At 46.0% G+C, this 273,396-nt stretch overlaps 1 protein-coding gene across 1 annotated transcript; it reads right to left on the bottom strand.

Moving 5' to 3' along the window:
• Nucleotides 1-39,799: 39,799 nt before the first annotated feature.
• On the bottom strand, nucleotides 39,800-221,847 carry Tiam1 (TIAM Rac1 associated GEF 1). Its single transcript, XM_034515218.2, is given in 30 exon segments — nucleotides 39,800-42,302; nucleotides 45,630-45,802; nucleotides 47,302-47,389; nucleotides 50,910-51,012; nucleotides 51,481-51,539; nucleotides 52,958-53,066; nucleotides 57,974-58,092; nucleotides 58,539-58,718; nucleotides 63,361-63,469; nucleotides 66,061-66,186; nucleotides 66,481-66,549; nucleotides 67,933-68,112; nucleotides 78,109-78,212; nucleotides 90,394-90,618; nucleotides 96,684-96,770; nucleotides 102,379-102,460; nucleotides 109,420-109,524; nucleotides 115,135-115,305; nucleotides 117,952-118,026; nucleotides 120,112-120,258; nucleotides 125,386-125,571; nucleotides 127,636-127,860; nucleotides 137,962-138,134; nucleotides 144,332-144,779; nucleotides 158,842-159,414; nucleotides 159,416-159,712; nucleotides 159,714-159,817; nucleotides 168,188-168,356; nucleotides 216,840-217,022; nucleotides 221,683-221,847. Coding segments are annotated over 27 exon segments (4,776 nt in total). The 5' UTR covers nucleotides 159,807-159,817; nucleotides 168,188-168,356; nucleotides 216,840-217,022; nucleotides 221,683-221,847; the 3' UTR covers nucleotides 39,800-41,832.
• Nucleotides 221,848-273,396: the final 51,549 nt, after the last annotated feature.

Here is a 273,396-nt window from a genome sequence, read left to right on the forward strand (position 1 = left end):
TCCTCATAGGCAGAAGCATGGGTGTACACACAAACACACACACACACACACACACACACACACCACTTTTAGGCAGTATGTAAACCTTACTGAAACACCCCCAAGTGAAGGGATACCACATATTGCATCCTATATGACAAGGTCATATAGTCACCATTGACAAGTAAGCATGGAAATCTGCCCAATTACTATCCTGCAATCCACAGAACTTGCAGAAGCATTTCATAACTAGTGCTTCTATTTAACAAGGGTTTTGGCAACAGCAAGCTTTCATCAATCCCTTGGTTCTTGAAACCAGTTGAGTCCCAGCCAGGCTCCATCTTCCTCCGGGATCAGCCAGTGCCTTGGTGCCCATCCCAGCAACATTTGCTTGTGTACTCTCTAGGAAACTGGTACCTTGTCTGCAGTGTTTAAATGCTATGTGAAGTGTTTTCTCAGAAGGTCACTGGAGCATCTATAAAAATTAGCAATTGAAAACTAGCTGAGTTTTCACTAAGGAAGGAAGGAAAGAAGAGAGGGAGGGAGGGAGGGAGGGAGGAAGGAAGGAAAGGAAGGAAGGAAGGAAGGAAGGAAAGGAAGGAAGGAAGGGAAAGGAAAGGAAAGGAAAGGAAAGGAAAGGAAAGGAAAGGAAAGGAAGAAAGAAAAGAAAAGAAAAGAAAAGAAAAGAAAAGAAAAGAAAAGAAAAGAAAAGAAAAGAAAAGAAAAGAAAAGAAAAGAAAACCCTTGGAGAATAAATGAACTAGGCTGAGAAAACACAATCAAACCGAACTCTACTGAACTCAGTAGCCAGGTTTCTCCATGCACACCACTAACAAATAGTCTGGGAGTTACTTGAACCATTCAACAGAGATCCTCTCTCACCCCAGCTTCTCCAGACCCCGTGTAGGGGGAAAGTAGTTTCCAATAACAAGTGACAGCGTTGGTGTTAAAAAGAATTCACTAAAAATCATGTAATGAATTACCTGTTAAAAGCAGAGACTTTGGCCACCTCTCTTCTGGCTATTAATAGAATATATACTAGGTTACTGCATCTGCGGTAGAATAGCAGAAACTTACTTTCCAGCTGTGCTGTGGTAGGTACCCGCCCTCTTCCCTTTACCTCCCCTTTCCTAGCCTCTAGCTTACTAAGCCACATGCAGATCGATGTTTAGCATCCACATATGTGTCTTGCTTAATGCACTTAGCAAAACGCCCATCCATTTCCCCTAAATGGTAGCCTACCGTTCTTTTATGAAAAAGCAGCAATCCGTTGTGCATATATACATACACATGCATGTTGCTCGTTCATCTGTAGAGGATGGCTCCACATCTTTGCTGTTAAAAGCAGTGCAGCAGTGTGCACGGCAGAAGCATCTCTCTGACATCCCAGGTTCTTTTCCTTTGGATCTATACTTGGTAGGATGGCTGGATCTCATCACGGTGAGAAAACAGTGCTCAGATTGAAGAGATTTAGAGATTAAAAGAGAATGTTTGCCAAGTACCTATTTGAGAGGGGATTAATATTCAAAACACATAAGGAACTCAACACTGTAACAAAAATCTCATTGAATATGGGCAATTGGTGCACTACTTGGCTGTTTGAAACACTGTATCATTCAAGGCAACAGGAGCACTACCACCATACAATGTGGTAATTCAACACTCAAACTAGGCCACTGTCAGCCTCTGTTCCCCCAGCCCCTTTCTTCCTGAGGATGGTTTCTGTTGATGGCCAGGATTTTCAGAGTTCTGGAATCAGATACAAATAGCAACTGTAGGCTCAATCTACAAGTGAGTTCCTCCGGACCCAACACATATGTGGTGGTTGGAGTGAGAAATGCCCCACCCCCACCCCCACCCCCCACCCCGTCTAGACACTTTGAACCCTTGTTCCCCAGTTGGTGGCACTGTCCAGGGAAGTTTAGCAGGGATGCCCTTGCTGCAGGAGATATATCCCTGGGCATGGGATTTGAGATTAAATCCTGGCCTTATTTCCAGTTTGTCTTCTCTATTCTGTGCAGTATATTCTTTACAGAAAAGAATATGAGCTCCCAGAATCCTCCAGCCACCTGCCTGCTATTGCTGCCACACTTTCTAGCTATGATAGACTCTTAGCCTTATAAAATTGTAAGCTCAGATAAACTCTTCCTTCTATAATGTCCCTGGTCATAGCGCTTCCACTGCATTGGTCTCAGAATGCCTCAGCTCACCATGGAAAGGGACAGGGTGTAGAATAACAAAACTGTGCAGTTCTCAGTGACCTTTCTCTTTCTACCCCACTAAGCTCTAGACCCTGGGCCCTTACCTCACCATCTAGATACCCCAGCCTGTTGTTTCAACTGCCACACTGGACATTCATAAATAAAATGCACTCATCAAAAAAAAGAGCCATCTGCAGTACCCCAGTATCCAGACATCACACTCTTTCTAAATTTCTTCACAGTAGCCAGCTGGACACTTAGCTCTTGTTGATATGGAGAAAGGGTGATTTTATGTTTATATGTGATTTACATGTAAGGTAATCTGCAGATAAGTTTGGAGCAAATGTAACCATCTTTAAGATATAGAATATTCCATCACACACTTTCAAATATTTCCTATGCCTCTTCCAAAATCACCACACTGTCTTAATTTCTGTAACCACTGGTAAGTTCTGTGTGTTCTAGAATGTCATAGAAATGAAGTCATATAGCATGTGTTCTTGGGGGTTGTCACCCGGTCAACATCATGAATTGAGATATGACCTAGTATGTATCACTAATTTCTTCTACTCTGGTACAGTATATATGAATGCTTCACATTGCTCACCCAGTCACCTAATGAAAATTTGGAACATTGTCCATATTTTGTTGCCATTATTACTAAAGCTGCATTGACCCTTGACAGACTAGCCATTTCATAAAAACATTGTACTAATTTATTTTCTCTGTGTGAATGTTTTATCATGCACATGCACACACACATACAATACATACACATGCACTATAAACATGCAAACACACATGCATTATACACACATACATGCACACACCATTCTCATACATGAAATCACACACATGCAAACACAAATATATATACATGGATACACACCATACTCACACATGAATAGACACACATATGCACTCATGCCATACATTACACATGTACCATATACACACATGCACATACACCATACTCACACATGCAAACACACGTGCACCATACACACAATAAAAGAAGCTTCATAGTGAACAGGAATGAAGAGAAGGAAGGCCATGTGGCAAGTGAAAATGCTGTCCAGTACTTTGCGCTATCCAATGAAGCCCAATAGGTTGGCAGACAAGTTTATTCTAGAGATCTTATGACAAATAACAGTGACTATGAAAATGCAGAGTTGATTGGCTGGAGACATTATCATCTACTGCTCCTGTGCCTATCTCAAGAGACAATGAAGAGAAGGACTTCATCTTTTCCTGGTAGCCATCTCTACCAGTGTATTTCTGCAGCCTGATATTAGAAGAACTCTCAATATGGCCAAATGAGTTACGCCTCTGTCTGTAAATTGTAGGTTATAGAGCTTTCAGAAAAGATTGTTATATGAGTGACAAAATATTATTTTTTAAAAAGCTCCATCTCAAGAGAATGCAGCCCTATTGATGCCTTGATTTAAGCCCAGGGAGATTCATTCTGAACTTCTGGCACCCAGTACTATATGGTAATAAATTTGTGTAGCTTTTTTAAAAGAATGAAAGTATATACATTTGACCCTCAGTATCCAAGAAGGAATGCTTCTAGGATTCTAAGAGCTGAGACACTCATGTCCCTCACGGGTAAGATGGCACATCCTTTGCTTATGACCCACAAACATCCTTCAGGCCATCTCTAAATTACTCACCACACCTGACATGGGGTCAATTCCATGGAAACAGCTGTCACTCTGTGCTCTTCGGGGCCTGATGACACATGTAAATAAGTCAAGTATGCTTGGGACAGGCACAGTTCTTTTATTTCCTCAAATATTTTCCATTCACAACTGATTGATCTAAGTATATAGAACCCACAGATATGGAAGTTCAATTGTACAGATAACAGTCAGCTAGTGAGTTCCCCAGAGAACCATAACTTCCAAGGTTGGTATGCAAATATCATACCTGCCGTTCAGACTGATGCTGGGCCCCCTCTCTTAACAAGCATTAGAATACTGTTGTGGTGACTGGATGGCTGAGTCACCTCCTGACCTATGTCTTAAGCAGACCTGTTATGTCTACATATTTGCTGTTAGGAGCCCTGACCTCCCATGGTAAGTTCAACTCTCCTGCTCAGAAATGATTTAGAGATGACGGGAAGGCAGGCAGAGGCTGTTGGGAAAACAGAAAACTCAGAGCCACGACCCCAGTCAAACCATGTGGAAGGGTCCAGCCCCCACAGACCACATGGGCAGGATGTGAGCTGTCCAGAATGTACCCTTCTGAACTCTTGAGCTTCAGGAAGAAGGCAAATAAAATTGTTATTTCAAGCCAACAAACTTCAAAAGTAGTTTACCTGGTCCCCAGATGACCTTCCAGCTTGATTCCCCCAAGTCCTGTGTTTGTTGTCTTCACTAACAAGGCACGTGATTTTTTTAAAAACAGTGACAAAATAGTTACTGAGAGGAGGTATGAAGACAGAGCTTTCTGCACAGATAGTGTGGAGATGTTGGGTTCTGCGTGACCTTTGCTGAAAAGGGGCCTCAGCACAGGAAGGGCTTTATTATCATTTACACAGCTTGACAGGCTCACCATGAGATCCACCCAGCTTTACTTCAAGTCACCCCCATCCTTGCCCAACTGTAGGGAGAATATCTTGTGTCTGTATGGCTGTATCACCTGTCAATAATTAATCTGATAGCCTATAGCTTAGGCAAGAAATAGGAGATGGGGCATCCGGGAGGCAGAAAGGATTCTGAGATGGTTCCAGGCAGGAGATCAGCCAGGGAAGATGGGACAAGACAGACACATGGTACCTGAGCACAGGTAAACCGCCACATGGCAGAATGTAGATTAAAATAAATGGGTTGTTTAAAGTTATGATCTAGTCAAAGAAGAGCCTAGTTATATGGCCAAGGTATTTGTAACTATATTTTGAGTCTGAATCTTATTTCCACAAGCATAGGGCTGAGAGGAAGAACACCAACAGCCTGATTAATTGGAGGACATCAAAGTAATGACCTCAATAAAAATAAGCCCCATCCATTGCTGCCTGAGTATTCAATGAGCCTACAGTGGGGTCCGGTGTGGAAGGTTGGATATAGCCTCATTCCATGAATCATGCGCTGCAGCTGACGCAGAAGGGTCAGTTGTTCTCACTAGAAAAGATTCTTACCCTGCATAGGAATTTGCCTTTCCTGCCTGCACTGCTCCTGCCAGGTTCACTATTTTGGACTCTGACAACTTCATTTGTCAGCACAGTGTGTCACACTATCTTGATTCAAACCTGTGAAATCATTTGTATCAGACAGGGGTGTGGCAAGTTCAGGACACAGAATTCACCAGCCTCGCCAAGATCCTGCTTAGCAGCGCCCTGACAGAATGGTTGAATAGTCTCTTGACGAGGGGCTGGGGGCGAGGTGAAGAAGCAGCGGAGGCAGAGTATTTTGTATCAACTAACTTACAGCTGGCTACAGTAGCAAACACTGAAAGCCCAGTCAGTATGCAGAGACTGCAGGGGAAGGCGGAAATGATACATGGCTAGTTCCACCTGAGCTTCTTCAGAAACAAAGACTGACAGTGTTAACCAGCGCCCTCCTCATTTGATAGGAGTGCTTGTGGGCTGAGCACGAAGGTGGTGTTCTTTCATTCCCATAAAATTGACCACCGGAAAGCGGGCCTCAGAGCACCGAGCCACTTCCTGCTGTCCTTGATAAAATGCAGGAGCCATATGTGGACCATCCAATCACTGACAAATACTGCCTGTGGAAATAATCACGCTTGTTCTTGGGATTCTAAGAACTGAAAATGGTCTCATGCTTAGGTTCGGAACAGGTGTTCATCATCAGCTGCCTCAGACACTGAATGGGGCGCCCACTGCTCTGGGAATACCCATCAGCCATCTGCAGCAAGACGGACTTCAGGACGAGAGTCCTGCATCTTCAACAACGTCCACCTCCTCTGAATAAAGTTGCCTTTCTTGCTCCAATGTCATAGCTCTAGAATGAGCTAGCCTTCTGTGCATGGAGAAATCAGACTTGGGCCTGGTAACACAGTGGATATATCAGCCCATGGTTACACACACACACACACACCACAACACAACACAATGCTAGGGTCTATTGTTACCTGTCATGTTTATAGTCTACCTTGCTATCTTTCTATTTAAATTGTAAGATAAAAGAGAAAGAATATAATAAGGCTTACGGTGGAATACTACCACCTAGACATGTATTAAATGATAAATAATCCATTGCTATTTTGAGATCGCTGAACTTTGACGGTACCAGATTGTTCTCCGTAATGTGGGCCAGGCTTATGCAACCAGCTGAAGGCCTTAACTAAGCCTGGAGTTTGGCATCTCTATGGAGGAGAGAAGTCTCCCACAGACCTTGTCACTGAGCCCCTGAATCTCAGATTTTCCCAGCCAGCATCGTCACATGAGCTACTTCCTTAAGAGAATAATAAGTCCATACGGTGAATCAATGAATGAAACGCTGTTGGCTCTGTTTCTCTGAAGAACTATGACGATGACTGACCAGCATCCAATGTAGCTGCATAACCCACATGCACAGGTACCGGTCCACCTAACCTGAACCAGCCCTGCTCTCCAGCCCACCTCCACAGCTGACATATGCTTTGCCTTGTGAGCTCTGCTCTAGCCCCCTGTGCCAGTGGCCTTTCTCTGACCCCCTGAACCCTGCTTCCCATGCCTGTCCATCTCTTCTCACAACCACACATGGTTTTATCCCTTTAATAAGTCTCCAGCTCTACACAACTTACAACCATCCTGCTTTCTTTCCTGTACTGTGACTGACACAGTACCACACATGCGTGTGCACACGCACACGCGCACACACACACAATGTGCTCATAGACTAAATAAAGACCAATATAGTCAAACAGTTCTTGTTTCTTATCTCACTCGTCCATATACCTTCCACTGAGGAACTAGTTCTGACTGTGGCTAGGTGCCTTTCTAAGAGAATGCCCAAGAATTGTCACTGGGATCTAGAACCATGGCCTTTGCCAGAGAAGGGTTAAGCTCAGTTCAAAACCTTTTTGAAGATGAAGGGCGCATAGCACAGAACGTCCACTCCATTCAAGATAGCAAGGGCCAGTTCCCACATCCTACTGACAGTGGACACTGGGGTGCTGGTGTAATTCCAGCCTATAAGCTGGACGATAGAGCAACTGGCTGGCAATACTAGCAACATCAGAGAACTCTGGCTTTGATTCAGGAGATCCTGCTTCAATGAATAAGGTGGAAGAGGCCTGCAGAAGTATTCAACCATGGGACTCCACATGCATGCTTACACACATGCGTGTGTGTGCACACGTGTGCAACACACACGTACCATGTGCACATGAAGAATAGAAAAAGAAAAAAGTACATGAAAATTTTTACCTGAAAAATTTAAATTAAGCTTTTATTTTATATAGATAACTATATAATAATCTTGCTACCACTAGAAGTGTAATAGCAGAAAAGAAAAAAAACTATGGTCTCTGAGGCCACAAAGATGTCAGTGTCTTACGGTTAGTTTCTGAGAGGTTTGAGAGGTGGCAGAACTTGCTGAATTTCAGTTTTTATCCATACAGTAAGGATGGCAAACTACGGCTTTCAGCATCTCAGGAAGATTACAAAACAATTAATGAGAATTGCTTTGCATATGGTAAGCAATAAACCCCAAATGCTATGCCTTTTTGATACTATTCTGAGACCATTATTACCCTAACATAACTCAAAGCTGTCATAACTCATAGCTATCCCAGAATACAGGATCTAAGAATCTCACAGAGATAGGACTCATGTTATATTTTCCCCGGAATCCATAGAAAAACCAAGTGGTGTTTCCATGGATTCCGGGGATCTTAACTCTGGTCCTGATGCTTGCAAAGCAAGCAGTGTAGCCACTAAGCCACGCCCCCAGCACTTGCACATACATTTCCAGATGCATTTGAGAGCACACATCCTACTGACTTCATTAACATATGAACTGCAAATTACTTCATGGGATGTTTTTGCGTATTCAAATCACACCGGCATACTTGGTATTCTTATTTAATCTTCACAAGAGCCCCATAAAAGGTGGTCATCTTGAGTTTTTAAGATAGGAAAATCAGAGAGCCTAAGAAAGATTCCAAAGTTGGTCATCGAGGAGGAAAAGACGGTGATGCGACTGAGACTCTGGTGAAGCCCATCTCTACCTCCATGTGTCTTGCCCTCTCTCCCCCTCAGCTGAGGGAAAGGATGCTTTCTGTGTTTCCCAGAATCTGTTCTTTCCCGCCCATGTGCCAACATCATTTGCTGTTGTTTCTCCCTGTCTGCGGTCCTTGTAAACGGCATCTTATTTATCTCATGACAGTCTCCGTCTCCAGCCACACTGAAAGATCTACAAGCCATTGGTGCATTTCCAGAGGAACAATCAGTGAAACAAAGAAAGAGAAACTTCTCAGGGTATGGAAGCTGCGAAGGGACAAACTGCTTCTACCCATTGCCACTCAGCCGTCAGACATAGCTCCCCCTTTGCTCAATCAAGTTCTCCCTCCTAACCTGACAACTCTGCTCCCAGCCATGACTCAGACCCACCAAGGATTTCATTTGGTCCTTAACTGCAGCTACCTGTGGCCCTTTGGGATGTTTTTGACAAGTAGGTACACACACTGTCTCATCTACAATCAAAGGGAAAGATGACTGTGTCTTTGTGACAGCAACCTAGGGATAAAGTCTGACGCCTATGATTCATTTCACCACCACCATCAGCTCCAGAGCCAAAAAAAATAAAATAAAATAAATAAACTTGAAGGGAAGAGAAGTGGTTTTGAACTCATTATAGGAAAAGAACATATGATTCACGATAAGAAGAAACATCCACATAAACTCACAGTGCGACGAAAGCAGCTAACATTTATAAAAGGAACCGTCTGCACCGAGAGAGAGCCGTGTGTGCTTTTCAACTGCCCTGCCAGACAGACACGGTCATTTCCATATTTTACAGGGAATGACTGCCAGGAAGAAAGTCTGAGTTTATGAACATTTCCAACTCAAAAGAGCAAGCTTTCCCATCATACTTTACAGCATTTATGTATAAAATTATGCAAATTTCTCTTCAAGTCTCTGAAAATGAAGTTGTATGAAAGATAATAAAATCTTCCAAGGGGGGCTTCCGAGCCCGCTGAAGCCTCTACGAACCACCCCTCTTCGCTCGTGTTTCCTATTCTAAGTATCAGTGCACTTAAGCCTCCGCAAGACTTGTTTTTGAAACTCAAGTCTATAATAAAAGCAAACAGGAAAAAAAATTTCATCTCATCTTTAAAAAATAAAAACAAATAAAACAAAAAAAAAATTAGAAATGTGCCAGCCTTACAGTTCCAGAAGCCAAAACCCATCTCACTTGGTCATGAGAGAAGCCCTTTGCCCCTATGGTGGAAGGGCTTCTTCCTCCCAGTTGGTGGGTTTCGATTCTTCTCACCAAAGGTTCTGTCCCTTCTCCTGACCCATGGGACGAAAACCCAGTCCAGAGTCTCCTTACCTATGCCAGAGTTAGATTTTGAGTGAAATTCAAAGCAAGAGAACAGCTTAGGAAGTTTACCCTGGAGGCTCTCTCTCTCTCTCTCTCTCTCTCTCTCTCTCACTCCCCACCCCCACTTGCTCACTCTCTCGCTCACTCCTTTCTCTGTCTCTGTCTCTTGCTTGCTCACTCATTCACTCTCACTCTCTTGCTCATTCTCTCACTCACTCTCTTGCACTCTCGCTAGCTTGCACACTGTCTCACTCGCTCTCTCGCTGTCGTTTGCTCGCTTCCCCCTCCCTCCTCTTCCTCCTCACTCTCAAGGACCCAGTCTGTATACTCATCTTGTCCCTTCGAGGCCATATGACATGAATGCTGGATCCACTGTGGTTCTGTGGAACTACAGCCCCTCCATGAGCCCCGTGCAGGGCACAGTGGACACACTCAGTGCTCCAGCTGTGGGTTCTTTAGCATGGAAGAGGAGGGCCAGGGGCTGCTAAGCCTGCTGAGACCTACCTGTGGCAGAAATTACCAGTCAAGGTTTACTACAAAAGAAGTAAGAAAACAAAGGGGTCATGAAGCTTAGCAGATCAGTGCAACATGTAAAATCAGAGCTGATAGCACATCCAAGGTCCCAGTGGTTTAATAGAACTCCAAAGTCTGATACAGAGAAGTACTTTGGGACTGAGACTGATGGAAACTTCTCCCAAAGCTTATGGGGACAGAGGTGGGTAGTGTTGAAATGGGACAGTGTCAGAAACACAATGATTCTTGAAAAGATGTGAAGTGTGGGGTGTTGTAACTGATCCCCAAAGATGTAGGTACCTGAACATCTTGTAACCACATGAACATATCAGTTTCAGTCCTAGAATCTTTTTACATGATATTCTGCTTTGCCTACAGTGCTGTCTGGAAAGGTAAGGATTTCTACATTAATGGAACGGACAAGCTAACTTAGAAAAAAAATCATTCAGTGCAGGGTTGGGGGGGCGGGTAGAAAATCTAATCAGAGAGTTAAGGAGCAAAGAAAATATGTGGGTTTTTGTTTTAGGGGTAGAAGACTGGTAGTGTCTTTTCTATTACTATGTCAAAACATCATGACCAAAACAGCTTATATTAAAAAACAGTGTTCGTGTTTACAGTTTCAGAGGGTTAGAGTCCAGTGGAGAGTTCACATCAGGATCCCCACTGGGGATTCTGGGAATGACTCAACTCCTTTGAAACCTTAAAGCCCACCCCAAATGACACACCACCTCCAGCAAGGTGGAAAGGTCACACCTCCTAATCCTTCCCAAACAGTCCCACCAGCTGGGGACCATGTATCTGTTGACTCCTGAACCAACCAGCAGACAGAAGACAATGGACACGGGATCTCCTTCCCAACACAGTTTATTCAGGAACCTTGAAGTATTGCAAAAAGCCATGAGCTCTAGCTCCCAGCCCTTAAATCTCTGTGTCCTCTCCAATCAGAACCTGCCACGTGGTCATTCTCAATTGGTGCTGAGCACATACGTCACATGGCCCAATCTTACGTAACAATGAACAAGCAAAATGCATGCGCAGTAAAGCCTAGCCTACGTGCCACCCAGGCTTCCTGAAATGGTGAACCAACATGCCAGAGGCGTCTGGCACCCAGCCAGGCACCATCTTGAGTTCCGCTCCCTACAAGTATCCAAACATCTGAGCCTGTGAAGAGCATTCTCTTTCAAACCATCACAGGTAGTTTGAATGAAATGTCCCCACATAGCCTCAAGCATAGGAACAGGTGTTCCCCAGTGGGGTTGGATTAGGGACGCTTAGGAGGCATGGCTGTGCTGGAACAAGTATGTCCCTGGGGGGAGGCTTTAAGAGCTCAGCTTTGTTCCCTCTGCTTCTTGCTTGCAGTTCAAGGTGTGAGGTGTCAGCATCCAGTGCCTTCCACCATCCCTGCTGTTTGCTGACACACTTCGCCACCATAACAAACTCTTAAGCCCAGATAAACCCTTTCTTCTGTAAGTTGTATTGGTGGTAGTTTATTAGAACAATAGAAAAGGAATACAGAAAATCTTAAGGCCTACACTGTAGAGTTGGGATGTTATTTGGTGACACCAATCAGAAAACAGATGGGCCACAAATCTCAAAGGCCTATCCCCAGTGACTCATCTCTTCTGGCCAAGGCCCAAATCTCAAAGGTCCCCAAGTCTTCTAAGACTTCTCTGGAAACTAACACAGGGGTCTGTCAGGACAGTTCACATTCATGTAAACACAGGAAGTCACGAGTCATCCTTCATCTGAGAAATTAGCAACTCTCCAGAAATGCCGCTCGATCCAAAGCAGAGGAAAAATAACATCCTTTAATAAAAGAGACATATAACTCTATAGGTAGATAGATACTGTTAAGGGTAAAATTTTTAAAAGCTATGGTTTGGGCTATCTAAGCAGTGCTTAGCTCAGGCCACCATGCTCCATGGCCTGAAGCTAAGTGCTCCACAGCTGGAAGCAGCCAGAGGCCAATCTCTGGAGACACTGTCTCCACAAGGCTTGTCTGAGCCCAGACCATCCCACCATCCACTGGGTACCCAGTAGAAATGAGACTCTAATGCTTAAAGATTATCCAATAGCTTTATATATTTGGCAATGCTCAATTAACAAGATGCCCACACACTTAGAGGTGTTTCCCAATATCTAACCTTAAGATATAAATCGTTACCCAGGACTGCCCTGGACCTGTGGTTCTCCATGGCTCCTACATCTCTGCTCTTCCTAGCTCTTCCTCTTCTTTCTCCTCTTCCTCTCCTCCCAACTCCTCCCACATTACCAAGTTTATTGTAAAATATCCAGCTACAAACACTCAGAGGATAACGGCTTCACGTGACCCTTGAGACTCTGAAAAGGCTAATGGCAGGCAGGTCCTTGTCAGTCAGCTGTTGGAGCTGCAGGGTCTAAGAGGGCAACAGGCTGTCTTCCAAGCTGACGAATGTACACTCTCTTGGGTCCACTTTACGTGTCTCCTTTGCTCTCTCCTGCCCCTGTTTAGTGACCAGGTCTTCTCTTGACCCTTCCAGATACTTCCCTCTGAGGGCTCCTAGTAGAGAGGTTAGCTTTTTTGTTGTTCTGCTATTGAATCTTTCTCTGAAACTAAGACTTTAAGCAAGGGCTTAAGCAAGCAGGGAAGAATATTTAAGACCTATGAGTAATTTTAAGAGAACACTGTTTGTCTGTATGCACAAGCATGCAAGAGTGCCCACTGAAACAGGAGCTTAGATGCTAAGTCAAAAAAGAAAACAAAGAACAAAACACCTATTACTGTTTCCAGATTTCCAGAACCTTAAAGCATCTTTGTATACATGATAAATTAAGCATCTTACAGTAAGATTGTCCTGAATCAAGCTGGAGAGATGGCTCAGTGATTAAGAGTACTGATTGCTCTTCCAGAGGTCCTGAGTTCAATTCCGAGCAACCACATACATGGTGGCTCACAACCATCTGTGATGGGACTGACCCCTTCCTTTTGTGGGTCTAAAGACAGCAACATTATACTCAAGTATATAAAATAAATAAATCTTTTTTTAAAAATTGTCCTGAATCAACCAGGTGTCCCTAAATCCAGAGAGATGTCATTATAAATGAGAGACAGAAGTTTTAGACTGACAGAAGAAAACACAGACCAGAAGGCATCCAAACCAGATATTAAAAAATAAGAGTGATGCAGCCACAGCCCTGAGGTGCCCAGTGACCAGAAGCCGGGGGAGGAAATGAACGAGCTACTTCCTGGACAGGAGAGGAAATTCATGAAATACTTCCTGGACAGGAGAGGAAATTAATGGAATACTTCCTCATGCTTATAGAAGGAGCAACTTTGGTACCTTGATTTCAGACTGGATTTCCAGACTGTGTCAGAATATATTTCTGTTGTTTTAAGCCACTCAGTCTCTGATCCTTTTTCCTTTTACTTTTTTCTATCCTTTCTTTTTTTTCCCCACAAGGCTAAAGGAGCCATCGGTGAAGGAAAGAGAAGGACTAAGAGTGAAGAGGCGAGGCCACGCCCTGAGATGTCCAAGAAACGAGGGCCTTTCAAGAAACACAAGAGCATTCTTTCTTATTAGCTTGAACTCACTAACTTTCTTTTCTTACACCTGAGATCTGCGTTTCAAAGCAACGCAGGCCCCAAGATCATAAACAACAGCTGACGTTTTCTGTAAACAGCCTGGAAGCCAATATTCATCTGAGTGAAGATTCCCATCACTTTTTTCTTTTTCATTTAAAAACTAATTTTAAAAAGAGAAAGAAAGAAGTAAAACATGGCTCCTAAGTCGTGCTCTGATTTCCTATGACATCATCCCAATTCTAACTTTTCAGCACAACACCAGCAATGAAATCTGGCTTCTATCAGTGTCCCTGGCCAATTTCCAGCCTTCGGGGAAACGATGCACAAAATAATAGCTTTGTTGACATGAAGAGTGAGAGAGAGAGAGAGGAGCAGAACGTACAGAACATGAAGTTAACAAGGTGAGGCTCCGCATCCTGCCGGAAACAATGGCCAATTTACATTCCTGGTTCCTGGGGCAGAGTCTACCCAGCCAGTTAGCCATGCTGTGACTGATGCACACAGCACTCCACAGTTCATAAAATGCTTTCCCACCATCCTACTTTCTGTTGCTGTGATGAAACACACAACCAGCTTGCGGGGAGAAAGGGCTTATTTAGCTTACACATTACACCCGTCATCAAAAGAAGCAGGAACTGAAGCGGGGACACTGCTTTCCAGCGTGCTTCCCCACGGCTGGCTCAGCCTACTTTAGTAAACTAACCTGGATCACCCGCCCTGGGGTGGCCCCTCCCACAGAGGGCTGGCCCCTCCCACATTCATCTTTAATCCAGGAAATGCTGCACAGGCTTGTCCACAGGCCCATGTGATGGAGGTAACTTCTCAATTGAGGTTCACTCTTCCCAGGTGACTGTCGTTTGTCCAGCGCTGCCATCTACTTTCTCGTTCACTGACTTCTTCCTCGGCCCCCTTACTATAGACTAGGGCAGCAAGGTAGCTCACTCATTGCAGGCGAGAAAGCAGGCTCAGTCGAGCTGTGAGATTCTTCTAGGCCAAACAGCTAGTGACTCTTAAAAACCAAGACCCATTCCCTAACAAAGCAGGGTGAAGTTGAGCCTGGCTTCCTTTGCCTTTCTAAAGTAAGGCGTGGGGCTTTGCACCTACTGGAGTCTCTCGTGTCTCTAAACAGAGGCTTGGATAGAGTTGTCTTTTAATTCTATGGCTTGAATATGAAATGTCCCCCATGGGCTCTTGGGTTAAAGCCTAGGGTCCCAGCTGCTGGAAGGTTCTGGAAACTTTAGGAGGTAGGCCTAGCTAAAAGAGATAGTAGAAAGATGGACGGATCCACCTGGGTGAACCCTGGCCCAGGCCCTGGCCCTGGTCCCTTCCTTCCCCCTCTGCCTTCCGTCCTCATGGGAAGAAGGTCCACCATCACCATAATGTTCTGCTCAAGTGCATGGGGCTCCCTCGGAAATCCTTCCCGATGCTTCCTTCCTCAAAGTACTCACTCTTGATGAGTAAAGCCACTAACCCCGGGGAAGAGAGGGACATGTACACATAGACACAAGTGCACATGCCTACATGCCTGCGTGCAAAGGAGCACGCATGCTCACACACGCACACTCACGCACATGCCCAAGTGCACAGGCACACCTCAGCCGAGGAGCAGCAGCAAGGACTTAGCAAGTTCAGTTTGAATGAGAAATGTCTTCCAGGGGCTCCTGTGTCAGAACACTTGATCTCCAGCTGCTTCAGAGTTTGGGAAGGTTATGAAACCTTAAGAAAGTGCAGTCATGCTAGAGGAAGTACGTCACTGGGGGAGGGCTTTGAGGGTTCATCTTCCTGCTTGCTCTATTTTCTGTGTGCGGCTGACGTGATCTCTCAGCTTCCTGCTCCAGCTGCCTGCTGCCATGCCTCCCGAGGCGTTATGAACATCTTAACCCTCCAGAGCCATAAGCCAAAGGATAAAAAAAAAATTAACAAATACAGGAGAATTCCCTAATGTGAAAAGCGGGTCTTCTGATTTGCCACCAGGGTTCCCAAATTATCATAGTTCAAGAAATAAACTCCAGGGGGCTGGAGAGATGGCTCAGCCGTTGAGAGCACTGACTGCTCTTCCAGAGGTCCTGAGTTCAATTCCCAGCATGGTGGCTCACAACCATCTGTAATGAGATCTGATGCCCTCTTCTGGTGTGTGTGAAGACTGCAAGTGTACTCACATATATAAAAAATAAATAAATCTCTTTTTAAAAGAAGAAGAACTAAACTCCAATTGGTCATTTCTATCTTATTGAAAATGCTGCCATGTCAAACTCAACTGGGAAAGGGCAGGCTAGATTAAACGGTACCGTAGAAAGAGCATGAAGGATGGTCACAGGAAACTTAGCACACGTTTAGACAGCACTGGAGCTGTCAACTGTGTTCCACCAGATGTGGTTGCAACTTTAGATTCATTTTTTAGGGTAGCATACAAAGTGATGGGTTTTGTAATGGCGTCTTCATACACATGTACTTGTATTTTATTCTCATTCCTCCCATCCTCCTCTCCCACTTGACCCCTCAACTTCTGCTTTCTTAGTTCATCCATTTCTTCACCCGCTCTGTTGTAATAGAGTTTTCCATTGACCCTTGCTTGATCCTTTTTCTCCAAAGCCCAGTGCAGCCACAGATCTTATCTGGGCCATGTCATTAAATGGACATCAGCCCTGGGGCACTGCAGAGAGTTTCACAGAAAGACACCATTTGCTTCAAGGCTAGCTCGAAAGTTGATGTGGATGAGGAGGGGGCAGACGGTTGCTTCAGATTCACGAAGACTTGTGATACATGAAGTTTTGGTGCCATCTATAATGATGTCCCAAGTTCAAACACAAGGCCACCTGAGTGGGACAGTAGAGGTGCAGAGTCCCCCTGGAGATTCAGCCAGGAGCTGCCGGAAGTCAGAACAAAGACCGGAAGTGAGAACAACGAGGCTCAACTTCACATTAACTACCTGCCCACAGCTAGAGGTCCATGGCCGTGGTGTAGGCGGCTTCCTCTTAGTCTGTGCTGGAAGAGATGCCCATTGTACAGAAATAGAAAGTTGCACTATCTGGAGCTCCTCACCACATCTTCTAACCCTGCCTTCCTGCCTGTCTGCTCTCCATCTTAAAGAAACAAATTCAACCACAGTCATCCCTCTCCCTCCTCTCCTCTAGAAATAAATGATATTCTGAATAGCCAATGGTCAGACCTCTGCAGTTTTTTCCAGTGTTATTACATATGAACTTACGTTGCAAACCCCAGGTGTTCGCGCTGCCTCAGCTCTGAAGGAGGCGGGAACGGGAGCATCACTGGGACTTGATGACTTCCAGTCTAGCCAAGAAAATGTGAAGGAGAGATTGTGCCTCAAAAAAAAAAAAAAAGTGGTGACAAGGACCCCTGATGCTCCCCTGTTCCCTCATGCAAGTGTGTAAGCATGCACACGTGTGCGTGTGCACGCGTGCACGCGCGCGCACGCGCGCGCGCACACACACACATAAACAAACACATAGATACATAAAGCAAAAAATATTCTAAGTATGAGCACAGCACCTGCAAGAATAGAATGTGGGGGAATAATATGGAGCTGGCATTTGACAAGCCCAGGGAAGATAAAATTCTATGTCTCCTTTTCTGCAGCTGGAGCACCTGAGGTACATTATGAGGCTGGACCAATGTGACGCAGCAAAAGAAACTGCAGCCAACATAAATTTGGGGTGGATCTCCAGCCCTGCTCTCAATAAAACGAATGTCTTACATGAAAAGCAATAATAGAACACACACCAAAAAAAAAAAAAAAATAGGAGGCTGATCTGCCGATGGCTCCCTAAGTGTGCCACTGAGTCCAGGACACAGACAGCGAGCCTACAGCCAGGGAGTCCAGGACACCAAGCCCAATGGCAGCTTCCTTGGGTCCTGCTGTGCGAGTGCCACTGAGTCCAGGACACAGACAGCGAGCCTACAGCCAGGGAGTCCAGGACACCAAGCCCAATGGCAGCTTCCTTGGGTCCTGCTGTGCGAGAAGCTGTGCAGAATGCCAGGCTTTCTTGGGGACTCTAAGTGACCTCACAGTTGTGCTAAACTACGACTTACACCCAGCCCTGGGATGATTCAGACTGAAGACACCATATTTGCTCCAGGACACCCACCATCAGCTCCTAGTCTCTGGGCAACAAAACTCCTTTTTGTAAAATGTCTTTTTTTTTTTTTTCCTAAATGGTAAAGTTTGATTTGGGTTGTTAATTTTCCACTTAAAATCCCTAGCTGAACACTTTTTTGAGTAACATGAGTGAGATGTGGAGAGAGTAAAGACCAGAACCACACTATAAAGAAACTTTTTGTTGTTGTTAAAAGGGGTGAGGGGCTCATTAGAGATCCAGAAAAAAAAAATACCATAAAGAGATAATAAAATCTGTTTCTTTTCAGTTGTTTAACAAGAAAACTTCTGGGGAGATGTGCTCATGGAGTTTTAAGTATCAAATGTCAAAATCTAAATGCTTCCCAGATTTGACGATGGCTTTCTCTAAACAGCCCCTGCCCCACGTTGCTCTCTGTGGGGTCCAACAGGTTAAATCTCTGAAAGCAAATATTTTTGTGATTCTCTCTCCCCTCATCCCCTCCCTCCCCTCTCTTTGAGTCTGAGTCTGCGTGTGTGTGTGTGTGTGTGTGTGTGTGTGTATGTGAGAGAGAGAGAGAGAGAGAGAGAGAGACAAAGACAGAGAGAGACAGAGACAGAGAGAGACAGAGAGAGACAGAGAGAGACAGAGACAGAGAGAGACAGAAACAGAGAAAGGGAAACACTTGCGTGTGGGGCCAAAGTACAACCTTAGACCCTCATACATAATTTCTCAGGCACCCCTCATCTTCTAAGAGGCAAGGTTTTCCCTGACCTGTGTAGCTACTCACTGTATAGCTAAGACTGGGAGCCGCTGGGAGCCATGTCTCCGCTTCTGCGGTGCTGAGAACACAAGCACACACCACCAGGCTTGACAGTTTTTCATGGCTTCTAGGTACCAAACTCCGGGTCCTTGTGCTTTCCAGAAAAGTACTTCATCAACAACGCAGCTTTCCCTCAGCCCTCAAAAACCAAATAATGAAGGAGCAGAAGCCTGAATCACAGGATATGATGCTCAAGTAAGCATTTGCTACAAATACAAAACTCATTTGCTTTGCTTCAAGACTAGCAAGGGGGAAGGCCAATGGTCTTTACTCTCCAGCTCTTTGCCCGGAGGATTGTCATTAAAGGAAATAGTATTCACCTGGGAAGAGGCAAATACCTGTTCAAAGAATATGACCAGAGGCAGCACTCCGCTCCCCACATCGGTGCCATCCAGTGTTTAAATAATGGGACGCTTGAGAAGCTGAAGGAAGAACCATCAGTGGAAGAAAGGACAGAGAGATTAGAAATAAGAACCATACGTTTTGGCCTGAGCAACGTTTCAGTTTCGTGCCCTCCGAAAAATTCGTGGTGAACGAGCGCCCTCCACTGGTCACCTAGAGGAAGTTCAGGAACCTCCCTTAACCAAACTTCAAACTCCGTGATGGATGAACTAGCACATTCGAAAAGAACTGTATTCAACATTAATCTGACATCGTGCACCAAAATAAACCCCACAAACCAGCAAGACACACTCAGAGGCAATGTTCTGAGGGCGAGCACTTTCAGCAAGATAAGAAATGAGAATTAGATAGGATCTTGCTCACATCCAATCTACTCTCCCCTGGTTAAAGAAAGTCAGGCTAGCTCAAGGTTAGCCTCTCCAAGGGGAACAACTTTCCGCAAACAGCAATCAAAAGCCAAGAGCACACCCAGTCCTCCAACGTAACGGGGAGGGGCAAGGCATGGGAGGGTCTGTGCCTCGCTCCTGCTCCACACGGGCAAGACAGCTTGATGCCGCTGGTGGCTGTAAAGCGTTTGGAGAACTCCGTCTGTCTGAGATGTGTCCACCTCGTCACTATTATGTACAGCGTAGTGATGAACAGAAAGGAGCAGGTGCTTCTTAATGTCCTGCTTAGGACTCCTTTGGATAAACTCGGAAGTGGGATTCACGGGTCAGGTGGAAATTCTACTGATAATTTCAAGTTCTTCATTGAGTACGTTAGTTGCACATGACACCATGTTACGTAAGGATATTTTCACGCATGTCTGTGTTACACACTGAGCATATTCTGCCCGTGATCTACTCCCCCTTTCTCTCCCTCTTGTTACCTCTGTGTCTCCCTGGGCAGCGTCACTCCTATTTCCTTGTTATATGTGCATTCCTGGATTAATGTACCTATGTAAAATCTAGGAACCACAGTTGAGAGAAAACATGCCACGTTTGTCTTTCTGGGACTGGCTTTCGGGTTTTTTTTTTTTTTTTTTTTTTTTTTTTTGGTTTGTTTGTTTGTTTTGTTTTGTTTTTTTCTTTTGCTGGTTTTTAATTGGTTTTTTTTAACGTGAAATTTCCAATTTCATCCATCTTTTGGCAAATGTTATCATTTCTATCTTCTTTACAGCTGGAATCTTTCCGGTGTGTACATAAACCCCATTTTCTTGAGAAATTTTAGCACTGATTTTAATAGCAACTATCTTTCTCCATTCCCACCATCAGTGCATAAGTGCCCTGCTTCTCCACACCCTCACCAGTGGCTATCAGTTTCTGCTTTGGTGCTGGCCATGGTAATGAGCAGAAGACAATACCCTCTGTGGTTTTGGTTTGCCTTTCTTAATGATGAGTGACAGGGAGCTTCTTGCCATGTGTTTTGAGGCCACTTGGATATCTTCTCTAAAGACTACATCAAAGCCCTTCCCCATTTCCCCACTGGGTGCTTGTTACTGATGAGTGCAGTAACAAAATCCTTCAAAATAGATGTTTTGGGATAATATAGTTACATCATATTACATATAGTTACATACATGCACCCTTTCTTCTCTCCAAAGCCTCCCATGACCCCTTCAAATTCATTCATGGTCTCTTTTTTCATGAATTATTGTTTCATGTGTGTATGTGTGTGTGTTTCTAAATACATAAACACAACCGTTTAGCCTGTATAATGCTATTTGCATGAGTGTTTTCAAGGCTGACCATTTGGTATTGGATGACCAATCAATTGCTGTGCTCTTCCCTAGGGAAGACTATCCCCAACTCTCAACACTCCATGTACATCCTTCTACCCACAGACAGCCCTTACCCCTGATCAAGGAAACTTCTCTTTGCAACAGAGAGTCCATTACAGACAACTACAAGCAATCAAAATGCAGAGTTGTGGAGCCCAGTCCCAAAGGATAGATCTCAATACAGCTCTTGTACACAGCTCTGGCACCTTTTAGAAAAGGGGATGGTCCCTGTGATTGTTTGTATATGCTGGCCCAGGGAGTGGCACTACTAGGTGTGGCCCTGCTGGAGTAGGTGCGTCACTGTGGGCATGGGCTTTAAGACCCTCATCCTAGCTGCCTGAAAGCCAGTATTCTGCTAGCAGCCTTCAGATGAAGATGTAGAACTATTGTGGGAGATATTTAAAGTGTCAGCTGATTGTGCTTGTTCTTAATCAGCTGCCATCTTCCCGACTAGGCTAGGCCTGAGGTCTCGAGCAGCTGCGTGTTCTTGCTGCTGCCACATCTCAGGCGGCCAGAGGCCACACTTGTGCCACAGCTAGAAATGGCCAGCCAGAGACACCGGCCCTGCCATCCACAGGATGCCAGCATGGGAGATGGCTCTGCCAATCTTCCACGCTGTCTCCACCAGGCCGGGCTGAGCCCAGACCATCCCACCACCCACGCAGTACACAGCAGAAAATGAGACTCTATGCTTAATATTATCCAAAGGCTTTATGTGTTTGGTAATGCTCAATAATAAGATGCTCACACAATTAGAGGTGTTTCCCAATTAATTAACCTAGATATAAGTTGTTGCCCAGGACTGCTCTCAGTCCAGTCGTGGTTCTTCATCCTCTTACATCTCTGTCTTCAGCTCAATCCTCCTCTTCCTTCTTTTCTTCCTCTCCTTACTCCTCCTCTTCCTCTCCTTACTCCTCCCACCTTAGCTCCTCCCAATTTGCAGGAAAAATTTCCTGCTACATAGAACTCTCAGCTTCTCCTGTACCACACCTGACTGGATGCTGCCATGTTCCCACCTTGATGATAATGGACTAAAGCTCTAATCCTGTAAGCCAGCTCCAATTAAATATTGTCCTTAATAAGAGTTGCTTTGGTCATGGTGTCTGTTCACAGCAGTAAAACCCTAACTAAGACAGGGAAGATGCTAAGATCCAGAGGCACAGGGAGTTTGCTATGAGATTGTGTCTCCTAGTAATTTCAGAAGCTACATCCACAGAGCCTCACCAACATGGCTGTCCAAATGTGAGCTGAACAGAGATGACACCAATAGAATGTGATGTGGATGGGGGAAATTTCATGAGGCCTCAATGCTTCACAAAGAATTACACACAGCTTCCTATTTTCTGAGGGAGTAGGGTTCCACTGTGTCACTAGGGCTGGCCTCAGGCATGATGCTCTGTCCTTAGCCACCTGAAGCTCCAGAGATTGCAGGTGAGCACCACCCTGCCTGACTGGGATAGTTCTTGAATATCAGATGCTGGTGTCCATCCCAGCATCACAGGTAAACCAAGGCAGGCAGCAAAAAATGGAGGATATTGAGCCAGCTATTGCAACCAAATTTGCTTTACCTTGGGCAAATTCCATCTTCTTTAACTCTTTGCTATTCTGCGGTCAAAAGCCTCTGGCTTCTAGCAATTTAACTACTGCTAAAAACAGGGGATTAAGAAAAAAGGTTTAGTTATCTGAGCTCTTTTTTCTCTTGTTTAAGGGTCCCTCACTGGCCAGGTGACAGGCTTGGAGTTCATTAACTCTTTGTGAGCCAGAGAAAAAAAAAAGAAAGAGAAAGAGAAAGTCAAATACATACATAGACACACACAGATACACAGACACATACTTTGGCCAGGCCTGACTACCTATTCCTCAAGTTTTCATGCAGACTTACACATACACATATACCAACATACATACATACATACATACATATAGACAGACAGACATGTACATATATAAATTTGGTGGGCTCATCTCCAAATGCCACATTTTATTTCTTTTTTCTGGTAATATGTATCTTCTAGACTAAAGTTCTTTATAAAATTACCTCGCAGATAAAATGTCACACAAAAGGGAGTTACAGAAGGATGTAGATAGTAAGTTCAAAGCAGTGGTTCATTCTATAAGCTCATTATAAGTTCAAAGCAACAGTTTCACATGGCCTTGGTTTATCATAGTGCACACCTGTGGCCTCATCCTTGGACCTGATCTAGAATGAATGTTTTTCCTGGATCACAAATCTGTCCCAAGACAGTTTCTTTTCTCAGTATGATTTATGAAAGCTCATCATATTCCTTATTATGCAGCCTTTACTTAATAATATTCTATGGGGAGGGAGCACATTTCTATTCTTGATTCTAACTTTATTACATCTTTCTGGCAAAACAATTAAAACCATCTCCTTAAACTTTCCTCCTAAAAATCATTTAAATTCTATAGTCATTAATTCGTCTAAACTGCATTAGTTCATGAAAGTCCATCCTCCTGTTGATCTGAAGGAAATTGGCCCAATAGGGTGGGCTGATACCCAAGAATCAGTAGGCTATGTGATTGTGTCAGGAAAAACATGTCACTGGTGAGAAGCAACCCTGGGACGAAGTCTCCAGGGCTGTGCCTCTCCAGAATGCCCCCATCGCAGCCATGCAAAATGGTGGACTATCTCCAGGAAACTCCAGCCTTTCCTAGATGGCTCTGTCAATCATCCCCTCACAGGACTCAGACATTTACTCCTGTCTGTAGGCTAGCTTTACCCGCCCTGTCTTAATTCCTTTTCTGTTGCTGTGACAAGACACAGAGGATTAGAGTCCATGACCACTGAGGCGGGAGGCTTGGCAGCAGGCAGACAGGCAAGGTACTGGAGTGGCTGAGAGCTCACATCTTGATCCACAAAGTAGGGGGCAGAGAGAGGGACGGCAGCAACTAGAAACAGCATTGGCTTTTGAAACCTCAAAGCCCACCCCCAGTAACGCACCTCCTCCAATGATGCTGTGCCTCCTAAGCCTTCCAAAGCAGTTCTACCGGTGGGGACCAAGGTTTCAAATATATAAGCCTAGTGGGTTTTACTCTCATTCAAATCATTACCGGCCTTATGTTTCCTTTGATTCAAACTCTTCAAGTTCGATGTCATAACATTTATCTATTTGGGGATTTGTACATCACCCAAAAACTCAACTAAAGACTTATTCATAGTTTTTCTAAGTCCCATGAAGGACTCATAGTTAAGTCACTGTCACAATTTGAGATATTTCTGTATGTGATGGCAGAGAGGAGCCTGTTTGCTTTGTTTACATGAGAAACCCACTTGTGCCGTGCTAAAACACTGCTCTTCCTCTCCAGGGTGAGCTTGGCAATCTCATCTAGAATCAACTGGCCAGAGACATGTAGGTTTATGTCTAGAATCATTTATTTCTATTCCACTGGTCTATGTGCCGATCTGTATGGCTGTGCCACACTGTTTTGATAGCGGTAGCTTTGTAGTAATCAGGACACATGAATTTTCCAACTTTGCTCTAGTTTGTCAGCATTGTGTTGGCTGTCTGGGAGCTTCTGCAGCTCTACGCAGCTTGTTTTGTTTTGTTTTGTTTTGTTTTGTTTTGTTTTGTTTTGTTTTCCTTTATGTCCTGGCTAGTTTTATGTCAGTTTGATACAAGATAGAGTCATCTGAGAGGAGAGAGCCTCAACTGAGGAAAATGTCGCCATAAAATCCAGCAGTGGGTATTTTCTTAATTAGTGGTTGATGGGGAGGGCCCAGCCCATTGTGGGTGGTCCTGGGTTATATAAGAGAGCAGGCTGAGCAAGCCAGTAAGCAGCACCCCTCCATGGCCTCTGTCTGCATCAGCTCCTGCCTCCAGATTCCTGCCATTTTGAGTTCCTGCCCATGCTTCCTTCAGTGATGGACTGTGAAAGTATAAGTGATATAAACCCTTTCCTCCCCAAACTGCTTTGATTATGGAATTTTATTACATGGGTAGTAACCCTAATGGAAACAGTTTTCTATCTTTTTTTTTTTTTCTGTTTGGCTATTGTACTGGCTGGGTTTTATGTCAACTTGACACAAACTAGAGTCATTGGAGAGGAAAGAGCGTCTTTTGAGAAAATGCCTATATAAGATCCAGCTGTAAGGTAAGCTGTAATTAGTGATCAATAGGGAGGCCCAGCCCACTGGTGGTCCTGGTTTCTATAAGAAAAGAAGCTGAGCAAGCCCATGGAGCAAACCAGTAAGCAGCATCCCTCCATGGCCTCTGCATCAGCTCCTGCTTCTTGACCTGCCTGAATTCCAGTCCCGACTTCCTTTAGCAGTGAACAGCAATGTGGAAGCATAAGCTGGATAATGAAGTAGAAGTTTCTGGATATGCCATGGGATGCAGACTCACATGGTGTTTTGCTGATGTTTGGAGAAAGTATAAATAAGACTCAAAAGAAAGCAACAGTGAGCTTGCATAGCTGGCTTTGCAGTGCTTGGTTGGTCTTGAGTCTCTATCTTCGATGATCTGCACTTCATCGAGAGACACAGCAGAAAACGTGTCCTGGTAACCCTGCTGGTCATAGTTGCTTCCGCCGACTCATGGTGATTTGGCGGGGAACTGGTGGTTTCTGCTGGATCATTCTACTTTTGCTGGTTCTTGTTTGGTATCCCGACACTACTGAACTGGACGGCTGGTATCCTGACAAACGGAGATTGGAATCACCCCAAAGAACCACTAACCAGGTCCACATCCCTTGTCCTGGTTACCATCTTACAGGTCCACATCCCTTGTTCCTAGTTACCATCTTACAGGTCCACATCCCTTGTCCTAGTTACCATCTTACAGGTCCACATCCCTTGTCCTAGTTACCATCTTTTCTCCTGTACCTTTGAACCGTGGGCTAGAGGATCGGAGGGAGTGGGGGAGAAGTGTGGAAGAGTCACCTGTCGTATCTACTTCAGGGAGAATCCCCCATAGGAGCCCCAGACAGACTCCAATTTACAGACTATCAATTTACAAAGTTCCAATATCACTTGCTAAAAGTGGTACCTATGAAGTAATAACTTCATTGACAAGATGTCATTTATCAAAACTGGCAACACAAATATTGATCCTCAAAATTGTCCCACAGGGAATGAACGGCATTTCTAAAGTCGGTGACTTTATCTAAAACCCCTGTATTTCCACCACTCTCAGAATAGGACATACACATACACAAACTGACAACACACACACACAAATTCACAACATACAAACTCACAACACACACATAAATGAACTCAAAACACACACATACATAAATTCACAGCAGACACATACACAGACACATGCACACACAAACTCACAACACACAGGAACTCACAACACACAAATTCACAACACACATACACACACATAAACTCACAACACAAACACAAATAAACAACACACACACAAACTCACAATACACACACCATAAACTCACAACACACACACATGAGTACACACATTCACACACAAACTCACAACATATACACAAATTCACAACACACAAACTCACAACATACACAAGAATTCACACAGACACACAAACTCACAACACACACATATGAACTCACAACACACACAAATTCACAACACACACAAACACTCAACACACACAAACACCCAACACACACACGAACTCACAACACACACACACACACACGCACATGAACGCACTCACACACTATGCACTGGCTGAGCTCTCTTTGCCACACCGGCTGCAGCATCTCACACGTGAGGATGCCGGTTCCCTTGCAGTTCGTCAGCATACGCACTTCTGGACTCCACACCATCCACACAGCTTGTCAGTTCTCTGTGGGGCTTAGTGTGTTCCACACCTCAACGGCCTTTCTAAATGTGACAGCACCACAGTGAACCCTGGGTCACCTCAGGTCAAAACTGGAGCTGTCATTCCCCAGCATCAGCCAACCTCACCTCATGCACCCCTACTCTGTGCCCTCCCACCAAATCCTCTTAAAGGATCCCTCTGTGCAGGCTAGTGCAGCCCACCCCTGGTGGACGGCCAGCCCCATCCTCAGCACCATGGTCCCGCTCACTTACTTACAGATAATTGCTCAGTCCCAGGGCACAGGTCTACATGCCCCATCCTTGGGTCGAGAGATAGGACTGGAAACAGAGATAAGCAGATGCTACCCTGAGAAGGTCCGGTATGCTTCAGTTGAGAGGCACCGTTCAAAGCAAGGAAAGTGTTCATCATTTAGGCAGATACCGCTGACAACCTTCATGAGGCAAGAGGACGTTTGTAAAGGAAGAGGAAGGACTCCAGGAAGGGCTGGATGGAGATGACACCAAGCCCTGACTAGCTGGTCAGCTGTGAGTAACATTTAGATGGTGCCGCTGTCCCTGAGACGGTGAGGTGGAGGTAAGTTCAGTTTGGGGGGTACTAACTTTGAAGGGTTGTAAAGGAACTCTCCAGATCTTGAAGCCTCGGTAGTTACAGGCACCTTGAAAGTCACCTCTTAATAGTCCTAATGTTGCCCATGCAAACTGGTTCTTATCCCATAAGCCTTTACCCTGGCTGTCAATCACCGGAGACTTGAGTTACTTTCCTGCTTCTCAAGATTTATTTTATGTGTATGGGTGCTTTGCCTGCAGCTATGTCTGTGCACCACGCGCATGCTGTGCTTGAGAGCCCAGAATATTCCGTTCCCCCTTGGAACTGGAGTTACAGACAGGGTGCTGGGAAACAAACTTGGGTCCTCTGGAAGAGCAAGCAGTAAGTTCTCCTAAACGCTGAGCCATCTTCCGAGCACCCGCGCTAAAGCTGACAAACCCAATTGGATAGGGATGTGAGTCTGGACAGACTTTTCTGTAGAGTGAGATGGGAAAAGGAAATTGCAGCCTGGATCCTTTCAAGTTCTAAACACGATGCGGCGTTTCATGGATCCATCACGAGGGGGCACCAGAGAGGTGTCCTCTTGCACAATTTGGAGAGACCTGCCTGAAGCCAACCCGACTACCCGTGGATAATGCTGGACCAAAGGGGGGGGGGTGCGAGGGGCGCCATAACGCGATCCTCTCATGCCCTCCAAAGTCAGACAAACCCATGGTTCTGTAAAATTCGCTTTAGCTCCAGCTGTAGCAGCCAACCAGTGGCGATCCCTCTAACTTTCTTACTGCATTCCGCCGAGCTCTTCGGGGCCAGGGTTTTAATTACTCTTATGGATTTTCGAGGGAAATTGGATCCAACTAGCACATTACAATCATCTGCATGCCTTTAAACACTGTGACGTTCCTATATTAACCCAGGGCAAGAGGCTCCGGGACCACCTGGGGGCCGATTCCTGCCAAGGTCCGATGCTTCTTGATCGCTTGGCACTGGACCCTGGCTGCCTAATTGCTAAACTAGCTTCAGTTCTTTACTGTCAGAGAAATCTAGGACTATCCTACAGATGTCCACCAGGGGGCAGGCAGGGTACACGTGATACCTGCACAGTTGTTTAGGAGACATGCTTCCCGTGCAGCATGCTGTTATCCATCCTACAGATAAACCCATAAAAGAAGTACTGGCTAAGCCTTTTTAGAGACTAGAAATTCTCTTTATTGTTTGAAAGAAGCAGGGTTCGCATATAACAGGCAGGTCCTGTTATAGCCAATGGAAGGACCTTGCGGTTTGGATAAGCTCCCATTTGCTGAGCTGTCCCTCTGGGTGGTCTTCCCCAACACCGCCAGCAAAAGCTACCATTTCCCTATGAGCCTTTTTTCTCTTCTCTCACTTGAAGATAAGGATGTCGGGCACATACATCAACTGGATGGTTGAAGAGAGGTGAATGAAAGATGCGTACAAGGTGTTGTGAAATGCATGATACAGATGCCACTGAGAGAAACAGAGAGAGGGAGGGGGAGAGGGGAGGAAAGGGAGAGAGGGAAGCAGAGAGGAAAGGAGAAAGGGAGAGGGGGAGAGAGGAAGAGGGAGATGGGGTGGAGAGAGAGAGAGAGAGAGAGAGAGAGAGAGAGAGAGAGCGCTTAATATCAAGATGGTCAAATATAAGTAGGACGCCACACCTTCAGCAAGTGCCCAGGGACTTTATTGTGAAGAACACTCAAGAAACGTCTTCATAAACACTAGGAAGCTGTCTCAGGGACATGTCTTATGGTTGTGGGGTAATTTGAACCTGCTGAAGAAGGATGTCTTCTTTGCGTACATTCTGAAGGGTGCTGCAGGATAACTAAGCAGATTCCCTTTGTTTTAACTTATTACCAATTTGCATTTAACACACGCAAAGAGTCATTAGTTATAAATTTAGGGAGTAAACATAAGGAAACATGGTAGGTGTGGTTTGAGAGAGAGACAGAGAGAGAGAAGGGGAGGGGAAAGGGTGAGAGAAGGGGAGAAGGAGAGAGGGAATTACACACATGTCATTCAGGTAGTTGAGAAGCTGAGACAAGAGACCATGAGTTCAAGGTTAACCTTTACTACAGAGTGAGACCTTATCCTAATAGGTAGGTAGGTAGGTAGGTAGATAGATAGATAGATAGATAGATAGATAGATAGATAGATAGATAGAGGAAGAAATATAACATGGAATTAACTGGGGAAATGTAGGAATTTCTGGGAATCTCTATCCTTAAAAACCTCATTCCTCACATCTCTTTTTTTAGGACAGAAAAGGGATTTTTTCTTCTAGTCCACCTTAAATTCTATGCCTGGGGCCTTTGGTAAATTAAACTAACAAGACAGCTTGACAAGAGGAATATATAGAAATGTGTAAGTTTCTCGAAGCACAGGAGTGTTTGTAAGGAAACAGAGACCTCAAGAAAAGACTCAGCCTGGGTGGAGAATGGAAAGCCATGGGGAAATGCAATGAGGCAGAAGGCATGAGCTAAGGCTAACCCCTAGAGAGCATCTTGGCAATGCCCATTCCTTCAGATCTCCCTTGGCATCCCTTCCTCTTAGGGGATGAGAAGCCACTTGCCAGTCAGGCATGGTGGGTGGTGCCTATAATCACAGCACTCCAGAGACTAAGGCAGGAAGACTTTGAGGCAAGTGTGAGCTTGTCTCAAAAACAAACAAACAAACAAAACAAACAAAATCTGTTCCTCTGTCCTCTGCTCTGCTACAACTTCCTGTGTTCACGGGAGCCTTTTCTGTGAGCATCTTCTGACCTCCTTCAAAGGAAAAGGAGAAGACAAGGAGCCGTTCCTGCACCTGAGGGTTAAGACCCTCAGCTTAAGATACTCAGTGTGCCAAGGTACCATATCTGGGGGTAGATGGCCTGAAACCATCACCTTCTCAGGAAACACTGAGAGAAAGGGGTTGGACAGTGTGTGTGAACAGAAGGACCATCTGAAGTGGGCACGTGATAGGCGCACCCTGTACGTGGTCCTGCCACATGTAGAAATCCTGACTCTGGACCCACATTCAGTGTCTTGATTCATATTCTATAATAGATTCTCAGTAAATGTTATTAAGATGCTAATTTTTAAATTACTTGGAAAAAATCGATTTCATAACCTTCAGCTCCAAGGCGGGGAAAGGGTTGGATTTCCCACTGGCCATTGATATGGAACTAGTATCCACAGCGCTCCTTCTAGACTGGAATGTTCCAGAAGGTTTTAAACATAATGATGCTCTGACCAAATGCCTATACACTGTGGTTCTCTGTTGTGCAGTTGCCAGCAGCAGAGACGCTGAGGGCATGCCTATGTGAAGCAGGATATGGATGCATGCCTGCAATCCCAGCCCTTAGCAATGCAAGTTCGAGGCCAGCCTGAGGTAGAGACCTGACCTGTCCCAAAATGCACAATGCATAAGCATGCGTTTCTGTGTATATATGGTTGTTTCTATTTTTAAAAAACCAGAATAGAAGATAATGGAATTAAAAATGATAGCATGAAGTCTCAATTTTGGACACTTATGTTCTGCTTTGATATCTGCACAGATCTGGCTCGACCTAACAAATGCCCTGTACCTCGTGCCCATGGAAAGAGCCCTGGTGTGCACCTGAAGTACGTCAAACTCTTCAGCTGTGCCAAGGGAACCCCAGATTCTTCTCTACTCAGGTTCCTATCTTTCTCTCCTGGCTACAGAAAGGACCATTGAGACAGTTCCCCGTGGTTTCTCAGGCCTAAGTTCACCTCTTAAATTTGCAGTTTCTCTCACTCCTTTCACAAGTTTCTCTGCTGACCTTGCCCAGGCTTGGGCCTTCCAAGGTCCTCATTCAGTCGCTAAGCCTGGTCCAGTCACACAAAGCCAATCATTCTTAGCCATCAGCTCTGGTTTGTATGTCCCCACTCCAAAGTTCCTGTTGACATGTCTCCTTGCCCTCATGAATACATTAGTGTTATAAAAATGGTGGAGGGAGCGAGCATGAGCCTGTGTGCTCTTCGATTCCTCTGCCAAGAGAGGACATGATGCTCACACTGTTGTCTGGTTTGAATAAGAAACGCCCACAAACACATCTGTTAGACATTTGGTCCTCCAGCTGGTGGTGCTAATTTTGGAGGCGGTAGAAACTTTAGGAAGCAAGGCCTTGCTGGAGGAAGTAGGTCATAGGTGGATATGACAGTGCCTTTGGAAGTCACGCCTGGGTCCTCACGCCTTCACCTCTCTCTGCTTCCTACCCACCATCAGGTGAGCGATGTCTTCTTTCACTTACCATGAAATTCTGCTCCACCAAGCACTGTGAACAAAAATCTAAGAATGCATGAACCAAATCAAGTCATTCTTCCTCTTAGGCTGTTTCTGTTGGGTATTTTGTTGGAACCATGAAGAAAGTAACTAGTAATCCACCTAGTCTATCATGTATAAAGACAGTTAGAAGACCACTGCCAGTGATTGCCAGCATCTTGATCTTGGAATTCTCAACCTCTAGAACTATGGTAAATTACTCCGGTACTTTGTTATAGCAGCACAGATGGACTAAGACAACCGTGCAGTTTGGGTGTGAAATGACTCCTGTGTTCTCAGCCTTGAACTGCAGGGTGCTGCTACTGGGAAGTGCTGAGGACCTTTGGGAAGTAGGGGTTTGTAAAAAAGTCCTTATGTCATTGAGGACATGTTCTCTAAAGGGATTAGGGGACACTATTCATCCTCTTTCTTTGGTTCCTGCCTCTGACCATGGAGTGTTTGCTCCTGAGATGGTTTGAATATGCTTGGATCAGGAGAAGTGGCACTATTAGTTGGTGTGGCCTTGTTAGAATAGGTGTGGTTTTGTTGGAGGAAGTGTGTCACTGCGTAGGTGAGCTTTGAGGTCTCCTAGTCTCAAGTTCTGCCCAGTGTGGAGTCTCCTCCTGGCTGCCTTCAGATTAAGACGTAGAACTCTCAGCTCCTCCAGCACCATGTCTACCTGGATGCTGCCATGCTTCCTGCCATGATGATAATGGACTGAACCTCTGGAACTGTAAACCAGCCCCAATTAAATGTTTGCCTTTGAAAGAGTTGTCTTGGTCATGGTCTCTCTTTACAGCAGTAAAACACTAATGCAGCTTAAATGTGCTTCTGCCATGACTTGCCAGAGGCCCAAACACATGGGGCCAGCCGGCTTTGTACCCTCTGAATCTTGCGAGTATATCTCTTTATATTGTATGTTAATTGCCTCAAGTGTCTTGTTATAGTGATGGAAAGTCAACAAATATTGTCAGCATGTCATTTCACTGTCACATACGCCCTAGATGACAAGGACTCTCTTGAGAATTGCATCAGAAGGAGTGGTACCTGAGTCCTCACAGACTCTGCTCAGGGGAAGTGTGTATGGACTAGAGGAGTAGTTCTAAGCCTTCCTAAAGCTGCAACACTTTAATAGGCATCCTCATGTTGTGCTGACCCCAGCCATGAAATTATGTCGCTATTTCATAACTGTAATTTTGCTACTGTTGTGAATGGTAATGTAAATATCTGATATGCAGGCTATCTGATATGTGATTCCCCCAAAGGGGTCGAGACCCACAGGTTGAGAACTGCTACACAGAATGAAAGCTTGTTCCGATTAGTGACTTTGTAGCCTACATGACAATGGGTCACTTTGCTTTACCTGGGCAGATGTAAGAACCAATCATCCAGTGGACAGATGAAGTTAGCTGTTACCACGGTGTCTAACAGGAATGTGCTGAAACCCGGACCCATTTGTGCATGCATTCCTTAAGTTGTCTTCAGGAAGAGCCTCCTGGCCTGTCACTGACGATACTTACAGCTTTGAATGAGGTTTTCAAGGAAGGTCATGAGCAGGGGACCAGGAGAGACTTGTCAAATTCAGATGCCGTCAAGATGCGGGTGAGAGGAACTGGTCACTGTAGAATTAATGCAAACCTGCTGCTGTCTACCTGGCTACAGATAAAATACACTTCCCCCAGTCCCTACACACGCTTAGACCCTCTGGCCTCTAGGTGAGTCAGAACTGTCGGATTGGCCAGAGTCTTCCATCTTCCAACAGGCATCCTAGCTGTCAATCAGTCTTTTTCTTCCCCTGTCATTCCTGTCTGTCAGCCTCATCAGGTGACCTTGTGGTACATAATCAATGCCTTGGGCTATTAAAGGCTGAGATGCCAGCTCCCCCCCTGTTCCAGGTAACCAGAGGAGCTGGAGAACTCTGATTTATTAGGCCGACTGACCAGCCCAGCTAGTGCTCTAGAGAGACCTGGCCTGGAGTTACAGGTTCACAGCATCTATAGGTTTTCAGGTCTGGCTACTTTACTGTTATAGCATTGTCAGGTTCAAAGTGTGGTCTCTGTGGTCATATGCGTGTGGCCTTGACCCCCGTGGTCTCCAAGACAAGAGGAAATTCTATTCTTTTTTTTTTTTTTTTTTTTTTTTTGTTTTGTTTTGTTTTGGTTTTTTTTTTTTGTTTTGTTTTTGGTTTTTCGAGACAGGGTTTCTCTGTGTGGCCCTGGCTGTCCTGGAACTCACTCTGTAGACCAAGCTGGCCTCGAACTCAGAAATCCGCCTGCCTCTGCCTCCCAAGTGCTGGGATTAAAGGGCTGCGCCACCACCGCCCAGTGGAAATTCTATTCCAGTTAAGCGTGTTTACAGACGCAGGGCTAATAGAGTTTAAAGCAGCTTCTGCACAACTTATCTGGTTTTTTAAAAGACAGTTTCAAGTGTCTGATTTTCAAGGAGAAGAGAACGGATTGGGTTTTGCTGAAGCAAAAGGAAGTGCAAAGGCAGAAGTCATCTTTCAGAGAGAACGAGAATGCGAGGGCAAATGATAATCTTAACTACACTGGGAGTAAAATTCTAGTTCGTTCTTTTTCTCCTTATCACATCTACCTCCAGAGGCAATTTCATTTCTGACAATTCGAGATTTCTTAATGACATTTACCAGGGTGCAGTGGGCAGGAGCATTAGCGTTTTAGGAACGTGATCTGCTTCTGCTCGTAGTAATGAAATAGTCTTTCTTCAGCAGCTTTATATGGGCAGCCCAACTTCTGACATCTCGAATTATAATGGTAAAAATCAAAGATGGTGTCTTCTATGTTTTTCATGCATTTCCCAGAGTTTATATATTGAAAATAATGGTATTTGGAGGAGGGGCCTTTGAGTAGTAACTTGGATTAGATGAGGGCCTGAAGAAGAGGCCCCAGTGAAGGCATTAGTGGCCTTATTAGACAAGGAAGTGGGTCCAGTGAGAAGCTCTACCCTGTCTCACTATGCTTTGATACAAAAAACGGTCTTATCGGATGACATTGATATTGGACATCTCAACTCTAGACTCATGAACTAAACTTCTGGTTTTTGTAAGTCACCTAGTCTCAGGTATTTTGTTACAGCACCAGAAACAGACTAAACATGTTATCTTTTGATGCTGTATCATTTGACAGCTTGATTAGGTCTTCTACTTGATTGAAATTAAACTTCAGAAACTACCCAACTTCTGAAAAAGCTAGCTCCTTGGCCAGTGTTTTAATACGATGAGAATTTGTGTTTCCCAAAGATCACTAACCCTTTGCTTGTGCCTACAAGTCCGCAGAAGGGCTGAAGTCTTACACTCCTGCTTTCATGTTGTATCTGTCTGCATTATTTGGGTCTGACTCACATTAATCCAGAATTAGGCAGGTTGATCAATCAAAGAGCATCTGTCTAATAACCAGTGGTACTTAACCCAGCCATCTTATACTCCTTCAAGCTGTAGGCACACAGAGTAACAAGGCACTGCCAATTTTACAAGGTCCTGTGCCAGGTCCCAAAGACGAGCCTGAAAAATTTCTAACTGTTGTCCTAAACCTGAAGTTAGGTTGGATTCTTACAGACAAATCACCCCATGGTGATAGTACCAGCGGTTGCATAGCAATTTCCTACAAGGAAGCTCATTAAGACTCAGGAAGTAACCAACTCAGGAGGCCAGGAAGTCCCTGAAACTTAACAGATCTGTGGGGTGGAGTTTAGACAGAATGCTTAACACAAGCTATAATGACTGCTGAGGAGATGGTCTGTCCAGCTGCTGGTGCGTTGTGCAGAGACTCAAGGGCTATAAACTCTCTAAGTCTGCCATAAGCTCAGTGGCAACAGCAGGGTTTAGTTAACCATGCTCCTGTCCCTAGGCTCAATAAACATACTGGTTCTGCAGGCTGAACAGATATTTGTTCATGTCTCCCCAATGTCACCGTGACCAAGGCAACTCTCATAAGGACAACATTTAATTGGGGCTGGCTTACAGGTTCAGAGGTTCAGTCCATTATCATCAAGGCAGGAGCATGGCAGCATCCAGGCAGGCATGGTGCAGGAGGAGCTGAGAGTTCTACATCCTCCTCTGAAGGCTGCTAGGAGAAGACTGGCTTCCACATGGTTAGGAGGAGGGTCTTAAAGCCCACGCCCACAGTGACACACCTACTCTAACAAGGCCACACCTCCAAATAGTGCTACTCCCTGAGCCAAGCATATTCAAACCACCATGAGGGCCCAGCTCACTGTGGGCAGAGCCACTCTTGGGCTGGAGATCCTTTGTGCTATAAAAAAAGCAGGCTGAGTGAGCCATAGAGAAAAAGCCAGTAAGCACTCACCTTTACAGCTTCTGCTTCATTTCCTGCCTCCAGGTTCCTGGATGACGGACTACACTTACTTCCTGTAAGGCGAAATAAGTGGTCTCCTACCCAGGCTGCTTTAGGTCATGATGTTGTATCACAGTAATAAAAACTCTGAGACTGCCCTTCACCATTAATGTTTATGGTGACTTGACAGGAATGGCCTCCATAGACTCACGTGTTAAATCCTCGGCCCATAGGGAGTAGCGCTGTTAGAAGGTGTGGCCCTGTTGGCGTAGGTGTGGCCATTTTGGAAGAAGTGTGTCAGAGTTGGGGTGGGCTTTGAGGTTTCCTATGCTCAGGCTGCTCTCAGTGTGGCACACAGTCTCATTCTGCTGTCTATATAGATCAGGATGTAGAACTCTCAGCTCCTTCTCCAGCACCATGTCTGCCTGGATGCTGCCATGCTTCCCTCCATGATGATAATGGACTGAACCTCTGAAACTAAGCCAGCCCCGATTAAATGTTTCCCTTTGTAAGAGCTGCCTTCGTCATGGTGTCTCTTGACAGCAACGAAACCCTAACTAAGATAATGTTGTTGGCTTTCTCTGAGGCAAGTGAACAGACAAGACACGGTAGAACCTCCCCGGAGTTGAGACTTAAGACTGGATACAGTGTCATCATTTAATTTCTCAGTACACCATGTTGTGTCTGTTTGGTGTCTCAGAGGTCTTTGTGCCTAAGTGTGATCAAGGATTGTTGAGAGGACTTTGTTCTTTTTATCAAGCAGAAGGAAGATGGTGGTGAGCAGAGTGCACTTAGGTCACAAGCACGCTCCCAGGCAGATGGAGTTTACAAAAGAATCTTGGACATTCAACACCAGGGCCCAGCTTCCCCTTAGATGATCCGTGTCTGTGAACCACTGGAAAGAGATATTCTGGTTCCAGGATCATTGCTCTTTGGGGTCTGATTCACCTTTCTCCCATCAGTGGTAAAACATTTCCTGAGGCTTGAAAGGTTTGTTGAAAACCCAGAACCCCGGTTTTCTACAAACACACATCTTTTTATGTGATGGCTTTTAATAAAAGGCATCAAAGGTTTGTTTTAAGTGAATAAAACCTGTTCCCAACCCCACTCCTACCTGATCTTTTACCCAGTCCACAAAGAGAATGATACTATTCTTGGAGTCATGACCACATTGCTATCTGTCTGAGTTTAAGACTGAACTGTGAGCCATCTGCTGGGGCCAGAACGGGGTTCCTAGGATGTCTCTGGTCCAACTACCGAGTTTCGGCTTTATTTAAGCTTTATCCTTAAAATGTCTATGGGATTCTTGGTTGTTTTGTTTGTTTGGTTCGGTGAGTTGGTTTTCAGTTTTTTGGTTTTTGTTTTTTATAGAAGGGGTCTTTTTTTATTTTCCTTAAGTTATAGGAGATCTTGGGTAAAGAGTATATTAACTAAGCTTGTCTGAGATATAAACTTGATTTTACCACTATCACACACACAAAAAAACAATCTTTACTTAAATTTGGGGGCAAAACAAGAATCAGCATCATGATGAGACACACAGGAAGGGCAGAATGTATGGAGAATTAACTACTGTTGTGTTCTCCATAGGCTGGGCTTTCCCAAAAAGAAAACAACAAAAAAAGGTGGGTGGGTGGGAGGAGAAAATCCTACCCATTTAAGCATTCTTCCCCAAAGAATCTAAATACAAGGTCAGGTAAGAAAGTCAGGCTCCCCTGGTGAAGACTCTGAGTGTGAAGCAGGATTTTCTTTTTTTACCACATGTAGGTTGACCATGGCAAGCTACAGTATAGGAAGGAGCAACCTTAGAGCGTGCTAGGTGTTTCTTCCATTCTCCACAGAAACGAACACCCTCTCTGACCTCCAGAGCACCGTTCACACACATCGTGCATTCATACATGAAGGCAAAACAGTCACTCACATAGAATGAAATGGCGAGTGTGCAAATTCTTTTCCGGCATCAGACCATCCAGTTTAGGCTCGCTAGACACTAAGTTTAGGCTCATCAGATAAGAGTGTGCCTGGGAAGGGCACTAAGTTCCGTTCAGGACCTCTGCCTGGAGTCAGGGTTTTGTGTGTGTGCACACTCATGGAGGGGTGTGTGTGGTGACAGCAGCCACAAGTCAACACTGGGTTCCTTCCTTAGTTCCTCCCTACCTCAATTTTTGAAACAGAGTCTCAAAGAACCTGGAACTCTCTGATTCAACTAGACAAACTGCCCAGTGAGTTCCAGCAATCATCCTAGGTCAACCTCCCTAGTACTGAGAATACAGGCTTGAAATAAATAAATAAATAAATAAATAAATACCCAACCACCTTATTTAACTTTATTTTATATGCATTGGTGTGAGGGTTGTCATATACTCTGAAACTGAAATTATAGACAATTGTGAGCGTCCTGTGGGTCCTGGGAATAGAACCCAGGTCCCTTCTCCAGGCTCAGGCGTGTACTCTTCAATCTGACTTTTTATGTGGGTTACAGAATTGAACGTTAGTCCTCATGCTTGTGAAGCAAGACACTTTTCCTACTGAGCCACTGCCCAGAACCCAGGTTTCTTCATTTCTTACAGGATCCTGGGGCAGCTGACACTATTGGTCCACAGATGCCTCTGCTTGAGCACAGACCTACAAGCAAGGATATAAGCTAGATAGCCTAGGCAATCGGCAAGAAAAAAGTTTGCACGGAGTTCAGGCATGGGGAGTTTGTGTGTGTGTGTGTGCGTGTGTTCACAGGTGTGTACATTTGTGCATGTGTATCTGTGTGTGTATGTTCACAGGTGTGTACATCTGTGCATGTGTATCCATGTATGTATGAATGTGTTCACAGGTGTATGCATTCGTTTATGTGTATCCATGTGTGTGTGAATATGTGTTCACAGGTGTGTCCATTCATGCATTTGTATCCATGTATGTGTGAATGTGTTCACAAGTGTGTGCATGTGTATATGTGTGTGTTCACAGGTGTATCCATTCATGCATGTGTATCCATGTGTGGAGTATGTTCACAGGTGTGTGCATTTGTGCATGTGTATCCGTGTCTGTGAATGTGTTCACAGGTGTGTGTGTGTGTAGGAGGAGCTAAGGTGGGAGGAGTAAAGAGAGGAAGAGGAGGAGTAAGGGAGGAGGAGGGAAGGGAGAGGAGGAGCTAAGAGAGACGAGAACAAGAGAGGAGAGATGGAGGCTGATGTTCCCTTGTCTGTAGCAGTCAAAGGTGGTTGGTATATCTAGGTTGGGTATTGGGTTACACCTCTGATTGTAAGGGTATCTTGTTATTGATCATTACTAAATATATAAGCCTTTGGATAATCTAAGCTTTAGAGTCTCATCTGTACCGAGCCCATGTAGTTGGCGGGATGGTCCGGGTACTGCCCAGCCTTGCAGAGAAGGTGTGGAAGATTGGCAGAGCCATCTCCCATGCTGGCATCTTGTGGGTAGCAGGGCTGGTGTCCCTGGTTGGACATTTCTAGCTGCGGTGCGCATGTGGCCACCTTAGACCAGGATGTTTAATATTATTTCTTTTTTTGGTTAAAACATTGAGCTTTGCCAAAGCATCTTTCCTTGAAGTTCACAATGGCTACTTCAATTTTCTTATATTGTGAGACAGAGCCTCCCTCTGCAGCCTGGTCTCATGTGCAGCTAGCTGTATGTCAGCCTCAGACTTTTACTCAGTATCTAACTGCCTCCTGAATGCTGAGGTTACAGACAGGTGCCTCCATGCCTGGCGTACACACACACACACACACACATACACACAAAGGCAACCACGGCCACCAAAACGGCTCAGCAAGTAAAAAGCATTGGTATTGCACCTACCTGAGTTCAGTATCTGGGGTTATGTGGTGTGACAGGAAAGAACCAATTTCTGTGGGCTGCCCTTCTAACCTCTACAGGCACAACATGGCATGCACGTGTGTGTATGCATGTGCCTGTACACACACACGTACACACAGACACACACAAACACACATACACACACACACAGATGGTCACAGGAATTCTCTCTCCTGGACTCTCTCCCTCCCACACTTGTTCTTCCTCATCCCTCTATCCAAAAAGGCACAGGGGAGTCCAGGTCCCTTTCAGTTCTTTTATTGTTGGACAGGCATTTACAACGTTCCATTCATAGACCTAAAAACATAAAAATAGACCTTCTTTCAGCTTATAAAAGAAATATATAAGAACTTTTGACATAGACACATCATGACTGTATGTACAAGAGACAATGGCACCCTCTCTAAGCACCAGACTTCCCAGTATTTTTTTCGACGGACGTGTTGCAGGGAGACAGAAAATGACTACTCAACACCTCTGCTTCAGTTTCCCATCTGGACGCAATCGACCCCGAGATGTTATGAACAGTGCAGTGGTACAAAGGGCATAGAAACCACTCTAAAGCTTCTTAAGAAAACCAGAAGATATAGCAAAAACTTTAATAGAATAAAACTTTCAAAAGATCAAGCTCAAAGCCCTGGAAACCCGAAAGGGGGGGAGGGGTAGAGGTCAGGAGAGCAAGAAAGCAAGCGGGGGTGGGGGGCTTTAGAGCATCGTGTTCTCAACTCTCTATCTGGAAATATAAAGTCATAACTGATTCTTATAAAATATAATTGCTAAAGCTACTATAAAATTCAGGTCTTTAAAGTACCTACCGATGTATCAAACACCAAATAGATATATAGATATATAGATATATAGATATTTTTTTATTTCCAAAAAGAAAGTTTTCATATTATTTAAACCCTTCTTAAGGAATGGACATCGTGAAATGGGGAGAAGGAGAGGGGGGAACAAAAAGCTATAAACCTTTTTTTTTTTTAAAAAAAATGAAAGTGCTATAAGGGGTTTTGTTCTTCCTGTGTGGACATCCATTTAGAAGGTTAGGCCCCGTGGCAAGTTTACCCTGTCTCACTGGCATGGAGGAAATATTAACCACAAAGGACGTCTCTGAAGAGATTCTAAGATTCGGCCATGGACTGTCAGGGAAGGGGCGTCATCTGTGGATGAAGATGCAAGTTTGATGGGAAAAAAAAAACAAAAACCAATGATCGCCATGGCAACCCCACCAGGAGGCTCCCCTCCCACCCCATGAACAACAGACACACACACACACTGCCCCATTCCTGTCCCTGTAATCCAACCAAACTCTCATCTCAAATATAGATTCATACATTTAAAAAAAATCTGTTTCTCAGAAAAGAAAAGTTTATTCTTAGTATGAGCTTCTTGTTGGCCGTTTATATATAAATATAAAGTCATCCTGCCCCACTCGCTCTGCAAAAGGTTATATCCTCATTTTCACACTGAGTTACACCTAACACTGTAAAATTCTCATCTATTTGTGCCCCTGCATCTCAAGGAAAATACAAAAAAAAATAGTGTCTTTTTTTTCTTCTCTCTCCCTCTAAATGATAAATTTGGATCTCTTTCCCAAGAGTTTGGCATCTTTATAATTCTCTGCAAAACTAGAGCTTCCAAACACTGACACAGAGTAAGACCAGCTATAGACATAAACAGAAGAAAAAATAAGAATAAAGGCTCATCAAACAGAGACGACCACCTTTTCCTCACACATTCTTAAGATATGCAGATGTTCTCGGACGCTGAAGAGGGAAGGAGTCAGAACACTGCAAGCTGTACAGGTGTTTCAATCTGTTCCGTTTTTGTATTCGTGTTTGAAGGTGGCTGGTCCCCAGCTGTGAGACTGGACTCAGAGAGGTGGAGGGGGGACACCTCTGTGTATGCTGTCCTGCCCCTCCGATACTTTGCTTTGACTGCTGGGGAGGGGACAGTTCGATTTCCAGTGCTATCGATACTTTGTTCTGAATCTTCAGGCCCGGATGAATTGAGAATAAATAAAAGAAAGCCCTTGGCACAGAGCAAAGGGCTCACTCAAGCTTGTTTGGGATTCTGAACGATTTTCTCTGATGTCATTAAGAATGATGAAGGTGGGTGGGTGGCTACATGGCTTCAGACCCGAGTCAGCTGCCAAAAATCTGTGTGCAAGAGTGCGACCTAAGGGGACATTCTCGTGGACGGCACAGAAGGGTGGGTGGAGTGAGGGTGGGGTCGGCATCTTATCTACACACATTCTCTCAAGGGACAAAGAAAGTCATATCTCCGTGTTCAGTTTCCTGGAGGGGGCAAAGTCTTCGCGCCTGACCCAAATGACTTCCTCGCTCGCACTCTCCAGGCCCCCATTGATGCCCGACAGGGCCGCTTGCTTCTTGAGCTGCGTCATGCGGGAGGCGTGGCTATCGAGGGTTCTCCGGCCTCGGGCCCGCTGACTGATGGAGGCAGCCTGAAGCTGCTCCTGCAGGTCTCTGTCCACGGAGGCGCCCTTCACCGCCTCACAGAAGTCGTCATCGTCACTGAGGATGTCTGTCTCCTTGACGTCATCCTGCTCCTCGTACTGAGCAAGATCAAACTGTTCCTCTACCCATCGGTCAGTATCCCCGCCGCCGGGGGGCTGCTGGGGCTCTTTCTCCGGGCTGCTGGCTGAGATGGCGTCTGAATCAATGGTAAACCTGTTTCGGGCCAGTCGCCGCCTCCTCCTCCCAAGAGACTTGCTTGGGGCAGACACTGCACACACACACAAAAATATAAAAATAAACCCCCACACGCTTTACCGTGAGATGAAAATTCAGCAAGCAAAGAAAAGCATAAAAGGTAAATCTGGCTTCAGGAGTTTGGGGTCTACCCTGCCCAGATGTCTGAACAGAAGATGGCGCTCTAAGGATGGGCCCAGAGACTAAGGGGTGAGGGTCCACAACACTAGAGGCTGTGGGTTATGGAGAAGGAAATAATTTACCCCAACCTGTGCACCCACAAGACAGGAAACACAGATGTCTGCTGTTCTCAGTATTGGGCCAGAGACTCTCTTCAACACGACTGTGCCAATGGCACAAAGCTAGGGGGCTTACCCCAGGGTTATCCAAGGGTCATTTAGCCAGAATAGAGGTGTTTAATAAGCCTAGAGAGGCTTCTGGGGTTGTGCTGTCTGTGAAGGCATCACTGTGCTCTCTGGAGCACTGAGCTGTGACAGTGCTTTCCAGGGGCGTGAACATAGGGTTTCTTGAACAGCCACTGTTAGACTGAGGGCATCACATTCTTGGAGACTGTATGTCTGCTCGCTGCCAGAGACAGTGAGCACCCAGTCCACTCTTTGCACCCTTTCTGATTAGGTCCAACATGAACTGAGGCTAAGCAGAGCCATGGTCCTAACTCCAAGCTGTGCGTTGCCAACTCTTCAACAGTGCAATTAAAAATACTTTATAAGATACTTTACTTAAAATAGTGTGCCTGAGTGGAATGAGAGAGAAATAACAGATGTCACTCTAGCACTGAGGAACAGTGCGTCATAGAAAGTTACTCCAAGTTAAAATACTGGGGTTTGTTAATTTACCTCGCTGCCCCCAGGAAGTCAGGATTACTAAAGGCAAGCAAACAAATAATACTCCCAATCAAGCAAGCAGTGAATGCTCCCAGCACTCGCACATGAGCGTGCAAACCCACACACACCCGCACACGTGCAATGGCTCTCGTGGAAATGATGCACTTCTCCCTGGAGGCTGAAGTGTGGCTGTTGCATTGGACACCCTAAGGGGAAGTGCAAACATAGGCTTTTTCCATGGAGGAAGCAACTCACACACCAGTCAGGAGCTGCTGTCCTGAAACCCAAGCCTCAAAAGCAGCAAGGCTGCTTCAGAACTGCCAGGAGACACCTACTGCCCACGTTCTGAGTACTCCATTATCCACACACACAGAACAAATGGACACTGGGAATAGGAACAAACTCCAGGAAACACGGGAGGAAATGGAAAACTACTTATCCATTGGGAAAGGCTTCCAGCCTAACCCCACGGCAGTTCAACCTTGTTCTACCCAATCGCCACGTCTGAATGACATCAGTTCACTACTGTGTACTGGAAACGTGACAATGATCTTTATGATGGTACTTAGGGGCCAAGTTTAGTCATGGCTGCATCTTTGAAATGTGCCAAGGCAAGATGGTGCATACAGATGACAGATGGGTGGGCAACAGTGAAAATATAGCAAAGTATTAATTATAGCATATAGATAATATAGGGTGTATATAGAGAATATATGTACATATATTCTCTATATATACCGTTAGCTGCTCCATAAGCCTCAAATTTTCCATAAGTAAGATTATAGAATAAAATTTTAAGTTGGTTATTGGGCGTGGTAATTCCACTTTAGAGTAAGTATGGAGGCAGGGTATTTGTCTTTACAATCTCCAGGCTGTCCACGCCTCCTGGGAAATGCAGACTGAAGCCAGATGGCATTAGTGGGTCCCTCTCTGTCTTTGCCTGATCCACTGGAGTGCCATTTTGTAAATCATGGAACACAGATAGTGCAATGGTAGTGAGTTATGTCAAAGGCAGAGTGGATACAAACGGTTTTCGGCAAAAAAACAAAACAAAACAAAACAAAAACCCTCTGACAGGAGAAAAAACCAAAGAAATAAACAGGCTTTCAATTGTACGAATCCAACAGGCTGTAACAGTGTGGCTCTCTCTCGGCATTCCTAATGGTTTAGAGCAGGTAGTGTTTTCTTTTTATTTCCAAGATCATCTCAGGAGAAAAACTTTGGTATATCCTATAGATGAAATGTGCGTGCGTGTGTTTTGGGTTTTTTTTGTAAATGCACTTCTGAATTTAGGTTCCTAAGTTAACAGCAAGAGCCATTGGTGGCTAGGATCCCTGAGGTTGGTGCACATTTCCCAATTAAACAAGAAGAGCACATAAAATACTTCATCAAATTTCTCTCTTGCCGTGAAACAATAACCTGCTTTTAAAGAGTACGCCCTGAGAAGCTGTGGGTGTGGATGTGTGCATGACTCTCGGGCTACTTGGAGAACTTTGCAGTTTTGGGGTTCTGGGTTCTAGGTTTTCAATACGCTTATCAACTGAATGGAGAACAGACTTAAGGTAGCCTCCGCCAACATCCATTAGTTGCTCTCAAGGTACCTAAGAATGTAACAGGCCGAGTCAAGGTTGGTGGGTTACACCTATGACATCACAGCTCTTCCCGGACCTCCGCAACACAACTGAGAACTGGTGGGAAGTTGATTGCGTCAAAGGTAGAGATCGGTTTGTTTGTTTGCCTGTGTGAAGGAAATTTATTCAACTGGACTCCTCCCTGAAACATGCTGGGCTGCATCTTAGGAAAGGAGGGTTAGGATGCTGACTAGGTCCAGCATTGGGAGAACGCCACTCTCTGGGCTTGCCCTACTGCCATCTGCACACGGTGGCACCGGTGTTCCTTTCTTGCTCCAGAGACATGGGATAAGTGCTCCAGGAACATTTCCTGGGGACCGGTTAAACTCCCCTTTCTTCTTTTCCAGTAGCAACTGGAACCTTCTCTAAATTAACCCTGAGACTGAAACTAAAGTTACAGGCACAAAGTGAGGGTCAACATCTTGTGTGGCAACTGGTCTACCAGGCCTGAGCGCGGAATCCTCACTGAGAACTGGGCTGTGTCTTCTGCCAGGCTGTGAAGTCACTGTGTTCTCGGTTGCTGACACTTAGACTCACTGCTCTGTACTAAACAAAGCTGCCTGCCATGCAAAGCAGTGACTCTCGTTCCATAAGCAGGCTGAGAGAACCCCTTCCACAGGAGGATGCATTGGCTTGGCCAATGAGAGAGGAGCATACCAGCCAAGGGGGAGGCAGCAAGGGAAGGCCGAGGGAAGGGAAGGACCGCAAGCAAAGGGAAGGATCCCCAGAACCCACCAGGAGGGAGACAAGGCACGAGCCTCAACACGATGGAAGAAGACCCTACCTACATCAGCCCCCACAAGGACACGCCTAACTCCTGTCCCCTGGAGACCTACAGTGGAGTCGGGGTGACGGGGATCTTGTAGGTCTGAATCCCCACAGTACCTGCCCTGCTCATGGCTGGCCTGGCGCCTTTAAGCGCACATAATCTCTTGCCTCCAAAAGGGACATACTGCTGGGCTGAGGGAAGGCTTTCCGTTTTGAGAAGCTGTCTTCTGTGTTTATCTCGCAGGATCGAATGCACAGACTTCAGAAAATCCTTTCGGCTCTCTGGGGAGCTAGGAGAAGAAGATTTACACACACGTTAGGAAGCCTGTGCTCAATGGAGGGAACTTATAAATGCCATCGGGTGCAGCTAAATAAATATCTCCAAGAGCAAAGGGGAAAGGGGCGAGAGCTCCCATTTCCACGCTCGGCTGCCTCCCCGTGGCAGAGATATAAAACACACAATCTCTCATCCCTTCACGGTTGGCAAATCATCTTCTAGAGCCGTTTTAGGACAGAGTCCCACCAATAATAATAGATAATGGACACAGAGGTTTGATGCCAAGAGGTTGCCGGAATTCCAGTCTTTATGCTTAAGTCACAGTCTTGCGTACAGGCTGTAGAATGTTAAGGAGAAAATGAACCACAAGACCGTCGCACCTTTGCCGAGCAGCCACAGATGGATATCGCAACGAGCTTGCTCTTCCGTCCCAGGTTCTGACTCACACATCAAGTACTAAGGAAAGATTCTTAAGAACTATGAAATCTTCTAAGTCCTAATTCTCACGACAGAGAAATATCTTCTAGGTGAGAGTTATTTTTCTTTGAGTTCAGCATATGTGCAAGCATATGTTTCTGTGTGTGACAGCTTTCTGGAGATCAACCCTTTGTTGGCCCCAAGCATCCAACCCAGAGATGATATGGCAAACACATAACATGGGTTGTAACCCATCTGGATGTGTAGATGAAAACATTCAGTGCATTTTCTGTGATGCTCTGGGCAGACCATCCTCTGTCAGTCTTGGCTGTCCCTCAGTCTGACTAAGGACGCAATGAACACAAGGTACACTGCAGCTTTGATGTCTAATAAATGTATCTTCTTACTACACACTAGCAATAACATTAAAAATATTATGAGCAATGATAATGGTATTAATTCTGTTATTGCTGCAGGCAGTATGTAGCTAGATATTAGTACTTTATGCGAAGAACTAGATGAATATTGAGTTAATTACTGAATGCACAGAACTAATTAAATATGGGTCATATTTCAAGCCAAATAGGCTGGCATACGCTATTCTAGAGGAAGAGACAGAAAGAGGAGGCGGCAGAAGCACAGGACAAAGGAAGGAGAGGTAATAACTAATAGCAATACCCAGGAAGGACAAACCCACATCAGGAACCCCTCAAAATGTCCCTGTGATCAACAGCAGCCAATCCCTGTGCTGGGTCTCTAAAGGTTAGGACTGCTGGTAAGACCTTCACCTCCACTTCCTCTTACTCTCAGAGTGTGAACAAACAGTGCACCCCAGCACCAGGCAAAGCACCCGAGGGAGCCTCATGGCTCACCCTGCTCTACAGAAAGAAAGCCCTTTTCAGAATGGTCAATACAATCCCCACTTCCTTTTAGAAAGCTAGTAAGTAAACCAGGCTCCTGTCTGCATTCTGCATTTTAATGTACACAAGTACAGTTCATTGGCAAGTGTTAACTCCTCTGAGACCAGCATGGGCTGGCCTGCACAGATGGAGGAAGGTCCCTGGGTGGGGCCCAACTTCCCAGAGCCTGACTCACCTGCAGCAGAGGTGGAAAACCCGCTCGGGCCTCCCTTCCGATTCTGATTTCACATGGACAATTTCACACACGGTGTTTGCCTCTGCATCTAGATATAAGTCAAAATAATGTCAGGTTAGACATAGTTTAGTGGACTTACATTTTCTTACAGAGGAATTTTTCATGCTTGGTATCTGTCTGCTTAAAACAGTGCAAAGCAACTTGTGACCAAAGTCACTTCACTCCCACCCTGAGCTAAAGAGACAGACACTAGAAGCTCAAAGTGCACTGTGAAGACCGAACAGAGGGGCTGGAGAGAGGGGAAGTGGTTAAGAGATTGAGGGGCTTACAGAACACACACACACACACACACACACACACACACACACACACACACACGCTCGTGTGCCTACACACACAAATGAATCTTAATAAAACACCATGAAAACCTTCCAGATGGCTTAGAAGATGGACCACACTCAAGAAACCACCCTGCCCCTGCTGCCTCGCCGGCTGAACTATTTCAGTTAGGTGCTAAGTTCTTTTGGGCCGAACAGTGTCTAGGAGCTCAGTGCACATCTTCATGAAGCCAAGGCACAAGGAGGCCAGCACTAGTTTATGTTTTGGAGACCTGTCTTTATTTGATCACAGCTAACGCCCAGACAGGCTCCCCAGGAGACTTAAAACAGGCTTCTCCAGCCTAGCATGGCTGTCCTCTGAGAGACTCTACCAGCATCTGACTGAGGCAGATGCAGATACTTACAGCCAACCATTGGACTGAGGGGCCCCTCAGGGACTCCTATGGAAGAGTTGGGGGAAGGACTGAAGGAGCTGATGGAGATGGTGGCCCCATAGGAAGGACAGCAGTGTCAACTAGCCGGACCCTTAAGAGTTGCCAGAGACTAACCCACCAACCAAGAGCATACACGGGATGGTCCACGGCCCCCGGCACATGTGTAGCAGAGGGCTGCCTTGTCTGACCTCAGAGGTAGAGGATGTACCTAATCCTGTAGAGACTTGATGCCCCAGTGAAGGAGGATTGGGGTGGGAGGGGCGAATGAGGTGGGGAGAAGCACCCTCTCAGAAGCAAAGGGGGGATGGGGTGAAGAACTCTTAGAGGGGGGACTGGGAGACTGGGAAGGGGGGCCACATATGGATGTAAATAAATTTAAAAAAGAGCCAGGCTCTTGCCCTTGCCTTCCGTAGTTGTCCACTAAAAAAAAAAAAAAAAAAAAAGCAAAGTTGTGCTTTAAGGAAGTAAGAAACTGCTCTCTGTATTCTTTTAAACGATCTTTCAACATTCATGAATTTACTGTGAGCACACTCGCGTGTGCCTGCAAGGGAAGCTGGAGAGCGAGTTGTGAGACTCTGGTTTCTTTGTCCACCACGGGGTCCTGGAGATGAAACTCGGGTCATCAGGAATGGCGGAGGCAAGCGCCTTTACCCACAGCCAGCTACTGTTGGCTGAGCTCACAGGTGTAGAACCCATGGAAACAGAGGGCCCGCTCCAAGGGCTGCAGCTCTGTCCTGCCAACAATGCTGCACTGTGTTAAGTCACGAACAAAGTGTCTGAAGGGAACCGTTGGCTGCGCTGCACACCTCGCGGCTCCGTCTTACCAGTGGCTCAGAAGCCTGACCACAGAACCCTCCCCTAGGCTATATCACCTAACTGTCTGTCTGCTGAAGTCCCCCAACTAAGACAAAAATCTAGAAACTTCAAGTACTGACTCTTGAATCCACTGAATTGAACCTCACAATGTAACATTGTGACCAGTCTTTATAATTCAACTAAAATATGCTTTTATCTGGGAAGGCTTTAAATTTGATTTGAATGAAAAGCAGAGGTTGGGAGAATGAAATGTCATTACCACAAAGACTGCTTTGTTGTCAGAATGTGAAGTTATGTCCTTAATTAAGGCAAAATTCCTGGCTAAGAAGCCCACAGCCTGCCACAGAAATCAACCTCGACATTTATAAACCTGGTGTGAGGAAATATGATCAGAGAACTTAAGATGATTAACTTTAAGACGGTGGCATTAAAAGACATCAGGGGCTAGAGAGGTGGCTCACTGGTTAAGAGACTCCACTGCTCTCCCAGGGGACTTGGCTTCATCTCCCAGGACCGATAGAGCCACTAACAAGTGATACTCCAGTTCTGGGGATGTAGCTCCCTCTTCTGGCTTCTTCGGGTACTGCATGCACTTGATCTCGATCATACCAGCAAACTCCAAAACACATAAAACAATTTTAAAAGAGACAGCACTCGCATTTAAGTGTCTAAACCTCAAAATGCCATCACAGGTCCTATAGATTTACAGATTTACAATCCCAAAGCACCTGCGAATTTATCTGTAAATCAAGTTTGAAGTCCCTTACAACAATTCTAAAGAAAACACATGCGTACACCTACTCAGCTTGCTCGCTTATTTGGCTCATTCATTCATTCATTCATTCATTCATTGAAGTCCCTTACAACAATTCTAAAGAAAACACATGCGTACACCTACTCAGCTTGCTCACTTGTTTGGCTCATTCATTCATTCATTCATTCACTAGTTAATGAAGCTGCTTAAAAGGAGGCAGTGCAGTGAATACTCTAGAATGGAGACGGGAGGAGCTCGCAGCCCCTGTCCCCAGCTGAGCAGCTACTGAGAGTCCAGCTTCTGCAAGAGGAGAGTCGGTTTGCTTTAAGGGTGTGGCCACCATATGCCATTGATGATGAGTACGAGGCAGCACGAATTGGACTTAGTGGATTACTGCTTAAGAAGAAAAAGTGCGGAGGTTGGGAAGGGGTGGGGGAGATCTGGGAAGAGCTGAGGAAGAGTAAGTATGATCAAATATGCTGTATTAAGGTTTTAAAGAATGAAAAAAGAGGGGCCCGGAGATGGCTCAGCAGTTAAAATATAAATAAATACATACACACACATATATACATATGTATATGGGTAGAATTTATATGTGTGTGTATGTGTGTGTGCATGTGTGTGTGCATGTGTGTGCATGTATTTGTGTACATGTGTGTATGCATTTGTGTGCATGTGTGTGCATGTGTGTGCATGTGTGTGCATGTGTGTGTGCCTGTGTGTGTGCATGTATGTGCATGTGTGTATGCATGTGTGTGTGCATGTGTGTGCATGTATGTGCATGTGTGTGCATGTGTGTGCGTGTATGTGTACATGTGTGTGTGCGCGTGTGTGTCAATGTGAGGCAATGGAGACAGAGGAAAGAGTTACTTAAACACAGAAGATAACAGATGAGAGGGCAGACCAGGAATGAGTATACACATAACTCGAAACAAGAAATGGGAACCCAGGCCCAGAGAGATGACTTGGCAGGCAAAGGTGCCTGTTGCCAAGCCTGGTGACCTAAGTGTGAACTCTGAGTCCTGCATGATGGGAGAGGAGAAAGTACAAGCTGTCCTTTTACCTCCACAGGCAGGAAGTGACATGACATATGCATACACATATGAACATACATAGTTTAATATAAAAGAGAAGAGAAGGAGGAGGAAAAGGAGGAGGAAAAGAAGAAGAGGAGGAGGAGGAAGAGGAGGAAGAGAAGGAAGAAGGAGAGGAAGGAGAAGAAGAAGAAGAAGAAGAAATGGAAACCCAGCACACGTTAGTGCTCACCTGCACTGGGCAGAGCTCGGACTTGCAGAGCTTCGGTAGGGATCATGTGACGAAACCTGAAAGGGTCCCACTCCTCATAGATGGACAGCCTATGAGAGCCAACCTGCGGGAGAGAAGCAGCCCGCTGTTCAAGCGCAAGGTCATCTGCCTGGACCAGCTCCCCACACTTTCCAGGTCAGTGACAGACTCGGGATCTCAGAGCCAGCCACAGGAATGACGACACCTCGTACGCTCCTGCTTCCCCGGCAGAGGCTGTGTGGTCAGTATGATGCTGTGCAAATAGCATTGCTAATTAAATGCAGAGAAGAGAGGCGGGCAAAGAGACAAGGAAGAGAAAATAAACCTCATACAAGCAGGAGCCCAACAGAGATGGTAAAAGTAGTTCCGACCATGGGAGGCTCAGTATGTACCCGCTCACGTGCTCCACACATGAGCCTGTCTGAAGGAAGCAAGCAGACTCAGGTCTCCTCCACAGGGCTCAGGGACACACAGAGGAAACGGGAGTCTTTAGCTGATAAGGGTAGCAGCAGGCAGGGATTCTCTAAGTAAAGAATGAGGGGAAAACACTTACAAGTTTCTTCTTCTGCTTGGATCCGTCTTTATACACAAGGACCACGGCAGTTTTGAAGACTGTAAGTGAGAAACAGAAGGGGTCGTTACGGCAGGAAGTGCACAGGCTGATGCAGGCTGATCCACTAGACTGCGGTAACTCACAGAAGTGCTGCTACAGACAGTTAACAGAGCATGCAACCCCCAGGCCCTGGACTCTCAGCCATCTTGACCTTAGCTACCACATCTGAAAGTCAGAGCCTGCTGGGAAAAAGAGTTCCCATCTTTAATCTAAGTAGAAAAAGCCTAAATAAAAAGAGATAGCCTCCACCAAAGGGGGAAAGGGTTAAGTGTATTTTATCTTTGTTGTTTCAAGGTTTAAACTTAGCTGTGTTCACTGTAATAGCTGAAGGACTAGTGTAAACTCCTCTAACCATTGCTTATGTGATTTACATCGATGTGAATTAAGCCCCCCTCCCATATCTAACACACACAGTATTTATAATTCAGGAAATAAAATTCACCTTTTTGGCCTAATTCCTTAATGAGAGAGAGTTAAGTGGTTCTAAGTGGGAGGGGCCGATAAGCGTTTGTATTTAACACTGATTCAAATATGACTGGGAATTACATCATGGAAAGGAAGAACATTCAGTGAAAAAAAGCAGTAAGCACTGCCCCTCCCAAGCAAAAAACCATCAGGTCAGGTGAGGGTGGCGCCAGCTAGATTTCCTAGCCTGAGCCTTCTAGGGAAGACTAGGGACAACAGGCACCCTAAAACAGCAGCAGGGGCTGCTAACCACTCCGTGCTCAGGAACAGCCTCACAAGAGAACATATTCACATCTACACCGAAAGCCGCAAGCCACCTGCACCTCCTGACCTAGGCATATTTCCCAGTACGATAGCTTAGGTTTTCTCCCTCAAAAACATGAGTACCTGAGTCTCCTAAGTGACCTCCACCTGCACCCCCCTGCAATAGCTTATCAAAATAAAGGACCACTATGTCTCCTCCCACTAGCATTAATGACATGACTGAGATCTCCCATATAACCCAGGGAGACACCACAACAGTTCAGCTGAGGAACTGCCTCTTAATTCTCAGCATTATGCAGAGCAGAGCAGAACCAGGGAGAAAATGAAGAGCCAGGATCTGAGCTCTCGGAAACAGTTTACTCTTGATTTTTCATGTGGCTTTTCTTCATTTACTATCAATGTAAGGACACACAGACAAGTAGGTAAAATTACTTTTTAAAAAAAAAAAAAAATCACTTCCCAGACTGTGTGCGCAGCCACGCCCACACATGCGCTGAGTGGCTACCACGCCACTGTTTAGCGAGGTTTACTTTATATTCATTCGTATTTATTTGGAAGAATTCAGTGGCTGGAGCAACAGGCTATAATTAGCTTCATTACAATAAAATATCTCTTGGAAAGGGAATATTCTTGTTTGGAAAACTAAGTCAGCTGTTTCCCATCCCTGGCACCCCCTTCTGACACATACCAAAGGCTGCCAATTCTGGCTCCTTTTTCCACTTTCCCAGCGAGGCGGGTGGGTTCAGCCAGATGACACTGGTGTGCAACAGCAGGTCACCCATGCTCAGATCCGCGACCTGCAAATCAGAGGCGGGGCAAGCTTACTCGTGGTGTCATCCATATGCAGGTTTAAAATACAGGAGGTCACTGTCAATTATAGCTCATAAAGATATTGCTCTGAAAAACAGTTGCTTAGGGTGCAGTTAAATATACTAGACAGCTTTATTTGGCAATTCTACAATGTGTCTGTGTGTGTCTGTGTGCTATAAATATAGACAGATGGTTTTGACTTACCAGTTTTAACTAATGTTTAAATTTTCACTGTGTTTGTTCAGTAATTAAATATATTTTTTGATTTAGACATTTCTATCTGAACATAGGTTTACCAGGATATAATCTCACTTTAAGTTTAGAAACAGCCCGTACAGCATTCATTCATCAATATACATGAAGAAAATGATGCATCGCATTTTAAAGAGACTTTAGTCTCAGTGAACACCATCCCCACTTGAGCTGTAAATATCGTTAACAACTAGGAATGTCAAATAATGTCTTTTCATTTGCCTTGTTTAACCTGGAAATAATATGATGAAATTTTAATGAAAAAAAAAATCTGTTAATTCATATGACACATCCCAAGAATCTTCTAGGTTATCAAAAACCGCATGAGTGTATTTAAAAAATTCTAAGTTTTCCTTTGTTCTATGTTCATCTATCAAAATATTAGGGATGATGAGATGACAAAGGGGGAAAAGCCAGGGTTCACAGACTACAAAATTAAAACTTTTATATATTCAGTGAAGACTTAAGGAGAATGAATGGTCTTGGTGACCAATGACAAACGCCCCACCAGAACACCCAGAGAGTCACACGAGTGAGTTTGGTCTTTAGCGAGTAGTGGAATAATCCAGCTTTCCTTTTACAGTGCATTTTAAAGAAAAACCTTACTTCACTTTAGAATCAGGGGAGCCGAACCAGAAGTCTGGAGATTTCGTGCCACGCAAGTGTGGAACGGACAAGGACCTCCTCAGAGACCGTGTGGTCAGACTGCGATCGTGCACTCCTCACGATCAAGTGCTCAATAGACTCAGACAGGGGGTTTAGTTTTACATCTAAGCAGGCGTGATGAACCAAAAACGCGACGGTAGCCTTGCGTTCGCCCCTGACAGCACGGTAGCTCTTTCAGTTGCCAGGGTCAACGGTCGATGGACATTCAATGAAAAGCGCCCCCACAAAGAAACAGCCGTACACTTTAAACTGCAAACCGTTCCACATACTGTGACGAGATGCACACCATCCCTGTCCGTCCTTCCTGAGACTCCAACTCTCCTGGGGTCCAGAGTATTCAAACCATATTTGCCACTTGCCCATTCCCAATTAACAGCCATCTTGGATATCAAATCAACTCCTACAATACCAGGATAGTCGGCTTACTCAATAATGGTTCCAAAGCCTGTGAGCCTTGATGCTACCAATTTCGATATAAAAAGCCAATGTGCCTCTTTCCCATTCAAAAGGCAAAAAAAAAAAAAAAAAAAAAAGTCAACTAAGGGAGAAAAATCATAGCTCAACTACTCAGGAGACTGTGAAGAAAGAAACTTCACTCTGATTTTTAAAGAGGGAACTACATGGGGCTGAGACAAGAACCCGCCCTGCCCCCAGTCACTACTGTACACACTGGTGCAATGGTGGTGCACACTTAAGTGATCTTACCATGAACACTGAGGCTTGCTCTCCACAGGGTTTTACTCTTGGGTGTGAAAGATAGAAAAATCATAAGTTGATCCCCTGAACCCTACTCTTAAAAGCAAAGACATAAAAACCTGTAAGTCAAACACTGTGTTGCCTCAGTCCCAGGAAATTAGCTGACCATTTGAACAGATGGCCCTAACTAAACAAACCTTAAGATTCATGGTGTCAGGATGCTATGGGCCCGAGATTAGCCTGGCCGCGCTTTGAACTAACAGCCCTGAGACAGTTGGTGCCAGGATGCTAAAAGTTTGAGATAAGCCTGACCCCCTTGAACTGGAGCTCATGATATATAGTGTGAAACTAGTTCGAAATAGCCAATTATAAAGTGACACACCATGCATCTTAGGAATTTGAGATCAAATGTATCGATGACCTAGTGACCTGTTCTCCCTCCTTCCCCCTTCCCTAACTCCACTCTCAGCCTTCCCCCTTCCCTAACTCCACCCCCACCTGGTTTGTAGATTCCCCCTTAAAAGCTGTAAACTTCTTTTGTTCTTTTGCTGAATTCCGCTGCCCCTGCTCGGGCTTGAAGGAAAGACAGCCCTGGCTAGCCAGTAAACCTCTTGCGATTTGCATCAAGTTGTGTTTCTCGTGAGTGATTTGGGGTGCGTCTGCAGTTCTCCACGGATCGGTGAGGTCCTTTTCATTTGGGTTTTACAGGTGCACACTTAAGTGATCTTACCATGAACACTGAGGCTCGCTCTCCACAGGGCTTTATTCTTGTGGAATCAAGGGTGTTGGGAGCCCCCAGGGTACTGGGCAGGCTAACCTTACCAGCTGTGCTTTGATACTATAGAATTTTCGTCTTAACTTTTATTTCTTCCAGGGAGACTTTAGAACTATTACAAATGTCTTCCAGAAGAGTGAATGGATATTCCAGAGCAGTAGCGTCTGTCTGTCCTCAACCCTGATCCATAAAATCATTGCCTCTGGGTTCAGGACCTCTGGGTTCTGTCCTCAACCCTGATCCATAAAATCATTGCCTCTTGTGTTCCGCTGGTCTGTCACACAGGGTGAAGGAAGGCCTGCATCTCAGCTGGAAAGGCTCACCTCCCCAGCCTCTCAGACCAGGGTGCTCAGAAGCCATCCCAACTCGGGGAGGTGAGGGTGGCAGATATGCAAATTATGTCTAGCCAGGAAGTAGCCTTCACTGATGCCCTCTAGCCGCTGCAAACTCGGTTTGACCCTAGTTACAACTCGCCCGGAGAGCTCTCTCCAGTGCTCAGGCGTTCAGGGGCATCCTGGCTCACACGTTTCCACGTCTACACCGTCTTCCCTTCATTGCCTTCTAAGTAGTACCTTTCTGACTGAAGGCCTGTCCTGTTTCACTGAGGACATGGAAACTGGCCTGGGGCTGAAAAGATGGCCCAGCGGCTAAAGGCACAAGCTGGTGGAAAGAGAGAACAGATTTTGGCAAGCTGATGTCTGACCTCCATACACTGGTATCCACGCCCATGCCTCAAAAATACATGTATTTAAAAATATGCCATTAAAAGGACTAAAGAGCTGGGTAATGGCCCTTTGTGTTTATGAGGGAAGAGCGTTCTACAGAGTAAGCAAGCAAACTTCCGTCTCTGCTCTCCCCTGCTCATCACTGCAGAAGCGTACCCACCTCTCGCTTCTGCAGGTGGAAGTGTAGTAATGCAGGCTGGAATACTCTCCAGTCCAATCTAGGAGCATCCTGACATGGACGACTGTAAAATCCCATCTGCACAATTCACCTCAGTATCACTAACATTTTTTTTCAACACGGGCAAAAGTTTTCACTCACTCATCCTTCTTAGGTTGTGTGTGGCTATTCCTTTGGTTTGGTTTGGTTTTTGAGATAGGATTTCTCTGTGTATCCCTGGCCATCCTGGAACTCACTCTGTAGACCAGGCTGGCTTAGAACTCACAGAGTTCTCTGCCTCCCAAGTGCTGGATTAAAGGTGTGCACAGCAGCATTTTGGGTACGATAAAAAAAATTTATTGTCTCTGGAACCAACACTCCCTGAACAATCATTTCTCAAGTGCCAGCTATGTGGCTGAAAAACTAAATATCCTAACCTGGAGACTCAGATTCACACTTCAGAGGCCTTCATAGAAACAGCCCACACTGGGTGAGGGCATTTGCTTCCTCATGCAGTACAAATGAAAATCAGAGACCCCCAGAGGCAAAGAACAGAACATCAGATGCAGGTTTACTCTGCCAAGAAACAATTCAGGTAAAAATAAAGATTCATGTGTAGCCTAGAGCATAACTGTCAGTTCAATGCCTTGGAGGCATACCGTGGGGTACACCTGTGAAGAACTAGGTTAAGGCTGGCCTCACAGAATGCTTAGGAGGGGTGGGAAGGTTCATCTTAACCAAGGGCAGAGATCTAGACTGGGGAAAACGGAGAAGGTGAGCTGACCACCAGCACGTGTGCACTGCTCTCTGACTCACAACACAATGTGACCAGCTCCTTCAAGTATCTGTCACTGTGACTTCCCTACCATGGTGGACTTTACCCTGAATCGTGAGCCAACATAAGCCCCTTTTTAAATGCTGTGGTCTGAGTATTTCCTCAGAGCAACAGAAAAAAGAAACTATAACACATGGGCTTCAAAAACAAGAGTCCTGTTGTACAGAAGTTTCCTCTAGATTGAAGTATTCCATCTCCCAGGAAGTGCCTCAAGACAGAAGTTAAATAACTCAAAACAGCTTCAGGAAGTCCCTGAAACTGACAGGATTCACTGCGCTCCTCCCTCCCAGAGTAAGCAAAAAAGACAGCCAAGAGTCACTCTCAGCCAAGTAGGGGTGCAATGAATATTCTCAGACCATATCAGCTGCCTGGAAGAGGTTTAGATCAACTGAGTCACTTGGAAAGGACATTGGCCAAACTGTTGAGCCACCTGCAGGCTGTGTAGTGTGCTCCAGATGTGCAGCTTCTGTGAGCTGTCACCATGTTGGGGTGGGCTTTGAGGATGCAGCTGTCTTTAAGTTATTTCTGCTCCTGTAAGTAACCCCTCATCCATACTCCTATAAGTAACCCCAATAAAACTCACTTGGTTCCACCAAACTAGGCTTTGATGGTATCCGCACTGTGGTCTATCATGGGATCCTTTTTTGAGTTGAGGTGTTTGTGTTATATTTCCTGAGGAAAAGTGTTGTTGCACAACACCAGCCAACAAAAACAATCACACCTCATAAAAAGAGAGCATCGTGCCTCTGGAGGGTGGGGGCTTGGAGGAGGACGACAACACTCCTCACCTCTTTCTTCTCTCCAGTTTGCTCAGCAATCAACTGGTCAAACACAGCACCAAACTCTTCATGGATCTTCTGCATCTCATTGATGTGACTGGCAACTTTGTTCATAGTCTTGATGGCCACTAGAAGAACACAGGCATTGAGAAGGAGCTGTACAGAGGCTAGGCATTTGTGTGTGCATGTGAGTGCGTGTGATACATGTGCATGAGAGTGTATGGGCATCCGTGTATGCATGTGTTTGTACACACAAATATGTGCATGTCTGTGTGTGCGCATGTGTATGTGTGTGTATGCGTGTGTGCATGTGTGTGTGCATGTGTTTGCACACACATATGTGCATGTCTGTGTGTATGCATGTGCACATACGTGTGTTTGCAACACATGTATGTACATGTCTGTGTGCATGTGAATGTGTATATGCGTTGCGTGCGCACATGTGTGCATGCGTATGCATGTGTGCATGTGTTTGAAACACATGTATGTGCATGTCTGTGTGCATGTGTTTGCACACATGTGTATGTGCATGTTTCTGTGTGTGTGCACATGTCTGTGTGTAACATATGCTTACCATCCAGGTGGTAGTGCTCCTCACTCTCCGCATCGGTCAGTGCAAACAGCTCCCTGAGCAGAAGCGGGTACTTGAGGACCCTCTGAATGGGCTTGATGAGGTAAGACTCCAGCGTGGATGAATGCTGCTGCCTCGGGTTCTGGGCATCCAGGAACGCCTTGAAGGCCGTGTCCGTCTTGGCTGGAAGGGAAAGAACACAGGCCATTAGGGTGGCATGCTTGATCTAATTTCAAGGCTTCTTTTTCTAGGACTGGGCACAGCAGGCTTTGGGGAGCCAGAGAGGTCTCTGCTGAGGCACACATGGGATGGCCCTGTCGGTCATGTGATGGGACAAAGACTAAGTAAAGGATTTGTTCACCCTCATCATCCTGAACATGTCTTTCCTTTCTGACATTTGACTCTTGTTAGCATTCTGTCTAAACTCCACCCCACAGTTACCTGGCAACAGCCAGGTCGGCCTGGCCCACTATAAAAGGGGCTGCTTGCCCCCTCCTTTCTCTCTTGCTCTCTTGATCCCTCTGTCCTATTGCCCCTTCCCTCTTTCCTTCCCCCTCTCTCCACATGATCATGGCCAGCCTCTATTTCTCTTCTCTCTGTCTCTGTCTCTCTCTGTCTCTGTCTCTCTCTGTTTCTCTGTCTCTCTCTGTCTCTCTGTCTCTCTGTCTCTGTCTCTGTCTCTGTCTCTCTCTCTCTCTGCTACCCTAACTCCTCTCCCCAAGCCCTGAATAAACTCTATTATATACTATCCCTCAGGGGGAAGAGATACCTCGGCATGGGCCCACTGAGACATTCCCTTCCCCCATACCTCCACAGAACATAGTCTTAATCTCTGTATCTTTTTATAAACACATCAACTCTTACTGCCCTTGGGGAGACCACTCTTCAAAGGCCTAGCCAGCTCCTGAAGGTAGCACATGATTTGCCTGAAAGAATCAATTCAGAGACTCTCTCCCACACCTGTCAGTTCTCGGAGTTGCTGACACTCCAGGTCCCCAACCGCTGGGGCAGATGTCACACCGCTCAGCATCTGCCACAGCCCAGAGCCCACTGGAGTCATTCAAGCTGGCATGCTATTCCTCCATGTCCTAAACAATCCCAGTCTTTCCCCCAAGGGACATCACACAGCCCCCTCCTTCTCCTGGGACCTGGGAATGACAAATTACGGGTATCCTCTGCTCTACCAGCCCCACCAGACCTGGATAATCATAACAACGTCCTCCTGGTCCCAAGCTTCTAAACACTTCACTTCTGGCAGGAATTTAAAAACAGGTAGAAACAAACAAATAAAAACAACATTAAAAAACAAAACAGGAACAGAAACTCTGCAGCCTACCAGCTGTTAGCATCTGGATGGTGGGGATCACACCAACAGACCTCTACCTCGAGCTCTGGCAAGCATCTTTTCTCCAGTCTCACTTTCATCTGTGTCCCAGCTGGGATGGCAGGGGGCCCAGGGGAGACATGAAGAGGGGGTTACCTACCAGGATGGTAGGGAAATGGCTAATGGCTTCCAGGTACAGAGGGAGGCAAAACACATGGAAAGGCAGGGATAGTTTGTAACTTCACAGTGGACAGCTACAATGTCTGGGCTGGTGAACTGTACTGACAGGGTGGCTGCCCCAACTGCAGGCCTGTCAGGTGATGAGCAAGACCCTCCCCCACACCCTCCCTTGCTTGTTTCTTCTGCTCCTTTACTTTTGAGTTGAGGCCTTTGAACAGACTGGTACACAAGAACCATCCCTGCCGGAACAAACTCCTTCTTCACACCTTACAGCATTCATTCATCAGGATTATCTTTGTCCATCAGAAGTTAGATACAACCCTCCATGGACTTAGGTTCTTCACAATACCACCCAGTCCGTCAGAGGACCCTGATGGTTCTTGAATAAATGAGCAGTTTCTTTAAAGGCAGTGGTTATTTGTTCATGTCTTAAAACCAATCCCTGCCCCGGTTAGTTACGTAAGACTGGAGATACTGTGTAGGGGCGTCATGAAAGCCTGCGTCTTCTGCCTTTAACCAGCAGGAAAAACACCAGTCCTAGGAAAAGGAGCCCACACGGCCACACTTCTTAGCACTTTGAAATCCTACTGGGAAGAATCAAGAGAGCCCTATGTCTCTGATCCCAGCCCTCAGGAGGCAGGGGCAGGTGAGTTTGTGAGTTCAAAGTCAACCTGGTCCACATGGCAAGTCCCAGGCTAGATGGGCTATAAAGTGAAGCCCTGTCTCACAGGAGAAGAGGAAGAAGAGTAAAAAAGGGGAAAGGGAGAAGAAGAGAGACAGGAGGGGAGGGGAGAAAGAATCGGATTTTGCAGGTTCAGATCATGATTCTCCTTTCAAAAAAATTCCTGAAGGAAAAGGACAGTGTGACACTGGCCTACACGTGCTAGGGATGCTGGGCCAGTTCCCACAGAGAAAGCTGGCTTCTGATATCTGATTAGGCTCGAAGAGGGCCTAGGAATCTCTTCAATGAAAAGCACACCCTGGCTCTTAAGTGCAAACGTATAGTTGTTGGTCACTAAGTCGTCATGATGTTCCTGTGAGGGAGGAGTACGCTTCCCAGAACATAAGCAGTCCTCCCATGAACACCTGTAGTCCTCCCATCCTCCCCGGCTCAGTCTGCTAAGAATCATACACAGAAACAAGCTCTGGGTCTCAAAAAACCCACAGCTCACGTGACAACTAGAAAACCCACAGCTCACGTGACAACTAGAAAGATGTAAGTTGTGCCTGCTGTTTTAATGGGACAATTTGGAGTGATAATATATTTTTTTCAGATGCAAGAAAATATTAGTGAATGGAGAAAAAAAAATCCACTCAGACAAAATTTAATCTAACTGAATGATTAAAAAAGTACCAACTGCTTGAAGAATGATAATACATGTATAACGTCACTATAGAACAAAAATTCTGATAATGGCTATTCTGGCATTCTGATAGTGATTAGCAATCAATAAAGGTTTTAAAAGAAACCCATACTACACACACACACAGAACCAACACAGCGCATGTGAAAATGGAGTAAGATCAGACCACATGACAGGGAAATTCTGAGAACCCTGTGGCCCAGACTGGCACTCCCAGCATGCCTCACATTGTCCGGGGCAGGGTCTTTTGTTACCCAGAGACCTGGATTTTTCTAGCATTTCCGAAGATTATTTTAAATGAAGTGAAGCTGGTTCTCTTGGGTAGCAAACACAACACATGGAAATCATTCATCCAGGGACTTGATGAGCAGATGTTTTCTTGGCAGCCACAGAGCAATGTCGAGGTAGAGAACCCTCGTTTCCAGAGATTATTTGAAGCCACACCTTCTACTGATTCCACCCTCCAAAGCACTTCCTCTGTCTGAAGCAGAGGATGATACGCATATGGTATGCATTACACTGACTTGTGGAAACCTTTTGAATAACCTGAAGTGGATTAAAAAAAAAAAAAAAAGAAAAGAAAAAAAAGACCAGGTTGTCTAGGCTGGTCTCGAACTCAAGATCTAACTATTGTCTCAATTTGCCCATGCTGGAGTTACAGACGGGTACTGCCACAAGAGACCAGACACGGGTTTTAAAATGGATATGCAGTAACTACACATAGCCATGGGGTAGACTGTGCTGTTTACGTATACATACACGATGAGATGATAGGTGGACTGTGCTATGTTTACATATACATACACAATGAGATGATAGGCGGGAGCGATCAGAATACCCATCATAAACATTCTCATCCTTTGTGTTGACAAACACTGTCTCCTCTATTAATGTTATCCACCACCGCTCCATCACACTCTGATTTTCTCTTGCAGGCACTTCAGGTTGACCCCAAGGCTTTCTGCTTGCAGGGTGAGCGCTCTACCACTGGCTGTGGGAGATCCTCTCTGTGCACACAGACCGTATCCCTTCTGTTTAGCTCCACTATCTGCTGGCTAACCGTCCTCTTCCCACTAACCTGACCCGTCCTTCTCACCTCTGGTGACTACCATTCCTCTCTCATTTCTGAGAGATCAGCTGTCGCATGTCGCTGACCATCACACACTGAACTGTAGAGGCTGCAGAGAGTTTATATATTGTTTTAAAACCTCCAAGGGAAGTGTCCGGACTAGGGGTGCAGCTCGGTGGCAGTGTTTGTCTTGCACGCATAATGTGTTCAAGGTTAGAGGGAGGTACAGAGGTGGGTTTGAAAGGAGAAAGATCGGGGAGAACAGAAAGGAAGGGAGAGGAGGAGAGAGGAAAGGAAGAGGAGGGGGCGGTAAGAGAAAACTCCCCCAACACAGAAACTACACTTTAGACTATGTAAAAATGACTGCAATAAAAGTAATTTTCAATAGCAATTAAAAATAAAAAATAAAAAAAAAACACAAAAAGAAAAAAAAAGTAATTTTCACTAGTAACCGAAATCCTTTGGTAGTCACTAATGGCTGCTAACACACACACACACACACACACACACATACACACACACACACACACACGCATGAAAACAAGCCCAGGAAAGACGACGACCTTCCAAAACAGAGGTCGTGAAGCACAGTGGACTATCACTGAAATTAATGAGAAGGAAGGGTAGAAGAAGTTTGTACATCACTGCAGGAAGACCTGCTGGATGAAGACCAAGATGGCTCAGTCAAAACTTTCAGTGAAAGAAAACTGATACATGATGAATTTGAGACAGTAATATGTCTGTCTCCTCAAAACCAATATTGTGGTAAAGGGGGTGTCAGCCTTGTGCACTGGTGCCTCTCGGATTTCTCTCTGAGAGCCGTCCACCACAGCCAGCCACATGAATGTGAACCCACACACCCGTTCAAACCGCCGGATTCTGCCTTACCTTTCACCAGGACCTTGGGGACTTTTGTGTGGCTCGCACAGAAGGCACTGTAGAGCTTGAAGCGGTCCGCGTAGTACAGGAAGGATCCCCCCAGAGAGAACAGCACTTTCTAGGTTAAAGAGAAAAGGTGCAATGGGTCCCTGCCCCTCGTCATTCAGACGAGGAGAGAGCAAGGAGATCACCTCTGTCTTGCTCTGCACCAACCGAGTCTCCATGCCTGCCAAAGCCTTTCCTTGTTCACCATATCCTAAACCTGATTGTGGAAAAAGTATTTTGGTTTAAAATGAGTTCTACTGCTGCTGGATTTTGTCTTCTCAGTACTGAATAACCTGTATGAGATGTCTGAATACTGATGAGAAAATTATAGACCTTTGGTAAGGCAGAAACATACTGACTTCCCCATGAGCTCCGTAGGGGGGAATTCATCATGTAAGGGGAGACAGAAGGGACAAACCAGAGAAATGCAGGAAAGGCTTATGCCTCCAAATCAGAAGAAACATTTTCCTGGTTACCACCTCCACTGTCCCCAAAGCCCCTCCATCCTCTCTGAGGGAATAGATAAGAACTTAACAATACCAATGCAGGAGACCCGTTCACATCTCTCCAGCCTGAGCACGCTGCCCCTAGGGGCTCACCCCAGGACGGACCTTCCTTGTTAGGACAGATACACCTGGTGTGTGGGTTTCTATCCCATCCATTTGACCCAGATGAATGAAGAGCAAGCCTCAGAAAAACATCTTCCAGAAGGTCCAGGAGGGTCTGGTCTTGCTCAGAGAAAGGCTTTTTTCATTCAGGCTTAGCAATAAAACACAGGACTGCAGCACGTGTGCATGCACACACACACCAAGAATAATAATAAAAAATAATTTAAAAAAAAAATTAGGGTTGGTGAGATGGCTCAGTGGTTAAGAGCACCGCATGCTCTTCTGGAAGTCCTGAGTTCAGATCCCAGCAACCACACAGTGGCTCACAACCATCTGTAATGGGATCCGATGCCCTCATATGGGTGTCTGAAGACAGCAACAGTGTACTTGCATATAATAAATAAATTAATAAAAAACCTTCAGCCCTGAGCGAGCGAGGTCCGGAGCAAGGGGGAGAAGGGAAGGGGAAAAAAGGAATTAAAAGTTAGGTTCCAAGCAAGGGCTTAAGACCTTAGAGACGAATGATAACCTGGGCTCCCAGATATGCAGTTTATCCACCATACAGTGCAAAGGAAGTTCAGTCGTCTACTAGCAAAGAAAACGTCTACTTTAGACCACACTTCATTGGCACCACAGTAATTGGAGACCTGACATCTCTTCCTCTGTGTTCAGCTCTTCCTGTTTCTCCAGGGCCATGGCTGCAGGACTATGTAAGATGAGGCTGTCCATTCAAGTCATGATCATAAAAACAGGAAAAGCTGGGACGGACCACAAACCCCTTTGTTTACAGTAACGGTTACTAAGTGTTTACCCTCCAGGATCCAGATAACAGTATCTCCAATATGTGGTGCACATGATGGGAGAGACTCCCACACGGCAGCTGCCCAGGGCTGCTCCCCTGCAGGACTTCTGAAGGCCCCACAGGCTAGCGTGCACTGCATGTCCCAAGAGGAAGTTCCGTCAGCCGGATGTGAACATGTCCACGTTATCAGGAAGCAGGGCATGGCTGCCTGCGGGCAGGGGGCAGTGAGAGGCAGGAGCAGGAAGTCACAAGGGACAGGAACTGACTTTCTGAGATGATGTCATTGTCCTGACTATAGTAATGGTTTCATGGTCACTTGGGAATGTGTGAGTGTGTGCATATGTGTGTGTATATGTATGTGTCTGTGTGTGTGCACGTGTTGGTGTGTATATGTGTTTGTGTATGAGTATATGTGTGTGTATACACTTATATATACATTCTCAGATCCTATACTTAAAATATGGGTGGTCCTTTGTCAATTACATCACAGCTGATCCTGGTTTTAAAAGCACTGGGGGTGTGAGGGAGAGGGACATGTAAGCTAGCACACACATTAATGAATTTTGTTGATTTGAAATTTGGAACAGGAAATTCTTCCCAGGGAATACACGAACCAGGGGAGAGGAAATGAGCCATGGGTGAGTAACCCTTCCTCGAGTGCTAGTCACAATCCTCATTAAGTCCACAAGGATGCGGTGCATATAGACAGGGATCAGTATGTCCATCAAAGTTCCCCAGAACAGGATGGACTCATTTTATTAAAAGACCTGGGGGGGGGGGGGTAGAGAGATGGCTCAGTGGTTAAGAGCACTTATTGGCTGCCCTTTCCCGAGGGCCTGGGTTCGATTCCTAGCACCCACATGACATCTCACAACTGTAACTCCAGTTCTGGCATCTTCACAGAGACATGCACGCAGTCAAAAAACATTAATGCACATAAAAATAAAAAGACCGGAGGGGCTAATTTAATTTTGTTACTAGCTAATGTTACCTTCAGCTCCATGCTGCTTCCAAAGAAGACACTGGCAGCTACATAAGTTTAATCAGGTCAACAGCATCAGACAACTGGGTCTCTCCCCACCCCCAATCTTCTTCAGATCAGCCCCCACTGGGAAGTCCTATGAAGTTCTCAGTACCATGAGCTCCGGTAGATCAGAAGTACATCTGCAGCACAGGATCAGGGGCTCATCCTGACCCACAAGACAGCCAACAGCACCGAGGGGCTGCTTTAAGCACCTTGAGGACGGGGCTTACCTTGAATTGGTCAACTTTCTCAAGCTTTTCCAAGTCAGGGACCAATCTCACTCCATCTTCTAGAGTTTTAAGGAACTCGACTTGAAACTCCACCATTTCAGTTAAATTTCCAAAGAGTACATCAAGCTTAAAAAAGAAAGAAAGAAATTTAATCTACCCCATATTACATGAGGGTTCACCAACTTTATTTGGGCCGACTGCACAATTTCTGAGTCCTAAGGAGCCTACTATCAGAGGGTGTGGCAGTCCCTCTTGTTCAGTGTACATCAAGACTTAACAAGCTGCATCTGACCTGCTATCACTAAATGGATTCAAGATGCGCCGCCCCCCACCTCAGTGTCAGAAGGGCTCAGTCTCCATTCTTCACCAGCAAGGCAACAGCAGCATGCCCCTCACAAGATCAAGACAGCCCCACCATACCTCATCCTGGGTGAGAAAGGTCTCCTTCTGAAGGGGCTTCAGGTATCTTTCCATGAGGCAGTTCAAGTCCTACAAACCGGAAGGACACTTTGTTAGCACACTCAAAAGTCTGCGAGGAATCATGGGATGAGAAGACAAACTGTGTTCCAGATTCTGAGGAGCCAGTGATGAAAACACACTATGACAGGAAGAAGCAGGCTTCTACAAGTACCACAGACCCTGCAGGCCCCACAGGCACTTCTGAAATCAGTTCTTAAACTCATGTTTGTACTCTGAGAGCAGGCTAAGCAGCTATATCCAAAACGGACATGACTGTGTCCCAATAAAACTTTATTTGCAAAAACAGGCAGCAAGGTTGGAGATGGCCCACGGGTCACAATATGCAATACCTATAATATTTAGCCTTTGTTTAGGCTAAAATATAAGTAGTTAAAAATGGATGGCCAGTCCTGGTTGCACAGGCCTGCGATCCTAGCGGGGGGTTGGGGTGGGGGGCTGAATTATTTTTAATTGAGGGTCAGTTTGGGCTCCAGGGTGAAACCCTGTCTTAGAAAAACAAAAACCAACCAGATCACACTTCTGTTGACTGGGGTAGGAACGGAACAATTAATAACACACAGGAAACAGGTGTGACCCTTCCACATAGACTCACAATATTGCTATGAAAAGACCTAATTATGACTGGTTATAAAGTTTTCTTACCGATTCCCATCAATCAGAATCCTCTATTTTAAGAGAAACTAAATTCAGTTTGTATGTATGTATGTGTGTGGAGTGCACCTGTGTGTGGGTGTGCCTGTGTTATATACATGGATTTGTGTGTGCATGCATGAGTACCTAGCATGTGACTGGAGAAGCCAGAAAAAGTTGTCAGGTGTTCTGCTCCAGCACTTTTCACCTGTTTCCTTGAGAAAGGGTCTCTCACTGAACCTAGAGCCCACCAGGTTTAGGGCCGAGCTAGCTGTCTGGCCAGCAAGTTCCTGGGACCTGTCTTTCTCTGTCCCTAGGAGACATTACAGACACGTGCAGCTGTATGGGTGCCAGGGTTTTGAACGCATGTCCTTACGCTTGCACGGCAAGTGCTCATATCCACTGAGCTATCTCACAGGCCCTAAATTCAGATACAGTAGTAGCTTATAATAGACTTAGAAGAGTCAGAAAGATGATTCAATATTCACCATAGATCATTTAAATATATAAAATAACAACTAACAATGTTAGATGTTATTTAATATTCTATGATGTTATGATGTTATTTAATATTCTATGATGTTAATCAATACTCTAGCTCTGTAAAATAATTCAGAGATCTTGACATCTATAACTGGACTTTGGTATAGGTTTATACCCAGGCAGTGACCCACTTCACTCTTTCCTGAAGAGAAGGTAGGTGAGACCTGGGGGGGGTGGGGGGGGGGGCGAGGGCTTTGGAGGCTGAGGAGGCAGACGTACTTTCACATAGGTGCGCTCTGTCCCCAGCAGCTCGCAGATCACCTTGCGCAGTTTGTCGGCATCCGACAGCTGTCGCGTGGTTGCCAGCTGAGGGCTCGTGGCGTCCTGAGGAGATGGGCTGGAGTCAGAGGGACTCATCTCGTGCAGACTCCGGCAAAACGCTGTGACCTGTTCTGTGCTCTGTGGGGTACAGTAGATAGTATCACCTCTCAGCAGGGAGCCTCACTGGCCCGTGGCCCCCACGTCACGTGTGTTTATACCTCTCCTGTTCCCCAGGCTGCCCCACACCTAAGGTCCTGAGTGTTGGTAACTATACCATCAAAGGCTAGTGAGTGAGTGTTCACAACCATCAGGCACCCTAGCCTGAGGTATTTATATCCACAGGGTGTGAGAGGCGCTATACAACTCCCACTGCCCAGCTGAAACAAAGGAGGCCCAGAGAGGTTAAGTAACTCATTCAAGATGACACAGCCCGGACCTGGAATTTGAATTACCTAAGCACATCTCAGAGCCTGTGATTTTTGAGGGGTACTGGTGTGTGTGTATGGAGGGGTGTTGCGGCACGAGCTGCCCCACGCTTGGGGGCCAAAATGTCTCAGACCGATCTGTCAATGTTGGAACCCACACTGCCGAAAGCCTTGGGGACTAACTGTTAGAGCCCGCACGCCCCAAGCTGCTCCAGCCCTCGGGTCGGGGTTCAGCAAGAGAGAGAGTGAGGATGGACTCGAGGAATGGAGACCAGACAGAGTGTGATTCAATCCCATTTATTCTTCAGTCTCTCTTCTTCTCTCCAAGTCCCTAGGTTCCTAGTCCCTAATGCCTCCAAGTTCCAAGCTTCTTTCCAAGCTCCCTTCCAAGTGCCCATTCTCGAGTACAAGTGTCTAATCCAAGTGCCTAATACTTAATAATAATTTCTTCTGTCTGCCTCTCCCTTTTATATGTCTCACTTCTAAGCCATGCCTTTAAGTCACGCCTTTAAGTCATGCCCTTAGGTCTTGTCTCTAAATCTGATCTCTAAGTCACACCCTTAAGTCACACACCCTTAAGTCTCACACACCCAAGGGAACATCCTGGGTATCTAAAACAAGATGTTATCAGAGTGTGCTCAGCTGTTGTAGGCTATTGTAATCAAGCCTCTTGTCAGGGTATATGGCTCAAGATGGCTGCAAGGATGATAGCCGCCTTCTGTTGGCTCCCCACAGGGGGGGAGAGGGGTGCTACCAGGAATGTTACCAGGAATGAAACCCAGGCCTCAGAATCAAGTGCTCTGCCACCAAGCTCCTGCCCCAGCCCAAAGCCTGTTTCTTTGAGAAACTGAGAAAGGACAAGACAGAGGCACGGGTTAACGCTGCCCAACACAAAGAACAAGGCTTCTTATTCAGTCCCGAGGCCGTTTCGTACACTATCCACTTATGTAGCCTGTTGGAAGACAATGTCTATCTGTAGCCACTAAAAACTCCCACGTGTAAACAGATGACTGTGTTTTTGTGAGTTCTGCTGTTTCCAGCTTCTCCGCTGTCCTTTGAGCAGAAGGCGAATGGCCCTGTAACAGGCCACTGTGGACCTCAGGACGAGGAGGGGAAGGCTGCAGTGACTGTCCAAGATTCCCTTCTCCAACTCAAGTTTAGGACCCTCCAGTTCCACCCTATGGAGTGATGCCAACGGCTGTCTGAAGCGTGAGCCAATGAAAACCAGGTGGGCTCAGGGCTTACCCCGCTGAAGCCCTGGATCTCCTGACAATCCCAATGACACAGCTCAGATCCTTTCAATCAGGACCTGCGGTGGGATAGGAAGGAGCTGGAATTTTGCTTGGGATGGTTTTTTAAGACAAGGTCTCACTATATAGCCCCCGATGCCCTGGAACTCACTACGTAAACCAAGTTGGCCTTGAACTCAGAGACATCCAAGCCTGTCTGTGTTTCCTGAGTGCAGAGGTTAAAGGTCTGGTGGAACTGACTGCTCCAGGCACTGTCTTGGAACAAGGAACCTTGTTTGTCTGTCAAATGCACATCAGTCATGTTGGGTGGATACCTTCCACCTTACACTTCTCTTCAGTTCCCCTCTGGTCTATTTCAATCCTAAACACAAAAGTGTATTTTCCCAGGGATTGTGATGCTGATAAAGAATTATTACTTTATCGTCTAGGAAGAACATTCTTTCCTCAAACAAGTAAGGCGAGAAAGCTAAGACCTGGTATCTTCCATGGGGCAGGATTTAGACCGTGAAGGGTCATTTGCATATGCAAAAGAGAACACAAGAGTTACTCAGAACCTCCAGAAAGATTCACAAGGGGCAGCACAGGGCAGAAAAGCCCAAAGCGTGGGCTGTGCTTCACGCAGCCAGCATTCCAAGTCTCTTCTAATTGCCATGGCATATTTATGGCTACTGCTAACTCTGCTAACTGCCAGAAAGAGCTTGTCGCCTGTCACAGGCACTCTTCAGTATCCTCCAGGGAACCAAGGGGTTTAGACATGTATATACCTTAGGTGACAGAAAGCTCACTCAAATGGGCTGCACTGTATGCTATGTGAATTTTACCTCAATAAGGTTGCTAAAAAGAAAAAAAAAAAACTACCTGTTTTTCATCAAACCCTCTCAGTGCAGAAACAATGGAATTAGTTATGATCCGACTTCACTAGCTTGGGGTCATCTTGATATAGTCAAATTGGGCTTTGTTATAAAAATAGAAACAAGGGAACAAATATAGTCATCTTAACATAATGTTCACATCCCCTTTTAATGATCTAATGATAATTAAGACAGGCAACATTTTATATTGTGTTTATGAAGGGATAAAAATCGTGCTCTTCTGGAGAAAATCTCATGTGCAGAAGACGGTGAAGGCCGAGTGAGTGAGTCAGTGCCCAGCCCCATTCTACCACAAATTTCTCTGGGTTGCTCCGGTTTGCCACCTGGCCAAGGAAGCTAACACACAAGGTGCCCATGGCACCTCTGTTTACAGCATGCGTCTCTACAGTTCCATCTATAGCCACAGCTGCTGTCCTTCACACACAGTTCCCATGACTAACGCACCCAGCACCAAATTCCAATTATCAGTAAAATACCCTTTCCTGTACTTTCAGCACTGAGACAATTACCCAGGCATCTGTGTATCACTCCACGCCGATCCCCCAGCTGCACAAAAGCCAACATTGTAAAAGGTTCTGACATACACCAGAAGCATGGCCAGAAAGAAGCATGGCATCCCAAAAGCCATGACCCATCACACTGGGGGTGCCACTGCGTGTAAGTTAAATACAGAAGGTGTGGAGTGGGATTTCTGAGTTTTTGATTCCTCCGTGGTATCATGACTACCCAAAGATATCCATTTTCCAGAGTGTGGACAAGCTGCCTTGGTTTCTGTGAAGTGGCTTCTCGGTCTTGCCACTCTGGTTCTCCACACCTAGAGGCCTCCCTGGACATTTTCCCTAAGCAGCCTGGCTATTCTTTCATGTGTGTGTGTGTGTGTGTGTGTGTGTGTGTGTGTGTGTGTGTGTGTGTACTTATATATGTGTATATACACATACACATATGTGAAGTGCGATTATATGTACATACACATATAGTTGTCTATATACTTATATATGTATGCATATATACACACATGTGAAGTGTGATGATCCAACCTTATCTTTGGGGCAACTTTCTCAGGTTTTAGTTTTGCATCATCATTTGCATTTAGTGCTTTGGAAAGCACTAAATTTGTCTTGGCTCTTGCACGGGACAACCTGCTTACAAAATTTTTATCGCAGTCCATCATATTTTATGCTCTTATGTCGTCATATGTTTTGTGCACAACGGCTTTGTTCATAAGTTGTCATTCATCTCTTGGGGTTCCCTTTGGAGGGCTCACTTCAACCACCCCTTCCTTGTTAGAGCCATTTCTGAATATACCCTGAAGCTGACCAGGGTCCCTTCACATCATTCTGCTCACTAACTCTAGGTACACACCTCTGGGTGTATCTTAAGGTACTGACTTTAAACAGGTGCCCTTTTTATCCCACTGCTAATACATGTTACGTGAAAACAAATAAAACTTTCATAGAATTAATAAGTCATGATACACAGAGATATAATGTGTAGAGTGTTTCTGTTTGGAGAGAATTTAAGGATTCTGTAAGGTTTGAGACTTTTGGTTGGTTAAAATATTACCTCCAAAATATCCTTCCGAGCAACTATGAAACACAGTGTTCCTTTGGGGTATCTCTAAGCTATTGATTTCACATATGGTTGGCCAGTTAGATCTCCAGCTCCATAAACTGCCTTCCACCGTGGCCAAACTTCTATCGTACGAGGTCAGTATGACCCTGTCTACTTCACCTTCGATGGTGCAGCGTGGAGAAAGACCTGCCCATCCACTGCGGGCTATCAGGTAGCTATGGGTCACTCACACACCCAGCACTGTACACACAGGTGCCCAGCCAGGCAGCCTGGGCGGGAAGTTCCCAACATGCGTCCGCAGGAGAGCAGCTCTGGCTCAAGGGGAAGGAGGAAGACAAGCCAGATACTTCCAGCAGGGAACACAAGACTCTGTCCACTTGAGGATTGTCACCAGTCACCCTAGAAACCAAAGAGCAACACTCACAGGCAAAGGACAGTTTTAAACTGTTGAAGGGGGCAGAGATGCCCGCCCCCAGCCAGAATCAGCCAACATAAGACAGCGAGACAACAAAGGAGGAGATGGGCCACTTCACCAAGGCCAGCTTGAGGCAGTGTTTATATCATCCTCCCCCCTGTTCAAGATGAAAAGAAAGAACAACAGAAGAGGCCGACAGACTCCTGAGGACACACTATCAACTGGAGCCACCCAGCTGCTTGGGCCTTCCTGTTATGCAACCACCAAAGGCACCGGCTGCCTCCAGACGAGCAACTTCTGAAACTGTTCTGACTCTGACCGATTTAACACTTCCCACAGATTTAAAAGGAGTGAGAGTGGCCTCAAATCTTACAGCCTTTATTTAAGCTTTTTTTTTTTTTTTTTTTTGAAGTGGCGAGGCAAAAAAAAAAAATTCACAATTTTAGAGGGCATTACAGTCATTCACAGTTCCTATGATTCTTTACCAGCTTTTGGGGTGACTTCTAACAGATTCCAAACAAGGAACAGTTAGGCCCTGGACTGTCAAAGTTAGTTTTGTTAAATGACAGGCTCCGGTGTCAGCACCGGTGTCAGAAGGCTGCTCTTGCTAAGCCATTCCTTCCCAGGAGCCCACAACTGCATTTCTTTTCCGAACATCACCATTGACTGCTGGAGCTGAGCTACTGAAGTAGGTCAGCTAATGTTAAACTGTCCTTACCCACTGCAAGTCAGCAAAAGGAAGACCCAAAGCACCCACAGGGGCTGCAAAACACAGTCCCAGCTGCTGGCTGAACACTGCTCTCCCAGTCCCTAGTGGGGGGGGGGGGGAAGATAGCGAATTGGTCACAAAATACGTTCAAAATCTCAACAGCCAAAAGAAAAGAGAGAGAACATCAGTAATAGTTAGGAAGATAAAAAAAAAAAAAAAAAAAGAAATTAAAAAGCCACAGCCTTCTACCGCCTAAATCTAAAGAGAACAAAAGAAAAATATAAAGACCCAATATGAATTCAACTGCCGGACCCCAGCCTGCAAAACACGTTCTTTGTTAACAAGGGTATCCTGAGGAGAAAGGGGACAAAGTGTGGAGGTGTGGGACAAGCATAGGCATTAACTGAGCCTGGATCAAGTCCTCCCCAAAGCAGCACACCACAGAAACAGAAGGCGCTCACCAGATGAAGTGTGCGGTAGATAGAGTCGCCAGCCCTGTCGTTCTGGACCCTGGGCTTACGCTTGATCTTCCACAGTGAAGACATCCTCAGGGATATAGTCTCATGGTAATTCCTCCTAGCACCTCGTGCGTTCAGAAAGGAAGCTGAAGTTTCTTAAAATACTCAGAAAGCCCCAGCCACTTCCCAGCTTTCGGAGAGCACTCTCTCACCAGGATATCCCATGCTGGCTCTCCGGAGCAGACCTGGGACCACATCTCAATGCAGAACTCCCAGTGGCCACAGCCCCCAGAGCGGCACCTGCTTCCCGACTCCAGCTCCTGGGAGGCTGTCAAAGGCTACATCTTGGGTAAGAACCAGTGCTTTGATTTTACCTGGCTCAACAACAAAAGTTCCAGAGAGAGAAAGAGGCAAAGCACGCAAGAAACAAAGCCCGGAGCGCCTCCCCAGATGTGGGGCGGCTCTACCCTGCAGCCGGTGGGATCAGCTGATTGGCCAGCATCTCAAATGGCACAGGAATATTAAAAGTGCCCAGCTAGAACAACTTCGTGGCGCCCCATCACACAGACGGGGTCTTTCAACTGTGCGTGCCCTACAGGGAGGACCTCGGTTAATTAGCATTTCTTTCCACAAGCAAGAGTTTTCAGGGAGAAGCTGCAAGGGTAGTAAGTCACCCAGGGGGTGAGGAGACCTGAGGCTGTCACCATGCCACCAGAGCAAGGAGGCAGTGACAAAGGGAGAGGTGACTAGATTCCCCTGCCTTGTGACAACCCCACCCACCGCTGTGACATTCCGGAATCATCTCCAGAGAACGAGCTCAGCTCCAAGGCCATGCACCGCTAAACTAAATTTAAAAGACAGAGAGAGAATATCAAGAGCAATTTTCCCCCTCCATCCGGCTCATTTGGAAGGAACGGCAAAACTGAAAATAAAAAACAATCACAGGGTCTCTGGCTTCGCGTTTCCCACCAGAATAAAAACTGGTTACACAGCAGGCCATGGTGTTGTACACCTTTTATCCCAGAAGGCTGGCTGATCTATGGGTTTGAGGCCAGTGTGGTCATGTCAAGATTGAGCTCTAGGCAGGCCAGGGCTGTATAGTGAGACCCTGTCTTTTAAAATGAAACGAGGGAAAAAAAATGTATTTCATTATTCTGTTGGGGGCAGGCGTGACTGGGTGTGGGTCATGCTATGTCCATGTGTGTGGGTCAGAGGACAGTTTGCAGGAGTCAGAGAGCCTCCTCCATCATGTGAGTCCTAGGGATGGAAATCAGGTAGTCAGGCTTGGGGATGGGTTCCTTAACTTGCCGAGCTACGTTGCCACCCAGTTTCTATTTATTTACTAGCTACGTCTCTCCACTTGATGAATGTGGATGCATTCAGATGAGGCTTAATCTTCCCTTCCAGGTTATAGCAGCATACAAGTTAAAAATGAATGAATTCACACACCAATATAGTCCGTGCAACCAAAGTGTTTAACCTTAATCAAGAGGCACTTTAAGAAGATTAAGCACTAGGAAAACGGCTAAATGGTTCATGGCTGTGTATCTAATTGGCCTCTAGCACCACTAATAAATTAGTTCCCTCTTTTCCTGGTATTTGATGCCAGTACTAAAGATTCTGCAGCAGGTAATTTAAATGGAGGCATCAACAACACAAGGCCTGGAGAAAGACTGCGTTCTTTTATTTTTTTATTTTTATTTTTATTTATTTATTTCTATTTATTTTTTGCTTTCAATACCACAGAACTGCATGTGGTTCTCGCCTCTGTAAAACAGAATTTAATGGATTCTTTTCCAGGAGTGTTGTGAAGATGAGTTTAAATGAAATGGTACACGATATATCCAAAAGATAAAATCAGTGTCACTTTATTATTAATATACAGTGGAACCCAGTCACCAAGATCTGCCAGGACAATTTGAAATTCTTGCTTTCAAATCTCTTAAATCAGAAACTTAACCTACCAGTACTAACAGCACTTGTCTTATTCAGGCTTTTCTTGCTGTGGTAAACACCATGCAAAGCAACTTGGAGATGAAAGGGTTTATTTGTCTCATATTTTTGAGTCACACAGTCCATCACGGAGGGAAGTCGGGAGCTGAAGCAGAGGCCACAGAGGAAGCTTCTGGTGGTATCCCCAAGCTTCCTCAACCTGCTTTCTTATACCATCTAGGACCTGCAGAGGGGTGGACCCACCCACCCCCAGTGAGTTGGGTCTGCATTAATCAGTAACCTAAAGAGACAAAGGCTTACCTACAGGCCAATGTAATGGGACATTCTGTTAAACTGAGTTACTTCCCAGATGCCCTGAACCTATGTCAACCTGACAGCAAAACAAAACAAAACAAAAAAACCAAAACAACCAACCAACACCCTCCTCTTGCAGAGGGCCAGAAAGATCAGTTTCCACTGCCCAGGTTTATCCCCTCACAACATCCTATAACTTCAGGAGATCCAACACCCACTCTGGCCTTTGTTCATTTGTTTAATTTGTTAAGTGACTTGATAAGTGGACAGAATGGGCAGCTGGAGATGTGGGGAGCCGACAGAAGGCGGCTATCATCCTTGCAGCCATCTTGAGTCATATACCCTGACAAGAGACTTGTTTACAACAGCCTACAACAGCTGAGCACACTCTGATAACACCTTGTTTTAGATACCCAGGATCTTCCCTTGGGTGTGTGAGACTTAAGGGTGTGTGACTTAAGGGTGTGACTTAGAGATCAGGTTCAGAGACAAGACCTAAGGGCATGATAAAAGTCGAGACTTAGAGGCGTGGCTTAGAAGTGAGACATATAAAAGGCAAGAGGCAGACAGAAGAGTTCAGTACAACTTAGAGTACAACTTGGAACTAGGAATTAGGATAGAGAGTACAACTTGGAGTTAGTTATTAGGTATTAGGCACTTGGAGGAAGAGCTTGGAATTAGACATTAGACACTTAGCACTTGGAAGAAGGAACTTGGAACTTGGAGGCACTAGGGACTAGGAACTAGGGACTAGGAACTCAAGACTGGGGACTTGGAGAGAAGAAAAGAGACTGAAGAATAAACGGGATTGAATCACACTCTTTCTGGTCTCCATTCCTCGAGTCCGTCCTCATTCTCTCTCTTGCTGAACCCCGACCTGCAGACCTGAGCAGCTTGGGGCAGTGCGGGCTCTAACAGTTTAGCCTCCAAGGCTTTTGGCAGTGCAGGTTCCAACAATGACAGAGCAATCTGAGACATTTTGGCCCCCAAACGTGGGGCAGCTCAGGCCGCAACAGGAGAGATCAACAGTGTCTGACAAGGTGACTGTCATGGGAGAGAAGGGACTGCCCAGGTCAGACAGATCAGATCAGATCAGGCAAGTCTGTGAGGCACTGTCATATTGTTAATTGATGCAGGAAGATTTAGTCCACTGTGGGTGGCATCATCCCTAGGCAGACTGTCCTGGATTGTATAAATAAGTTAGTAGGTCAAGCATGATAGTGTAGCCTTTAATCCTAGCCCTCAAGAGGTAGAAGCAAAGAGATTTCTATGACTTCAAGGCCAGCCAGGTTTGAATAATTAGACAGACACTGTCTTGAAAAACCAAGGGAAAGTCGGGGAAGGAAGCAAACTAGTTAAGCACGATGAGCCCATGAGCAAATGGAAAAGTCTCATTACATGGTTTCTGCTTCAGGCTCCTGTCTCACCGTCTATCAACTGTGACCTGAAGCATAAGATGGAGCAAACCTTTCCCTTCCCTTAAGTAAATAATGCTCAGGGTGTTTTACCACGGCAACAGAGAAGGAATTAATACAGTGACTCGGTCTGAAAACTTGTCTTCTGGATGTGGGGACTGAGGAGCAGAGGTGCTATTGTATACACAGCACGTGACAAAGTAGCACAAAAGCATGCAGAGTCACGGGCAACAAGCACACTGCTTTACACCAAAGCGTCAAAGGGAAAGTTTTTGCTCACAGTATTGGGCTGAAGAACAGTATAACTGGCTTAATATAAAACTGTCTCCTTTCCCTTTAACGGAAAGGAGTGCACCTTGAACCAGAGCTGAGAGCAGACTGCTCAAACGCGGCTCACTACAGAAGCCTTCACTGGCAGAAGGCACTGCCGACTCAATGATGCTCATTTAGGACAATGCCTCATCCTCCACAAATGAAGACGGAGGAAGGAAATGGGGTGAAATTAAATTATGGCATTAACGGGGAGCTCCAGCCACGGCAGAAATTAAAGAAAGAGGCCTTCAACTCATTACAGTGATTTCTGGCCTATATTCTCCCACGTGGATTTGTTACCGAGGCTGTAATCTGGACTTCATACCCAGCTACTTAGTAACATCGCAGAAGTAAAAACACTGTATCCCGCGGAGAGGCGGCCTGAACACACACGGCTGTGGGGCTGCCTGTCAGCTGTGATCCTGCAGGACATGGGATGTGAAAATGAAAATCTCTCACCTTGCTGCTGTGATCCGTCTCGTCAGAAGACTCCAAGTCCGGTCCTTCGCCCTCTTCTGGAGCTGTCTCGGCGCTGCTGCCCTGCTCACTGGAGAGGCTGTGCCCTGCCACACAAGAGCAGAAAGCAGGGGTCACCATGAACGGTCATGGCCGAGCGCCTTCGGTGTGAGGCGGCACAAGGTAAGCACGGACCGTGTATGCATACTGAGGATTCTCTGAGAGCATGTCCTGGTCCCGGCTCAATAAGTGGAATGTGTATTATCACTGCTGTGCTGTCTCCTACACATCTTTACTCGTTAGACGTTGGGCAGATACAGTAATCGTTATGGACTAAATAGCTCCTCCTACAATCCTTACATTCAAAGTGTGACCCCAATGCCAACTGGGCGGTACTTGGAGGTGTGGGCTGAGGAGGAGTGAAATTCAGACAACTAGGTCACAAGGCCTGGTAATCTAGAGGAGGATTCCTGGCATCTACAAGGGGCTCCCACACTCACACAGACTCATGCATATGCATGCCTGTACACACATGTAACTATACCCATGCACACACACATAAATTCATGCATACAACACACACACACACACAGGGCAGGGGACAACAAAAACAATCACTGCTAGACTCCTGGGGATTGGTTAAGCCTAAATTCCTATTTCACAGACATGCAGCATGCCTGATCGCCCATACTTCTTACTAACTTTGAATGTTCACAGTCAATGCTCAGGTCTACTGTCCACACCTGGATTCTTACATATCAACACATTCTCACATAGAATCTGAGCAAGCAGAGACTCTGTTGGGGGCCGACTTTTAGCAGAAAGCGGCTATCAGCTTTGCAGCCATCTTGAGCCATATACCCTGACATGAGATTTAAATTACAATAGCCTACAATAGCTGAGAACACTCGGATAATCTTGGTTTAGATATCTTGAGATTAAGGGTGTGTGAGATTAAAGGTGTGTGACTTAATAGTATACTTAGAAGTATAGAGATCAGAGTTAGAGACAAGACCTAAGGGCATGATTAAAGGTGTAACTTAGAGGCGTGGCTTAGAAGTAAGACATATAAAATGCAGAGGCAGACAGTAGCATTCAGACATTAGGGAGACACAGCAGAGAGAAGACATTAGGGAGACATCAGACAAGAGAGAGAGATTCATACACATCAGACATTAGGTAAAATCTGGCCTCACCCTCGCTCTTGCTGAACCCCAGACCTGAAGACCGGAGCGGCAGCTTGGGCCGGGATACAGTGGCCGGCCAAACGTGGGTCGGCCCGGGCCTCAACATTTTGCCTGGGCTGCAACATTTATTTTGGCCGCTCCAACTTGGGGCTAGTGCGGTCCCCAACAAGACTCCTATCTGAGACTCACAACCCTGAAGCCACATGAGAGAACACAACTCTCTGGGTCAGGATAACATGGGGAGAGAAGGGAGCAAGGCGGGTCTCTTCCCTCAGACTGTGATCACAGGGCAGTTCTCTTCCCTCAGACTGTGATCACAGGGCAGTTCTCTTCCCCCAGACTATGATCACAGGGCTGGCCTTAGGGGTGTCAAGGGATCCATCCAAGAAATCATAGAAAAACCTTTGTCCTAGCTAGTTACCGCTCTATTGCTGTGAAGAGACACCATAACCAAGGCAACTTATAAAAGAAAGGCATTTAGCAGGAGCTTGCTTACAGCTTTGGAAAGCTAGCCCAGATCATCACTGCAGCAAAGCACAGTAGGGTTCCACCAACAGGGAACCAAACATTCAAATAGATGAGCCTATGGGGCTCACTTTCATTCAAACCACCACACCACAAGGTCTTTCTGGATTTCCATTGCAGGGGCAGGGAACGGGAGTAACCCCAACCCTCCCCAGTATCACGAATGTGCAGAGGTGGAACACGCTAAAGCAGGAAGCCATAAGCAGCCTTACAAGACACCAGAGGTCTGGGAAGGTAACTCAGTGTGAAAGCTCTCACCTAGCATTAGGCTGTGCACAGCCACAAACAAGCAAATAGACAAACAGAGCAAATTCCTGTGAGGGCAGAAGACACCAAGGAACACCGAAAACCCAGTATCTGATACAAAACGTCAAACAACCAGGCTGAAATTAAAAAAAAAAAAAAAAAAGTGCTTTAAAAAACACAATGCAAATTAACAGAATTTCTAAAAATGAGAGCTGTGGCCATGGAAATAAACAGTTAAGGAATAAGATACAAATCAAAGTAAAGAAAGCAGATTGTAGATCCATCGGAAAATAAAACTTCATAGGCACTGTAATTTCAGTGGAAAGTTTGGAGACAGGACTGGGGAGTAATGGCTCTGTAGTCAAGAGCACTGGCTGCTCTTCTGAAGGAACCAGGTTCGATCCCCAGATCCCACATGACAGCTCGCAACCACCTGTAACTACGGTCCCAGGACACTGTACACATGCAGTAAACAGATACACACTCAGGCAAAACACCCACAAACACAAAACAACAAATACAATAAAGCAAACAAAATAAAACAAAAAAGGACACACGAGAGTTTGGGGTGTAGAGCTCAGAAGTGAAGTCCTTGGCTAGCAACGGTGAGGCTCCAGATTCAGTCCCAGGAAACCACTGAACAAACAAACAAATAGGGAAAGACTTTCAAGACAGAGACTGCAATAAGAACGTCTTAGAAACAGGGTGAGCACATTTACCTCACTAAAAAAAAAAAAAAAAAAAAAAAAAAAAAAAAATCTGGCATGCAAGCCGAAAGGATAAAATGCTAACACATAGGTAAGGCTTAAAATATAAACCACCATCTCCTCCCCCAAAAAGACATCGTAAAAAACCTCATGGAGATCCCATTAAACAAAGCAGAGGGTGATTAAGACTCAAAGGCTCTGTGCAGTCGTTTTATTCGTCAAGACGGCAGTAGAAGAACTAACTTTGGTTTCTGCTAGGTTAAGAATCACGTCCAATTTTCAGAAGAGGGAAGGAGACATCAACCCACCCACAAAAACCTTCAACCCAAAATTTGTCTTTTCTACATGAAATACAGGGATAAAGATGGAGCAGAGATTGAGAGAACGGTCATTCAACTGGCCCAACTTGAGCCCCATCCCATGGGAGAGAGCCCACCCCTGACACTATTCATGATACTCTGCTCTGCTTGCAGACAGGAGCCTAGCATAACTGTCTCCTGAGAGGCTGCATCCAGCCGCTGATGGAGGCAGGTGCAGAGACCCACAGCCAAACATGAGAAGGAGCCTGGGGAGTCTGTGGAAGAATGGGGGATAGAAGTGAGCAAGTCGAGGGGTCAAGAACACCACAAGAAGATGCACAGAGCCAACTAACCTGGACCCATGGGGGCTCACAGAGCTCAGGCACCAACCAGGGATCATGCAGGAGCTGGATCTAGACCCCTTACACATTTGTAGCAGATGTGCAGCTTGGTCTTCATGGGGGTTCCCTAAGAAGCAGATCTGGAGCTCTCTCAGTCTCTGTTCCCTGCCATTGGATCCCCTTCCCCCTACCTGGACTGCCTGGTTGGACCTCAGTGGGAGAGGATGTGCCTAGTCCTGCTGGGACTAGATGCCCCAGGGTGAGGGGTACCCAAGGCAGGCTCCCCTCCTAAGGAGAAGGGAGGGAGCTGGGGGGTGGTGTAAGGGTAGGGGTGGGATGAGAAGAGGGAAGGGGGAGCTGTGATCTAGATATACAGTGAATAAAATAGGAAAAAAGAAAGTAAAAAGATTCACATCCAAACCGTAAGAGCAAACAGTCAAAGAACGGGGACAGGTTACATAATATAAACGGAATTTTAAAATGCAGTTCAGGAAAGAGAAGGAAAAATAAGTAAGACAAACGAGATGAGATCATAGAGACAGAAATGAGATCACAGAAGCAGGTCAGAATACACGAATCTGCGAAGAAACACTAAAGGCTTACAGACAGCATAAAGCCAAGTCCCAGAAGAACGATCTCCACAAGAAATGGACTGGAACACACAGAGAAGAGTCAAGCCACGGAAGCAGAGCCAAGCACAGACAACGCTCTACAAATGGGTGAGTGCAACCGGCTCCGATAGGACACAGAAGACAGAAGCGTCTCCAGCGGTTAAGCTTGACTCATGAGGGATTTGCTAACCCTTGTCCCAAGGACTAGCCATTGACTCAAGCAGCCACCCACTAAAGGATACCCACGTGCAAGCAGACCACACCGGCAACAGCTTTCTTAGAAATCATTTTTTTTTTTTCTTTTAATAAAAGTCTAGTAACAGCAAAGACAGTAGAGGAGAATAAAAACAAGACTGAGGTACTTTCCCTGCCAGAGAAAAACCCAAGATAAACTTACAGTAAGATAGGCATAGAACAGTTTGCTCAAAGAGCCCCCACCCCTGGATGGAAGTGTGGCACTCAACAGACGCCCAAGTGCAGTCAGGAAAGGAACAAACGTCTGACAAATGTCGCAAATGCCCTGATAGCCCATGTTGGAAGGGAAAAAAAAAAAAAAAAAAAAAAAAAAAACCCACTGGATTCTACTCACCCCAGTCACAGAAAACCAACACCAGGTAGACACAAAAAACATAAACAATCTAAGTTTTAAGTCTCTCCGCAGACAATATAGGGGGCAAATACAACCAGCAAGAGAGAAGGCAAGGGCATACGATACAGGCCTGAGGCTTGTAAAAGTCACGAGCCCAGTCCCTCTCACCCTGCTTGGAGCACAGCGCTGGGCTGGGTCAAGCCTTGCTTTGACCTGTGCAAATAGTCTAAGTGGAAATATACACATTTCTAGCCAGGGCCCACGTGGCTGCACAGCTCCCGTTCTTGCCCACCGTGTAGAGAAACTTCAAACGACAGTCTCAGGGATGACGGGCTTCGTGGAGAGGAGGACCCCACTGGAGACCAGTGTATGTGGGGCTCATGTAATGGAGACTCAATTGTACGCAAGCAAGAGCAGGGTCAACCACGCAGCCTCAGGCAAGCCATGTGAGGGACTTCCGAGGAACACAGCAGAGTCTCCAACCCCCTGAGGCTGGCCCAGGCTGCCAGGTTAGAGGACTGAGGCTGGCTTGCAGTGAGGCGCTCTGCAACAGTAACCACTAAAGTAACTATTAGCCAGGGCTGGGTGCTAATGACCAAAGAAAACAGCACAGAGGAAGTGACAATGGTGGCTTTAGGAATGCTGAGGGGAAGCACAGGACGGGGTTCAAGCAGAAAGGGGACATCTCCTTCCCATATTCAGATCCTTCTCTGGAGACCCTCGGCTTAGTGGGCTTACACACACACACACTCACACGCACACTCTCACACATACACAAGCTCTCACACACATTCACATGTTTTCACACGCTCTCACACACACTCACACAGGTTCTCACACACATTCTCACATATACATACACTCTCACACACACATACTCTCACACACACACGCTCACACATGCTCACACACTCTCACACGTCACAGACTCACACATGCTCTACACACATTCACACATACACTCAACACACACACACATGCTCTCACACACACACTCACACACGCACACACACAAACACACATTCTCACACACATATATGCACACTGTCACACACACTCACACACTCACACACACTCACATACATATTCTACACACTGTCACACTCATGCTCTCACATACATGCTTTCACACACACTCACCACACTCACGCTCTCACACACTCACATTCTGACACACACTTTCACAACTCTCCATCAGTGTTGTCTTTATTACAGAAGCCACTGCTCCAGAGGACAGAGGCTGACAGAACTGTCCCCTCCTTTGGGGCATTCTCACCCACACTCACCAACAGCGTCCTCACAGGCAGCTCCATTAGAAATCAGTGAAAGAGCCGAAGACAGGCCTCAGAGGGAGCTGATGAAACCACCATGGCGGCGGGTGGGAGAGACAGCTCAGCAGGTGAAGGCAGCTGGCCCCCATGCCTACAGAACTGAGTTCAACTGGGGAGACACACGTGGCAGAAGGAGAAACCTGACTCCTGCACACTGTCCACTGGCTTTCACATAGGGGCCCTGATACGTGTGCGTGTACAGTGTGTACATGTGCACACATACACACATGAGTACACAAAATAGAAATGTAATAAAAATACTACGGAAAAAGTCATAAAGATTGTACATTTGGGCATGGTTGGTCTCGTGAGCTTGTAGAGAAAGTAAATACAAAGTACGCTGATGATTTCTCAGTTATCTTTGTTTTATGTGCACTGGTGCTAGGCGTGTACATGCTCTGTGTGCATCCCTGACGTCAAGAGAGGCTAGAAGAGGGTATCCCATCTCCTAGAACTGGAATTACAGACAATTGTGAGCTACCATGTGGGTGCTGGGGATTAAACCTGGGTCTTCTGCAAGATCTCAACTGCTTAGCCATCTCTCCCACTCCAACACTGATTTTTAAAAACATAAAAATGAAGGCACCCAGTCTGCAAAATTACCCCCATCCCATCCATAGACACACACTGAATCTGACAGATGTCATTAATCAACTCTTGTTGCAAATCAGGACAGGGCGTTTAGATCCTCACACCCCGGCAGGACCCACAGAGGCAGGCCATGTGCTAAGTGACAGACAGCAAGGGTACCAACAGCTTACAAAGCACACATGGCTGCGAACTTTATCGCCAAACAGGGACCATGTGTGGCTGGGTATCTGTGAGGCTTCAAGGGAATCTACTGGACTGGACCAGATTTGTTTGCAGGAAGACAGAGCCGAGCACTTGCTCTTTTGGTGGTGCCCCTCCCTGCTCCCTCAGAGCAGAGCCTTGGGAAATCTCCACAGAACATCTAAACAAAACAGAGCCTTCCATCTGTGCACTGCAAAGAAAGCACTTACTGGACAGGCAGACCTGGCGCTGTCCATGCCTGGTGCAAACAATTCCTCCTTTGAACCCGAGTGCCTCGGTCTTACATGGCAAACATAGGACCTTTCCTGTGACCCAGATGCCAGGGAATCTACTTCCTGCAGGAGGTGCATCTGCGCTCACTGTGGCCCACAGCTTCCTCTCAGCAGCAGACAGATGTGCAGGAAGCTTATCAAAGGTCTTAGGCTTTCCAATCTGGGTCTGTTCTGAACCGGCTCTAATGTGCCACTGGCCGGCTGTCAGTCACCCAGGCTCAGCTCTCTTTAGCTCAAAACACAAGAATAGCCACTTTCCAAGTAAGAAGCAGCGCATGTCCTGCTAGAGAGCCTGATGTCTTTACTACAGGCTCCTCACTGAGATAAAGCAAGGAAGGCACCTGCTTCACCTCAATCAGCCATGTAGATTCATCAGAGAAGTGCTGCCACCAAAATGAATGTCAGCTCTAATAGCAGAACTTAAGAGAGAAAATCTTGCCAGGCAGTAGTGGCGCACGCCTTTAATCCCAGCACTTGGGATGCAGAGGCAGGTAGATTTCTGAGTTTGAGACCAGCCTGGTCTACAGAGTGAGTTAGAGGACAGCCAGGCTTACATAGAGAAACCCTGTCTTGAAAAACAGAGAGAGAGAGAGAGAGAGAGAGAGAGAGAGAGAGAGAGAGAGAGAGAGAGAGAGAGGAGAGAGAGAGAGATCTTGCTACCTAGTCTTGGCTGGTCTAGTACTTGCTACATTACTTAAAATTACCTCTCTCAGTAATCTTCCCTGTCACCCAAGTGATGACATGACACGCTTCTATATCACCATTCCTGGCCCTAAACATACACTTAAGACTTCTGAAGAGACCCCAGATGCCTCTTAATGACAATTCTTACAATTTGCATAGAAGTTGGTTTCCTGTATAATTACTATGGCAAGTATCTTTGTCTGGCTGATAAATTCCTCCACTTCTTATCCTATGCTGCAATATTTACTCATTTTGAAGAATCCACCATTAAAAATAAGTTCTCCTCTCTTTCCTTAGCACATATGGCAGAAAGGGGATGCGGCCGACAAGCATGTTAAACGGGTGACTGTTTTAGGAAGCTTCTAAGAATCTTAGGATCTGTACCTGCCTTCCCACACCGACGCTCGCCAAGACGAGACGCACAGCTGAATGAGGCAAATGTGTGCCTTCTAATAAGCCTGACCAGTGGTGCTCAACTAGGGGAGGTTTTTCAGGGAGAGGGGGCAGTGGCAGTCTCTGAGGGCATTTTGCTTGAAATTGGGCAGCCACTACTCTCTTACAAAGCTTGTAGGGACACAGAGAACCTCACACCAAAGATTTTTTTACCTGACCCAAAATGTTAAGATGTGTATTCAAAACAAATCCCATTAAGAACATAGTAGGGGCTTCTTGGAAACGCTATACAAACGTCATTTCACCGTTTGAAGGTTCTCACACCCACCTCCCCTTCACAACATGGATCCTTCTAGAATCACACTCACTGAGGAAACCACTCTTTTTTTTCTTTCCCGGCTCCCTTCCTGGTGTGTTCGGAAACACGTGCTCGTGTGCGGGGAAAGAAGAATGAAGAGGGAAGCAGTAGGACTCCAGTCAGAACTGTGGACCGCAAAGGGCCATGGGCTAGAACTGGGCCTTTGAATGTGAGAGAGTGCAGACTTGCACTCTCAAGTCAATTTGAAGACATTAAGAAAGACATTAAGCGATCTGTGCTTCCCCCTCTCACGGGAGCGAGGAGAAACTGCACTCCGCAATCAGTTAACAGATTTCCAACATAAAAACATCCACGATGTGGATCCTGAAATGGCACGAGGCTCTGCTTGTCGCTAGAACCCAGGACAGAAAAACGAGTCTACAAATGGGGAGGTTGGCGGGATACGTGATTCCAACTCTAGGTACACATGGAAATCACTCACACAAGAAACTGAGGGACACAGAGCTATGCAAAGGCTCCAGGGGCGGGGGAGGGGCGGGGGATTGGCGGGGGATTGGTGTTCTGGAATACAGAACTCCTTCTCACCACCCAGAAACTGTAAGCATGGAGACATCCATAAAGCCAACTGTCAGAGAAGCCACTTGCTGCTGGGGGAAGCGGAAGAGCAGGCGGGGTGGGATGGGGTGGGGTGGGGGGAGCAACTGGTTATGGTCAGTCAGTCCCCATGTGCTCTGTGACAGAGATTGGCTTAGGATGGAAACTGTTTCTAATATACTTACTGTTAGTGCAAACATTTTATTGACCTGCTTAACCGTCACACGGACCTTGCAAGATGGCAGTGTCCTCTTGCCTCCACTTTGTAATGAGGACACAGTGCAGAGTGCTGAATCAGGACCCACAGGACCACCAGCTAACATCAAAATGAACGCAGTCCCCAAGAACCTGGTTCAGGGCCTATTTTTAACCATCAGTCTATGATGTTTCTACCTACAAGGTTCAAGCTTCTATATGAGAAAGAGGTTCAAAAATAACCATAGCTTGAAAGAGAACCACAAGCTTCCATCAGGCTCTCAGGAGAGGGCCTAGTCAAGTCTGCATGCAGGGCAGTCAGTACCAGGGCTCACGTGGGTCTCGGAGCGTCTGAGGTGTTCACGCTCTCCACCTGGGTCTCTTGTCCAGGTCACTAAATATTCGGTGTGACCATCTTAAAGACACCTCAGCACTAAACCCCAAACTTGTTACTCTGGTTGGCTCTTATTTTTAGTTACTTCTAAATTTAGACCAAGGCTGGAGTCCAGCCTACCTATTGTCCAACCGCTCTGCGCTAACTTCGGTCCTCTGCTGAGTGTGTGTTATCTCTGCCTTGCTGTGGAGCAGGCTGGCTAGATAGCCCATCCTGTTTCCTCGATTTCCCTATTATCCTCCACTGTTAAATGAGGATCAGGAAGCAGAAGCACTCAGAAGGCAGAGACTCAGGTGGGGCCCACGAGCCCCATGTCACAGCCATCTCGTTAGGAAAAACAAAGGAGAGAATAAATCTCCTCCAGAAGACTCCAAAGTTGTGGCTTTACTGTTCTGGACCAGGGTCAGTTCAGTTGGTTTGGCACAGGGCCTCCACAGGTGCCTGGTCTATGGGTGTGTGAGTGCGTGCGTGTGCGTATGCAAGTGTGTGTGTGCACACGCGTGTGGTGTGTGTGTGTGTGTGTTATAGGAAAGCCAGTGTTGTGTTTAAGGCTCCATCAAAGACAAGGTGACAAGTATATACATTCAGATCTTCTAAAACACACTCATACAGGCAAGAACACTTCTCACTAAAACAATTGTGCCTAGTTTACTATACTCTCAGTATTCAAGAGGCTGAGGCAGGAGGTTTCCAAATAGGGAGCTAACTAGAAATACAAGCTAGCCCCTGTTTCAAAAGCAAACAATTCCTTAAAGACACTCATGGAAATAATCTGTGTAGATACAGATTATTTTCAGTAAGGAATAGACAATAGCAGTAAATAAGGAAGCAGTTTGTGAGCGAGAGTCTGTGTTATATACGAGGACGGACAGCTTTTCTCTAACGGGTCAGGGCATAGTACCCTCTGGCTCTGCAGACCTGGAGTCCCCACCACCATTCAATCTGCCACTGTGATGGGGAGAGAACCCAAGCCAAGATGTTAACAGGCGGATCCGAGTCACTTAAAATCGGGTGGGGTGACCCGGTATCTGTGGATTATAATATTGCAGTTACAAATTTGTAGCTATACACAACAGAAATGGCACTGATAGAGATTAATCCAAACACAGTCACACACGCTTGTGTGCCTGCTCACGAAATCCTTAAACAATCTAATCACACATCATTTGGTCTCAGAATAGAGGTTGTTTAGTAGGATTACAAGCGCCACCTTGTGGCCGTCTATGGTTGTGATCCTCTTTGTTTGGCATTCACCAAGCTTCTGAAGTGTGAGGACCACTGTGACAGTCCTAGAGGTCAGTCCTAACTAAGCGAAATCAAGTTTCTGAAGCTTCAAATTATCAGATGCTTCCAAGAGCCACTAAACAAAATCACAAGTGACTGCGGGGCTTCTTGCTTAGGCAGCAAAGCTGCAGAATAGAACCTGACAATGGTGATCAACGATACACAAATACCTACGAGGCAGCCGCTGAAACTAGAGACCCACCACCACCCTGCTCGCGTGAGACACCCCCGCTGCCGCACACTTCTTTCCTCCTCCTGAAAACACGAGATGAAGAGAAAATAATTCTGAAACCAAGGCTAGCAAGTCAACCCAGATCCTCGCACAAACTATACAGCCCTCTGCCAGCTCTCTCTCGAGTTCAGTAGGAATGGGTCGCCCCGTGTGGGAAGCTAAGTCCAAAGAGCTGGAAGGCAAGGATGAGGAAAAGACACCCGTTCTCAGAAAACAAACACACAAGCCAGAGAGACAGATAGATGGCCACACACACACACACTGCAAGCATCACACGAGGAGCCAGCATGGAGACATTGTCTTCTCATCCCAGTACTGAGAAAGCTGAGGTAGGAAAATCTCAGGTTCAAGACCAACCTAGGCTATTCAAGGAGTTCCAAACCAGACCGGGCTACAAAGTGAGAGCCTGTCAGAATAAAACTTCTAAACCAACCTAGCAAACCGAATAGCATACTACGGCTGCAGCTCAGACATACTGCGGTCACAGAGCTGGGGTTAGGGGTAGGCACTAACTCTGTGCGGGTAGCAGGAAGGCTGCCAAGGCAGGAGCCACCCAGGCTGCTTACATCAGAATGAGCAACAGAAGGCGCAGGGAAGAAACTGGGGAAGGGTAGTAGACGGGACAGGGTGGGGCAGGGTTTCCACTGACCCAATTCATGTTCGCAGAAGTCAAGCCAACCAAATGCCTGCTGGACAAGTTTTCCTCACAAAGCATCCAATTTCTCTCACAAAGGAAGAGGCACAAGGCGGGGGAGGGGGGGATTCAGCATTGCAGGATCTGATGGAGGGAGAGGGGGAGGATGGAGGGAGAGGGGGAGGATGGAGGGAGAGGGGGAGGATGGAGGGAGAGGATCTGATGGAGGGAGAGGCACAAGGCGGGGGAGGGGGGGATTCAGTAGGATTCAGCATTGCAGGATCTGATGCGATCCCGGTGTCTCTATCCGCGCGCACACACACACACTCACACACAAATACACACATACAAGGAAGGCAAGCATCACATGAGCTAGGCATGGAAATGTCCTCCAGTGAAAGGGTGATCTAACACTCACCTCTCTCCAAGATGACAATGAGCAAAAAAAACCATCTTTTCTGACTTGTAGCAAAACAGACATTTCACAATAAAAGTACCTCTTCTTTCCCTTTCAAATGTCAACAGGAAGCACAGGGCCAGCTATCAGTGTCACTTACTAATATCTTCCCATGCCTGCAGTGGCAAGCCCTGAGGTGGGCAGAGTGTGGTACACCTCCCCGGGCATGGCGGTGTGAAGCACAGCCCTGGGCACAGCATACCTTGGTTGCTGGTGAGGAAGGCGAGGGGGCTCTCGCCAAGGTCCACAGGGCCGTCCACTCGGTGGGGTGGGTTCTCCAGCAGCTCCAGTCCTCCCTCTGGCTCAGGGTAGGTCCTCACCAGGAGGCCCAGGGAGGGCTGTGAGAGGAAATCTTTGAGCATAGATGAGTTCAGGGTACCAGCAGCACGATTATTGATCTGGAGAATCTCATCCCCCGCCTTCAGGCCTGCCAACGCACGATGGAAAAGTTTTAATGTCACACAAGTCAGGGCATAACAACTTAGAAGTTCTGTCAGGAGGGGCATGCCCGGCTCTCCTGCTATGAGTCGCACAGACCCAGGGCTGCTGAGAGCAGGGTGCAGTGCTCACACAGGTTGAGAATGCTCTAGAGTCCTGGTTCTCAACAGTCCAAATGATACAGGCCTTTAATAACTCATGCTGTGGTGACCTCGACCATATAAATATTTTCTTGCTATTTCATAAACGTAGTTTTGCTACTGTTATGAATCGTCCCGTGTGAATGCGATGTGCTGGGTAACTGATATGCGACCCCACAGGTTGAGAACCACTGGCCTAGACCTTCTCTTCTGACCATAGTGAGTCGCCTCAACAATCACTATTCTTCAAGGCATTCTAAGCATCTGCCAATTTTCCTTTTCAAATGCCAATTCTGGTCAACTCTCCGAGATGCTGGCGTCTGAGATCGCCGGCAGCGGCGTGCACACCTGTGTCTACTGAGATCGCCGGCAGCGGCGTGCACACCTGTGTCTACTGAGATCGCCGGCAGCGGCGTGCACACCTGTGTCTACTGACCATTGTTAGGAAACAGAAATGCAGGAAGTTGCTTCTATCACTATAACTAAGGTTGCTGTTCGTGGTGGTTTTTTCCCACCTAAATTCATATAGAGATGACAATTTACAGACCCCAATGCAGTTGTTATCATTCCCCTGCCTTTGACCTCAGCACTCAGGGAAGAGCATCTTTAATTTCATTTTGGTAAGGTCTCCATGGTTTCTGCAACCTTTGCAGGGCACATCTGGGAAAAGGACAATGTCTGGAGCCCACGGGGCTAGTCGGAAACGAGCCTAACCTGGGAGAACAAGAAGCCGTGACCAACCTATGGGCAGTTAGTTCCAAACCTTGATTACAGGCACCCGCTGCTTGGGCAGGGGGAGGCTGAGGGGAGGAACACTTGGGTGGGAGAGTCTCCTGAGAGGGGAAGGGAGGGACTGAGGCAGAGAGGACCTGAGAGGAGACACCCCACCCAAGGCAGCCATGGATCCCAGCTCTGACTCTATAGAAGGATCTAGATGCTAGATCTAGATTTTAGAGACCTGGAGCTCACCCTGGCTATCCTCAGATTTCCAAAACTTACAATACTTATTACTGAGCATAAAATACACAGGTGTGCGCACACACACTGAGTGTTGAAGGGAAATGGAGTGAGCAAATTCATTGTTTTTAAGGGCTATTTGTTTATTCATATGTGTGTTTTGACTGCATGTCCATCTGCACACCAGAAGAGAGCATCTGATTCCCTGGGACTCCAGTTAGAGAGGTTGTGAGCCTCCACGTGGGTGCTAGAAATTGAACTCAGGACCTATTGAAGAGCAGCCAGTGATTTTAACCACTGAATAATCTCTCTAGCCCTATAAACAATTCATTTTTGAAAATCTAGAGCAGTATAATATTTAAACAGAAAATAAAAATATTTCAATATATGGAATGCTGGTGTTTGGTTTTCATGCATACATGTGTGTGTGCACATGCACGAGCATATGTGCACATATGCTTATGTGTGAGAGCATGTGTGTGCACGTGTGCATGTGTGTGGGTGCATGTGTGCATGTGTGTGCACATGTGTGAGTGCACGTGAATGTGTATAAGTGTGCATGTGTGTATATGTGTGTCTGCACGTGCACGTGTGTGGGTGCATGTGTGTGCATGTGTGCGTGCGTGAGTGCACGAGAATGTATGTGTATAAGTGTGCATGTGTTTGTCTGCATGTGCACGTGTGTGGGTGCATGTGTGTGTGTGAGTGCATATGAATGTATGTGTATAAGTGTACATGTGTGTATGTCTGTGCCTGCACATGCATGTGTGTGGGTGCATGTGAGTATGTGTGTGCACGTGTGTGAGTGCACGTGAATGTGTATAAGTGTGCATGTGTGTATATGTGTGTCTGCACGTGCATGTGTGTGGGTGTGTGGGTGCATGTGTGTGTGTGTGAGTGCATGTGAATGTATGTGTATAAGTGTACATGTGTGTATGTCTGTGCCTGCACGTGCACGTGTGTGGGTGCATGTGTGTGTGCATGTGTGTGGGTGTCCTGGAACTCACTACATGGCCCAGTCTGACTTCGAACTCTCAGCAGTCCTGTCTTTTCCTCTCAGTTGCTGGGATAGTAAGTGTGAGCCACCGTGACTGGCTTTGATCTTAAAATAATCCCAATACCTATCATTTAGATACTACAGGATAGGAGATAAGAAGATCTAACCACCAGAAGGCATCTAGGATGTTTTTCTGAGAAGGTTCATGCAATCAGCAGGATGGGAGTAGTGACCAGGTAAGTGCTGGCCCCTGGGAACTATGTCCCTGATCTGGCACGTACGACCACCGTTTTCCCTAGAAAGAGGATCTTTACTGTTGGAGATGAGAAGATGGATTCTGTCTTCTGTTGGCCCTATGCCCAACAGTGTTATAGCCACAAACCCACAAATGGATGGAGCAGTTAGAAACCAGATGAGACCAGAGAGGTTTCTCTCCAAAGGAACCCTGGGGGATGGGGGAGTGGCCAGTGAAACCTTGACTGGCTTCTCTGGAATCCCAAGAACATCACCTGCTGCTGCTGTAAACCACCCAGCTTCCAGTTGTTTGTTATGGCAACGTCAGGAAGACAACATGGGGCGAGTTCTTCTCAGGATGAGAGATAAGAAGAGAGAGAGCTGCCAGTAGTACTGTGTTGCAAGCACCTCACGGTGTCCTTCTGTCACGATTGCGGCATGGCCTGGCTTTGTGACCATTGGCCTTTACCAAGTCACCCCCAGACTCAGTCTCTCATGTGAGAAATGGGGTAGTGAGAGGAAATGAAACTATCGTGTGGATAGACACTGAACAGCCTGAAGATACTCTACAGACACTGGCTCTCTGTGTTGTTATTCATCCCCGACTGACCCTGGAATAAGAACTGACCATGAGAACTCTATCTAGAGGACGGGAAATATGGCTCAGAGGTTAAGAACTGCTCTTCCGGAGGTTCTGCTATTCCAGAGGTCCTGAGTTCAATTCCCAGCAACCACATGGTGGCTCATAACCACCTGTAATGAGACCTGGTGCCCTCTTCTGGCATGCAGGCATATATGCAGACAAAATGTTGTATACATAAGAAAGAAAGAAAGAAAGAAAGAAAGAAAGAAAGAAAGAAAGGAAGGAAGGAAGGAAGGAAGGAAGGAAGGAAGGAAGGAAGGAAGGAAGGAAGGAAGGAAGGAAGCTAGCTAGCTAGCTAGCTATATCTATGAAGCATCCAAAGTGTTTGGAGCAAGATGACGTATGTCTTTCTCATCCAGGATATGTCCTGTGTGGCCATCGTGAAAATTCTGGGTAATGATAAATGGCTCTTTTGTGATCTCCAAACAAGAATGACAGTCTGAAATGAACAGGGCCATGATGAATGGGAAGGTGAAGGGTCAAAGGGCACAGGAAGGCACAAAGAGCCAGTTCTGCAAGAGCGGCCAACATGAGACCCAGTGATGAGTGGTCTGTGTGTGAAGAGCAAGGGGTGGGAGTGGTAACAAGGGACCCAGATGAAGGGGTGTGTTTATGCAACAGATGTTCAGATTCATGTAGGCACTTCTCTCCTGGTCTCTCTTCTCAACAACAGATTCTGGTCATTTTAACTGGGATGCAGGCACCTAGGCTGTGTTCCAAAAGCCAGCCAGAGTTCCATTCCACATGCTAATGGGCGGTCAAAGAACTTGGACTCACTGAATGTGGGGAAGAAGATACCTCACAGATTACAGGCATCAAAGGCTCGGCGGACCACAGACTCAAGCTAAACTGGAAGAGTAGACAGAATCTGGGGAAGGGGGATAGTTGGTACTCAGAATGCACAAATGGGATGTGTGGCCCACAGCAAGCGCTGAGGGGGGTGTGTTGGGAATGTATGTTCTCATTAATTGCTGGATCTAACTCCCCGAGTGCCTGACACTGCCCTCCCTGTATAGACTGCCATGGAGACATCTGTTTTCATCAAGCAACAGGGTTCTCGGAGTCAACGAAACAGGATGTGACTAATGCCAGGAGATCCCCCACCCCTGGCCTCGCCGACAGCACGCTCATCCTGATGAAAGTGACAAAGATCAGTCACCAGGTCTGGAGGGGAATGAGCCCCAGCTCTGCTCTTGGCTGAGACGCAGCTCAGCACCCCTGCAGGCTCTGGCCTCCAGCCTGCCTGTGGTGTAGAAAATGCACAAGAAGCACAGAGGAGGCTTCTCCCCCATGACAGGTAGCACATAAAGGATCCCCTTGCATCTCACCTTCGCCCTGTCTGTGCACAGAGAGACTGGAGATCATGATTCTGCCATTGTTATAGCACAGGGAGAAAGGACCCACACAGGGAACTTACAAGCTGCCAACAGACTTGGTTAACAACAGACTTGGTTAACCACATCTAAGTAGAGCTGACAAGATGTGCTGGGCACCTGTATTATTTTCCCATTGCCTTGGGGAAACTAAAGATTCCACACCAAGAATGAAAGGAAAGTAGTCTCTAAGCCTTACTGACCCACGTCATGTTTTTATAAGTACACTGAGCTGAACAGTGCCCATCAAAACAAAACCAGTCAATCATGCCTACCTACAAGATTGGGAAGCAACCTTCCTCAGAAAGAGGTTCAGGCACATATCATGGAGATATTAAAATAATTGTTATAACTGTATAATGTTATAGACATAATCAAGTCAAAATAAACCCCTGAGACAAAGCCCATGCAAACTTAGGCTAAGTGGTGAAGCAAGCGATCTCTCCTTAGTAAGAAGACCACCACAGAAAGGCTAGGGACACAGAGCAATGGCTGTGTTGAGTGGGGGGGGAGAGGGACGACACCACTGAGATCGCTGGGGATAGCTGGCAGCCACCAGATCTAAGAGACATCTGACAAATTCCTCCCCGAGGATGTGAAAGCAATCGATCCTCTCTGAAGACCTTGACTTCAGTCTTCCAGCCCCTTGAGCCGTGGGAGGGAAAATTTCTGTGCATTTGAGCTGCACTGTTCAGGGATCCTAATGCTAACGGAGTGCACCGGTTTCATCTTCTCTTGGTACCCTCAGCAGGATTCCAGGACGGCCCTTGAACTACATCCACTGATGGGGAGGAGTCCTATTTGTGAATAGCCATATTTAAATCACTAGTGAGTGGCCTGTAATACCTAAAGCAACACAGATGCTATGAAAACTGACCACGTGCCACTGCTTAGAGAGTGACGATGGGGGTGAAGGGGGGCACACGCTTAGTTTAGTATTTACATAACTTTTTCTTAACACCCCATCACCCAGAAGATTTTCAGTGTGCAATTGGTAGAATCCATAGGTGCACAGCCTAAGGATATAGAGGGCCCAGGCCGCGGTTATCGAGGTTGAGAAGGGACTCTGGGAACACAAAGATGAAGCACAGGGTTCAAAGGCAGTTGAAGTACACGCTAAGCTCTTGGAGGGCCAACAGAGACAAGCAAGACATAGCAGGGGAGAGCTGACAGCAGAGGCGGGGAGGATGGATTAAAATTTAACTTCTGCAGACTCTCCAGGAAGTGACAGCGTGGAAAAGCCACTTCTGAGGGTGTGACAGGTTCAGGCCATGCCTCTGAGCGCTGAGGATCAAAGCTCTGCTTCCTCCAAGCCCCAGAACTTCCCCGAAGATACAGAACAACCGCTGTAGTTAGAAGAGAGCTTTGCGGTAGCCCCTTGGACACAGGCTCAGAGCGACACACCCAAATTCATGAAGTAAAACGCACTTCCTTGGAATCACTCAGAAGGAAACAAATTCCTTATGCACAACCCCCCTGAAATTGTGTTTCTCAAAAGGGAAACAATAAGATAAACAAGGGCCACTGGGGTAGTGGGTGGGAAGTGGAGGTTTGTAGGTTTGTAGATCCTAACACTGGAGAGGCTGATGCTGAAAGACCATGAGTTCAAGACCAGCCTGAGCCACATATCAAGGCCCTGTTTCAAAAACTAAAAAGCAAAACAAAATGAAAAACAAACAAACAAACAAACACCCACGGCTCCAGTCTTACCTTTCTTGGAAGCTAACCCGGTTTCCTTGACGCTGCTCACGTAGAGCCTTCGAATGCCTTCTTCATCCACAGAAGAAAGCAAAAACCCTAGAACACAAGACAGAAGCCCCGGCTCTGAATGTTTAGCAGACAACAGGAAGTACCTGCTGTGAGCACAGAGGTATGGCTATGTTTTGGGGTTACACGTTGGAATTTCTTTTTTCCTGTTGTTCAGATTGTTTTTACACAGCATGGGGTGGGGACTGTATTTTTAGATCATTCTAAAAGTAACTACATATAAAAATAAACATCACTAGGTCCATTAATCCCCATCCTTCACACTAGCCTGCCACTGCAAACAGAAGGACATTAGGACATCTCACCTGTTTCCCACATCCTCCCTACGCAGCATCAAACAGGCAGATCGGCTCAGCTCAGCAGAGTCCCTCACCTATATATCTTTCCTCATTCAGTCTACATCTTAGGAAATACGGTCCCTGGGTGTGATGTGTGCTCACCCAGATGTCCTGCTGTGTGGACATGGCTTTGATAGCTTATCATCACATCGTAAAACTCACTTTATACAAACCATTTCATACTGGAGCGTGGTTAACTGATCTCATATTCCACTAGTGACTATCAGAATACTAAATAGTTAACCAATGCTCAGGGGAGAAGAAAACATCTTTAAAAAATGGGGGGGGGGGGGCGCGGGAGGGAGAGGGGGAGAGACCTATCATAAGAGTAGATGCCAGAGAGCCACAGAGACCTTTCAAGCAATGTCGAAATGAAAGTTAAGTTTTCTGTTGAGTTCATGGTACTAGGACATAGGTAAGCCCGTGTGGGCAAGAAAAGCCACCAGCCATTGCTAATTCTCCAAGTCCTGTAACTCTCTGACAGGGAGCAGAACTTCTTATCTTCGCTATATTAATTTGATTTTCATTCTTATGGGGTGGGGACAATTAGACTGCTAATGAGAGGGGCTGAGAACCAGCCTGCTTAGTTAGGAGTCAAGACCAAGACAGAGGCTGCTCTGGAGCCACCAGTGACAGTGGTCACCCTGAAAGCCTGATAACCAAGGAGTGAGTGAGGCAGGAGCTCCATCCACTGAACTGTGAAATCCTGCACCAGGTTCTTGGGTACATAATCCAGGCATGAGAAACACACTCATGCCGTCAAGCTGGTGGGTAATCTCTGGTTGTGGACAGAGCAAAGAGAAGGACCATGGGCACAACTTCCTTTCCAAAGACCATGCAAGGATGACAAGACTTTACAAATGTACCCAACATCCCACAGGACTAACGTGTAGGGACAGGGCGGAGAGGAAAGCCTGCATCACAGTACAGCACAAGCATTGCAGTGAGATCTCTGTAAGTCTCCTACATCAACAAGTGTAAAGGGAAACACTACTTCTAGCTGAATGATGAACACGTTGCTCTTATGGTCAGTCAACAAAGGATTTAAGTGGGACAGGAACACTCCAATCTCAGCGAGCTTTAACAAAGGCCAAAATGACTGCCAACAGGAGCAGGAGCCCATTCAACATCAAACTAAGTTGTCCGGCAATTAGGAGGCTGCCGTTGTAAAAGCAGGAAGGCATTCTGAGTGATGAGTGGCCTAGCGACCTAGAAAAGGAAGTAATTAAGACTAAGGGAAGAGACTAGGCCATCAGCTGATTTGATGAGGAAATCCCTCATACTGACACCATGGCCAAAGGGACTCCACACCACCATTCGCAGTGGAGAATTCAAAACTAAGTTCGGGATAAAATAGCTGTTCAAGTACAGACACCCACACCATACGGATGACATCACAGCTAAAATACTATCTTAGTAAATAATGTTTTTACTAAATATATACTGTATATTTTACATATACCATATGGTGTGTGTGTGTGTGTATATATATATATATATATATATATATATATATATATATATATAACTACTACTACTACTAAAATACTAAGTACAGTGTGACGAGGGAAAGCTACAGAGTTGGCCTGTGCACACTTCACTCGGAGACAGCACAGGACTGGGCTTGGTCTAAGCATTATATAACCTGAGCTAATTCCACAGTAAGCCCTGAGTGCCACCTAAGGGCTGACACAGAGAGAGTAACTCCCAAGTATTCACTCTTTCTGTTTTATTTTGTTGTTGTTTCTCTGAGTAGCCCTGGCTGTCCTGGAATGTACTCTGTAGACCAGGCTGGCCTTGAACTCAGAGATCTGCCTACCTCTGCCTCTTGAGTTCTGAGATTAAGAGCGTGGGCTGGCTCACCACCACCCAGCCCATCTGTTACTGTTTAAAAATTTATCCAGCCAGTTGAGTTATTAGATCATCCTTTCCATCTTAAAATAGAAGGCAGCATTTGATACTGTTAAGATGTCCTGTGTTGGTGTGTTCTAACAGCCTGCATATATGTGGGCTCACGTGTAACGGAAAGCTCCACTTGGGCTGACGTCATGGCTGGCTGTGGACTGGCTGGGTCTGCATTGAGATGCCTCGGGAGTTTCCTAAGGTTGGAAGCTATCAAATCATTCAGGATTTAAAGCTGTGATAGTTAATATTGTCACTTTAGCAAAATCTAGAGTCACCTCAGGGACAAGCCCCTGGCTATGACTGGGTTAATTAAAGCTGGCAGATCCAAACTAAGGACGGGTGGCAGCATCCTCTGGGTTTAAGATACACGTGACGTAAGAAGAAGGAAATTGAATGTGATCATTTGTTGCTTTCTGCTTCCTTACTTCAAATACGACTGGACCAGCTTCCTCAGACTCCTGTAGCCAGGACCCCTTCCCCCTTGCCATGATGGACCACACCCTCAAGCTGTGAGCTGAAATAAACCCTTTTCCCATTGGTTTGCTTTTGCTAGAGTATTTCCTAACAGAAAAGTAAGTACAACAGGGACTCTTCATTCTCTCCTGCCAATATGCTGCTGCTGACAGGGGCCCAAACACTGGCTTAGCTGAGGTCACCGTCATGCAGCAGGGCCTTCCAGAGAGAACCTCTTCCATCAGTGTGGTGAGGCCTCCACCTCCAAGAAACAAAGTGTGAACTATATCAAAGTCCTGGTGGTCACAAAGCTCAAACCAAAGCAAACCAAACCGCTTTGTGTCAATCTGAGCCCCTCAAATGTGTCTAAAGCACAGTCTGCACCCACGCCTACAACTTCACCTCCTGTGGCTATAAAGACCCATTCTCAACTCTGATTATAATCTGCTCCTACAACTGGTCTTTATAATTCTCCAGATGTGTTTACCTGACAAGTTCAACTGTATCAGGGGTTGGAGACGCAGCTCAGTGATTAAGAGCACTGGCTACTTTTCCAGAGCATCCAGGTTCGGTTCTCAGTATCTATATGGTGACTCCTAACCAGCTTTAACCGCAGTACCCTCTTCTGGCCTCCAATGGGTTGCACCAGGCATGTACACAGTACACAGATAAACACACGGGCAGAATACACACACAGATTTTTTTAAATTGAACTTTATTATTGGTATGCTAGTGTAGAGAAAAAGAAAGAACGGGGCATAGAGTTCTGTGCTATCTCCAACTTTAGCCCTTGTGGAACATCTTATAATTCATCCCCTGAGGAAAACGGAGGCGAGTGTGGGTGTTTTGGTGCCAAGTGCCTATTTCTATGTTCCCCAGATAACTCGGTTGCAGACTAAGAGTCTAAGAGCTTGAAAACTCACTTTTCTAGATTCTCACTAGCTGACTCCTACTTGACAGAGATTGAGTATAAGCAGAGGAAGCAGAACACAAGTCTGCAGGGGCTGTCACTTGTTTACTCCAGTGGCAGCAATTATGGCTTTCGTCACGGAGGTCACACTTCTGTTGCATATTAAGCCCTTTATAAACATTAATTCTTTGTCACTGAGGATGTCCTCCAGGGTTTCTGATGTGCTTGGTTGGGGGCGGGGAGGGTCAAATAGTAATTAGCGTGAAGGTATACTGGAAGTGGCCAGAGAGACAAAATTAGGTTCCATTCATTAAGCCCCAATTTTCTCGTGAGAGTTTTGAGATGAGGACACTTTCCCACAGCGGGAGATGCAGAAGGAATATGATAGCAGCTGTCTCATCAAGGCTTTGGGGATTTTCAAACAGTGAAAGGTTAACAGCTGCATTCAGAGAAACATCTCAAATACATGTAAGCAGTGGTCTTGACATTTCACCAGGAACTATAAGCTCCAGCACACAGTAGGCCCCTACACATCAACCCTTTTTAAGTAGGTGACTCTGATTTGCTTAGAGCTGTCACTGTCACCGAGTAAGACCTGATTCACCACCACTTCCTCTGTTTCCCCTCTGCAAAGCCACAGACTCCTCTCAGGTGACATCTGCCCCAGGCCTGGCTCTGGAGTAAGGACAAAAAATAATATAGTCTTCGCCAGGAGAGTGTGAGGGAGAAATGTCAGACTTGGGTCGCTGGGCTCTGGTGACTCTTACCTCAGCTAGCTTCACCTAAATAGCACTTTCCAGACTTCCCCACTTCCTGTACTCAAGAGCTAATTCTATCACCTCTTAAGCAAACAATGATAGCAGTAATGACAGCAGTGCAGTCATATAAGAAAATATGACATAGCAGGCAGGTCTGGGGGATTGTTTGTTTGTTTGTTTGTTTTTGAAAGACCTGCACAAGTCTGAAGGAAATTTGCCAACACTCTAACTTGGCTTGCATATTTAAACAATACATGCATGTGATTCAGAGGGAGCGCCTACTTTCCTTCTGGGAGTCTAGAATTTTGATGTGCGACGGGCAGTGGGTATTTAGATGACTTGCTTTCCCAGAATGCCTTGAGACTGAGCCTCCACAAGCTCCCCAGCAACACCATAGCCTATATGTTGCCGTACCCTGATTCTGGGGGGGACTCGAGTCTCTCCTCTCACTCCAGTGGGGGAACAATACAGAAGCCTAAGCCTGTTGTCTCCCCACTCTCTTCCTGTCCCTTTGTCTTCCTCAGTTTTGCTCTGTGGTATTTCACTGTAATAAGTCACAGCCACAGAGAGCACTGTGTGCCAAGCAACCCAGCAGTGGTCCTGGGCACCTCTACACCACTACACAGCAACAGAGCAAGTCCTTTTAACTCTCCATGTGGGGGAAGGCAGAGCGGTGCCTGGTTCTGGGCAAGATAAGGAGGTGGGTATTTCCTTCATTGCCAGGCACAGCAGAAAATAAAATAATCCACTCCCACTGTGTCCAGGTCCTTCTTTTTAAAAAAAACCTTCCCCTACCCTGTGTGTGTGTGTGTGTGTGTGTGTGTGTGTGTGTATGTGTGTGTGTGTGTGTGTGTTAACTCAGAAATGCAGGAACCACAGAAGCCAGAAGAGGGTGTTGGATCCCCTGAAGCTGGAGTTCAAAGCAGCTGTAAGCCCCTCAAGGTGTTGGCCTCTGAATTTGGTTCCTCTAAAAGCATCAAGTGCTCTTGCCCACTGAGTAATCTCGTGGCCCCTCTATTTGCCTCTTAGGACAGCAGAATCCCACTGATTCAAGTTAAGAGACTGACGGACGCCCAGAGGCTTTCCTCCCTGTGCCAGGGATGAGCGGCTTTCTTGTAGCTCAGCTGTGCCTCATAGAGCAGGAGCCAGATGTGGCTTTAAAACGGGCCCCAAAGGCTTCTTATCGAATTGTAAATATGTGCACGTTCTGTTTACAGATGAAATGCTTTAACTGGAGACACAAACACCCAAGACCAAAGACAAATAAAACCTACCGTAATTATCAGCGGCCGTGTCTGACTTCTCAATGTGGATATTCCGGGTGACTTTTGGACAGATTTCAATTTCTTTGTAAAGCTGCAAATCAGAGAGAGGGGGGCTAATGAAGATCCCATCACAAATAGCTTCTTAGGACGGACCAGCATTTTGTCAATTTATTTTTTCATAATTGTTACTTGAACAAAAATACATGCTGCATCAGTGGGTATTTTTTATTTATTTATTTTTTTTTTTGAGTAGAAACCTTCAATTTTCGTCACCAAGCTCAGCTATGGTTTGAAACCATGCTGCTTCTAACCAATCACACTCCCTCCACACACACATCACCCCACAGAACACCCTAAATTCATCACAGACCTGAAACACAATGCCCCCGTCATCAAACCCTCTAGTGCTGGGGCAGGGACTCCTCAAAATCAAAAGATTATAAATGTGTTGAGTGAACATCCTCAGAGTGCAAGGCTCCTCTGCACGTTCACAGGGGTGCTGCACACGCACTTTCACGGGAGGGAATCCACAGTAGCAACTATATACAAAATTAGCTAAAAAGTTAAGTATACAAATCTAACTATCTAGAAATATGTCTCACACATCAGAAAATGTTGTTTAAATCAACTGACAGTGCAGTTTCATAGATCTGGACCTAATCTCATAAGACATGAGTTTCAACTGTGTGTCTTCTCATCCCATACTGGGACAATTACAATCTGGTGAGAAGCCAGGGTAGGCAGCGTAGGATCTGAATGCAGTCTTGCAAGCCCCAGAGACATGGTTCTTTCTGTCCCACTAATGTGACTCCCAGGCCAAATGGTGAAACTCAAAGGGGCCCAAGGTTAGGAAAGTGAACCTTCTCAGGTATAAAGCCTAAAGTTGAAATCCAAATTTGAAGACAAAAGAGAAAAAAATGCAAACTATAACTGATCTAGAAATGAAAATAAATCTCAAGCCATAGAATTTAATAGGAACTTCATTCTGAGGGACTGAAGCAAAGTCCTCGGTGATGGCTACCCCTGCCCCATCTCTTCACTTCAGGACGTCATTTTATTCAGTCAAGAGGACAATGCACGTTTCTTTCTTCAGTATACTATGACACTATGTGATGGGTGTTAGAGCAAGGAACGCTGGCTGTGCAGCCTGGGTGTCGGGGAGCTTAATTCAATTTAGACACTTCAGAAACGGTTCACAAGATTAAATTTCCCAACTAGATGACTTCAGTGATAGTGATTTAAGAGTCAGAATATATAGGCACTAAAATTACAAATACAGAATTATTTAAATAAAGCTAACAAGGCATAGCAGGACAGCATAAAACAACAGTATTCATCTCTGCTAAGGTTGAGTCTTGGTCATTTATTTTTAAATATGTGTGGCTGCCAGTCCTTCCCACTAGGTGGCAGTATGCACCCGTTAGTTCTGACCATCTCTGCAGAGAGCCAGCCGGATACTCTGCTCTCCTCTGTGTCCATCCACAGCCTCGGGACCACACGCTCACTCTTGTGCTGACTGAGACTGAGGCCAGGCTGAAAAATCTCTAATAAGATACAGGAAAGTGCTGTGCCTTACAATGTGTTTTCTGAAACCGCAGTGTCTGGGCTAAGGAAATGTGAAAGCTGGTCACTTTATGCAGAGGCAAGTGGCACACATATTAAAGTTCCACATTGGAAGCCCTCTTAGAGCATCTTCCTCAGCCCCTTTCAAAAACTAGATGAAAAAGTTCATTAACACCACTCTGACGAACCAGGTGCTTGGGTTCTCACAGAATCATGTTGTCACCCCAGCCTAAGCCACCACGGCATCCTGGAGTCTGCCTGTCCACTGTCCTATGGTGCATTTGCCACACACTCAAGGAGCCCGTTACAAAAGAGGTCAGGTAACTCACAGGACTGGCTTCAGGATCTCCGGGACCCCAGAACCCCCAAACCCACACGTGCTCAGCTCTCTTATGGGAAACGGTGCAGTATTTGCATGAAAGCTATGCTCGCCAGCTCACAGACTGTGAGTCGTCTTTAGATTGCATTTGATACCTATCTAATACAACACAAATGATAGGCGGGTTGTCTTCGCTTTGTATTAGGTGGGAATAAGAGCTGAGGGAGTCTGCACATAGTAAGCAGAGCCACGGCCATCTGACTGTATGTTGTCCTGCATGTGTTACAGACAGGTAACAACGTGGCGTTTCCTTTGGCTTCTGTGTTACTTTTGAACACCCTCAGTCTACAGCTGGATGATTCCAGAGACCAAGAAGATCACGTCATAAATGTCCTTTGCACCCCCTCCCCCTGGGTTCCCCTCTCCTTTGAGCTCTGTCTGCACAGCCTCCCGTTCCTCTCTAGCCTCATGTCCAGCACTCCGACCTCTTTGTTACCTCAGCATTTCACCCACCCTCCTGGCAGGTACAGCTGGGTAGGCTACTTCCTCCCCACCTCACACTGAGCCAGGTTCCTCACCTCTCTTTTGTTTGTGTAGATGTATGAGCGCATTTGGAAGTCAGAGATGGGTGTCAAATGTCTTTCTCAATCACTCCCACTTCAAATTTTATCAGATGGCGTCTGTCACTGAGCCCAGAGTTTGCCAATTCCGCCAAGCTGGCCAGCCAGGCAGCTCTGAGGCTCCCATCGTCTCTGCCTCCCGTACTGGGATTAAAGGTGCCTGGCACTGTCCCCCAACCTTTTACATGGGTACTGGAGTCTAGAGCTCATGTTTCTGTGGCAGGAATTTTACCAACTGACCCTTCTCCCTAGGCCCATGTTGCGTCTTCTTGAAACACCTTTCCATACAACACAACTTGCGCCTCGGTCTCCTCACCCCCAGACTCCGATGGCACACCTCAGCACGCCAACACCCTGCCTCTCTCCCCCTTTGGCCTAACTTCTTGCTTTTCCAAGCCTCAAAACTTGCTGCTGATGGCAGGTTTTTACACGCATTTCTGCAAACCTGAATAGAGGCTCCTCCAGAAACAGGATTTCCCTGCCTCTGGCACATACCCTGCAAGGATCAGAGATTATGCCAGGCACAGAAATCCTAAGTAAATATTTGCTCGATGGATGAATAAATAAATTAATTGATTTTGGCTGCACATTTTATTCCCCCATCACTTTACTAAGAACTCATTTGGTATGAGATCTGAAAAGCTATTGTCTCTACAGACTAAACCCCAGGTTTGTGACCATTCCATGGACTGGTTCCAACAGCTATCCAGTCAGGAAGAAATAGCCAAATGGGTATCATTTACATTAATATAATCAGTAAAGCAGACAGACAATGGCTATTGGTGGATATTCAGAGAACTCCCTGCCCATTCACATGAATACTCATTACCCTGGGTCTTCCCCGTCCAGGACTCACTCGCTGCTATTGATGGGACAGAATTAAGTATCTGGGGTGGGTAGGTGGGGGCCATATATGAGGACATGGCTTGAGACACCTGCAGGTTCCTGCAGGGCAGCGTCTCAGCATGCAGGTGAGGTAGCAGAGCTAGCTGACACCGTGTAGCCTGCTGCTGACTCGGAAATGAGCAAGAAAACGAATAGGCTCTCAGAAAGCACACTGCTCAGACAGGCCCTGCCTTGGCATGACCCCAGACCCAGAGGAAGGATCTAAAGCAGGGACCCCAGGCAGGGACCCCAAACAGGGACCCCTGAGATGATTCTAGGGACCTGTGAACTTAGAACAGAAAGTAAAAGATGCCCAGAATATTTACAGAAGATCACCCAGCATCTTCTTTGACCATGAATGTACGCAGGCAACCTGGACAACAATACTGAGTGTGCCTGTGGCTTCATCATGAATACTAAAGCTGTCTCAATATCAAATTCCAGTTGCTATTAATATCTCGGAGTATTATTTATACTTGCCACTATTTCTGAGCGGCAGTAGCTGCTACATCTAACTGCTACGTTATTTTTTTTAATTTTTTCTCCCTTCCCTTCTCCTCTCGTTCCAGCTCCGCTCACTCCAGTCCAGCTCGCTCTGGTCCAAAGGTTCATTCTATCTATCTATCTATCTATCTATCTATCTATCTATCTATCTATTATATGTAAGAATACTGTAGCTGTCTTCAGACACCCCATAAGAGAGCATCGCATCTCATTACAGATGGTTGTGAGTCACCATGTGGTTGCTGGGAATTGAACTAGGGACCCCTGGAAGAGCAGTCAGTGCTCTTAACTACTGAGCCATCTCTCCAGTCCCCTAGGGCTAAGTTTTATAATTTAGTGAGCTCATAACATCTGTTATCTATCATTTAAAATTGATTTTTGCTAAGCATCTTGTTATAACTAAGCCATGGGAAAGTCTATATATCCTACCTCACGTGACTGTAAGCATTACTCTGGGAAGGGGTCTAGAAGCCCCGTCAGGCGCGAAAGCTGCCCGGAACATAAGAAGCTTAGAGAACTCGGTAAGATGGAGGTGCTGGCATAAGACCCTAGTAACAGCTTTCTTGGGGAGAAGGGCCAGAGACCTCTGCATAGGGTGAGAGGAAACACAACTGTCCCTTTGTACTTAAGGGGTTTTCCTTAATTATAACACAAACATAACAATTATAGACCTGAACAGACTGAGCTCGGCACACCAACCAAAGGCACCCCATCATCATCGCTGGATAAAACCACGCAGGATCCATTGCTTAAATATGATACATGAGCGGAGTTCGAGGGTCGGCTCAGTGGTTAAGATCACTCGCTGCTTCTGAAGAGGACCCAATTCAATTCCCAGCATGGAGGCTCACAACTATGACTGCAGTCTTATTCATATACATAAGATAATAAAATAAATAAATCTAAAAATGTTTGTTCGCAACAATAATATATGGGTAATAAATATTTTAAAGTCGTGACCTGATTGGCACATAAGCCTGATGTGTACAGGGCCCGATTGGCACACAAGCCTGACGTGTACAGGACCCGATTAGCACACGTGCCTGACGTGCACAGGGCCCGATTAGCACACATGCTTGACGTGTACAGGACCCGATTAGCACATGTGCCTGACGTGCACAGGGCCCAATTAGCACACGTGCCTGGTATATACCGGAAATGAACACTGGTTGCCTATGAGCCCTGCAATTTATTGTATGCAAAATTCACAACCTGTAAGGCATGAACTAAATGATCTTGCAGTGTTATCAGCCTAGCCTCTCTGACTTTTTTGACCATGTAGCTCCAAGTTATTCACCAAGATGAGCTGAAATTGTAGCCGAGGCTAGCCCCAAGCTTTGGCTCTCAATCCTCTTGCCTAAGTCTCCCAGTGCTGGAATTTCAGATGTTTACCACATTACACGTGGGATTTATTTTTTCCTCCTAGAAACATCTTGCCATGTTGTTCACCAGGCTAACCTTGAACTCCTAGGGGTCATGTAATTCTTCTGCCTCAGCCTCCTGAGCAGTTAGGGCTACACATGAGGACTGTAGTGCTGGGCTAATGCTTTTCTTCTTTGGCAAGGAGAGGACTCCTTGTGTCACAGAACACAACAATTGGCTATTTAATTCTCGGAAGGAACACCTTGGCTCCTCATTGTTAACGAGAGCTGCTCCATCAACACAGTCAGCAGTGGCCTGGAGTGGAGGAATCACTCGGGTCCTTCCCCTTTTCAATATTTATCTTATGTCTATGAGTGTCTTGTCTGCAGGCACATTGATGTACGTGTGTGCAGTGACTACAGAGGCCAGAAGAGGGCACCAGATAGCCCAGAATCACAATTTTGGATGACTGTGAGCAGCCATGTGGACACTGAGAACCTTACACTGGTTCCTCTGAAGTATGGTCCGTGTTTTTAACCACAGTACCACCCATCCCACCGGCCCCATTCTGATCCTTTTCCAACATATAACACGATCAGACTGTCACTGGAGAACAACCTCCTATTTCCTTAAAAAAAAAAAAAAAAAAAAAAATTTAGAGAGATCTGGGGTGACCTTTTCGGCTGGCAGAAACATTCCAAACCATAACTCATGCAGTGGAAACAACCGTATGTATCTGTCAAAGGGCTTTAAACCATGTGCTTAAGGCTGGCTAGAGTTTCCTAATAGAACAAGTATAGTTCAAGAAGTTGATTTAAAATACCACTCCCTATGAAATTCTACAGGGCGGTTCCTCTTTCCAAAAGGAGCCTCTGGGCTGTACTTCCAGTTCTGCTTTCTGTCGTGAGGCACTCCCCTGTTTGCATCCCCATATCCACGGCAAACAGCTCTGTGTCCTCCAGAAGGATGACTAAGTAATGAGACGCCAGAACATTCTCCAAGAGAGGCCCTTATTCCCTGAACCATTGTTTATTAGAACTGGAAAAAAAACAGCACTGCTTTGCTAAGAAAAGGAACCTGCCAGTGGTTACCACGGTGACAACCACTAACACCTACTGAGAAACCACTCCTGTGCCCTTTGTAAAATCCCAGAACTTTCAGTATTGGTGTCTTCCATTTGCCAGTCCCTATGATTGGTATGCAGAAGAACTGATACAAGCTCAGGCTCAGATCAAAAACCAAGTTCTCTCTACCTCTATGGAACCTCAGATGTCCGTAGATGTCTCCAAGAATCTATATAAACACAGTTTCAGCAAGCTGGGTGATGTATCAAATGGATGGGCAGGGAGGTAGAGGCGGGGGGGGGGGGGGGTGTTAGTGTTACACCCACAAGATTTAACCTATCAGTTCCGATAAGAAGGTGTAACTTGCACAAAATTGAAGCGCTTCCACTGTGACAACCGCCAACTGATCTTAGAGTCACCAATTTAAAAAAAAAAAAAAAAAAGTGTTCAGCGAGGGTTGGTCCTAACCAAAAAACTCTTATCTGAGCATCATCTGTGGGTTTCAACGTCTTTGGTGACAGCGCAGCCCTGCTTTCTGGACAAGCAAAGGCGACTTTCCGTTCTGGGATTTCTGTGATAAGCAAGGCTATTTCTACCAGCTTTGGAGCTCTGGATAAAGCTTCTTCATCTCAGAACTCGTTCCGTTCCACCAGCTACAATTACCACAAGTACATGCATAATTTGAAGATTATCTCAGACAAGAGTGTACGCAGACAGTGGTCATAAACATTACCAGCTCGTAAATGTCCTCCTCAGGCTGCGGAATGTAGAGCTGCATCCTGTTCTCCATTAGGAATTTCAGGCGCAGGTAATGGGCGGAATGATCCAGTTGATGTGCCTGGGAAGGGAAGGAAGGAAGGAAAATGTCTACTTAGTAGTAAGCAGAGGTGACTACGTCCTCAACAGCCCGAGACTTGTTATCTTGTTTCCTTGGGACAATCGGGATGAGGGTAAGTGGCAGGTTTCTATATCTAAAAGGTTAGACTACAACTCAGACCTGGAACTCATTAATAAAACGTCACAGGGATCATGTAATTCAATGCAGAAAACTGAGTCGCAGACTCTTGTCCGTGTGTTTGGTCTGGGTTTTCAACAAAATCTATTAATGAAGCTCCTGCACGTCACTTCATACCTCACATGGTGATAAGAAACGAAGGAAGGAAGGATTTACAAGGAGAGAAAAGGACTGGGCCCCAGGACAAGTGTTAGTGGCTCACTGGAAGCACACAAGCAGGAGGCCTGAGTTCCAGTCTTGTTTACACATCCCAGAATGGGACTCCCTCAGGGCTATGCAAGTGTGCCTCCAACCGGGAAGCACATCAAACGGCTTAGGAATGAGAGTTCTCAGGGCCTTACCGTTCCTCTATCTAAAAAGCCACACTTGAGTTAATCTGATTACAGAAGATCCCAGGATAATATGGCTTTATAAATGTGTTTCAGTATACAGCCAAGAAGACACATGGGGGGAGGGGGGAAAGAAACATGCTTTTCAAATGTTACAGGGTAACACGAAATTATAGCACAAGAGAGGATACATTTAAATGGGTAAATTTAATTTTAAAGTGTCGTTATCATTTGAAGATGCACCCTAAACTACTAGCAAGTAAGCGGTAAGCTATTTGGAATTTGCTTCCAAAGTCATCCACACCTGGAGGCAGAATAAACAAACTAATGAAACATGGTAATTATATATTCTATGCAATGGGTACATGGGGATTATTACACGGATCTCACTTCTACATAAATTTGAAATTTTTCAAATTTTTAAAATAAAATTTCAATTTTATATATAAAGTAAGTGATAAAAAAAATCTCTCTCAATGTCCTGTGATGAGAAGTATCTTTTAATAAGTGAAATTTATTGTAGTGGGTAAAAACTCTTTATACTGCCAGCATAAACACATAGGCCAAAATGGTACTCCAGTCATTATTCCCTTAACGTTCAGTCAGTCACAGCTCAGTGTGAGCAGGATGCCAGGCGGGCACTCCGTGAGGCTGCAAGAGAACAGACACCAGCCAGATCACTGAGGGCCTCTGGGGTGAGCTTGGGTTTGGAGAATGGTGTGTGGAGACTGGGAGACAGAGGAGTGGTGCCTTAGCTTTTTAAATAGATACGTGCACAGAGGACAGTCATATATTACCACAAAACATATTTCCAGAAAGTGGGAATGAGTTGCCCGGCAGCATGCAGCAGATCGCACAACAGGAAAGCCTTTAAGGGTTGGGGTGATATGACCAGTAAGAAAGATTTCCCTTGTGTGCCTGTGAGGGGCTGAGGGGAAGATGCTTCTCACTCTCCCCGGGCTTCACAAAACCTTTAATTACAAGCAAACATTTTGTATTGCCATCTGTTCCCCACTGAAGCTCAAGGGAAAGAGGACTGAGTTTCACGCGGTCTCAATAACAGGGACAAAGCAGCTTGGCCACTGCTATCATTAATAAACACTCGTGTTCAGTCCTAACCAGACTACCGCTACCACCATCACCTTCTGGACATCACAGCCCTGTTCTAACCTCAAGCAGGGGATTCTGGGACAAACCGCAGTGGGACGCTCACAAGCCAGCTGTCGGGCACTACTGAACAGAGAGAGGATCCCCACCATCCCCGGACGCCACCCTGCTGACATTTGGAATTGCACAGGGAAGGACAAATAGCAATTGGATTTTAGTGCGCAGAACATGGCTCACACTGCACATATTTTCCCAAACTTCTCTCTATTACTCACTGCCTTGATAACTTTAAAAATTAAAGATGAATACGTGTGACGACTTGTGAAAATGACAGCGGCGGGCTGGAGAGTCAGTAGCACATGCCTACAGTCTGCGTGCCAGCGCCAGCGCATGCCTACAGCGCATGCCTACAACCCCTGCGCTCTGGTGCCAGCACGTGACTACAGCCCCTGCGCTCAGGAGTGTTTCAAGGCTGAGACCAGCTCAGGCTCAAAGATAAATAAACAAGCAAATATTTATATAGGTTTAATAAGAAATCTAAAGACCCTTTCGGGTGCTGAATAGTTATTCTAAAATCAGGACGAGGAGGGTAAGTATTCCTGTGGGTCCTCCCATTTCAGCGAAAGTTTAGGAGTTATGATCTGAGATAAAGCGGGAGCTAACTCAGTCTCCCGACTCTCAAGGAGAACATTATGAACTTCCTTATCAAAGCAGGCAGAACTACAACCTTGCTCATAACACTGCGTATGTGAAAGGAATCCAAGCGGTAGAGAATACTGATGAATGACTGTTGAGCATCTGCCTTGTTTTGACTTTGCAAAACATTCGAGAGAAAATTTCCTTGCAAGAGGAATTCCATTAGGGGAAAAAAAATTAAATAGTACAAATCTGCTTTCCAGAGTTCATTTACTCAAATCACTTAGCATTATAACTGTTTTGAGTCAAGAAAGCTAGCTGTAAATTGTGCCATAAAATAAATATTACAACTGGGCACGTTTAGTTGGCATTAATTAAAAAAAAAAAAAAACAACTCAGATCTTACTATAATTGTTTCAAAGGACTAAGTAGCTATGTAGTTCCTTTTAATAAATAGTTCAAGCCACTAAAATACATAAGAACTGGATTGGGGAAACAGCTGAGTGGAAAAGTGTGTACCTTCCAAAGCATGAGACCTGAGGCCTACTTCAGAGGTAATATAAAAATTCCAGGAGTGATAGCATGTCACTCCAACCCCAGTGTTTGGGACGGGGGCAAGGGGAATCCCTGAGACTAGCTGGTCAGCCTGTCTAGCTAACTTTGTCAGGTCCAGGACAGTAAGAAACCCTAAACTCAAAGGAGGTGAACTGTGTCCCTGAAAAAGGCACTCAAGGTTGTCCTTTGGCCTCCACATATACACAGCGAACAGATACATACATACATACATACATACATACATACTCATATAAAAACATGGAGTAACTTGACACCATGCTCACACGTGAACAATATGAGTAACTATGAAAGAATGGATCGTTTTTGCAATTTTCTTTTATAACTGCAATAATCTGATTATATTAAAGAAAACCACCGGCTGACATGGTTACCAGCTGTGTTTAACAGTCATTTCAGTAACATCTATCACACAAAATGTACATCTTGAAACATTTCCTACACCAGATCTTGACTGGTGACCGGATGGGTGGCAGATGGTGAACTGAGGTGAAATGATATAGGTCAGAGGGTGGGAGAAAGAACGAGCTGATGCAAGAGACAGAAGAGATTGATTATCAGATACTAGGAACTGCATCCGTCACCAATGCAGAGCTCAACAATAATGACATTAAAAAAAAAAAAAAAAACCACTCGCCATTAGATCATTTTATAATGCATCCCACACCCTCTCTTCTCTCTCTATCCTTAGGAATAAAACTGTTCCACCAATTACACAGGAGTCTGGAAGACACCTAGGTCTGAGCACACTAGATAATTTATCCTACATAGGTGCTTCTCAGTTTCTTAAAGTACCCCGTGGAAGTTTTCCATGTTTAAACTCAGGAGCCATAAGTTGTTCTACATGGTGCTGTCTTGTTTCTATGTTTTGATGGTTTCAGTGGTAACCCAGGAACACTGGACAAGATGATCCATTTTTCTCACAGAAAGGGACTAGTACCCTAAGGATGCCCACAGGAACTTGGTAAGGAACCAAAAACTAGAGTAACAGGGTGACAGTATCATTTGATTTGCATGGCAGAGGTGATATTACCTTTTAGTTCCTTTTAGTCTCTAGAAAGGCTAAATGCTTTAAAAAAAAAAAATATGTACTGATCCAAACAATTCATCTTCCTTCCTACAGACCAATTCACCACAAAAACATGGCCGCTTCAAAACTATGGCTTAATTTTCAATTCCTCAAGGACTCTCTGTGGCTATGTCACTCCCTGGAAACCCCTTCCAGGATCTAACTTACATAAAAAAGCCAAGGTTCAACTTCCAGCAACTAAGAACAACTCCCACAGCTCTGTAGAATAGTGGCGGCTCTCTGAAGAACTGTGCTCAGCTCTAAATAAACACAGAAATCCTAAGAAGACCAACTTTGTTGAGTAATTAAAATGAAAAGCCAGGAGCGGAGAGAGACGCCATTGTGTTTGACGGCTAGAACTCATGTTCATGAAAGAGCTGAGGTGTGTGAGGTGCTACCGTTCATTTTTGGTGCCTGCGTGGGGGCCGACGTTAGCTTTGTCCTGAAACAACAGGTGGATCTACCTTTCTCCACATAAGGCTGTTGAAGTCTCGTATGAACCGGATTACTTCATCCCCCCCTCCCCCATTCACACAAAGGGCCATATTTCTTAATATTAGGCATTAGTCATTTTTTAAGAAGCATATATAAATTTTGGGTAGTGTAATCACAACATACTTGTTGACAGTGGAATTATTCAGTGTTTACAAATCATATGCTGAATGAACAGGGCTTTTAAAATGTCATTTTTTTTTTATTCATCTCCAAATGGTTCTAGAATAGAATTAGGCTACAGTGGAAGCTGACTGCCCTAAGAATACATTCTAGGTTCCTCTGAGCCTTGTGGTCTGTTCTTCCCACAGACTCTCACAGGCTGCAGGAGGTTTTGCACACACCCCAGTTGAGGGCAGTATGAACAGGACTGTCTCGCCTATGCTCACTTGGCTGGTCTTCCTGTCCTTTCTGATTATGATGTAAACTTGGGCAAGTACCTAAGATATTCGGAGCCTCAATTCCTGTATCCACAAATCAGGATAAGTGACATTCCTTTTCAGATATGATGTGATCTGAGACTACAGATGCTATCTCGCACAGAAAAGTAAAAACCCAAGGGCGCCCAGATATGAAGAGGCTCACCTTGGAAAAGATCAGGACATTTTCACATCATGAGGCAAAACTAGAACAAAACCAGTCACTGTCCCGTCATGTCAAACGCACTTCAGATTTTCCCTAACCTAAAGGTGTCACGGGTCTATCAGTTACTAGTCAAACATCAGTTGGCTAAATGGGATGACACAATTGGATGCACGCATGTGCGAGCGTGTAGAAAACAGAAGGATAAGTAGTAGAGTGTCCACAGTGGTGGGTTTCACATTCTCAGTCCTAAACAGCTTCAGTCTTCACCTCAGGTTCTCTATACAGTGTGCAGTGAGAGGTGGTGTATCTATTATAGACCTATGACATTGGGACATGGAGACAAAGCACTCCAAAGAGTTTCCCTCCTCCTCTCTCAGACACTGCTTACACATGGTGCACTGTCATAAAGGAATGCATGTACCAGGCATACCCAGCCGCCTCCCTCAGATTGTGCCTACAAGTGCCAGGCATAATCAGCCTCCTCCTCAAACTGTGCCCACGGGAGCTTGAGAAGAGGCCATTCTCCCTCAGACTGTGCCCACAGATGCCAGGCATACTCAGCCTCCTCCCTCAGACTGTGTAGAGAAGAGGCCTCCACCTGATTCTGCTCTTCTCAGGAGAACAACCCGAAGAACTACATACCTTACAAATGAGCTCCAAGGTGTCCCTCGCAGTGTCCCCTGGCCGGACAACCGTCAAGGCTGGCTGATTGTTGGGTAGGCAGAACCAGGATGGAGTGAAATATTCATGGACCCAAATGTCACAGTCAGGATTGTGCTGGTGGACACTGGGTAAGACCACTTCCTTCTCCCTCTGTGACAAGAAGCAAAGTTACCAGAGCTGCAGCAGTCCATGTCTGATGACTTCAGATGCCCAGATTATCTATACCCAGGGAAGCAGCCTAGGCTGGAAGGAGGATGCCTGCTGGGAGGGAGGAGACCCCCTGGGAGAGACAGAGCTATTGAGAAAGGTGCTTCATGAGAGAAAAGGCAGGCAGCCTTTGACTCAGGACGTGGGGCACACATCCTCACGGTGTCTACGGCCATGATGTGAGCATGGCACAGATGAGCAGAGAGCAAAATCACTCAGTCCAGCCCAGTGTCTCCTCCACAGACGCAGTTTGGATTTCGGGCAGAAAATTCCATCTGCAAGAATATCTGCCATGAAAATTTCATACTGAAAAGTAACAATAAGCCCCCAAGAAAACCATGTTCATAGAGATCAAACCCTGGCACCACAGGTTGACAGGCAGCAGTGTCCTGTGTACTCCCTGGGCTGCCAGGACAACCCTGGGAGGAACAAGGCCGCATCCCAGATGGAGTTCAGAGAGCTTCAGGGCTCCTCACAGTGATCCTCTGCCTAGGACAGCGACTGTCGACTGTCTTACCAGCCACACTGACTGAGGACGGGGAGCACCAAACTTGTGAACATGGGGTAAGATTGTGTACAAATGCGGCCCGCCTGAACCTGAACAGGCGAACGAGCCAGAGCACAAAGCATCCCGTGGACACATAATCCCTTAGGAGCCTCATCAAATAAGCAGGGAGAGATGTGTTAGAAATGTGAACGTACTTGATACTCAAGCAATATGGCTTTATTAGGGGCTTATAACCTAGGCCACTGGTTGGTAAATATGGATCTACAGATTCCCAAAAACAAGGCTGAAAGCAGCTACCTACAAGAAGAGACAAACTTCTCAAGGAAATGCTGGGAGGTGGTAAAATGGCTTCCATTCATGGCAATAGCAGGGGTGGAGGGTTGGAGGGGTGGTCCAGTAATGAAGAAGGGCTTTGTGAAAGAAACCCCGTTGCAGAAGTGTCTCTGCCCTGTTTCTGAACTCTACAGCTTTCACACAGAAGCTGGACTCCAGGGAAAGAATTGCCACAAAGCCATCACTTCCCACACCCCAATTTACCTACAGCTGGAATCTTCCCAGGCTGCTCCCACATGTCACATTGAATGTGTGCCCATTAGCACTGGGTCAACCCTAGATTTGCATCTAAACTGCTCTTTGAGGCAAGGCTAAATGCCAGGAAGCTGGATTTAAAACAGGTAGCCTAGAAAAATGGAGCCCACAGACATACAAGGGCACTCACAGCTTTTGTCATTCCCACACCCCGAGTGCAAGAAACAATGCTGCATCAGTTAAAATGTATAATGTGCCAGGCAGTGGTGGCGCACGCCTTTAATTCCAGCACTTGGGAGACAGAGGCAGGCGGATTTCTGAGTTCCAGGACAGCCTGGTCTACAGAGTGAGTTCCAGGACAGCCAGGGCTACACAGAGAAACCCTGTCTCAAAAAAAAAAAAAAAAAAAAAAAAAAAAAAAAATATATATATATATATATATATATATATATATATATATGTGTGTGTGTGTGTGTGTGTGTGTGTGTGTGTGTGTGTGTGCGTGCGCACGCGCGTGTGCTTGTGTGTGTATGTGTATAATGCAGGCCAAAACTGGCTATCTGCAGACATGACAAAGTAAATATTTAAAACTATGCTTGGAATGTATATGCATGCAGTAATCTAATTTCATCATGAACAATTATTCAGAGGGTGCCCTGAGAATGTAGTATTGTCTGAGCCAGCCACCTCCAGACCCAGGATGACACATCCAGGAAGTTTGAGTAAAGAAAGGCCTTTCCTGTGACCACTATTCTCCAGTTCCCTCTAATACTAAGAACTCCACCGTACTCTGGTTTCTGTGGATCAGATCCTTCTAGAACACTGGGCTCAGCCACTGCTGACTAATATTACTCGGTTGCTTGACAACCAAAAGCTGAATTCTGCCGCACTGATCCTGGAGATGGGAACCGGGAAATCACATTGACGGTCTGCTGTCAGCACTAGAACCCCAAGGAAAGTGGAACTGGGGTCCTGGAAAAGGAGGTGTCCTTTTCTTTCTAGCAAGGCTACAAAATGTGGCTATGGGGAAATCAGGGTCTTTCTGGGGTTTTAATCCTGACAGTTTGAAAACCCCTAATAAATTCAAGCATAAGGTTGAATCATGCCTGAGTATTGGACTCGGGAGGGAAATGCGTTTTTAAAAAGAAGAAGATACTATCAGAACTCTTCTTTGAAATTAATGGGAACAAAATAGCATGTGTGGGCAGAGAGTGAGGGCACTAAGAACTCACCTCTTGGGAATAAAGTTGTACATAAAAAGGAATTAGCAATGACATGAAGTATTCAGCTAACTCAGAACTCAAATCTTACATTCTAGTTGGAATCTTACACATCAGATGATAAGCATGGAAAATGTTATGTCAGCGGGGGAAATGTTCTTATTAGCACCAAGATTTAAACATAAAACGGTTCCCCCCACCTCGTGGTAACCTGTTATATAACGTTTGTAAGAACCTGATCATTTTCAGTTTTTCATACTGGGTGTACTGAATTTCAGTTTCCCCCAGATCGCAGCACCGTGCATGCGCTGGTGTCCTTGTGTTGATTTTTACCTTGCCGTCCGGAACCGTGTCATCAAATATTCCTTCTAAAGATCTCTTTACAGCATCAGTCCCCTCTCCAAACACCTGCATAAACAAAAGTGTCACCTCAAAAAAAAAAAGGAAATCTGACCAACAGGGCAAAGGAAGCTGGGGACAGTGGCTGGACAAGGGGCTGACAGAAAACATCACAGCAGGGGTCAGGCCCTACTGGATCCCTGAGTATGTCACGATTTAAGGTGGCAAACCACAAGAATCAGGGCCTTGTAGATCAAACTTCCCACGCCTTTAATAGCTCAAACATAAAGAAATGGTTTGTTGTTAGATGTGAATGATCCAGTTTAAAGAATAATTCACAAGAGCAATGAAGGAGACTCATTCAGAGAGAAGACTTTTCCTCATAGACCGAGGCAGTTACCCATAATTACACAATCACAGTCTTCAGTAGAACCAGAGAACATATTTCTAGCTTTTGTGTTTTATATAAAAGGTAGAAAAGGGCCTTGGTTTTAATTTAAATACCAGAAAAGTATGTTTTTTGAAATTATATATTATATAACTTAAAGGTATTACAGAAATGATCAATACCCAAACACAGACACAATAAATTCTATATGTAGGCTATATTAAATGAGCATGTACCACCAGAATGAAGTCGATATAACTACATACATGCATACATACATACATACATACACAGTAAAAATGTTTCTTTAGAGAAACATAAGATTTTTGTCTATTTTAGACTCCTGAATTAGTGATGAAATTTCTACTGCAATATTTATGGCTAAGCATGATTTCTTTAAAAATTTACTTTAGGAATTATAAGAATGATTTAAAAACATATTATGAAGATGTTTGCTCACATCTATTAAAATTCAGTCACACATTTCAGTAGGCTACAGTCTAACCTGGTGCCCAGAAGGTAAGGCCATATAAACCAAGAGTTTTGATAGAACCTAAGCCCAAATTGCAAGACCTCTCTCTCAGTGAGAAGGAGGGGAGAGATTCTGATGCTAATGGCCTCCTTCTGAAGGTTGAGGCAGAGAGACACCTGAACCTCGAATCTCGAATGTGCCAGGCCCATCCTACCCTCCTGAAGATTAAAAACAAACAAACAAAAAAAAAAAAAAACAAAAAAAAAACAGGCTCCTCATCTCCTCATGCTCACATGCATCACACATCTGACTGGTCTCCTTCAGGTTCCATCAAGACAGAAAACGCCATGTTTCAAAGGGAAGCGTTGGTCAGTTGGGAAACACAGGACAGCAGCCTTCAGGACTCCGTGAAGGAATCCTGTGATCAGGTAGGTCAGCTTTGCTCAAGGGCACCACATGGAGATTACACTGGTGATCTGGTCACAACCTCACAAATGTTGATTGTTGGCTATCCAGCCACAGTAGTCCATGAAATCTATACTCTCCCCAAAAAGACTCAAGTCCCTTGCTTTCTGGTCTCTAAAATCTAGACAAGTAGTTGGAGGCTATTCACTTCTCACTGTCACTGGAGATGGGACAAGAATGAGGAATGAAAACAGCAGGAGAGAAGCCTCAGCTAGAAGAGAGAAAGGCCACTGGGCCTGGGCTCCACCAAGCATCGGACCAGACCATGTGAGCCCAGTGACCCTTTGCAGGGCTTGGATCTGAGTAGAGGCAGCCATGGTACCTCTCACATCCCTGGGTTCTCGTTCCTATAGGCCAAGGAGCTGCCCAGTTAAGGGCACCTTCCAAATCTCAGAGGCAAAGAAATGGTCACATTTCCCTGGAGGTTGCCTTTGATCCAGCATCAAAGATGGCTTAAGAAGACTATACTTAATGCTCACTGGGCTTCCTGTGGAGTGCTGTTCTGAGGACATACCTTCTGCACCTTCCTTGGTAAGGTCTGTAATTAACCAGAATTTGGATAGAGGTGGGAGATGGATGTTGATGACAGACTAATGGCACAGCTCAATGTTTGGGCCATAAACTACTTATTAAAAACTGTCTTGCAGAACTAAAGTGTCAAGTTGATTTAAAGTGTCAGTAAAGACACACACACACACACACACACACACACACACACAGGCACAGCAAGCAAGCAAGCAAGCAAGCAAGCAAGCAAGCAAGCAAGCAAATCGACTGACACAGAAGCAACATTAGTAGGCAGATCCTTCGTGTTGACTCTGGGACCTACCTGGTTGATGGTTGGACGTCCCTGCTTCTTTTTAGAGGTAGTGTCTAGGCCCCAGAGAGAAGAAAACCTGCTCCTTCGCTTGCTTGCAGACCTGGACATAGCCTGAGTACGCCTTCTCACTCCGATCTCACCAGTCCGGGCTGCCACCTGGGATTGGTTAAGACAGAAGAAGCCACAGGATTGACACCAGTGCCTTGAGTTGCCACCCAGTCCCACCTTTCCATAACCCCTTCTCCCAGTACAGCAATGATCTTAGTGTTCAAAGCATTAAGCTATGGCATGGGGACTATGGGACATTCACTGATGTAAAACGAAAAGTTGGCGAGCTCAATCACCATAGAAAATCAATAATAAATAAATAAATAAATAAAATGGCAATAAAAATATGCCATGTGGCTAAGAGTTAGTTGTCCTCCAGTCAGACCTGAGCTGCTGTGCCCACTGCATGGAGCCATGCTTTCTCAAGATGCCTCCTGACAGCTACTGAGCACTTTCTGAATTTTAATTAAAAATGACACTGAAGGTCAGTGAAAGCCAACAGCTTTCTGCCTGCTGTGATTCCACACTAAATCTAAGCCAGCCAATCTCTTCAATTTCTGAGAAGATAGACAACCATCCTCTTTGCTAGGCAAGTAACTCGTGGTCCCAATATCGTCTCCACTCAAAAATCCATAATGTATCTGGGCACTTGGCCAAGAAGTCACAATTAGCATTTCCTTGGAGTGGGGCATACACTGTGACTGGTTGTAGTTAATGGGACCACTTCTAGGAAATGTTTTCAAACGAGGGGGCTTTCTACTCTTTGGCAGAGTTTGTCCGTAGTGATAGTAAGGACTGGGTCACGGCCTAAAACATCAGTCTTTTCCAGGATGAAAAACCAAAGGAAGAGAACCACCTTGCAGAATGGACCTCTGAGCTAAACTGTCTCTCTCTGTCTCTGGCTTTTTTCACTGTGTTGGGGATTGAACCCAGGATGTTACACATGCTAGGCAAGCCCTCTACCACTGAGCTGCACCCAAGGCTAACAAATGTATTGATGAATGGAGGGTTTTCTCTCACGCATACATATAACACTCTCTCTCATATATGTGTGCATATATGTGTGTGTGTACACATATATGTCTATGTGTGTGTATGCATAACACACATAGATCTTCCATAACTTACATATGTCATGTTTAAGTGAAGACGAAATTACACTTACGTTTCTTTCTAAAGCTATAATCTGCTGAGATGCTGCCAAGGTACCATCTCACCAGGGAAACATTTCACAACAGAATTTTACATATCTGAGGCTGCCACTGTGATGGTTACGGAAGTGGGGGTACCTGAGGACTCTAGAAAGTCCGTAGAGCATTCAGGCTTGAACTTTACCCTACAGGTTATAAGCAGTGTTCCGGGAACTACAGGGTTCTTCTGCCAGGAGATCTCAAGAGGCCACCCACAAAATCTCCTTTCAAAAGGGCGAGGTAGGAGGCACAGCTAGTCAGACTGGAAATGAAAGCCCCACCTGCTTTTTGTCGCTGGAGGTGAATGTCTAAGAACCTACTTGTCATAGATTCCCACGCAGGCAACTCCCAACCCAACGTACCAGATGCCAGCTGGCAGCGGCCGTGGGGATGAACTGGTGCTGGGTAACACAGGGGACCTCCCAGCCCTCAGCATGTTGGCCACAAGGCATTTTCTAAGTCTGGTGTTGACAGTATAGATAGAGCAGAATCCTAGTGAGTGGACGAGCAAGGACCCCCACACGCATTGAGCACTGGAGCCAGACAGCTTCTCTCAGGGAATTAGGGAGAAGGGTTTTGGACTCAGATGTAAACAAGAGGATGAGAGAGCTGTGGGCCCATCGGCTCAGCTAAGTACTTAAGAAACACAAATCAGGGCATTAAGAAGTGGGAGCCAAGACTCCCGTGGGAATTTTTATGAGAAAGATTTTAACCTACACTTATTCTTTAGGTATTTAAGGTGTGTGTGTGGGGGGGGGGGTGGATATCCCACAAACAGAAGGCATCATAAAACATGTCAAATGTCCTGGTCTCTACTTTCTAAATTGAAGGCAAACAAAGGTGGTAAAATGATTAGATCAGAACATGCCGACACACGTATGTTCTGGGTAGACACAGAAGAAATGGTGTTGAACTTTTAAATTCTAACCAAAAGAAAACCTGAAAAGAAAAGAAAAAAAAAATTCCAGCTATTTGGTCTCACTGAATTTGCAAACAACAAAGGCTACTTGTAAGTAGAGTGTCTGTTGGTCTGTCTGCCCTCAGGCTACACACAGGTACCCAGGAGGGGTGAGCACCCCATATCTGTGGATTCAAGCAACCTCAGATCAAAATTACTCAGGAAAAAATGCTCCATGTGCACTGAGAGTGTTGAGACCTTCTCTTCATCGCTATTCAGTAAACAACAGAGTCTAAGTACCTGCAGGACATCTGCATCACATTAAGTGTCATAAGTAAGCTACATATGGTTCAAAGTGCAGGGGAGGGTAAGGCCACTTTGTGTGAGGCACCTGACCACCCCCTTTGGCATCTGAGGGGCTCCGGATGCCGCTCTTCTGAGGAAGCTGAGGGTGACTATCACGGCAGTGTCTGTTAGCCTGCTCATTTCATTCCCAGCATGCCCCACTGTCTGCACTTAACCACAACCCATTAACTGCATGTGTCCCTCTCCCCGTCTTTCCTACATGAAGACAAGGTTCCAGTAGGGCAGACTCTGCATTCTTCGCCCTTTTAACCCTCATCGCAAGGCTAGCAGTTGACATACACCAGGGGCGTGAGTGAATTTGTCCATCAAATAAATTTTTAAAAAAATTAAATTGAATACTGTGGCAGCAATAAACTCCTGGGTTTAGACTCTCGGGAGGGAAGAAGAGCATAGGGAAGATAAACCTGTGCTACCTACCAACACCCTCAGTGCCTGCCTGGCTGGCTGGCTGGCTGGCTGGCTGGCTGGCTTTGACTGCTCAGCTCAAAGACTCTAGCAGTTTTTTCAAGTGCTAAAAGGCCCTATAGGCTGTACGGGGTGGCCACCTTCCCCACCCCTACCCTCACTCCCACCCCCACCCCTCTTAAGACAATCATGACCAGAGGGGTATAGAAAAACAGGCTGACAGAACTGCTGGACAAGAACGCAGAGGTTTCTCAATGACCGGCCCAGACAATGCCTCCTCTGTGGAGGGCACCTGACTGCGCTATCAGTCAGCTCATCTGTGCAAACAAGAACAATGATAACCTTTCTTCAAAGAATACAGCGGGACCCTTCAGTTAATGAAGGCAAATCACTCAGCAGGACTGAGCTCTCCTAGTGACTGGGACTCCCATTGTAGCTCAAAGCCCTCCCCTGGCCCTGCTTACCCTTGCACCTCCTCCAGCCTCCAATTAAAAGGAGGGGGTTATAACCTAGACAAAGGAGAAATTGAGGAATGATTCAGCTCCCATTGAGAGGAGGGGACCCTTAGGGTCAAATGACAAGGAGAGATTGGGGGCAGGGTGTCCAATAAATCAGATTGAAATTCTCTGCTCAGGCTGTTCCTCAGGAGCCTGTGCAGAAAACCGAAGAAGATACTCAACAGAGTCAGCTAACTTGTCCTGTCTCAGGCCTGCAGTCAGGCGAGGACGGATGGATGCCAAGGTTTGTGCCACTGAGGCAGATAACGAGAAACACAGCAGAGCAACAGAGCCAGGCTTAGGGAATTAAACAGGATTCTTCCAAAGAGACCCTTCAGAGTTACCAACTTCTTCAACAGGGCAGATTCAGCACACCTGCCACCAAATGAGGAGTGCATACATCACAGACATTAAGAGGGAGAGTTCAGAAGGCCAAAGATCAGTTAGGACAAGTGGCTCAGGGGCTTTTCCTTGTCTGTTTCAGAGACATAAGCTCCAATGTCTTATAAGAAAATAATCAAAACATGGAAGTTTGAAGCAGAAAGTAAAACTGTATTTCTTCATGATCGCTCACGTGCCAGTAAAGGGGAGAAGGGTGTGGATACTGGAGATTGACAGGTGCTGGCTCACCTGAGCCTGCCTGCCAATAAAATGAATAAACACTTTTGATTAGGATATTCTGACAGGAGCAATGTGAAAACTTTCATCTCATATTTTCTCCCCACACAGAATGCAGATTTGGCTAAGTTAAGAACTAGTAACAGACCTAGACCACACCATAAGTAAAAACTGGGTTTAGGACTTAGTCCTCACTCGCCTGGCTATTAAAGAAAAAATAAAAATGTAACAGCCATAGGAGATAGGCAAGAGGGGCTGAAATTAGCAGATAAGACAGTTTTAACAAACTCTAGAAAATGGCATAAGACCTCTTTCAAAATGTGAATCTCCCCTTAATTATCTGAATGATGACATTAATCTATTTACAAAGAATAGCAAACACCTTGGACTGAATTATATCTCAGAATTCAGTGGAGGGCTCAGCTGGCACTCAGCGGAGACGTCCCAGGGCAGAGCTGGACCCTGCCACTTAACACCTAATTGCACAGCAAATGTGTCACAGGTTATCAGGGTGTCCCCCTAGATAGGCTACAACATGTTGCTTGTACTGGGGTTGTTTTTTCCCTTCGGCAGGAAGGGCCCAAAGTAGATGAAGCTGTTTGCAATTTAGCAAGTGTTCAAGATTACAGACTGTCAACGCGGCACGAACACACAACCTGCTGCTTGCTCTAGGGGTCAGGCAAAAGCCTTTTTCCTCAGGGGAACACGTGTTCGGCCACTTCGTCACTGAAACTTGGCCTCCCTCTAGCAGAGCTTATATTTACAGGCATCAAACTATGACAGATTGAGACGTCCAATCTCCACAAAAATCTTGATCATTTACATAAAGTTAATTTTTTTTAAACTTTGCCAAAACTGCCTAAAAATACCATTTATCAACAAGCACTGCAGTGAACAAATCTTAAGACAGCACTGTTATGGGGCTGGGGTGTCGGGCAATGGTAGACGGCTTATGTAACATGTGTGAGATCTTGGCTTCAGGTCCCAACACCATGGACAGGGGGTAGGCTGGGGGTAGGGGTGTGGGAACAGTGCCTTTGCGTTTTCTGTGCACAATAGTTTAAACCCCATCAAAAGAGATTTAAGCTGATTTCCACTCAGGTTCGAATAAAATTTTGCATTAACTTCAAAGTGAAGACTTTTTTTTTGAAATCTGTATTGGGCAACAAACTCGGGAAATACTTCAGAATCCCTGTCAGGTCCTGTTCAGGATTAAACATTGAGATGAATATTTTTTCCAAATTCACTTGCTTCTACTCACCAGGGCATGAAAAGATGACACGGAGAAGATCCCAAGGCGGCCCATGGCCACCTTTGTGGGCCGGCTTGCAAAGGCAAGCAGCCTTTTGGGGTTTGGCAGCTCCCCACCCTGGAGGCTGGCTAAGTAACAACGGAAACGGAAGAGGTCCATCTGGAACTGCTCGAGGTTCTGCTCCCAGACGAAGATCTGCAGTAGTGGGGAGAGGGGGAGAAAAGGGTCAGGAAAGTAAGAACAAACATTAGCCACCTTCTTCTCCAAGAATCTGGCAGATCTGTTTATTGTAAAAGCACAACTGCAATTCTAGAGAGTAAACACCAGGGGTGGCGGGCTCTAAGGGTACCTGTTTTCTTCTTTCTTACAAAGATCTGTAACCGTAAACTCAACATCGTGAATGTAAAGTACATGGTTAGTTATTGCTCTCTCCTAGCTGAGATTTCATGGAGACGTGAGTGTGTGTGTGTGTGTGTGTGTGTGTGTGTGTGTGTGTGCGTGCCTGCCTGCTGTGTCAATTCTGACCACAAGCCTAAGACAGAAGGAATAGAAATGGAGGGATTTCTGGTACCAAGGAACTTTCATGTAGACTAAGTGAGGGCTCTTACCAAGAAAAGAGAAGATAAATGAAGTTAGTTAAAGGTCAAAAGCAAATGAGCTGAAAGCTTTGGTAAAAGCATGGTGGTAAGAAAGGATTGCAAGAAGAAAATTGTCAATGGTGGAGACCCAGATACTGGGGTATGGGGTTCCACCCACAGCTAGTGTCCACATGTGTCTTTGTCACTCAAAGTGGTGAAATATCCTCTATCTACTGATATGACATTCAAGCAAGGTCACAGAAGGGAGAATGCATTCAAGAGTAACGCACTGACACAGAGTGCAAGCTCACGGGACTGGAGACCTGCTCTGACAGGACCCGGGGTCTGTTCCTAGCACCCACATGACAACTCATGACTGCCTGTAACTTCATGCCTAGTGGTTCCAACGCCCTCTTCTGACCTCTGTGAGCAACAATAATGTGTGTGATGCCCAGATAGACAACAGGAGACACTCATACACTTAAAGCCAAATCTTCAGAAAGGACAACGTGAGGGCTGAGGGGTCATGGGTGACATCTCCCTTTTTAATTTCTAGTAAAATTAGTGAGAACACAGATGCTCATGATGGCAGTGTACACAGCAGCCGAGAAGCTGCAAATGGCTCAGATGTTCCTCAAAGGAGAAATGGTTCAGTGGTGTGTCTGGACAACGGAATAAGGAACGGACCCAAAGGAGGAAGGCGAGCTGATGTGTAAGCTACCGTCCAGATCAACTCTAAGAGGCTCTGCTAAGGGAAGAAGGCAGGTGCAAGGGTCGCATACTAAGCGATTATATTATTAGGGAGCATCTCAAAGGGAAACTCTTCAAGACACGGAGTCAGAGACTGAGGGAGCAAACACATGTTGGCTTCCTCCTGGAGCTGCATGAAGTGGCCAAGTGTCGCACATGCGCAGTGGCCACTCACAGCGCACATGGGCTGATCGCTAAGCTGTTCACATGGTTTTTTTGCTATGTGAATCTGCCTTGTGAGTTGTGAATTTACAGCAACTAATAATAGGAAGAACAGCACAAAGGGACCTATGTGCCCTGTGGCTATAGTGACCATGTGCAGACTTTTGTCATTATTTCTTAAACACTACAGCACAGCAATTATTTATATCTACCAGGTATCACAAATGGACGTGTGTAGGTTACGAACATATACTATGCCATCTTTTATGTCAAGGACTGGGGCATACACAGATTTGGGTTTCTGCAAGGTTCTTGAAACCAATTCCCTATGTGTAGTGAAGGACGGCTGAGTGGACTTTAAAAAAAAAAAAAAAAAAAACCACCCGTCACTTTTTAAATTTGAGTCTCTAAGTTCATTGAGGAATCAGGAATCCTTCTTACAGATCAGCTCCACAATAAGGTGGGGAAGGAAATCATAGATTTCAAATTGTACAGATTCCCCTGGAAACACAAGGCCAGGAGAGAGCCCGGAAGGCTCTTCTCTCCCATTTCTGCCTTCTGTTCAATGTTGTATTGTTCTCTTTAGTGCAAAACAATCAACTCTGAACAAAGGGTGAGGAAATCTGACAGTCACAATGAAGAGTTTAACAGTCTGGGTGACAGGCTGCCGCTAAGATAACAGAAGATGTTTCAGGATTCCCAGACAGCAACGAAAAAAAATAAAAGCCCTAACAAATCTGCCCGGTTCCAGAAACACAAGGGTGGTCACCTGGTCTAGTATGGTCTTCTTCTTCTTCGAGTCGGTGACTGAAGACAGCTGCATCTCCCCCATCTTCTTCATCTTCTCGTCCATGTCGATCTTCTGCTCCAGTTTCTTGATTTCTGACTTGAGGAGGCGGAGCGTGTCTTCCTTGTGGTGGTGTCTTGCGACGGCAGCTGCGCAGGCCGAGTGGATGGCGGTGATCCAGTTTTCTAGCTCTGTCTGGCTCGTGGTCTATGGGAGAAGGGAGCAGGGAGAAGAGGCCTCTTCTTAGAAGTTCACAGAAACTAACAGTGTGTCCCGGGAGGCAGTGTCCCTGAGGCAAGATGTCAATCAGGTCTAGACACAGAGATAGACAGACCGAACACGAACACACACACACACACACACACACACACACACACACGACTACCTTAACATACCCCTTCTAGAAATCCACAAAAGAGGGCCAACCCCACCCTACCCCATAATCCCTCAAACAGGATCTTCAAAGAAGTCGCATGTTAACCAATGAACCTAAGAAATTCTTGCTTCAATGGTACTTGTGAAAAACATATCCCAGTTTTAAAACTAGCAAAACTAGGGCAAGAGAGGCTCAAGGCAGCCAGGATCAATACAGCCTCAGGGAACTCCAAGAATGAATCCATGAGCAGCAATGACCCATGAGCCACCCACAAACTACCAACAGCTTGTTATCAAGAACACTGACAACATTGTGTGACACACGCCAATGGACAGGTGACCCCCAGTGTACAGGTAACCCTCCAACTGGGGGTGGTATAAGACAGAGATGCTCTGCAAGGCAAAAGTGGTAACCGTTTGGGGGCAAAAACTCATGTGATAACTTGTTATTAAAAATTCACAGGATCTGCACAAGTTTAAGCCAGACCAAATCCCAGCACGGAAGGAGGAAGTGGGCATCCCTAGCCCACCCCAGCTCACTCCAGCTCACCCTAGCCCACCCTAGCTCACCCTAGCTCACCCCTAGCTCACCCCTAGCTCACCCCTAGCTCACCCTAGCTCAGGAGCTACTGGAATTTGACTGCTGCTGGGAGAGGGGGAGCCTGTTTGCTCTAACGGTGAGACATCTGGTTTATCAGTCATACTCTAGGGTGGGCAGACTCTAACACAAACTGGACTCAGTGGGTTAAAAGAGAGACAAGAGAGGAAGAGAGAGATGGAGAGACAGACAGACAGACAGACAGACAGGCGGGTAGGGAGGGAGGTGGAGGAGGATCTAGGAGTTGAGGGATGGGAAAAATATAATCAAAATAGTTTATATAAAATTATCCAAAAAAATTAATAAAAACACTTTTTTTAAAAAAAAAACTAGATCAATCAGGAAATATTTGTAAATGTGAAGATGCCAGCCTTTTCCGGGTATTTACCCTTAAGCCCAAAGAAGTCCATAAAGGCACCAGGTTTGGCTCAGCTGAAGAAATGGCTGCCTCAGTCACTACAACACTAAGGCGGCTGCTGTCATCATCATACAGGCAGCAGTCTGTATTTTACCTCACTAGCTGGCTGGCTTACCAACAAAACTCTTTTACCAGGACCCCCGCCCCCCTCCAGCCTATTATTCCTCGGTGCCTAAGAATGGAAATTTTAGTTAAAGGACAAGGGAAGCCATCGGTAATCACTCTGAATCTGAAAGCTTTGTACTCCTCCAAAGAAATGGCATCCAACAGTAAAAATGTTGTCTTGCAAGAAAACCAGCTAATGAGCCTGAAAGATCTGACGGTCGTTGTGCTTATCAAGAGAAACAGGTTGCCGTCGGTTGAAGACTGCACGTGCTCAGAACTGGACAGAGGGGGTGACTGGCAAGCGCATGGAATTGACTTCTGCAGACTGAGCAGGGGAGAGGATGAGGCGAGAACAGCCACAGGTGACTCTGAGGAGTAAAGACGGGGAAAAAGTTGCCATGTATAGAAGTGTATAGAAGGATGAATACTCACTCCTCACAGACTTAGACTTATTTTCCCTGTCAAGTTCCTTGCCTTACAGCTTTCCCCTGAAAAACAGAGTTTAAGCTCCTCCCACAAATAATGAAACTCTCCAGCCGCTGCCAGGATGAGCCCTGGACCCCTCAGGAGAGGCTGTTTTGGTAGGCTGAGTTATTTTCCCTGATTGTTATTTGTTTACCTGGGCTGCTTTTTAGAGACAGGTTGAGACAACTTAGGTGGCCCAAATTCTTGATCTTTTATTTTTAGCCTCCTGAGTGACTATGGGATTACCAGGGTGAGCCACCAAGCCTGGCCACATTTTTATTTTTGTTAGCGAAAGAATCAACTCGGATGGAAAAGTAATAAGGTGAATTATTTTCTACAAAAGAAAACAGTAACTCCAGTGTTGGCAAACGTTTAGAGCAACTTGAAGCCCCACGCACTTTGAATTTCTGGCTGCTCAGAGTAGGGATAAATGCTTCAGAGAACAGTTAAGTACAACCGACTGAGGTTGGGTGCGTGGATGCCTTGTGGCGCAGTACATGAACTCACGGTATAGAACCAACTAAACATATTCATATGCTCAGCAAAACTGATGTGCCAGAACACACACATACACAGTGGCAGCAGCAGGATTAAAAAGAGATTTATTTTTGTATTTCTTGTATGTGTTTTGTCTGCATGTATGTCTGTGCACCGGGTGTGTGCAGTGCCTGTAGAGGCCAGAAGAGAGCATCAGATCCCCCTGGGACTGGAGTTAAAGAAAGGGGAATCAGTCCTGCTTCCTTCCTGTGAGGACCTCAGCCCACCTCCGCCATGGGTGGAGTCGTCCATTCTGATGTCAAACAGGCTCTCTTTTAAGAAGTGAAGACAAAAGGGGACAGGGTTTTAGCTTAGTGGTGCTTACCCAGCATTCCCAAGGTTTGATCCTCAGCACACGGTCAAACAAATAAATTGAGCTGGTGTCAACTCAAGTGAAATGTCATCAGTCTTGGGACTCACTTCTAGCATGAGGATCTGAGTTCGAGCCCCTGGACCCACGTAAAGAACTGACTGGGGGCCAGGGGGGATTGTAAGCCCAGTGCTGGAAGCCAGTCACAGGAGACTGCAAGGCTTGATGGCCAGTCTATCCTAGCCTAATCAGAGAACTCCAGGCCAACGAAGTCTCTGTCTCAAAAGTAAAATAAAATAAGTGGGCGGCTCCTGTCTCTGGCACATCAACAAATGCACTGGCACATACATTTAAAAAAAAAAAATCAATAAAATACAGTCAAAGAAGAAAATGTCAGTCCCCCAGAGCTAGAGACACATATGACAGCAGGCTTATGAGAAATTTAGCCATCAGCCCCTTTAACCACTAAGATGTCTCCCATCTAATTCTAAAAACCTGCCGGTGGCTGCAGGCATCTCCATTAGTGAGAAGTTTTGCTCCCGCTGCCCTGTCTAAATAAAACAGCCATTCCCTGGTGTTCAGCTGAATTCATTTCAGAGCAGAACAATTCACTAAATGAGCTCTTCTTGAGCCAAGTCGGTCCTCGGCTCAAGGGATGACAGGGTAGGAAACCTTGGTACTGACTTCTCTCGGCAGCTACGTCTGTGGAGAAAAGTCTTGAAATACTTGATTGGGTCATGGGCTCAAGAGTTCCGAGGTGACCAGAGGGGCCTGCTAACGTACTGTTGTGGGGCCCACGGTGGCCTCTCTATAAAGTCTAAAGTCTGACACTGAGAAAAGTTGCTCAGCCCAGTAACCCCACAGGAGGCAAATGCTCTGAGACGTGCTCTAAGACAGTGCTCATCACCAGAGCCCAGGGGCCACAAAGAAGAGACCACCCACACCCACCCGTACACCCTAGCTCACCCCCGCCACCCCACCCTTGCCAGCCATTCCCTACAGCACCCTATGACAGTGGTCAGGTAGAGTACGTGATTTTGTGATTCTCCTGCTGCCTTCTGAGGATGCTATAAATACCGCATGAAGTTCGATGAGGGGAAGAGAGAAGTTCTTGCCAACAGATAATCAGCAAAAAAAGATGTATTTGCATAAGAGCCCCTCTGTGCTCAGAGATGTGATGAAGCTGGGGGCTTCATTATGTATTTAAATAGATCTAGCTTCAGATCACCCTCTGCACGGAGGACCCTCGGTGATTTCAGATAATCAGTGGTTTACGTGAGCGGCAGGAAGGGAGACTTAAACCAGAGAAATGAAGCCCCAGAAAACAGAGGCCAGAGCTGGAGAACTAGGACTTGGGGTGCGTTGAGTTGTCGGAGGCACAAGAATTAATTCTACAGAACGTTAAACGTCTATTTTTAATCTTAAAAGAACAAAAAGGGAGGAAGGGACGTGTTCATCTCTAAGATGCTAAATAAAATGAGAGTCCTGTGTGAATTCTTCGAAGGCCTTTCCCTCTTGGTCCTGCTCATCCTGTGAACAGGTTTTGTTAATATAAGCCTTAATGAAGTGCTCATTTTTAGTATCTGTATAGGGAACCTAACAGGAAGATTCTCCTCCCCAAATGGAGGTCACACAACAGTGCACACAGGCTCACTCTCTCTCTTCCCACCCCCAACTGAGGGTCATTTTTATAGAAGGGGACTTAAATACAGGAAGCCTGTACCAGAGAGGCAGACGTTGCTGGCCACAAGCAAAGAAGTGCATGGTTATGGCTCCTTGAAGGCAAAGCACCAGACTCACCACTGGCAAAGCTGAGGACCCCTGAGAAAACACCACCAAAGCTATCAACTGAAGTGCCTACACAGAAGGCCACTGTCCGTCTGTCTAGGCCGTGGGAGTAACTGGCCACAAGCAGATCATGAGGTGTCTCCTGATTAACTATGAGCAGAGCCTTAGATCACCAGGTGTTGGATGCGAGTCTCCAGCTGAAAGTCAGAGAGGACAGAAGCAAGAACTGAGACTCCGGAGCTTCCCCTAAACCTACAGCCTCCTCAGAAAAGCCAGAGGACCTGAAGCTGAAACCAACAATAGTCCCTGTCACAGTGAAAGAGGAGCAGGAGGTGGAGAGATGGAGGTGGGCTGCCCCTGACAGAAGTCCAAACCACCGAAACCAGCCTGTGGGAGACTCAAACCACACTCCCCCATCTCTTCTTCGTAAGTAGCCTGTGTTGGGTGTTGGGGAAATGCCACACCAGTGATTTCTGTCACATACTCTCCATCAAGGGGCCTGAGGCAGTTCTGCCCCAGCCCTATACCTCAGGGGGCACCATACTTTGAAGTGCTTTCCTTGAGGGCTTCAGTGTCCCTGCTGTGGCTTGAATATGTCTCCCTGCAAAACCTCATGTCGACCCTGGTATCCAAAGTAGCTGTGTCTAGTGGAGGGCCCTGGGTCAGAGGCAGAGCCCTCCTGAATGCATTCATATCCTTGCAGTCTGAGGAAAGTCCTGCTCTCCTAGAATTAGATTCTGTAACAGAAGAACAGGTTATCAAATAACTGAAGTGCGGGCCCTGCTCCCCGCTTTTGTACAGGCCACTGAAGTGCGGGCCCTGCTACTTGCTTTTGTACAGGTCACTTTCCCCTTCCCTCCCTAACAGGAGCTGAAGTTGAATATGCTGCCACCAAAAACTGTTTCTGAGGGGCAGCCTGGGAGCAGAGATACGATCCACAGTGCTGGGAAAACAGGATTTAGTTAGAAACCAAATCAACCCACAAACTGCCAAAAGGCCTGAGATGTAGTTCGTCCTTCCTGTACAATAAAGGAGGATCTGGATCCATCAAGATGGTGACAAACTCATCTCAAAGGCAAAGCCCACAAAGACAACATCTAAAAGAAATTAAAGTTCTGTGTTTTTGGTTGGTGCCGGGGGAGTCTATCAAGTAAATGGGAAAGAATTATGGGATAAGAGTTGATGCTGGGGGAGGTTAAGGTACTGCAAACTCAGGTTGAGCTGACGGCTTAGACACTTCAGAGAGCCTATGCTGTGGAAGAGGAAAATGAATGCAATTAAATACAATTAAATCTCAGTGCAGGCTGCACAGGGCTGGCCACGGGAGCACAGGAGGCAGAGTCTACACATAACTAGGAGAATGGCTCAAGTACCTTGGACAGATAGCCTGAGGAGGGGATGGGGCCACCAGGAGGTCAGATTAATACTCAGACAGGAAAATGGCAAGAGCTGTTGGCATAACAGAGAACTCTTCACTTACCAGTTACAACAAAGCAGATGGATAGGGAGAGCCAGGAACTCCCCAGCCCCGCTGCAGGGGGTAGATTTGCTGCCCAGAGGGCGGGAGCTACCTCAGTGTGCACAAGTCCCCTCCACCATCTTTTCTGTAGAGTTTACTCTACATATTCTGGTAGATGACATTCAGGTTTTTCCCCAACCTGATCTTGTCTTGGGCATTTATCTGTGACCTCTGTGACCTTCCTAAAGTCTGACACCTGGAAGAAAGATCCCCAGAGCTTGATGAAACCCAAAAGTGCTCCTTAGTCACAGTGAAGCCATGTTCGACTTCTATAACAGTTAGGAAAAGCATGAAACTTCCTTCTGATTCTTTTTTCCTTGATTCTTTTTTTTTCAATTTTTTTCTTTTATTGGACATTTTCTTTATTCACATTTCAAATGTTATCTCCTTTCCAGGCCTCCCCTCCAGAACCCCCTATCCCATCCTCCCTCCCCCTGCCTCTATGAGGGTGCTTCCCCACCCACTCCTACCTTCCCGCTCTGGCATTCCCCTACACTGGGACATTGACCCCCCCCCCCAGGGCCCAAGGGGCATTCCTCCCACTGATGTCCAACAAGGCCATCCTCTGCTACATATGCAGCAGGAGCCATGGGTCCCTCCATGTGTATACTCTTTGGTTGGTGGTCCAGTCCCCGGGAGTTCTGGGAGGCTGGCCAGTTGACACTGTTGCTCCCCCAGCTAAGTGTTCATGACGTTGACTGAGAATCTACTGTCTGTCAGACACTCAACCAGGTTGCCCGTTTATCTGTGACGAAATAAAACAGTACAGATGCCGTCTTGTCATGTCTCCTTATGATACACACAAAGTACCATTTCTTTTTATGAGTTTTTATAACACACGGGAAGTAGCCTAGTAAAAATGGTCTTCTAAGTGACAGAGACATATACCAAGGAGAGGCACTTCTGCTAAAGCCACTCTTCTTCACCTCTGCCCATACACAACCGCACATTTTCTACTCAAACAAGCGTCTGTCTCCCTTGCCCCGTCTGGTAGGTAAGCTTCCGAGGCATTTGGCACAGAAATTTGAAACACATGTTGGGATGTTTCCTGCAAGGGGCTGAGCTGTGAGGAACTGCAGCGTCCTCCAGGAATGAACAGATGCCCGCAGGGAGTTAACTGGACTGTGTAAGCGTGCGTGTGTGCTGCCTCTGACATCACCAACTCAGGGGAAAGAGCTCTAATTAGAATAGTTTAGGGGAAGGAGACACAGCTGCACTCTGCAGGCAGCATAAAACTCCTTCTATGTCAGATAATCCAGCATTCAAGACTCCTTCTGTGTCAGCTACTCCAGTATTCAAGACTCCTTCTGTATCAGCTACTCCAGTATTCAAGACTCCTTCTGTATCAGCTACTCCAGCATGCCAGACTCCTCCTGTGTCAGCTACTCCAACATTCAAGACTCCTCCTGTGTCAGCTACTCCAGCACTCTCCCTCATCCCCGCCCCCACTCTTCACACAAAACCCCTTTTCTACTTCCGTGGGTTACATGAATCTCTTTCCAGGGTGAGTGTGTGGGTCTCTGGGCAGCAGGGTCGAATCAGCAGTGAACCAGCTCAGGAAACTGTGGTGAATGGAGCCCTGGGGCTGAAATAACCTACAAATTATTCCCATAATCACAGCTGATCTGCCTCACTGCAACCTCACCCCGGCACACACAGGTTTCTTTCAAACCCGGCCCCTCTGGAGCTATGTGGATTACAATAAGTAGATGGCAGAAAATGCCATCACAGACCCCAAACAACAGTAATTTCCTCTGAAAAGGTTCACTTTGTCCTTTATCCCACATAAGTAGCATAAAAATCCCCCATTAAAAGAAGACAGAGGTTTCCATGAATACGGTCCTGTGTTGCCTCAGAAAGCATTTTGTACAATGTGACTTATTGGGTGGATTCAGCTAGCAATTTTATGGCCACGTAGGTCCTTTTAGTTGGACCTTTTAGTGGGTCCTTTTAGTTCCTCACCTCGTAGTAGAGGTGAAGAAGGGAAACAACAGGAGGCCTTGCTGTCGGCCAGGTAACCATCTGATACACATGCTGCTGACAGGAGTGTCCAAGGAGAGGCTCAATTGTTTGGACCAGAAAAGGGTGGTCACTTTCCTGTCACCACTACTTAGGCTCAGTGGTGACACTGGCAGGGCACTCAGATGAGAGGATGTGAGAAAAGAGAGGCTTGGGTTAGCTCCACGCTGACATCCACTGTGCACCCTGGAGGCCTCCTGCCTTCAGGTTCACAGGTGGGGTGAACAATCTAATCAATAAAACTGAGCAACACCCCCACCCCCAATGCAGGGCATTTTCAAGACAGTGATGGTCTTTAAATCTGTCCTGCTGGAGATACATAAAATAAAGGACACCTTTTCTAAAGAAGCAAATATGAGGGCAATATTAAAGTCGGACTGTGAACTCAGGTTTTCTTGTATCCTCTGCAAACACTCTACCAACTGAGACTTGTCCCTAGACCCTTGGCTATTGATTTAGGAAATATCACCTTGCTCCCAAGTTAACATTGCATTTTATAGTGAATCTTTTGAAACTGCTCAGTTATAATATAAACAGAGAGCACTGATCAGATAATCAATATATTCCTATGAGGGGCTGGGCTGGATGGAGGGAGGCTAAGCGTGCTTACTGCTAAAGGTGGTTTGAATGAATATGCCCCCAATAGGTTCACGTCTGCATGCATAGTCCCCACATAAAGTACTGTTTGGAAAGGATTAGGAGGTTTGCCATTTTGGAAACCTCAAAGCCCAAGCCAGGTCCAGTGTGTGGTGTGTGTGTGTGTGTGTGTGTGTGTGTGTGTCTGTCTGTCTGTCTGTCTGTCTGTCTGTCTCTGTTGCCTGTAGATCAGGATGTAAAACACACACACACACACACACACACAATCTACACACACACACAAAAGACACAATGAATTTTGGGAAGAATAAATTCAATGACTGATACAAACTAAGTTATAAGCTATGTGACAACAAAGTCATTACAATGACAAAAGAAAAAAGTCATCACAGAAGTAGGACAGTTGTAAGAATGACAATAGGCTTCTCTTTGAAGGTCCAGAAGCAGTGGGATAGCAGTTTTCAGTTTGTGGCAATAAAGCTGTCAAGTAAAATATTATACCCAGAAAAACTATCCCTCACCAATGAAGGACTAGCAAGATGGCTTTGCAATTCAAGGCACTTGCCACTAAGCCTGATGACCTTAGTTTGGTCCCTAGAACCCAGGTGATGGAATAAGAGGACTGACTTCCAAAAGCTGTCCTCTGACCTCCACACCCTTCGCCCACTCTACAGACAAAGAAGCAAATGTGAAACCGACTAGCCACTATTCATGCCCACAAGATTCCCCTCCGCCAACCTGCAAACCTTTCTCTTTAAATGAAGTCACTCTCAGATAAACATGTGTGTTGGCTTGGATGATAAGAGGCACATGTGTTCTGTTTCATAAGCAGACTGATGTGTACGTATGCGTGTCAGGGGGCCACAGCGTGCCTAAACCTCCTTCCTGCCCTGGGTAGTGACTGCACATTCACCTTGAGATAGCTCACTGAAAGTTGCATTTGTATTCCGTGCATCGAGCTTTCTCTGCGGCCTTCATCACATTAATAATGAGGGATAAATAAGGGAAGCTTTCCTCGTTAAAAGCACAAAAAGTTCTTGCAAACTCAAAAGGACTCACTATAAAAGGAAATGTTAACCTTGAAGCAGAGAGGTATTTTTTGTGAAACAATTAACAGACTTTCAAGAATGCTAGATATAAAAGTTCTGGTAAGCTGAGAAGGAGAAACTATTTAGGGACAACCAGTCCTTTCTGGGATGTAATTATTTTACCTTATGAGTAATATTAGCAGAGAACATATTATGATAAAAAGTTTGACAGCTCAAATCACACCTAAATTCAGGAGCGCATGATCCTATTCTGAGTGCTATCCAGCGCTACTGAAGCTACACAAGAAACCCATCTGCTCACATCAAAAATGGCAAGTTTCTCAAACCCAACGCACAATTTCCCTTGGGCCTCACATTCACGCCCTCTGCCTGAGGGCCCTCGTTTCTGCAGTTCACCATAGGTATTCATTTTGTTGTCTATCACTTCTGTCTCTATTGTAAAAAATCTTACCATTATTTTTATGGGGGAGGGCAGGATATGTGGGCAAGACAGGAAAGCCCCACGTGCCATGGAGGTACCCCACAAACCTGGAAGAGGAAGGCGTCGCCCAGGGAGTTGCTGAGGCAGAAGACAAAGTCTTTCTTGGGGTGCTCGGGTACAGCCTGCACGATGCTGTTCTCCACCCAGACAGCATGCTTGGGGACACTGTTGTGGTCTATCCCAGACCTGCCATCAGTCTCGTAGAAAAAGAGTGTGCAACCTGAGGAAACAGAATGGGGTCCGAGTGATTATTTTGTACTCTTGGCCAATGAAAACACCGATACTGGAACCCAAGAGGTGAGGAAAACAAGGTGCTGCTTGCGATCAGGTCTTGGACGGGCTTATGAAAAAGTGAAGATCTTGAGTCACTGGAGCTCCCGACGTGGCAGAGGGATGCTTCGTGAATGCCATTACGTCCTTAGAGCCCTGCTCTGAGCCTGAATGTTTAGTTGTGAGCATCCTTGGTGGGTGGATGTGCTTGCACGCACCTATGATCGCAGCACTTGGACAGAGGCAGTGGGTCTCTGTCAGTTTGAGGTTAGCCTAGTCTACACTGAGAGTTCAGAGGCAGCCAGGGACCCTGTCTTTGCCCTCAAACAATACAGACTTTTGGGGCACCCAACCCTAGTGGTGACTGTAAACACAGCTCTATAGATCCCCCCAGGCTAGCACTAATAGGGCATGAAGACAGAAACTTCCTTCCCTTAGAGCTTACTCCCAAGTGACCTCCTGTGATACTCAACCAGAAAGTCTAAAAAAAAAAAAAAAATGTGCCATGGATCAGTACCCTTGGTGAAAACAATAATACTGGATCTGGAGGTTTCCAGGATAAGAAAAAAAATATTTTTGGTCTCATATGTGGTTTATAATCTTTCTGGAATAAAAATATGTTCTTGTGTTTCCTGAAACAGGAAGTCTGTGGAACTCATAGGAAGGTCTTAGGGATGCCAGACTCTTGGCCTAACTTTAATTATACTATGAAGCAGGTGGACGGCAGCAAGACAAACACTTGGTGAGCTCGTAAGGGAGCTCCTGCCTGGCCAGACCAGAAGCTCGCCTGAAAGCAAGCCCTAGTTATTTAACCATGGTCGCAACTGGGCCATGGCTCTGAGCTGGGACAACTACAGAATCCAACCACAGCTTCCAGTCAAGCTGCTCCGTCCATTTCACCCTCTCCTCCATCCCCAAAGACCAAACTTTATAGCAACTGCAAAGCCCTTGAAAGCACTTGGATACGACAGGAACCTATAAAGAGAAGCCACCCATCCGTGATGTAGAAAGGAGCAGATTGATGGAAATTTACACTGGATAAAAGGCAACCTTCCCTCTACCATGCACATGTACATATATGTACATACACACAAACACAGACCTCTTTAAAGAGGCCAGTGAGGTAGCTCAGAGGGTTTACTCATTAGCTACACAAACATGTGAACTAAGTTCAATCCCCAGAATGCACATAAAGGTGCGGGGAAAAGGGCGACTCCATAAGGTTTCCTCTGACTGCCACACAAGCACTGTGCATAAACACATACACAATAGAAAATATAAGAAGGGGGGTAGATAATTCTATATATTATTTTATAGTCTTCTTTATACTTAATTCCTTAAGCATTTTCTATGTCATTAAATATTACTTGAAAATGCCAATTTTTGACAAGAGTCTGTCAATAACTATAATTAAACCATTCACATATCCAAAATACACAAACATAAATTTAAATATATGCTATTGGATCTCTTATCTCAATTCTATTTTTTTTTTTCATAATCCCTGGGATTCTGAAGACTTCAAATTTTCTGAAGAAAATCCAAACAGGGAGGTCATGTCCCACTTCCGTGCATTAAAGTGGCTCACACACTAAAGAGAAAAAAGAAAAACAACAAAATAATAAGTTCTCAAGGTGCCAGGCATGGTGATGCACGCCTTTAACCCCAGCACTTAGGAGATAAAGGCAGGAGAATCTCCGTGAGTTCAAGGCCAGACTGGTCTACAGAGTGAGTTCCAAGACAACCATCCAAGAGAGATCTGTCTACATTTCTGGCTGCCCTTACTTGGTGCCCAGCTTACAGCAACCGGTACATGATGGTGACTAGTGTACTTTGGATCTCAAACATATCAAAGCCCATACAGCAAAGTCTTGGACCCTAAGAAAGATGTTGGAAGGTGAGGCAGGACCTACCTTTGAGGTTCTTTGTGGCCTTTGTGTTCCTGAAGGGGCAGTCTAGTTCCAGCCCTTTCTTTTCCCTCTCCTTGCTCTCTGGCCAATCCGGTAAGCTCTGCCACAGACTCTTCCCATAACCCACTGCTTCACCGCAAGCCCAGCCATTCACAAGCTAAAGTCCCCGAAACCGTGAGCCAGAGCAAACCTTTTCTGTTTGTAAGTTGTACATCACAGGTATTTTGCTCTAATACAAAGTGCAGATCTACCTGTATGCAGTTTCCACTGCCTTGGACGGTCCCTACAACAAAGAACTCTCTGGGAAATGTCAGCAGTGCTACTGTCAGGAAACGCAGCTTTCAACAATCTCTATGACTATCATGAAGTGAACAATCTGTAGACCTGAACATCGGAGGGGCAACACGTACATGTACCACAGGTTAGGAACAGAAGACAGATCCTGATTACGTGCATAGCCTGGACACAGTCTAGTCTTTCAAGTACTTTTAGTCTCGAGACTTTGGTTTAAAATGATCTGTAACCGTAGGTGGTTGAAACTAGATTTTATCCATTTTCAACTTGTCCCATGTTTTAAGACTAACATGAAGAAACAAATCCAAGAACCACACACTCTGATAAAAGTCTGCTTGTTGTGAGCTGCACGTGAGCCTGACCTTTCGGTTCTTAAGCTGTCAACAGAGAGTAATTCTAGAAGACATCTTTGAAAATGGAATCTTTTCTACCCCAGAGTTCCCAGGTGCGGTCCCCTTACCCAGCAGCCGAGGGCTGCTGAGAAAACACAGAAGCTCTCTGGTGGAAGAGGGAAGCTCTGAGATTGTCAGTAGAAAACAAGAACCTGTCAAGACTCAGATGAGACGAGTTTGGTGGCTCCTGTCAGGTCGTGTCACCCATATCTGGGTCACGGGGACAGTGTGATGGTTCCCTTCTCTCGGGTGGTCCTCAATGCCAACACTACAGTTTCCAGTGTCACTTATTCTTGAAGGAAAAGGCACAAACAAAACAGCCACCTCTGCTATGGCTCAAGTAAAAAGAGTCATCTCATTATTTTTATCCTATGCCAAGAAATGATATTCTCAAATGCAGGGTAAGAAGAAGCTCGGATGACATCCAGGGCCTTCTCACAGCTCAAATCTTCCCTCTTTCCCACATCTCCACACTGAGTCCTAACCCCAGGACTTCGGAAACAGGATCATATTTGTAGATGTAACCTTTAAAAGAGGCAGTTAAGGTAAAGGACTATCATAATAAGTGCCCTTTAATCTAACAGCTCGGGTCCTATCAGAGGGACACTGGACAGTCATCACAGAAGCAAGAACACATGCTGAGACCCAAAGAAGACTGTGACCACCACATCAAGACGGGAGGCCTCAAAGGAAGGCAATCCAGCTGCTACTTGCACCTCAGACTGACAGCTATGAGGCGAGAAGGTTCTGTCGTTGGAGACATCCAGCGTGTGGTCCTGTGTTATGGCGGTCCAGGCATGCTAACACTAGGACCTGCCTCAGAACTTCATGATTCAGTAAGTAGGAAGCACAAGGCAGAAAGCAGCAGAGACAACTGGGATGTAGGTGTGCGTGTGGATGTAGGTGGTCTTCATGTCAGGTCTTAGCGCTCTGCAGCAGTTACTAACGTGAAGGAAGGGGTGTGCCAGGTTGCAATGTCCTCCAACAGGGAAAAAGTCTGCATCTTTCAGGGAAGCATGCTAAGACTCAGTATGTTCTTGAGGGGGGATAAAACATCCATCCAGCAAGAAATCTCCCTGAAACTCAGCAAGTAAATGAATCAATCAAACCTCCTGGAAGTCCCTGAGACTGGCTCTAGACTCTGTTCCCCAAACTCATAAACACTGAGATAAGCAGGGTTGCCTGAAGAAGCAGGGACTGGCAGGGCTGCCTGAAGAGGCCCAGGACAACTAAGCTGCCTGGGAGAGATCCTCCTCAGCCTATTGAACTCCCTCCAAGCTGTGTAGCAAGCACCAGAGTGCTGGCTTTCATGAGCTGACATCCACGCTGGGGTGAGCTGTTGGTGATCCATCTGTCTTTGAGTAACCCCTCCCCCATGGCCTGATAAATAACCCCAATAAACTCACGAGCTCAAGTTGGGCTTTGGTGATATCCTTACCTTGGTCTGTTGTCAATTTCCTAGCAGGGACAAGTAGATATTTGTTCATACCTCCCCAGGAATAGTTACCCAATAAAAGTGGACCTAGAGGAACAGCGGATGTGCACCTACTCGGGGCAGGGGCCGGAAAAGGAGATGATCTCCTCTCCAGCTCATCTATCATAGCAGAAGAGTGGTATGGTGGGCGGGGCCTCCAAAGGCCCCCCCACGGCACTTCTCCAAACGAGGCTAAGGCAGGTGGTGAGTGAGAAAGGCCAGAAACGGCTTTCCAAAGTATCCCCATGGGACAAACATCTGTGTTTTGTAAGCACGATCCCACACCACATGAACAATAAGACTCAAGAGTATCTGAACAACAAAATGGACAACCTGGGCCTCCGGTGACTTCACAGGAAAGAGGCACCACCAAACTCTGCAGGGTGGTTCTGTTTAGGTTTGCCATCGCCCTTGTTATGATGGGTGTCTGTGATGCACAGCACAGTCTACAGCCTAACCAGGTACATCGGTTACCATCTCAGCAGGCATCAAAACAAAAGAAAGACAAACACACAAAACAGCCAGCTAGCAGCAGTAATGAATAGGGGTCACCCATGTCCTCACTGCCCTCCAGGACCGACCTGCACACACTACTCAGGTATACACGAGCCTCACTGACCAGGGCTCTGTGCAGGTCCAAGTCTCTACTGAAGGATGCCCCCATATTGACCTCAGTTGTACCATTACGTGCTCAGTCCTGGCTTCTTTCTCCTGTGTGGTTTTCCATCTGACCCACCCCCCACCCCCCAAATTGAGATTCCCAATCTCAAATCCAGCTTTGTAACAGAACCACTACATGTATTTAAGAAATGTTTTTCTTTCTGTAACATGGTGCTCACAAATAATCTACCAAGTCTCCAGACCCATGCAGGGCTGGGCAGACACACAGCCCCCTGCAGGAAAGCATATGAATGGCACCAACTTGTAAGCACTAGGCTTTTCTGAGAAGAAAGGGTGGTACCAGTGTCTGCTGGCGCACAGCCAAAGGTACCCCAATAAACATGGCTAGACTACAAAATAGTGGCATGCTCCCCTCACTGAACTATTACATTGGTGGCTTTAAAATGGCAACTTGCCACAACTTAGACTCACCTAGGAAGAGAGTCTCAGTTGAGTAATTGTCTTTATTGGGGTGGTCTATGGGCATTTCTAGGGGATATTGTCTTGTTAAATGATATAGAAAGACCTTGCCCACTGTGGGCAATACTATTCCCTAGGCAGAGGGTCATGAACTATATGGGATGGGGAATGCTAGCGGAGAACAAGCAAAAGCAAGCAGAATGGGTACATTCATTACTCTCAGGTTTTAACTATCACTGTGATGTGACTACCTGCTTGGTTTCCTGCCTTGACTTCCCCAAAAACAATAGACTGTAACTTGGAACTGTAAGCCAAAGGAACTCTTCCTGCCCCCATGATGCTTTTGGTTGGGGTATTTTATCACAGCAACAGAAATGAAACCAAGACAACCATGAAGCCCAGAAAACAAAGAGACAGCATTGCAGGGGTGGGTAACAAGCCAAAAGAGTCACTGAATAAGAGACATAAAGCTTCTGTTCACTCAGATGACTAACTCTAGAGGCCTCCCTACAATTCTGTACAGAGCTATAGTTAACAATACCATATCATATATTTAAAAATATGTTAATTAAACAGGTTTGATGGCTGCCCCTGAAGCTGAGGCAGGATGATTACAAAGTCAAGTCCAGCCTGGGCAATTTGGCACCTCAAATCAAGTATAAAGATACAAAGAGCTATGGGGCTACAAGACAGGGCTGAGGTGCTTATGTAACATGTCACATGTGAGAGGTCCTGGGTCCAATTCCCAGTATTGAGCAGAAAAAGAAAACCAAATCCCAAACCAGATCTTTCAGTTCTTCAGTGGATGGCCTTTACCTTCACCCCAAGACATAACTTTAAAAAAAAAAATGCACATCTAATGTTGTGTTCCTACTACAATAGACTACGTTCTGAATATACAATTATGAAATGTTGCATAACAAAAGGCCATTATGTGAGTACCTGTGGAATTAACCCGTTGGCGCTCCCAGCATGCATCAGGGTTGGCCTCCCTTACCTTTCAGAGACACCCAGTAGTGCTTCCACTTCCTCCGGGTGGCCGACTCCACCTTCTTATTCTTCTTGTGTACTAGGAAGTTCTTCACTGCCAGCGCGCCAGCCTTCCGTACAGTGCCCTGCGCAGCCGTCAGCAGGATGTCCGACTGGCCTGGGGAGCTGAGGGTTCCGCTGCTCTGCTCATCGCTGTGCGCAGAGCCAGCCTCCTCCAGGCTCTCACTGTTGGTAGTGCTCATCTCCAGTTCCCGCCTGAAGTTCTCGTACACCCCCTGGCGTGCAGCATCCCCCGTCGAACTGCTGCCGCTGTCGCTGCCCACAAAGGCTCGGCCTGTGGGGGGCGAGTAGCTGGAGTTGGTGGCATTGGATCTCCTGGACAGGAGGTCCGTGTCGGTGGTGGCCCCTTCGATCCCACTGTCTGCAAACTCGCTGCCCTCACCTGTGTTAACATCCTTGAAAACAGAAAGGGAGAGGGAAGCAGACATGCATCACGTTCGGAAGGAACTTGAGAGCGCCTGGTCCAGCCTGGGGCTCTGCAGCACAGAAGGCGCGCACCCAGCTCCAAAGATGATGGACCGATCCCTCCTCAAGCCAGCGGGCTGCGGAGTGGCTCTGGGAAACAACCTTCGACCAACCAACCGCCACGCAGCTTAATGATTCAGAATGTTCAAGAAATATAAAAGGCGCAGGGAACACTTCAAAGAGCTTATCATGTATTTGACTCAATTAGCTAATTGGCAAGCTAGCTACTGAGATGCTTGCATGACTGTGCAGTGGGAGCTCAGAGCCCTCAGCCACCTCAGCTGGCCTTGAACTCCGGGAAATTCAGCAGGCAGATTAGTTAGCTGTTCCGGAGGTTGGGGTTACAATGCAGAGCAAGATCTTTACAGCTGATACTTAAAAATAAAATAAAAGGGCCTGCTTGTAGGTCTCTTTTATAATAGGGTGACTGAATAGATTGCTAGCGCACCCACTCACCCAGCAAGGCTCCATACCCCAAGAGCAGGCAAGAGTCCTTGTGTCCTAATGAGCCCGGCTTCCCTAAAGCCCCTCTTTCTTTCTGCCCTGGGCTAACTCAGCCTGTGGAGTCCACAGCTCCAACGCACCTCTCCAATTACTTCGCCCTTTCAAAGGCCAGAGGGATGTAAGGAGCCTGAAGTAGGCAACTGACTGCCCTGGGCCAAGATGCCAGATCATCAATTCCCAGTGCAAAGGCATTTGCAACTTCCAGAGCTGACCCTGGACTCCAGCCGAATGTTTCCGGGTCACAGAGGTAGGTTCTTAAATTGGAGCCACAATTAATTACTCTGACGTGTTAAAGGGATTTCCATAAACAGTAATTAAGTGATGGTAGGCATCATGGAAGGCGATGGCAACAGTACAGGATAGGCTGGCTTACGAGCCAGTCTTCTCTCAAAGGAAGACAACAGGAACATGAGCGTGGCATAGAGGAAAAGGCAAAGCAGTGCACAGGTTGGTAGTTTGGCCATTCGGGGGACCCTTACTCTCACAATAACTGATGGTTGAAACATGTAAACACCAAATGGATACTCTGAATTGTCATAAAAACAACTTTGAGATTAAATCTGTACTGGAAAATAGTGGGGTGGGCTGAGTCACAGCACAGCTGAGACTGCCCCACACCAGGCCCAGAGGTGCTGTGTCTCAATCTCAGTCCATCTAAGGCAGTGGTTCACAGTTCACTATTAAAAACAAACAAACAAGCAAACACAAAAACCTAGGAGAATAATGACAGGAACTTCAGGAAAGGGCGGGTCAGAGGTGGCAGCCATAGATGAGCAGCTACCAGCATCAGCTCCTTTCCAAATGGAGTCTACATCCCTGAGTAGTTGCAAGGACTTATGGGAGACAAAGAAATCACAGATGCAGCTCAGATAAACTGGCTGTGCTGTGGTTTAGATGCAGTTTGTTCTCCAAGGGTTTGAGAGTTGGAAGCTAGGAGGAGGTAGAGCCTTTAAGAGCTGGAGTGCCCCCCCCATCCCAGACAAACAAACAAAAAGGTGGGGCTTCCTGGAAGGTATTTAGGTCATTAGTCGTGGGGGGAGGGGGGTGTCCTCACCCTTGAGAACACCAGTGCTGGTCTTCTGAAGTGATTACTGCCAAGGTGGGTTGCTAGAAAAGAGGTCATGGTTCCTTGATCTCCCATCTTACTATGTAACTGTAACCTCTCCCTCTCCTCCCTCTCTCTCCCTCCCCCCCCACCCCCGCCTCCCTCTCCCTCCCTCTCCCTCTTGCTTCTCCCTCTCCCTCCTCCTCTCCCTCTCCCTCTCCTCCCTCTCCCTCTCCCTCTCTCCCTCCCTTCTCTTCTCTCTCCCTCTCCCTTCTCCTCTCCCTCTCCCTTCTCCTCTCCCTCTCCCTCTCCCTCTCCTCCCTCTCCCCCTCCCTTCTCTTCTCTCTCCCTTCTCCTCTCCCTCCTCCTCTCCCTCCCTGATTGGCTCACAGTGTGACACTATATATCAAACAGACCTCAACAAAGACAGCAGATGCTAGAACCAAGGTCTCCACCTCCCAGACTAAGCTAAATAGATGTCTTTTCTTTACAAATTAACCAGCCTCAGGCATTTCATTCTAATAGTGAAAAGCAAACCAATATACCCTGTGCCTACTGGCATATCACTTTGTTTTGTGTTCCTCTGCTTAATAACAGCCATGGATGGCCACAAAGAACCCAGATTTAGTAAAATATCTACTACACCAACAAAAAGCACTATTAGCAACTGACATTTCTCTCTGGCAAGGGCATTCAGCATCTGCGTCCTTGTAAATGTAAGACAATAAGGGAATCTGACAATTTTGGATAACAAGAAGCTGTGGAGGATAAGCAATCTATGGACTTCTTAAATTTGATTTCATAAGTCTCAGTCTGAAGAAGGCTGGCTCTGCATATTAATTGCTTTTTTTCTACAGAAGAAGGAGTTTATTTGGGCTTATGGTTGCAGAGAAATAAGATTCCCTCAAGTCTAGGAAGTATGGCAGGAAGAGGCAGGCACAGTGGCTGATACAAAAGCTAAGAATTCATGCCTTAAACCACAAGCAGGAAGCTAAAAGGAGCTCGAAAAGGTCTCTACTGTTTTACTCAAAGCAACACAGCTAACAGGGCAGAAAGAGGAAAAAGAGTTTCCAACATCCTTCTTTTTTTTTTTAATTTGTTTGATCTTTTTGAAACAGGATTTCTATGTGTAGCCCTGGCTACCCTGGAACAGACTCACTTTGTAGACTAGCCTCAGACTCAGAGACATGCCTACCTCGTCCTCCTAAGTGTAGGGATTAATGGTGTCCATCACCAGGACAGGCTTGAAATAGTCTTTAAGCTCTTAAACCTTGAGGTGACAAGATTTGCTGGCTCCAAGACCACACCTTCTAAATCTCAGACAGCAACACTAACTGGGGACAAAGTATTCAAATGCCCAAGACTGTGGGGGTGAATTCACTCAAACCACCACAGAGTGTCTGAAGAAGCCAGCTGTAACCACTGTGAGAGGCGTACTAGCAAAAGCCCCCACAGGAGCTGCTTCAGGACACAGAGGAAAAGAGACAACTCCAAGCATCCTAGAAGTAACCTTAAAAACCATCTTCTTTGTCAGAACATGTGAATACCAAGGCTCAGAAAGTCCTAGGTCTGGTTAGTGGCAGACGGGAGGTTTGAACCTGTGCTGCCGAGAACCTTTCCTGTGAAGAAGCCAGGCAGCCCGATGGGTCAGCTGTGGGTCAGGATGTGACCAGATTTTTGCCTGTGTTATTCACTCACCCTTCCCCACACGATCTCTGGTTTTCTCTGGGAAAATAAATATCTATTTGTTTTAACCTGCCCAAGCCAACCGCAGAAGGGACGAGCAATACAGAGATGACAGGACACAGAGGAAAGAGCTGGCCCACCAGCTTTCAGCAGCCATCTTTTACAGTCTACCACACACATGCCCACAAACCATTCATTCCTTGTCTCCACATAAGCTAAGAGTCAGGGACTCCATGGACACTCACCTCTATGCCCCATCTGAACATCTGCTCATGCCAACTGAAGCTGTGAACCTGCAACACTACAGGCTGTGTGTTCAGCTCTGAGATGGTCCCCAAACTGAGGAGATTGGTCCAGGTAGGAAGCCTGTACTGACTGATGTAAAAATGTAGGCCCCAGCTCAGCTCGCATACTTTCACAGTGCATGGCTTAGGGTCATGGTTGGGGAGTGTCCTTGGTTCTGCCCAAGCAGTACTACCTCATCCCAGAAGTAGGTAACTGGGCTGAGCAGTGCACATTTCCCCCTATGTGTGACCTAACCCATTGGGAAATCGATGTCAGCTGCCCTGCTCCAACCTCTATTTAGTCGTGAAGCCCGGGCTCTCCCCTGAAGGCCATCTTCTAGCACAGGAGATGATGGGTGGACCCAGCCAGAGACATTGCTTGATACGAGTCTCTGTTTTCCTCACTATGATATGCACACGTTCTTTGGCCATCTTTTTGGAAGGCCTCCCCTTTGCCTTTCTCAGGCTCTAGGCAGTTTGGAAACTGAGAGACCCGATTTTCCCCACAAGGAGAAGTACCTAGCAACCTTGGGGCTCTTCCAAGCAGCAAGCAGTAGTGAAGACTGATACCAGGAAGTACTGGCCTGGAGGCCCTGCAGTCTGTAGCACATGCAGTGATCCTCCCTGCCTAGCTAAACAGCAGCCTGTCTCTTCTATCCTACTTAGTCCGACACTAAATTTTAGATTAGAAAGTCAGAGTAGGGCTGGGGAGCTGGCTCAGAGTTAAAGTGCTTGTCGTGCAAGTCTGAGGATCAGAGTTCAAGACCTGTTAACCTTTGTAAATGCCAAGTGGAAGGAGTGCTCATTTGGAATACCAGACAGACAGACAGACACACACATACACACACACACAAAAAATGTGCATCTATATATGCAAAAACATGCATACTCCCACATATGTGTACTCATTTGCATCCATACATACATGTACACCATTATATACATATACATAATTATATAATTGAGGTAAATAAAAGGGAGGAAGGGAGGGAAGAGAGGAGAGGGACAGAGAAAAGATTCATGGAGCTCTGGGGCTGTGGCCCAGTGGCAGAGAGCTAACCTTAACACTTGTGAGTCCCTGGGATCCTAGCACCAGAGAGGAAGGGTGTAACAGGGAAAGTGAAAGGAAGTGGGGAGACCCCAGTCAGATGAAAATAACACCTCAAAAAGCACTCAGGCTACCTGAGACTTCTGCAAATCAGTACAGAGTCAGCTGTCCCTACTAGAAACAATGAATTGAAGAGATCTCCAATCATGAACCAGAGCCAAAGGACAGGGATGTTCTTAAACCTCATTCTCCCAAGAGGAATCCCTGCAACCAGATTTTCCGTGTGCTTGAGCGCTCTCCTCTCTCCTGGCAATTTCCCCCAAACGAGCCTGTGTACTTGCATGCGCAAGAATCCAGTTCTAGCTCCAAACACGCTGTAGCTGCCAGGCAAGGGTCACTATTGGGCTCCCTAAGCTGGGCAATGATGCTTCAATCAGTTCCTGTACTGAAATTCCAAGAGGCAAGAAAGCCCGTTTCCACTCCTAAAAACCAGATCATCGTCAACCTGAAGACTATGCACTGATGGTGCCAGGTAGCAAGGCTCTGGGTCTTTCTCCAGGGGACTTAGCAAAGGCATCAAGGGACAGCTCCCGAGCTCCTGGGCAGAACCAGTTTTGAAAAGCTAATTAACTACAAAGTGCAAGGGCCCTGGGACAATCCAAAGACCAGCAAATCAATTGGCCACTTGTAGCTACAAGTAGAACACAATTAGAAACTGTTTTCCCTGATGGATCTGGCTTAGTTCAAATACACCCGTCCAGAGGAACTGTATGCATATTGGGAGAACTGGGTTTCAGTACAGTGTTTACCTGTGGAAGCTTTGAACCCAAAGTTCTTGCTCTTCCTATGTTTTTTTACCCTTACTTATTCCTAAACATAAGAGCTTCCCTGTCACACATACTGCATATAAAACACACACACACACACACACACACACACACACACACACACACCCTTTGGCTCTCACCAAAGGTCCACAGCCTCTCCTGGACATACTCAGTATGCTGTCCTTTAGTAATCTCAGTGCAGAAAATGACAGTTCCAGGCCAAAGACTCTACTACTGATGTGGGCCTCAGTGTTTTCATATACACAATGGGGCCAGCAAAGGTCGATGTTAGTGTCCTTCCACTGCCAGGAATCCTGAGCCCGGCATATGGCAGGCAAGTCCTCAGCCACAGAGCCATGCCTCTGGCTACTACGCCTATATCTACTTAAGAAAACACTCCATGAGACACTAAGCGATCGAAATAACCCAGGAATGGCGCCTCAGATATGCTTGGCACCCTGTACCAGCACGAAAATGTTAACTATAATTGCCATCGTCACCATCTGAGTCTTTACTTACATGGGACAAAAGGCACAGCCTGGCCATAGCTACAAGCTTCCTGTGCCAACATGGAGGGGGGCTTGTCTCTGAGGAATCTGGTACAAACAAGATCTCATGAGAAAAACACGCAGGCAGAGAGACGGGAGCCTGAAATGCTAACGATGCTTTAAACTCATCCCTGAGCTCTCGAAACAGCACAGCGAGCAAGAAAATGCTGACGTAATCTACGCTGAATTAGCAGCTATTTGGGCACTGCTGATAATTATCACTACTAACTTGCTAGAAATAGGAGACCCGCTCTCTTCCCTTTCCCTCCTCTCCCAAGGCAGCTGCTCCGTGGATTTCTGAGTTTCCAACATCCATTCCTCCCCTAAAGATCCCCGGTGGGAGTGAATCACAACTTCACTCAGTACAACCCCTGGAACTGAAATTCTTAGTTGCTAAAAAGGGAACCCAGTACGCAGTAGGCCAACGCTGGGAGCACTGCTGGGAGCACTGCCTCGGGTGACTCCTGATTGGAGAGTGCTCCTACCCCACCTGGCATGAGTCATCCCAGCCCTTCATCTGCTCCCCTCTGGATGTGCTGCACCTTGGAGTTACCCCTTCTCCATCTACTTCCTGTACCACCTACCCTGTCCTCTTCTTCCTTTGCTACCTCACATCCAAATCAGGAGTGGCTTCCTTCCACTTTAAAGGGACACACACCGTTGCCAGCACAAAAGGAAGGCTTACCAGCGCCTGTCACTCAAGACCCCGCCTAAACGTCCGGTGTCCACACTTGGCCTTTGGCTGAACTTTGATAACCCTTCCAGGGCATGGTTCCAACAGCTCAATCTTCCCGGAGTATACACGTTCCTCTTGTCTTCTACAGCCACATACCTTCCCTAGCCCTCCCGCGGTTGCCATGCCAACTCCTCAGCACCATCTCTGCTCCCCTCACAGCCTCTGCAGCCATACTGGGCTCCTGGCTCTCCTCGGATATGCAGGCAGTCTCCCATCTTACAGCTCAATAGCCAGTTCTCTCCTCTCCTTCAAGCCCCAAGTCTGACCTCCCTCGAGGTCACACCCTGACCTCCTAATCTGAAGTTGCTTGCCGCATACCCCAGGCTCCATTCTACAGTGTGGCACGCTTACTACTGCGCTCTCTTGTCTGTGCCACAAACACCCCCGTTTCACCACAACTCTCTCCACGAGCTCTGGAGTTTTTCTCGTCAACGCAACCGAGTGCCAAGAATAGCGCCTGGCATGGGGTAGGCTCTTCAAAAATAATTACTGAATGAACTAACGGCTGCTCATTTCCCATCCCTATCTCAAGGAGAGGAAAACAGTTTCTCGTGGAAAAAACATCGGAGTTTGATGTAAAGGTTTAGTCACTGCCAAGCTCCTTGGGGCTCTGCTGAAGTTGAGATGGCAAGTCTTCCCTGTAAAGCTTACATCTGCAACTTGGAACAGCTCTGTGCATCCTCTGGGGATACCACAATTCATTTGAATTCTTGAAGGGCGGGAGGAACTGGGTTATCTTAGGGACCCAGCGTTCTTGGAGGATGGTGGGCTCAGTTGATGAATGAAAAGTGGGTCACTTGTTTTTGAGTTCTGAAGACTTGGTCAGACCTTTGTAGCAGGCTGGCTTCATGGCCACATCCAGCAGGGCTGATAATCTTTTCATGATTCCAGCCTTTTGCCCCTGTTGGGCTAAACAATCACACCTCACACATTAGGGTGGCAGAATTTGAACTGAGGGGCACAAATTTTCTATACTCTGGCACTACAAAAAAAAATACATATATATGATTTTTCACAAGGTTGAACTTACCCAACCTCTTTTAATAAAAATGAGGAGCAATCCTGGAATGGCCCTGGAATCCCTAAAATACCTGCAGGGGGTGGGGCCCTGGAGGGGTGGGGCCCTGGAGGGGTGGGGCCCTGGAGGGGTGGGGCCCTGAGGGTGGGGCCCTGAAGCTCTTCCTCTCCCTCTCCTGATGCAGAAGCTGAATCCTAAGTAGTAGAGCCAAGGTGCACCCTGTAAAAGGATGAGAAATGGCCGGGCAGTGGTGATGCACGCCTTTAATCCCAGCACCTGGGAGGCAGAGGCAGGCAGATTTCTGAGTTCGAAGCCAGCCTGGTCTACAGAGTGAGTTCTAGGACAGCCGGGGCTACACAGAGAAACCCTGTCTTGAAAAACAAACAAAAAAAAACAAACAAAAGGATGAGAAAGAGGGGAGGAAACGATGCCCTCCAGTGGACCAGAAGTCACAGAACCATACACATACCAAACAAAACCTCTCATCCACACAACCAGCTTTAATTTCAGATAAGAAAAACCAAATAGAGCTTCACATGAATATGAAATGGGACTATTCTTAATTTAAGATGAATTAATGAGCATTTCCTACATTTCTATTTCAATTACTAAAATGATGACTATTCAAGACATAGCTCACACAAACAGGCTCCTTGGTGTCAAAAATATTTCTGAAGTACACAAAGTGGTCTGAGGAGTGCCGTTGTCAGCCAGTCCCCCAACTGCCCACCTATCGCCCGCCTCCTCCAGAAAGATCTTGGCGAAGAAGCCAGACATCCTTGTTGGAAACGAAAGGGCTTGTTTTCAAAACAAGCATCTCAGGCAGAATTTACATGCCAAAAAAAGTGAGAAAGAGATGGAAATATGAAGAAGACAGACAGACAGACAGACAGACAACAAACAAACAAACAAACAAACAGAAACACCATAAGGTACAAGAAAGGGGGGGGGGAGTTTAAAAAATATTCTATATGAAAACATTTTGTTTCATGAAGCATTAAGGTAAGAAATCATTTTTAAGTGTTCCTTTAAAAGAGATGTATTTTATTTTAACTGTCTGCGTGCCTGAGTGTGTATGCAGGTACCACGTGTATGCAGGAGCCCACTGAGGCCAGAAGCAGGTATCAGAGTCCTTGAAACTGGAATTGCAGATGGGGGTGAGTAGCTCTTCTTGTGCTGGAAACTGAACCCAGGTCCTCTGCGAGAACATCCAGTGCTTTTAACTGCGGGACCAGCTCTCTGGCATTTAACAAAAGGACTCTTAACCAGGCATCTCTAAGTGGACTTAGGGGACTCAAAGATGATCTTCAGAAGAGTGATCCATAGCCGAGCAGTGGTGGCACACGCCTTTAGTCCCAGCACTTGGGAGGCAGAGGCAGGTGGATTTCTGAGTTCGAGGCCAGCCTGGTCTACAGAGTGAGTTCCAGGACAGCCAGGGCTACACAGAGAAACCCTGTCTCGAAAAACAAACAAACAAAAAACAAACAAAAAACAAAAAAACCCCAAACAAACAAGAGTGATCCATGTGTTTATATCAGAACAAAGTGCAAGCAAAGTTTTTAGCTGGTTTTCAATGTGCTTAGGACATAGGTAAAGACATCTACCTGTGGGGGCCAATTATCAGCTCAGGCAATACACTTATTTCTGAGTCATTTAAGGTAAGTGGCCAAACAAAACAAACTTTTTAAAATCAAAATGACTTTTGGAGGAACTCAGGATCCTGTTCGGATCTAATACTGGGCTCGTAATAAGACCATCAGCCTTATTATTCGCTGGTCACAGGAAACCAGGGACAGCTTTTAGAATCTTCCTAGTCATCTAATTTAATTTCCTTCTTAACCAGTAAGGTCATTTTTCCTTCACCAGAATTGAGGACTTTAGCTTTAGTCTAAGGCTGTGAGAGGCGCCTCCATATTGGGAGTGCCTTAGAAGGAAGTGCAGAAGACAAGAGGGTGGGAGGCCTGTGAGATCTTATACCTAATCTCTTTTTTAGGTGTTTGAATAAGAATGGCTCCCAGGGCTGGAGATGATTCAGAGGTTAAAAGCACTGGCTGCTCTTCCAGAGGTCCTGAGTTCAATTCCTAACAACCACATGGTGGCTCACAACCATCTATAGGGAGATCTGATGCCCTCTTCAGGCAGGCAGATGTATATGCAGCAGAGCACTCATACATAATAAATAAAATTTAAAGAAAGGAAGGAAGGAAGGAAGGAAGGAAGGAAGGAAGGAAGGAAGGAAGGAAGGAAGGCAGGCAGGCAGGCAGGCAGGCAGGCAGGCAGGCAGGCAGGCAGGCAGGCAGGCAGGCTGGCTCCCATAGGGTTATACATTTGAATGCTTGGTTACCAACTACCTGAAAGGAATAGGAGGCATGGCCTTGGCCTTGTGGGAGGAACTGTGTCACTGGGGGTGGGCTTTTGAGATTTCAAAAGCTCAAGCCAAGCCCAGTGTGACTTTCTCTTCAGATCCAGAGGTAGAACTCTCAACTGCTTCTCAGGCTACACCTCTGAATCTGTAAACCAGCCCCCAATGAACTCTGGTATAAGAGCTGCCTTGGCCATGATGTCTCTTCACAGCAGTGAAATCTTAGGACATTCTTCCCTGGAAAGCTACAGAGTCACATAAAGAGGGTCTGTGAGGTTCCTCCAGGAAGTTGGTATCTTGAAACTAGGCTGAAATGAATCCCTAAGTTCTAACAGAGCCCTCTACTTCTTCCTGATCCCACCAGACACTAGAGTGCACAGACTTCCAGGGGAATACTGAGATGTTGGCTTCTGACCATCACCCGCAGCCCAGATCTCCTTGTGGGTCTCTAGATTCTGTGGCTCCTTGAGACAGGCTTAGTAAAGTCAAGTCACAGTCTTCTATTGGGTTCAATGAAGGTCTCCTCAACTGTGCACAATGGCTCCAAGTCAAAGCTTCCCTTAGGTGTTCTGTGCCTGGCCACAGGGCAGATCACCAATGGCATGTCTCATCCTTTGAAAGCCTCAGAACTGCAGAAGAGTGGAACTCCAGAACATGAAGCAGGCCTTGCCCTCCCTACTAAATCCACTATTTAGTGGGCATCTGTAACCTTTGAGAGCCAGTGATCTAGGGTTTACATTCACTACATCCCAGAACATCCTATAGCCTTCCTTAAAAAAAAAAAAAAAAAAAAACAAGAACAGAAAAACAAAAACAAAACAAAACAAATTCATGAGGTTAAATAACCAGAAGGCAGGAGGCAAAAACTCTAAGCTCAGACTTGCTGACACCCTTGACTCTGCATGAGCCTAGGCTACCTCTCTTCTCAGTCTGTTACCAAAGAGCTGAGTTCAGGTCAAAATCCATCAAGCCGTTGACTAAATCCAAGGAGCAACCTATTGTGTATGGTATTGAAATCAGTAACTAAACCCTGCTCCAAGAGTGGGAAGCTCTCATCAGGAACTGCATACAGCATGTGTACACATAAAAAACACACGTGTTCAAACACATGAGTAAATAATTGTGTGCCGGATCTTGTCCTGTGTATTACTCCCAAAGCTTACATGTTACTTCCATGGCCTGCCCGTTTCGGAAACAGATTCAACCACTGAACACAAACAGATACAATGGCCAGAACCTCCTTTTTTGATCATTTTCAAATCAAATGAAATTGTCCACATTAGTTTGGATCCAGTGTATTTTCTCTAAGCTGAGAGGTCATGCTCTTATCCAAATGTTTGTCAGATTTTTCCGGTGGGAGTGAAGTGGCCAACGGAGCTTTTAGAGACTGGGCGACATCTCCAGGGCCAACAAGGGGACTAAGATCTATGATTCAAGCTTGCTACAGAGGTCCCTTGGGTCAAAAACTTTGAAAAGAAAAAGAAGAATTCTTTTCAAGGAAGCTTCCACACCCACTGTCTCTTAAAATACACTGTTTGGAACACAGTGGGCTCAAACTTAGACTAGGAAAATGTGGGTGGATGGATAGTGTTGTGCATAATTCTGGGGTTTGTTTCAAGTCATTAAAGATCCTTACTCAACATATAATGTCAATACCAAAATAATACTTCCGTTCATTCTTTAAGCTCCACAAAAGGCTTCCAAGTCTGGCGTTCCTCTTGGCTCACCTAGTGCATCCCTGCTGGAGGATGGTGTCACTCTCCCTGGACAGGGAAGGAGCAGACAGGAGGAAGTGACTTACCCAAGGTCACTTAGTGGATGAACAGACAAGCCAGCATGCTAATGGCCTCCTTAGGATTCCTCGTCTGCAGCGCTCTGCATTACATTAAACGCTGGCTTTATAAAAGACGCCACACTTAGATGATCTCACTTCTGTATATTAACTTGGGAAGTCACAGGCCAAGGGATGGAGATTTCACATCGCAGTCCCCCAGGGGAGTTCTCAGTGGAGCTGGAGCTGGAGGGGAGGGGAGCGCTGTCTGACTTCACCCCTCTTCTACGGGTGGTTAGCATCTAAGGGCAGCAGTGTGTGAGGCCAAGTCAAGGTCCAGCTATCTCTGAAGTTAGAGACAGCGCTCCAGAACACATCTGGGCAGCCCTCTCCAACCTGACACAGGGCATGGGTTACTCAGTCCAGGCAGAGGTTGCCTGTGTCAACACACCCTTTGCTAAGCTCAAGGCAGGCAGAGTATCTCTCTGAGTCCCGCAATGCCAATCTGATGGCAGACAGTTTCAGTGCTTTTCATGGGACCCTTTAAACAGTCACCTGTTTAAAGTGTCATGACCTGCCACACTGACCGTTCAGTAGTGACCCTCAGGGTCGTTAGGTGTTAACCTGTCATAATCTCACTTTCGTTATAATCTCAAATCAGAGAAAAGAGAGGTTAAAGTTCAGGGCGCTGCCTCTGAGATCCACAGCTCCTGCTCACCTTCTCAGGTGACACAAGATCTGGGCACAAACGTCCAACGGCCCAAGTCATCTGCCCACAGCACCACTACCAATGCTGAGTGTTACACCAGTGACCAAATCCCCTGCGACTCACGGATGAGTCCATTTTCTCAAATAGTCCTATTGTTCCCCTACGAGGTGTGTGCATCCACGATGCCGAGGATCTAGCACAGAGCCTCCCGCAAGCCAGGCAAGTGAGGCTCTGCCACTGAGCTAGAGTCCCCAGTCCCAATACCTCCACTTAGGCGGGTGACAAAATCAAGGCTTTAAAACAACTACTAACTTGCCCAGAGTCAACCAGGTAGGAAGAGGTGAAGGGTTTAGTGGTGTCAGCAAAACCTATCTTCAGGGTTCTTCAGGAAGAACCTCGGTGTCTCTCCAGACCCTCCACCACCTGGCCCACCTTCAAAGCAACACCACTACTGCCCATTTGAGTGCAGCACTGCCCCCTACTGGGCAGGTCAGAGTGCAGCAGCCTTTGCAGGTCACCTCGATGTCCACTGTCTTTCAAAGCAAAAGAACCCACTCTGGGATCAGAAGCACAATCCACTACTCACTTCTTAACCTGGTCAGAATCCCCAGTTCCCTAAAATCTGCCACAGGGAACAGTAGCATCAGCAAAGGACCAAAGCATGCAAGACTGTCTGAGATTTACTTCCTCTGCTATTGCCAGACAAGCTAGTGGGCCATCCTTCCCCTGCTAAGATACTCTTAAAGTCTCTTACAAATCTGCTCATAACCACTCTCTCCTGCATTAAACTGCCAAGCAAGCCGGCTAAGCTTCTTTATCCCCACCTTCCAGAGGGAGCATCTAGAAGTCAGGGTTTGCCCAAGGTCAAACAATTTGGCTGCAAACTAGACTCTGGGAACCCACCCATATTATTCCTTCTGCTGCACCTCCCTCCAGAGACGGGGCTGGCCGCATCGCAGGGAACAGGAAATTGAAATGGCTCCTGGTAAGACAGCAAGCCTGCCAACATCAGAGAGAAGCTGACAAGTGACCACAGACCGCCCTGAATCAAATAATGCCTCTTCCGAGAAGCTGCCCACAGACATCTTCCCACCTGCTGCAATGTGGATATGAGCTCCGAGTGCCTGCAACCCACCATGCCTGCTTGTCCAGAGAGGATGAAGTGACAAAGTCCCATCAGGGGTGGAGGGACCGAGTTGAGAGGCAGTTTCCCAGTATGAACTTAATAGCTCTATTGCCATTCCTAGCACACCCTCCCGCCCCACTACACACACACCCCTTAATCCCCACCCCCTACCCACAGAACTGTAAGAGGGGCACAGCAGAAGCTATACCAGCTGCAGCGGCTGCACCCGGGTCCAGCCCGATCTAAAAATGAGAAACCGATAAGAGCAGAATCATGCACTTTAAGAGCGGCAACACCACTTCCAAAACACAGATCTCTGAGGCTTTACCTGGGTGGTTTTTGCTCTTCTGCCTTGCATGCTCTTGCTAAGGCTAATTTGTGGGTTGGTGGCACCTTCGGAAAGACAGTGCGACTTCCTACAGGGAAGTGTGTTATAATTACTGTATGGAGGAGTCTCTTCAGCAGCAGCCGGTGGCATCTTATGCTTTGCGAGATCGGGAATATCCGACACCAAATTCCGGCAGTAGCTTGAAAATCTGTTCCTGGGTCCTCCGTTAGCCTTCGCCCCAGAGTTTTTCTGAGCATACAAGTCACCCAGGGAGTTGGCTCGCTGACAGGTGCTGAGCTGCCGGGGACTCGCCTCTGTTTCCATCCCCCGAGCCTCCTCGCAATCCTTCTCTTCCGCGGAACCCAAGATCTCTTCGTTGCTTGTTAAATGTTCTTGGCTCAGATCTGAGAGTGAGAACTCCAGGCTGTCCTCCCGCCAGATGTCTGCAGATTTGGAGCGCTTCTTCTTGAAGCTTGCCGTCTCCATGAACGTGGGCCCGTTGGATGTATAGGGGCGCTGCCTCCTGCCTCCCTCAGCCAAGTACGCAGCGTCATCCCCGTAAAGCCGGCTCTCCCTCCGAGTCTGGCATGCTCTGCACAGAGGCTGCCGTGAGGACGATGCTACCGTCTACGCTGGGTGTAACAGAAGAATCGGTGTAAGATACGGGTCTCAAGCCCATATCTACTCGGTCCACCCAGATGGGGTCCCCAAAGTCGTCTAGGGCGCCTTCTTGGGAGAAGGGCTCCAAGCCATTTTCAGCCAGGGACTGGGGGATGCTGGGGGTGCTGCTGGACCGGGTGCTCACTTCGGAGTTCCTGTGGATCGCCTTCCCGGAGGAAGCATGCCTTGTCCTCCGGGTCTTGTGTGACAAGTCGCAGGGAGCGTGATGTGTGCTTCCGACCAGGCTGGCATTGCTTTTCTCCATAAAACTCGTGGTCTACATTTTGGCTTTCTGCGTTTCCCATGGTTTTATGGTCTGTAGCAAAGGGGAAAGAAAAAGCATGAGATAATAGAGTCTATATTAAAATGAGTATAAAAACCTTAAGAGTAAGGGCTCGGGGTCAGGAAGAGCAGACACCTTGGGTATGGGGGTTAGGTAAACAAAAACACACTTTAAAGTGCTTTCCACCCATACAGGGACACGAACTGATACCTGGCAACAGGTGAGAATACCATTATCTATTGAGATAGACTGCAGAGAGGTGAAACAGTCACATAAAATCAATAATGAGAGGGCTGTCTTTGCCCAAAGAGTAGATGCCAAGAGACACCAGCGTGCTGCTTGTGTGCAGGCAACCACTCTGCTCACCTTGGCTTTCTCTGAAGCTTCATGGCGATACATTGCAAAGTGGACTCTTACTGAAAACCAAAGTACAAAGGAGCATTCTCTCTCTCCCTCCCTTCCTGCCAGGGCTTCTGTTGTTTTTCTTGGTTTTATCTATGCCGTTTTATCTGTTCCTGGGTTTGGGGAGATGGGGTTTTGTTTTGTTTGTTTTGATTGGATTCTACCTACACCTCAAAATCAATCAAAACTAGAAAGCTTCATGATGCATATCTAATCAATTTTTCCCAACAAATCAAAATCATAAAGAAAGTAGCCTGCTACCGTTTCACTTCACAGTCGCTCGGGTACCTCTGATTGTGTGGGAGGGCAGGGAGGAGGGGCAAAGAAAGGACAAAATGCAAACCTTGCTCAGTGGCTGACTAATGGTTTAAATCTGGGAGCAAATCCACCCTCGTGAACATGAATCTGGTACACAGGTGGCCCGAAGATAGACACGTACTCTGTGAAACCAACAAACGTGATCCAGCCTAGTGGGGACGGTTCAGGTTCACTCAGTACCCCCAGACCACATTGCTAGTCTCCATCCCTGACCTGAAGACACAATTCTGTCACCTGTAACTGCCAGAAAGGCACGTGGGGGTGGGGGTGGGGTGCTCTTCACGGCTTTCAAAACTGTGACTCTATTTGGCCTCTACCCTTGCCCCAGAAGTCTGCCCGTTTCTCTTCCGAGTATATACACTCAAGATGATACATGTGAAAATAGATTAAATGAAAGAAGGAAAACAGGGTCTCCCTGGGAAGCTCTGCGCTAGCTCTGTAAACCGCTTGCAGGTCCATGCATTCAAGAGACAGCTGCCGAGGGTCTACAGCATTAGCAGTAAATGACAGACACAATCTCTACTCTTAAGAAACCCATCTTCTGCCACTGAAGGGACACAGTCACAAAGACAGTAAAAGGAGCCCAAGGAAACAGGAAATGAAGTTGATGACCACGGGGGGGGTGGGGGGGGGATGGAAATGTACTAATGTAATACACCTTCCTATTGGTCCAGAAATCACTACAGTCTCCTGTTGACTCTAACATGGCTTCAGCTCTGCCAAGATATCTTACTGTATACTACGACGATCAGCACACCAAGGAAAACTTCCAGGTTATGTCTGTGCTAGTGAAGTCAGGGGTAATTCATCTGGATATCTGGCTATCGCTGGACTAGAATGCTCCCCACTCAGCCACACATCATGATTCTCAACAGGATCTTCCAGGAAAGACGACCCCCTTTTCACTAGCGGGGAGTAAGCCCCAAAGCAGTATGTTCACACTGATGTTTCTAAGAAACATAAGAAAAATGGAAAAGGTTCACGGCCCACAGAAGACCACAGTGCATCTTAATTCCTAAGCCTAGTACTTGCTACATGCGTTACAAACACAAGTAAACACAGATTTTTACTAATGCTAAAGGCACGGCAAATTTCCTAGAATTCATGTGTTATTCTTTTATTTACTTTTGAGGAGTTAGGAATCCAGCACAAAACCTTGCACATATTAAACACATGTTCCTCACGGAGCTACCCGCCATCTCACACACAGCTCTTATTTTCAGGAAGAAGAAGGAATTGGGTTTTGAGCCTGGGGCCTCGTGCATGCTAACCAAGTGACAATGAATTACACCTCCAATCCCAGCTCTCAAGTTTCCAAAGCGCTAAATTACGTACAAAGTTTCTGTGTGATGCCTTAATACACAGAAGACGGAAAACAAACGTTAGTTGCGGCTCAGTCTGGGACTCACATGGGCTGGAATTAAAAATAGGGAAAGAATCATAACGGATGAACTGAATGGAAGAAAAAGTGAAGCTGTTGTCACTCTGACCCACCAGCATCACACATCCATCAAAAGGCCGCAAATATAAGCAGAGAGCTTTCTGGGTAAGCTTCCTTCAGCCAAGAGAAAACTAATCAACGTAAAAGCCCCCAAGAGAGGGTTCCTAAAGGAAATGGTCTAACACACAAGAATTATAACAGTCCATGCATCACGCTGACAGCTCTGCCGGAGTAATAGCACTTTTCGTAGTACGATTCTCTTCATGTGCCAAGGTAGGAAGGAAGCCACTTTTATCTGTGGTATAACTTAAAGACAAGTGCCAAATCTCCGAAATCCTATCAGGACAGATTCTCAGGGGACGACCTTGGCACAGTCAGCGCCAACTGTAGAGAACCAAAGTTAAGAAAAATAAGTTTCTAGGGACTCCAGAAGCTCCTCAACTTAAAAGCTTTCCCCTGAAGGTCCCGGTAGAGCAGGTCGGGAGCGGGGATGGACTCTGTAAATAACACAGGCTGAAAAAAATTAAAACTGTTCCCAGCAGAGGAGACAAACCCTGCTCAGGCAGGAACCCCCAGAGAGCCTCTGACCCACAGCCCTGCTCCTACACAGGGAAGACGCCAGCCACCCCGTCCCCTCACTGTCCTTCCTGCCTGCGACACCATTTGTTTTTATTTCAAATACACAAAACCCGGTTTTTATTTATTTTCTGTGAGAACAGCCTTATTTCAGGACAGAAAGTAACCTTTAAAACAATTCTCTATGAAAGATCATAAACGCTACACTCTGGCCAGAGAGTTAATAAATATATATCTATGTATCAAGTTCAATAAAAAAAAAAAAAAAAAGCAGAGGTGATCAGAACCCCAGATAACAGTCACCACGCAATCCCCAGTGAGGGAGAAGTCTTCAGCAGGAAGGACAGATATAAATGTGTGGAGAGACAGATAAAAATGTATAAATCGAGATTAAATACATACAGCCCCACCAAGGATAGAGGTTTCACATCCCTGACAGTGTCAATACAATGATGCCCCAGGCGCTTTTCCTCACACAACAGGTTGTAGTCAAAACACAGATGCCTTGAAGACAGTGAAGATAATGGGCAAAGTTAGCTTCAGGCTGTGCGAGAGATATATATGAAATATAAACGAATTACACATTTACACTTGGGTCCCCTCCCCCAAATAGCTCAGGTATCTTAAAGTCTGAAATCTGAGCCACTCCCAGTCCCAAGCATTTTGGTTAAAAGCTATGAGACCTGTGTCAGCTGTCCGGCTGGGAGATCTTACCAGCACCGACTTTTTTTTTTTCCACTTTCACGGGTACACTTACTCGGATCTAGACAGCTATTATATCCAGGAGGTAACTGGGGCGAGTACAGCTTTTAACATTGAAATCTCAGCGGTATTCAGGCTTCCTTGGCCTATCTTAAGGCTCTACTTGTGCTCTTCCTTCTGCCTGGAACCCCCTCCTCACTGGCATCCAGCTCAGATCACTGACACCGGAAGACACCATGGTGCCAGCAGGAAGGCCTTCTCCGGTCTTTGGATTTTAAGTACCAACCTCTCCTGCAGAACTCATCTCCACCATGATGTCTTCCTTAATGTGTATCATCACAGTTCACATAACATGACATGCAATATAGTTCATTTGCTTTTTATCTTAATTCTGTGCTTTCCCACAAAAACCGAATATGAGAACACTATACTTATTTTGTTTTGCTCTGGGCTTCTGATAAAGGAGGGGACTAGGACAGAGCCTGGCAAGGAGTGGGAGCTCAATAAAAAGAAAACAAACAAATATAAATCACAGTAAGACACATACACACACACACACACACACACACACACGGGGCGGGGGAGGGGGAGAGGAGAGAACAGATGTCTTATCATGCTTATGAGACATATAGCTAAAAAAACAGGTAACGGATATACACCTTTATAATAGTTGCCATAACTTTGTAATTATTTTGAAGTAAAAAAAATTCAAACAAATAAATCAAGCCTTAATTGAATGGAATAGTCTGGTTAAAAAAAATTAAATCTAAAAGTAGGGAGTTTCTCTGAAGAAATACATTCATAATCCCCCCAACCCTTTTCCCTTTACCTTAAAAAAGCACCTAGAACATTCTATCATCTCCTCAATAAACTAAGCAATTAAGGAGGGAACAGGCACTTAGTAGGCAGCAGTGAAAACAATGTTGCCAAGCAATGCAGAGACAAATGGCCCAGCTAAGTATATACAGGGAGAGGGGCTATCTAGGGACACGGCACTTCTGTTGCTGTGGTGAGCAAAAATGAATCACTGATTTCTGCAGTCAATAAGAAGCAAGACACGCCGGGCAGTGGTGGCGCACGCCTTTAATCCCAGCACTTGGGAGGCAGAGGCAGGCGGATTTCTGAGTTCGAGGTCAGCCTGGTTTACAGAGTGAGTTCCAGGACAGCCAGGGCTACACAGAGAAACCCTGTCTCGAAAACCAAAAAAAAAAAAAAAAAAAAAAAAAAAAAAAGCAAACAAGCAAGTCACTACTTCACTCCATTAATCACAACTAAAAACTCTAAACCAAAACTAAACAGAAGCAGCCAGACTGAGGGAAGAGTCCAAACTCGAGGAGGGCACTCAACAGAGCAGGAGCTCTTCCTTTTTAAAGAACCAGTGGGCAGACACGATGCTTCTGGGCAGAAGAACTAAGAATGGTCCCTGGACGCCAGAGAGCGAGTGGGGACCACGGGAAGTAAAAGAACGAAAACAAGTTTCTCCTCGTGTGTGCAAACCCACACATATCTTGGGTGCACGTGCCTGGGACCGACTCAAAACAACAAGGCGAAGGCTTACTGCGGAGCGGCCCAAGTCTCAGACCGGGCCTTGTGGTCACAACGATGACACAAGCCCGAAGGACCACAGCAAAGGCGTTGGAGACTTGCCTGACGTGGGAGCCTGAAACAGTGACCAAGAGCTTGAGCTTGAGCTTGAGCTCTAAATCCTCAAGCCAGCCATGGACTTTCAGATTCTCTGCAGGAGCAAACAGCCACCACAGGATCCGTGTCCATCGGGAGATTTTCAACCAGACCCAGAATCTCACGACCTAATGTTGAGAATGCCTTTGCAGCATTCCTAATATCTAGGAAAATATAACCAGCTCCTGTGGTAAAAAGCCATCAACTGACTCAGGGTGGCCCAGACATCGGAATTACGACGCAAAGAACTTTAAAGCAGCTATTATAACTCGGCTCCTCAAGTCAAGGCAAACACGATTGAAACACATGAAAAAACGTAACTGCTAGGCCAAGCAGTGGTGGGCACGTCTTAATCTCAGTGCTCAGGAGGCAGAGGCAGGCAGATTTCTCAGTTGGAGGTCAGCCTGGATTACAGAGCAAATTCCAGGACAGCCAGGCTACACAGAGAAACATTGTCTCAAGGAAAGAAGAAGGGAGGGGAGGGGAGGAGAGGGAGGGGAGGGGAGGGGAGGGGAGGGGAGGGGAGGGGAGGGGAGGGGAGGGGAGGGGAGGGGAGGGGAGGGGAGGGGGAGGGGAGGGGAGGGGAGGGGAAAGGTAGGTAGGTAGGTAGGTAGGTAGGTTGGTTATTGCTTGCTGGGATTATCATTAACAATAATTATGATGTGTTCAGAAAAACAGAATGCATTTTAAAATTGATTTTATGTTCATGGGTGTTTTGCCTACAGAGGTCAGAAGAAGACATCTGATCCTCTGATACCAGAATCACAGGCACACAGACGGTTGTGAGCCACCATGTGGGTGCTGGGACTTTAACCCAGTCCTCTTAAGTACGCATTCAGAACCCCTAGGCCATCTTGCCAGCCCCTCAGAACACATTTTTTAAAAGGTATTGTATAAAAGTCTGGGTCACACACACAGAAGTCTGCTTAGCCCTGTGAGTCTTTTCTTCACTTTGTTTGGGGACACATGAGCCCTCTGAAGACATTACCTTCCTACCATGAACTTAGGCTTGAAAAAAATCCCAGATATCATTAATATCGGATGGGGTGGCAAATCTTGGATAAGATTTATCATATATATGACATTTTTAAATCACCACTTCCTACTACTATAAGAAACAACATTCCAGTTTGGTCAAAGTCCTGAGCAGTGACAACAAAGAGTCCAGTAACTTCAGATGGCAGAGGGAGAGGCAGGCGAACTCATCCTTGTGAATAACCACATCCCTCCAGCACTAAGGAGATTATAATAATATTTTTATGACTTAAGATGCCTTCCCCACTAGATGACACCAGGGTCATCTGTGATGCCACTGGCAGACTGTAGGATATTCCATCCCAGAATATGAGAACAGGAGAGTTGGTGAGTAAAGCCCAGACAGTAGGCTGGCTGTAGCCTGCCTTGGCCAGGAATAAAAGTTTATCAAAACCACGATCCCACCATTAATATTAAACTTCTCTGGGACAAAACTCCTGTTACCCACAAATGAAGACTATTAGAGATGACATCCAAGCCACACTAGTAAGTAAATATTTTCTACTTGTACACAGGGGAATATGTGAAGGAGTTACTCTAGGAGGGGTGCTTATAGGTCTCTAATTTTCACCTAGACTCTTAGTTTTCTGTAAAGGGGGGTGGGGCTCAATCCAAGATCTTACACTAGGCTAAGAAGTGGTCTACCCCTAAGCTACATTCTTACACAATCCATTTTGTTAAAAGGTTTAGTTTATTTTTATTTGTGTTTATATGCACTTCACACACACACACACACACACACACACACACGCTCAAGAGTGCCCACAGAGGGCACTGGATGCTCTGGATCCTGAGTAACAGGTTGCTGTGAGCCGTCTGACATTTTGATGCCAGCAACCAAAACCCTTGTGTCCTTTCGAAGAGCAGCAAGTGCTCTTAAGGACTGAGTCATTTCCCCAGCCACTACACTTCTTTTTTAAGAAAAGACAAATAAGCGAAACATATTAACAAGTTTTAAGTCAATGATTTTTTTTTTTTTCAATTTCGAAGAGTAAAGATGTTACACTACACAGACATCTACAACAAAATGTAAACTCTGAACAGATGGCTTCAGGAAAATATCTGAGATAAGGAAGATGCCCCCTAGCTTGGATCTCTGGATCCCTCTAATTGGACCTCATCACGTCGTCACCGGGTTATTTCTACGTAGCCCCTCCCCTTTGCTGTATCTTCCCATGGAGGAGGGCAGTCCTGGCATGTGCACCTTCTTTTCGAAGAAATTTCAGTCCTGCTCATCCTTCAGATGGCCTCAAAGCATGAAGTAGATTGCAAGGTCTATAATTTACATTAGACAGACCCCACTCGTGTCTTACTGAAGTCAAAAGTTAACTGCACAAGCCAGGTTTCACTTCTGTGCATGAAGGCAGTGCGAGCCCCAACCATAAGCCAGCTGACGGGGGATGGGTGCGAGTTAAAATTATTAGCATCACTTTCCACTCCCCCGAGGTATCAAGAATTTTATTAAAATAAATGCAGCGATTACCCTTTCGTGACTGGAAGACAGACCTCCGAGGCCGCAGTGGAAAAGATGGGATGTATTTATTTCAAAGTTATATTTGAAGAGGGGAAAAAAAAAAATCACAAGACAACAGATTGCAAATTTAAAATTAGATTCTGGTGGGAGGTCTTGGTTTCGAGCCTGTTTTTTTTTTCCCCTACTGGATGCTGTGCCTGTAGCTGGAGGGGTGGGGGAGGTAAGATTAAACTGAAATGAAGCTTTGAAAGTTTGTAGGAATTCAATACAATGTACGAGCAGAGCTTTTGCCAAGTCACACACAAATACCCCTAACCCAAGAGACTACACACATCTTACAGCAACTAAGCAATGATCTTCCATTTAGATTATTATTTTGACTGTATTTATCTCTGCTCTTTAAAGACAACCCAAAGCAGGAACCTGTCATTGTTTTGAGGCTAGGTTTGGGAACCAGGTTTGCCTTTTTTTTTTTTTTCCTAAACAAACATAATCCCATCTAAAGCCAGTGAAACTCAGAGATAGAAGACCCTGAGGGCAATTCACAGGAAGACTTTACAGGTACCGGCTCAAGCTTCCCATTTCGTTTTGGGTTAACGCTAATGCCTCTCAACTGTTAGACTCCTGCAACTCTAACCTACAGAAGTAACTCCGAATTCTTTTCCCACCAAGTGTATAAGGCCCAGCACTTTCAATGACTATACTCTGACCACCTTTGAAGTCCTCCTCAGTCACACAGACACACAGAGGCTCATATCTATATGCATGGACCTACCTTCAAAGGCAACAGTGGTGCCCAGCCCAACTGGCCCCAAGAGCGCTGTGGCATTTAGATACTGAGGCTGGCAATGGTGTCAGTGGCTGGAGTTGGGGCGTGTGTCAGCACCTGCCCCACGGCGTGCCCATTGGGGTCTCACCTGAGTCTGGGAGAATGTGCCAAAAACCTGGAGGAGACAAGGAGTCAGAAAGGCAGTGGTCAGGAGGGAAAAAGAAAAAAGCATGCTCACTAACTCTCTGATGTCAACTTAATATGAAACACGGTGCTTGAAAGAAGAGACACAACATTTAGCTACAGGTATACAATGGCGGGCTCAGTCAGAGACGCACATAAACGCCAGCATAATTGTGTGGATGGTCACAGAGAGCCTCCCTGCAGACTCTCGTTTTAACTGGTCTGTGGATTCAGGCATTGGCTAACTGAAGCAGTTTCCTGCGGGGATGCTGTTCACTGTCATAATTGTCAAAAGGTCTCACAGGAAGGAAAGAGAACAAGGGAGCCTCCATAGTCACACAGACTCTGCTAATAAAGAGAGTCAAGAAAAATCATATGTGTTGGGGGGAGGGGGGGCGCGCACAACTTCATTCCACAAACTTTCCTGCCCTCTGTGAGTTTCTTTATTATGGCAAACATCACACTCAGATAAAACTCATGAGGAAAATGCAGGAGAACTTAAGCAAAATGCATAAACGGTGATTTAGCAAAAATTAATAATAACAACAATAAATTGACAAAAACAGCCCCAAGAAAGGACAGTGCTAGCGGGCTTCTCTTTTGTACACTTGAAGCTGATCTTCTGAAGCGAAACTGCAAACACTCAGCCTAGCAAAAAGGCCTGAAGTATCTTTGAGCGACTGCCTGTTACCCCTCCCCACTGGACACTCTGCGGGCTGCGGGCCATCGCAGCCGCCCACTGTTGGTAGTTTCAGCAAGATGGGAGCCTGAGCTGGCGAAAGCTCAGAGTGGGAACACTGAGAGAACTGAGTGGAAAGGAACCACACAGAGGCAGCAAGTAAATAAATATATACGTCCACACGGAAGGGAACAGTGAGTTTTGTTTCTCCTTTATCTTGGAAAATGTGCTGTTTTAGCCATGAAGCCCGTGACCCACGTCGGCAGGGGAAGGAGCTGAAGTTCTAGCCGCACCTGTTATTAACCCACTGCGCATGCTCTTTCCGCCATTGCCCCCCACAGCCATCCTGTGCATCCCCTTTCCCTGGGCAACCCCTCCCTTCCACTGCTCTCTGCAAATATCCCCAATTTCAAAGCAGCTCCTGAATTGCTTAGGAACTGGCAGATATTAATAAGCAACAGCCCATTTATATTGAAATGGACTCATTACCGTACCAGCTGCCAATAATTTGCAGGCTGGATCCTCGCTGGCAGAGCGGCCTGCAGGCGGCTGTCCCTCCACCTGCACCATGGAGGCTGAGAATGCACTTTTTATCCTTAAAAACAAATTATCCTATCTACCAGAATTAAAATGTTTTCTATCTATATTCTTCCTAGACCCGAACAAAAGAACTAGCTGAAAAAGATGAAAGTATAGGCGTTATACATGAAACACAAAGGAAAGCAACACTGAGTCTGTTTGGTATGTTTTGTCTGTTTCCCCCCCTGGTTTTAGGGGGAAAAAATGTAAAAAAATGTACCCATAACCTTGTCTGTGGAATTGAAACACTGAGGCAGCCTAGGACAGAGCCCACGTTTGCTCCGTTGTAATCAACAGATATGCTAAGAGCACAATGTGCCAGCAAGCACTCGTTGTGCCTGCAGTGACCAGACACCATGGTGACCTTGGGAATTCTCGATGAGGGCCTTGAGACTCACAGAGTTCGGTATAATCAGAAGGCAGCTATGCACCAAGCTCAGGGGTGGGAGTTTTCGAATGGGACCGCAGCGTGCAGTCGTCACAACTTGGCTCTGCAAGTGGAATCACACTTGATTAGGGGCAGACCATTAATCCATCATCTAGAACTGGGGATGATGATACGAGTTCCAAACTGTCAGGTTGTTGTGAGCATTAAGTGAGATCATCTGTTACATAATCCACTGCCTGCCTGGCGATTGGCTGCTACACATGAACTATCTTTGCCACTACTGTTTAATGTTTGTAGACCAGAAGGAACATCCTAGACAATAGATGGGCTGTTGAATCAGGGGCCAGTAGATCACCTGATTCACTGAACAATACGTGCCAGGTAACAAATGACCAGTTTGCACAAGGCCGTGGGGAAAGGTACCCAGGCTGAAAGTCCAACTGCCCCAGCCCTATGGGACGACGATGATGGTGATGGTGGTGATGGTGATGGTGGTGATGGTGATGATGAAGCTGCCATCTCATAAGTTCTGTGTTTACGGCTTTTCCTAAATGCCTGGAAGGCTCCACCCGGATGCTCTACTGCTTGGTTGCTGGGGCAGGGGGTTTATTGTTTTGTCCTGTGTTGCTCGGCAAGTTCCAAGAACCACTGTGCACAGGGAGAGAGTATATTGCACCTGTCTTCAAGGAAGCTGGCTGCAGTGACCAGCCTCTTACCACATCCTGTGTGAGTGTGTTAATTCTTACTTTGCCCCTTTGTATGTCTCAAAACATCTGCAACTAGTCAATTACTGAGAATCACAAAATTTTCTTTCTCACAGAACCTAAAAGTGAGGAGATCAGTAGTGCAGGGTCAAACTTCTGAACATTTATTTCATATATACATATATACATACATATATATACATATATACAATAAATATATACAATATATATATATACATATATATATATACATATATACAATAAATGCCAAGAAGATTTAGATTTTATTATTCGTATTAGCTCCCAAATCAGAATGAAGTAGATGGGATGGATGGGACAGACAGACAGATGGATAGACCGATGGATAGACAGGATGAATAGACCAGACAACTGATCTAGGATACCTGAATGTTTTAGTATTTAAAAATAAAGAATAAAGAAACTTCATCAGTTTTTCATTTATCTTTAAAATCATTGCTTAAAGACTTGGAACGACATTCATACAGAAATAATATAAAAATAGAGGGGTGTGTGAGACGGCTCAGCAGGTAAAGGCTCCTGAAGATCTGAGTTTGATTACAGAGACATTTACAGTAGAAGGAGAAAACTGCTTCCCATAAGTTGCCCTGTGAGTTCCATGCATGTGCCATGATGAGTGAAAAACTGTGTGTGTATATGTGTGTATATGTGTACATGCGTGTACATGCGTGTCTGTGTGTATGCATGTGTATATGTGGGCATGTATGTGTGTGCATATGTGTATGTGTGTGTATGTGCGCATTTTTTGTGTATGTGTGCATGTATGTGTATGTGTGTGCATGAATGCATGTGTGTGTATGTGTATGTATGTGTGTGCATGTGTGTATGTGTATGTGTGTGCATGCATGTGTGTATGTATGTATGTTTGTGCATGTGTGTATTATGTGTGTGTTTGTGCATGTGTGTATGTATGTGTGTATGTTTGTGCACGTGCATATATGTGTGTATGCATGTGTGTATATTTGTGTATATGTGTGTATATGTATGTATGTATGTGTGTGTATATGTGTATGTGTGTCCACCCATCTGTGCACATACTCCCATACATACAAATAAAATAAAATTAAAGATAAAAACAATACAGACAATTACTACTAGAAAAAGAAACAGTCAAAGCAGAGAGCAGGGCTGATAAGCGCAACTCCTGAACTACATACACAGCCAGCTTAACATTGCAGGAACGCTGGTTATAGCCAACTCAGACAGGAATATGAGTGACAGCTAGAAAACTCACAATGTACACAGCAGCCTCTCAGAGGGACACATGCCCCTGCAACAAAGACAGGCATCCCATCCTTCCTCATGGGCTCGCTCACACATTTCATGCATGTATTTCTTTCCTTGACAACTGATTGGAACAGAACCACAAACCTAAATTCTGTAAATTCACTTTGGAAGGGGTGCAGTGTAACCCTACTGGAGAGTGTGCTGGCCATCCTTTCCTAGGTGGCTCTCCTTGGACAGTGATCTCCATGCATGGCCTCCATGCACAGCACTGGGGGTGGGTAGACAGCTAGAAGTCGGACATTCTGACCTGACCAATGACCAAACTCAACTGAGGTCAATGACACTTCCGCCACGGTAGTGTGTGCTCAGTGTTTGTAAACGCTGACACTGCTGTGAGGTGTCACCCTCAAGGCGAGTGTTCCTGGGCTTCTCGGGTGACCCGCACAACCTCTGCGAGCTCAGGGGCTGGATGAAGGGTCTTAGCACAGAATCAATTATCTCTCAGCACAGATGAACGAGCAGGATATGGATCCCAGTTCTTACCCCATAAAACATGAATGAAACGATTTTTAGCTCACCGAGGTTTTTTTTTTTAAGGCAAGAATAAACAGATACTCCAACCAGCCACATGAAACTCCCCACAAGTTTCCATGTCCACCCCGTTGGCCTAGTTCTGAGCAATGATGTTTCCTAACACGGCCAAATGCATCCTGAGGTAACAAAGCAAGAGATTAAGTGCATGTTGAGATGCAGGTGGGACCCATCTACTAAAATAATAACTTTACTTTTGGAGCAGTGAAATCTCTGGCAACACTTAACAAACAGGTTCTGCCGGTACAGGCATCACCATACTCATTAGTAAAGAAAGTGTATTTCAAAATGAAGTCATCTGTCCTACCCCTACTCAGGGGGAGCCACTATTTATTTAAAAAAAAAAAAAAAAAACCTTACTCTCTGGCCTGCACTTACATCCATGGCTTTGGGCCAAAACACTCTGATTCTAAGTTTCCTGAAGTCTGCCGTGTTCATCATCTTACCGCTACACTCCGGCACCTACAGCTGGGAACCACCACACCACCCCCACTGCAAAGCTCCCTACTGGTGTCATCTGAGGGAACTTGGAAGCCACCAGTCCCAAAGGGACCTGCTCCACAGCTGGCCAGCATAGTTCCCAAATAGCCACACAGCCCGATGCTAAGAATGGCTTCAATGAGGTCCAGCTAGCTAAAATGGATTTAATAACCCTTTCAGGACACGGTATGACAACGACATGAATTTTCAATTTAAAAAAAAAAAAAAAAAAAAGCAACCCAAGTGTCATCTTTCTCTCTGTCATTTCTAAAACCTGTAAGGTAACTGACCGCTTGAGAATCCCACTCAGCATCGAAGCTTGTGACCTACTGAGGCCAGAGCACAGCTTTGGGCTCCTGGCTCCTGGTACTACTTCAAGTTAGAGCAGTATCCACAAGCATACCCATGATGCTGTCTGAGAACGTGGACTACTTTATTCCCACCTCCCTAAAGGAATGGGAAAGAAGCTAACTGTGATAAACAAACATCCAGTGATGAAACCTTGCCCTTCACTGTCTCACCTGCTTGAGGCTTAACTGACAGGGTGTTCCCAGTGACAGAACAGGTTACCTCAGAGCCCGTGAGAACATGGTAGGAGAGGATTCAGGTTGAAGCACTCTCAAACTGCCTCTGAATCAGAACAGTTTAATCCTTAAACTGCAAACCGGAATAATCTTCCCAAGCACACATCAGCGTCTTCGTTCAGGAGAGATTTCAAAACACACCACTTTACTCAACAATTAATTTTCCAGAATCAAGCCACTCCAATTTCCTTCCTTGGGCAGATCTGCCTTGTTCTCATGAAGACTAAAGCCTTCACCAATGCACAAGAAAGGCTGGCCTGGGGCACACAGCAGTAGGTGAGGTTTGCTCCTCATTTACCATCAAAAACTGATGATCCTGGAGGGGGGGGGGTGGTGGTTCAAAATTTCTGGTTTTCCAAACCCAATATTCTTAAGCCAATAGAGAGACAGGGGATCTGTCCTAAAGTACAAGGTGTCAGGTCACTGTCAAGAAGAAAAGTACCCATAGGTACTGGGACAGCAGCTCCAGTCTTCTTCGGTTCATAGTGACCCTTCTCTACAACAGGTCCTGCTTGTAGAGAAGCAGGTCTTCCTGTGCAGCCTGGGGGGAGGGGGCTTCCAGCCCAACCAACATCCAGCAACCAGGGGTCCTCTTCACTTGCAGAGCAAAATGAGGTTACTGTCCACAGTTTAACTCTTCAAACTTCACCACAAGCCTAACTTCTTGCTGGAGCTGCCATTCGCATGGAAAGGAAGGCTACCCTAGAATCTCCTGAGGTAAAACTGCAAGTTGCCCAGAAAGCCAGTAAGGCAGCCATGACTATGAACAACAAGGGTTGGGGGCCTCTGTAACAGAGATGACAGAGAAAATACCACTTCAATAGAGACTGAGAAATCATTCAATTGCTTCCTAAAAGATACCCCCCCCCAAAAAAAAAATAATAATTCCTGTGTCTCCTCTGGTTCTGATCCCAGCTGCAATTGGCTGGAAAATCCTGAGAAGAGCTGTTGCATATTCCTCGTAGAGGGAGGCCACGCCACAGGCGTGTGGAGGAAGGGAATTGTTCTAGAATTAGGTGTGTCGATTTACATGAATGCTTGACTGGCATTTTAGTGTGTCACTGACCGCTAAAGGGTGTTGGGAGGTGTGATGATGGGAAACCATGCTGTCTCACCAGGCAGAGGTAACACAGGATTCCCCCAAACCACCATGGCTAACCGGATGTCACAAATGCCATCAGCCTTGGCAAACACTTACAGGACGATTTTAGTCACTGAGTAAACCATTTCAGTGCCACACTGTCAGGCACTTTGAAAGTAAGCTGAACGACTTTTTAAGTTGTTTTAGGCTCTACTTTTTTTTTCAGGGGGCGGGGGCGGGGGGAGACCCACCTGCCTTTGCCTCCTGAGTGCTGCTACTACCAGGCCTGGCTCAGTCTCTGTCTTTTGGAAGAGAAGATCCAAGACTGGCATTTATAGACTAGGATTATCATATGATGGAACAATACAAGTATATTCAAAGGGCTTGAGGACCCAGGCCCCTTTCTGGACTCCCAGTCCGGAACACGCCTTTCACTCACACTCACTTTCAAATGTAAGGTGTCTTTCCAAATGGCCTCAATACTTCAGTTGAAGATCAATCACTCCAGGTTGTCTGGCATCTACACAATTAAGACTTCAAGTTGTAGCAGGCGAAGCACAATCACTTCGTGATTTTAAGAACAAACAAACAATTTCTGCTTTCGGAGCTCTGAAATTGAATGTATCTTAATAGCACAAGGGTATATTTGGCTTTAATTGACAGACACTTTTTTCCCCCTTCCCAGTGTGGCATCAAGCAATGGTGCATCTTACAATGAACGGAGTGCCTATAAATAGATTTTATAATGGTTATCTTTGGACTGGCTAAAACCTGTCTAGAAACTGTCAATGTTTTGGGCTAAAATAAAATTATCTAGGTAAAGCCTGCACTATTCAGTACAGCTCAACCAAGGCTTGCTGAGCTATGAGGTATGCCCGGGTGAGGGATGAGACCATTTTCCCATGGTGCCTATAGCCCGGAGAGGAGGGTGACCACTTTCTTTCCCACGAGCAATGGCTGCTTGCTCAGTACTAGCGAATGATGGGAATAAATCAACTCTGTAAGATGGAGATCTTGGACCTGGTCTTTAAGGGATAGCAACATTTAGCTTGATTTAAGAGGATGAGAAGAAATGCCAGTGATGTGCAATTTCTAATTGTACCAAAGAAGAGTCTAATTGTAGCAAAGAAGAGGAAGGACCAAAAAAAAAAAAAAAAAAAAAAGATTTCTAAGACTTAAAACATACTACTTGAACCTGTAATAGTATCTTTAAAAAAAAAAACTAAAAAATGCTTTTTTTTTTAGGGAAAAAAATTGAAATTATCTCCTTCTGTGAATTCATCAGTTCATGCTTCTATAATAAAACACCTTATGCTGGATAATTTATAAACAGTGGAAATGTATTCCTCACAGTTCTGGACTCTAGAACGTCTAAAATCAAGAGGGCTGGCAGATCTGGTGTCTAGGGAAAGCCCTGCTTCTGGTAACCACTGTTCCAAAACTGTGTAGATAGCAGTGTGATGTAAGAGAGATGCATGCACAGATGCATCCAGGAGCCCCTGAAACAACGACAGGGGTCCTGGTGAACCCTTCCATGGAATAAGATGGGATGTCCTCTCTAATGCTGGTTATACTGGAAGTCAGGCCAGCAAAGAGAACTAGATACCAAAGGGCATATGAAGACAAGGAGAAGAAAAGATGGCTACGGAGTCCCAAGTAACTCCAGCCCAAACTTTCTCGACAGTCTTCAAAATTAAGAGGGTAGCATGATCTGGAAGTGTCTGGTCCCACACTTCCGGTGGAAACTCCGCCCCCGCCCCGTCCCCAGCTTCCTAAGAATAAACTCCCTGAGAATTTCTCTTTTTCATCAACAGGTGGTTGGGAATGAGAAAAAAGCATTATTAGCATTGCTGAGTAGACCCTGAAAGCCTAGGAGCAAAAAGTGACCAAACCTCACTTTAAAAACAGCTGTGACACCGGTTTGTCTGAGTAATGCCTCATGTTCATCACAGCCAAGTTACAAACTGAGAGGGCAGAAAATCGCACAATGTAGTCACAAGCTGAAAATTTAAATGTAGAAGGAAAGCAGCTACAAAATAAAATAAAACCCACAGCAGAAACACCTACTACGCCAAGTCAGAGAATAACCAGCCTCTTTCACGATAAAGGGAGGTCTGGGAAGGGTCTGAAACATGGACACGTCAAAGCCCCTGCAGAAAAAAACAGAACATAAAATCACAAGGAAAATCTGTCTCCTGTGACAGCTACTGGCTCAAAAAGCTCGATATTTATTGCCAAGTAATAATGGGACCACACAGCGAGTGAGGCCTGGCTTAGGAGGCAGCACTCAGCCGCCCCCTACGGCAGTGATGCACAAATACATCCTACTCAATAAAACGTGTCTAAGTATGCCCACCCCGATCGCACCAGCATGTGTTACCGTCCTGATTCCACTTCTGAACTACTGTTCTCATAAACTATGCACATTCTCAGTGTACAAAAACCAACGGGAAACCTATAGAGGTGTAAACACAAATGCAAAACTGAGTTGTGTGTGTGTGTGTGTGTGTGTGTGTGTGTGTGTGTGTGTGTGTATTTGGTGCCATGGAGGCCAGAAGAGGGAATCAGACCTCTTGGGTAGTTATGTTAAAGGACAGTTATGAGCCTTAAGTTCTGTTTTTTCCTACATACTAAAGTTTTCACTCTCATATGCAAGGTCTAAACTTTATATGTAAACTTCTGAGCAAGCAACATCATATCATAGAAAGGGCAAGTTCTTCCTGAATTCTAAGGATTTTTACTATACTCCTTCCCTGGGGATATGCACTGAAAACCTAAAGTTTCTGAAAAACCACCTATTGCCAGGCCCAGCTATCACCAGGAACCATTAAATCGTGTCTGTGTTCACATTAAAGATACTGATAAGTATCTGATCTCTAGGAGTTAATAAAACAATCCCATATGCAGACAGTAAAAACAACAGAGAGACCCATGTCTGCCTGCCACACAACATGGGCTTCATGACCGTCCTGAACTGGAGGTGACCGGCTGAAAGCTTGCTTCTAGACACACTGCATTTTAACTATGGCTAATTTCAGACATGTTTGGGGTGGGGGAGTAATTAAGAAAATTTCAGTGATCGATCTAGAAAAATGAAGGTTAACAATAGTGAGCAGCAGAAAACAATTTTAAAAACTCACTTCCAGAAGAAAGAGTTTGTTAATATAAGCAGAATTCTGATCCTCGGAGTTGGTAGGGGGGTGGATTTGGGGCTGTATGGCGCTCATCTTCCACAGAAAAATCCCGTCTCTGGATACACAGCAGTTCAGGAAGCCATTACTAACAGGAGGAAGTCTCCTTAGACCATGTGGCCACAGCCTCAGTTGACACCTGGCTCTGCTGAGCTGCATCCCTCCAAACTACACATTCCCTTCCCTTGGATTGCAGGCTTCTCCATGATTATTCCTCTTTCTCCAGCCCTGAGTTCTGCTCTTCTCCACCAACTCAGCAGAGGTATTCTTCTCTTCCTAAGTCTTGCCTCAAACCTTCAGGCCCTCAGCTACCTACCTCTGGCAGGTCCCTCCCTCTCTCCTGTGGAACACCTCCATGGAGCTTCTGCTGGTGTTTCTAAACACACACCATGTACAGTTAGGAACACCCATACTCACAATTCTGCCGAACAAGGCATTATGACTTGTAAAGATAAATTTATCGGTTCAGATACTGGGCGAGACGACATTTAATGGAGCCCTTTCTCTCACAGGTCTGCCAGAAGCTAAAGCCAAGAACGACACTGAAAACATTGTAACATTGTTCCTTTGTACTCCGCTGGAGTCCTGGGAGCTCATATCTGTCTTTCCTTCTCTTTCCCCAGCCCCTGATTCTCCCAAAAGGTCCTTGAGCTATCTTCCGGATCTACCCCATCCCTTCTGTGCCCACCCCACCCTGAGCCCCAGCGCTTTAATCCCCATCTGTATTGCTCTCCTGTCCTATCTACCCCACCAGATATAAACTGAACAAATGCCATTCGAAACCGGCTACACACTCAGCCACTTCAGTCCCTGCCCCAGACACAAATGTTTCTTGCATAAGCAGCAGAGGGGAGACTTCATTCTGAAGACTTCTGAAGACACTCTCAAAGATTTACCCGGGAGCTCATGGAGAGAGCAAGAGTACTGGGATAAAACTTTAAATAGATGTGATGGGGGGGGGGGAGATAAAGGAATGCATGCAGAGTAGCTGGAAATCTGTTCCCTTGTTACAATATGGTATTTGACTGAAAATGCTGCAAGGTTCCGATCTTCTGAGGTGTCTTCAGCCCCTTTTCTCCTCTAGAGTTCCATAATTATCAATTATTTGATTATTTATCTTAATCCTCTCTTCTGATCAGGTCTCGTGTTTTACACCTGTACTCCCATCTCTTGGGAAATAGGGACAGGAGGATTGCAAATTCAAGGCCAACTTGAGTTACAATATTGAGTTCCAGACCAGCTTGCCTTATAGACAGAGACCCTGTCTCAAAATGCAAAACTGAGCAGGGCTAGAAATGCAACTCAGTAGAGAGCTTGCTCAGCGTGCGCAAAGTGCTGGGTGCAAGCCCTAGCAGCTCGGAAACTGGACGTGGGAGGTAGAGGCAACAGGATCAGAAATTCTGTGCTATCCTGAGCTACAAATCAAGTTCAAGGCTATCCTGGGCTACATTAGAGCTTGTCTTTGTGTGTGTGTGTGTGTGTGTGTGTTCTTCTGATTGGATTACAATAAGGGAATGGCTCATTACTTTCTGTCATAGTGGTCAGTAGGACAAGTCTGCTTATATTACATATACCCATAACCCCCCACACACTACTATACACACAAGCGGAAGGTGGAAACTACTGAATTGACCAAACTAGACACCAGAGCCCAGCCAAGCCGACAGGCAACACGAATCGACGACCCCAAATGATGTTCTTTTTCTCCACTGTATGGCATCAGTATCTGCCAGATGAAGGCATTCTAAACAGTTTGTCCCAGTAGAGTACTCACAACGAGTAGCTGGCTGGTGCTTCTTATACTCGAGGGAGGTCATCGTGGGCTTTCCCAGGTTGCTGGGATCCCTGCCTTCTACTCAAGCCAGCACCTTCAAGCTTTCTCACGAACATGAAAAACAGCATCAGCAGGCTGTAGAGTGGAAGCACAAACACTGGGCACACAGCTCCGCACATGACAACTCACTTCCCTTCGCACAGTTGTCCTGTGACATGCGTACAAACTGTGGAGGCCTGGGTTCATGGGCTTTCCTGCTGGCAGTATTTCAGTTCCAGCCTTGAAATCACTAGCCTCTCCCACTTTGGATCCAAGACTTCAAGTGCACAGCAGGGAGAGTGTGTGGGGGTGTCCCCAGCATGTCCTCAATCCCAACACAGCTGGGGCTTGGAGTTTAGCTTGAAAGCCCAACCATGGGAGGAGGGTCGGGATGATTGTTCAATACCCACCTACACCCTGCTCATGACTAATGCATCATGCTGGGAAAACATTTCCTCCCAGCTAGTAAGAACTGACAAGTCCCCATTTAAACCAAACCGGTCCTGAGAAGGCTCAGAGGGGGCCCTCCAAGGCCTAAGCATAGCCCTTTCTGAAAATACCCACCTTCAGGGAACACAGGCTAAGAACTTGGGCTTAAGACTGCCTCCTAACATTGCTTCTCTGTGTGCCAAATGAAAGAGCACACACCACAGGTGGGTAAGCCATATTCCTTTCAAGTTGCTGAGATAACTTGTTAACTTGTTGCAAATCAGCCAACTTCTCTGTGTCTTCAGATTCTGCTGAAGTAAAATTGAGTACCTCTAACCATTAGGCTCCACAGCCCAGTCGGTGTGGTGTAACAAATATCTCAGGTAATCAGTTATGGTTTATGATTTGGAGGCTCTGGTCTATGGTCAGCTGGCCTCACTGCTATCGGTCTGCTGGTGAGGTAGCTCACGATGCAGGGGCTCTTGCTGGATACAAAGTCACTCCACAAAGAGTGAAGAAAGAGATGAAACAGGGAAAAGATAAGGTCCCCAAATCCTCACAAGGCGCAGCCCATAATCTTTCCACTGGTCCCCATAACCTTAAAAGGTTCCCAAAAGCAACCGGCTGGGAATTGAGCCTTTAAGATGGGGGCTTTTGAGAGACTCCAATTGGTATGTAAGGGGGAGGGGGACATGATGTGCCTAATCAATGTAGGGATTTATTTTTCCAGTAGTAATTTTTTTTTCCCACTCAAAATAGAATCCATGAGAAGAAGGAGGGGATTAATCAAGTATATTCACTAAATAGAGCTTGGTGATCAAAATACCAGCAGCCTCCTGCCCATTTCTGCCGATGCTGCGTTCCCGCGAGCACAGGGAAGCTGGGGCTGGGTGAGGCCTGAGCTAATGTTGGCGCCGGGGTGCCAGCTCCTGAGCCTCCTGTTGGGATCTTTTTCTCTTGCTGTCCTCACACTCACAGGAACAATGTACCATCTGTGCTGTGCCACCCAGAGCTCAGTTCCGTTTCCCATAAGGGTAAATAAGACCCTGATGTCATTCTCCGTCTTAAAAAAGTCCCTTGGACAACTCTTTTCAGGCCTCAGTCTTAATTCAGCTCAACTCAATCCCAATGCGATGCCGACTCAGTGTGCCTGCTCCGTGCATGGAGGAAGAATCAAGATGGCTCAGTAAATAAAGGCACTTGCTACAAAGCCAGACAAGCTGGGTTCGATCTTTGGTGTTTCTACAATGAAGGGAGAGAACTCTAAACCACTAGTAGGGGAGAAAAATGAAAGAGCTTAAATCCCTGCCTGTGTATGCACCATGCACATGTTATACAACATGTCAGTATTGCCTCGAGACTCATTTTAACAAGAACCAAAGCATATCTATGTGTCAGTGACAGCCTTGATATCTTTGGTTCCAATTTGAAGCTGTAACAGATCATTGCTTACTTCTCCTTCACTCCATCGGGCTGGGAAGATGGCTCAATGGTACAGTGTTCACTGCACAAGCCCAAGGACCTGAGTTTGATCCCCCCCAATACCCACATAAAAGCCAGAAACAGCAGCATGGCCCTGTAATCCTAACCGTAGGAAGACACAAACCAAAGGATCCCTGGGGCTGGCCAGCCATTCTAGTGGAGTCTGAAAGCTCCAAGTTCAACGACACATACTGTCTCTAAGGATAAGGTTAAAAGCAATAATCAGGAAGGACACGTAATGTTGACTTCTAACCCCCCCCCCCCCCAAACACATCCTGATAGCCCTGCTCCAGTTCACACTACTGACACAGAGTAATGCTTGGTGGGTGTGCATTCTCAACCAGTATGATGCCACGTGCTGAAAGTCCCACAGGAGGACCACTGAGCTATCAAGGAACAAAGCACGGTCTCTGCTCACTGAGGTAAAAACAGGACATCCATCTGAAGGCAGTTCGTTAAATGAAAGAAGCCAGCCACAAAAGAACAAACTGTTACAGAAAGTGGAATGGTGGATGTGAAGGTGGCGAAGGGAAGGGGGCTGGAAGGACGGCTGACTGCTGCTTAGAGACAGCCCTGGCTGAAGCTGGATGGCCAGGCTTACGTAAACAGGAATGCACTTAACAGCGCAGAGCCCTGTGTATGAAAATGGTTGCTACAGACAGCTATATGCTGTGTATACTACACTATACTAAAAAATAGCTAGAGAACTTGAATAATATATGCAAGGTGCTTTATAATTTGAGAAGTATGGGTGCACACACATACAAGATCAGTTAATCACCATAGCAACCTGGGATCTGGTACACGCATCATACCTACGCCACTTACAGGTATGAAGGTATACCTGTTGTCTAGGGGACACAGGAGTGATTCATTCATCTTTGGATACAGGCCCATACATATCCTTCAGTTTCTGCTGTGCTTGTCTAACTGCACTGCTTTGTGATAGCTCCACACTTGGCAGAAGCCACAGAAGGGCTTACCAGTGCCCCCAGAGACAGACTGTCCATGGTCAAAGTTAAGATCTTCAGACCCAGCAGGCAACAAGGGGAAACATCACTCAGTCTGGCGGCCCCCTAACTTTTTTCATCCTAAAGTCTTTTGTAGGATATACTGACACGCCATAGAAAGTGACTGTTTCATTGGCTCCCACTGTGGGAAACAGCCTTAACAAAATGTGCCTGTTCATATTTACGTCTCCCTGAATTAATCCAGCTCTCAAGCTGTCTGCCTCGCTGGCCGTTCCAAGCACAGATGTCATTGCCAGAGACACCCTCACCTGGGAATCTTCCTTCTCCAAGGTTCTATCTCTTCTCATCCAAATCTTTTCCATCAGGCCATAAAAGCACCACGCAGACTGTGGGGAAGACGGCAGTGACGAATCTGAGGAGCTCATCCTTGCCTCCAGCTCTGCTTACTCACAGGGTAGGAGGCGAAGAGCAGACTCCCAGGAGGGAGGCAAGGGGAAGAAGGGCTGTGGTGGGTGCCTTGAAAAGAGTGCTATGTAGACCTCTATCATCCCAAGTCCTTTGTCATAGGCCAGGTATAAAGGGGGAGAGAGAGAGAGAGAGAGAGAGAGAGAGAGAGAGAGAGAGAGAGAGAGAACTGTGTCTCACACATGTGTTGAGGAGTAAGGCAGAGTCAACACAGCATGGGACTCACAGATTCCAGCAGCAATGATTCCTCCTGCACACACTAACACACAGCCCCAAGAGTTCCCTCCCACTAGGTATGTTTGTAAATCTTTCCTTGTAGTACTACAGATTAAACCCAGGGTCTTACATGCACTACCCAAAGAGATCGAGCACTAAAAGACATCACCAGTCCTTCAGTAGTTAAGGGGGGAGGGGATCATCAATGGCTGTGAACCAGAATTTCTAATTATGGGTTTATTATTTTTGCTTTGTTTTTAACACAATGCATCCAAGATTCTTGAAGACACACCAATGAACTGTTCGAAAATACTTTGGGATGTGATATGCATATTTAAATCTCTAAGAGACTTTAATATCTCTTTCTGGGACTCAGTTAAAAACTGCATTACTACCTTAAAAAAAAAATGCACCTTCTCCAGTACCTCTTGAAATGAAGGAAATCATAGCCCTGTTTCTAGGTAGTAAATCTGGCCTCCCATCCACACCGCCACCCTCTCCTGGCATGAGCTGTCTGAGACACTCTTCCAGCATGAGATTTAACTGCTGACACCGGTTCTGTGAGGCAACTGGAAGGCCTGGTGACTGTTGTTTCTTGTTGGGGCACAGCGCTGTTTGTTATGTATATGCCATTTATAATGGGAGTTTGTCAGCTTCTTTTTGTTTGAACTTGACACAATGGGAAAAGCCCTTAGGGGTTAATTATTAATCACCAAATGAAATCTGAAACAGATAATGAACAGGTCTTGGGCAATGGGAAAGACACCCATCAACTTGTGTCAAAACCAGGACTGCTCCTGGGCAAGTACTCTCAAGCTCGAGAGCCTTACTACCGCCCTGAGCTGGAAGGCCGAAGAGATGAGGGACTTGGCCCAAGGCCCAGGGAATTCTGCGTCTGCTACTTCATACCAAAATGACAGGAGAGTTTCTTCTCCTGCCAGGCCCCCGGTTTCCTCTTTGATAAAATGGGAACAGAGTGAGTAAGAGGAGAGCTGTGGAAAAGCACACTGGGCAGAGCCTGAGCCTTGGAGGTCACAAGCAGTGGAGAGGAAGCCGGGATTTTCCCTCATACCCTGACATTCTCAGGCAGAGAGGAGCTGGTGTTTGAGTCATGCTTCAAGCATGACAAATGCTCTATAAAATCTATACTGAATTCATAGACCCTTGCTCCTTGTGGCCATCGCTGAACACACAGGGACCCCTGACAAGGAGTGCAAAGACAGACGCCTGACAGTTACAGGGTGAGCAGCGCCCTCCATGATGATCCATGACAACCCACATACAGGGCTCTGTAGGAGGAGCAGCCAGCTCTTCAGTAAGCTCTCTGCAGTCACATCTTCCTTTAAGTTTTTACAAATTGTTGTTGCCTGAAATTAGCTGTTGATGGTTTGTTTGCCAAATAAGAAACAAAACTGAAGCATCTTGGAAGGAATACAACCAGTGGGATATATTATTAATGCCCAAGAACTTGTCAAGAAAGGAGTAAGAGAGACGGTTCAGTGGGTAAAGCACACACCAATCACGCTTGAGAACCTGAGTTCAAATCCCAGAAAAAACAAGTTGTGATGCAATTCCAGCACTCTTATGGAGAGATGGGAGGCAGAAGCAGGAGAGAACCTGGAAGGCCAAGGGCTAGCTGGCCTCATATACATACCAGAAAAACCAGAAGTCTGTTTCTATTAAGGTAGGTGGCCAGAAGAAACACCCAAGGCTGCCCTTTGACCTTCACACATGTGCTACAGCATGTATTCACCTGTGCTTACTCGCACACATATGCAGTATGCAAACATACACATAAAGGGCTTGTCAGAGAAGTATAAAGGGAGTCAGATTTATTAAACACAAATATTCCCATATAGGTGTATGAGCCATAATTATATTAACGTGCAATTTTAGGGGCTGGAGAGATGGCTCAGGGTTCAAAAGAAATTGCTGCTCTTGCACCTAAGTTCATATCCCAGCACCCGAGTCAAGTGACTCACAACTACCAATAACTCCAGCTCCAGGTGACCTATCATCTACTCCACCCACACCCTCCTACACATGGCACGCCCACCTACACATGGCACATGCATACACAGCACATCCATATACACACAGCATACACACATACACAAGGCACATACATACACATGGCACACACACATGCACAAGGCATACACACACATACACATGGTAAACACACATACACATGGCACACACAGACAAGGTACACAGACATATATACAGCACATACATATGGCACACACATACACATGGTACATACACACACACATACACAAGGCCCATAGACATATATACAGCATATACATACACATGGCACACACACATGGCATGCATACATGGTACACACACATACACATGGCACATACACATGGTACACACACATACACAGAGAGAAACAAACAAACAAGATTTAATGCAATTTTGTAGTGTCTACATCTAAAACCTCGTACTTTTAAGGGACAAAATCAAACCTGAGGTGCCCCAGGGCTGGGAGATGCCCTGGTGAGATGGATCTGCTGTCAAGCTGACTCAGAGAAGCCAATATCCAAAATCAGGCTCTTTGTAGGCTCTCCCACCCTGCCCCAGTTATGTATGGAGTGACAGATGGAACGGAACTCGGTGGGGAATTTCAAAGCCATCTTGAACTCAGAGTAAAATGACAGGCTCTCGTCAGTTCTGGTGAAGAATCAGAACAGTCATTGTACCGGAGACACTGTGTGCCAAGCACTTAGGCCTGGGGAGAGAAGACCATGTACCAACTCCAGGGCAAAGATTACTGCCATGGGACAGTCTGGAAGGACCCGGACTATATGTCCAGGCCCTGAAGCCCATAGTATGTTTACATAGGGCCTAGTTTACAGGAGCCAGATTATTAAAAAATTAGAATTATACCTCAAAAACCCTGGGCTTTATTTCTCTTTCTTTTCTACCTTTCTTTCAGCATCCTTGTAGCTGTGGAACATAGTGAGGGTACTGTTGGAATTGTGTTGTATAAGATGAAGCCCAGATAGGAACTCTGTTTTAGGTAATTAAGTACAAAATAAATACCCACTTGCCTTCTCCTTTGATCTGGGTGCAATATAAGGCTGGAGAACACGAATATAATTCAATGATCATATGATCCACATAATCCAATTATTCATCTTAAGTATGACTACTACCTGAGAGGTCAAACTCTTAGGAGATTGTCCTGTGGAGCGGTATACCCTGCCTTCCTCTTCCAGCCTTGACTCTCCTGGACTACGCAGGCATCACTGCTGTCTTTGCAGTGACAAGTGGAGAAACGATTTACTGTGTTGTTTGTAAAGGGTGATAGCCCTAAAAGGGCAGGTTGTAGGAGAAATCATAACGATACAACAGGGAGCGAGTGGAGCCGTAACTCTGCTCTGGGACCTGCAGTCCCGCCCCTGTGTGGCTACAGAAGCTGCTTCCCCATCTCTGTCTGCATCTGCTCCTACTGCTAAGAAAAGGCCCTCTTTCCAACTTTCTTAAAAACTTCAGACTAACTTGGAGGCTTCAGAGATCAGAGTATAACAAGTGGCAAATAAGAGGGGCTGAATGAAGGGAAGAGACAGGCGGGAACTACAGCCAGCCTGGCTGTAGAGCCAGATACTGTCCCACAAACAAAGCAAAACACACCACCAAAATAACAAAAACAAAGAAACAAACAAGAGACCCAGCTTCATCTCTGAAGCTTATATCAAAAGACACTGGGATTGGGTTGCAGGTGTCACTCAGAGGCAGAATACATGCTTGGCATACAGAGGCTCTGGGTTCAAATTATGAAAAGATAGAGAACATATTAGGGGGATACTGAATAAACTCTTGTCTTAAACTCCTGGGTGTTCTTTATTTCCAGGAGGCCATCAAGACAAACTGTTCCTTAAAAATCCATCCTGCTAGTCTCACAATTAAAGGCCCGAACCCAATTCTGTCCAATCCTGGCAAACTCCAGAGGCCAGTGGCAAATATGACAGACAGCTAAGATGAAGCCGTTCACTCCCTTGGAAGTCCTGACACCAGACAGGAGGCTCCAATCCCTGCCATGGTTTCAGTTTCTAAGTTTACCCCAATCCTGCCACAGAAGTGTCTTTACAGTTTACTGGTCTAAGGTAACTAACTGTATGTGTGTGCATGTGCATATGAGTTCATGTACAAGTGTGTGTTTGAAATAAAAAAAAATTTTTTTAAAATTATAGGTAGAATTAAAAAAAATTGGCTTAATAAGAATATATAATAGGAATTTTCTCTTCACTAAAATGATCTGTTTTTCTTTTCTTTTTTTTTGTTTTTTGTTTTTGTTGTTGTTTTTGTTTTGTTCAAGACAGGGTTTCTCCATGCAGCTCTGGCCATCTTGGAACTTGCTCTGTAGACCACACAGTCTTTGAACTCAGAGATCTCCCTGCCTCTGCCTTTGCCTCTGCCTCTGCCTCTCTGCCTCTCCTGCCTCTCTGCCTCTGCCTCCCAGAGTGCTGGGACTAAAGCAGGGACAGAAGGCATGTGCCACCACCGCCCGGCTGATGACCTGTCTTAAATGCACTTGTCTATAAGCAAGTTTTCTGATTTAAATGTAAAGCCATGGGGTTGGACAGCTTGCTCAGCAGTTAATATCACACACACTGTCCTCGCAGAGGACCTGAACAGTTCCCGGCCCCTGTGTCAGGGGGCTCCGAACCACTTGTTACTACAGCTCCAGGGGATTCAAAGCCCCCTTCTGGGCTCTGCAGGGATCTGCACCCATATGTACATACATACAAAGAGACAGGTACCTGTACATGTAATAAAACATTGAAGATAAAAATCATTTAGTGTGTGTGTGTGTGTGTGTGTGTGTGTATGCATAAAGACATAAAGCCGAAAGTTTGGTGGGTAATTTTTAGTGTGACAAAGTGGAATAAATCAGAAGAAACTTTATTAAGCGATAACAGACAAGCTTTGGTTCAAGCATAGCTTCACAGAACTCGAGGCATTGGGGTGGCAGATGATGAAGACCGGGAGGGAAGACTGGGGGGAGGGAGAACCCCGAACATCAACACAAAACAAAAGCCATCTCTCAGCTCTTTTCCTCTTTCACAGGTCCTGGGAGAAGATATCAAATATCCCGTCTGGCTCCTCCCTCAGCTACCCCTCCCCTCGGTGGGTTTGGCCTTTCTCTTAGTCATTCTTCTTAAAAACCTGCCCTCCAATCTCCTGGGAGATTTTTATCAACACCAACTTGTGTAGGGAAAGAGCGATTACGACATCTGCAAAGCTGGGTTTTGACATGACCCAACTCCTCCTGGGTCTTTTAATAGAATGTCTAAGAATGCACCTGGAGGCTTGACGATGCCCTTCCTCAACAACTGACAGAGCCTCAGCAGCCTGGATTTCATTGTTTCTTAATTTAGGAATAAACCCAACCTGCTTATAAAACCTTCCCTTCCAATGTTTATGGTTGACTGGCCCAATATAACCATATACTAGACTGGTACGCCGGACATGGTGACATAGACCTGTGATCGAAGCTCTATGGAAGCTGAGGCAGGAGGATCATTAGTGAAACCCTGGCTCAAAACAAAGAAAATTAAAATGAGACGTGGTCACTAGAATGTGGACCTGCACAGTTGCCTGCATGGTGTCAGTGCCCAGACAGTAAACATCCCAAGCTGTCCAGAGCAGAATGAACTCAGTGAGCAGGGACTCCCCAGGAGAGACTTCCCACAGCCCATGTCAATGATGACTTAAGTATGGAGATAAATAGTATCTCATTAGGACAGGTAATATCACTAGGTTATAACTGCTCCGTTTGCACATGAAGTGTCTCTGAAAGGCTCACACAGTGTTCACAGGTAAGGCACTGGGAAATGCCTGATCCTGAGGCTCTGACTTCATATCTGAATTAATGAATGGTTCACAGTTTTATAGCATTACTGGAAAGTGAGAGAGATATTAGGAGAGTGGGCTTGTTTGAAGGTCACTGGGATCGAGCCTCAGAAGAATGTATTGTGCCAAACCCTGTCATTTTATCTCCATCTCTCTGTCCTCTATGTCCTGCCCTCAGTAAGATGGGCAACCAGTGTTCTCCCACATCTGTCTCCCATGGTGTTCAATATACATTGGCCCAGAAACAATAGAGCCACCTAACCATGGCCTGAACCTCAGAAACTGTTAACTGTTAAACCTAACTGGCTTCTACCTTAAAATGGTTTCTCTCAGGGATGGTCCCTGTGCTGGCTAATCTGCCGAGTACAATATGGTAGTTTGAATATGCTTAGCCAATGGGAATTATCAGAAGGTGTGGTCCTGCTGGAGTAGGTGTGGTCTTGTTGAAGGAAGTGTGTCAGCATCTAGGTGAGCTCTGAAGACTTCTAATGCTCAAGCTCCGCCCAGTGTGAAAGAGAGTCCCCTCCTGGATGCCAGCAGAAGAGTCTCCTCCTCACTGCCTTCCGATTGAGATGTGGAACTCTTGGCTCCTACAGCATCAAGTCTGTAGGACATGCCTCCACCCATGATGATAATGGACTGAACCTCTGAAACTGTAAGCCAGCCCCAACTAAAACCTTTATAAGAATTGCCTTGGTCACGGTATCTCTTCACAGCAATGAAACCCTAAGTAAGACATGCAATATATTAGTCCATCTTCTGCTGGGACAACAGAAGTCTGAATAATTTATTAAGAATAGAAGTGTATTCAGTTCATGGTTCTGGAGGCTGGTGCCTGCATCTGCTTACTAGTAGGTGAGGATTTTCTTGTTACATTGCAGCATGGTAGAGAGTGCCCTATGACAAAAGGAAGTGTCACCTTGTAGGAAGCCGCTGTTAACGGTGGTATAATCTGCCATCCCAAGATGGCGCTGGCCTCGTGTCTTCTCCAGAAGTAAACAATTATCTGCGCAGTTGCAAAAGGCAAAAGGCGTGCCAAAGCCACTGCCAATCCCGAAGCATAATATTGGGTGGTGAGCGAACAGCCAATCAGAAGTGAATACGTCACTCTAGGCTGTATTTAAGCTAGGCCCCTTCCGCGTTTTCCACGTGTGTGTTACAGAGTAAAGCCGCGTTTGCAGTAACTACCCGAATACTGTCTCTCGTGTTTCTCTTCCACGGGCGTGGGGCGACACGGGAGGCGCACGTTATATCACCTCAGGTGTCTTTTCCTTGTCCTAGTAAGGCACTACTGCCATCATGGTGACCCCATTGTTGTGACTTCCTTTATCCTTGATGGCACATTTAAACTACAGTTATAGAAAACCATGAGTCCACACTGATAAATATAAAACTAAGAGTTTGTAATGAGGAATCTACATCATTCCAAAATTCTAATACCCTTATACAAGAAAGAGCAAGAAAGCTTCTTAACCCTGAGACCCATTTGAGCACACATCAAAATCAGCCACTTTCAGAAGATGCACGATCATGTGCATCCTCCTGAATGGCATGTCTACCCATGGTGCACCACGTGCACTGAATAACGAGAAAACATTCAATGATGCTAAATTAAAGGGACCCTACAAAGCAACTGGCCCGGGCTTTTCAAAAGTGCCAAGGTCCTGAGAGTCAAGTGCACTGAGTGCACTGAGAAGCTGGATTAATATAAAGAAACAGTTACATGGATAGATGTGGTTCTCATTGGACAGGGGAATGACTGTACTACGGACAGACAACAAAGTGCAAAGAGGGAATGAGGAAGGGTGGACGGCAAGGATACACCACATCAGCCCCATGCTTTGAGTTCCTGCATGGCGTTATACAGACTATCACTGAAGGGGAAAAAATATGAATGCCTGAGCGGAGGGCCACTCACTCTCAAACGATTTGGTAGAAACCCTTGTACTGCGGTGCCAACTGTCCCCAAGTGTGCTGCAAAGCCAAACAAAGAGGCTTGATCTGTTCTAGACAAAGTCTAACAGTGTAGCCCTAGCTAGCTCACGAGGTAGAACCAAACTCACAAGCTCTGCCTGTGTCTGCCTCCTGGTACTGGAATTAAAGGGATGTGCCCCCATGCATGGCCTTAAGTCTGTCAATCCCATTTATTTGTTTATTTTGTGTGTGGGGGTGGGAGGGACCGATGTGTAGCACAGCATGCGTGTGGCGTAAGAAGTCAGAGCATAGCTTGTCAAATGTGGGTCTTTCCTTCCGCCAAGTGCACTCCACCACAATTCAGATCGTCATAGGTCAAGTGCCTGAACCCAGTAAGCTCTTCAATGGTCCCAAGAGCAAACAATTAAAATGATAGTCTACTGTAAGTTATATCTGCAGGCACAGACTCGGATAATCTGCACAAGCTATCACTGAGCTAGTGACTGGATAACATGTATATACATATATAATATATATATAATATAATACATATATTACATTTATACATTATATAATACATGGAGCTCACCTTGGAGAAGACATGCAGCCCTTTAGCCACAAGCACTCATGAGCTCTTCCTGTCCTCATCAGAGGATCTGCCTCCTCTTTTAGCAAATCAGGGTAAATTTGGGGCTGAATGCTAGCAGTCTTTTCGTGCCAAACCACTCCTGCAGCAGCTGTCAACACTCAAGAGCACCCAGGAAGCTCACAAACTCCTCCTGCCACTGAGCGCACTGAGTGGACCAGAAACCGATCTTGGTGAAATTTCCTAAGGGTTCCAACTCCATCCAAGTGCTGACAAGCTCAGCCCTGTAACTTACTTACAAGACCAGAGGAGATCGGGTATGGTCAAGGTGGTGTGGCCATAGGCTCCTAGAGTTGAGGGCAGTACCATGTGGTCTTGATTTGGGTATCTGGGACATGGGGTATCAGGCATGCTCATCTAAGCCATACAGGAAGAGTATTAACAAAGGCTCTCCTCGTCACCTGGCCCTTGCTATGTCCTCAAGACACACAAGGAAAGAGCTTCTGCTGGTGGAGATACCTCCAGGGAAGGTTTATCTCCCCTTACTGAGTAAGGGGGACTCAGCTGGGAGCTTGGACTATCACGTTCAGTGAAAGAGCTACAGGAGGACAAAGTCTCAGCTGAACTAGGCACTTGGAGCCAGAGGATGTTCAAAAGGGGGCGAGGGGATCCCCAGGAGGGTAGCCACGTTCCTCCTGGGTCACACCATACGATGGTTAGTTCTGCACATACCAGCCCAGCAACAGGACTCTGGGCAAGTTATCCAGCCTCTGCCTCGGTTTCCTCTTTCCTACAATAACAAATAAGGACGTTACCCTGCTGGTGTTTGGAAGGGTTTAATGTGTAACATGTTCTCTATGCCTCTGCCTTTCGTGTGCTATCTGCAATTTAACAATTATTAATCTATGTGACACAATATATATTAAATATATATAAGGCTTATTGCGTAAATATTTAATACTTCGATCTTATATTATAATTGGCTCAGTCAGTGTTCTACCAGAACCCACAAGAGAAGGCAGTACATGGTGAGTTCAATCAGTACCTGCTCACGTGTATGACAGCATCCATTAGTATTCACCATGACCGTGCAGCTTTGGAAGAGTTGCAAAATGTGTGAGGCTTCCAAAGTGTGTGAGGAGGGAGAGACTCAGTGAACTGTGCGGCCATCAAGTGTCAGACGGCTTTGAGCAGCATCCGGCCAGTGCCAGGAGTTCATCTGAAGTGGCTCTGCCAAAAACCTATTGATTCTCAACTTAACAAGCTTGGCTCTCTGGTGTGACAGCTTACTGTAAACACGACGTAAGGAGTCATAGGGCCATGTGCTACTGTCGTCAAGCACAACAAGATTTTAAAACCACAGTGACAGGGAGGAATGAAGCAACCATAAGAACTCAGAGAGAGCGCCAGAGCCTGCCAGTACACCCCAAACCTCACCCCAATCCGCCATTGGGGGTCTTTCTTCAGGGGAGAGAAAAGGTCTGACCAGGGATTCAATGGCATCCCACATGCTCTAGTGGGATGACTGTTACCTAGGCAAAGTTTAAAGTTCTTACCAAGATTATCTCAGAGATGAGAAACTCACAAATTTATAGATCCTGGGGAAAACCTTTTAGCAGGAAAAAAAAATCAGGTAGCTGGGATTTCCCTTCTAAGCAGGAACATCTGGCTGCGGTCTTTCTGAAATAAACTCCCAGGACACTTCTCAAATGATGAAGAAAGAAGTGGCCTCCCCGTCCACGGAAGCCATAAACTCAGAGCTACTGGAGGTACAGGGGCACAGGGCAATCTCGGTTTATATGGCTCTCCAGGAACTATCTGCAGGGTCATGGCTGGACCCCCGAGAGTGCACAGGCAGAAATCCATCCTGAGGCTCTGAGCACGTTATAAACATGTCATCACAAAGCAGAAATGTCCTACTGAAGCACTATTTTAAAAAAAAGAAAAGAAAAAAGAAAACCAAAACACACGACATCCTCCTTTCCCTCCTGCAGAACGCTCATAACCACCGAATGCAAAATGAATTTTGGAAATTCCATCAAATCCTCGCTGCTCAGTGATTTTAACAGCAGCTGAGTCTTCCCTGCCTTTGGAAAGTTCTGGATCACATTGTGATACCCAACGGGGGCAGTCACCTTTCACCTGGGAAGTAAGGGAATGAAGCCGTCCCAGGAGCCACAGACCCAGTAGCCACTGCCAGAGCTCTGGCCAACAGAATGTGGCTGTGGCAAAGTTGGCTGCTCCCAGTCCTATTACCTCCTGCTAGAGCTTTGGGGTACTCTGCTAATTCCCTCTTCACTGTCTGCTTACAGAATGTGGAAAAGCCATAGAAGGGCTCGGAGCTTCTCCCAGCCACACGGAATTAGTTTGGATCCTTCATGATTACATGGAGACAGAGTGACCTGCCCACCCCTCAACTCCTTACGCTGAAGACAGTTTGGCTTCTGACATCAGCTATGAGTGATGTTCAGAGTATATGAGGCCACAGGCTCAACACGCCTGTCACAACACTGCCTTTGGCTAGCAAAAACTTGTAAAGACCTTCCGAGTGGTCACAAAGCTACCCAAAAAGGCCCCAAAGACATCTTAAACTGAACTCAGGTTTCGCACTTATGGATACACTCGGTTCCCGAAAGGCCAGACTACCAGTGCATTTTAGAAATCGGGCGCAACCACCCCCTACCGAACCCCGGCAATGGCATTTTCTGCTACAAGTTTCAGGATAGAGTAGCCAAGACAGGCAAGCGTTCCTGATAGGAAGGTGGACAGGGCAGGACATACAAACACAAGCGGCATGACAACAGTCTCTCTCGGAGGAAAGCTGTGTGAAAGGCTCTCCAAGTGTTTGTTTCTGCAGCCAAGGTCAATTTGCATTTTTATATATTTACATTTAGCTGTTGACTAGTGCGAGGCAAGCCTCTGACAAAGGGCTTCCTTCCAACTTTTCTGAAGAGAAAACACAGAGCCTACTTGTCCTGACAGGTCAACAGCGCCTGCAATGCTCTCCTGAAGTGTAAACAATGGGCTGCCAGGGAGAGCCATCCAGAACAAAGGGGACACACTCCAATCCTTAGCTACTGTGTTTCTGTCATCAGGAAGTACTTTCTCAACAGGATAAGAGAATAATGTCCCAGAAGGCTAACTCAGAGGGGACTGACACTTCCGGGAGGGAGGGAGGGAGGGAGGGAGGGAGGGAGGGAGGCAGCCCTGGACGTTCCTCATAAGGAAATGGATTCAACTTTGGGGACAATTAATATTATTATATCAAAAATATTATCAACATTATTACTAAATCATTATTACTAATAATATTGTGTTGGTTAACATTAATTAATATTATAATTCATATCATTACTTTAGACCCTTTGGTGTTCAAGGCATCACTCAGGGAAAGACTCAGGCTGTAAGCACTAAGGACACATCCTTTTAAATATGGCTACCAACATTCCAGGGACTACGGTCCTTGACCAAATAAAAATTTCCAAACATCACTTCATACACTCTGGTCTTCAAAAAAAAATTTTTTTCCCTTCATTTTCTGCCACCTGAGATTTAGCAGCGTGCCTGGGAAGCATGCAGAAGGGAAGGGTGGACCCTTATCTCCAGGAGTGCCTGCCTCGGCACTCTGCAGGAGGGGGACTTGGCAAAAGCTCAGAATGCCAGCTCTGAGGCCAGAGGATGATTAGGTTAGTTACTTAACCACATTAAACTCCAGTTTCTCATCTGTAAACAAGCTTTTTAATAACACTTAAGCCCCTCCCAGGTGAGCTATGAGCTTCACGAATGATACTGGAGATGAAGTGCAGAAGGTAATAAAGGTTGATTATCATTAGACTATGTTACATAGCGTAGCTTCTCAGAGCACAGAAAATTACTGAAGATTAAAAATGAGAGTCCTGCCTCCCTCAAAAGGATAACCCTACCCCTTCACAAAACACTTCTACTAAATAACCAACCTAAAGTTTCCATTCCTATTTAAAGGGTTTTTCTTGGAAAAGGTATGTGCGTGCGTGCGTGTGTTTGTGTGTGCGTGTGTGGTGTGACTGAGTGTGTGCATGTGTACATGCATGTATATGTGAGAGTGTGCATTTGTCTGTGTGTGCGCATGCATGTATGAGTGTGTGTGCACGTGTGTGTGTGTTTGTGTGTGAACATGCGCATGTGTGCATACATGTGGATGTTCCAAAAAGAATGAAACTGAAGTCCTTTCAGTCTGCATAGGAACAGTGGATAGATGAAGGTGCTCACTCAATCTGTGGATAGGAACTGGGCCACTCTGCAGAGGAGCTCAAGAACTACATTGCCAAATTCTTGAAGGAGCTGAGTAGAATTCCAACCTAAGTCCCCTTCGTTTCTAAGTTTGGCCTTTTGTCAGGGTTGTGCCTGGCAGTAGCAACTCATTTCTTCCTAAGGGAAGGAGTTCGGACAGCTGTGTAGGAAAGACAAGGAGTGAGCGCATGGTGCTGGAGGCGCCATTTTAAGGATGGTCTCACACGGTCTTACTGAAGATGGCCCAGTGGTCTTTTCAAAGCAGCCTCACATATAATTCGTAAGCTACAGCAGCAACTCAACTGCCCAATCAAAAGGAACGTTGATGTGCACACTGTGCCCCATTTATTATTTAACAAGATGAGACAAGTTCAAACTTAAATTCTCAAAGAATGTGAATGCGAGTACCTTTATTGGGGACACGTTTGTTTTGCATACATCTGACAGTCATGGACGTTTGGTAAGTAAGCTGCCTTCTCTACGCACAGGAAGTAGTTCCTAAGAGAAAACTCATCCTGCTTGCTTTTATCCCCACCGCATTTGCTCTGATGACAGCTTCCCAAGTCTCAGTGGCATTCTGGCTCGCAGGGAAACTCCCATCCGGGTTCCAGAGTCACCATTTGCAATGTGTGTAGGTGAACAGAATGTTGGCTCACAATCCCGGGACAGGCAAGACAGATTTGTCTTTTAATGTCATTTATGATGTGTGGGGACAACATAATTTATAAGAAAACTCCAGACCTAAATAAACTACATTTTAGAAACTGAAGCAGATGCTGCTAAACCAGGGATACTGTACAACACGCCCCCGCATGGTTATCCGCTTGGCTGCTGAGTTCAGAATAGGCAAGTCCACAATTTTCAACTCTTGAGTGTCTAAGCTATGGGTCCCACAGGGGATACAGTGCAGTTACCACTCCGAATAATGACTAATGCATTTCAGACACACAAGTTCATTTAATCTTGCCAACGATATTGCAGGAGATTCTTATTACCCACAGGTGAAGAGACAAGTAGTTTCAGAAAAGCGTTCACATGGGTCCCTAGGAGAAGTCTGCCTATTGATGGAAGTGGAGATTTTGAGGGATTAGGACTTAAACTCACAGGATATGAATGGGGGATTTTTGTTTTAAAGATTTACTTATTTATTTTATATATGTGAGTACACTGTAGCTGTCTTCAACACACCAGAAGAGGGCATCAGACCCCATCACAGATGGTTGTGAGCCACAATGTGGTTGCTGGGAATTGAACTCAGGATCTCTGGAAGAGCAGCCAGTATTCTTAACTGCTGAACCATATCTCCAGCCCTGGGACTGGTGTTTTTCAACTTAGCCCAGTGTGTATACAGAGAGAGAGAGAGAGAGAGAGAGAGAGAGAGAGAGAGAGAGAGAGAGAGAGAGAGAGGAGGGGGAAGGGACAGAGGGAGGGAGGGTGGAAAATAGAGAGACAGAGATAAAGCCTGTTTTATTTTCTATTCTGTTATCCGTCCCAGCCCCACTAAGGTTACTTTCTAAACACCAGTAGGATCTCAACGCTCCCGAGAAAAGCATGCCTAAAAATCATAGCTTTTCTGTGGCACTACCTGTGTCTGTTCAAGTTCATCTGAAAGTGTAGGTGGGGGTCATGCAGTCCTATTAACTTTGGCACTTCGCATAAATCACAGGACTTGACCCAGTACAAGGATTCTTAGCATGGTGTAATCAAAAGGCCTTCTAGAAGTGGATGCAATGCTATCTGCACGGACGGCCCGCCACTTAGCAGTGGCTCTCAACCTGTGGGTCGCGACCCCCAAGTTATATGTTACATATTCCACATGTCAGTTTCGTTATGAGTCCCAACAGTAGCAAAATTAGTTATGAAATACCAACACAATAATTTTAAGCTTGGTGGTTAGCACATGAGGTCACACCGTATTAAAGGTTTGCAGCTTTGGGAAGGTTGAGAAGCACTGTCTTAGAGTAAGCAGGGCTGTACGGTTTTTACTCCCTTCTCAAGTAAGTGGGACCCACAAAGTCATTTCTTTCGGTCGCAAACCTTGCAGCGGTAAAACTACACAGAGCTTCTCCTTCAGATAACAGTAAGACTTTCTCCTACAGATAACGGGAGACAAACAGCCCAAGGGAGGAGAGCATCCCACTGTTTCAGCCTGTCTAGGACAAAACCACATCATAAAAGCCACAAAGAGCAATACAGCAGAACACACAGGGCACGCGGCCAGAGGACAAGGTGGGTCCTCCCTTAAAGCACAGTAAGTAAGTAACAGTGTTAACTTGGAAATTCGGGGCAGGGGCAAAGGAGACTCACACTGTCCTTGTATTACATTTACTCTAAAACTCCCTCAAGTTGAAATTGTCACCTACTTACTTCCTGCCCACTCCCACAGGAAACCCAACAAAATGTTCAGAAAGGAGAGTAACTGGGGAGTGGGGGGTGTGTACTGGTTGATCCCGGATTGTTTCCACTTCACAGCCTACATGTTTCAAGAGAAAGTGTGTGTTGACACAGAGCACGGTGATGAGTGACTGAGCCTTGTTTCCTGTGGCCTTGATACAAACAACTTCAGAGAGAAAGGGGTTTCTTTGGCTCACAATTCCAGGTTACAGTCTGTGATGCCCAACCCCAATTGCCTGCATCTGGAATCAAGTAAATTTAAGATGCTGGGCACACCTAGGATGGATTTCCTTAATCTGTGATGGATTAAGATTATACATGCATACATATTCAAAATAGTCTGGCTATTTGAAGCAGGGAGACTTACCCTAAATCTGATGGCAGCCCAGATAAAAGGACACGGCAGATGGAAACTTTGCTTTTTGCCTGCTCCTCCTCACTCTTGCCAGCAAGTTTATCTAGACTGCTGCTGCAGCCAGTATGAAATCAAACTTCAGGATTCCAGTGAAGACTGAAGGCTAGCAGCTCCCCAGGAATCCTCTGGGCCTCCAGCACCGTATTGGGAATGCTAAAACATCCATGCTCATACACTGAACTACTGCAGGATTCTGGGCCTTTCCACTATGAGACAACCACTGTTGGAGTACCAGGACCACATTCTAAACACCAGACTAATAAACCCCCTTTACCAGTTCTGTTTATTTAGTGAAACTCCAATTAATACACAATCCACCCAGCACAGCAGTAAGTGGCTCCAAGCAGCTCGCCACATCCCCAGACAAGCGCAGAGAAAGCAGAGAATCACTGTGTGCAACCTTGTGTTCAGCCCACTTTCTCTACTCTTAACACCAATTCAGGAACCAAACCCAGGGAAAGTTGCTGCCCATTTCCCCACAATTAACCCAATCAAGACAATCCCCCACAGACGTCCACAGGCCAATCTGATTTAGATAGTCCCTCGTGGGATCTCCCTTCCCAGATGATAGTAGATTGTGTCAAGTTGGAGGTTAAAGATAACAGAACCATCAAATCGTGAGATCCGGCTGCTTTCAGATCAGGATGCAATAACAGTCGGGAGAGCAACCATGTTAAACTAAGAATGGTGTTTCTGCCTGAAAGTCAATTAAAAGTGCAGCTTGGTGTTCTTCTCCTCAGCCTTTATTGGGCACGATTTGCTCCCCAGGTGAAATTAATGGAAATAGCTTGCTGATAGTATATGATCCAAGGTGTTGAAAATAATTAAATTTCTTCAGCCACAGTTCTAGAGGGCAGCCACAAGCAATAGCCATAGCCTGTATAATCTGGGAGCGTGCGTGCTTGCTGGTTTTCTATCAACTTGACCATGCTAGAGTCATCAGGGAGGAGGAAACCTCAACTGAAAAAATGCCTCCATATGGTGAGGCTGTTGGCAAGTCTGTAGGGCATTTTCATAATTGATGATTGATGGGGGAGGCCCAGCCCATTGTGGGAGCTGCAACCCTGGGCTGGAGGTCCTGGGTTCTATAAAAAAAAAAGCAGGGTGTGCAAGCCATGGAAAGCAAGCCGGTAAGTAGCATGCCGCACCACAGACAGACAGACAGACAGACAGACACACACACACACACACACACACACACACACGGCCTCTGCATCAGCTCCTGCCTCCAGATTCCTGCCAGCTGGAGTTCCTGCCCTGACTTCCTTCAGTGATAAACAGTGCAATGGAAGTGTAAGTCATAATAACCCCTTTCTTCCCCACCTCGTGTTTGGTCATAGTGTTTAATCATAGCAATAGTAACCATAAGACAAGGGGGGGGGTGTGTCTATGGGAATACTAATTTACATAAATATGCACTAAAAAATGATAGAAGTATGTTTAAAGCCATTTTGAAAGGTATTGGAAATTCTGTCCTAATCACAAGCTGAAATTTATTTAACCAGTTTTTAGAACACTCAAGTCAGCAAATCAAATTTTTAAATTTTTCATATTTTAGTTATGTATGAATCTACCAATTGATTGATTGATTGATTGATTGCCTGACCTGGAACTCTGTGCAGACCAGATTGCCCTCAAACTCACAGGTGCCCATTTTCACCTGCCCCTCAAGCACTGTGATTAAAGGCGTGTTCCAGGATTTATTTTATTGTGTGCGTACGTGCTTGAGTGCAGAGTCCTGCAAGGACCAGAAGAGGGTGGCACAACCCCTGGAGCTGGATTCAGCTGGCTGTGAGCTGCTCAGTGTATATGAGGAAAACAGAGCTGAGGTCCTAAGGGGAGAGCAGCTGAGCCGTGTCTCCAGCACTTTTAACATCAAAACTCTAACACCAACCATGAAATTCAAAGATTCGCTCACTATTTTACAAACAACGGACATTAGTGTTGGCCCTTGAACAGGGGAGTCCCAGAAGACGGCCCAAGTCCTGTTTCTGTTCATGTGGTCTGGCAAACTATTTTAAGACTCTTGGCCTGAGCTTCCATGACAAACCTCAATTTCAAAGACAACCCAATGCCTTAAGCAGCTGACAGCCATGAGCGCCTCCAGAATCAGCTAGGATGCAACCCAGAACACTGCAGCTGAGTATCGGAAGCTGTGCTCCTGATGACGCTCTGTGGTTAAATTTCCTTACGGACATAAACAGATTGTTCTTACTGCTATACCAGAGATCAAAGGCACCGGGGCTTTCCCCAGCGGTCAATCTCCTGTGGGCTTTTCTAGGGGATCACTGAAAGCAATACCATTAAAAGGAGACCTGTCGACCTTTGACTAGGGAGAAAAGAGGGGTTCACCTTACTCCGTGAATGCCCCCCACCTCATAAATACTCAAAACATCTTTAAAATCCACAACACTGTGGAAAGCTCTTGGTGTCCTCCTTCTGGGATATTGGCAAGAATTTGACATTGGTCTAGGACAAGAAAGTAGACTCAAGATGAATACAGCTGAGGTATGTGCTCTTTGGATCTTCATGGGTCTTGGTAATACGTCCCTAAATACAGTAATCAGAGGGCCTTTGTTTATGCCTTGTTTGTGCCTTACCACTTTGTTTACGCCTTAGGACTGACCGGATTCTTTGCATGTACCTAGAATGATATAAAAGCAGACTGCAAAAATTTAAACACGCTTCAGCTTCAGAACTGACTGGAGTTGTGTTATAATGTTGTCTAATTGTCTCTCCCCTCCCCCCCCTTTTTTTTTCTTTAATCCTCACTCCCTCTCTTGAGACCCAGTTGACTGAGCTGGCTTGGTCACAACACAGAACCCACTCTGCTGCCAGGCACACCATGGGATGGTCCACTCCAATCTCCCTTTTCAACGCCTGCTTTGCTAATAACCTCTGCTTAGATTATGGTTCTCAGCTCTGCTCCTTCTTCGGAGAGGACAAGAACCAGGAGGCTCCCATAATGCCGATTTGATACGTACATGCTGAGAAACGGAGGCAAATGTTAAAGGTTTTGCTCTCCATAACTAAACTATTACGTTTTCATAACAGCGAACTGGGAGGCAGGCAGTGCTACTGGGGATTGAACTTGGGGTCTCACGTGTGCTAGACAAACATGTGCTAGCCCTCTAGCACAGGGCTACCTCTCCAGCTAGGGAGAAGGAAACATGGTATGTACTATATAAAGACACTGCCATTCACAGTCTACCATAATGTCAGATCTGAGCTGAGCTATCTCAGGCAGTGTTCACTGGCAGCCTGGGGAATGTTGGATTGCACGGTGCACTTGTGTGTCCGGAACCACAACACGGCGCCGTGGGCCAACATAGGTGAGCTCTGCCCAAATCACTTCACATTCCATTATTAAGTAATTTTTTGGTCATTCAGTATTTGGAAATGTCTCGCTGTTGTCAAAGTTTTCAGGACTCACACATTCTGTTCTCCCAACCCATTCTGTGAACCATAGAATAATAAGCTGGGCTCTAGGCCACACAGTAGGGGACTTGGGGGACCCTGGGCTACTACGGCCCAGTGTTCTGTCTGCAGGAGTGTGGGGTTTTTTTTAACTATCCGGCTGGGGTGCTGGGGACCCACGGTGGCTGTGTTCCCACGTCTCACTTCCAACCCACGTTTACTAGGAACAAACTTTTATCCTTGGTCTCACTCTGTTGCCTTCTGTGTTCTCTTAGCTGGTTCAGAACCTGGGCAGAGAAAGGATTCTCTGAACCCAGAGAGTTCCTCCTCCTCTGTTGTCTCAACTCCAAGAGGGCTGACAACACTTCACAGTGCTTCACTCATTTCTCACCTTCCACCTCCAGCTCGGACTCTACCCATAGGCCTCCTCCCATGGGACTTAAGAACTCTTTATTTTTGTTCATTTTCCTTTTCGTTTTGAATACAGAGTCTAGCCTAGGTTAACCTTCAGTGCTCTACGTAGCTCAGCATAACCTTGACCTCACCTCCTGTCTCCACTTCTAAAGTGCTGTAAGACACCAATCCTGACTCTATGCAGGACTGCGGATCTGATTCTGGGCCTCGGGCATTCCAGATATGGACTCTACTGACATACCGAACTCCTTGTGTTGTGAGACGTGGGCTAGCCTTAGACTCAGAATCCTTCCTGCCTCAAAAGTCATGGTGTTGGAGTTATAGATGCATACCGCCACGCCTGACTTAGAACCCTTCCCCATCAGTGTAGAACCCAAGAACCAGACTCGGGACAAGGGCAGAATTAAACAGGAATATTGTAAAGAAGGAATACTTCTTTCTACTGTTGGAAGCAGATTTCCAGAATATGAATAGTTAGGTAGAGCTGCCCGAACCCCAGGCCAATAAAAGTCCAGTATAAATTACCAACAGCTTAGCGGGCAGCAGAGTGAGACCCGAATCTACAGACACAGTGACTTTGCAAGAACCCAAAGCAGCATTCTGCTTCATAGTTGCATTTTCATTTGAAAGACTGACTTGCAAAAGCTGCCAATTCTATCACGGTAAATCCAACAAGATTTCATACTTGGGAAATAAGATTTGGAGGTGCTCAGAGACTAGAAGACTAAAGAATAAAGGAATTCTGAATACAAATGTCTTTGATAACATCCTTTATCTTGGCAACGCCTCTAAAAAGGTACAGCCTGGCTCCTTATTGGGAGCAGTTCCCTGGGGTCTCCTGCACCCCATGCCCTCAGGTGTTTCTACTATGTTGGTTCGGCAGCCTTACAGCAGCACGTGTGGCTCGCAGCATTTGTCTGTGGGGCTCTACAGTGAGGCAGGAGAGGTCACATGCCCGGATGGCAACGTAAATCTCCCTTGTACAGAAGGAATTGATAAATAATGATAACACATATTCAGAAGACAATCAACTGATTTACAAGTATACACTGGGATCCCTGTTGTCAGCTCTTTGGGGAGCGCTTCCATCGGTACAGGGTGTCTTGTGTGGTGACCCCGGGTTCCACATTCTGAGAAGCTACCAATCTTTTTCAGAGTAGCTGCCCTCTTACAGTCTCACCAAAGCCCACAAGGGTTCCAGCTTCCCCACCCCCTTACCAACACTTGTTACTTTCCAGTTTAAATATACACACACATGCACACGCATATGTGTATACACACACACACACACACACACACACACACACACACACACTGGCACACAGGCCAGGCTGGCAAGTTGGATTGGTTGGCACAGTGCTGACAAGGCAAGCCTGACACACTAAGTTCGTTCAGCCCCAGGACCATGCAAAGGTGGAGAAAACTGAGTCCACAGAGCTGCCCTCTGACCTCCACATGCACGCAGTGTCACTCTCACAGGTCATCTCTATCCGTGACACAGTGATCATAAAAACTTACCATGCAGCCAGGCGTGGTGGTACACACCCTTAATCCCCCCCATAACCTGAGAGGTAGAAACAGATGGATCTCTATGAGTTCAAGGCCAGTCTGTTTTACATGGCCAGTGTCAGACCAGTCAGAGCTACAGACTGAGATCCTTTCTCTGGGAAGTGGGGTGGGAATGTGGGCAGAGTTACATGGTGGGGGGAAGAAAAAGCCACCACTGTAGTGATTATGAATAGCATCTCACTGTAATTCTGACCGGCATTTTTCTAATCATTCATGATATAGGGTGTGTTTTTCACATGCTTCTTCAGGCACATGTATGTCTGTTCTCTGGGAAAATGGAAATCCAAGTCCACTGTCCATTTTATAACTGGACTGTTTTCAGTCCTTGTTGGGAGTTTGACCGCTGTGTTCATATCAATCAGGAGGTGGAAACCGATAAAGAAGGCAGAATCGATACACATTAGAAGTTGTGATTTTGCCAAGGTCTCTGAGCCATGCCACGGTGTGTGGGGGCCTTGTAGGCATGACACTCAGTGAAATAGGACAGACAAAAACTTTCATTATAGTAAGCTCGCAAAGTCGATGTAGGCTGGAGGTTCGGAGGTTTGCAGGGCCTGTGGCAGGTTGGGCGGAGGGTATGAAGTGGGAAAGGATTACCCAATGAGATGGTTCTGTCTGCAGTGGTGAAAACTGCGGTAATAACTGCACAATCACTCGGTTAAGACGGTTAATTTTACGTTGGGCATAGTTTACCACACAAAAAAATAGTTCAGCATATGCCTGTTTACTTTATACTTCTAAGTATAATTAGTCAAAAAAAAAAAAATTAGTCAGGACGGTTTTAAAGAGTGCCCTCTGCCAGCAACGATGAAGTTAGAGAGTCTCTGAAATAATTATGAGCCAGGAAATGACAGTGAAGGTGCACGGAATCGGGGTTTCAGCAGGATCACCCCAGACGTACAGTGAGGAGTGATGGAAGTGACCTCGTCCTGAGAGCCTCGACACATACAGAACTGTGAGGAGGAAAGTGACCTGGGGGGTGGGGGTGGGGGTGGGGGTACTGCCAAGACAGGAGGTGACAAGGAAGAACCGTAGGAGGAGGCTGGAACAGTGTTCAACAGGGGCCCTTGGGCCTGCATCTGGGCTTCTAGCAGTCTCTGTCCTCCGAAAGCTCAAGGTTCCCCATGCTCTTCTGTGTCCCTCAAACTCTCCACGAGAGAATTTGTATAGTAAGCTGTACTCCATAAACACCAGCTCAAGGCTAGAAATGGCTCGTTGCTGGCGAAGGCACTTGTCACTGTGTCTGACCATCTGAGTTTGGTCCCCAACACGCATGCAAGCCTAGCATCCATCCATGCCCCCTCCCCCACATCGGCAGGAGCAAAGGGAAACAAAGGCCCGAGAAGAAAACACAGAACAAGGAGGGGACAGAGGATTCTATTTATTTTGCCTCCCAAAGACTAAAGTAGATTCCTAAGCCGTTTCTTTGCTAAATTTATTTAAGGAACATTCTAGCAACCCACCAACAGGGGCCCCCATGGCATAAGGAAATTAGGATGAACAACACACCAATGCGACAATATCGCTCAGAGCATGGTCCTGTCACAGAGTGCACTTGTGATCCGCCGGACCTCCAACAAAAAATAACAAGCATTCACCTCTCCGTACCTATGCCGACAGATACGCGGCTGTCTTCAACGCCATGAAGACGGAGGATAAAGGAGCCTGCTTTTCCAATACTTTGCATCGCTTGCTTCCATACACCGCGTCAAGAAGGGGAATATGATGTTGTGAAATCAACAGCACAGGCACGACAGCTGCTAGGGATTTCTGTAAATGGAGCTAAAGGTTTTCTGTTTTAAAAACCAAAGCATCCCAGTCCTCTGCGAGTTAACTGTGTGCATACGCTTCACACCCTGCCAAGTGCTTTTCTCCACTTGTCAGGCAGCAGCCCTTGATCTCCGAGAGAAGAGCCCCAGTTCCCCTCCCAGGAGCCAGCAGCTGGATTTCCCACAGCTAATCACAGGACTGGTCCACTTCCCCCATGGCTTTTGTTCTGCTTGGCTCTTCTGATGGACAAAGCCCCGCGCCTCCTTTGTCAGAAAGGAACGACTCTCTCCAGCCTTTCTATTATCCCAACTTACAGAGAATGCATTCTGGAGGGAGAGCATCTGGGTACAAGGGAGGCCCTGGGCTACTAACAAAAAATCACGTATTAGCAGCTGGACTGGCAGCTGCTATTCCAAAGGCAATGGCTACCTAGCTGCATATCAAACCAAAGGGATGGAAAGAAAACCAAACTTCCTCACTGGCATCATCCTCTCCACAAAGCACCACAGAACTCCCCATTAGACCAAGAAGAACACAGAAGACAGAAGAAGCCATCTGAAGGGACAGTGCTAACAAGCTGGGGGTGAGACAGCACTCTGTGCCTATCTGCTGAGGCATTCCCAGCAGGAAACACTTACAGAGAACCTCTGTGGCCAGATGAAAGGCAAGGTCAGGGTGCAGAATGCTTGTCACTCTGCTGGCCCCAGAGGCCGTCCCTCCAAGGTTTTTGCTGCAGTTATTAAAGTGATTTTCCTCTATCCTTTCTTACCTTCCGGTAATTAAGACGCACTTGGGACTTTAAGAATACTAGATGAAAGGGGGGCCAGATGTGAACGTTATTATTATTTTGTTCAAAGCAGACCGGTCCACTAACATCTGCGGACAAGTTTACTACACACCACTTAAAACAGGCGAGCCACCACTTAAAACAGGCGAGCCGGGTCAGATGCCAAAACCTCCAGGTTTGTATTTCTGAAGGCGTCCGACATCTACCACATGTGTTCAGGCTGTGATTCAGATGAAGCTCCGGAGAGCAGGTTAACTTTCCAGTCAGTTGCCAGAATCAGAAGAGACGCGTGCACTGGAGAAGGGTCAACCTCAAGGCTAGAGCTGGAAGGGGCAAAGCGGACCGAGGGTGGAGGAGACAGCTCTCCGATCGAAAGGTAAATGGACACTGGGCTGCAGAGAACCATGGATTGTTTTTAAGCATTTTTTCATCAATCCTTAGACTCCTTACAGAATTTCTCAACTCACTACCCTCAAATGATGAGAGCCCCTTTTCTTACCAACTATAAAGACAAAGATTTATACCTAGAGAAGCTTCAACTTTATTAACACAGACGGGATGGCACCAGGAGATCTGTCTGTGTGCACACAATAACAAGATGTAATCAGTGCTTAGAGACATGGATGGCTGGGGCAGTGGTCCAAACAAGGAAGTTGCTTGGTCTATACTCAACTCAGGTGCCTACTAACACCTGAATCAGGTTGGACTCCCTTAGACCAGAGCCCTCAAAAGGCCTCTATTACACCACACCCCAAGCCTCAGGGGTCTCCATGATAACAGGCCCAGCACTCTGCCCTCTTATTACCAACAGAGCTCAATCCCCTGCCCCTGGTCATCTTGGGTACAGCACCACCAGAAAAGAATCCTCGCTACGCAAACCCTTGCTTCTCTCCACGGTCACGGTCACCTTCCATATGGCATGTATACTCTCTTTCTTCATCACAGTGCAGATTCAAGAGGGCAGAGGGTTTCTTCTAAGTCTTCTTTACCATTGAATGGCCACTATCTGGAACTTGAGCATGGTACCAATGAAGCCTGTGGTAAACACGAGGACCAGGATGCTGCCTTCAAACAATAAAGGACAGTCCGTCCCAACGAGTGTTGCAGGAAACTCTTCACACCAACCCAGTTCCATACTCATGTGCCCTGTGCACAGAGACCCTGGAAACTCCTGAAAAGTCACAAAGACCAGGGCGGGCTCTGAACCCAGGTCTCTAGGACTTTCAATCACTATCAGAGCCCTACCAACTCTAACCATCCCCAAACCTAGGTCTGGACAACACAAACGGTACCAAAGCAATCAGAAAAAGAAGAAAAGCCCCTTTGTATCAACACAACACAGCTAGCACAGTACATGACCAGATGGGGCAAACAGAACCTAGAGACTGGTGCCTCATAACTGTGAAGATACCAGGACAAAGGCCATTCTTGTCACATCCCAATTCTGCAGGTATAGAAACAATTCTTGACATAGCAACTTCTTATGCTGCCTAGCAACTGCTGTCCAAGCAGAAGGTCTGCGGGGCTTTTAAGAATTAGCCCAGGCCAAGCAATAGACCCTTGACTGGATCCCCTGGGAAGAACTGAGGGGTGCATCTCTTTAGCTTGGGTTTCTATGTTGTTGCTGTGTTTTAAACTTTTATTATATAGATTGTTTTAGGTTTGTAGCAAAAGGACAGATTTTTTTTCCATAGACTTTCTGTTTTCTAAGAAGTGACTCCTCCCCTTCCGCCCACATATCCCACTCAGGAAAGGCATCTGTTAAAACCGATGAACCCGCATGACACATCAATATTGCCACAAATCCTTCACTGACATCACTCTGGAAGTCATTCAGACTATACATCCTCAGGGATTGGAGAGGACACGTTTCACGCATTTACCAGACTACCCAATCGATCCTCGATCCCCCATCTAGCCATCCCTCCAGGCTTCCCAGTCCCTAACAACCAAATCTAAGGTTCTTCTAGACCTTTTCATGGCTGCCTCATTTCTTCTTAGCACTATATAATACTCTACCGTATGAGGTAGGCGTCCACCTACTTACTGAAAGACATCTTGGTCGCCTCCAATTTTGGGCAATTCTGAATAAAGCTACCATGAACCGAGTGTGCGGGGTGTTTTGCAGAGTGTTTTGTACGGGGGGGGGGGGGGAATACACAAAAAGAGAAATGCAAAGAACGATCTTTCTGAGCTTTAAACAAAATGAGCTTCACACTCTCTAGAGAGCTGCCTCTTTCTAAGAACACTTGACAAATTAAATCTGGCAATGAGTCTGGTTTTGGTTTTACACACAGATGAACACACGATGCTTTCACCCGAGCACTTCAAATAGATTTATAAACCCTAAATGTGACGTGAGATCCAGATACTTTCCTTTGTACCTATTAAATTGAATGCGTCTGCAGAACTCAAGTGTTCACTTCCCTACACATGACCTGAACACAGGAAGGAACAGAGGCAGTGTTGAAAGGCGAGTGAAGGTGTCCCCTCAAACATACCACCAGGTGGCCAACAAAGATTAGAACAACTCTTCAAGCAGAGACACCTGGGGGCCTCTGCAACTGGGTCCAGAAAACAGTTAGGAAAGTAACCAACTACATCTCAACAGCTAACTGCAAACTCATGATGAAACAAAAGCCACAAGAACCAGGCCCAGGCCGTGGTTCAGAAGTAAAGCATTTACCCAGCATCCATGAGGCCAAGAGGCCATCCCCTCCAACATCCAAGATGATGGATGGATGATAGATAGATAGATGATATAGATAAATTAGATAGGTAGGTAGGTAGGTAGATAGATAGATAGATAGATAGATGATAAGATAGATGAGATAGATGGATGAATTGATGGATAGATGGACGGATAGATGGACAGATTATCTCTAAGATACACACAACTAGGGTCACATGGGCCAAAATTTTGGGAAAAGTGAACGTCTTCACCTTAAAACAGACAGAAGGCCTCAGACCTTTGTACCATGACCATCAGTCACAGGCAGGATCAGGAGCTACGTGAAAGAAGGAAGGTGGTGGCAACGGTATCTAAGGACAAAATCATGTCATGAGAAATGAAGACCAAAAGAAGCTGCTTAATTTCCAAAGGAAAAAAAATCATCTTTTGGATGAAGGACCTTAAACTATCAACTAACTTCTCAGGACCACAGACTCCAGCCCCTGGAAGCAGATTGAGAATCCCAACATGAGGCATGTGAAGGCCTGGTTCCTAGTCCTGTGCCCTAGGGAAGGCTGGCACCAGACTAGCGAGTTTCCCAGCCTGTTTCCCACAGCCCACAGCCCTGGGCTGATCCACACAGCCCTGTCTAGGTGGCATACAGAGATGGAACGGGCGCCATCAGCAGCAATCACTGTCATTCAAGTGACAGAAAGAGGAAGCAGGTGATCTGAGTCCACGTCCACCTCCACGCACTCTGGAGGAGAGGGGACCAGTGAACACCTGGGCCTGCCTCTCGCTTTCATTTAACTGCCAAGTCCCAGTGAAATTGTTAGCCTTGTATAATGTATCCAATTACTGAAGGAAAGCAAGTTACCCACTCTTGTGTTTCCCTCAGCTGGCAAGCAACAAAATAGTGTCTTTTCCCATTTGGGTAATTTCTCTCCTGATGAAAATTACTTCCAGATCCTGTGTTTTCTGTAGTTTGCATTTTTCAACCTACACGAAACCTCCTAGTCCTAGAGAGTAGAAAGGAAGGGAAGGAAAAGAACTCAACATTTTAAACATAACACACACACACACACACACACACACAAAGTACAGCCATAGAGCCTGCCCTTTGGTATGATGGATAAATAAAAAACATAAGGTCAAGCCAAGGCTGGGTCTACACACACACACAAAACTATGTATGGACATTAGATACATATGGACATGCAGGCCTTAGGTAATGAATGGCTTTTTTGTTGGCTTTCTTGTAAGGTCAAGTGGGCTTTCAACTCACTATGTAACTTGTGCTGTTCTCAAAGAGCAATTCTCCTGCCTCAACCATTAACCCAAGAGTGACTGGATCACTCTCATAAGCCAACAACATATCTCCTAACATCCACTGTGTTAGGAGAAAACTCTAGCGGATGAGACTTTCATCCTACCAACTAGTTGGTCAAAATCAGAGGCGGGAAGTGCTCAGGAGGAAAGGACGGGAGGTCTCTCGACTTTGTCCTGTCCACGGAACATTCTTTTCCATATGTCACTACGTAAACCCCAATCAGCAAGTAAGTTTTTACTTAAATGTACGTAACTAAGCTTATCATAAAACCAAAAGATGTGAACAAGATATGGGAGAGGGACCTACAGGAGGAGAGGCTGACGGGGTATGAGGGGCAAGGGGGTAGGTCAGAATCCATGGCATATCTGTATGGAACTGACTAACATAGAAATACAAAGAGAGAAATCACTCTGCCCTGAAGAGCAACTTCTGGCGAAACCAATGCTGGAACAGCAGAAGAAAATGCTCACAGCTCTCCAGAGCGCTGTGCAGCAAAACTCCCAAACTCATGCCCTGAAGGTCACTCCAGAGACATAAACAAAAAGCTGGACCTGCATGTCTGACAACAGAAGAATGGATTTTTAAGTTGTGATATAAACACAAATAGATTTCTTTTCATTCATAAAGAAGAACAAAGTCCTTATCACTGGTAGGAAAATGGGAGCAACTGGAAATAATCAATGAAACAAGTTAAGCCAGTCTCACTCTCCAATTTATAATGGACTAACTTCCCAATTAAACCCATCATCTTAAGTAAAAAATGCACCTCATATACCTGACCTCCTAGACATCAGAATTCAGCGTTGTTGAGCACTGTACCACTGGCGAGCTTCCCTGATGACTGGGCGGCTGACAGCAAGCTGTCTGTCCTTCGTCAGTGCTACCCAGCACTGACAGCAAACACACTACGAATGCTATACACATAAGCGATGCACACTCCCATACCATAGAAGCCCCAGACTCACAATTCCAAATGTGGTTTGCACCTTTGTAAAAACTGAAGAGTCTAACTTAAACCATCCTAATCCTGGGACAATTATATTACAGATAAACATTTAACAATAACAACATCCCTAGTTACACCACCCCCCACCCCACCACCCCACCACCCCACCCTCGTTCTGTCCTCAGGCATCACAGTTTGCTGGTTAATATCCTGACTTGCCCCATCTGTCCTCATGATCTAGCCATGCCTTTGTCCCGGACAAAGCGGGAGCTGTGCATCACACATTACTGAATCTCCCGAGGGTACCTCCGAAGGCCATACTCCCAACCATATAATAAATGATTTCTTAAAAGAATGAATGGACTCGCCCAAAACTTCAACCCACTCAAAAAAAAATGTACTATGAAGCACAACAAACAGATGCTAAATACATGGACGCGGTTTGACCTATTGGACTTCTGTAAACACATTAGAAAAGTAACAGTTCTTAGCCCAAGGCGAGAATCACAGGCACTGTCGGTGACTTAGTTTTTCCACCATGGTCAGAGGCCACGCTTGGTCTGCAAGCAGCCCATGGTGGCATCCTCTACTGCGCCCTCAAAACCTTAGCTCCTGTAAGGCCATCTGATGTTCAGTCCCTGTCAACCGTTTCTCTCAGCATTAGACCGTTACACGCCCTCCTGTCTGGTTTCTCTTCGTTACAGAACTTCCTTTTCTCCTCAAAGCTTTTGGCCCTCATTACACAGAATACTGTTTAATCAGCTGGAAACCACACTTATAACCAGGGCTCAGCTCTCCACTGACTACCTGGGATTTAGGTACCCTCCCCTGAGCCTAACCCTCTCCCTTCTAGGAGAGATTTTTTTTTCTTCCCAAACCCTGAAAGTAATGACAAGCAGTCCCTTACCTACCCCCACTCATTCAGTGAAAAAAAATTCCAACTCTACAGTGCATCAATTAAGGCCTGTGCTCTGTGATCTCTGGCTCCTTCCCAAGCAAAACACTTGTGTAAATCCCACCCCACTGCTGTCTGGACTGAACACGGACCCAGCTATTGTGGCGTTTTCCTTCTGTTTACCCTCTGTCAAGTGGGTATTTCCCAGCCAGCCTCTCCTCATCCCACAGAGACTGGCTGCAACCACTCTACCCCCACCTAGGCAACCAAATGTGACATCAAAGAAGCTCAGGAATGGCCATCTGTCCCTGCCACGCCAGTGTTTACGCAATGTGGGCAGGAGGGAGACAAACCAGAGGAAGTGTCCCAAGCATCCAGCTCAAAGCTCCAACACCCATATAAACCATATAAACCACAGACCGATGCCACCCAAGGCCTTCCATTTAAATGGTCCCCAACTCTGTGAAAAGACTAGAAAGTAATTTGACTTTTCTGGGGGAATTCAAAGAGCCCACTCCATCTGTGGGCAAACATCTAAAACTAAAGCCTAAAGCGAGATCCCTAATTCTGCAGTTTTCCACTATCATCTACCCACTTCCCTAGACATACTCAGTCATCTCAGTCATGGTGTTTCAAGTAACACTTTAACCAATTCACAAAACACTAAAGACCTTGTCAGGACAGAACCAAACACCAAGGCATACAAGGTCTAGAGTCAATGTGACAACATCATCAAAGACCCTGTTTCCCTTTAGAGTCAATGTGACATCATCACCAAAGGCCCTGCTTCCCTCTAGAGTCAATGTGACATCATCATCAAAGGCCCTGCTTCTCTCTAGAGTCAATGTGACATCATCATCAAAGGCCCTGCTTCCCTCTAGAGTCAATATGATATCATCACCAAAGGCCCTGCTTCTTTCTAGAGTCAATGTGACATCATCACCAAAGACCTTGCTTCTCTCTAGAGTCAATGTGACATCGTCGCCAAAGGCCCTGTTTCCCTTTAGAGTCAATGTGACATCATCACCAAAGGCCCTGCTTCCCTCTAAAGTCAATATGACATCATCATCAAAGGCCCTGCTTCTCTCTAGCCTCTCCAGAGTTAATGTGACACCATCATCAAAGGCCCTGTTTCTCTTTAGAACCGAAGGTCTATGTTCATGGGGACGGAAATGAATGACGATGAGTTCAGTCCAGCTATATGGATTTTGTCTCTGGATTCAAAGAGGAGACTCTCACATGCCACAGGAAGGAAGTTTAGTCACATGGTCTGATCCTCATATCTACCTCTCGGCATCCATACATCCAACCAGCCGCAGACTAAAAGCACTTAAAGAAAAAATATATACTTCTGTACAATACAAGTACAGATAAAATGTTTGTCATTGCTCTCTAAATAATACTGTGTAACAGTTTCATAGCATTGATATGCTGTTAGGCATTAGAAGTTTCAAAAGTAAGTCCAGAGGAGCAGGCAAACAGTCCCATGGAGTCTTGAATATCTGCATGTTTTGAAATGCAAAGAGATCTTGGGACTCAGGTCCCTGCCCTGACTGAGAGCACTTAGCAGAAGGCCATGTACACAGTAGGTGCTCAATGTGTGTGGCCTATTTGTTTCTTTAAAGATATCATCTCACTAAGTAGCCCTAGCTGGCCTGGAACCTGCTCTGTACGCCAGGCTGGCTGCAAACTCCCAGAGATCAGTGTGTTTTTTCTGGGGTCAGATGTGTGTGCCAGGATGCCCCAGCATGCAGTCTCTTTCCTTTGGTTTTCTGACTTCCAGGCTGGCCATCTTTTCACTACCTTACAAAGAAGGACACACCCAAGAGGCAGAGCATGTCTGGTATGTGGTCGAGATTGCTGTGGACTGTGGCTGGCCACCAGATAAAACTCAACTGAATTCCAAGTGATGTCTTTCAAACAGGAGGATGGAGCAAGACGCTTGGCAAGTTTATCTTCCCATTTCCACGGAACAGGCTTAGCCACGGGCCTGAGCACTGGGAGCAAATGGACATTATTCATTACATAAACCTGCTTTGGCTCCCTCGGGGTAGGTGGTGGGGCTCTGCACTGGAAGCCAAGGGATGATGCATCGATCCATAATTCAGCTGGAGCAGCTGCAGTGTGAACACACGCGGGCTCAGACAAGCACAGGCTTCCTTTACTCAAGCTCTTAACCCTGGTGTTCCCCTCACTTGAGGAACTCAAAAACACATGACATTGCTCTGGAAGTCTCTGAGCAGGTTTTAGGTGACCTCTAAAGACTTCCTATGTGGGACAGAGCCCTAAAGACTTGCAGTGCAGTTTCAGGGAGGAAGGTGTTCAAGAGAAAGGTAGACAGGCAATGCTGGCATCTTGGAGTAAAAAGACTGGAGGGTCTAAAGTAGGAAGAGAGCAGGAGGTAGAGCCGACCTGGGGAAGAGGCGACAGTGACTGAGCCCAGAGCTAGGGGAAGACTGCTCCAGGGAAAGCCTGGCAAGGATGCCATGCCCTGACACAGTCTTGGAAGACTGATCGGAGAGCAGCCTCTCTTGAGGCACTCAAGTAACCCACGCAGCCACTGCGAGTCATAAAAAGGAGAGTTTAAGGGAAAGGACCATCAGGGCACCTTATTTGGGAAGACAGACTATAGAGCAAAGGGACCAGAGTCTGCATCTGATCTCAGCCATATCCCAACTCCGTTGCTCTGAATAACTGACCTAAGCAAGAGTCAAGACAAATCTGTGGTGTGCTAGACCATGGAGGGATAGAAGCCACAGGAAGTCCGTGGGAATGGGATAAGGAGAAATGATGGTGCTGGCTCAGGACATCTTTCTAGTGAATAGCTCTCACAAAGGATGAGATAAAGGTTTGGGGATTCCTGGGTACTTGATCAAAGGGGAGCCAAACCCTCTCAGAAAAGTCCTCCCACAGAAAGAGTCTGGGTCCCAAGGGTAAGGAACAGAAGACAGGCAGAGTGCATTACTACACAGGAGGAACTGTCGCTGACATCATCTCCACCTCTTGAGAAGAGCACATAACCCAATCAGGGTCACAGCACCGTATGATAAAAACACCCAAGAAGCTTTCTCTGGTAGCTGCTGGGGAGTGGCCAGGTTGGCTCCAGATTCTGGCAGGGAGGAGCAACCTGCAATACTGGAAGAACAGGTCGTAGCAAGACCCATGGCAGGACCTGGAATGCAGGTGGGAAATCTTAGAAGCTGCAGGGGTCTGCCAGGCCCCAGGAAGCGGCTGCCATTTGGGTTCTTATTTTGTTCAAAGGCATCTGCCAGCATCTTACCAAAACCTGCTGAAATTAACATTAAAAAAAAAAAAATGAATACACAGTGTGCCATCAACCAAGCTTGGGTAAGTTAGTAAGCAGCAAGCAAACCTGGGAAGAACAATATAGCAACTCGCATTGCTCAAAAGTTCCTTTTAAAAAAAAAGTTATTTGTTTTATGTATATGAGTTGTTTCCCTAAATGTAAGTAACTGCCCCAGGTGCATGCCAGATGTCTGTAGAGGCCAGAGGAGGACATCGGATCCCTTGAAACTAGCGTTTTCGATAGCCGTGAGCCACCAAATGAGTTCTGGGAATTGAACCCACGTCCTCTGGAAGAATAACAGATGCTCTTATCTGCTAAGCCATTGCTCCATCCGCTCAAAAGTACCTCTTGGTGTTATCATTCTCTCCCAATAAAGTCTAGAGTGGGAACTAGAATGACACCACTGCCCCCAACGACAGAGGGGAAATGAAGTGTGTGACCCTTTCTGCTAGACTTCCAAGAAAGAAAGTTATCTTTTTGAAGCCTTCTTCCTCACGTATGTTTTTAGTCCCAGATCCCTTCTGGTAAGGCTCCAGACTGGTCACACAATGAAACTGTCCAGTCTGACCACAGCAATGACAGTCATGAAATGTCACACTTTCCCCAAGCACATTTTGCAGGTAGAAGAGGACTGAGCCTGTCTCATTTAACAGGATCCTCCACGCAACAAACACACACGCTGGAATACGAGGTTTCCCCCAGTGCTGTCAGATCTGTTCTTTCTTTCCCTTTCCTGACACCAGACAAGCAGGCAAAAAGGAAGTGGGAAGTTCAGAGGTAGGCAGACAACTTCTAAAGTCATCGAACAATACAACAGTAGCCTATGCCTGAGAATCTGAAACCCCGTTTCAAAGCCTGATTCCGGGTGAGGAGAACTGTAACCTCCATCCCCCAGAAGCAGTCACCAACACCAAACTTTCCTTTGTGCCTGTGCAGCACTCCAAGACAATAAAGATGTGAAGGTCATACAGGTGAAATGCTTATTCTGCAAACACCATACTTACCCCAGGCCAAACAGAAGAGCCTTGGTCAAGATCTCCAAAGGTGCCATCTGAAGGCGCTGCTCAGGTCCTGAGTGAGGGACTAGAATTCAGAACATCATCGTCTCCGGGACTGACGCTCCCTTCCTCTTCCTCAGTCTTTCTTTCAGATCTGGAAAGGTGGGTTTCAGTCCACAATAGTTCTACCTGTCAGAGCAGATAGAGACTGGGTTTAGGCTCATTTTGCATATATTTCAAAAACATGTATAAAGTTTAACAATTTCCTCCAAGATTGAAACATTCCATTCTGCATATAAGTTCCTTAAGCATAAAGATAAACGACTCAAAACAGCTTCAGGAAGTCCCCGAAACTGACCAGATTCACTAGACCCCCTCCCTGTCAGAGTAAGCAGTAAAAAAGATTCCTAGACAATCTAAGCTGCCTAGAAGACTCTGAGACCAGACCAGCTGCCTGGAAGAAGCAGAAACCAACTGCCTGGAAGACTTAGACCAGAGTCTAAGGACACTGTCCAACCTGTTGGGTTGCCTGCAGGCTGTGCAGTGTGCTACAGATTCCCAGCTTTTGTGAGTGGTCACCCATGCAGGGGTAGGCTTTGGTGATACAGCTGTCTTTACAGGAGTCATTTTTATTCCTGTGAGTAACCCCTCACCCATGTTCCTGTAAGTAGCCCCAGTAAAATTCACTGGTTCAACAAGCTGGACTTTGGTGGTTTCAGTATTTGGTCTGTCATGGAATCCCTATCCAGAGTAAGTAGTTTGCGTGTGCCTCATCTTCTCAGGAAAAGTTCTGTCAGGCAAGAGGACACAGAAGAAATGCCTCACATGTCACAGTGACAGTACTTCTGTGCTGAGTACTACATAAATGCTTGGTAAAGCAACTGGTGTTTAATGAAGCCAGGGGACGTTCCAGGCTCTTAATCTGCTAGGCTTTGCAGACCACAGCATGGCAGTGACTGTATCCATCCACCCCATCTTGCTGCTTGTGGAGACACCAGGGTGCTGAACGAGACTCTATGATTAGGAGAAAACCTCGAACCCTCACTAAAATATCATGCAAACAAAACTTCCCAAAAGTGGTGATATCGGCTCCCCCAAACTCTCACCGGATAAATACCACGATAACACTGGCTCATGCGCACTCAAAGAGGGGGCAGGACATGTGTGAGAACTCCACCTTCCATTCCTCCCTCTGTCCCTCTAGCATCCACTCAAATGAAACAGTACCAGCACGGACAGCCTAGCAGAGCAGACAGGCTGGACCAAGAGCAGCTGTCTTCTGCAAAAATAATTTCATACTTGAAGCGCATCAGTTACAATCTATCCTTGGGCACAACAGAGAATGACTACCCACCCCTGTACAACAATGAAACGAATGCTTCTCCAGCTAGCCACCACTCCCGCCCACCCCCCAGGTCGGCCCCTTGAAACTCCAGATGCATAAATACAATGCACATATCACACTCCCCAGGACCTTATTACTTGACAATCCCTAAGAAGATCAAGTGGCTCTGGGCTGGAGAACCTCAAAACCCAACATTCCTTTCTAAAACCCAGGCAGTCGCCTCTGCCCTGAGCCCTCTCTCTCCCAGCTCGCCTGGTAGTGGCTCAACATGCCACTTCTGTTGAGAAGGAAATGAGAGGAAGGTGGAGAGGAAAAAAACAGATGAACTGAAAAATAATAATACTCCCAGGAAGGTATGGTAAACACTGGAAAAAAGAAATAGACAATCACTTTGCCATCACTTAGCTAGGAAACTAAGACTAAAACACAGGAAATGTAAAAGATGTCCCTGAAGATCTTCTCACTCCCAATGAGGAGGGGACAGATAGGAAGGATACTTTAATCCATTCCCAATTCTATTTTATCCTTTTCCGGTATTCTGATAAGCACAGGGAGCTGCTGAGATTGCAAGTATCACCAGAAAGGACTAGAAACAGGAGACACTCAATGAGCTGCCATTCACAAAGAGCCTACTGTGTGCCAAATCACACAAGAGGTGTCCTACATGAAACCTGGAGAGTCTCAGTAGAACCGACAGCCATAAGTGGTTCGTTTACATCATCACTGGAGACATGGACACTCAGAGGTTAAACACTATCCTGAGACCTCACAGCTTACAGGCAGACCCACAGAGTCAAAGCCCTTACGTGGCCGCACACTCAGAAAGGTTGCTTCACACTTTAGAACACTCAGGTTCATGAATTAAATATGAACAGAAATGAAATGTTCCTCCCCAGTCATTACCACAAATTTGTCTACTCTTGCACACGGTAAATGTGTATTGCCGAGAGGGCTGGATGCTCCCACACTCCACATTAAATTACCTTGCAGCCTCATGCACACTCTGGCTGCATGCTTCTAAAATAATTTCAAAGGGTGTGCCCCAGTGAATACACAAAACCCACCTTGGAACAATTTGGCCCAATATGTATGATGCTCACAAACAGAAAGTATGCTTTAACGAACAGAGAAACACAATCAACGTCAAAGACACAAAGACAAGTACATAATGTCTTCCTCCTGACAGCAGAGGGACTCTGTTGCTTGTTTTCAAAGGATATCATAAAACCTTTTTGACAGCATCCCATAGGCAGACTTTTTTTTAGATGTACATTTCAATGTTTTTAATTCGGGAAGGAGGGTGGGCTTTGTGTGCCAAGTACAAGCCCAAGTTGGTTCTTCCAACAGCAATAAAACTGACATGTTAGTAAGTCTGATCATGAAAATGCACACAGGTGGGAAAGTGTGGCTTAGTGGTGTGGCACTCACCCAGGATGTCATGGATTTAGACCCAGTAAAACACATTCACACACAGAGAGAAAGAGAGAAAAGGAACAAATATAACCAATGCCAACAATGAAAAAGGAAACATTTTTACATATGTCTGTCTTCAAAAACAATCTATTCAATATAACTGTGTGCCAATATACTTTAAACCTTACAAGAACTGGGAAATGTCCAAGGAAAATTAGTTACTAAAACAAAAAAGTTCAGTGGTCCTATATATCTGTGATCAACTGTATTTAAAACTTTAAAAGTATATAAAACAAACAGAGCCAAAAGATGACTGTAACACAAGAATTGAAGCTTTTCAGACACTTACTGGTCCTAGAGCAGAATCAACCCCAACCCCATACACCTCCAGCCCCACACAGCCCCATACACCCCCATACAGCTCCAGCCGCATACACTCCCACACATCCCCAGCCCCATACACCCCCATACATCCCCATACAGCTCCAGCCCCATACACCTCCAGCCCCATATACCCCCATACACCCCCAGGGAGCCCTACATCTGTGACTCACTGTTTCCCCTTTCTCTACCGGGTACTGCTCCATGAGTCCCATCCATTACTCAGTGTGCCCTGGCCATCACAAGATCCAGTTCAGCTGCCTCCTGCAGAGCGTCAGACAACAGGTTCCTCAGAAGTAGGTGCAACATCATCATGCTCACAGCCACCTACCTACTGGGCTGTTTCTGGAGCCACATAAGAGCTAGCAGGTGTGACAGCTTGGGCCATGCCACCTGGTCTCCCCTGGGACAGGTCTAGTTTGGTTATGAAGAGTCCATTCCTGTACATGTAGATCTTTACCTTCAAGGAAGCAGAAGGTTCCCAGCAGCCTGCTCCCTAATAGGCAATACTAGAATGGAAGACTGTTGAGAAAGCCAAGCCATCCCTCCTGACACTAGGAAAATGACCAGATACACCTCCAATTCCACTCTCTTCAAACTAAGGAAGACTGTTGCAAAATGAATAGTTAGTTGCAAACCCAAGACCCAGCTATCTTGTCACCTTTCTTATTATAATACAAGTAATTTCATGAAGGATTAGTTAATAACAAACACAAAATCCTGGCTCAAAATGCATCACCAAATCACCGATGAGATCCGAAATACACAAAACAGGTATGTCAGCTTCAAAACGTCCTTCTGACTTCACACAACAATTAAAGACCACATACCCAGGAAAGCCTGCTGAAAACAAAAATCAGGACTGGGGGAGTGGGCGCAGAGTGGGGGGCGGGGGGAGTTCATGTTTTGCTAGGATCTTGTCTCTTACAAAGACCCCATCCGGGTGCCACCCTTCAGCCAAACTTCCTCTCTTCACCCCACCCAAAATTCGATTAAGCAATGAATCAGATCAAGCAGCAAAGCAGCGGCAGAAAAACTTACATCAAAAATGAAATTCCAGATAAACAAAGAGTTCTCCCCGCCCCTTCTCCGCACAGCAAAGGGGCTTTTAGCTCAACTAAACTAAAAGCAAAACTGTGGGAAAACAGGAGCCTTCCAGACCCTCGCTCCAGAAGTCCCATCCAGGTGTTGGTCCGGAGCCACAGCTTCAGAATATCCCCCAAAGAAACCAGTCCAGCCTAGAACTGCAGACCTCTCCTAGGGCATTCCCTCCACCAACCAAACACCCTACCCTATTCACAGCCTAATTGCCCCAGGCGCATACAGCACGGTGGGTCGCTCCGGCAGGAAGCGTCTTTGGTGGATGTCACGATCAGTCTCACTGTCTCTTTCCCATTTCCCATACAATGATCCTCGCTTAGGCAAGAGAGATTGATGAAGTTTTCGAGCCGGAACCCCTTTTCCCGGGGGGTCAGAACACGCGTGGCAGCCTGCGTCCCTCAGCACAACTGAGAAGCGCAGCGCTCTGGGGCGCAGCATAGAAACTAAGCAGAGCCAGGGCTCTGGCAATTCAGTCTCCCAGCCCCAGACCACAGTAAAGAGTTCCGGGGCTCCCAGCCACCCACAGCACAGCCTCACGCAGCAGCGATCCCGGGTCACCCAGCGCCAGAAGATTGCGGGTGGAAAATGGATCAAATTTTCAAAGCTCACCCGTGGCTCAGCGAGGCGCACACTCCCGGCTGCCGTTCCATCTCTCCAACTTCCAGTAACTGAAATCAGGAAGCTGTAGCCTTCCCCGCTGCCGGCGAGGGAGTGGGTGTAACTTGTGAAGTTTCGTGCAATGATGAATCTGGTCATTTGGGTGTGTTGGAGAGGGCCCAGGGCGGCGGCGGCGGCGGCCGCTGCTCCTCCTCCTTCTTCTTCTTCTCCTCCTCCTCCTCCTCCTCCTCCTCCTCCTCCTCCTCCTCCTCCTCCTCCTCCTCCTCCTCCTCCTCCTCCCCCTCCTCCTCCTCCTCCTCCTTCCTCGCCCCCCCCTCCTCTCCGCCCCTTTCTTCAATTAAATTCTTGCCTTTGGCGTTCCTTTGCCTAGCTGAGTACTCTGACTGGCTGTCATTCAGTCCCAGCACTCTGCCCTGCCACATCCTGGAGATTTCTTCCTATAGAATCTTAACTATTTTACAAGTGAAACTGAGCTCTCTGCCCAAAGCATACTGGTCCTGTTTGCTGTCACCTGAACATGGCCGCACCTCGGCTTCTCATAAAGGATAACTACATTCCCTTACCTGCTTCCCCAGGAGCAGCACTCTGGACAGTTTGCACTACGCTGAGACACAATTCCTAAACATTTGTTCCAACATAGAAATCAGACAAGGGAGGGGGGGGGACAAAAACAAAAACCTTTTTAAAACCAATGCTAACGGCTAACACAGTGCAGACGGTCCAGAAAATCCTCCAGAAGTTCTTTCTCGCCGGCCCTCTAAACAGAAAACTGCCATATGTTTGATTCCCATGAACAACATTTATAGGACAGTTTCTAAAAATTACAGAGGAAACCCGCCTAACTTCCTTCTCCCCAGTCCAAAGAGTACTCCTCTCCTGGCTCCACCTTGTTTTCCAAACGTTAGTTTCATTAAATAAAACTTCTAATGGCCAGTGAATATATATGGACCAAAAAAATAGAAATACAGTAATCATGAAAGGGTTCATGGTGACCAAAACACCAACCAGAATTGCAGGCTGGAAGGAAGGAAGGAAGGAAGGAAGGAAGGAAGGAAGGAAGGGAGGGAGGGAGGGAGGGAGGGAGGGAGGGAGGGAGGGAGGGAGGGAACCTTTGAGGCTGGGATATTGGCTCATCTGGTAAGAAACAGGTCTATAGTGTTTGTCAAGCAGACATGAAGACCTGAATAAGCCCCGCCCCCTGCAGAAAAATCCAAAACATCCAGGTAGACTGGCACTCGCTAGTAACCCTAGTATTATGGAGACAAGGATGGGGGAGGGGGGTGTCCACTGGCATTGCTGGCCAATAGAGTTGACTGTGAGCCCCAAGTTCAGTAAGATACCTTTCCTTAAGTGGAGAACGACTGAAGAGACATCTAAGGTCAGCCTCTGGCCTCCACGCTCAAACACACGAATGCAAAGGTTCCTGTGTGCGCATGAGCACACACATACACACATACACACAGGTACACAGACGCAGTGTATCCCCCAGAAAAACATCGATCAGAGTTAGTGTGGTGGAAATCACTAGTTTTAAACATGACAGATACGTGCCCACACACATAAACATAAGAAAGACATGTCTGGCCAATCTGCACAGAGGTTGGCATAAGACAACTACGGAAGAAAACAAACGTCACCAGGCCCATGCAAGGGTCTGAAGGAGCAGAATGAAGTATCTACTTGGAGCAGGGTGATCGCACCCCAGAGACTATTTGTAAGTATCTGTAGATGCTTTCCATCTTCTTAACTTGGAGAGAGATTCCACTAGGAAGACTATGGGATGCCGCCAGACAGCCTACAATATACAGGACAGTCCCCATAACAAAGGACCGGCCAGCCATGAGAGCTCACGGTGCTGGCCTAAGACAGAGGTATCACCATCAGCTGCTGTCTACTGCTTCACCCACCCCCGTGGTATCATCCATCTTACAAACTCCAGGAATATCATACTCCTTCTTTTGCACCGATTAGCATATGATGGCTGAGAGCCATCTGTGGAGGCTAGGTAGAAGGTGGGGGGGGTGTGTGTCCAGATCAGCAACAGGAAGGCCCTTGATGTGGGGTGCAGACTCAGTATCCACACACACACACACGCACGCACGCACGCACGCACGCACGCACACACACACACACACACACACACACACACACGCACACACACGCGCAGCTGATGAATAACTAAACTGAGGTGGAAAACACTAATGGGGTGAGAAGTAGATGATTAAAATGAGCACAGCGGCTTTAGAACGATAGCTAGCCGGGTTGGGAGGAAGAGTCACGCTATACACTGAGACCATGAAGTCACAGAGGCAGCGGATGATCTCCATCAGTCATCTCAGTATTGGCAAGCACCAGCCCACGCCAGAGCAGGAAGGGTGTTTAATCTTGCTCCAGTTTTATCAGAGAGAATGTAACAATCACTAACGGGTAGAAGTGACCTCCAGGGTCCACGTGGAGAACACATCGCTCCCTAAGAAGTTTCTTCAAGTTTTTTTTATCTTATTCCTAATTCACATACATTTTGTCAGGTACAAGGTAATGGTTCCACGTCTGTGTATACAGCATGATGCTCCAGTCGGAGTGATTAATAGATACAGAGTCTCGTGCATCTCATTGCATCTCACTGACTCTGGTAAACATTCAAATCCCTGCTGTCCAGCTGTCTTGAAAAATACAATGTAGCCAGGCGGTGGTGGCTCACGCCTTTAATCCCAGCACTTGGGAGGCAGAGGCAGGCGGATTTCTGAGTTCCAGGACAGCCTGGTCTACAGAGTGAGTTCCAGGACAACCAGGACTACACAGAGAAACCCTGTCTCGAAAAACAAAAACAAACAAACAAAAAAAAAAAACAAACAAAAAAAAAATACAATGTATCATTGACTATTTTCTGCTGTGCCCTAGATTCTTGAACTACTGTAGCTATACACGGACCCTTTGGCAAGTCTCTCCCTCCCTGCCCCCAGTCTTCCTCCAGCCCCTGGTAACCATTATTACACTATCTGTAGCAGGGTGAATGAGACTGTCCCCTCCATAGGCTCCGGCATCTCAATACTGGGGTCCCAGCTGGTGGCAGAGCCTTGCAGAAGGAAGCACACTGCAGGAGGCAGGCTTTGAGGTTTCACAGCCTTGCCCACTTCCAGTTCACTCTCTCTGCTTCAGGCTTTGGGCTAAGGGTGTGATCTCTCAGCTTCCTGATACTGATACCTCCCTTCACCTCCCTGACTCCCCAGTTAAGAACTATTCCCTCTCCAAAACAGTAAGCAGTAGGAGTTGCTTTGGTCAAGGTGTTTCATCACAGCAACAGAAAAGGAGGTAATACGGGGATGTTAAGGGGCCTTTGGGGGGTGCGGTGTGTTAGAGGAAATGTCACTAGGGGTGGGCTTTGAGAGTTCATCACTGGGCCCTAATTCCTGTTTGCTTTATTTCCTGTGTGCAGATAAAGATGTGATCCACCAGCTTCCTGCTCCTGCTGGCATGTCTCACCCACCATTATAGCATCTAACCTTCTGGAACCAGAAAACAAACTCTCTCCTGTGAGTCCTTGGGTCATGGTGTTTGTTTCAAAGCAATGGAAAGTAACTGGTACTCTACCCTAAGAAGTGTGTCCTCTAACTCTTGGATCCCACAAACTTTCAGTTCTTCCTTCTGAGATGATTTAATTTTTCCCCGGAAGGAGAGAAAAGATAATGGCAGTTGTCTGGTGTTTTACCCAGTTCTTCCCAGGAGATGGCTGGCTCAGTTTTGAATCCCCCCACCCCCACCCCCCGAAAGCCATACTATGGCACCGGCACCAAATGAGATTACACTGGATTGGACTGAGTCAGCTTCCATCCCCTTCCCTGTATCTTAGGCCTGAAAGTGGAGTTCCCCATGGATGTTTCCAGAGACCACCGGAGACTCCTTGAAGTCTCATCTGAGCCATCCATGAGGATATAATTAGCACCTAACACCTGCTGTTGTTGTTTGGTGCCTGGGGATTTTGTTGCCTCGGACAAACAAATGGCTGCTGACACAGAGAGACCCACCAACATCTGATCGGAGAAGCCTCCAGGCTGAGCAGCCCTCTCAGAAGAAGATCACTTCACACTAAAACATGTGCTCCTGAGGCTGGAAGGCTGCTCAGGGAGCCAGAGCCAAGCTGGAGGACCCACCACACAACAGATGATCTGCCTTCTTCAACTTCCCAGCATCTTAACCTGAGATTTAAAATTCACGGGGTTTTTCCTTCTCTCTTAACTCTTATGCATTTAGGAAAAGAAAATATATAAATGTAGTTATGAACCTGACCCGAAGCAACAGACTCTGGGCATAAATTACAGTATTGTTGAGCCACAGAAACGTGTCCAGTAGAGGGAGCACTGATGAGTTCTCAACAGTTTTCTCCAGACCAGAGTCACCATGGGGGTGATGCTAACTGATCCAAGTTACAAAAATACTATGGTACTAATGAAAGCAAACACACTCCTATAAGATATTTTTGAAACATAAGGACTCTGGCGCCCATAAGAGATCTCTATATAGGGACTGGATGTTGATACAGGAAACAGCACAAACATGGTAGAAAACCACATTAAGAACGTGGAGAAATCCAAACTCTGCCAGTTCAAATCATGAATACCCAGCTGGCTGTAGCAGGGTGTGTATGTAATTCCAGCAATTTAGAGTCTAAGGCTGGAGGCTATGCCTTCCACTTGAGCCACCGTGGACTAGAGAGCAAGACTGGGGAGAAAAAAAAAAAAAAAAGGAAAAAGGAAAAACAACCATGCTGAGGCTCTCATGCCTAATCTTGCCAAAACTAGTCAGCTCAGTCTTTAGCTTGCTGTTGCACACATTAGGATTGTAAGAGTTGACCTTAAACCTTTCTGTCCTGTTTAATGAAGCAGTGTCATTTGTAGGACACTGTCCTCTGGGTTTCTCTCTAAGGATCAGGGATCTAGCTAGCTTCCCCAACAATGCCACAATTAATGGTGGTAACATCCCCAGCCTAGTGCTGGTACCTGGAGTGATGTTTACTTCACAGTGAACAGCTCAAGGAGAGAGCTGAGGTGGGCTCCCAAGTACAAAGTCACAGGTGTTCACATCAACCTGCTCACAATGGCCTGCCTGCAGTGAGGCTGGAAAGCAGGGACCACCCCTGGAATCAGGTGATGCCCCATGAGGAGGTTGGGCAACAACCCGTATGTACAGTTCTAAATGCACATTTCCTCAATCCCGTGGGACCACCACAAGTGAGTGGGCACCATGGAAAGGTGTCCTATGGCTAGTTACAGACTGTCGAAACCAATCGTTCATATCTGAAACTGATCTGAGGGCTACATACGAATTCATGCCTCCTCACTCTCATGCTGGATGGTCTGAGGATCTGCTTGGCAACAGGAAATGTTTCAGAGCCCTTAATTTAGCCCAGAAGGTGCCTTCCTCCTCTGAGAGATGGCTGGGTTCCTTCACCCTTGCAGGCAGTGTCTTATGGTACAGGTACTAGTTAAATCTCATTTGATAAGGAGAATATTCACAGCCTTACATTAAACCGTGTGCAACCCAACTTAGCGATTTCTTATGGCATTTTCTCTCTCTCTCTCTCTCTCTCTCTCTCTCTCTCTCTCTCTCAACTGAATGTTTGAGAAAGATGTGGGGCTTTTCTCACAAAATAGAACATCAAAGAAAGAGGCCAAGAAGACACTAATGGCCTGTAATGCTACCTCCAGAGTGCCCTGCTGGGACAGTGTGGGCAGTTCCCCAGAATCCGAGGCTTCAATTTTCTCAGCGATCAAATCACACTGCCCAATTTACTCTTTTCCATACCCCTAGTTCTATCTCCCAATTATATTTTTTTCCATGATTTGAAAACTCCAATTTCTGTCACTACCTCAATTTAGATTTCCTCACAGAAGAACCACTTTTAACACACCAAAATAAAAAGTTTCAGACTTGCCAGTGGCCCACATACTAGTAACTGAAGCCAGATCTATAACATGAAGGATGATGAGAGAAAGACAGGAAAGGCAAGGTGGAGGGGAAAACCTAAGATCCCTTAGCGACCATAGTACAGCATATGGGACCAGATGCCATCCTGCCTACGTGCAAGCAGTGGGCCTGTGGATTCCAAGGATGCTCTGCGCTTTTCACAGGAGGTCCATGTGGTTTGTGGAGGCAGAGCATCTGGGTTTTCCCTGGTGTGAGATCTTTCAGACACCTCTCTGTTCAGCAGTAATAAGGGATAATCAGTGTCACGGACACCGAGAGTAAGATACCATGGAATAACTGAAGGAAGGAGATTAGGGTACAGCACTGCCTCTGTGAGGGGGTGGGGGTTTCCCATCTCTTGGAAAAGTTGGTTGGAAGAATTCCCACTGGGGAGGGCACACTGGAAGAGGGACAGGCATGAAATACAACCACTTGCTCCAGCCCAGGCTGCAACAACAACCAGAGAGAGCCATGTCGTTTCCCCTTCCGTGAAATGAGGAGGGGCCATGGATTACTACTGGCAGTGAATGCATGGATTTATGGGGCTACAGGGTGCATTCCCAATACTTCTCTAAGTGTAAAGAACGTCGATACGTCCAGATCGTTTTCAGTCATACAACGACCTAAGACAGTGCCTCAAGCAACCTCAGTGTTTGCAATGCGTCCGTGTGAACAGAGCTGCTTTGACCATGAACAGGTGCAATTCAGGCTCTAGGTGTGGGCTGGATGGGGATGGGAAATGGGGGGACTTATAAGACTTGGAGCTGAAAACAAGAGTTGGTTAAGTCCTCCCAGAAAGCCCCTAATGTGAGGCAGCCACAAAGACAGCTTTGCAGGAGACCTATGGACACACACATACACACACACACACAGTCTGAACAATTCAAACACATTTGTATTTGTTATATATGCATATGTATGTCATGGACTAGAATAGATTTCAACCTGCTTTATAGTTAATACAAGATAAGTATCATTTCATATCTTCCTATCTTCCAAACTAGACATAGTGCAAGGCACTACAAGGAAAGGAGATGGGACTCTCACAGAGTTAGATAAGGAAGGAGAAACCAAGCCATGGGCAAGACAGTAACGAAAAGGCCCAGAGCCTGAGGTCTGTGCAGCACCTGACACATTTCAGAGTTCTCAGGTAATCAATTAAAAATTAGGCAGCTTCTTATAAATAATGGCTACAAACTCCATTAGTGAGAACTCACTGGCCTTTCCCTCTCGTCTAGGAATGTAGACATTAGCTCTCAGCATCCCTAGAAGGCCTCACCATTGTTTCCTCTGAAATCAGTTATTTCCAATCAGGAAACACACCATCTCAGATATAAGACTTGAAGTAGGGAGACACACACTCGCTGAGTCCCGGGTCCCGGTATGAGAGAGGAAAGAGGGAGTCTTGTACACTCATCACAAGGTGGATGGAGTGTGCTACTTGCTTAGGCTCACAGAGAAAAGGCAAAGGCAGCTTCACCCAGACCAACTAGTAGAGTTTGGCAGCATGTCCCAGCACTCAAGTCACCAACATAAAATGCTTTCCCACAAGGTGACCATTAAAAGCACCACATGCATATAGAAGTTGGGGCTCTAACACAGTGCAGGGAAAAAAGTAATATTCATTCAGCAACTCCAGAACTCATAAGCAAATCATATGGGTGCATGAGAAATGTCTTGGCCCAGCCATAGACAGGCAAGGGGCTGGGTACCCAGGAGAGGAGGCACTCAATCAATTACTCTTCTTGTGAATATTCATTGCAGCTCAAAGGTGGCAACAATCTGGGCACCCACAGTGTCTTAGTTGGGGTTTTACTGCTGTGGCCAGACACTATAACCAAGGCAACTCTTATAAGAACAATATTTGGGCTGGAGAGATGGCTCAGTGGTTAAGAGCACTGACTGCTCTGCCAGAGGTCCTGAGTTCAATTCCCAGCAACCACATGGTGGCTCACAACCATCTGTAATAAGATCTAATGCCCTCTTCTGGTGTGTCTGAAGACAGCGACAGTGTACCCACATACATGAAATAAATCAATAAATCTTTAAAAAAAAAAAAAAAGAACAATATTTAATTGGGGCTGGCTTACAGGTTCAGTCCATTATCATCAAGGCGGGAAGCATGGTACAACATCTAAGTAGACATGGCACAGGAGGAGCTGAGACTTCTACATCTTCATCTTAAGGCTGCTAGTGGAATACTGACTTCCAGGCAGCTAGGACTAGGGTATCAAAGCCCACTCCCACAGTGGCACACCTACTCCAAGGCCATACCAACTCAAATAAGGCCACACCTCCAAATAGTGCCGGTCCCTGGGCCAAGCATATACAAACCATCACACAGAGTCAGGTAAGCTGAGAAGCGAATCGGAGCATATGCATAAGCCATTGCAAGGATGAGATTCTTACAGGAAATACAACATCAATGGCCCTTAATTATCTTAAAGGAAAGATGCAAAAGAACAAACATTACACCACTCCAGGTACATGGAAAAGTCTTGGGCATAGATAGCATGCGGTGGTTTGAGAGAAAACGGCTACACAGGCGCTTGTGTTGACTGCTTGGTCCCTACTTGGCAGGACCGTTCTGGGAAGGGTTAGAAGGCGTGGCCTTGGTGGAGGCGTGTCGCTGGGGGAATTCCTGGGCTCTGAAGTTTCAAAAAACCCACATCAGATCTACTCTGTAGCTCTCTGCCTCCAACTTTCAGATAAGGTGTCCGCTCTTAGCTACTGCTGCAGAGCCATGCCTGCTTGCTGTTGCCATGCTCCATACCGTGATGGTCATGGGCTAACCCTCTCAGACGGTAGGTAAGCCTCCAATTAAATTATGTGTCTTTTAAGTTGCCAAGGTCATGATGCAATAAGACAGTAAGTGAGACAAGCAGCAATGTCTGTACAACATTAAATATGTAATTCCTGTCATTGAATTATATATTATATATTTAAAACATTATTAATAAAAATAGCAGTAACTGTGTTAAACAGATTTAAGATTTTTATAATTTTATGAGAAGTGAAAAATGATTTCGTTCAGGTGTATGTGATTTTTCAAGCATTACTGACTGCTGAAATGAAGGGGATCAGGGCTCTGCAGAGCGTAGCCCCGCCTTACTTCCTTACTTCAGTCACAAGGCCCTTCCTCTTCACCTTCACCTCACACCCAGAAGACTCTCTCACTGTAAGAATCAAGTGAGACTGTCTCAACTATCAAATTAAATGATAAGCAGGCAAAGAGACATACCCTGTGGCAGTATGCCAGGTGTCACGGCGAACACTGAATATTTCATGTGGCCTTTTGTCCAACAACCCTTGTGAATCCCAAATTTCAAAGATCGAGAAACCAGAATGGGTTGTTATGTGAGGGATCAGAATGAGAGAAATGAATTAAAACCAAATTATCAACTAGGTACATTTGTATGAGACGTGTTCAGATCACACGCAGGGTCTCTTAACAGCTGTAACCAGAGGGGCAAAGACACAGATGCCAGACAGCGTTAAGTGAGAGCTGTGAACTACCTGTATAACGGGGACATAACAACAATGCTTCGCTCTGAGTTGGTATGAGATCGTTTCTGAGGAAGGCAATGGCTTGCTTCTTGACCACCTTCTTCATAAAAACCACTACACCTGTATCTGTACCTGGTCCTTGGGACTAATAAAGCATGGACTATTGGTGACTAGACCCATTTTACAGACAGAGACTAAAGCACAGAAAGGCTCAGTGAAAGTCCAAAGCCACCCAAAAGGAGGAATTGGGTCTGAAATTCTTTTTTTGTTTGTTTGCTTTTCTTTGTTTTTTTGAGACAGGGTTTCTCTGTATAGCCTTGGCTGTCCTGGAACTCACTCTGTAGACCAGGCTGTCCTGGAACTCAGAAATCCGCCTGCCTCTGCCTCCCAAGTGCTGGAATTAAAGGCGTGCGCCACCACTGCCTGGCTGGGTCTAAAATTCTAACCTAGCCTTTGTGAAGCTGGAATCCAGCCTTCCCCAGCCTCACCACTGCACGTGGATTCATCCACGGATGGCAGCATCGTCACAACCCAGGTGTCTCCCTTTTATGGTCCTCACCTTTTGTGGCATTATCTTCAGGTTCTAAGCTTACACGTCATCGTCAGCACGCTCAGAGTTCCTCCCAAAGCCAGCGCTTCCCCCACATGGACCCCACCTCTCAAGGCCAGATGCAGCAGCCTGTGGGAAACGTGCCAGGGTCTGTCACAAAGCGTCTAACAGAGATGTGTGGAGAAGATATGGGACCTGAGCAAACCGAGTTGGGTAATGAGCAAGACGATGAGTAACCCATGGGGAAGAAGTGTGTGAATGTGCTCTCTGGGCCTGTTTACCAAAGCAAGGTCTGCAGGGGCCGGTTCACAGGCTGCCCTATTACTGTGGATCAGTAGGCGGCTACTTCATACTGACCGATTTGCAACACCTGCCTCAAGTAGTGCTGCTGTATTCCCTGCGCACAGTAAGCAGCACCTTATTCAGCCATTTCACACTCTCTCAGACGTCCCAGAGAAACAAGGCAGGCAACCCACACACGGGGGCCTGGTGGTATGCCAATCCTGGTTCAGGTCCTAGGAGTTACCCATCCCTAACTCGTCAGCTGAACCACCAAAGCTAGCCTCCGTCCCCAAGTGCGTGGTCACTAAGAGGAAAGCTGCCTCGTTTAGGGGCCCCAGCGCTGCTGGATTGTCAGTATCTGACTTTTACTTTCTCAGCGGCCATGCAGTCACACACCTTGCTGAAGCCTGAGACCGTGATTCAGACCTCAGAGCTCTCAAAGCCGGGCACCTGGGAACCTTTGTTCTTTTCCTGGCCACAGATGAACTCAGCCCATTAACGAACAGCTGTAACCCTTACATGTGTAACTTTCCACTGGCAAAACTGAGTCAGATAAGCTGCTCTGAAGTCAGCTGCCTCCCGGAGGAATAACCACCAGCCATCGCTCCCTCAAACCCCGCCTCCCCAACTCCCACAAAAATCACAGGTAGCTGTTCACACACTGCCCGTTTCCACTTCGATAGATTCATGTGAGGATACTGGCTCATGCTGTTGCAATGACCAAAAAAAATGATATTCCTGGCCTTTAGCATTAATTTGGGGTCTTTTCTTGCTAAGGACCTGCCACCAACTACATCAACCTCCCACGGAGGCTTGTTCCTGCCTCTACAGAGATCTGGCATCAAACTTCAGGTCCTTGCTCAAAGACAACTCTAATCCCTACCACAAATACATAACAAGATAAACATCTTATACTTTGGCTGTATTTGTTTATTGATGCCCCCCCCACACACACACACAACTAGACTGAAAGCTCTACGAAGCCCCTCTACTACTCTTGACACTTCTGCTCACAGTAGATGTGTGTGCCTAGACTAGTGCTTGTTACCTGGTAGACCCTCAGTAAAAGACTGATTCACTACCACCTGGCAGCCACTCCACGTCGGACGCAAAATTCAAAACACCTAAGCCTAAAGTCCCTCCTGTAACCACCGAAGCCACTTCCATCGGAAGCAGAAACAGCAAGGATGGGACTAGGACGACAAACACACCACTTCACCTTAAGCATCAACTAAATGCGAAAGATTCCCAGCATGCATCAAAACACACGCTGAGCATTTTCCAAGGCATGGCATGCTAGATTTCTAAAGCTTAAGAGCATAGCTTCAAACCAGAGTGAGAGAACGATGCTAGGAACCCCTGTGCACTCTCAGTGTCCTGCATCCCAGCTTCAGCTCAGCAGCCCCACACTGCCAGGCAACAGACTGTGACCTTTGACATCCATGGACCCTCAAAATCCACGTCTTGCAAGTGAAGGCAGTGGAGTAGTTAGTTCACGACAGCAGAGCCCACACACTTGGGATTAGCCCCTCATGACCCATGTCCCATTTGTCCTTTCCACCAAGTGAAGACACAGAAGTCTAGGAGGAAGTGGGGCCTCACCACTGGCTTCTGCCGGCACCTTTATCTTAGACTTCTCAGCTTTCAGACATTAAAGGAACAAAACATTTGCTACTTGAAAGCCACCTGCCTGGCCAGCTTATGAAACTCTGAAGAGACTAGACCCCAACCCAAACAATCTTCACATGGGCGGTCATGTCCTCAAAGCCACACACCCTTCCTTCAGAAACTGACTAGGGGCTAGAGAGATGGCTCAGGAGTTAAGAGCACATACTCCACTTGGAGAAGATCTGAGTTTGGATCCCACTACAAGAGGGAGACTTGTCTGTCAGAGACAGCTAGTGGGCCAAGGACTAGCATGCTATAGACCTTCCCTATCTTGTCAAACACTTGTGGTATTTACCTATTTGCCCAAAGCCTGGATCCTAGACTTTCTTAAGACTTGACTCTTTGTTATACCTGTCCCCTCTGGACTCTGAACAACACTCCTCAGACTGATAATGATCCCAGAAGAGAAAGTTTCTTAGCAACTTAGAGAAGAACTTGGGTAAGCATCTCAGTGAGTAGGTAACTCTGGGTGTAGAACAAGGTAAGGAAAGTTACAAGGAGTGATGAAGTGTTTCCTTGGTAGTTGGGACATCCAGGAGACTGACTGAGCACAGAGTTGAGAGCCCTGAAACACAAGTCTACAGGTGCTGATGCAACCTCAGGCACCTCAGTGGCAGTCCCTTTGACCTAGTCAGGAGTTTGTACCAACCTGCTTAGTGCCATGAAGCACCAGACCTGACACCACCCTGTAAGGGAATTGGTCACAGATGAGCAAAGCAGTTGACTTGGAGTGAAAAGACTTTCGTTACAGAAATGGGTGGAGGCAAGTGCTGGCCCTCTAAGGTACTGTCACATCTGAAAGTAGGGATGGGAAATGCCCTGCCCCAAAAAAGAACTCTAGGAAAAATAAAAGTAAGAATAAAATTCCCTCTGGTAACCCCTTGGGACTCATGCTTAACTACTAGAAGGATAACTAGATACACAAAATTACACAAAAATACACACAAAAAAATTAAAAACCCACAGGTAATAATAATGTACCGTTACTTCATACAGACCCCTGGGTCAATTATTAAGCTATCAGACTTATGGTCTGAAAACTTGGGTCCAATGAGGACTCTGTCTGCCAGCACTAATCCGCACACCTTAACAGAAAGAGCCCTGTTTCTCAGGAAGAGACTGGCTGTGCTTTCTACTTGGCAAGGACCTATGCCCCTTTATCCCACAGAAAGAGAATAAAGACATTAAACAATATGAAAAAGATCTTCAACGCCTTCCTGCCCCCAGAGGAAATGCTCAGACGTCCCCTCAAGGAGGTCTCTCTGGGGCCAGTGGCAACTGGGTTTGTCAATGACTCTCTGACTAACACTGCAGTCAGAATCCTAAGAACCTAAAGCTCTCCTCCCGGAAACGAGGCTGCTGCTGGGCCCCTGTATGACTGTCCTAGTTAGGGTTTTACTGCTGTGCACAGACACCAGGACCAAGGCAAGTCTTATAAAGGACAACATCTATTTGGGGCTGGCTCACAGGTTCAGAGGTTCAGTCCATTATCATCATGGTGGGAACATGACAGTGTGCAGGCAGGCATGGTTCAGGCAGAGCTGAGAGTTCTACATCTTCATCTGAAGGCTGCTAGTGGAAGACTGACTTCCAGGCAGCTAGGATGAGGGTCTTAAAGCCCACGCTCACAGTGACACACCTACTCCATCAGGACTACACCTTCTAATAGTGCCACTCCCTGGGCCAAGCACATACAAACCATAACAATGACCTTCAAGCTAGCTCAAATGACATGACTTTTTTCCTTCTCTCCTCCATTCTTGTCCTCAGGGTAGCCGTTGAGATCTATAGCTTGCCTTCCCTGAAGTGAGGGTCTTTAAAACTCTAATAAATGTGTCTTTCAGCTTCCAGGGAGACTAGGAAACCCAAGAGGGGACCTGATTTCCTATGTTTTCTATGTTGACCAAGAAGCAACAACAAAATTCCAGTAACATATTTAGTGACACACTCAAGGACATGTCAAAGCATCTCTGAAGAGAAAAGGTGAGCGTCTTTATCCACCTGGCTACAGGGCCATAAGAAGCTTGCTCTCTCGTGTTTTAGTGTCTGACTGACAGCCACTGGTAGAGCTACACAGTGCTAAGTTTAAGGCCCCGTGTTCTCTTCCTGGGCACAGGGTTCCCTCAGAAAACCTGGAAGAGTTTGGATCAGGTTTTTGGGAAGTGACAAGAGACAGCTGTTCAGTGCCATCAGGTCTGACACTGCTTTAGACCACAGGGTCCCCAGGCAGTTGCTTTTGTAATTGGGTAAAAGCACCACCCAGCTTTCTAACAGGTTGGTTTCTAAGGCTTCCATCCATCACAGAGGGTCAGAAGTCTGTGATCTCAGCCTATTCCAGATAAACAAGTGGTGCCAAGATCACTTCTTACTCTGTTGTTGTTGCTGCTGCTGCTGTTTAAAGAAAAGGGGGCATTGTCCACATTTCATCTGTGAGATTTAGGGGCTGTGCTCCATCTTGGTCAAAGAAACCACACAGCATAAATCAAAATGGTGGCACTCCTGAAATTTCCTAGTACCACCAGGCTCTCAGAAGATCACCACACCCTTAGAATTTACTGATATTTAATCTCTCTCTCTCTCTCTCTCTCTCTCTCTCTCTCTCTCTCTCTCTCTCTCACCATCCGATTCCCCACCCATTATAAATTAGCCAATCACATCTGACTGTGACGCCATGCTCCCACCAGTGGGGTGAGAGAGTCACTACCCTCTTATAGGATAAAAACTAAGTGGCTTGCCTACCTTGTGTGCTCCCTTACCCAGGATTGGTCACCACACACCTTTCTGATCTTGCTGAATTATTCTTGTGGGAGGGACATCGGGAACACTCCTTTCCAATGGCACCTACAGCAAATGGCTCACAACTGTCCGAGGCTACAGCTCAGGATGATCCATGGTCCTCTTCTGACCTCCATGGGCACCTGCCGCCTGCACTCAATGAACATACCCCTACACACACACACACAAACACACACATACACTCACACACATACAGAATTAAAAGTAAGTCCTTAAGAAACTGAGCATACACATAAAATAATAAAAGGAAAGAAAATAGAAACTAAATTTGTATTTTAGCCTTAAAAATTACCTCCCTCAATTTGCTCAGCCGTCTCTCAGTTAGACTCTTTTGGCATAAAAGCCACACTCATAAAACCTAAGAAACCACCTCATTCACACCTGAATCCAGACAGTCAGAGATGGCTTAAAAGACACATGAGCACAGTCACAGTCTCACTTAAAATTCATGATCAGTAAACCATTAATGTCAAGTGTATCTTTACAAGTCATTAGCAGTCACCTGGAAATCTCCAGTCTGGTAACCTACACACTGATGAAGTTTATATGTTCTCTTTCTTCCCAAGTCTCCAGTAGTTTCTTCTCATGTCTTCTGTTCGCAGATGACCTTTTATCTAATTCTAGCAGAAACATGGAGTGACTTCCACAGACTTGAAAGCCTGCATAGCCCCCGGCAAGGCTCCATCAGCAAGCACGCACTCCAACTTCCTGTACACAGAGATAGCAATCATACCTAAAGCCAGACCCTCCATCTGAGACTCTTCCCATCCCACCCAGACTCAGTCAGTACTCCAGCCATTGCTCTCAATGTGCTCAAATTAGAAATACACCAATCAGCTGTGTTCTTGCTTTCTCGTCCGAAAAGGCTTGGGGTTGCTTGTTGTGTTAGTTAGGGTTCTCTAGAGTCACAGAATTTATGGAATGCCTCTATATAGTAAGGGAAATTATTGGAATGACTTACAGGATGCAGTCGAACTAACCCAACAATGGGCAGCTGTGAATGGGAAGTCCAAGAATCTAGTAGTTGCTCAGTCCCATGAGACTAGCTGGTCTTCTGTGTAAACTGGAATCCTGAAGAAGTAGGTTCCAACAGATGTCCTGGCAAGTAAGTGCAACCAGACCAAGAAGTAACACTTCCTTTTTCCATTGTCTTTATGTAGGCCTCCAGCAGAAGGTATGGCCCAGATTAAAGGTGTGTACCACCACGCCTGGATTTGGAATTTGCTCTGTCCCATGCTGGCCTTGAACTCAAAGATCTGCTGGCCTCTGTCTCCTGGGATTAAAGGCATGTACAGCCTTGCCTGGGCCTAAGCTTTTCATGGCTACTATGCCTCAAGATCTGGATCACAGACATGCCCTCCATTTCTAGATTGTAGTTCATTCCAGATGCAGTCAAGTTGACAACCAGGAGTAGCCATCACACTCGCTGTCTGCCGGGCCCTACTCTTTTCGCTTTTTCTTGACCCCAAGGCAGCTGGACTTCCATCTACCGCCATGTTCCTCTCTGACCCACAAACTGGCAAACCCAAGCGTTGGCTTCTTTCTCCATCATCCTCATGCTTGACCCAACCTTATTCACTTACAGTGCTACGATTCCTGCCTTCGCCACTACACCTTGATCCTTCGATCCTGCCAGTTGCTTTGGCTGACTCCTTCTCTTCTCCGTGTTGGACAGTTCCAGGGCTTCGGGAAGACAAACATTCTTTTTTCAGTCCACACTCAGTGTTTCAGTATAGGATACATACTGACCCAGATCCTACTTCAGGGAAGGCCTTGCTCTTTCAGGGAAGGACTCTGAATAGTAGGCATCCCATGATGACTGAATAGGAGGGGTAGAGGCCTCCAAAGAACAATTATAACAGTGCTCTTCTTAGCTTGCTGACAGGTGGCCCTATAGAACAGTGAGATGTCTCTGCCCAAGAAGGCTTCCTCCCCCCACCCATTCTAAAAGGCTGATTCTCCTAAGAACTATCTTCCTCCTAAATGTCATCATCTTAGAATCCTCAGAGATCCCAGCCAGCCTCATGACTACAAATACCACTACTCTCTTATACCTCTCCACGGGGGTCGGGACACTGCCTCTCCCTGCATGATACCATGTTCAGATACCCAAGTGTGAGCTAATCCTTCCTTCCAGGCAACTTTCCCAGCTCAGCGAGGGTAACTCAACTCTCCCAGTGGTCCAGGCCAAACTGCATCGAGGAAGCAGCTTGCACATCTCTTTCGCAACCTACATCAAATTAGTCAGAAAATTCTATTGCACCCTCTTCGCAGAAAGGAGCAAACCTAAATCTCTTTTCTCTGTATTCTGCTGTCAGCAGAATCTGGCCAGGATGTTCTCTACAGAATTATTTTTAAAAGCCTCTTCACGGGGGTATCCTCTTCTGCTCTCTGCAGCCCATTCTACTTGGATCTCTAAAACCTCGGGTCAGATCCATGGCTCCTCTGCTCAGGGGCAGGAGCCTCAGCAGGACAGCTGGATGCCATCAATGCCATCGCTGCTTCTCTGCCTTTGTTTCCTGTCCCTTCCATTTATGTCCTTGCCGAGGAAGCCACTCTTGGCCCCCTTGATGCGCCTGAACTTTCTGCACACTATCTTTCTAGAACACGTCTACCTGCTTTGCATCTTCATTTAAGCAGTACCCAAATTTCTTCCACTTCCCCTCGGAATAACCCACCCACCCAAAGCGTCTCTACTGTGCCAGTAGAATAAGGAGGCTGCAGCAGGAGCATCAGAAATCCAGGTTCATCTTTGGGCATCTAGCTCGAGGCCAACTTAGCCAACACGGAACAATGAGGTATATCATAGAATGGGGAACGGAGAAAGGGACGGTGGAAACAGGCTGGATACAGCCCAAAAGCACCAACCCCCAGACTCAAAGTCCTATAACCTCAAATGCTCCCATGTTACAACAGATCTGGAAAAGGTGGGGAGAGAGGGGAAAGTCACGTGATGACCTCCAGAAAGGTGATGTCAGCTAAACACCAAGTTCTCAGCAGGAGCAAGAAGAAGCAGGAGATGATGAGCCAAGGTCTAAATGAACCTCCCTGGCGCAGAACGCCACCTCAGCAGACAGGAGGGCGATGAGACGGGCTAAGGTATGACAACATCAATTACAGCTACAGGTATAATATTAAAGAAAAAGATATAACAGTATCTGTAACCGTGTCTTACAAAAAACAGGAGAAGATAAAGAGTTAAATGTTTGTATACCTTGTGTTTTCTGGTAAGAGATAAAAGTAGAGAGGCAGACAAACACACACAGAGAGACATACACAAAGAGACAAATACACAGAAAGGGACAGAGATTTTGTGATCCAATTTAATGGCAATAATTTTTTTTTATAAACAGGAAACATATAAAGGGAAAACAACATAATTCTAAAGGGATGTTATAAGACTGATATTTACAACTATCCACAGGACCAGAGTAACAGTTCATTAGGAAAGGGGCGCCTGCTGCCAGGTGGGATATTCTAAGCTTGATCCCTGGGACCCATGTGGTAAAAGGAGAGAACCAACCCCCACACATCTGCCACACTGTATGTCCGCCCAAACACATACACACAAAAATTACCTAATCAATTCATTACAATAAACAAAATTATACAAAGTCAATATTCCAAAAGACCAGCTCTCAAATCAAAATATGACAGGTGGTTTGAATAAGGAGTTTACAAAAGAGGACAGTCAAATAAATTACAAGTAGGAAATAACATTGTGAATTATGAAAAAAAAATACAAATTAAAACCAGAAAATCCACTTATTAGCAGAATACAAGCAAAGTGACAAATGATACCAAGGTCTCCCCGAGGATATAAGTCAGAAGACACTCTCTTACACTGACACAGCGGGCAGCTGAGTTAATCTCTTTACTGAGGAAGACAAACCAGCAATTCCAGTAATGAGGACGGAACCACGAAATGAATACACCAAGTGCAAGGGTATGTCCTTAAAGACACTCTGCAGTATGGCTCACAATACTCAATACATACTAGCCCAGAGGGCCATCTGCAGCACAATGGATTATAACTTATGGTCCAAATGAAACTCAAATAAATGAATAAAAAATAAATAAACAAACAAGCAAACAAACGAACCTTATCTCCATAGCTTTTCACAACCATTGGGAAAATCAAGCCAGACACGGCAATCTTAATAAACTCTCGGAGTCCACTCGTATATAGTTATGAAACAAACTGAGCATGTTTTGTTCTGCAAATATATATATAAATATACATATACACACACATATGTACACATCACAAAATATACATGGTTATGAATGGAATCTTGGCTGTGACTTATTTAAGAATGAGAGTATGCCTTAAGAAAGAGCAGGCTCAAAGAACCCACCATCTCCCCCAGTAACTCTCTGGTGTTACTGGGGGTGGATGAACTATGAACATGAAGCCTCCAGCCAAGGGTACCAGACAGGAACTACAAGGGATCAGATTGTCCTACCCGACACTGCCTAAAACTCAGACCACCCACCCGAGGCTCACCTTTCTCACAGTGAAACATGGATTCAAGACCATCAAAAAGGGCAATAAATGTCTGTTTTGTTTTGTTTTGTTTTTAAATGAAATGCCAGCCTGCCATCTCCTGGGACAGCACAAAGCCTTCATATCTACAACATGAACCAGCTCTCATTGGGAATGACCCTACAGAACAGGACATCAAGTTCTCTGGTGGGTGAACTGCAAGGGCTGGCAATGGGAACCAGGTTTGGCCACTTTGGCTTGTGACTGCTCTTCTCTGTTCAGTACTTCTGTGCTTCCTTTTTCCATTATCCCTAACCACATGCTCAAACAGGGGTCAATATTCTAGGCCATGGACACAGTGAGTGGGAAAGCTGACCAATGGTTCATATAAGCTAATCATAGAACTACCTTGTAATTTCACTCTTTAAAAATAAATTATTTTATTGCAAGTTATTTGTGTTGGGGGAGAGATCTCATAAGCCAAGTTGCTTACGTGGTGGTCAGAGGGCAACTTGCAGGAATCAGTTCTCCGCCTCCAACATGAGGGTTGCAGGGATCGAATCCAGGTTGTGGGGCTTGTGTGGCAGGTGCCTTTATCTGCTGAGCCATCTTGCTAACCCAGATCTTGGACTTTAAACATGAATGTGTCTAGCTTTGAACTGTTGATAGCTACAACTTTGCTTGGTTCATCACGATGGTCTGAGTCAAAACAACTGAAACCTGGAAAACGGGGTGGAAGAGAGACCCTCTCTGCCTCAGTGGTCCCCTAACCCCAGCCTTTCCTGATCTTCACCCCAGAAAACAACTGCCATATTAGCTAGTCTTCAAACCACTGGAGTTTCTGGTCCAGAAACCCTAAGGTCTCACTCATAATACTTGGTTTCTCTATGGGTGTCTTGCAAAGGTTTTACTGTTCAGTTGCTCTAATAAGCAGTGGGGGCTGACCCTCTGAGGAGCACCTCTCGCCATCCCATTTTGTGTAAAAACTGTTGCCAGTCCCCAAGCTTTCTGATTTAAAACAACCTTCGGTGTCTCCTGCTTGCCCTCATGTGTTTCTGTGTTGAATTTCTTTTTCCTTTCCCAAACACTGAAAAATCAGAGGATAGATGTGACAGACTTTTCTCTCTGCCACCAATATTTGGATCACTTCAGACTTGGTGCCTGAAAACGGAGCGGTAGCTACAGCTGCCTTGCCAGCCTTCAGATTACAATCTCAGAGTTTGTCCAAAGAAAGCTTCCTGGTTTGGAGGAAACCAGTTGCTTGGGGCAACCAGAGGAAGTGCCCTTGAAACCACAGGCAGTGGAATGGTGGGCAGAAAAGCCTCTTCCTGTAGCTCTGCTGAGGAGCTCCGCTTAAGGAGAGATGAGCGGTGTTCGGTTCCAAGAAAGAGTCACCATGAGCCAAAGTGACCCGTGACAACTCTGACAAACACGATAAGGTTTGGGCCTGATCGTTGACTTTTATATTTACACATTGCTCCGTTATCTCTGCCAAAAAGCGTGAGGTTTCAGCTTTACACGAACAGTACAAATACAAGCACTGGCCTGCAGATTTCTTAAGTCCATGGTGAGCTTCTCGGAATCCCAGTGCCTAGTGAAAGGCCATAGCCCTGTATTGTCTGCTTTTCTATGGACCACCAAGAACTGGCCAACCTGTTAACCAAGGGGACATTTAAAAGTAAAGTTGCTGGTGGAATGTTCTCTCACGGATCAACGAACGAGGCTCCTCTTCTCCAAGAGCAGTTGAGAGCATGTGAGAAGCCCTGAACCTCTGCAGGGAACCTGATGCAGCCTCTGTAGGAGGCCATGATGCCTGCAGCCCACGTTACAAGCAACCGAAGGGGGTGCTGGGGAGGAGAGGAAGCGGAGTTGCTGTGTACGGTGGGAACTGATGAGCGGTGGACTACGGATGATACAGCTAGAACTAACTGAGTGTGTACTGGCGGAGTCAGAACAGGGGTTAGGAAACCCCCAGATGGGCAAACTTTTCTTATAAAGTACTTTAGGCTCTGGGGGAACATGTCAACAACCATAGTGTATAGGCCACCGAGCAAGTTCGAGGATCACTTCGGGCATGAGCACTGAAATTCAAATTTCATATGATAATCACATGACAGACTGTAACAGTCCTGTGCTGCTTAACAAGAGGAGTGTATTCTGAGAGCTGTGCTGGCCCATGATTTCCTCAAGGCAAAGACATTTGAGAATGTTCCTCTCAGCTATGCCAGCCATAGCCCTGCAAGGTGCTCAGCTCTCGCAAGGAGGCACCGGCACATGTGTGCGTCGTCACCAACCGATGTGGCATACGGTACTGCCCTTCTATTTTTCTCTTTTCTCCCAACCACTTAAAAATGTAAGAGCGGGGCTGGAGAGTTGGCTCAGTGGTTAAGAGCACTGACTGTTCTTTCCGGCAGTCCTGAGTTCAATTCCCAGCAACCTAGTGGTGGTTCACAACCATCTGTAATGGGATCTGATGCCCTCTTCTGGTGTGTCTGAAGACAGCTACAGTGTACTCACATACAGAAAATAAATAAATAAATCTTTAAAAAAAAATGTTAGAGGCATTCTTACTTCAAGAACCTCATTATACTCAGAGGAATCCAGAAGAAGCCGGTCCTCAGACCAAGTTTGAGAACCCCAGAACCTACAGCACTACACAGATAGTTCAGGAGAGAAAGAGCTCCCTCTCAGCTTCGGAGAGTTGGGTTCTTCCACTCAGGGCTGTGTGTACTATGTTGCCGCTGACCTTATAGCCTCTGGGCCAGGGATAGGTGGGGGTTTCTGTTACATACAGTGGCCTGCAATGAGTCTCTGGTAAGCAGGGCCCATGCCCCACAGGTTTCTATAGCTCCAGGACTTGTCTTATTATCTAGAACATCAGTTCTCCATATACATTTCCTGATCTAAGGAACAACCCAGAAGTAACCAAGTCACCGGGCTTCCCACCGTGGGTCAACCAGCATAGCCTTGAATATCATTCCCTCAGAACCATTGGCCAAGGCCATAGAATACAAGCTATACATCACCCTTAAGTTGGATTTTGCCCACTGGCCAAAGTGATTTAGTTTACCCAGTTTAAAATCCCAGGGGCGAGGGTTGGGGGAATGTCTTTCCCTGCCATGAGAAGGAAGCTCAATGCCAGCATTTTGTGCTCAGACCCCATATCCTTCCTCTACAATGGCTGTACATTTCCCAGGAAATAAAGACATTTAGGGTCCCCCCCCCCCCAAATAATTCACTGGAAATCCTGAATACAAGTGTGTCAGGGATCAAATTCATAAGCGAAGGAAACAGAAAGAAATCACAGAAGAATCTATGTGGAAATGACGTGTGATTAGTCAAATTTGGGGGGGCTTTTAGAACAGGACTCTAGGAACAGCTGTAATCTAGGGCCGGAATGCAGACAGGCAGCAAGGGAAGGGGAAGAGGAAAGGGGAGCTATTCACAATGTAGCTCAGTTCGGTTCACCCTCGTCCCAGCAGGCCCACGCAGCCCTCATAACACAGCTCAGCCTCAGCAGGATTCTACGGAGAGACAGAATGCAGCTTACCCTAGAGTGGCCCATCACCGCCCATTCCTACCTAGGCCTCTCAGTGCATCTCTGCTAACCTGACTTCAGGCTGCACTGAGACTTGAGGTCCTGGTAGGAAAATGCATCCAGGCAGAAAGGCTAAAATAACAACACATTCTGCAATCCACCAGTTATTTAGTTTTAAATGGTATTTGCAGTCTTCTTCTTTGCACCCTCCCCCAACAAAAGAAAAAAAAATCCCCATAGCAACAAACTGGAACACCTCAGTATTCACCAAGCTTACCTACCAAATAAGTCTGGCAAGAACATTTTCTTACTAAAGGCCACAGGTAAGAGGAGCCAGATGATCTCCCGGGCTTGCACAGTCAGTCTGCCTACTTGAGACAGTCAGGAGACAAGGCTTGTTTACTAAAGAATCCAGCACACCTGGATGTCTTCACCATTTGGGTGACTCCATCCCTGAGTACTTCATAACCACAGATCAGATCAGCTTCAAAGTGCATACTGCTGTCCTGGTGTGCTGATGTTCCCACACCCCCACAGGCCGCTGTATCATAAGACTTTAGCTTCAGATGACACCTTAGGGGACTGGGGAGATGGTTCAGTCAGTAAAGTGCTCACCATACAAGGATAAGACCCTGTTAAAGGGACTGAATCCTGAACCCAGTACCCATCCTAAAACACCAACAACAGGGCGTTGGTGTACACCGATGTTGGGGACGGAGAGACGCTCTCAAATACTAAGGTAGAGAGCAAATGGAGAAGATACCCAACATCATCAATGTGCTGCCTCCACATGTACACATGCACACACACACAAGCACACGTGAACATTCACACAAGCACACACACACATGCACACGTGCACATGTGCACACACATATGCACACGTGCACACACAAACACCATTTTATTAGGAATCACATCATTGATACTATGTCACCCGCCGTTCATCTTCTTACTAAATATACCACAAATAAAGACCAAAAGAAAAGCAGGTGTGGAGGTACACACCTGGAATTCCAGGTGGGAGGACCAGACTGCGCTACTCAAGACTCTCTCAGAACAACCCAAACAGAACCCAGTGTTTGGTTCACTAGATAGTTAATCCTCAGATATCCACTCTATACATTTCCACGGGAGGCTCTGGGCATTAAAGAGGACCTTAGCCACCCTTCCTGAGGCATTAAAGAGAACCTCAGCCAAGCTTCCTGACTAATTTTGAAAGCCTCACTAGGAAAATGTAAGCTCCCTTATTTACATTTTGTGAAACGATTGGAACCACTCTAAAGAGAGTTCACAATGGAAGTCCGCTAATTTTCTTAACCACATGACATGTTTTAAGGAAGAACATTTATTAGATATTAATGCTTCCCAGTTATTTTTCCTCAGTTCCTCTATCCTTAAAGGTAGCTCTAGGATGCCAAAAGAATCGATATTAAGCTTTCCAAATCACCTTTGGCAAAACCTGGAGTGAATCCTTTCTGCAATTTGCTACTGTTTGTAGTTCAACAATTTCTCATTTTCTTCATTTGATCTGGCGAAGCCACACGTTTAACATTTTTAATTAGAGTGCCACAGTGTGACTTGGTTTCAAATCCAAAATATTCCAATCCAAAATTAATCTTCGGGCTTCACATTTGCTGCCAAGAATCAGAAAGCTAAAATTAGCAAAAATCACTTCACTAAGCAGAGAAGAGTTTCGCAAAGGCCTCTCAGCTGCCAATAGGCTCAAAACAGATCCCCAAAACTAGGCATGGGCCGGTCACACAAAGTGTGGCAGTGTGGTCCCTTGCCCCTCAGCATGCTTTTACTTCTAAATGAAAGGGTCTATTGAACACCTAGTTAACAGCACTGTGCTACCAGAGAGGAAAGCTGAAGGAGTGTGTAAAATGACAACCACATGCAGTGCTAGCAAGAAGAGGAAGCCATCTAGATTCCTCTCTGCCATATAACTGATGATGTTAAATTTCAAATGGTAACAGGGATGCAATCAGCAAAATTAAGACTGTGGGGAACCTTACAAAGCAAACAAGTTGGGCTTTTCAATAAGAATAAAGTATTTAAAATGTTCCTTACAATTCTGGATGCTGCAGAGATGGATGTAAAGGGATAGCTAGCATCCGGCAGCATCATACCAAGGTGGAGCAAAGGGGAATGAAGGCTGGGGAGGGGCTTAATTACTCACCAAGTCTTTTCAAAGCCACGCCCAAGACAACATCATTAGCATATTCATGAGACAGAGTGCTCAATCGGCAGCCCCGCCCCTACCCTACTGCTGTATGGTGGTTAAGGTTGAATCATAAGAATTCCAGAAACAAGATCTATTCCCAGCAGCAGGGAACCAATGCACTAAGGTCACATGTTTCTTCATCAACTCCAAATCTGATGTTGGAATCCTAACTTTGAAGGTAATGCTATGACTCAATGACGTAGGTGACAGATGTCTCATAAGGATCTAAGAGGAAGGCCCCTCATCCTTCAGCGAGGAAGGAGGGCACATCGAAGAGCTATCCAAAGCAGGCCCCCACAGACTGCCTTCATCTCGAGCATCCACAAACACAGATTGTTTCCAAACCAGTGGTTTACATGGTTATAGCAACCCAATGGATAGGAAGGAATTCATCTCATCAGGATTGTAATCAGAAAGTGTTTAAAAATTATGAAACAAGGGCTGGCAAGATAACTCTGCTGTTAAGAGCTTCTGCCACTAAGCCTGAGGAACGGACAGGAAGAGAGAAACAACCCCATCAGCTGTCCTCTGACCTCCACACGCCCACCGAAGTGTGTGCGTGCTCGTGCCTACACACACAAAACAAAGCAATTAAAAATATTTAATTGTAAGACACACACAAAAGCAAATTTGAAAACTGGATATTTAATCACAAAGAGAGTCATAATTTTTAATGTAATCTTTTAACAATATAACCTAACTTATCAGCAGATGGGGTGACGCAATTCATTCCGTGGTGCAATTCTAAACAATCGTGTGTGTGTGTGTGTGTGTGTGTGTGTGTGTGTGTGCATGTATACAGTGTACATGTATCTGCATATGTGTGCACACGTGTATGAGCTTATGTGTGTACATGTGTGTGTACACATAAGTATATGTATACATATGTGTGGATGGACATTAGTGTTTGTGTGGGAACAATGCAGCACTATGAAGAAAAGCAGACTGGCCCCGTGCTAGCTAACAATCCTTGCAGTGAGTAAAAGGTCATCAGAGTTGCACGGAACCCTACTGTATTATTCCCTTGGCTGATAAATATTTGAAATTATGCATAATATAAGAGCTTTTTTTTTTTTTTTAAATAAAACACAGTATGTATAAGAAATAGCATGGTTCACACACCCAGAAAATGCCTCCGGTGGCCTGCGGGTGTGTGGCCTGTAGACATATTTTGTTTGGACTGTGGATTGTTTAAAAATGTTATTTCCTTTTTCATCCAAAATTTAAAAATAAGACTTCACATAAAAAATTAGGATTTCCGACTTGTCTTGAAAACTGAGAAAGATCTGGAAGCGTTGGGCCATTGCGACAGGCCCTGGAGCAGTGCCCAGGGCTGACTCTCAATCCTGGCATTCGCTGACCTCTGCAGCCTCCCTAGATAGTCGCCGCTGGCGTCTGGCACCCACCATACAGGGTATCCAGAGCAGCGACTCTGAGCTTATACCAGGCCAAAGTCTCCAGAATTAACATGTTCCCTGTCAGCCCAGGCGACCAGTCACCACAAGTTCCTGCCAACAGCTTCAGCGCAAGCATGGGAGAGCCTCAGTTGATATTACACAGAGCCCTGATAGGAAACATATGCGGGGTTTAACACAGTGCAGAAGCAACCCTTGGGCTTCTGCTGTGTATCTGGCTTAGGACCTCCTGCCCACTGTGCCAGTTTTCCTTATCAATCGGGCTCAGGAATGGCTCCTATCTCGTGCCAGATTGCAAAGGCAGGAAGGAGCTGAGCTTCCAGTGAGCATCTCCCTCTTCCTTTTACAAGTCAGGCCAAGGGACGTTTGTCCTGTATCCCAAGTTTTCGAAGGGGTCCCTGGAAGAAGTTGTGGGAGGAGTCTGTGACGTGAGATGGAGCACACCCACACACTGGGGGTTACAATTTGCTCCTGGGTGTGTTTAGTGTCTTCAAATTATCTTTCCAGGGGTAAAGTGCAGTGGTTAAGAACATGTGCCCGCTCTCCTGGAAGACTTGTTTGATTTACAATACCCATGCCCAAGGGCTATAACTCCAGCTCCACGAGTTAATTCAACCAGGCCTCTTCTGGTCTCTGCAGGAACATGTTCTCATATCAAATACCCACATACATACACAAATACATACACACACACACACACACACACACACACAGAGAGAGAGAGAGAGAGAGAGAGAGAGAGAGAGAGAGAGAGAGAGAGAGAGAAACATGTTTTCTTAGCCAGGGGTAGAAGTGTGTGTACTTAATCCCAGCACTCAGGAGGAAGAAGCAAGTGGATCTCTGTGAATTCCTATATAGTAGGAGCCTATATTTTGTCTCAAAAACAAATTGTTTTTCTAATGTGACAAGGGCAGCGCTCCTTCAGACAGAGACAAGCTTTCAACCAGGATGAGAACCAGGACTTGAAGCACAGGGTTTGGGCATTAACTGACCACTCTTCATGGCACAGCAGTTACAAGGTATCTGACAACTTCACCACTGTCCCTCAGTTGTACAGAGGTGAGGACAGGTAAGATCTTTGGACGTTCAGGCTCCTAAAGGTTCCTTCAGTTCCGGGTTCTCCACATCAGCTTAGATCTTCCACGCAGCTGACTCAAAGGCAAGCATCAGGGTTCAAGAGCGCTGCCATATTGTACAACCCTTCTCTTACATTTCAATTAACTAAATGGCAGACACATTGAAAAGAGAAACTTAAAGTAAGTGCCCTAGAACAATTTAAGGGAATGGTTGTGCAGTCCGAGTGACATCCTGGCCCCCAGTGAAGAATTCACTATTATCCCACCTCGGGTTGGCACTTCTCCCACGCTTTCTCATCATTTCCAGAAGTTTGTAAGTACTTACTCCCATTAAAATTGCAGGAAGGAAGCTGGGCAGTGGTGGCGCACTCCTTTAATCCCAGCACTTGAGAGGCAGAGGCAGGCGGATTTCTGAGTTCGAGGCCAGCCTGGTCTATAGAGTGAGTTCCAGGACAGCCAGGGCTACCCAGAGAAACCCTGTCTCAAAAAATCAAAAACCAAAAAACAACAACAACAAAAAGGCAGGAAGGAATAGCTTTGCCTTTGTTCCCAGCACCAGGGAGGCAGAGACAGGTGGATCTTTGTGAATTGGGGGGAAGGGGCAGCCTGGTCTACAAAGAGTTCCAGGATAGCCTGGACTGTCACACAAAGAAACCCTGTCTTGAACAAAACAAAGAAACAGAGGAAGACACAATTGACTTTGCCACTTTGCTGATGAGCTCTGAGGCCACCATAGTAATGACCTAGCTTGGGTTTCACTTCCTTGGCTTTGGGGAGCTCTTTTTGGACCAATGGTCAAAGGCTGAATCCCATTAGTTTCTTAAACACATGAGTTGGGACTTAAAAATGCTCACCAAACTGCAACCCCAGAAGGAACAAGACTGTAGACCCTTCGGGTCACTTATAGCCAATCTCCACTTAGCCAGACTAACCCTAGGCACAGGACAGAAACCTGAACTGAGCTGGTGACCACGACAACGATGAACAGAAGGGTTGAAGCCCAGAGAGACGGGGTGACAGCCCATGAGAAACTTCGGCAGCTGGAGACACTAGGAGTCCAGAGGACGAAAGACAAAAACTACAGTCTCAAAAATACCTCGAAATGAATGTTTTTGAGCATCTTTTATGAGACAGGTGCTGCCCAAGGTACTGAGTTTATAAGAGAGGAGAGGAGAGTCAGAAGGAGCAAAAAGAAAAGCAGTACACCTTAGAGAATTTATTTGCTTTGAAAGAGTAGTAGAGCGGAGATTCCTACCAGAGGGGGACAGAGACTGAAGTGGCCACCTCCTGTAGCCAGGCAGGAGTTCCAGAGAAAAAAGGGGGACATCAATCCACCCACAAAACCTTCAACTCAAAATTTGTCCTACATAAAAAAGATGGAGCAAAGACAGAGGGAATGGCCAACCAATGACTTGTTCAACTTGAGGCCCAACCCATGGGAGACAGCCAATCCATGACACTATTCATGATCCTCTGCTATGCTTGCAGACAGGAACCTAGCATACCTGTCTCCTGAGAGGCTGCATCCAGAAGCAGACTGAGGCAGATGCAAAGACCCACAGCCAAATCCCCTATACATTTGTAGCAGATATGCAGCTTGCTTGCTCTTCATGAGTGTCCTCTAACAAGCAGAGCAGAGGCTGACTCAGTCTCTGTTCCCTGCCACTGGATCCCCTTCCCACTACCTGGACTGCCTGGTTGGGCCTCAGTGGGAAAGAATGTTCCTAGTCCTGCTGGGACTAGATGTCCCAGGGTGAGGTGGTACCCAAGGGGAGGGGCAATGGTGGGAGGGATTTGTAAGGGTGGGGCTGGGATACAAGGAGGGAGGGAGCTGTGATCAGGATGTATTAGAAAAAATTAAAGAATATTAAAAAGATAAAGTGTGGTAGAGACACAAACAGTACTAAGGGCATCTGGGAAGATGCTGCCTGATGCGATGTCAACCAGACTGAAGGAGCTACAGATACATAATTTAAATGATCAAACTTAGCCACTAGTTTACATTACAAGCATTTGCTCTTCCATATTTCAGACGGAAGTCTCTCCTTTGGCCCTGCAACCCCCACTTAACCCTTCGTACCCTCAAATGGTCATCATAAACACCAGCTTTCTCTGTTCTCCCTCAAGCTGCCTACCACAGCTGTCAGCCACGTCTTCTCCTTGATACCTAGACGACACCTGAAGCATCAGTCATACCCCACAGGTAGCAAAGCATTTTCTCTTAAATTCAGTCCTAAAACCAGAAAAGTCTGCATGAGTTTCAGGTCCAATGTGGCCAGTGCTTAGCACAGCAAAGAATACCAACAGGAGGAATAGAATCAACCCACCCACTGCAGGCCAGAGGGTTAGCAACACCTCACATACCGAGTGCTGGAGCAAAGGAAGGTGAGAACTGACCAACAGGTAGGCTGGTGGTTTAGATAAATGCCCCAGGGCTCATTTGTAAAAGACTTGGCCTCTAGCCTGGGAAATAGTGAAACTTTTAAGAGGAGGGGCCCAAGGAGAGGAAGGCACTTTATCAGAAACATCAGCGCCCCCCACCCCAAACTAGGACAGGAGCAGCTTTTTTCCCTGTAAGTTCCTGCCACATCATATGCCTCAGGGCAACAGAGTCAGACAACCATGGTCTGAAATCCACAAGCTGTGAGCCCAAGCAAGCCCTCCTTATGAAGGGTTTATCTCTGATAAGGAGTTACAGAAACGGCAGCCCTCCCTCAGTTTTGGCCACTTGTGCTCAATGGTTTCTCAGCCCACTCTCTTCAGCACACTTCATAACTAACACATGGACCACTCCATTCGTGTCCATCTAGCTGTTGTCTACTGGAGCTCTCTCCCTTCACAAGGCTGTCACCATGTGAGGGAGATTAGCGCTGTCACAGATGCATTCTATTCCAGGTCTTGGAGCCGGAGAGTCTGATTCTCCTCTAGCTGACCTGAATGTCACGGTGGAGGAAGAGATGAGAAGGAAGGGCTGTGCAAATCTGGGCCACTTCAGGCCTTACCGGTGACTGCTCTGCCAGCCGGTGCCCATCCACCACTCGGCCCAGTAAAGAAACCCAGCCTGCCCCTGTTCTCCCTGCTGAGCGTCAGGAAGGAGAGCATCCTGCCCTCAGCAGGGAGAACACTTCCCAAAGCAACATGAGGCAAGATTCGGTCCCCAGAAATTGGAATCACAAATTCATACAACCTCAAGAATTTAAAGCTACAGTCAGCTGAAGGTTCAGAAGTGATCTGATGAAAGAGAACTGGGTATTGATTATTCCTCTGGTCATGTGACTGTTTTAAGTATATTTACATTCCTTTCTAAAGAAAAGTTGAAGCTTTCTTTACAGCCATTAAGAATGGAATTTGGCCCAGGTTTAAAGCTCTTCCTAACCCTTGCTTTTGTTTTGTAGAATACCTGCTCTCTATTTCCTTAGCCAAAATACTCGGCAGGAACGGGTGTGCACATTCACACACGGGTGCAGGCATGTGTGCATACTTGCACACCATCTTCAATCACACCTAGCCATATCTGGCCATGACAGTGATCACCAAGAGAACACGCCCCTCAGGCTGCTGGGGTTGTTTGGCTTGTTTCTGCTAACACGGGGCACAGGCCTCTCTTTCTCTCTATACTTCACGTTTCCACGGGAAAGGTCGTGCAGTGTTTAAGGCAAACTCCTGATTATGCACACTAATTAAAACAAACATTGGCACAGATGCATGTTTGGCACAAGATTTCCTTAATTGCATTTTGCTTAGGCTACCATCAAAATTAGTTAGTCGTACCCCCCCCCCTCCAATACACAAACAACAAAGGGGGAGGAGACACCATCCAAAAAGCTTTCTGGGAAATGAGAGCAGGCTGAGATGCAGAGCAGGCATGAAAGAATACTGAGAATATTCCCTCCACCCCCGTACTCTGAGAATCATTAAGACAGGAACAATGAAAGCGCACACTGAACACACTGACGTCACATACAGCACATGTGGTCTACATGCTGACTGACACCATATTCAACTAACAGTAAGAAGCAGAGAGAAATTCAGAATCTCCTGGAAAAACAGCAGCGTGACTCCAGTCTGAGAGCATCAAGTTCCAGGCAATTGTTTACGTGAGTTCTACGAGCGTTACAACAACATAAATGTCATTTGCCCCCCTGCAAAACACACTGAAATTTAATCCCCATCATGTGGCTAGAACATCCATGGTGTTCATAGGTGATCCTGTAGAAGCATGCACATGTATGTACACATGTTTGGGTGCCCATGGAAGGCTGGTGTTGGGTCTCATCCTCAGTTTCTCTTCTACCATATTCTTTAAGAGCAAGGGCTCTCTCTCAGTCAAACCCAGAGCTTGCCAACGTCGTCCTCTTAATAGACAGCTTGCTTTTCAGATCACCTGTCTCTACCTTTCAAGGCTGAAAGTACAAGTGACCAAGACTTGACATTTATAAGAGTTTTGGAGCATCTGAACTCGAAACTTTGAGCCTCAAATTTGTGTGGCAGGTGCTCAACATCTGAGTCACCTCCCTAGCACCACCCCAGGCTTTATAAGAACAAGAAGGGTAGCCAGAAGAAGGACACATGCACTCCCAACCCTCACATATGACGTCCTGTGGTACCCAAGACCTCTCTGCCAGCAAGAAAGAGGTCTCCAGCATCTTTAGCTCACCTTAGCCTGCAGGTGGGTTCATTCATAGGATAATCACCATGGCACCCGCTAACCCATACTGAAAAGCCAACCTCTCCTCTTTGTATTGTGCACAAAAGTCTCAAATTCTTTCTTCCTCCCAAACTCTATAGACATTCCATTCCTGTGTCTCCAGAAGCATCTAAGGAGTTTCTTCCTCCCCTTCTCAGCTGCTAAGTATGTTAGCATTGCACTGAAGACCTCACACTCTCCTCTCCAGATGTGGAGCTTCAGTTCAGAAACAGTCAGTGGCCACAATTTTGGCCAACTTGATGCAGGAACAAGAAAAAGATAAGTAAACTCTGCAGGGATAAGAATGGCAGATTAACAGAAGGAGGGCGCTTAAGAAAGTCTGCAGGAGCTCAGAAACTTGTTTGCGTTATTACGTAGAATAGTCCTTGGCAGGGACATACTTATCTGTGATGTCTAGGAAGCACTCGGTGCCTTTGTAAAAGTGAACAACACTAGCCTATCACTCGGGGCAAGTGAAGTCATGGACCTGGGAGTAGAGTATAAGACCACCTCTCTGCAAATGCAGAGTCTCAGGCCTAAATGTGAGCTGAAAGAGGGCCACAGCTACAGACATGCTAATGTAGACAGGGAAAGCCCAAAAGGACTCAGCCCTACACAAAGAACTACAGGCAACTAACAGACACCGAGATGGGGAGAAACAGTCTTCAAGGAAGAGCTCAACAAAGGGCCATCCAATATCAAACGGGCAGCCCTGAAAACCTACACAGGAGTACATTATCCAGACTGAACAGGCTCCACTTAAAACATATGCATCATTTGTATGTAACACAAATTAATGGGAAAAAAGAATACGAACTTGAAAGACAGCAAGGAAGGGTACGAGGGAAGGTTCAGAGAGAGGAAGGGAAAGAGGAAGGGAAAACGGTATTATTATATTATAATCTCAAAACCAAGAGGAAAAAAATAAGAGGACGCTCTTAAAAATTAACAAGAGTAAGAAGAGGAGGGAACCACGACCTTCTGATCTTGGGTTGGTTTACATTATTTTCAAACCGGACTTCTAACACAAGAGCCGCATAGGAGGCTGAAGGGATGGCGGGCGCAGAAGTTAACAGATGCTCCTCTCCTGCTTTTACTGAGGACATGATTCAGTTCTCAGCACCCAAGAGGTGACTCACCACTGCCTCCAACTCCAGTTCCAGGGGAGCCAATGTCCTCGTCTACCTCTTCAAGCACTGTACCCCTGAGCATAAACATACACACATACAAAAAATAAAGAGAGAATCGAGCCGTTCACTCTGACACGGTAGAGTAATCTACCCATCAGTGACAATCTTATAAAATGTTTACTATGGTCTGGAGGGCCTAAACCTAGCCCCTACATAGTCTATGAAGGTTGTCTGCCTATATGTATGTTGTTTTGTTTGAGACAGGAACTCTCTATGTACCCCAGGATGGCCTGAAATTCACAGCAATCCTTTTTTGCCTCAAATGTCTCAAGTTTTAGGATTGTAAACATTTTATTATCTCTACCCTAGGCGCTTTCTGCCTTTCTCTTACCTTAGTTAGAGTCCTTGATTCTAGAACCCCAGTCTTCCTCTCATTTAGGATGTTGCCGCACAAGTAGGTACTGGGAGGACTCTGTTCTTAAAGCACAATGCCGTGCCCTTAGCGTGCGTGTGTGTGTGTGTGTGTGTGTGTGTGTGTGTGTGTGTGTAGCTACAATTTGGGTAAATTGATGATTACTACACAATTTGAGAGACCAAATTGATAATGATTGACAAAAATTATAATTAACAATAATAATATTGAAGAAGACATGAGAAAATGCCAGTACAGGTTCAACACCTTACTCCTGAAAGTAAGCACAGCCCTGTATTCAGAAGTAAAGTTTCACTTAAAAAGATGTGTAACAGTAATCACTACAGAGATAGAGTCACACCTGCTATACTGGTTACAATAAACATGACAGACATGTGACCGCAAAGACACAGAGAAACAGGAATCAACACACAGTGTCGGTAGAAATATAAAATGACGCCAAGGGCTCCTCGAAAGACTGAAACTAGAGTTATCACAGGACCCACCGATTCCACATCAGGGCACATAATGAGCACGGACAAAAGCATCTACAGAAGATTGTCATGGCAGTAGCGACTGAAACTGCATAAAAGAGAAATAACCCAAACACCCATCGACTGGATGCATAGGTGAACGCAGTGTGCATGGGTGAACACAGCGTGGGCACACCAGGCAAACGAGCATCATCTGCCGCAAAGAGACGTGAAACACTGGCAGAGCACAGCGTGGTAAGCGCCAGAACGCAGTAACAAAGACGGCACATCTCTCGTAAATGTCCAGAAAAGTCGCTCAGGAGAGACATCCAGTGGGACCGGAGGTTGTGAGGCAGAGTTCACAAGGCAAGAAAAAACGACTGGTAACAGTTTCTTTCTTAAAGTGATTTTGAGGATTATGACAAAACTACTGGGATGTTAAATATAAGAGCTGTAACTCAATAAAGCATTTAATAAAATCAATTAGAGGACAACAATCCTACTACCGGCCACAATATAAATAAATTAACAACCTAGTATTTCTAGTTCATTAAAATGTGGATCAAATTCTAAAATGAATACACAACATTTTCACAAAATACTCTCTGCAGCTAATTCAATATGAGTCCACCAGATGGTTAGGGGCGAGGGGTTTTGAATTCGGAGTGAAAGTTGAATCTCACCCCATTGCTCACCAGATGAATGACCCTAGATGGGGCTAAGTTTCTACAAACCTCAGCTTTCCTACTTGAGAAAATGAGGAAAATAATAAGGACTCCCAAGTGGGTGTCTCCAAAAAAATAAGTCAGATAACTCCTTATGAACATAACTCCCATAAAAATAACTCCCGTAATTATAACTCCTATAAACAGCTAAGTAAAAGTTGGCCCAGTAGCACATACAAATGCAACTCTACCCATGTACCTATACAACGCATCAACTCGGGGGAAAGATACAGATGACGGCATTTCCTGTCAGCCCATACCGACTCAGATGCTTTTTACTACAACGAAGGGTTCAATGCCCTTAGAGAAGACAAGGTGGATGATCTGTCTCAATCACAAGAGGATACAGAGAAGATGAAGTTTTCAAACCAAGAAGAGAACACGGTCACTGTCTTAGGGTTTACTGCTGTGAACAGACACCATGACCAAGGCAACTCTTATAGGGACAACATTTAATCGGGACTGCCTTACAGGTTCAAAGGTTAAGTCCATTATCATCAAGGTGGGAATGAAAGGTCCGGGACCGGTCTCTCATGTGTCCTTTGGGTGCGTGCTATCCTGTGACTTAAGTGGACCTCCCTTCTGGGGAGTCCCGGACCTTTCAGGAACATGGCAGCATCTAGGCAGGCATGGTGCAGGAGGAGCTGACAGTTCTACATCTTCATCTGAAGGCTGCTAACAGAACACTGGCTTCCAGGCAGCTAGGACTAGGGTCTGAAAGCCCACACCACAGTGATTCACCTACTCTAACAGGGCCACACCTACTCCAACAGGCCATACCTTCTAAAAGTGCCACTCCCTGGGCCAAGCATATACAAACCATCACAGTCAGTGAGCTGATACCCTGATCTCAGAATTCATGGTCTTCCAAACTGTTAAAAAATAAAAGTAAAAAACATAAAACTACTCTCTATGCTCCCAGTCGACAGCGCTACCTTATATCACTTTGAAATGAACTAAAATGAAAACCAGTCATAGTGAGAGATTATTCATGCAAGTGGACACATTTCAACTGGGTCACGGGGAAAATGCTTGAAATAAGGAAGGAAGGAAAGGAGAAACCTCTTCCATGAGATGCTGTCACACAAACCCAGATCTGTGAAGCTAGGATCCTCAACACTCAACAGGGTCCTGAGCATCTGGACTAAGGACCATTAGGTAACAAGGAAGCCACTGCCAACACCATAAGGGACAAAATCACAGCTTCTGAGATTAGCACAAGAGGCACACAAGGGAACAAACAGGACAGCCGTTGACTGAGCAGGTCCCAAGAGAAAACACACAAACTCTCCAGATTCAGCATTTGGGGCCAACAACATGAAGAAGCAGAGAACAAGCTATGTGTCAGCCAGCTACACATGCTGACTGCTTCCCCCAAGCTGGAGACCCTGGAGATTCTACTCTCTGACGGGACAAAGAAGGACACTCAAGCACAGGAAGAGTGGGTGCTGAACCACCTAGGTATTTTTTCCTTTTCTCAATGTATAAAATAAACTCAAAATCAAAAAATAAAAAGTGTCTAAGTCACTTGGTGATATTCTAAATGCACACATAAAAGATAAGGTCTTTGCTATTTAAAAATTTTAAAAAGCACAGCGAATACAATAAATAAGGATAATAACAATGCTAGAATGCCAGCATTCAGGTGACAGGTGGGAACTCAAAATTCCAACGTAGCATGGATAGATATAGATAGATAGATAGATAGATAGATAGATAGATAGATAGATAGATAGATAGACAGATATGCTCTGTATTATGAATATCTTTTAAAAGTACAAAACATGGCCACCATTTTGATAAACTAAAAAACGATATAAAGTTTCACTCAGTCCCTTTTCCAGTCCAAACAGTGATTGTCTAAGGGCCACGAGCCACTAAGCAGTACAGTGCGAAACAGCATCTGATAAACACCTACTATGCTCAATCCCAGGCTACATGTGACACCTCAAAAGTTCATAGGCTGGATCCCATCCTGATACATCTGCGTACATCCGTGGTTCTTTCACCCACCTTGCAAATATGCTCCAAATGGGTCATAACAGATTCCCACTGGCCTTGTCCACCATTGCCTCATCCTCTCCCACCATGCAGGTTGTCATTTGCAAGGACAGTACCAGTGTGGCTCAGGACCAAGGAGAGATCCTATATTTAGGCATGGTCTGAAAGCATCTTCAAAACCCGTAACTGCCACAGGGTTGCACGGTACACACATGCCCATGCCATGCGAGTGAGGGAGTGAGGAGGCATGAGGAACAGGGGAGAGGTACTGAGAGCACCTGCTGGTGTCGGGAGCAGCTTCATTTGCTGCTATTTTCCACTTCTGGAAAGGAAACCTTGAATGGAAAACAGAATGCTTTTCCAAGGTTATGTCACAAATACCTGAGCAATCTAGGCCAGCACGCAGGTTTCCTGAGCTGACAGCTGATCCTCTGTCTGTTAGGACCTGCTGTTTCAAAACGATCCCGCTCGCAACAATAGCCAAATATCCCGCACCCAAGGAGCAGCGCAAATGCCGGGGTGTAAGCAGAACAAGTGAAGGTGTCCACCAGCCGGGTAACTCACTCAAGGCCGCTGGTCCTGTGGCATGGGCAGGTGTTCGGATACTCCGCCTGTGTCCCTGTGTAAAGTTGAAGGACTGAGCACAGAAGAATAGTCAAGGACATGCGCAATGCCTGAACAGGTTTCAGGATGCAAACAGAATGGGATAAATGCATCATTAGATTTATTTATTTATTTATTTATTTATTTATTTATTTATTTATTTAAAAAAAAAGTAAGACACCAGGGGAGGAAGCACCTCAATTACTGTTTTCCCAAATGTTCTTGAAGAACTCTCTGAACGCTTTTGTATTACAAAGCAACCTGAGTTTGCTCTCAATGTCAAAACTAGGGTCACGGCATCCCACCGTCACTTCTGCAAACAGCCTGATGAACCTAAGAAAGCAGCACGGGCAAACGCTCAGAGCGCTACGGGAACAGGCAGCTGCCTCAGCAGTGTGCGGGACCATGGTCTACATCCTCATTATAACTTTTAATGCAAAATGAGTGTTCAAAGCACATCAAGTAACATGAAGACCAGAGAACATGGGTTCATGAGCACACGCACGCGCACACACATACACCATATACACCACACATACACACACATACCCCCACAAACACCACACATATTCCCCACACTTTCTCACACACACACCATACACACAGCACGCACACTCACACACAGCATACACTTTTCACATACAGTAACACCCCCACATAATACAGCACATACACACCACACACTACATGCACACAGCACACACACACACACACACCATACACTTGCTACATGCTACACCTATACCCCCACACTTTCACACACACACTATATACATACAGCATACACACGACACATACACTCATACACACCACATACTCATACACACCACACTCTACACACACCCACACAGCTCTCTCTCTCTCTCTCTCTCTCTCTCTCTCTCTCTCTCTCTCTCTCTCACACACACACACACACACACACACACACACACACACAGCACACACGCCATGTATTTCATAAACATGATGGGGTCTTCTGACAAGGCACAAGAAGCAGAAGACAGACCAGCAGAGAGGACATGGTGCCGGCCTCCCTGACAATGAATCCACCTTGAAGGCTATTTGTGTAGCTGCCTACGCTTTTCATGCCTCGAGTTTTCCACAGATATGATGGATTGCATGATTACATCGGCACCTTCGAGCTCATGTGAGAAAGAAAGAAGCTGAGCAACTGGAAAACAAGAAACAGCAGATGAGGCGGGGACTCTAGCTCAGCAGTAAAGCAGCCTGGGGCATGGAAGGACCTGGGTTCCAACCCCATCACGGAAGAAAGCATGCAAGCTGCTAGCTCAGCATCACCTTTGTTATGGTGACGCTCAAATCACAGAAATTTAGGGTAAAGGTTGCCAGTGGCAACCAGCTCCACCTCTGCTAAGACACAGAAAACATCTCACATCATGTCCCCAAATTCACATGTGCAGCTTTTCTGTTTGGGTTTTGTTTGTTTGTTTTCTTTTGTTGTTGTTCTTTTTTAAAAAAAAATGGCTCTAATGGTCACATAATCAATACTACAGGGTCTTCTAACCACGAGGTCTATGTCTGGTCTCAGCTCCACTAAGAAGGCATAATAAGCAAAGCACCATAAGCAAGGCATGAGTGGGTGTAGTTATGCCAATAAAACTTTATTCATATACACAGAAATTTAAGTGTCCTAACAATTTCCAAGGGTACCCCACTGGATCTGTTACATATACCCTGTTGTTATGGATAACCTGTTTTTTAAGACAGGGTTTCTTTCTTTCTTTTTTTCTTTCTCTTTCTTTCTTTCTTTCTTTCTTTCTTTCTTTTTTTTTTTTAAAGACAGGGTTTCTCTGTGTAGCCCAGGCTGTCCTAGAACTCACTCTGTAGACCAGGCTGGCCTTGAACTCAGAAATCTGCCTGCCTCTGTCTCCCATAGATTTATTCATTTATTTTATGTGAATACACTGCAGCTGTCTGTCCTCAGACACACCAGAAGAGGGCATTGGATCCCATTACAGATAGTTGTGAGCCACCATGTGGTTGGTGAGAATAGAATTCAGGGCCTCTGGAAGAGCAGTCAGTGCTCTTAACCACCGAGCCATCTCTCCAGCCCCCAGAGAACCTGTTTAAGGTCATTTCAAATTTAAGGTTCCACTTAGCTCCTGGAAAGAGAAAACTTAAAAGGCAGCAGCAGAATTGCACACCAGGTATGCAGAAGGCTGCCCAGTCTTGGTTTACACGTATGAGCTGAGTGGTCAACTGGCCATCTCGTCTGTGGTTGCGGGGTCTTAAATGCCTTCTTTCAAATCTCCAGAGAGAATGGTTTTAAGCAGTATGCAGTGAACAGTCTACCCTACTTAGTGAGAACAAGCTTCCATTTGTCTAGTTTAGCACTGGTTTTCCTCTGCATAAGTCAGATGCTAAAGCACATATTTATAGCTATAGATGGCAGGCCTGGGCTCTGAGTTTGGGGATTTTCATTTTGCACTCTGCCTCGAGCTATGTCCAGCAAGACGAATTAACTTCATTACATTCAGTGATCAGGAATCTCTCTGGCTCTGGAACACATGGCTTTCTGCAGAATCCTCGAGGTAGACACATTCTTTATGTCTTCCTCCGGGAGTGATCAGAGGCACGTCTTAGAGCAAGAGTAAGGGGCCATGTAAGGACCGTTTAGAGGTATTGTCTTGTCCTCACTGCCTAGTATTATGGACATTTGGCTTTTACCTCTAATTAAATAATTAATGATGTAAAAACCAAGGCTTTTAAAAAAGATTTTGTTTGTTTTGAGACAGGGTCTCTCTGTCTGTCTTGGAATTCACTCTGTAGACCAGGCTGGCCGTGAAGTCACAGAGATCCACTTGCTTCTGCCTCCTGGGTTCTAGGCATGACCCACCAAGCCTCACCATCAGCTCACCTCACCATTCCCTCCAGCTTAAACACAGTCTTGGCTTTGATTGTTCCTACATAGCAAGGACTTTTCATAGGAGCATCCCTTCCAAGCGAGAATTGGGAGCATGGTGAGGGCATCTGTCTACACAGACACAGATATTATGCTTACTTATTGGTAATGTGCCAGACAAGAGGCTCAGAGGCAAACCACAATGCCAACTCCACAGAGACCTCTGGTCACTAGACCAAGGACTGACAGCTTTTAGATGAAACTTCATTATGGTTCTTGAAACGTAAAAGGGCCGAAGAAGTAAAACTGTAATATAAGAGTGCCTTTATATTAGTGCATATTAGCGTATTTATATTGTAGGTATATATGTATGTTTATACTACTATAAACGTATAGTAGTACATTTTACTATGCTATCAAGCCCAGCGCTTTTTTAAATGAACTTATACAAGATACACCGATATTCATTCCTCAGAAACTTTAACTGCACAGCACTGAACTCCAGCACATGTGCACATAGCTGCTACTCTCTATATATTTTCAAATGAAAACTTGGGTGAAATTTTCCAGGGTCAATGCCCGATCAAAGTTGAAAGAGTTGTAGAAAAAGACCCAGTTCTGCCTGGTGACAGAAGTGCACACCTTTAACCTCAGCACTCGGGAGGCAGAGGCAGGTGGATCTCTGTGAGTTCAAGGCTAGCCTGGTTTACATGACGAGTTCCAAGACAGCCAAGGCTACACAGAGAAACCCTGTCTCCAAAACAAAACAAAACAAAAACACACACAATACAGAAGGAAAGAGAGAGGATGGGAAGGGAGGGGAGAGACCCAATTCCTTCTTCCACATTTGTAGAAGTCAAACCACTGGGGAAACAAGCCCCTGACCCGCACTCATCTGCAGTAGCACCAACCATGCCTTACAGGCTGCCCACGAGGACAAGCAGATGTCTACTGAACATGTTTGCAGACCACGAGGGTACCTGGGATCCAGGACCCACAACAAGTCATGTGTCTCCAGGCCGGTCGCAGCAGTGGTCAGCGACACACTGCTCTCCTGTGTACACAGGCAGCACTTTGGGTTTCGAGAGCTGCCATCTGCACTCAGACCTGCTTCCTTCCATCAGAAAGAAATAATGCTTTTTTTTTTTTTTTTTTTTTTTTTTTTTTTTTTAATTTGCTAGACACACGCAATTCCCAGGATATTATTTTCACTGGAGTTAGGTTTAGTGAGCACGTGAAAAGCGAGAAGTGAAAAGCATCTGGTGTGTGGGCCAGCTCATGGGGTGAGCAGAAGCCCTCCAGCTCGCAAATGCTCTCCACACTCTCCCAGCATACCCAGGGGTGCGCCCCAGACTGTGTAGACTATAAAGTCCGTACAATCCCACCCAATGACCAGGAGCCTCCCCACCAGCATGGCAGACCACTGCTGCATAGCTGCACGTTGTAAAGGAAGAACGCTGGTACCTCGGTGAGCCATTCTGAAAAGCTGGCAGCATTTGTTTGATGTTGAATATCATAAAAAGCCACTTAGGCAGTTTCAATAGAAACAGACCCAGCATTTGGAATGCCCCAAACCTTTCTTCTCTTCACCACCAACTGTAATAATATATAATAACCATATGTCCTACATTTCCAGCAGGGTTTCGGTTTCACGTATTTTGTTACATAAAATTAATAAATAGGCTTGTACAGATTGTTTAAAAATTCCTCTTTTTATGTTTTCCAAATGTTATACATTTGAACATACGCTTTCTCATAATCAGAAGGGGGAAAACCCCTTATAAAATATATATCATATACAAATATATCTTTATATCATGTTCATTGAGAATGCTAAGAAAAGGAATGCTAAAACAGCCTTATTCATAATTTTACAACCTTGGAAGCAACTGCAATGTCCTTCAGGGCTGAGTATGGTAGTGTATGCCTATAACATTAACAGCTCAGACAAGACAAATGGACCATGTACATCCATCATACAACAAACATAATATTATTCAGACCCAAAAATAAATACCACAGAAAAACATGGGAGAATGTTCAGGACACATGACTGGAAGAAGGCTTTGTGCCATACGATTCCAAGTTCTATGATGTGCTAGAAAAGTCACATGATGAAAACACTAAAAGACCAGAGGGTGACAGCGGCCAGAGGGTGACAGCAGCAGCGGACAGGCGATGCATAGGTGGGGCACGGAGGACTTTTAGGGAGCACGGAGAACTTTTAGAGTGGGGAAATTAATCCCACATACCACAGGTGCTCCCTGGCATATAGTGGGCTTATATCCTAAAAAGCTCTTCAGAAACTGAAATCACCACAAGCTCCAAGCACAATTACCACACCCACCCCACCCAGTGCCTACGTCAATCAACTGTACTTGTGTCACTTACATCAGTCTGGAGCAGGGCACGTCATCCAGCACAGCACATAGTTTATACTAAATTATCAAATAGCCCATGTAACCTATTCAGTACAGTACCAATAACTTCCCACAAGGCCCTGCTGCTGCTCAGCACCACTGGTGGCGTGGGCATGGCATGGCCAGCCTGGGGGAAAAAGATCCAAAGCTGAAACCTGAAATTGTTTTTACTAAGTATAAAATCACTCCCATGCCAGCCGAAAGGTAAAAACCAAGCAAACCAAAAAAACCCTAAGTCAAACCACTGTAAGTTGGGAGTCATTTCTATGATGGTGGATTTGTATGATAGTGACAACCCCCCCCCCCCCAAAGTCCCAACACCATGAGAGGACCCCAGTGCGAACTGTGGCCTCTGGGTTAAAAGTAGGATGAATAATGATAGTGTTCTGATACAGGAAATAGGTAGTAGGGGTCATAGGTCAGAGGGGATACAGGAACTCTCGACTTCAGATGATCCAAACCCTCCTCTAAACCTGCTGTGCGTGTGCCCTGGCTCACCAGGCCCACTGCAGCCTCCTCTGCCCTGTTCAGGAGCCTTGGCTTCTTCTGAGTTGGGTGCCTATCACCTGCTACAACCGGTACTCAAAACGGGCAACATGGCCCCTATCTAGAGATGACTCCCAAGTTAGCCATGCCACTTTTAATGAGGTGATAGTTGGCCCCTGGTGTCTCCTGGGGTCAGCGGGAGCACATGCCACTGCACAAGCAACTGTGGCAATGACACAGGCAATGACACCAGCGTGGCGGCTTTGGGCCTGCCAGCATGCAAACGAAGCAAAAGGAGCCCTCGGGCAGAGAGTGCCTACACTCAGCAAGCCGATTCACCAAAGAGGCACAAAGAAAGCCCAGGCCAGGGTTCCCCAAGACAGAAAAACGAAATATCTGGACCACCTGAGAAAAGTAAATAAATGAACATTACCAGAGGCCACGAGGGTGGTACAAGGTGCCAGACAGAGAATAAACACTAACTTCAACATCAGTTCTGGAGAGGAGACACAGGCGCTCCCTTGGCTGTTGGGTAAAAATTGTTGTTGCGCTGACTGGGGAGATTACTAAAGAAGGGCATGGAATTCATTAACAAGTATCTATGAAACTCTGCCCTAATTAGCAACCAACATGCAACATACATGAGACGGCATGTCGGGCATAAACTGGTTGGACGTAGTACGCCCACCTCAGATCTGTGAGAAAGGCAGGCCGGCTAGCAAATAGGAGGAACGGCCCCCATTGGATTTAAAATTCAACAGGAGCATGGCATTTCTCCCTTAATGGCTGTGAAATTGATTGGGCTATAGGCTAATAGAGGCCCCAGAGTGCTAAACTAAATTAGAGGAAGTCCTATAATTACAGTTAGCAGTTAATTATAATATGAAAGGAATTGTAATCAAAGTAACAGATGCACCCTCATTTCCCATCTTCTCTGCAAAACACGTCTAACCAGCTCTGAGGAGCCGTGGAGGGGCTCCTTTGGTAGTGAAGCCTCCCTCCCAGATGAGCTGGGCCTGTGGCCCTACCCCTGTTCCCTTCCTTCCTTTCCACTATTTATGGTCCCTCCAGCCTGGAATGTTCTTTCTCCAGAGTCTGGTGTGACATGGTTGGGGGTGGGGAGGGAGCCTGCTCCCATCTCTGTGTAGACCTCAAGATCATACTTTCTCAGAGGGGTAGTCCCAGCCCGGTCTATCTGAAATAGGAATCCCAGCAGCCCTGTGTGCCTGGCCTCTTGCCACACTGTCATCTCCATAGCATAGACTGTTGGTCTGCACAATCCACTGCACTCTGGAACATCAGCCAGATGAGGGCTGTGTAGCGGCAGGAATGAAGAATGTCCCCCATAGGTTCCCATATTCGGGCACTTGGTCCCCAGTCAGTGGCGCTGTTTGGGAAGGTTATGAAACTGGGGATAAACACAGCCTGCTGGAGGACGCACAGAAAGATTGGGGTTTGAAGCTTCACTCTCCCAGCTCTCTCTCAGCTTCCTGCTTAGTCCTTTTGATGAACTACTCCTCAGAACAATAACCCAAATGAAGTCTTTCTTCATTAAGCTGCTTTTAGTCCATGGTTATTTTATCTCAGCAACTTTTAGAAGGTAACTGATAGCAAGCTGGGCCTAGTCAATCTGATTCCCGAAAATAGCTCTGACCCGCGTGTCAATAATAAGATCAACACAGCCTTAGGCTGTACCCAGCAAGACCTGGGTTCAGCTTCTGCAGTGGCAGTGAGGGTTTGTCTTCAATACGGCTCCCATATCTGAATGTAAACCACCCAGGAAGAGAATAAAAATGTCGAGATATCTTTCACTTAGCAGATCATGCTCGGCTGTGAAGAAATATAACCACCTAAGGGAGGAACAGCGTGGGAGAGCATGACTCTCATGCTCTACAGACGGAGTGGAGTAGTTGGAATGTCCACAAGCGCCAGACTGGCAGGGACCATTCCTTTCTCATTAAGAGGCAGTATTAGGCTGGTGAGACAGCTTGGTAGTAAAGAGGTCTGTCCGCCAAAACAACTGCCTGAGTTAGAGCATTTTAAAGGTATTACTTCAGATTGCTTTCTGCCTTCCTTAGGCCCTTCTCCTTTTATTCCTCTCTTTTGAAAAAAAAAAAAAATCCAGAAAAGTATAGACTGACATGCCAACTCTTCCGTACGTGCCATTCAGGATGAACAAGCCCAATTGGCTTAGATTTGCTCCAGGTTGCCTTTCTTCTTCTTCAAGAACAGAAAAGAGTTCAGAGAATCAATCCCATTTTTTTTCTAAAATAAACCACAAACCACACTATCTACTCTCTTTCCCTTGAAAGTTTAGACAAAGAAAATGCTGGCAAGACGCTCTGCCACTTGTACAACGCAGTTGCATATAAATTAAACGCCTTCTTGGCGCCACTTTGGAACGGTCCTTCCTGTCTATTGGGACATTTTTGTTAATTGCCTGCAAACCTCAGACCCTCGTGGTGTCCACTTGGTGTCTAATCTACAGGATTACAATCGGACTGACCAGAACACTTTGGTTTAACTCATCCAATACACCCTGCCAGAAAAGAGCTGACAGGATGAAGACTTGATAAAACCTTGTTCCAGTTCGCAGCCACCCTCGCTGGCCTGGCACCAACCCATTATGTCCTCAGTTTGCTGGGGCAGGGGGGCGGGGAGGGGGAGGGGCAGAGTCTTCACTGTCAAAGGCAGTTCTGTATGAAACAAACTTCTCTCTATAGAAAGAAGCCCTTTCATTCCACTCCAGGAGTCAAAATGTGTCGGGCCGCTTCCCGCAGAACATGGTAGAGGGCAGACGGAAGTGGACAGAAGGATCTGAAGGGAAGGTGGCATCAGGCCTCCACGCTGGTCATTCAGGGAGAACAAAGGAAGTGGAGGCTTTTCAGTGCTGGGCCGTGGAATGCCAGCGCCCTGGAGAAGGCCTGAGCAAGCCTAGGCCTGCCCCTGTGCAGCCAGCCACAAGGCCTACAGGCCTCTCTGTGCTTCCTTTGACTTCCTCCTCTGCAGCAGCAGCCTTAGGACCCGGGGTCACAGGAAGTGCCTAATCTCTGCAAGCAAACTTCAGGGCAAAGAACATGCCTTTGTTCCTCAGACCCAGGACATGACCACAGGAGTTCACTCCCCGCCCCTTGAATTCACAAAGGGAGCACCTGTTTTCAGGGTGGCATGGAGAATTTTAAAATAAATCTTACTTTTTGTGCTGTCTCTCTGAATGAGTAACTAAGGAAAAGGTGAGCCAGAGGGAGAGCAGGCCTGGTTTCCCACATAACAGTAATGGTTTGTGCGATCAAGGGGAAGGTGCAGATGTATATTTTAAATAAAATCACATAATCTTGATCTACTAAAATGAAATCAGATACTGTCATGTCAAACACCCAAATATGCTGATCGATGACAGACATCCTGTTCGTCCCCAAATTCTTGGTTCAAGCAGACCTTGACCATCCTTGCAGCACATATAAGACTGATGCTTGCTTGGTCCTTGGCTATCAATTTAAAATACAAGAGCATTGGCCTCTTGGGAGAACAAGATTGTGTGGTGTGGGCCCATGCAGCTGATCGTTTAGTCTAAGTGATGCTGAGGACAGCTATAAATCTTAACATCTCCTCTCCCCACACGCTCTTCCCATGTAATCAAAGGCATTCTTTGCCAGAACTAAGAGGGTGAGTTAATTCCATAAGGCAGAATTGTCTGTTACAAGCCTATGTCAGAGCAATGAACTCCTATGACTGTAGACATTCATCTAACTTCTTAGCATTTAAATTCTCAGATACACACACACACACACACACACACACACACACACACACACACATACACGTCTACAAGGCAGGGAAGATTTCCTCCTTGAAAGACCCACCAGTGCATCATAGAATTCCTGGTTCCGTTTCAAACTGGAGTGGTTTGGACTTAGGGTATTATAACAATCTTTAATATTTCCCTTAAAAGACTAAAGCTTAGTTAGTTCAGCTAAATTGATTAATTGCACATATTATTACTTCAAACCCCAAGGCAGAGAAAGGAAATTACTCTTTTTGGCTGACAGAATGAATTGTTTGGGTCCACAGAGGAATAAAATATTTTCCTTCGGCTAAAAGATCCCAAAAGTTTATGTTTCTAGAGTAAAAGTTACAAAATTTGAAGTTTTTTTTTTTTTTTTTTTTTAAATAATTGGAAGATTTTGTGTCTTGGTATATATTATAGCCCAAGAGATGAGAAAAACCACACCCAATTATGGAGGGGTGCTATCTGAAACCTCCCCAAGCTGAATTCAATACGACATTTACGGTCATTAAACCCATTAAGATTTTTAACTTTAAGTTCATAAAAACAACAGAAGTGTCCCCTGCCCAGGCAGGAACGCCTTGCCTTGGACCATCCAAGCCAAAACACCAGCTCATAAACATCTGTCCCTAGTTTCATCTCCTCCCTTAACACAAACAAGCCAACTTAACATTTGCCTTAAAAATTGGAGCTTTCGAGGAAACGTTGACATTTTTATTGATTCTCCATGGCTCGTGAGAGCGTGCGTGCACACGAGCCCCAACCAGCCCTCACTTTCTATAAGACAAATAAACCCACCTGTGTGTTACATGGCCCTATCTATCAAATAAAACTAAGTTTCAACAAAATTGGAAGGAAATGTAAGCTCTCTGCTCCTTTTGGTATATAAACTGGAAGGCAGAGCTATGGCAGCGCACAGCTCCAGAGTGAGATCTTTATAGGTCCTAGACCCCAGACCTAGGACAGTACCTCAGGCTGTAAAAACTCCCGGACTCCCGGAACACAGGCAGTGGACACTACCCTGACTCCACCTCAGGTGAGAAACCGGTTCGATGAACTCAGCTAACAGCAGATACAGCAGGCTAGACAGGAAAGCTCTGTGGTTTTGTCCATTTGTCTTCTTCCTTTGCCATTCTGTAACTGTATTCTGTCATCCAGTGACTCCAAATCCACCACCATGCCTAACTACAAACCTGCAGTCTGTGTTCAATGATGATATACATTTTAAGTCAATGCTAAGATCCCCAAAGGCAAAACTATTGGATCTAAAGAGGCGAGTTTCGGGTTAAAGCCCTCCTTGTTTGTCTCTCCCTCACCCTCTCTCTCCTTTCTTCTTTTCTCTCTTGACAGTTCCCATCCTGTGTCCAGACTAGACAAGACTGGCTATGTTGCCAAGCTGGGCTCGAACTCCTTATCCTCAGCTGTGTACCAACACACCTGGCTTGAAGTGTTTTCTAAATTAAATATTGAATATCCACAGATGAGTCATGCATCCAGTGACTACATACCTGATCAGTATCGGGACCTAATCAAGTCATCACCTATAAACAGATTCTAATACGTCAACGCTGTTTCTTCATTCTACTGGCTAGAGATGAGACTGCGGCAGGGAAGATTCAGAAGCAAGCAATTCAAGGCCAAAAGAAATGGGCTGGGCCTTTGCATTGCAGGCTAGAGCCAAACATAAAACAACAGTGAATTGTTTCTTCTTCTTGGAATGGGTAGCCACGCCAACCATTGCTCCCACCACCTCTGCTGCTGTGTGTGTTTCTGGCCTGCCTAGGCCAGTCTCAGCCCACCTGAGGAGAGACATGCCTCCTTCCTCCCAGAAACAGCCAGACTGTGGCTTAGAAATCTGGACCTGAGACACCAGGAGACCTAAGCCACTTATCTAGAGGAACGTTCATGAAGAATGGACGAGAGCATTCAGTGCCAAGTCTAAGTCGTTTGGGGAGTAATGAGTCTGAGACCTCGGAGGCCAGGAGTCAAGGAAGAAAGCTGGCCAAGGAAAAGCAGAGTCCTCCAAGACCACAGACTGTGCGGAGTCAATGCAGTCCCTCCAGATTTCCTGCTCCAGTCCTTCGCGCTCCTGACCACCCGTGTATGTCTCCGTGTCCCCTCAATAACACCGTTTTTCATTTAACAGGGCTGGCTCGCTTTGAATCACAACCAAACAATCTGAAGACATGCTGTTACCCCTCTGAGTCCTCCATAAGGGGAAGAAAAAAAGTCTGAAAAATACATTTTCTTGTAGGTCCCCCCAAAAACAAGGCCACACGTTGGCATGGCAATCTGAGAAGGTCACATCTGCAGGCCTCTGCCAACTGCCTTGAAACCTGGATGCCCAAAGGCAGCCACTGATGAATCAGAAAAACCATAGATAAACACCACAGAAGTTAATAGCTTCAGCACGGAAGGCAAGTGCTTTCTTCTTTTAAAAAATAATCCTATACTACATGGAAAAACAAACAGAAACTTTTTTTTTTTTTTTTGGTTTTTTTTGAGACAGGGTTTCTCTGTGTAGCACTGGCTGTCTGGAACTCACCCTGTAGACCAGGCTGGCCTCGAACTCAGAAATCCACTTGCCTCTGCCTCCCAAGTGCTGGGATCAAAGGCGTGCGCCACCACTTTCCGGTCCTCTCTGACTTATAACAAGCCAAAATGACATTCATCCATCATGAATGACGCTTGTTGATTCCCAAATACACAAACCTATAAGCCAAGCAAGGCCCAGGTAAATACATGAAGAAGTGAGGACGAGGTAAGAAAGAGACCAGAAGTGGTCCATACTACTCCAAGCATCTTACTTGGTAATGGGAGAAGGAGGAGGAGGGTTGTTTGGTTTTTTAAAATTATTTAGATAGTCCCTGCCATCAAAGAATGCCTCGTTGAGCCAAGAAGACAGGCACTCCCACAAATAGCTCAAATCCAGGGCGGACAGTGACAGAGGCTAAGTGGCAGTCTCGGCAAAGGGTGACTGGATCTCCAGGGCAGGAGAATTAATCACCAAGCCAGGCAAAAGACACTTAGCCCTTTTCTTCCAAGGCTGTCATTTTTAAAACAAATCCACTCTTGAAGTTATCATGAAATTGTATCACGATCTTTGTGTCTGTCACCCGTATCTTTTATCTGATAAGTCAAAATCCCTGCCTTTCCAGAGAAAAAGAGGGGGGAAAAATCTGTTTATCTTTGCCCAGGAGCTCCGGATGCCTGGGTGACCCGTCGACCTTGAATTATCCTCTATCTCTAGAAAATATCTTCCTTCTGGAAAGGCAACAGAAATGAAGATAATATCCACAAAGAGTTCCAAGACCATAAATGCAAACAAGCAGGCTTCTTGATCCCTGTTCCTCATCTCAGCTGCTGGTCTTCACACTCCATTCCACTGTCAGCCATGTTAGAAACATTCAGGCCAACAGCGCTAGGCAAAAACCCTCTGTCTGTGAGATATTTATTGTATTTCAGTCAGGGATTCTCCTGCTCACCAAAAGCCACTGCTTGGACTTCACACCACTTTACATTTACAAGTCTATTACAGGGCAGTGGGGGCTGGAGAAGTCTGCAAAACCTGGTAAGATTCCAATGGGGTCAATATTTTTATTTTGTATTGTGCAATATCTGTTTCCTGGTTTTTAATCACGCATTCTATTTAAGCTGTCATCACTGGGAACGGACACACAGGACTTCTTTGTGTTACTCTTCAACTCCTTCCAAGTCTATAATTATTACAAAATAAAATAACCCTTGGGGACACTGATCGCTATGCACAGCTTTTCTGAATCCCACCACTTCTATTGCCCTTATAGAGTTTGTTATTTTGATACTGACCCTCAGGACTTACAGACACAATACAGGGACGCCATCAGCCCAATGCTGAGAGGCAGCCTCATGTCGTTCCTCCATCAGGGTTCACATCCTCGTCAAAGGGTTCAGGAAGCCAATGTATGTAGCCTGACCTCACCATGCCCGGCTCCCGGCATTGCTCTGCCATGGTACTGTTACTTAGAACCTCTCTGTCTAACATACACAGTATGGTTATAAAACTAAGTCAATATAATCTCAGACTCTCACCCCTACTTTCTTAGGACTTTACCATGTTAGGGAAGACTAATTAACTGGGGTCCTGTGGAATTCGAAACACAAGGGAAACTCTACACTGGCTCCCTGCCTCAACTCAAGTGTCACCTAACATAAATTAAAGTGCAATATCTTATCTTAAATCTTGAGTGAGTAAGTGTGTATGTGTGTATGTATGTGAGAGACAGACAGACAGACAAACAGACAGAGAGACAGAAACAGACAGAGAGACAGAGAGGACAGACAGAGAGACAGAGAATACAGGTGACTCAATATTGTCACTTTTGAGCAGGTTCCCATTCAGGTATTCCTAAAATATTCTAACTTTGTGGGAGAGACTATAGGGCAGTGATATGGAATAAAAAAAAAAAATCTATTGCTGGGGCCTCAAATCATTCTAGCATCTGCTGATGTACACGCCCCATATATGATCAGAGTGGCTGCTGGCAAGTTGCTTAAACTTTCTCTGCAAGTTTAAGTTTGTAAAATTGAAATAATAATAGGTTTAGGATTCTGCCTCATCAGATTCTCA

The sequence above is a fragment of the Arvicanthis niloticus genome, chromosome 12, assembly GCF_011762505.2.
Source record: "Arvicanthis niloticus isolate mArvNil1 chromosome 12, mArvNil1.pat.X, whole genome shotgun sequence".
NCBI lineage: Eukaryota > Metazoa > Chordata > Mammalia > Rodentia > Muridae > Arvicanthis > Arvicanthis niloticus.